This window comes from Cynocephalus volans, chromosome 10 (genome assembly GCF_027409185.1).
Source record: "Cynocephalus volans isolate mCynVol1 chromosome 10, mCynVol1.pri, whole genome shotgun sequence".
In the NCBI taxonomy this organism is placed as follows: domain Eukaryota; kingdom Metazoa; phylum Chordata; class Mammalia; order Dermoptera; family Cynocephalidae; genus Cynocephalus; species Cynocephalus volans.
Window position 1 is genome coordinate 89713514 of NC_084469.1, and position 277021 is coordinate 89990534.

General features: G+C 42.2%; 7 protein-coding genes and 4 pseudogenes across 16 annotated transcripts; 8 read left to right on the top strand and 3 right to left on the bottom strand.

Moving 5' to 3' along the window:
- The first annotated feature begins 227 nt into the window (after nucleotides 1-227).
- WTIP (WT1 interacting protein) lies at nucleotides 228-103978 on the top strand. Of its 5 annotated transcripts, XR_010024637.1 has the most exons (10): nucleotides 228-1031; nucleotides 5603-5704; nucleotides 12482-12549; nucleotides 12704-12766; nucleotides 12934-13064; nucleotides 13811-13862; nucleotides 14579-14647; nucleotides 57828-57961; nucleotides 103119-103217; nucleotides 103806-103978. XR_010024637.1 is itself a non-coding variant. In XM_063111751.1 (9 exons), the coding sequence occupies exons 1-8, from the start codon at nucleotides 365-367 to the stop codon at nucleotides 57912-57914; spliced, it is 1239 nt and encodes a 412-aa protein (XP_062967821.1). In that variant the 5' UTR covers nucleotides 228-364; the 3' UTR covers nucleotides 57915-57961; nucleotides 100604-100690. The 5 variants fall into 5 exon arrangements, 4 of the variants coding, with proteins under 4 accessions (XP_062967821.1, XP_062967822.1, XP_062967818.1 ...); XM_063111751.1 differs by lacking the exons at nucleotides 103119-103217; nucleotides 103806-103978 and adding an exon at nucleotides 100604-100690; XM_063111752.1 differs by lacking the exons at nucleotides 103119-103217; nucleotides 103806-103978 and adding an exon at nucleotides 65691-65728.
- Nucleotides 30642-30747, top strand: LOC134389732 (small nucleolar RNA U3; annotated as a pseudogene).
- On the top strand, nucleotides 39823-41064 carry LOC134389412 (cytochrome c oxidase assembly protein COX15 homolog; annotated as a pseudogene).
- Nucleotides 103979-105591: 1613 nt separating the features above from the next.
- LOC134389418 (major allergen I polypeptide chain 1-like) lies at nucleotides 105592-107175 on the bottom strand. The gene is made up of 3 exons (XM_063112985.1): nucleotides 107099-107175; nucleotides 106758-106945; nucleotides 105592-105720 (listed from the first exon to the last, which is right to left on the bottom strand). Exons 1-3 carry the CDS (start codon nucleotides 107157-107159, stop codon nucleotides 105691-105693), a joined length of 279 nt encoding a protein of 92 aa, XP_062969055.1. The 5' UTR covers nucleotides 107160-107175; the 3' UTR covers nucleotides 105592-105690.
- A 2215-nt stretch (nucleotides 107176-109390) lies between these two features.
- On the top strand, nucleotides 109391-112833 carry LOC134389487 (major allergen I polypeptide chain 2-like). 2 transcript variants are annotated; one of them, XM_063113055.1, is made up of 3 exons: nucleotides 109391-109693; nucleotides 111141-111322; nucleotides 112596-112833. In XM_063113055.1, the coding sequence occupies exons 1-3, from the start codon at nucleotides 109582-109584 to the stop codon at nucleotides 112677-112679; spliced, it is 378 nt and encodes a 125-aa protein (XP_062969125.1). In that variant the 5' UTR covers nucleotides 109391-109581; the 3' UTR covers nucleotides 112680-112833. The 2 variants fall into 2 exon arrangements, with proteins under 2 accessions (XP_062969125.1, XP_062969126.1); XM_063113056.1 differs by lacking the exon at nucleotides 109391-109693 and adding an exon at nucleotides 110542-110612.
- A 9183-nt stretch (nucleotides 112834-122016) lies between these two features.
- LOC134387474 (zinc finger protein 79-like) lies at nucleotides 122017-124840 on the top strand (annotated as a pseudogene).
- A 10218-nt stretch (nucleotides 124841-135058) lies between these two features.
- On the top strand, nucleotides 135059-143997 carry LOC134387934 (zinc finger protein 181). Of its 4 annotated transcripts, none has more exons than XM_063110565.1 (5): nucleotides 135059-135365; nucleotides 136349-136425; nucleotides 140091-140211; nucleotides 140471-140566; nucleotides 141594-143997. In XM_063110565.1, exons 1-5 carry the CDS (start codon nucleotides 135164-135166, stop codon nucleotides 143078-143080), a joined length of 1983 nt encoding a protein of 660 aa, XP_062966635.1. In that variant the 5' UTR covers nucleotides 135059-135163; the 3' UTR covers nucleotides 143081-143997. The 4 variants fall into 4 exon arrangements, with proteins under 4 accessions (XP_062966635.1, XP_062966637.1, XP_062966638.1 ...); XM_063110567.1 differs by having other exon boundaries at nucleotides 140471-140554; XM_063110568.1 differs by having other exon boundaries at nucleotides 135282-135632; nucleotides 136290-136425.
- An 11867-nt stretch (nucleotides 143998-155864) lies between these two features.
- ZNF599 (zinc finger protein 599) lies at nucleotides 155865-167609 on the bottom strand. Of its 2 annotated transcripts, none has more exons than XM_063111530.1 (4): nucleotides 167528-167609; nucleotides 164651-164777; nucleotides 162490-162585; nucleotides 155865-158251 (listed from the first exon to the last, which is right to left on the bottom strand). In XM_063111530.1, the coding sequence occupies exons 1-4, from the start codon at nucleotides 167543-167545 to the stop codon at nucleotides 156726-156728; spliced, it is 1767 nt and encodes a 588-aa protein (XP_062967600.1). In that variant the 5' UTR covers nucleotides 167546-167609; the 3' UTR covers nucleotides 155865-156725. The 2 variants fall into 2 exon arrangements, with proteins under 2 accessions (XP_062967600.1, XP_062967602.1); XM_063111532.1 differs by lacking the exon at nucleotides 155865-158251 and adding an exon at nucleotides 160986-161019.
- A 22750-nt stretch (nucleotides 167610-190359) lies between these two features.
- Nucleotides 190360-191159, top strand: LOC134387475 (histo-blood group ABO system transferase-like; annotated as a pseudogene).
- Nucleotides 191160-214033: 22874 nt separating this feature from the next.
- Nucleotides 214034-223200, bottom strand: LOC134389197 (galectin-12-like). The gene is made up of 9 exons (XM_063112699.1): nucleotides 223064-223200; nucleotides 221245-221333; nucleotides 220884-221097; nucleotides 219917-220036; nucleotides 219334-219372; nucleotides 218711-218737; nucleotides 218027-218115; nucleotides 214701-214851; nucleotides 214034-214180 (listed from the first exon to the last, which is right to left on the bottom strand). Exons 1-9 carry the CDS (start codon nucleotides 223130-223132, stop codon nucleotides 214034-214036), a joined length of 945 nt encoding a protein of 314 aa, XP_062968769.1. The 5' UTR covers nucleotides 223133-223200.
- An 82-nt stretch (nucleotides 223201-223282) lies between these two features.
- On the top strand, nucleotides 223283-259234 carry LOC134387476 (phospholipase A and acyltransferase 5-like). The gene is made up of 7 exons (XM_063109936.1): nucleotides 223283-223582; nucleotides 235371-235620; nucleotides 236258-236348; nucleotides 237787-237895; nucleotides 255263-255371; nucleotides 257338-257600; nucleotides 259142-259234. The coding sequence occupies exons 1-7, from the start codon at nucleotides 223283-223285 to the stop codon at nucleotides 259232-259234; spliced, it is 1215 nt and encodes a 404-aa protein (XP_062966006.1).
- Nucleotides 259235-277021: the final 17787 nt, after the last annotated feature.

The following is a 277021-nucleotide window of genomic DNA, read 5'->3' on the forward strand; positions in this document are numbered from 1 at the left end:
CGGACACCGCCGCCGCCGCCACTCCCCTCACATTCCAGAGGCCGCAGCGCCGTCTCCTTCCTCGCATTCCTGCCCCCGCAAAGGAGTCCCTCCGGCCCCCGCGCGGCCGCGGGGAGGAGGGGGCGCGGCCCGGCGCCTCCGAGCGCACATTCCTCCGCCGCGCGCGCCACGGAGCGCAGCGCCGCGTCCCCCGGCCCGCGCGCGGCCGGCGGAGCGACCCCGGCCCGGCGCCGGCTCCGCCCCGCCCCGCGCCCAGGGGTCCCGGGGCGGGCTCCGGGCTTCGGGCGGACGATGCGGCGGCACGGCCGGAGCGGCGGCGGGAAGCGGAGGCGGAGGTGACGCGCTAGGGCCGGCTGGCCGGGCCATGCAGCGCTCCCGGGCGGCCGCGGACGAAGCGGCCCTGCTCCTGGCCGGGCTGGCCCTGCGGGAGCTGGAGCCGGGCGGCGACTCTCCGGGCCGGGGTCGGCGGGGGCCGCGGCCTGGGCCCGGAGACGAGGCGGCGCAGGCGCTGGGCCGCAGAGGCAAGGGCGGCGGCGGACCCGAGGCCGGGGCGGACGGACTGAGCCGCGGGGAGAGAGGCCCGCGACGCGCGGCGGCCCCCGAGCTCGGCGCTCAGCCGGCGGGCAGCCCGCGGGCCAGCTTGGCGGGCTCCGACGGCGGCGGCGGCAGCAGCAGCGCCCGCTCCAGCGGCATCAGCCTGGGCTACGACCAGCGGCACGGCAGCCCGCGCTCCGGCCGCTCGGACCCGCGCCCCTGCCCCGGGCCGCCGTCGGTGGGCAGCGCCCGCTCCAGCGTGTCCAGCCTCGGCTCCCGCGGCTCGGCCGGCGCCTACGCCGACCTGCTCCTTCCCGGCGCCTGCCCCGCGCCGGCGCGCTCCCCGGAGCCTGCCGGGCCGAGCCCCTTCCCCCTGCCGTCGCTCCAGCTGCCCCCGGGTCGGGAGGGCGGCCCGAGCGCGGCCGAGCGGCGGCTGGAGGCGCTCACTCGAGAGCTGGAGCGGGCGCTGGAGGCGCGCACGGCGCGGGACTACTTCGGTGAGCGAGCCTGGCCGCGCCGGCCCGGGTCCGAGGGTCGGGGAAGGGGCCAGGCTGAGGTGGGAGGCTCCCGGGGGCTTGGGGAGCCGGCGACGATGCCGTGGCGGAGGATGTGTGGGTGAGCGAACCGCCGGGTCTGGGGTTTGTTTCCCTCAGCGGCAGCGCATCTAGGTCTCTCGCCGCGGAAGGGGTTCTGGCAAAGTGCGCTGATGCCGTTTCTGACTTAGAGAAAAAAGGTTAATAGGCAGAATAAGCCCTTGTCTGATACTTTTCTTTTGATTCTTGGCGCTTGCTTCTGCTCATCCTACCCGAGGCTTCGTGATCGGCACAAGGGATTCCCGCCGTCCGTGCTCCCTCCCCTCCAGCAGTAGGGGTGTGGACAGGAACGGGGTGGTGAAGTGGCCTAGGTGCCACTGGACCCCACCTGACCGAGGCTCTGATGGTGGTAGTGGCTGGAGGTAAAGAGTACGTGAGGGAGGAAAAAGCCCGCCCCGGGGAAGATGGGGACCAAGCCAGTCACCCTGGGCTGCCCTCCTCTGGGTTGTGCTGTGTATGTATATGGGCTGCTGCCCTCCTCTGGGTTGTGCTGTGTATGTATATGGGCTGTTTCCTGCAGCAGTCCTGCTTCTCTTGCATTTGCAAAGCCCACCAATCTCTGACAGCCTCCGTTTCCCAGCCCGGCCCTGACTCCCTGGTCCCTAGTCCTTTGGACAGCTCTTAGGGTGAGATTGTGGGAGGAGGAGGCAGAAATACTGTGGGGCTTGGGGAGAGAGCCTCTCTCTCTCCTTTCCTGATAAGCTTTGCAAGCGGGGTGGGTGGTTATCATGTCTGGGACTGAGGCTGTTCTGGGGTTTGCATCTTTTGTGCGTTCAGTCCGGCTAGCAGCTCAAGACTGCCCTAACTGGATCTTGAGAGATGAGGAGGCTGTGTGTGACAGGCCGATGGGGCCATTCCAGGCAGAGGGAAGAATGTGAGCACAAGGAGGCAAGTGAGTCTGTGAGATTGTTCCACTCTGCTCCCAGGAGTTGCAGCCAGGGAGAGTCAGGTGGTGGTCAAGGGTAAAGGGTTGGCTTGCCTTTGGGATGGGGAACCGCTCACAGCTGAGAGGTCAGGGTTAAAATTTGTGGTTTGGCAGGTCTTGTGGCTGCTGTCAGATGGCTGGGGAGAACGGAGGTGAGTTAGGAACAGCTGGGGCTGTCTTCTGAAGGGGACACTTTCCAGTGCTTACTACAGGGGAGACGGTCCATTTTCTGGCCCCTGTGCCCTACAGAGCCTGAAAGGTTAGGGTTGCATTCTGTTGGCCTCCTTAGCCACTCCTGAATCTTTATGTGAAGCTGGGTGGCCACAGTCCCAGGCAGGTAATATGGGAAGTGAGAGGCTGATAGTAAAAGACCTGGGGAGGGGGGTGGATGGGTGGGGGGAGTGCAGTCCTTCTTAAAGAACAGCTGCTGCTCAGCTCTGGCCTGTTGTAGCCACATGGCACTGTGAGGGGAATCATGATAGGTCTTTATTTTTTTCAAGAGAAGCTGAAATCAAGATTTAGGTAACATTTTCCCCATTTTTTAAAAATAAGGGGAACTTATTTGCTTGAACTATATGGTTCTGTTGATGTTTGACTTTTTTGAGCTATGAAAGTAGCAATTTCATATAATTCAACCTGAAAAATACAGAATTTTACAAAAGGGAGTCTGCAGGTAGCATGAGCCCAAGTGATCTCTCTCTGGTAAAACATCCTCAGTGTGTTTTTTCTCTTTGCACAATCCCTCATCCCTTCCTCTCTCTGGCTCTAGTACCAGCTGACCTCTTGATCTCTTTCTGCTATTCATTGATGTCTTTGGAACTTTCCCCTCTCTCCTCCCCAAGTTGTACTGCCATTAGCCAGCCAACAGCCTCGGGCTTCCGGAACCTCTAGCTTTGGTGACCTTCCTGCCTTCTCTTCAGCCACCCACTCCCAGGGCCACTCCCTGCTCTTCAGCAGTCTTCAGTTCTGACTCCAGCCTGCTTCTCCCCAGTCCCTCTGATTCTTCAGATCACTGTCTGCCCAGCAAAACCCTGCCTCTGAGTTGGGGCTGCAGCCCGCCTTTCCCATAGCAGGGCATGGTGAGCTCTGAGGAAGCCCCTGGGACCGTGGCAGATTTATGATCTTCACCTCAGTGGTCTTGGCACCATCCGTCACCCTAAGCCTTGGTCAGTTCCCTCTTTTATTCCCTCCACAACCTTCCTCTCTCCTCTGCCCATGCCTTTGCTTTCTACTTTGCTCGTCAGCAGTTGCAGTCTGTCTCCATCAGCTTCCTGTTCCTCACCTGCTGATCCACGTCCAGCCTCACTCTCCTGCTAAGAGGGTAAGGGTCCTTCATCTCCAACCTCCACCTCCTCCATCTTTGGCTTTCTTCTTTCCATTGCCCTTTTCCTTTGGTCATAAATATGTACAAGGGTCTTTAACTAAGGGAAAAAAGAGAAAGGGCAGGGCTGGCTGGTTAGCTCTGTTTGTTAGACATGGTGTTAAAACAACAGGTCAAAGGTTCAGATCCCCATACCAGCCAGACGCAAGCAAAACAAGACGAAAAAAGCAAAAACAAAACTACCAAACGTAGTGATCACAAAGTCCCCTCATCTCACCTTCTCATCCCAGTGCCTTGCTGAGGTTGTCTTTGCTTATTCAGAACTTCTCATTTCCCCTCAGCCATCTGCTTTGTCTCCTCTCACTTGACTGACCCAGCTCTGACGCAGGACACTGGTGACGCCCCAGCCCCAGTGGGCATTTTCCAGCCCTTGTGTGCCTGGATCTCACAGCTGTATCCCCCAGTGTGGAGCAGGCTGTCCTCAAAATGTCCTGCTCCCTTAATTTCTGAGACACCTCATACTCCTGGTTCTCCTTCAGTGTATTTTTATTGAACTGATGCAAGTACATATTTAGAGAAAAATCAAGCAAAACCAAAAACTACTAACAAGGTAATAGCCTTCCCTTTTGCCCGTTCTCCTATCCTGCTTCCCAGAGGCAGCCAAGAGTATATTCTTCTCACTGTTTATTCTAGTAACTTAATCAGGAAAATGACAAGGCCAGATATTCAAAGCTGATGGACGAGAGAGAAGATCCATTACTCTTGGAAGTGAGGGTACATCACTTTCACTTTAGAAAGATAAGTCTGGCTGTGGTTTGGGGCTTGGATTATTGGGGGCCAGGCTGGGACTCAGGGAGGAGCTGTTTGCATGAGAATGGACCTTCTGAATCAGGCCGGTGGGAGTGAGGGGAAAGGAATGAAGTCACGATTAGGGGGCAGAGGGTGGGTCACAGTGCGGTGACCAGTTACAGATTTCTTTGTTCCTTCTCCACTCCCATTGCTTCATTTGCCTTACCTTAAAAAAAAAAAAAAAAAGAATGGGGCAGAGAAACAGATTCAGAGTTGGCGATGAGGAGAGGGTAGATCTGGATGCTTTCTGATCCTGGGTACACAAAAGCACCATTTCCTCAGGGGAAAACCAGAGGCCAGATCTGTTTTGTGGGGAATCTGGAGCCCTGTTCTGGACATGGCATGTCTGGGGACCATCTGGGAGGTGGATCATTGACTCAGGATGGTGTCAGGGTTGGAGCAGAGCATGAGGAGCCCTTGGCAGGGGTGCTGGGAGAGGATGGAACTGCCCAGGGAGACTGGGTAAAGTCAGGGTCCCACGTGGAGACCTACAGATATGGTTGGTTTGGCCTCCATGTTTTCAAAGCACTTAGGTTAGTAAGTTCGGTTATGGAAGGATTGCACATACAGATCTAGATTTCTAGCTTTTCTTGAAAAATTAGAATCTCTGTTAATGCTGCTGGGGCTGCCTTTCCACAGAGTAGCTGTTGGTGAGCCAAGGCATGGTCACAACCTCTGTAGCTGCCTCTCTCTCCATTTATCTGGGTCTCCACTAGGCCGTCTTTGCACTCCTCTGAACATGCCCTTCTCCCCACTGGGGACAGTGTCTTCCTCCATTGGAATGCAGGCTCTTTGAAGGTGGGGACTTGGGTACAGAATCTCCAGCACCCAAACTGCAGGGCATGTGGCAAGGCCGTCAATGTCTGTGTGCTGACTGAAGGAGAGAATGAATGACCCTTGTGACTTGTGGCACAGATGAGGAAAGAGTGGCTGGGGAGGGTCGCTGCTGCCCTGGGGTGTGCTTGTGTGCTCTTCGGTTTTTGTGTCGGGGTCAGAAGATACGTATTTTTATTTTGAAGAATAGGATTTGGTTCATAGACAGCAGAAAGGATTTTCCCTCAGTCAAAGAGCAGATCATAGGTAAAGGGGCTTAGAACAACTTCTAAGTGTAAATATATGATAATAGTTATGATGGATGGCTTCAGTTAGCTGTGACTGTAGCAAGTGCTAAACTCTTTGAATCCTCCACCAACAAAGTCAGCAAACCCTAAGTCGTGGGTGCTAGTGTTAGTCATTAGTAACCGAGTGCTGTTGGCTTAGGGAAGTGAACTCACCCAAGGTCCGGCAGGTGGGCAACACCAGGATGGGGAGTCAGATGCATGTCCACCTGACTGCAATCCATGGCGCCAACCACTTCTCTCGCCTGCCTCTCTTCCCTAGGCATTTGCATCAAGTGTGGGCTTGGCATCTATGGAGCAAGGCAGGCATGCCAAGCGATGGGGAGCCTGTATCACACTGACTGCTTCACCTGTGACTCCTGCGGTAGGTAACCCCTTCCCCCTCGCCCTTGTCCACAAGTCCCAGGCAGATGGGCCACCCAGCTGTGGCCTAGGCTGGGGTGTGGAGGAGGCTGGTCAGTCTTCCTGGGCAGATGGGTTATGACTTATTTCTCTCTGGGCCTGGCCTCTTTGAGTGGCCCAGGTCCCTGGGAAGATCTGCTTGGGCCTGGGGAGGGAGGCATGGAGCCACTGAGGAGCCTTCTGCTGGCTGTGGGGAAGGGCTGTCCCTCTGTCCTTGGCTTTGGAACCTCCACTCTAGACAGGGTACCGGTGGCACCCAGTTGCCTGGCAGGGGGTATGAAGCCAGTGAGGGGCCTTCTGCCTGTGTGGAAGTAGGGGTCATGTTTCTTTTTCCTGCAGTTTATTTTTTGTCACAATTTTACACACAGTATAAACTATAAATGTTATAATTTAACCTAGACAAAGTTATAAAAAGAAAAAAGTAACTATAATCCAACCACCCTAATAAATCTGCACTCTTGATTTTCTCAGGGTTCTTCAGACATCTAAGCAGACATCTTTTATTTTTTTGCACTAATCATTTTAATATTTTATTTTACTAAAGTATAATACATGCACAGTGTTAAGTCAAATAGTCCTGAGAAGCTATTTTTGCACTAGCAAAAAACCACGTATCTTTCCTGGTTCCACTCGCCAGAGGCGGCCAGTTAGTATTATTTAGCAGTTTCTTTTAGCAGATACCTTCATATCTCTAATAAGCATATACTACTGTTTCATGATGTTTCAGTCTTAGACATGATCTACTTATTTTTGCTGTAATAATGAGGAATAGGTTCTTATACCATCCATTACTCCTTCTCTCCTTCCGTCTTCTCAATGTATTCATATCACAAGTTTTGGTTATCAGCAAACCCAGTTTAATATATTACTTTGACTATATAAGTATTATTTACCACAGAGCCAAGAATTGTACTGTGATTACAGCCCCTTTTTTCTATAGTCTTTTTTACTTTTACTGGAGATCTATTTTTTTGTTTTTTTCCCTTGTATGTCCTTGCTTTCTCATATCTTTGGGTTTTTTTTCACTCAAATGTTCCATTATATTGGGCATTCTACTGAGTTTCTACTGGGGGCTGCTGGCCCGTCAGTCTGTGTCACTTGCCCCCAGGGTCCTGTGTGGTTCTCACTCTGTGCCTTCCTGTATATACTCTCTGGATCAAATCCATGATTTCCTGGAAGCTTTCAGCTGCAGATAATAGGGAAGCTGCTGAGGAGGCTTCAACTCTAAGAATATTTCTTGGCTTAGTCAACTAGGAGCCCAGAGGTAGGACTGGCTTCAGGCTGGGATTGATCTAGTGGCTCAGGCTCTGTGGTTAGCTTGGCTGGGTTTCCCTTGGCTTTGGGTTTATCCTTAGGGTAACTTCTCTCATAGTGGTTAAATGTCTGAGGCAGCTAGAGACTTCAGTTGGCATTCCACTAGTCTGGAGGAAGAGGGAGCATCTCTTCTGCTCACTTTCTTGAAATGGGAAGACTTCTTTTCCGTAAAGGACCTAGCACATCTCCTTGTATCCCATTGGCCAGATCACCTCGCACATTCATTCCTGAACCAATCCCTGTGGCTGGGGGATGTGCTGTGATTTGATTGACTGACTTGCCTGAGTCTCTGAACAAATACTGTGGCAAGGAAAGAAGAACTCAGGCCCACCAGCAGATGTGGAGGTGAATTCAGGTTTCCCTGAAGCACATGAGGCTGTGTGAGGGAAGGTTGGATCCTGAACACAGTAAGGAGAAGAAGGGAGCTAGTGAGTGCCCAGAGTAGCCAGTGACAAAAAGCCTACACCAGACATAACAGAATATCCTAGGCTGGGCTGCTTGCACTGCACAACTTTAGGGGCACCATTCACTGTGTATGTAAATGGTGCCCCCTGGAAATGTGCAGTCCACAGCCACTCCCGGAGGCTGTAGTGGAACGGGTGTGAAGGATCTGTGCAACATGGCAGCCCTCTTCCTGAGAGCTCCCAAAAGGAAAAGACAGATCACACACACCAAAACGGGAATCAGAATGGCATCAGAATTTGGTAGCACCTTTGGCTGCCAGAAGACTTCAAAATGCTGAGTGAAAATTATTTCCAACTTGGAAATCTGTTCCCAGGTAAATATCAGTTAAGTATGAGGATAGAATAAAGATATTTTAGACATTTCAGAATTCAGAAAATTTACCTCCTACATGCCTTTTCTTAGATAACTACATCAGAATGAGGAAGTCGGTGCTGGAGACACTTTCGGTGGTTTCACAGCATTGCTTCTCTCCTCCTCCTCGCTATGTTCAGTATCCAGCCTTCCCTCACACAGCCTCGTGTGCTTCAGGGAAACCTGAATTCCCCTCCACATCCGCTGGTGGGCCTGAGTTCCTCTCGCCTTGCCACAGTATTTGTTCAGAGACTCAGGCAAGTCAGTCAATCAAATCACAGCACGCCCCCCAGCCACAGGGATTGGTTCAGGAATGAATGTGTGAGGTGATCTGGTCAATGGGGGACACAAGGAGATGTGCTAAGTGCTTTATGGAAAAGTCTCCCCATCTCTAGAAGAGGTGCCTCCTTTTCCTCCAGAAAATGATGAGTCCATTTTATCTTTTTTGTGCGTTCACTGTTATTGCATTTTCTGTCCTGTCCAAGAAATCTTTCTAGTCTTATGTTTTGGATGTCTGTTTTTATTTCTGTTTTTTAATTAATTAATTAATTTGGTGGTTGGCTGGAAAAGGGATCCGAACCCAAGACCTTGTTGTTGTAAGGCAACACTCTAAACCAACTGAGCTTACTGGCCAGCCTGTTTTGTAAGTGTGTTAAACATACCTACCTATTCTGTATGCTGCGTCTAATAATCTCAATATGTGATGTCTGAAATGCTGCTTCTATTGTGTATTGTTTCTCCTCACTTTTGATTATGATACCTTGTTTGATCATATGTTTTGAAGTTTTCGATTGTGGAAGTCTATCTGCTGGAATTTGCTGAGGTCTATGTTGAGGGTACGTTTTCTCAGGGAATGTTTTAAACATTTTTATTAAGGTAAGTTTTTCCTTAATATAAATTGAGTTGAAAAAATTCAAAAATGGAATAGAGGCAAAAATTTTTTCAATGCGTATTCTTATGTACTCATGCAGTGTATTGCCATACAGTCATTTTTCTTTTCTTTTTTTTTTTTTTGTCTTTTTTGTGACTGGTAAGGGGATCGCAACCCTTGGCTTGGTGTCGCCCACACTGCGCTCAGCCAGTGAGCGCACTGGCCATCCCTATATAGGATCCGAACCCACGGCCGGAGCGCTGCTGTGCTCCCAGTGCTGCACTCTCCCGAGTGAGCCATGGGGTCGGCCCCGTCATTTTTCTTTTTGATGCACAAATTTTACCAAATTTGAGCAGATAAAGTCCCTTCAAGTTGGCTTCTGTGCCCTTTGGATATGTCTTGGTCATTCTTTGAGTACTTCTTTATTCTGGCAGAATCTGTTCCCTGTCTGTCTTTGTTATCATTTTAAATTGATAACAATTTACATACAATACAACAAACAGATCTTAATTATATAGGTAAAAGATTTTGGACAGATGTATACATTTATGTAACTCACACCCCTAACAAAGATATGATAAATTTTAAACACCCTAGAAACTTTCATCTTTCCCTTTCTCAGACTACTCCAGTTTATCATACCTGCTCATCAGTAATCTGATTTCTGCCACTATAGATTAGTTTGTCTGTTCTGAAATTCATATAAATGCATTCATATCATACATACCATTTTGTGGCTGATTTATTTTGCGGAGCATGTCCTTTTTTAAAAATCCATGTTGTTGCATGGATTTTTATTGCTTTTTATTTTGAATAGCTGGATAGAAATGCATTTCTTTTTTTTATTGCTGAATAGGAATCTATTGCATGTATGACCACGATTTGTTTATCCGTTTAACTGTTGATAGATACTAGGTTCTTTGAACATTCTTGTAGAGTTCATTTTGTGGACATATGTTTTCATTTCTCTTGAGTAAATTCCAAGGAGTGGAATTTCTAGGTCATAGGGTAAGTGCATGTTTAACTTTATAAGAAACTGCCAAACTGTTTTCTAAAGGAGTCATACCAGTTTGCACTCCTACTAGAAATGTAAGAGAGTTGGGTTAGTCTCCGTGTTTGCCAACAGTTGGTATTTTAGTCTTTTTAATTTTAGCCATTCTGGTGAATATGAAGTGATATCTCCATGTGTTTTTTTTTTTTTTTTTTTTTTTTGTGACTGCTAAGGGAATCGTAACCCTTGGCTTGGTGTCACCTGCACCGCGCTCCAGCCAGTGAGCGCACCGGCCAGCCCTAAATAGGATCCGAACCTGTGGCCTCGGCAGTGCCACTGTGCTCCCCAGCGCTGCACTCTCCCGAGCGAGCCACAGGGTCAGCCCTCTCCATGTGGTTTTAATTTGCATTTTCCTGATAACAAATGAGGTTAAGCACCTTTTTTTTTTTTTTTTTTTTGCTTTTTGGCCATTAATGCATCTTCTTTTGTGAAGTTTGTTCAAGGCTTTTGCCTATTTGTTTTATTGTGACTTGTTTGTCTTAATTCTTGAGTTGTAGGAGTTTACATATATATGAGTATATTCTGAATACAAATTCTTTGTCAGATATATGTTTTGTGACTTTTCTCCTAGTGGAATTTTCAAAAATATTTTTAATGATGTCTTTTGATGAAAAATCTTAAATTTTGATGATGCCTAATTTTGCAATTTTTTGTATGTGATAATAGTTATTGCTTTCTGTGTTTTAAAAAATCTTTGTCCTCCTTTAGTCATGGAGATAGTGTTCTGTGTTTTCTTCTAGAAGTTTTAGGTTTCTAACTTTAATGTTTAGGTTGATACCTCATTTCATATTAATTTTTGTTCATGGTGTGAGGTAAGGAGTTGAGTTTTTTTGTTTTGTTCTGTTTTATGTAAGGATATCCAGTTGTTCCAGCACCATGTTCTGAAAAGACTTTGCTTTTCTTCCTTGCATGTGTGTTGAAATATTTATGGATGTATTTTTGGACTCTATTCTGTCCCATTGGTCTTTTTGTTTCTCCTTTACCTCAATATCACACTATCTTGATTACTATAAGTCTGTAAAATAGATAGTGTAAGTCTTTCAGGTTTGTTGACCTTTTTAAACATTATTTTGGCTATTCTAGGTCTAGGTTTTATATAAATTTTAGAATTGGCATGTTAGTTTCTACAAAAAAAGAAAAAAGAGTGCTTGGGTCTTGATTGGGTAGCATTTGGGGAGAATTAATATTTAATTAATAACATTTGAGGCTGTGAACATGGCTGTCATGAACTATGAAGGGTCTGACATTTTACCCTACTTTGCATGCTGACAAGTTAACCTACCATAGTTTCATGGATGCTGACAGAAGACCTGATGCTCCTGGGTCAGACACTCAAGAGGCAAGCAGAACATGAAGCCCATGCCACTTGTAGTAGCTTGTAGCTTCATGTTATGCTTCCCTCTTGAGTCCCACAAGGGAATGTAGTGTGACCCAAGGTAGATGTTGCATACACAATGGATGTGTGTCAGGGTTGAGGAACCCTGAACTTAGGCAACTCCAATATTTATAATGGGCTTCCAGCAAAGCTATCTGATCCTTGTCCTGGAGGCCTGGAAGAACATTTTATCTTTATTATACTAGACAGCAAGCAAACCTGCTCCAGAGAGAGATGCTATCTTTGTCTTCTAAGGAGTTTGCTCTACAAACATTCTTGAAAAGGTAGTCCAGAATGAGAGCTATCAGCCCTCTGTTTGCAAGATGTGCAGAAATGCAAGACACCCAACAGAGATTTGTCTCCCAGCAACGGTATATCTTTCTATTTATGTAGGTCTTTTAAAATTTCTCTCAGCTAAGTTTGGTTTTGCAGTATAAGGTTGTACATATCTTTCATAAAATTTATCCCTTAGTATTTCATTTATTGGATGCCATTATAAATGCAGTTTTAAACATTTTGAATTTATTTTCCAACCATTTGTAGCTAGAATATAAAAATACATTTGGTTTTCATATGCAGACCTTCTATCCTGCAACTTTGCTAAATTTACTTATTCTAGTAGTTTTTTTAATAGATTGCTTATGATTTTCTACCCAACACAGTTGTGTCATCTGTGGTAGAAGACAGTTTCACTTTTTCCTTTCCCATCTTTATGTCTTTCTTTTGTTCACTTGTCTTATTGCACCACCTAGAACCTCTAGTACAATGTTGAATCTTAAGGGGAAAAGCATTTAAAATTTCACCGTTATGTCTGGTGTTAGCAGTGGGTTTTTCATTCATCAGATTCCTCCTGACACTGGTGGCAACACCTCTGACAGCTCGCTGCTGAGTCTGTTATGGCTGTTGTTTCGACAAGGATGTCTCTTTCATATTGGGGTCCTTCACTTGGTGAAAGTTGTACTTCTAATGTTCATGGATTAAGAGGATTCATTCTGAAAAATCTACTGAGTTCAACTGATCTTAAAGCGACTGTGTTTATTAGTCAAAACATCAATTTTCATTTAAAAAATAGTTCTTCATATATTTGCTTTGACAATCTCTTGCAATAGTTCCGATGACAATGTGTTCTGTTTAATTTTTTTCTGAAATGTTTATTATTATAACAATAACATGACATTAAAAGGAGATTTAAAAATTTACCCATAATCCAACTTCACATCTGTTGGAGGAGGGTGCTGAGAGATGGAAGCGGGGGCTCCATCCCTAGTTTCCAGCATTCCAGGGACCCCCTTCTCAATTCTCGCCCTTGCAGGGAGACGACTCCGTGGGAAGGCGTTCTACAATGTGGGCGAGAAAGTATACTGCCAGGAGGACTTCCTGGTGAGTCTAGGCTGTGCCCTTGGCGGTGCCATGGTGGGAGCAGGGTGGGAACCCTCCTGCCTCACGTGGAGACCCGAGGCCAGGAGGCAGGTGCTGGCTGGGCGATGAGTGCCCCTTTGTCACACAATATCCTGGATCTTGTGTCCTCTCCCAGTACTCCGGGTTCCAGCAAACCGCTGACAAGTGTAGCGTGTGTGGACACCTCATCATGGAGATGGTGAGAACCTCCCCCAGCCTCCTGGAGCCCCTCTAACATGGGCGGAGTCTGAGGACCCCACCCTCTTACCTATTCCAGACCTGCCAGGGGCTCAGAGCCAGAGCCTCTCCTGGGGGCGGTGCTGAGCCCTCCACCTGTGCTGACCCTTCAGTGCCTCCCATCCCCAGATCCTGCAGGCCCTTGGCAAGTCCTACCACCCGGGCTGCTTCCGGTGCTCTGTGTGCAACGAGTGCCTGGACGGGGTGCCCTTCACTGTGGATGTGGAGAACAACATCTACTGTGTCAGAGACTATCACACGTGAGTTGCTGACACCATGGAGAGCAGGTGTGACTCATGCTGTCTCCTGTGCCTCCCTGGAAGCGTTTCTCTGGCTGCCTGTCTGTGCTCTTCGTTCTTGGCCTTTTCACTTCCAGCCTCCCCTTTTGCACTCAGTGGTTGGGTCAGGGCATGGATCTCTGCCTTTAGTCCTCATCTCGGGTGGTTCTGCCACCAGCCATCTCTTGCCTCCTCTCCCTGCCTTTGTCTGCATGCTCCCCTCCTTCTCATGTCAGGGACTCTCATGCCCAGGCCTCTTCTGCTTGGGGTCTCTGCAGATTCTTCCTCCTGCCTGTCTGGTACCCTTGCTGTGGCTACAGGCTCAGTCCTCGGAGCTTTGGTCCTGTGCTACTTGCACGGGATTAGTGCTGGGCACACATCCCGGCACTCAGGGTAGAACCAGGTCTCACAGAGGTCCCTGCTAGGGGTGGTCTAAACCTGGATATTAGGTGGCAGAAACTCCCACGGATGCATGAGGGAGATGGCAGGACAGAACCTGAAGCCATCCTGGAGTAGGGGCTGGGGTGGAAGTGAAGTGGGAGCTGGACAAAAGGCCAATAGCAAGATGGCATTGCAGAAGCTGCCCTTCTCCCACCAAAGGTCTCCACATAAGGAAAGAGGTCCTGATGCAGGGCCACATGATGGGGTTACTATGGGTGGATCTATCCTTGTGCCTTTGGCCTCTGGTCACTCAGCTGGTCACTTCTGGTTTCCTTTTATTCCTCCAGAGTTTTTGCACCAAAATGTGCCTCCTGTTCCCGTCCTATCCTCCCTGCACAGGTAGGAACCACTCACCTGGAGATGGTCAGGTGCCTGGCCCAGGGTCTGTCCCAGGTCTTGGGCCACAGTGGAAGGGGTGAGCAGCTGCTCCTGCTCCATGTCCTTCAGGGCTGAGGGATGTGTGTTGTGCCTGTGCACACAAGGTGCACGTGTCCCCAGGCATGAGTTAGAGAGAAGCAGTGGCCCCTGCTGCCACCCTCAACTCTGTTCTCCATTGATGTAAGAGCCGTTCCCTGGGTCTGTTTTGCTCAGCAGGTGGAGGTTGGGTGGGCTGGGGAAACAGAGGCAAGAAGGATGTGGTCTGTGCAAGAGCTGCCCTTGGGTGGTGTGGCTCTCTCAGGCCCTAGGTCTTCCCAACGTCAGCACTGGTTCTGTCCCAGATGTGCCTGGGGAAGCAGAACTGGCAGTGGTCTTTCCTGATTCCAGAGAAGTGAGAATAATGTGTGCACACACATTGACACCCATGTGACACTCTCATGGGCAGGTGTGCGGGCTGTCGGTGACAGCCGGGGAGGATCCTGAAGCACATGCACAGCCATTTGTGTGCACCTACAGGTGCCTATTCCAGTCCCTCGGAAGCACCCTGTCAGTGCTCACACAAGCGTGAATGCACATTCACTGTAACAAGAGCGTGTTGTGTATCTGTGTGCTCCCACGTGCAACTCGCCTCAAGTCCCAGTGTGTTTATGGTGCATGTACCCTGTCTCTTCCTCCAGGGCTGTGAGACAACCATCCGTGTGGTGTCCATGGACAGAGACTACCACGTGGAATGCTATCACTGTGAGGTGAGCCTGGGCCCTCCCAGAAGGTCGGCAGCCAGGGCAGTCCCCTTCCCACGCAGGTCTCCTCCTCTCCAGGTCTTCTGTGGCCCCACCTCCTCTTTTATGACTTCTACCCCAGTCTCCCTATCCTCCCCCAGGGAGCCCTCTTTCTTCTCCCTAAGACACATTCTCTTTCAGCCCTATTTCTTATTCGATCAGATATTTACTATTTACAGTATATGAGGTGCTGGGGATGTAACAGAGAACAGACACTCCCTGCTGTCATGGGAAAAACGTATTCTCTGCAACGTCCACACAAGGTGATGAATCCTGTCGGGAGACTTGTCAGAGTACCTAGGAGGCCTTGGAAAATCAGGGGGCGCTTTCTGGAGTGGGTGACACCCAAGGTAAGATTTGAAGGATGAATAAGAGTTAGCTAGGGAGGCAGCGAGAAGTGCATTTCTAAGTAGTAGAAGCAGAGTGTGCTTTGGTACAAATGTGGGGGTGTGGTTTTGTATAGCTGGAGAATTTGGCAGGAACTGAGGACAAAAGGCCACATGAGCTAAGGAGTATGCACTTACACTCTGGGCAGTGGAGAATGATCAGAAAGGGATGACAAGATTGGCTTTGGATTTTAGACAAGGCACTCACTGCCATGCAGAGAATGAAATGGAGGAAGAGGGAGTGGGGCAGGGGTCCCTGAGGAGGCTGGTGGAGTCAGGGTTGTGGTCCTGGTACAGGGAAGAGGATTGAGCAGAGCAGTAGTTAGGCAGCAGAAGGGACTGCAAGTGGTGAGTGACTGGATGCTGGAGTTTGGGGTTGGGAGATGACTCTCAGGTCCCAAGCAGAGACTGAGGGCAAGAGGACGACAGGATGAGATGTTCTCATAGCTAGAGGCATCCAAATGGCAATGTCCAGTAGACTGTTAGATGTGCTGGAGTTCAATGACTGTGCCGGCAGAGACAGGAATTTGGGAGTCATCTGCATAGGGCTTTCTCCTCTCTGAGGCTATGCTCCATGAATTCTAGTCACCTTGGCCTCCTCAGATTCTCAACTCAAGGAGACCACTGGGCTCTCTTGGGCAGCCTGGAAAATCCTCCAGGTGGCAAGTTGGGGCAATGGTAGGGCTCACCTCAGTGGCTTCTCTTCTCAGGGATTATTGACCTGCCTTGCCTGCTGTCCAGGGTGAGAGTGACTGTTTCATATATTTAGCCTTTCTGTTTGTTGGTTAAGGTAGGAGTGGAAAGGCAATTCCTGTTTCTATGTCATGGCCAGAAGCAGGAGTCCTATCCTGGGCATGCAGATGGCAGCTGGAGCCAGGGGAGCAAATGAAGTCTCCCTGGGAGAGTTGAAGAGGAAGGAGTGGAGGCTCAGGATAGCGCAAGGAACACTGACACTTAAGGGACACGTAGAGGCAAAGTGGGCAAAAAGGGAGGCTGAGGAGAGAGGCAGGAGGAAAACCAGGAAGAGTGTGCTGGGCTGCAGAGCCGCAGGAGGAGCAGGAGGGAGTGTCAGTGAGAAATCTGCTTTGGGAATCAAGGATCCTTTTGCCATGAGGTTGCCTTGGCGGGGGCAGTGGCCCAGTGGGAGCAGAAGTCTTGCTGGCGGACGTGGGAAGGAGGATGAGGAGCAGGTATGGTCTGCGGAGGGGACATGGCTCCCCCTCTGGCAGTAATAGGGCCTCAGCATCCCTCTGCATGCTTGGCTGCCCTGTGGACTGTGGCGTCCTCTGGGCTTGCTGAGCACAGTCCTTGCCAAGAGCTTGGTGCTGAGAGTCAAGGAGCAAGTTGAGCTGCTGGCGGGGCTGTGAGGTGAGGTGCAGTGCTGTTGTCCCCCTGGGAAGCAGTTGGATGGGAACTAGGATCTCTAGGTCCCCTTACTCCTCCCCTCTCTGATGTGTAGTGGTTAGCAGTAGGGCCTGTCAGTGTCTGGGGCAGGGCAGGGAGGAGACCTGGGTTGAGAGTGGTTTGGTACCTGAGACTGTGACTCCATCGCAGCAGCTCAGCTCAGTTTCCTGTGCATGGGGGTGGGGGGCAGGGGCAGGTGTCTTTTGGGTAGCAAATGTCCAAGCTGAGAGGCATTTTGGCCCCGGAAACTGCCATGGCAAAAATAGCCAGATAAGGGACATAAAGCCAGTCTCCTTGACTTGGTGTCCAATTCTCTTCCTGTTGTCTCCTAAGGCCACTTGGGTCGGGCGTTCTGACCGCCACCCCCTTCCAGTGACCCCGTGGGGGTGGAATCTGCTGGGCACTTCTCAGATGTCGCCTTCTTGGCCTCAGCAGCTTCCCGCACACTCATGGCTCCCTGCTGGACATGCTTTCTTCACTTAGCCTTAGGGCTGCCTGGCCTGGTCTTCCTCACTTTCATTTTCTTCTCAAGCCTCCTTGGCTCAGGCTCCTCTTCCTTCCTCCTCATGTTGGAGCCTCCAAGGCTCAGCTATTTGTCCTCTTCTTTCTAGTTATCCGCACTCCCTGGGAGGGGTCATCTGTTGTTTTCTTTTTAAAAACCATCACATTTTTATGCTGATGCCCACATTTCCAGCCCAGATGCCAGACTTGTAAACAGCTCCTCCTCCCTAGGTTTCTCTCTTGGATGTCTAAGGGGCACCTCCAGTTTGGTGTGGTCAACACTGGGCTCCTGATCCTCCCGCTCACACAGTAAAAGCCACCGTCCTCAGATCTGCCCCCCCCCATGACGTCTGATGTGTCCCTACTCGCGCCCCGTTGCTTACTCTGGGGCCGGGGGCTGTGTTCTTCCCTAGGACTGCGGGCTGCAGCTGAGCGGGGAGGATGGACGCCGCTGCTACCCCCTGGAGGGCCACTTGCTGTGTCGCCGCTGCCACCTGCGGCGCCTCCGGCCTGGCCCGCTCCCCTCACCAGCCGTGCACGTCACCGAGCTCTGAGCAGGAGCCGAGCCTGGGGTGGGCCGGGTGGGCGTGGATGTGGGAGGCGGGCCGGGGGGAGGGGTGGCCCAGGGCAGCGTCAGGGTGGGCTCGGCTGCCGCTTCCACCCCACCTCCACCCCCACCTCGCACTTCCCACTGAGCTGCTGTCCTGTCCGCAGGGGCCGGACCCCCGCGTTGAAGCTATTTCTATTTATTCACCGCCTGTGCCTCCTCAAGCTTCCCTCCAGCCGTGCTGCCCCCCCCCACCCCCCGCCGGCTTTCCGCTGGGGACCCCCTGCGCCCCGGCCGTAGGTAACCCGGCCGGGAGTGGGCTGCCGCCCGTCTGGGGGCGCGGGGTGACGCGGCCGCCTCCGCAGCCTGGCCTCGCGGCGGGAGCTGCTTTCCCTTGTTCGCGAGGGGCCTGGGAGCCCCTCGAAGCGCGGTCCCGGGGCAGGGTGTGGTCCGGAAGGTGGGGGTTGGCAGAGGGCACGCGCGTTTGTGTCATGCACCTTGCCCGCTGGTGGGTGGGAAGGGTGCCTTGTTTGAGTGGGGTCACAGGGACGGGTAAGGAATGACACCCTGGGGGAACGGGGCCTGCAAGGGCACTGCCTTTGGCCCTTGCGGTCACTGTTGGATTTGGCCATGGAGACTCTGATGAGTGTTTTGAGCCACAATTCCTGCCCTGTTCCCCGCTACCACCGCTCCCAATGTGGGGACTGCCCCTGCCCCACTGTTAGCGGGGTGGGTTGGGAGGAGCTTCTGCTCGTGCACAATTCCAGCCACGAGTCTCTGGCAAGAGGGACCACGAGGGGGCGCCCTGGGACAGCACCCGTATGCGCGCACTGTATCAGGCTCCACGACGAAAGGATACGATTTGACTTAAATTAAGTTTTTCCTTTGAGGATGTTTTCATTTTTCTTTAAAAGAATATAGTTTTCTTTTACGAACTTGGACCAAGGTTGTCATTTCTTAAGAAAATTTCAGCAAACTCACAAATGTTCATTTTGTACATCATGTAGTTAGGTTTCAGGTGGTAAGAACATTGTAGTTTAACTATTTTTGTATAAATTCCTCTAAAATCTCACAATGTGTGTCTGCCTTTCAGACTTCAGAATAGTGTGGAGTTTTGTGTGTCAGTGTCCTAAGAGCGGTGACCTCATGAAATACAGTTTGGGAGAACGTGGATGAGTTTTCTCTCTGAAAGACCCGTGAGCATTGGGGGTTTGAAAGCTTCTCACTGATGAGTTGTGTTGGATTTACACCTGTGGGTAGCCCCTTGTCATGAGAAACTGGCAGTGCTTTTCACGGGATATTTTGACTGAAGTCCATATATTCCTGTGAGATTCTGAACTGCCTCTTGGCTGCTGCTCTTGCCCACCTCCCCCCACAATGAGACTCGAGGTCTATTTGCTGGTAGAATCATTAGTCAGAAACAACGATGGGGTGTCTGGGCATGCCCAAGGGGGTGCACAGGAGGGATGTGGCAGCCACTGGGGTCCTGCTGGGCTGAGGTCTGGAGCTGAGAGGCCCCCTTGTGGGCTGAGGGAGCAAGTATGTGGGGACTTTGGTGATGGTTAAACAGATACTTAAAACACAGTAATAAGTGCCGAGACGGGGAAAGTGTCTGAAGAAGGGGACTTTGACATGATCAGGGTGGTTTCTTGGAGGATGACCAAGAGCCGGTGGGGTCAGGAGAATAAATTCCAGGAATGGGAGGCTCAGTTTCTGGGTCTGTCTTTTCAGCTGGGCTGCTTTGCTTTCTAGCTAATTGATTGCAAAGCTTTCTTATGATTACCCTCTTTTTTGCTTCCTATGTCAAACCTGCTTTGATCTTGGTTCTCCTTGTTGCAACCTCCACCCTATTTCTTTCTCTGTGTCAGTTGTGGAGGTAGTCCCTCCTCTTCCAGCCACGGCATCACCATTGCGCTCCCTGCCTGCTCTGTCTTGGTGACCATGCTTCCCCCACCCAGATGGTCTGAGTCATCACAGGTTGGAGCCACTGCCTCCGGCCCACATGACATACTTTGGGGAGTGCATGACCCTGTGGGACAGTGGGCACACTTAGTCTTTCTCTCCAGGCTCCTGGGCCCCCTGTATTGCCTTCCATCAGGACTGGAGACCATCACTATCCCTTATACCACAGCTTTTGCACAAGCAGTCCCCTCTGCCTGGAGCCACTCCCCCCAGTGCTTTCGCTCCTTGGCAGATCCCTCATATCTCAGCAACATGATGAAGTCAGGCTCCCAGTGATTACTCTTCTTTGAATACCCAGAATCTTTGGTCCCTGCTCTCCAAGCTCATTTGCTTAAAGCAGCCTCTGCAGTCCATTTTCAGGGGATACGTTGATCTGAAGGTTGTTGAGGCCGAGAAAGCAGTGTGAGAGCCAGACTCCGAGCCAGGGAGATGGCTCTCCAGCCCTGGGTGCAAAACCCACCTTCCCCCAGGGTGTCTCCCCTGATGTGGGCACCTGTGACACCCCCAATGTGCCTTTGGTCACTGTTGTTCTTTCATGTATCAGAGTAGTTATTCTCTTAATGTCTGACTCCCCATGAGATGTCCAGGACAGGGTCTGCCTGGGCCGTTCGTTCTTGTCGCCACAGTGCTCGGCGTGTAGTGGGTGCTACAGCCACAGCCAGACCCTGCCCTGGCCTTCAGCTTGACCTCCCCCTGACCTCCACCAATTGATTTACATGTTCAAGTCCAGCCTGAGTTGCCCAATGAAGGAGCCACAGGTGAAATATAATGGCCTGAAAACGGGGTTTAAACAAGTTCTATACCACATGTACAAGAAGCGTGTGCACCCGTGCGCATGCCGTGCACGTGCAAGCATGCCCTTGTGCTAGGACGGTCAGCACTCAGGCCCTGGGGCACAGGCCTCTTGTGCTGGGGTCTGCTGCAGAGTGTGTGTGTGTGTTGGGGAGGAGGAGAGAGAGAGATGAGAAAGATTGAGAAAGATATTGTGTGAGAGATTGAGTATTTGAGAAAATGAATAGGTAGTATCATGAGGGAGGGATCGGGAGATTGGGAGAGAGACGTTTTATAAGAGAGACTGAGGGGGAGGACTGTGTCTGAGAGACTGAGGAGGAGAAAGATACTGAGAGGGAGAATGAGCAAGAGGGAGAATAAGAGAGATTGAACTCTGAGTGAGGCCAACAGAGCCTGGAGTCCTTTTACCTTCTCTTCCTAAAAGGTGGGGTGCCCAGAGCCAGGTGATTTGGAAATTTGGATGGGGGCTCAGCCTCAGTGATCCCACAAATGGAAAAGGATGTTGGGTGTGTGTGAGATGGCTGGATTGAGGTGGTCAGCTCTTGGAGAGTCCTAGAGGTGGGTCTTGGGCATGGGGTCTGCCCTCATGGCCCCAGGCTGGGAGGGGGTGGTGCTGCCCCTGCCCCCCGTTCTTCCTTGGTCACTGCCTCCTGCGCCTCTGGTTAGGAAACAGATGGAGCTTGCTGAACTGCAGGCTCACTTGAGTGCCTCATGTGGCCTTGCTGTGGAGGGGTCCAGGAGGGGCTGGGCATGGGACTTGCAGCAGCAGAGGTCTGGGGAGCTGTGGGCCTGTCTGCCAGGAGGCCGGCAAGGATTTCAGGTATCACACTGGGGAGGGGAGAGGGTAAGAGGAGGCTCAGCCTTTGAGGAGCTTCAGGAGAGCCTTGGGTTGGGATCTGAGAACACATCTGGGAATGGGAGGAGCTGCCCAGTGCAGGTCTGGAGGACTTGCCCTGCAAGACCCCTGTGGTGTGTGTGCACCCTGAATGGGTGTAGTGGGGGCCTGGTTGGGAGAAGACTGTGTGTATGTACACATGCCCTGGGGGACTGTGGGGACTGCTGGGAGCAGGCCTGGGTCAGGGTGCTCAAGGATGGGAGGGGCCATATGGCCTAAGGTTGGGGTGGGGAGGCTCCCCAAATCCCTGGTTCCTGGAGACAGAGACACCAAAAAGTGTCTAGACCCTTGGAGAGCCCAAGGGGACTACAGCTGGCATAGGAGGGCCCCTGCTCTCCTTCCACCTTCTTCCCTGGCCCCGAGGGCACTGCTGGGATGCCCTCCCTACACCTGTGGTGTGTGTCCCACGGGGCCCTTTCCTGACCTGTGAGGAGGGTTCCCCTGGAGGGCAAAGGGCCTGGAGGCTCCCCAAGGACATCATGCCTCTCTGGGCCTCCCAGGCCAGGGCTGGGGCACTGTGGCCCTGGTATACCTGGCACTTCCGAGGGAAGTGGTCAGTAGTGAGTGGTGTTTGTATGCCTCTTATATATCCACCTGTCACTCCCATCACCTCACACCCAGCGCACATTCTCCTCCATGTCTACTGTGCAGGTGGACCTGCCCAGGTCACCCACACCTGCCTGCTGGTTACACAACTGTCCCACAAACTCTGCCTTACCTGCCTGGTTACCTGCCCCTCAGACCCGTCACAGGCACCTGCAGGACACAGCTGGCTCATGGCTCACTCCCTTCTCTGTGGCAGTGCCTGGCCATCAGTCCCCCTTCCACTGTCAGCCCTGTGGACGCTGAGGGTGGGGCTCGAGGATAAGGAGAGGCATTTTACTAGGCCTGACGTTTACTTACCCTCCTTCAATCCCAAATTGTTTTGGAGACTCCATCTTCCACCTGAGCCAATGGTGCTAAGGAGGATTTCCAGGCATCTTCAGCAGGGCCCTCTGCCTGGCCCATGGCCTGGTGTTGCCACATTCCTGAGCTGTGTGGATCTCAGCTAGGATTTGTTGTCCCTGAGGCCAGATTGGGGCTTTGAGTCTCTGCCTGTCGCTAAACCACCTCTTCCCATCGCCCTGCCTGGTTCAGGTCCCTCCTTCCTCTCCCGGCAGCTTCCTCTACTCTGACCCTGGGCACTGGGGGAATCCCTTCCCCATTATGGGGAGTGCAAGGTAGCCCCACTGCCAGAGACGGAGGTATAGGGAGCTCTGTCTGTCATGGAGGAGATCAAGAGGAGCAGGCCTGTACCACGTGGACTGGGAGTCGGGGATGTTGCTGACCCTGTGGCATGCAGGGCTCAGGGGGAGAGGTCACAGGGTCCTAAGGGAAGACCATGCTGGAGTGGGGCTGGGCGAGAATCTCCCTCCTAGGGGTCAGTGGGGAAAGATTGCACTGACCTGTGGTTTGGACAGCTCCCTCCCTCCCTCCTTTCTTCTTTTCCTTCCTTCCTTCCTTCTCTCCTTTTTTTAAAGATACATATTTAAAGACTTTACTATACTTGATCAGATTGGAAAAAATAACAACTCATGGCTTTTGGAATGAGCACCTGGGTGGATGCATTACAGTCCCCCAGAGGGGAAAGTCACAGGACAGGTTTGTGTGGGAGTGTCAGTCTAAAATCCCGTTTTGCCACATGGAGACACCCGTCACATGGAGTAGGCAGTTGGATGTATCAGTTTGGAGCTCAGGGGAGAAGTCAGGGCTGGAAATACACGTTTTGGAGCCATCAGTTTATACCAGTATTTGAAGTCATGGATGAGATCACATAGAAAGAGAGTGGGACAGAAAAGAGAAGGGGCCCAGGCCAGAGCCCTGAGGTGTTCCAACATTTATACCTTGGTAGAGGGGACAGAGCAGGGGCAGCCAGTGAGGCAGGGTGGTGGGGAGTGAAGGGATTACGGTAGTGTCAGAGAAGACTTGGTGGAAAAAAGGGCTTCAGGAAGGAAAGGGATGGCCAGCCTTGTGAAGCTGTTGAGGGAGGAGGATGGGGCTTGGGCAGTGGTTTTGGAAAGATGGAGATCACTGGCAACCATGAACAAAGCTGTCTCAGTGCAGTAGTGGGGAAAATAGATCTGAGCCCATTGAGATGAGGGGAGGGAAGGGAGAAGGGGCTTCGGGAATGGCCAACTCTTTGAGTGTGTTGGGAAGAGGTGCAGCAACTGACGGGGACTTTTGGATTGGGTAGAGTTCTTTTAGGATGCTGAGGCCCCCATCCCTGTCTGTCATTATACTGCACATGGGTAATCCCAGAGTCACCTTTCCACCAGACCTTCCTCTCCATGAGGGTGGGGTCTGATTGCAGTGGTCACAGCTGTGTCCAGTCCCTTGCCCAGCATCTGGCTCCTAAGATGTTGGTGAATGTTGGTTAAATGACTAGGTCTATACGTGTAAGCTACTTGGAACTCTGACAGGTTTGTAATAAATGCTCAGTAAAAGAGTTGCTGTTACCACGTAGGTGAATGAATGTGGGACAAAGCATGTCTGCAGTGGTGTGTACTGAGGGGATGTGGGGGGAACACATGACCTGGAGATGGGGTCACAGTGTTTGCTGCCTTCATGGTCTCAGCTGGGTGGTCAGTGTGGCTTTGAGGTCACAGCATTGTCCCCGACTCAGGTCAGCCTGCTCCCTAGAAGGGGCCACTGAGCCAGCTGCACACCCTCTGCCCAGAGCCCCCCAGGACGTGTCCATGTTGGAGGTGGATGTTCGGGGCCAGGGTCCTCCAACCAGCCCTCTCTGCAAGTCTCACCCTGGGTCTCGCCTCCATTCTGCTCCTCTGCCCCTCTCTGTGTGGTGTAGGGGCTCATTCCACCCCTCGGGGCTGCCCTTAACCTCCTTTGCTTGGTTCTGGATGTCTCCCTTCCCCACCTGAGGAAATGTGGGCTCAATCCCTCTTTCTCCTTTTCAATTATAAACTCACTGGCCTGCAGCCGTGCTGGCCTCCTCCTTGCCACTATCAGGGAGAGCAGCTCTTAAGCGCGTGCAGGCTCTCCCCACCTCCGAAACTCTCCCTAGATGCAGAGCCCTGTCCTCTTCCTACCCTGCCCTCACAGTTCAACGTGGAGTCATGCTTTTTCTGTCTTTTTTCAATTTTATTTTGCTTATTTTTTGGCCACTGGCTGGTATGGGAAGCCAAACCCTTGACCTTGGTGTTATAACACTGCTGTAACCAGCTGAGCTAACTGGCCAGCCCCCGCTTTTCAATTTTATATAGAAAAATATATCATGCATACTGAGGATAGAAAACATATATGTACACTTTAAAGAAAAGAACACATCCCAGTGGATCTACTTCCTAGCTTGAGAAGTAGAACATAACCAGTGTCCCAAATGTGCCCTGCTCCGATCCCATACCCCCACAGGTATCCTCTCTGAGGTAGCTGTTGTGCTGAATCCTGTCGGGCACTCCTTTCCTTCTCTATATAGTTTTGCCACCCATGTATGTATGAATCCTTAAACAATTTATTATTTAGCATTGAGTGTTTTAGGACTTTATATATATATTTTTTTGTCTTTTTTGTGACCGGCACTCAGCCAGTGAGTGCACCGGCCATTCCTATATAGGATCTGAACCCACGGTGGGAGCGTTGCTGCGCTCCCAGCGCCGCACCCTCCCGAGTGCGCCACGGGCTCGGCCCTAGGACTTTATATTAATTGCATCACCCCATATGTTTTCTTCTGAGTGTACTTCTGCTCAACCTTACGTTTTAGAGAGTCATCTGTGTTTATGTCATTCTTTTTTATTACTAGGGTTTATTCCATTGATGGATACAACAAAAGTGATTTCAACATATGCTGTTCATGGCTATTTGAGTTGTTTCTAGTTTATAGCTTTTAAAAACAGCATACCTATGCACCTTCTTATACATTCTTATCTTGGTTCACATATCTAAGAATTTTGCTAGGATATATGCCAATGAGTGGAATTGCTGGGTCATAGGGTATGTGTAATATTTTGCTTTGCTAGATGTTGCCAAATCATTTTCCAAAGTGCTTGTAACAACTTACACTCCAATTCAAATTCAAGACTACAGCATTTTTACTTACCTTCTATTTTACTTCTGCTATATTATATCTAATCTGTATTATACGTGCATTCATCTATATCACATATTTGAAAGAATAAAATACATTATGAGTTTATACTGATACTCCCAATTAAAATTCAGGGCCGTAGGATTTTTACTTAACTTCTTTCTCTCTCTCTTCTATGTTACACATTGAGTGTTCTAATTCACAAGGATAGAGAGGAAGATAGTATTAGAATTTTTGATAATTACTCATTTTCTTTATTTGGTCTTTGACCCCAGTTCGTGGCACAGAGCTTCAAAAAACCTTGAAATTTTCTGATGAGGAGTGTCTTGTCATGTTAATGAGGTGACTCATGGAAGGCCTCTAGATAGCTTCAGGATGGGGACAGGTCACTGGGAAGACCAGCCATGTGATTAGAAGGTTGGAACTTTGGGCCAGCCTGAACTCTGGAGAGAGAAGAGGGGCTGAGGATTGAGTTCAATCATGTGGCCAACCATTTAATTGATCATACCTACATAATAAAATCCCAATAAGATCTGTGGACATTGAGGCTCAGTGGAGCTTCCTGCTTGTTGGAACACATTGATATGCTGGGAGAGTGATGCACCCTGACTCCACAGGGAGGGGACATGGAGGCTCTGCTCTCTCCCCCAGACCTATGTGTATCCTTTATAATATAACTGTAGTTGTAAGAATAGCTTTCTCTGAGTCCTATGAATCATTCTAGTGAATTATCAAACATGGGGCAGTTATGGGAACCCCCAAATTTGTAGCCAGTTGGTCAGAAGTGTGGGTAACCTGGGACCCTACATGTGGCTGGCATCTGAAGTGAGGGAAATCTTGTGAAGGACTTTGTCCTTAAACCTGTGGAATCTGGCACTAACTCTGGGCAGTTAGCGTCAGAATTAAATTTCAGTACTCTAGTTGGGAATGGAATAGAACACATTACGCACATAGCAGTCCCAGAATAAAAGTACTAATACTATCATCACTATTATGAGTATGGAACCAATCAAAATTTCTTGGCATATATTCTCATTTTCTCTCCATTTAACAATTATTGTATTATATCTATATGGTCAGAACATATAGTTATTACATAGCAGGCTCTTTCCATCTTATCCCTCATTTAGTCCTAGTTCTAAAATAATTATATGTTTGATGCTCATCACCAGTCCTAGTTTTGATGTCTGTCTAGTTATTTTGGCTGTATAAAGCTTATTTTCTAGTAGATTCTTGGTTCAGGCAAGAACCAAGAGAACAATGTTGCCTGAATTTTTGCATGTTGATAGTAGTTTGTGCCTTTTACCTGAAAGTCAGTTTTGCTCGATATAAAAGATTCAGGTCACATTTTCTTTAATTGAGTTTCTTTTTTTTCTTTTTTTCTTTTTTGTCTTTTTCGTGACCGGCACTCAGCCAGTGAGTGCACCGGCCATTCCTATATAGGATCCGAACCCGCGGCGGGAGCGTCGCCGCGCTCCCAGCGCCGCACTCTCCTGAGTGCACCACGGGCTCGGCCCTAATTGAGTTTCTTTTGGCATAAAGCATTGTTGTCAAAGTTTGATGATAATTTATTTTTTCCCCCTTTAAACTCTTTTTGCTTAGATTTAAATTTTTAAGATTTTATCTAAAGTCCATTAATCTTACCAGAATATGTCTTAATGTCGGCAATTTGGAGTTATTCTCAGATACACAATGTGCTTTTTCAGCATGTGATTTCAAATCTTTTTATTTCAAGAAAGTTTTGTACAATTATAGGTTTAATGTTTATTTTGTTCCCTTGCATTGGTTTTCTTCTTCTGGGATTCCTATTATCTGTATGTTTGTTCTTTTTTATTTATCTTTGAATGTCTTAATTTCTCTTACGTTTTGAGGACAGATTTGCTTGATATAGTACTCTTGGTTGACAATTATCTTTTTCTTTTAGTACTTTGAATATTTATCCCTCTATTTTCTGACTTCCATGGTTTCTGATGAGAAGTCAGCTGTGGCTCTTATTGAAGATCTCTTGTGATGTCATTTTTCTTTTCTGCTTTCAAGATTCTCTCTTTGCCTTTACTTTTGACAGTTAGACTATGATGTACCTAAGTGTGGCTCTCCTTGAATTTACCTTAGTTGGAGTTTATTGAACTTCTTGGATGTGTTAATTAATGCTTTTCATAAAATTTGGGAAGTTTTCAGCCATTATTTCTTCAAATATTCTTTCTGTCCCCTTGTCTGTTTTTCTCTTCTCAGACTTACATTATGCATATGTTGGAATGGTTTGAATGGAGTCTCTGATGGTGATGCCAGGTGTTGGAGTCTCTCTTAACTTTTCTTCTTTTTTTTTTTTTCTGTACCTCAGACTAGATCATTTTAATTGACCTATCTTTAAATGTGCTAATTCTTCCTTTTGCTTGGTCAAATCTGCTGTTAAATTTTTCATTTCAGTTACTGTGCTTTGCAACTTTAGAATTATTATTTTGTTCTTTTTTTGTTATTTCTATTTATTGATATTTCTTATTTGGTCAGTCATTGTTGTCATACTTTAAAAAAATTTATTACATGTGGCTTCCCTTAGTTCTTTGAATATGGCTGATGTATATAGTTCTTAAAATAGCTGATTTAAAGTCTCTTTCTATAAGTCTGACATCTGGGCCCTCTCAGGAACAATTTCTATTGGTTGGTCCCCTCCCCACTCCCTGCCTCATGTATGGGCCCTGCATTCCTTTTTTTGCTTTGTATGTCTTATAATTTTTTGTTGAAAACTAGGCATTTTAGATAATATAATGTGGCAATTATAGGAATCAGATTTCTTTCCTCCCCCTGATTTGTTGTTGCTGTTTATTTCAATTTGTTCATTATTTATATTGTATATTATAGGGACTCTTGTTTTCTATTTTATTTAATATGTTATAATTCATTATTATCATTGTTTATTTTGATACTCAAATTGTCCCAGATTTGATGAGTACGAGTTCCTTCAGTCTGGCTTCTGTGTTTTTAAAAATGTCCCTATCATTCCTTGAAAACTTCCTTGCTTTCTGGCACAATAAGATATTCCAGAGTCATCTTGTGCCTTCCCTTTTTCAGCCCTGAAGTCAGCCATCTCCAAGAATCCTGGGTTCCTTTATTTACTTATTATTTGTTTTTATCTTTTATTTTTTGGTGGCTGACCAGTAAGGGGAACCAAACCCTTGTCCTTGGTGTTACAAGGCTGCACTCTACCCAACTGAGCTAACCAGCCAGCCCTGATCCTGGGTTCTTTTAGGTGGAGAATGATATTTAGATATCAAATCTTAACATTAGTTGTGCTCTTTGCTGTTGGGGAGTTGCTAGTCCAAGGCACTCTGGCACTATCAGTGAGTGGAGCTTGGAACTATGTTTACATGTATATCCAAACATACCCATATGAGGATACTTCAAAAAGTTCATGGAAAAATGGAATTAAAACATAATATGAATCTTTCCATGAATGTTTTGAAGATTTCTCAAATATATATATATATACACACATGTATATGTATCCTCAAAGATATATATTTATATACATGTACATTTATATCTATACTTATTTTCACATGTATTTATATGTATTAAGATCCATGATTAAACATGGATATTGCCAGTTCTCATTAAACACCACAGGGTTCATTCTAGTTTTCTCTTGATCCAACTCCCTTCTTCAACAGTGAGAAACCTGGCTTCCATTATTTTTAATATATTTGATCAATCTCTCTGTATGTACCTGATCTCTCATGACCGCTGTCCCTCACCCTTTGTGGACACCCTGCTCATGCTCTTACTCCCTGCACTGGACCTTCTTCCCTAATTATTAACTGTCTTGCTCTACTGCACCTAATAGCTTAGGACTGAATTTTTCAGAAAGGGGAATGGGAAAGCACAATTAATTAACTTCCTAATATGACACTAACCTATATCTGGTGTAGACTCAACTGATTCATGCTAAATTATTATTTTTAAATTAAACTAATGAATTTGGGGTTAGTAATATTTAAAATAATTTTTCTATTATATTTGTGAATGAATTTGGCTTGTAATTGTTCTTTTTTGTGTTATTATTATCTGCTTTTGATATCAAATCATCATAAGATTGATAAAATATAGTAAGGGAATTTCTTTTCTTTTTCTATTCCCTGGAGAAGTTTCTGTGTGATTGGAAGTATTTAAAAAAATATATGTTTGGTAGCATTTGACTGTAAAACTTACTGAGGCCCTGGAGGGAAATTTAAATTAGTGCTTCAATGGCTTAAATAGTTGTAGGATTTTTTAAATTTTTGGTGGCTGGCCAGTCCGGGAATCCAAACCCATCACCTTCGTGTTATAAGACCGTGTTCTAACCAACTGAGCTAACCAGCTAGCCCTGTTGTAGGATTTATAAGATTTCCTATTTCTTGTTGGTTCAATTTCAGTTAGTTTTATTACTTTAGAAATGTACTTTTGGGCCGAGCCCGTGGCGCACTTGGGAGAGTGCGGCGCTGGGAGCGCGGCTTCCCACCGCGGGTTCGGATCCTATATAGGAATGGCCGGTGCACTCACTGGCTGAGTGCTGGTCACAAAAAAGACAAAAAAAAAAAAAATGTACTTTTATTTCTGATATTGTTTTATATCAGATATATACATAAAACATTAATATTGTGATATTGTTTTTATTGTGCTTTATGTCTTTTTTTTAAACTAATATTGTCAGTTGTGCTGTTTTATTAGTCTATTCAAAGATCCTCTCTGTTGTATATCCCTTTTAATTTAATTAATTTTGATCTAATCTTTATTTTTTGGATTAGTTCTCTGTTCTTTTTCTAACATTTTAAATTGGATGTCTGAACTCTTAATTTACAGGCTTTCTAATTTTCATTAAGGTTTGTTCTTTGTTCCATGAGTTCTTTAGAAGCTTTTAAAAAAGTTTCCATACTTCATTCTAGTTATCTTTTTATTTTGACTTACAGATTAATTGCATTGTGATAGAGAATGTAAAAGATACATATCAGTCCTTTGAAATATGTGAAGACTTGGCTTATGGACTAAAGGAAGGCCAATTTTTGTAAATGTTCAATTACTGCTTAATTAGGATGTATATTCTCTACTGCTGGGTGCAATGTTCTACATCAGACTAGTAGATCAGGCTTATTAATTTTGCCATGCATATCTTCTATATCTGTTGCAGGCTGAATTGTTTTCCCCTCAAAATTCATATGTTGAAGTCTTAACCCCCAGTATCTCAGCATGTGGCTGTATTTGGAGATAGAGCCTGTAAAGAGGTAATTAAGATAGAATGAGGTCATATGGGTATATGAAGAGAAGATTAGGACACAAGCAAGTACAGAGGAAAGACCTCGTGAAGACACAGGAAGATGACCACCTACAAGCCCGGGAGAGAGGCCTTAAATCTGACTGACAAGACTATACTTTCAGGGATCATTTCTATAGTTCGTTAAATCTGACTGACACCTTGATCTTGGACTTCTAGTTCCCAGAACTGTGAGGATAATTAATTTCTGTAGTTTAAGCCACCCAGGTTGTGATATTTGTTATGGCAGCCCTAGCAAAGTAATAAAATTTCCTTTCTGATTTTTTAAATGATTGCAGAACATAGCAAATCTCCTTAAAATGTAGTGGCTTAAAATAACAGAAATCATTTGTTATTTCTCACAGTTTCTGAGCATTAGGAATTTAGGAGTGGCTCGGCTAAGTTTCTGACTTGAGGTTTCTCATATGCTTGCAGTCAGATGGTGGCTGGGCTGGGGACATTTTGAGGGCCTCTTCATTCATGATCAGAAAATTGGTCTAGAAAGATTCCAACAGATGGGAGCTGGAACAGCTGGGGCTACTCCAGCATTTCTCTATATTTCTGTATGGTTCCCTCACATGGCCTCTTTGGCATGAAGTCTTCAGCATGGCTGGGCTTTTTACATTGTAGTTCTAGGCTCCAAAGTCACATGTCCACACACACAGAGAAAGAGGGAGGTATGTGGGGCGGGGGGGAATGGAGAGAGAGGGAGAGAGAGAAATTGTATCACTTTTTGTGACCCTAGCCTTGGAAGTCATTTGGCATCACTTCTGCCACAGTTTATTGGTGGAGGCAGTTGCAAAAGTCCATCCAGGTTAACGAGTAGGTGACATAGCCCAACCACTTAAGAGAGGTGTGTCAGGGTCAGCCTCATATTGCAAATAGAGCATGTACAACGCTGTGATGATTACTTTTATGTGTTGATTTGACTGGGTCATGTGCCCAGGTATTTGGTCAAACGTTATTTCTAGGTATGTCTGTGAGGGCGTTTCTAGATGAGATTAGCATTTGAATTGGTAGACTAAGTAAAGCAGATGGCCCTCCCCAATGTGGGTGGTTACCATCCAATCAAAGTCAGAGGAAGGGAGAATTTACTCTCAGTCTGACTGCATGAGCTGGAGCATTGGTCTTCTTGTAAGCTTGGACTGGGACATACACCACTTGATTCTCAAGCCTTTGGACTTGAACTAGAACTCACACCATCAGTTCTCCTGGTTTTCAAGACTTCAAACTTAGTCTGGAAATAAACCACCAGCTTTTCTGAGTCTCCACGAAACGGCAGATCGCTGGATTTCTAAGCCTCCATCCATAACCACATGAACCAATTCCTCATTATCTCTGTCTGTCTCTGTCTATTCTGTTCCGTTCCATTCCATTCCAGTTTCTCTGGAGAACCCAGATAATAATAAACACAAGGTCGTATTTGGAAAATACAGTCTTCCTTCTGGGCACAGCTGTTCACATATCTCCCACATGTAAAATACATTCATCCCACCTCCCAAGACCCTCACCTTGAAGCATCAAGTCTAAGTCCAGGATCTCATCATTCAAATTGAGTGCAGGTGTAGATGAGGCTTGTAGGATGCAGTTCCTCCAGTACAGCTCCTTGAGCACAGAACACCTGTGAACTAAAGAGAGAAATTTTCCGCCCTTGACACACCCAAAAAGCAATTGTGGAACAAGAATGTGATAACTGTTACTGACCTTCCTCTTCAAAAAGGGAGGGAAAAGGAAGCATGCAGGAATAACTAGTTCAAAGCAATTCTGAAATCAAGTTAAACACGTTTCCAGTTCCTTGATTAGGGCTTTATTGTACTGCCTGGGAATAATTCACTGTGGCTCTTGGCTTTGCCCTCTGGATTCTAAGTTCCACTCTGAATAATTTTCCTTTATCATAAAAAGTAGCCTACGTTGCAGTTGAGTGGTTTTCTCATCCTGCTTCCTGCCCATGGAAATTTTGGGGTCCAAAGTTCCCTTTCCGCTTTGCAATGTCTCTGGCTCTTTCTTTATGAGCTGATACTATTTCTTTACATTCAATACGTCCTGGATCCCTTATATTTCTTCTAAATTTTACTTGATATATTTTGATTTTTTTCCATACCTTATAATGTGCTTTATATTTGACGTGCTTTTTCAGTTCTCTTGTATTTCTCCCTTTCTTTTAAATTAATTGAATTAATTTCTTTTGATTAATTGTTTTTTTCTCATTCCACTTTATGTTTTTAGAAGTTATATGCTCTATGTATTTTTTTTGGTGGTGATCCTGTTATAACATGCATATTTAACACAGTTTAACACCATAGACCGCTCTCCTTCCATCTTTTTTTCCCCCAGCAGTGAAGAGAATAATCCCCTTCCATCTTATGAGATATGTTTTCTCCCATGTTTTAGTTTTATTCTCTTGTTTCCTACTACAAATTAGATATTAGTGGGTTCTTTTTTAAGTTAGTTTTTTGTATGTGTGTGTGTGGCTGGCCAGTTGGCCAGTATGGGGATCTGAACCCTTGACCTTGGTGTTATAACACCATGTTCTAACCAACTGAGCTATAAATAAATGTTTATTGAGATTTATCCATATATCGCTGATATATTGAGTCACCGTTTATTCTTGCATCTCAGACTTTCCATAAGGAATCATTTTGTTCTGCCAGGGTTTCTAATTTTAGAACTTTCATTTGTTAGGGTCTGTCAGGATTTTAGTTTCTATCTTCATTTGTCTTAAAAATGCCTTTAATTAATAAGATTGTCTTTAATATTGACATACATTGTCACTGGGTAATGAATTCTAGGTTTACTGTCAGTACATTGAACATTTTTATCTTATTTCCTTATACTTTCTTTGTTGCTATTAAGAAGTTAATTGTCCTTTTAATGGCTATTCTTTTATAGGTGAGTTATTTCATTCTGGCTTCTTTTAAAGATCTTTTTGTCTTTGGTGTTATATACTTTCCTCTGTGATGTATCTATGTGTGGGCTTGACATTTTTTTTCTTGCCTGGGATGTATTGGCCTTCCTGGATCCAAGGATTAGAATCTTTCTACAATTGATGCAGTTTTCAGTTGTTATCCTTTTTGTATGTTAGTTTTTCTCCATTCTTTCTATTATTTCCTCCTGGAATTCCAATTAGACTGTGTTATCCCTGTTTGAACTGTCTTTCTTAACCTGTCTTATATATTGCCCATCTCTTTGTCCGGACTGAGTTCTTGAAAGTTCCTTTGGATCTATCATCTAGATCACAAATCCTTTCTACAACTATGTCTAATCTGTTGAATCCATCCAATGAGTTTGAATTTTAATTAACATATTTTTTAAATTTCTAGAGCTTCTGTTTATTGTTAGAACTTAAAAGATTTTATATAGTATTCTCTTTCTTATATGAATATTGAAGATTTAAAATTTCTTTAAATATATGTAGGAGGAGGGCAGGGAGGTAGAGGGGAAGAGGAACAGGTAAAGTGTCATGAAAATCGACTGCAATGTATGTTGAGAAGTTAAAATTAAAAAATAAAAATAAAATAAAATTTCATTTTTTTTTTTAAAGATGACTGGTAAGGGGATCTTAACCCTTACCATGTTCTCCCAAGTGAGCTAACCGGCCATCCCTATATAGGGATTTGAACCTGTGGCCTTGGGGTTATCAGCACCACACCCTCCCAAGTGAGCCATGGGCCGGCCCTAAGTTTCTTTAAATATATTCAAGCTTATTATTTATATCCTTGGTTTGAAGTTTTTGTGGGTCTGCATTTTGCTAGTTCCCTGGATAGTAACTCATAATGTCTGTTTTTTGTGTGTTTTGTGACTTTTGTTTGTGAGCTAATTATTTTCCTTCGAGCTTTGAGGCCTGGATTGAAATTGAATTCTTCTTTAAATAATTTGTATTTGCTTCTTCCAATCACCTGAAGGTACTCCCAACTCAGGGAGTTTAGATTTAAATTTAAACTTTAAATTAGAGTGGCTGGCCACTTAGCTCACTTGGGAGAGCATTGTGTTGGTAACACCAAGGTCACAGGTTCAGATCCCCATACTGGCCAGCCAACAACAACAACAGAAATTTGTTTTCAATTAGATTTAAAGTGTAAATTAAATTAAAATTAAATTTTCAGCTTCATTTTAATTTTTAAAAATTTTAATTTTTTTTTTTTTTTTTTTTTTGATAGCTGGCTAGTACAGGGATTGAATCTAAACCTTGGTGTTATCAGCACTGTGTTCTAACCAACTGAGCTAACCGTCCAGCCTGTCGGCTTAATTTTAAATTTAACTTTAAATTTAATTCTCAGCTTAATATTTTTTGGGAGGGGGGGGCATCTGGCTGGTATAGGGATTGAACCCTTGACCTTGGTGTTTTAACACCATGCTTTAACTACTAGCTTAATTTTTTAGTAAACACAGGTATCATGAATTTAGACAGCAAACCTGCATAAGGATAGACATTCTCATTGGAAACATTTTTTTGGTCTCCATTCAGAGTCAAGGTCAAGGTAGTGGTATTTCTTCGTAGTAGATTTACTTCTCATTACTTTTATAATATAAAACCCCTCCAAGGTTCCAGCTTTATGTGGACCTCTCTTTTACTCATACTGCATTGGGTGGGTATGAGATTTATATTCTGTTTCTTGTGTCTGGAGCAGTCATCACAGTGGAAACTTAAGATTTCCAGAATTTTCACGTACCTTCATGGTGACAGCTGACTTGTGTGCTTCCTTCTTTCCAGGATTACCTCTTTTCCTTCATTTTTGGTTTATGTGCAATTTTCCTCTCTCTCTTTTTTGCTGATTGGTTCAGCAAAGCATTTGAAAAAGCTTTTAAAAATTTAATCTGTTTAATGATTTCGTTGGGAGAATTGTATCGAGTTTGTATCTAGTTTGACAAATGCAAAAAATGGAATCCAGGTCACAGATTTTTTATATGTATATTCAACATTAAATATTTTATAGTAAATAAACTTTATCTGTTCTACCAAGAGGACATTGCCAACAAGATTAAATTATTTAGTGCATATAATCTACTAACACAAAGATTAGCATATAGTAAATGCTTGGTGTGAGTTAGTTCCTTTCTTGTTGTTACTCACTTTTACTACTGTTTTATGATTTTGATTTTCTCCTGTAAACTGATGACTCTTGAATCTATCTCCAGATCTTCCTGAAACGTCAGACACGTTCATCCATCCACCCATTTTAACTCTGTCTAGTATCTCTGAGGGACCATCTCACCTTTTCCCTAAGTCTGCACCTCCTGGTTTGCTGTCTCAGCTGGTGGCACCACTGTTGTTCTGCAGCTCCTCTTTGAAGTCCCATCTTTGGTTCCTACTCCTGCATCTCCCACTTCTACTTAGTCCCAGTAGTACTCTCAACCATCTCTCTGGTCTGTCATGTCCTCTGAGGTCACACCAGGCTTTTCCTCTCCTCCCTGCCTTTGTTTGCTCTGAGAACTCTGCCTGTAAGATTTGCTTTCCATTCTACTGAGTTATCAACACCCAGGTTAACTTTTTTGTGTGTGTTAATTTAATGAATTTATTTACAAGTAGGTAACACATGCACATGGTTCGAAATTCTAAAGAAATAAAAGTGTCTGCAGTGAAATGTAAGTTTCTCTTCTACTCTGACCTGCAGCCATCCAGTTCCTTTACCATGAGGCAACTACAGTTATGTACAATTAATTCTTACCCAGTCATTGTCACAGATATCAGTAATAGACAGTCTTCTGATACTGGATGTGTACTAGTCATACATTGTCTCTTGGTCACACATGGACAATGGTGGTACACAATTGCAGTCAGATAGATATTAGTAATGCACAGTCATACCTACAGACTCTGACATACACCATCACAAGGTCACATATAGACACTGGTAATTCACATTTACATACAGCTTTAAGTCATACATTGTTCATATTATATCAACAAACAGTCACGGATACTATTGATAGAGTCACACAATGAAATGCAGACTCTGTTGATATGGTCACATGATCACATATAGACACTAGATATACCTTGTGACTCATTCACGTGTTGACCCAAATCATTGGTCATACACCGTAATCTGGTCACATGTAGACACTGGTTGTGCCCTGGCTTTACTCTGATTGGTGATATGCAATCACATGATGAATATAGACACTGGTTATACGCACAACCCTGTAATCACTTCAGACACTGGTGTTGCACAGTCACACAATTATACCCAGATACTGAGCCTGCACTGGTTGTCTTCAGTCATAAGCTTACACAGACACTAGTGTAAATGGCACTCAAAGACCTCAAGCTTACACTGGTCACACATTGTCAACGTGGTCTCACAGAGATACTAGTTGTACATATCCCGCACCCCCAGACACTGGTCTTACACAGACACACTGATAATCTTCATGCACAGTCATTTAATCAGACACACGTGTGGGTCATACTGAGTGTATTAGTTCCTGCTGTGATAATGCTGCATAAGACACAAGCCCCAAATTTCATTGGCTTACAACTATCCACCAATTTCTTTCTCACAGTTCTGTGGTTAGGCTGGAGAGGTTCTGCTCCAGGCTGGGGTTGTGCTCAGGAATGCTGCATGTGTCCCTCACTTCTGGGCCCAGGCTGAAGGAGCATAGCTCTCTGGGGAGTGCTCATGTTATAGAAGACAGCACAAGTGCAAGAGGACAAACCATGCAAGCATGGGTAAAAGACTCTGTTATGGCCTGGTGTGTGTCACCCCTACTCACATTGCATTGGCCATAGCATGGCCAAGCTCAACCAGAGAGGCAAGGAAGTATGAGGGTTCTTCAAAAAATTTGCAGAAAAATGGAATTAAAAGATAATACTAATCTTTCCATGACATTTTTGAAGACCCCTTTTATGTTTCTTCCACAGAGGGCGGGAGGGGACAGTGACTATTTGCTGAATAATAATGTGATCAGTGATCTCAGTTGCACCCAGGCCTTGGTCACTCAGCCTTGTTCCCACGCAGTCACTGGCCGTATCAGTCACAACATACATTATGTTGCAGTAACAAGTGACCTTAAAATCTTAGTGTTTACAACAACTCAGATTTATTTTCTGTTCATGCTGCATGTTTATCCTGCTAAACTGTGGTTGTGCTTTTAATTTTTTTCCTCTTGGGACTCAACCTAAAGGAGCTTCCCTGTCTGGGACATCACTGGTCTCAGGGTAGAGAGCAAAGAACACAGCAGCACATGACAGCTCTGAAAGCCCTGGCCTGGGAGTCACACGTGTTATTTCCACTTAAAGTGCATTGGCTGAAACCTGTCAATAGACGAAGCCTGACACCAGTGAGGAGGGGAAGTTAATCCTCCTGCAGAAAAAGGCAGTGAATCATGACCAGTTATACAATCTAGAGGACTAATCACACAGTCACAAAGACCGACCAGTGTGGTTGATCTGGTCATACGTAGTCACACAGTCACAGATAGACACTGGTAATCTCAGTCAATGTGAATCCTGGTCAAACATTTTTATAGAATAAGTAGCCCTACACTGTTAGACAACCATCAAGAGACAGTGGTTGCGTATTGTCACAAGTAGCATAGTTACAATCAGACTCTGATCATACACAGCCCTACAGTCAAACACAGACACCAGCAACACAGTTATGAAGCAACGCAGACATTGGTCATACGGTTTCACTCAGCCACAACGTTGTTACACAACCACACACAACACTCCATCCCGTACACACGAACACTCTGTCCCATACAAACACTCATATCACACAGTCCCATTGCTCCACACAGACCCTGGTGTCAGATGGTCACACTGCTCTACCTCGGAGCCCTTTATCCTCGAGTGCTGCTAAGCTCCCCTTTCAATCTTCTCCTGCCACTATTTTCCTTTTTTACCATTTTGTTGAGATCTCAGAGCCTCTAATGAACTGCTTCCCATTCTCTTGGTTATCGACTGTAAATTTTAATATATCCTTATCCTTAGTTTGGTTTGGTCACGAGAGGGAGAGGACATGAATGAAGGTGCTCAGTCCACCCTCTGTAACCAGAAGTCTATATGGCTTTATTTGTAGTGGTGTGTTGACATGCTGCCATGTGTCTCCTTGCGTGGGCATGTTCCCATTTTGGGTCGCATGTTGTCTTTGCATGGCCAGGACCCTGCAGATGAGGCCAGGATGGATGATTCCGAAGAGCTGCTGCCTAGCATTGTGTGGAGAGCCAAGAAGCGCAGCCTGGAAAGCAACAGCTTTCAGCTGTGTGCCTCCCCCTCTCGCCAGCCCTCCCACCATGCGTTTCAGGACTTGCAGTTCCCAGGGATCCTGGGGGGCTGAACTGGATGGAGGATATTTACTGCCCCAAGACATTCCCCATCACCCACTTCCACCACCGTCTGTGTTGAGGTGTTGTCTAGAGAGATGCCTCTAGCAAATCCACCCTTTGACAGTGGTTTCCCAACTTTTTCTGTGTAAGGACCTTGCCATCTTCTTTAAAAAAGTAAATATGACTCTCACTTGAACTTTTCTTTCTGCAAAGCAACATGTGTTCATTGTGGTACATTGTGGAAAATTTAGATAATTTATTTCTTGTAAAACATCGTCTGTTTCCCTATTGGACATTTAAGACATTGCTTTTGTGAATCATGTAGTGATAAAAGGCTATGGTAGCTGTCTCTGTGCCTGGACATAATTACTTATTTATGATCAAGATCTAAGAGTGGAAATAGTAGGTCAGAGGGTTTTCTGTCTTTTGAGCCACACAACCAACTTGCCCATCAAAACATTTGTGCCAAGTGGCACAATAATATTAAAATACCAGTTTTTTTCACCTTTACCAACCCTGGGTATTGCCAGTTTTTTTGTTTTTTTTTTCAAACTCTGTTCCATTTTGGTGAAAATTGTTTTAATTTGCAGCTTTTGATTACTTGTGAGAATGAACATCTTTTCCATGCAATGGCCATAATGGCCACGTGCTTCCTTTTTTGTGATTTGCCTATTTATGCTCTTTTCCCAGTTTACTAGTTTGGGGCTTGAATATTCTTACACATTTATTCAGTGAAGAACTGTTACAACCACTTCACATTACAAAAGAAGAAAAATACTTGTTGGAATTTTTTTTTTTTTTTTTGTCTTTTTCGTGACCGGCCCTCAGCCAGTGAGTGCACCGGCCATTCCTATATAGGATCCGAACCCGCGGTGGGAGCGTCGCCGCGCTCCCAGCGCTCTCTCCCGAGTGCGCCACGGGCTCGGCCCTACTTGTTGGAATTTTGATTTGAAATGCTTTCAGAATGGAGACTGCTGAGCACTGGGCTGTACAGGTGGCGTCTGTGCCCTGTTGTCAGTATGCAGTGGTTGCTCTTCCTGCCCTTGAAGGCCTTCCTGGGGGGCCTGTGTCTCTGGCTCCTGATTCTTGGGGCGGCGCGTAGAGCACAGTGTAGTTGCAGCTGTGCCTTCAGGCGCCCTCTGAGGCCAGGGCAATCCAGCACCATCTCTGAAGCAGCTTTGCAGTCTGGAAGGGGTACAGTGTCCCTTCCCTCAAAGGCTGCTTAGTGGTTGGTAGGCCGGTGGCTCCTAGTCTGCAGTGGAAGAGTGGCTGGAGCAGTTATTCTTGGTGGAGTAACTAGATTGACAGAGTCTGGCCTCTCGATGGTAGATTGGCATTTAATAAAGGAGATGAAGCCACCTACAAGCCAAGAAGAATGGGAAGCAAAATTCCAAAGATACCAGCAATTTCCAGAATTTAAAAATCTTGAATCATGAGATGACGTTGGCAGAATTCAAGTTCGTCTGGTACATGGAGTATTCACACTGAAGGTGGGGTTGTCTTGTAGGCCTCGCATACATCCTGCCTGCTGCCTACTTGTGGAGAAAGGGCTGGCTCAGCCATAGCATGAAAGGATGTGTTTTTGCCTTTTGTGGTTTAGTCTGCTTCCAGGGTCTGTTAGGATGGTATATGGTGAAAAGTGGTTTAGAAGAAAAACCAGACCCCCGTGACATCCCCTGAGTCAGTCAGTCTTGCCTCGCTGCCCGTCTAGGGTCAGCCCTTGTTCTTTATTGTGCCAGCTTGTGGACCTCACTCTCACTGCTGCTCCCTCAGCACAAGTTGCCTAAAACCTATCAACTCCCGTGCTTGAGACAATTTGCCCATGGAACAGCGGGTCTAGTGTTCCTTACAGCTCTCTCAGTGCTTTTATGGCAGGGCTGGATGCTGGGCTTGTATACAACTCTTTCCCCCAAATGGGAGAGTCATGGATTCCAGAGGACCTCTTTGCCTTGTTCCCCATCCTGAGGAATGTTTTTGAGAATCCCACCATGGTGCAGTTTGATCACTGGATTCTGGGAATCACTTCAGTCACTGCCATTACAGCACTCTACTTCCTTTCCTGGAGAATTCCTCTTCTTTGAAGGACAAAGATGGCAGCAGTGACTCTGCTGGCTTTGGCATATACACAGGTGGGCTTGGGCATTAGCACTCTTCTGATGTATGTTCCAACTCCTTTGGCTGCCAGTCACCAGTCAGGCTCCTTGGCTCTGCTCAGTGGTGCCCTTTGGCTCATGAACAAACTCTGAAGAGTCCTAAAATAATTCTCAGAGGGTCAGCTTCCTAAGACTGAAACTGCACTTTTAAGAGCTCATCAGAGAGCACAAGAACTTGGGCTTTTCAATGAGGATAACCTTGGCATACTAAGTGGTTTCCAAATTGGTCAAGTTATTTAAAGTTCTTTGCCTGTTTTACCACCAGTACCTCAGGGCCTGTCTGGGGACCTGAGGCATGGATCTGAGGCCCGGACCCCCCCCCCCCCCACAACCAGGCACACTGCCAGTTCCTCGGGGCCCTGCCAGGGTCCTGAGGCATGGATCTGGGGGCTGGACTCCCTCCTCCCACAACCAGGCACACCACCAGCACAAAAGGGCATGCCAAAAACATCACTCCATATGGGTGGCCCACCACAGCCACCACAATAACCATGGCTGCCACAAAAGTGGCTAGATGCCACAACCACCATGCAGATGGTCCACCAGCCCCTGGAGTGCGCTGACACAAGGAAAGTCACCAGCAGAGACCAAAGAAAAGAAGAGGATGTCTCTCTCCACGAAGCCCATTCCAAAGTGACAGAAGAAGCATCTGCTTTATGATAATGTTGGGGGACCTGATCACACCTCTCAGCATTGGACAGATCATCTAGACAACAAATCAACAGAGTAACCACTACTCTTTCAGAAGGAGAGAAGAAATCTAGGGTAATTACCAGTGGGAGGGGAAAGGGAGAGGAGGATAGGGAGAGATTGGACAAGGGGCATAAAGAATAAGTGCGATTTGTAACAATATATATGCTAGTAATATTAATTTGATCAACATGTTAACGTTGAACCCCCAAAATATGTATAATCAGTTATGATTCAATGAAAATTTTTTAAAAAATGCTTTCAAATTCTAGATTAATTTGGGAATGATTGACACCCTTTTAGTATCGAGTTTTCCCTTCATGGGTGCAGTACCTTTCCGCAATTTATTAAAACTTTATTTTACATGCCTCATTAGAGATTTATGGATTAGGATCTTCAGAAGCCTCACTTCTTCTGGCCCTGTTTCATTGTGCAGAAACTCCACAACAACAATAAACAGGAGTGGAAATGGCGGGCCTGTTTGCCTTTTCCTGGTTTTACTGGCAAGGCCAGTAGGGGCAGGAAAGTTCAGTCTTCACTATCAGCGTAGCTTTGGCTTTTGATATCATGAGGACCCCAGGCATTGCACTTTGATAAATAAGGTAAAAAGAAATCTACTCTAAATTCAAGAATACTTTATGCACTCTGTTTAGATGAAAAACAACTTCATATATGTGAGAGATAGAGCCTTGGTCTGCATATGATTTCAGGAAAGCTTATTAACATTATGGAAAAACATTACATCTAATTTAAATATACTTTTTCTGAAATGTTAATTGTTGCAAAAATAATATAGCACTTTTTTTTTTTAAATTTTATTTTGTCGATATACATTGTGGCTGATTATTGCTCCCCATCACCAAAACCTCCCTCCCTTCTCCCTCCCCCCCTCCCCCCCAACAATGTCCTTTCTGTTTGCTTGTCGTATCAACTTCAATTTGTGTGTGTGTGTGTGTGTGTGTGTGTGTGTGTGTGTAGCACTTTTAAAGAGAGGCAGGGACATCCTTAGTCTTGGGCAGCTCAGACACCCAGGTCATGACCTCTGTCCTTGCAGGGACAGGACTCAAGGGTAAAGTGGCTGGTAAGTGGCTTGCAGTCTCTCCCTTGCTCCCTGTGGCTCCTTCAAAGTAGTTCCCTCTCTGGAATGCCTATGCGGAAAGTGCTTTTGGGCACTGCTCCCACTGGTAGGCGCAAACCCACCAGCTGTGGGTCTGCTCTGGGTGTGTGTGTGTGTGTGTGTGTGTGTTTGTGTGTGTAAGACTCAGGGACCTGTAACTATGTGGTTTGGAAATGGATGGGAGCAAGGAGGCCACAAGATGGCTCCTTAGGTTCCTGCATCCCACTGGGGGCTGGCCCACAAATGGATAAGGCCCATTCCTTGAAAGGTCCTTGGGTTGGGGCAGGCTGTGGATGGGAGAGGTGATAGGGATAGAGCTGGTTTGGGGAGCTAGATCAGGGATGCTTTGGAGGCTCTTGGTGATCCAGGTATGGGATTGAGAAAGGGGATGGTCAAAGTTGAATGGGTGTTACAGAGGACTTTGGCGATGGGGTAACAAGTGAGATCCTGGTGGGAGAAGAGTGGAGGTTCAGGCCGGAGTTTAGAGGGAACTAAAGTTGAAGTTGAGGATGAGGAGGGTGTGGTAGTGGAGTTCCGGAACCCAGAGGACTTGAGCAGTTGAAAATCCCAGGTGGGAGGGTGTGATGATTGCCATTGAAGTTGGGGTGGGGGGTGGAGGTAGGGCCAGTGGAGTTCCAAGATGGCAGGGGCAATGTTGAAGATGGGGAGTGATGGTTGAGGGAAGGAGGACAGGTGGTGGGGTACCAGATTAGACTGCCATGTGCCTGCCTGACAAATGGCTGGCTCTCTGGTACCCTCCTTTCTGGGGTCAGTGCCTCCCATGTCCTCTTTGGCTAAAAAACACAAACGGAAAGATTGATGAATGGTAGGTAAAGTTTACCAGGCAGTGGGGCAGTGGTTCCTGGCCCTAAAGCAGTGGACCTGGCCCTAAATCAGCACAGCACAAACAGGATGGAGAGAGCAGGAGCAGAGCAGTGGCTGGAGAAAGACTGGGGGGCCTGGACTCACTCCGCTACTTGCAGCCCGGATGGGTGGCCTGGGCAGTGACCAGTGGGCTAGTCAGCATTTTGTGCCACTTGAATGGGGGAGAGCACAGCTTTTGTGGTTGTCTTCCTGTGGGGAGGGGTGGGAGGCTGGAGGGAGGGGTCTTTTGGGGAAGGAGGAGACAGAGTGGGGGGGATCGGAGAGGTGAGACTGAGCAGCAGAGGGCAGAGGCCCAGCCCCCAAAGCCCACTCTGTGGGCAGCTCCCCATCTGCGGGGAGATTTCTTGGTGAGATGGGGCAGATTGGGTTAGAGGGAGGTTTTCAGTGAACATGGTTTCTGCTCTCAGAGGAGGTCAAGGACGGTCAAGAAGACAGCACGTGTGGGTCCCAAGCCCCTGCTGTGCTCACCGCTAGCGGCACTCAGGCCTCTCCCTCCCAGGTAGCGTGGTGCTGGTGGTGGTGGTCACTGTGCTGGGTTCCAGCTGCGTCGGTTTGTATGTGTGACAGACTCCAGGCTGGTGGCCTTGTCCCTGCTCAGAAACTCATTCGTGACATCCATCAATTGTGGGCAGAGTTGCTAGGGCTCTGCAGGGAGAGTAGGCACGTGGTAGCTGGGATGTACAGGCGTGGCCTAGCCTCCCCAAAGCGGGGCCAGCCAGCGGAACCCGGGAGCAGCAGCGCAGAAGGAAGCAGCTCCGCAGCCCCAGGGCTCGGGCGGCTGGGGAAGCCTCTCAGGGGCGCGACCCTTAAGCTCCAGATCCTTGGGACAGGGCTGGCAGTGAGGCTTGACGGACGGACGAAGCTTGAGCTGCCTGGTGGCCCTGCAGGGCAGAGTAGGCGGGCTGTGCCTGGTCCCCAGTCCCCTGTCCCCAGATCCTTTGGGCAGGAATTCAGGCCGCTGAGATCGAATGCAGGACGGGCTGGCTCTGGTGCGCATCTCTGCGTGTGTCACTATGTGACACGTGGTATGTTAGCGGGAGGACTTCTAGGGAGCAGTGTGCGCGTATCTCACTGTGTGTTGGGGCAAAAGGCTTGGTGTGTGAGAACTGAATTGTGTGTGCGTGTGAGTATGTGCACGGTTGGGAGTATGTGCGACTGTGTGTTTGTGGTTGCATATGAGACTTGGAGTGTGTGTAGACTGTATGTGTACAGTGGGGTGTCTGTGATTGTATGAATATGATTGTAGATTGTGTGGTTGTGATGGGGTGCCTGGCTGACTCTGCTCTATGTGTGTTTGAGAGAGAGGGAGAGAGAGGGAGGGAGAGAGATGGGGGGAAGGTCTGGTGTGGCGCTGAATGGCAGGAGAGACCCTATAAGGCATGGGTAGGGGACTCTGCCTGACATTACATGATCTGGTGACACTGTCCAAGTGGGAAATCCCCCTAAAACAGACTCCTCGGACAACAGATCAAGTTCTGAGGGCTGGTCTGAGGGAAGGAGCACTTGCTGAGTGGGTTTCATCCTGGAGACAGAGACAGGGGAAGACCGCAGCTAAGGTGCGGGGTGAGGGAGCGCTGCACGGCGGGCCCAGGCCAGGGGGCACAGACCCGGAGAGCTGGACATGTGTCCCTTCTGGCTGGGGGAACTCTGGCTCTGATCTGCTTTGGCACCTCGGAGGGACGTGCTCAGCGGTGGTGTTTGTGTACCTGTCATTCACTCACCTGTCTGTGCCCAGCCACTCACTTGTCACTCCCATCAGCCCACACCCAATACAGATGCTCATGTATGACTGCTGTGTAGGTGTGGTACCTGCCTTTGTCACACACATCCATCACACACCTGCCACACTGCTGGTTACATGACTGCCCAGAAATGCCTGAGAGTGCCTGTCACACAGGTAATTTCATTTGCATGTCACAATCAGATCATACAATTTTCTATGACAGTGCCGGGGCCAGGGGAAAGTTTGCACTCTCATCCTTGAGGATTCCGGAGGTGGCACTGGCTGGAGGCCAGGAAGGTCACCACCCTTGCCTTTTATTCCAAGCACTTTAAGGAGCTTAGTGATCTTCAAGTTGAGCCAAGAGAGTGGACGAGAATTTCCAGCTGCTCTCGTCCAGGCTCCCTGCCCTGCCCGGCCCAGCCTGGCTCTCAGTCAAAGGCTGGACATGGGCCTGAGGAGTGGCCGCAGTCCTGAGCTGCGTGGGTCTCAGCCAGGGACTGTTATCCCTGACGCTAGGCTGGGGCGCGGATACTGCCCACCAGAATCAATCTCCTCGCCCCTCTGCTCACAGCTCCCTCTCTGTGCCTCTGCTTAGCTCAGCTCCACCCCTCACGTCCTCTGATCCTGAGCTAGAGGGGTCACGTTGACCCTGGGGAGAGAGGCCCCCTCAGCTGGGGGCAGTTGAAATGACTGAGGGTGTTAGAGGCATCTTACCAAGGGGCTTGTCATGGGGACTGTGAGGCAGAGGGCTAAGTCTGACTCGGGACAGTCACAGTAAATGTGGGAGCAGAGTGTGACACTGACCCCACCTGGGGACAACTACACTGACCCTTGTTTCCCTTCACAGCAAAACTTCCTGTAAGACTTCTCTACTCTCCGTCTCCATTTGCCTCCAGTCAGCCCTCAACCATTTGACTTTCATTCCCGCATCAGCCATGAAATGGGTCTTGGGGAGGTCACTGCCGGCCTCTGGTTACCAGATGGGTGCTTTCTTGTCCTCATCTGGGCAGAGATGTTGGTGGCCTGGACCGTGGTTGTGGTAGAGGATACTGAGAGAAGAGAATAGAGTCAAGATATATTTTAGAGATAGATTTGATTGGAAATGCTGGTGAATTGGGCGTGGAATATTGAGGGAAAGGTCTTGGTCTTGGGGGTACCATTTGCTGAGATGGGGAACTCTTCGCCTTGGTCAGGAGGAAGCAAGCTGGGGATACAAGCTTCACAGTGAATACCATGAACATGGTGTTTCATTTTAAGAGTCTATATGACATGATGTAGGGAGAGAAAGAGGAAAGAGAAGAGCGTTGGTATCCAACATGTCTCATGCCTCACTCTGAGTCACCTCAGCCTCACCTGCTACTCTGGCTGCTGTTGGGACTAGCAGTTCCATGAAGGTTTAGACCATCTCTAGACTTAGGAATGCCTTACTTGCAGCATGGTATTCCAGGCAGCAGTCCTACTGACGAAGGACTTGTTTTACAGCAAATGAAATGTGCCAGTTGTCTCATGCTCACTGAGGTCACTGATCTTACCCTGTTACCCATCAGCCAGAAGCAGCTGGTTTGTTAGTGGATCGAATGGGCTTTTGAAGACTCAGATATGGTGCTAGCTGGGCAGCGATGCCTGGAGGGGCCGTGGTCATGTCCTCCAGGATGCATATATGCTCTAAGTCAGTAACCAATTTGTGAACGACCAAGCAGCTGGCTGGAAGAGGCATGTCAGCACTTCCTGGGGTCTTCCTGCAGCTGTCCTTCCATTGCCTGGATTCAAGAGTTTCAGAATTAAGAATTGGCTTCTCTCACATATTACCCCTAGCGATCAAGTAGTAGCGTGTTTCCTTTCTGGCCCTGCAACTTTGGGATCACTGAAGGGGGTGGGTGGGGGTGGGTGGGGAGGACCACCCAGCCGTGGTGGAGTGTGGGTGGGCAGAATGACACCGATGTAATTAATTTACAATCGCTTTTTCTGCCCATCCACTCTTCCCTCCCTGTCTTCCCCTCTCTCCCGTTCTCTTTCCCTCTTTCCCCCTTGTTCCTCTAACACTCCTGTCTTTCTTCTTCCTTCCGTTTCCCCTCCCCCTTTCACCTTCCATTTCCCCCTCTCCTCCTCACTTCTTTGTATTGTGACATATAACACATATACAAAAAAGTACATAAAATATAAAAGTATATCTTAAGAGATTATTATAATATAAACCCTTGTAATACCTCCATCTAAGAGAAAGGTCACTGTCAGCCCCTCATTGCAAGGTTTTCACCTTTCAGAAATAACTACTGTCCTGAATTTTGTGGTTTACTGTTGCTTCAGTTTGTGGTTTTACCACCTAAATATCATCACCATGTAATCACCATTTAATTTTGCTCTTTAAGATTTTTATATGAATGTGATCATAGTGTATATATTCTCCTATATCTAACTTCTTTTGCTCAACATTGTTATTGTTATTAATTCCTGTTGTTTTCTGATGCTGTCCTACATGGTTTTTTAAAAATTATACCATTGTATAAATATTCTATTGTAATAACAATACTACAGTGCGCTTTTACGTATGTAAGTCCTGGTGTACATATAAATTCACATTTGTTAAAGTTTATATCTATGTGTGGAGTTTTTAGGTCATAGAGCATTCATATTTTTGGCTTTACTAGATAGTATGTTAAGTAGTTGTACCAATGCATATTCCCAGCAACAGTATATTAATTCTTATTTCTCTGTATCACCAAAAAGTGGTATTGCCATTGTAATATTAACTATCTGGTAGGTAGGTGTGCAGTCGTATCTCATTGTGGTTTCAATTTGCATTTTGTGATGTAATAAAGCTGAATACCTCTTCATATATTTATTGGTCATTTAGCGAAAGGTTAGTTGAAGTATTTTTTCCAATTTATATATTGCGTTTTCTTTCCTTTTCTCCCCCACTGCTAAGTGATTTGTAGGAGTTCTTTCTATATTCTGGATAAGAGCCCTTGTTTGATTATTTGTTGAAAATATCTTCCCCAACACTGTGGATTACCTTTTAATGAATGATTTTAAATGAACAGAAGTTCAAATTTTAATATAATTAAATTGATCAATGCTATCCTTTATGCTCAGTGTTGTGTTTATGTGTGTGTGTTTTGTTTAAAAAACATTTCTCCTTCAAGGTCTTAAAGATATTCTTCTATGTTTCCTTCTGAAGCCTTTATTATTTTGCCCGTTCCACTGAGGCCTTTAATCTATATGGAATCAACTTTTGTGTAAGATGCGCGGTGAGAGTTCAATTACTTTTTTCACATAGATACTCTTTTGTCCCTGTACTATTTAGGAGAAGTTTATCCTTTTCCCACTGCTCTTCAGAGTCACTTTTGTCCAAGATCAAGTGTCCCATGTAGATTTGCTTCTGAGTTCTCTATTTTATTTCACTGGTCTATTTGTCTGTCTCTGCGCCGGTATCACACCGTGAGTGCACACTACGTCTTCAGCTCCTGACTTTGGCCGAGGGAGCCTTTCCACTTTGGCCTGGTTCCCATAGCATCTTTGTTGTTTTTGGCCCTTTGCATTTCTGTATAATTTTAGAACCAGCTTGTTGAGTTCAACATAACCACACAACTCTATAGATCAATTTGGAGAGAAAAGAAAATTTTATAATATTTAGTAGTCCTCTCCATGAAGAAGGTACATTTCTCCATTTATTTTGATCTTCCTTTTCTCTCAATAAAGTTATACATATATATAATTTATTTGTTTCAAGGTTCCTTTTATTTTTAATGCTGTGAATATTATCTACTTTTAACATTTAAATTTATAGATGTTCGTACTGCTGTATAGAAAATTTTAATTATTCTATATTGACTTGTACGTGGCATTTAAAAAAACTCCTTGATATTTTCTCTGTAGATTCTTTCGGATTATTTAAATAAATATATGTAATACCTATTTGTTTCTTCATCTCCAATCCACATATGTTTTATTTATGCTCTTGCTTTATTGCGTTTGTAGGCTCTCCAGTACAATGTTTGATAGCAATGGTGAAAGTAGGTATTTTTGTCTAGCATCTAAACTCAAGGGGAAAGTTTTTCCTTTTGTTTCGTTTTTTGCTCTTGATACCTTTTTATTTTATATTAATCTTTTATTTTGGCATAATTTCAGGCTATAAAAAAGTTGCAGAAAAAAATTTAAAGTACTTCCGGATACCCTTCATCCAAATTCTAGCTTTTGATATTTCACCATTACATAGAAATTTTATTGTAGGATTATTTTGTAGACACTCTTTATTAGATTAAGGATATATTATTTTATTTCTACTTTCTCAGATTTTCTTAAATCAAGAAAAGATAATGAATTTTAAAACATATCTTTTTAATGAAGCGAGCATACAGTTTTCCCCCTTAGTTCTGTTAATGTGATGTTACATTGAGTGATTTTCTAATATTAAGCCTACCTTGCATTCTTGATACGAATTCTCATTAATCAGCATATGGTATTCTTTTTATATGTAATTTCATTCATGTTACCAATGTCTTGTTTGGAATATTTTGTCTGTGTCCTTGAGTGGCTGGATTTTGGTGTTATGATTATATTGGCCTCACTGAGTTAATTGGGGCAGATAGTGATGATTTGTATTTGTTTTAATGGATCTAGTCTTTCCCTTTCTCCAAACTGCTCTGTACTCCAGAATACAGCCTTTTATGGATTGCATCATTGGGCTACCTTGCCCTTTGTTTTTTTGTGAGTTGGCAAACTGGAGATATGGCAGGACATTGGTAGGCAAGAGGAGAGTGCGATAGGGTTATTTATTCCTCAGCTGTAGTCCAACCTTCAGGACTACAGGTTGGCAGTGGCTGCGATCCTCTACTGGTGACCCAAAGGTCCTGTTGGCTTAACCTCTCCTACAGTTACAGATCTCACGGCATTGTAGTAACAGCCTCTTCTCCTTGCCTCCCTTCAAGCATTTTGCTATTGCTAGCCTTGGGTGTTTTCTTACTGGTTTCCCTTAACTCTGCACACACCACAGCAATAGGCCGCTCATTAAACTCTCTTTAGGTACTCTGAGTGTGCTGTTTGTTTCCTGCTGGGACACTGACGGATACAGGAAATGGACCCTATTTATTTATTCTTTGGAAAAATTAGTATAAGATTGGAGTTATTTCCTCATTAAGTATTTGCTAGAACTTGACAGGAAAACCATATGCATAGAATGTTCTTTGTAAGAATTTAAAAAATTTTAGTTCAATTTTATAAACAATTAGAAGGGTGCATGATCACCGGCAATGATTGCAGATTCCGATTGGCAATAAAACTCACAGACGCAATAGGCGTTCACCTGACACTAAATTAACTTAGATTTGTAAAAGGGTAAAGACAGGGTATACAACATGCCCAGCATTTTCAGTTTTACTCAGGGGGTGGGGAGGGGTGTCCAGCAGCAGTCTAGAATTTCACACCACTGTACAGGAACACACCCTTCCGGGCATTGAAGCCAAAGGGCACGCAGTTCACCAGAGCATATTGAAGAATCATCATTCTAATCCAGAACATCTTACAACATCCAAGGACAGCTCCCATGTGCCTCCATTGCACAGGGGTACACTCACAGGGAAGTGAACTAGTGTCCACTTTAGTTCATGGAAGCCATTGCCCTGATCTCCTCACCGTCTTTTATATCGTCCTGATCATGCAGTCAGTCATTCAGTGTCTGTATATCATCCACAGCCCTTCCAGTTCAGGTGCAGCCGCCACATCAAAGAATTCACGATGAACAATGCCTGTAATACAGCATGCCTTATTTATTTAAGTACATTTTAAGGAAGATAAAACCAACATCATCTTCCCAGGACTGGTTGTTTGGAAAGAGCCTACGTCTATTGTTAATAATTTCCCCATAAGAACTATTCAGGGTTTCTCTTTCTTCTAATGTTGGTTTTTGAGTGTTTTTCTTGGAATTTGTACGTTTCATCTAAATGTAAAAAATTCACATAAAGTATCCATAATAACCTCTTATCATTTTAATGACTGAAGGATCTTTAGTGAAGTCTCCTTTTTAATGAATGAGTTATTTGTGCCTTTTCCATTTTTCTTTTTAATGTCCGCATCCCCATAAGTTTGTCCATTTGTGGTAGATTAAAATATTGTTTAAAAATATTTACTTTGGCTCTGCCACCGCTCACTGCAACCAGGCCATCCACGGAGCCAGAAACCCCTAGAGTCCTGAGGCAAGAAGCCAGGGGCCTCAGCCCGGCCCCACTGTGGGCCAGCTCCACCCCCTCCCCACTCCCCGCAACAACATCTTAGAATGTACATATTATAAAACAAAACAAGACAAAAAAAATTTTACTTTGTCTCTACAGCTAATTGCAGGAGTACACTTTGTTACTCCATTGATGTGAGGTTCAGCCACGTAACTACACTTGGACAATAGGATGTTAGCAGACAATAGGCAATTAACTGCTTCAATATGATGGTACAGCTGGTGTTTCCTTCTCATACCTCTGCCATCACTGTGAGACTGTCTTTCCCCTAGTAAGTGCTGGTTCTCTAGCTTGAGCCCTGGAATGAATAGACGTGGACCAGAATTGAGCCCAAACTGCAGGAGGAGCCAAGTCCTACTACACCCAAAGCTTGAAAATTCACCATCTGTCCAAGGCCAGTTTATATCAGCTGGAACTCCAGCCAACCTACAGCACACGAGTGATCATCATAAATGATTGTCATTTTAATCCATTGAACTTTGGGATTGTTTGTTACACAGTAAAAGTGATCTGATCGAATCATTAATTTCCATAGATGTGAGGATTTTCTGATCATTATTTTTTTATCGTTTTCTGTCAAAATTGTATTGAAATCAAATTATATATTCTGGATGATTTCAAAATTCTTTAAAGTTTGTTTGGGACTTACTTTATGTCCCGATATATGGTTAATTTTTATAATGTTCCACATATGCTTAAAAAGAATGCATATTTCCCAGTTATTACATGCTTTATTCTATGTGTGTTCATTAAGCTGTTTATAATTGTATTTTTAAATCTTGAGTATTTCTATTGAATTTAAGAAATTTTAATAGCTTTATTGAAATATAGTTAACATATAAGAAGTACATATATCTAAAATGTACAGTTTGTAACTTTTGACACTTTTAAAAATAAGAAGAACCATCATCTTGATCAAAATAATGAATAGATCCATCACTTCCAAAAGTTTCCTTGTGCCTCTTTGAAGTGCCTGTCTCCTGCTTCTGCTTGTCCCCTTCTTTCTCTCTAGGCAACCACTGATCTCCTTTCTGTCAGTATAGATTAGCTTGTATTTTCTAGAACTTTATGTACATGGAATCATACAGTTATACACTGTATGTTTTTTGGTCTGATTTCCTTCCCTGAATGTAATTTTTCAGATTCATCTGCGTCATATATACTTCATGACTTTTTGAGTCGAATTTAAAAAGATTTACATACAGCAAAACTCACTCTTTTTGATGTACATTACTATGAAATTTGAAAAATATGCTTTTTGTAGTACTTGCATGGTTGTATGTAATTGTAACCACTACCATCACAGTCGAGATACCATTTCCTTACCCTCAAAAATTCCTTGTGCTGTTCCTTTGGAGTCAAATGTTCTCCTCACTTTTAATGCTTAGTGACCACGGGTTGCTTCTCCATTTCTATACCTTTGCCTTTTCCAGAATTGCTTATAAATGAAATCATGCAGTATGTAACCTTTTGAGTCTGGCTTCTTTCAATACTTTTTTGATTTTAAAATTCTAAATATGATCTTATGTTTTTAAAGGTATCAAGTATATTTATGAATACTCATTTTTTTTCAGATGTTTTACTTACAGGAAGTAAAATTACCCAATTTATACATTTTTTTGCCTGGTTCTTAGGTGGCAATATATTTAATATACTTTTTATGTAGTCTCTGGATAGTAAGATTTCTCCCCCTCCCTCAGCGTTATTGGCGTAATTGACAAATGCAAGTTGTATATGTTTAAGATGTACAACTTGATGATTTGATATATGTATACCTCATGAAATGATCTCCATCCTCAAGCTGATTAACATATCTATCACCTCACATAGTTACCTTTTTCTGGTGGTGAGAATGCTAAGATATACTCTTAGCAAATTTCAAATATACAATACAGTATTATTAATTGTAGCCACCGTTCTGTATATTAGAGCCCCAGGACTCATTCATCTTGCATAACCAAAACTTTGTCCTCTTTGACTGGCAGCTCTTCCCTCCTTCCCCCCACCACCTTGGCAATCACCATTCTACTTTCTGATTTTATGAGTTTGACTATTTTAGATTCTACACATAAGTGAGATCATGCAGTATTTGTCTTTCTGTGTCTAACTTATTCCTCTTAGCATAGTGTCCTCCAGGCTCATCTGTGTTGTCACAAATGGCAGAATTTCCTTCTTTTTAAAGGCTGAATAGTATTCCATTGTATATTTTATACAATGTAAAAAGGTATATATATTACATTTTCTTTATCCATTTATGGACAGGTTGTTTCCGTATCTTGGAGACTGTAAATAATGCTGCAATGAACATGGGAGTGGATGTATCTTTTCGAGATGCTGATTTTATCTCTTTTGGATATATATACCCAGAAGTGGGATCTGCTGGATCATATGGTAGTTTTATTTTTAATTTTTTGAAGAACCTCCATATTTTTTTCCATAAAGCCTGCATTATTTTCCACTCCCACCAACAGTGCACAGGATTCCAGTTTCTTCACATTCTTGCTAATACTTGTTATTCCTTGTCTTTTTGATAGTAGCTGTGCTAAAGGGTGTGAGTCTTGATTTAAACTTGTGGTCTTGATTTGCATTTCTCTGATGATTAGTGATGTTGAATACATTTTAACATGTTGGCAATGTGTATGTCTTCTTTGGAAAAATGTTTATTCAGGTCCTTTGTCCATTTAATTTGATTGTTTGTTTTTTTGCTATTGAGCTGTGTGAGTTCCTTATATATATGTTGGATATATATATACCTCCAATATATGTGTGTGTATATATATATATATTTCCTTCTCAGATGTATGGTTTGCAAAGATTTTCTGCAAAGATTTTCTCTCATTTGATAGGTTGTCTGTTCACTCTGTTGATTGTTTTCTTTGCTGTGTGGAAGCTTTTTAGTTTTTGTTGTTGTTGTTGTTTTTGTTTTTTAAAAGATAACCGGTAAGGGGATCTTAACCCTTGACTTGGTGTTGTCAACACCACGCTCTCCCAAGTGAGCCACGGGCCGGCCCAAAGCTTTTTAGTTTAATGCAATCCTACTTGTCTGTTTTTTTTTTTTTTTTTTTTTTTTTTGGTGGCTGGTGGGTATGGGGATTCAAACCCTTGAACCTGGTGTTCTAACACCATGCTCTTGCCAATTGAGCTTAATGGCCAGTCCCATACTGTTTGTCTCTTAGTGCTTGTGTTGCCTGCTCTTTTGGTGTCAGGACTGAAAAATTGTTGCCAAGACCAATGTCAAGAGGATTTTTCCCTATGTTTTTTTTTTTTTTTTTTTTTCTAGTAGCTTTACAGCTTCAGGTTTTACATTTAAGTCTTTCATCCATTTTGAGCTGATTTTTGTATATGGTGTGAGATAAGGGTCCAATTTCATTCTTCTGCATGTGGATATTCAGTTTTTTCCATACCATTTATTGAAGAGACTGTCCTTTTCCCATTGTGTTCTTGGCACCCTTGTCAAGCATCAGTTGACTGCATATGTGTGGACTTATTTCTGGGTCCTCTATTCAATTCTGTTGGTCTATATGTCTGTTTTAATGCCAGGACACACTGTTTGGATTATGACAGTTTTTCAGATTCATCTTTTCAAAGATTCACTTTATGTCTTTTTGAGCCTTAAATTTTTTGAAATTTAAGTTTTGTTTGAAATCAGGAAGTGTGCTACCTTCAGGTTTGTTCCTGCTCAACACTGCTTTGGCTATTGGGGGTCTTTTGTTGTTCCCTACAAATTTTAGAATTGTTTATTTCTATTTCTGTAAAAAATGCCACTGGGATAGAGATTGCATTGAATCTGTATATCACTTTGGGTAGTATGAATATTTTAACAATATTAATTCTTCCAATCCATAAACATGGGATTTTTTTTCATTTCTCTGTGTCTTCTTTAATTTTCCACATTAGTGTTTTATAGTTTTCAGTGTACAAATCCCTCACCTCTTTGGCTAAGTTTATTCATAAGTATTTTTTTGTTGTTGCTATTGTAAATGAGATTGTTTTCTTATTTTCCTTTTCAGATAGTTTGTTGTCAGTATATAGAAATGCCTGTTTTTTGTGTTTATTTTGTATCCTGCAAATTTACTGAATTTGTTTGTTAGTTCAAACAGATATTTTGTGGGATCATATAAAGTCATGTCATCTGCAAACAGATATAATTTTACTTCTTCTTTCCAATTTGGGTGTCTTTTATTTCTTTTTCTTTCCTAATTGCTCTGCTAGGACTTTCAGTACCATGTTGAATAGAAGTGGTGAGAGTGGGCATCCTTGTCTTTTTCCTTATCTTACAGAAAAAGCTTTCAATTTTCCCTGTTGATTATGATGTTAGCTATGGGCTTTTCATATATGGACATAATTGTGCTGAGGTAAGTTCCTTATATACCTATTTTGTTGAGAGTTTTTAATATGAGTAGGTGTTAAATTTCGTCAAATACTTTTTCTGCATCTATTGATATGATCACAAGGTTTTTATCCTTCAGTCTGTTCATGTGGTATACCACATCACTTGATTTGCCTATGTTGAACCATGCTATTACCCCAGGAATAAATCCCACTTGGTCATGTTGTATAATTCTTTTAATGTATTGCTGAATTTGGTTTGCTAGTATTTTACTGAAGAATTTTACTTTTGCTAACTTTATGTTTGCTAGGGATGTTGGCCTGTAGTTTTCTTTTCTTGTGGTTTATTTTTTTCTGGCTATGGTATCAATCAGGGGGAAGCTGGCCTCATAAAATGAGTTAGGAAGTACTACTTCTACTTATATTTTTTGGAAGAGTTTAAGAAGAATTGGTATTAATTCTTCTTCGAATGTTTGGAAGAATTCACCCAAGAATGAGTTGTTTAGTTTCCATGTGTTTGTCTCTTCTTTCATTTCTGATTTTATTTATTTGAATCTTCTCTCTTTTTTTCTTAGTCTAGCTAAGAGTTTGTAAATTTTGTTCATCTTTTTAAAAAGTCAACTCAATTTTCTTGATTTTTTTTCTATTTTGTTTTTCCAGTCTCTATCTGATTTGCTTCTACTCTAATCTTTATTATTTCCTTCCTTCTGGTAACTTTGGGCTTAGTTTGTTCTTTTTCTACTTTCTTGAATTGTAAAGTTAGGATGTTTATTTGAGGTCTTCTTTTTTTTTAACGTAGGTAGTTATGACTATAAGCCTCCCTCTTATTTCTGTTTTTGCTGTATCCCACATGCTTTGGTGTGTTCTGGTTTTGTTCATTTTATTTTTGGCAGCTGTCCGGTATGGGGATCTGAGGGGTTTTAACTTGTTTTAATTTGCCTTGAGATATTTTTAAATTCCTTTTTGATCTCCTCTGTGGCCCAGTGGTGGTTCAAGAGGGAGTTGTTTGTTTTCCATGTATTTGCAGATTTTCCTGTTTTCTTGCTTTTATTAATTTCTAGTTTCATTCCATTATGGTCAGAAAAGATACTTGATATTATTTTACTCTTCTTAAATGTGTTAAGGCTTGTTTTGTGACCTAACATATGATCTATCCTGGAAAATGCCCATGTGCACTTGAGAGGAATGTGTATTCTTCTGTTGTTGGGAGTAATGTTCTGCATATGTCTGTTAGGTCCATTTGGCCTATAGTTTTTGTTCAAGTCCATTAATTCATTATAGATTTTCTATCTAGATATTCAATTCATAATTGAAAGTGGCATACTGAAGTTTCCTATTATTATTATATTGCTGTCAATTTATACTTTTAGATACGTTAATATTCACTTTATGTACAAAGGTGATCTGATGTTGGATGCATATATAGTTACAATTGTTAGATTTCCCTGTCAAATTGCTACTTTTATCCTTATATAGTGACCTTTTTGCCTCTAGAAACAGTTTTTGACTTAAAATCTGTTTTATGTGATATAGTACAGCCACTCCTACTTACTTTTGGTTACCATTTACATGAAATATCTTTTTCCATCTCTTCACTTTCAGCTTATGTGTGTCCTTGATCTAAAGTGAGTTTGTTGTAGACAAAATATAGATGAATCTTGTTTTTTAATCCTTTCATTCATTCTATATCTTTTGATTGAGAGTTTAACCCATTTACATTTAATATAAATATTGATAAGGAAGGCTTTACTATTGCCATTTTCTTAACTTTTTTGTTTCTCTTATAGGTCTTTTGTCCTCCTTTTTCTCTCTTATGTCTTGTTATGCTTCATTATTTTGTTTTGTTTTTGTATTGATAGGCTTTGATTCCTTTTTCTTTTCTTTTGTGTAACTTCTATAGGTGAAGGTGGGACTCCACAGCATCTCATCCAGCTGGTGCCATGAATTCTGTGTGGAAGATCAGTTCCAACATGGAAGTTTGGGATAGCAATTATACAAGTTGAAGAAGGATGCCTTGATGTAGCTGTTGTCCTGGTACTTCTTTAATGTATGCTCTGGTAACAGTTTAGGCTTGGAAGCCAGTCTGGTCAGAAGTTTGTCAAAAAGCAGGCAAGCATCAGCTGGTGATGGGGGGCAGCTAGCAGACACTCAGATAAACATGGTAAGACAGGGAACAGTTATGAGGAGGAGAGACAGGAGATTGTGGGAGGACCACAGAGGGGCCAGGATACCAAGGCTGAGTAGTTGCTGGGAACAGTGGGTGTTTGTGTGGAGGATGAAATGTGATAGGGGGAGAGGAGGCAGCATGGTTATGTGGAGGGACCCTCCCCAACTTCCTGAGCCCTACCAGTCCTTTTCTGACAAAGCTGGATGCTCAGGACCAGCATAAGCATCATAGTGCATGTGGTAAGTGACAGCTTCATGGTTGAGGAGGTTGTGTCCCCATGTGTTGGTGTTTGAGCCAATTGGCCCATAGTGAGCTTATATGTATCCTTAGACACTACCTATAGCCCTTGCTTGGTATGGCTCAGGGTACAGGGGACAGACTGCCAGGAGCCAGATCAGGCTGAGAGTGTGGTTTTATGGTGAGGGTTTGGGGCCAGAGAGAGACTTTGGGTTCTGGACTTCTCATCCCCTTACTTATTGGAGGTAAGGGGCACACTCCTGTGTGTGCTTGTGTGAGACCCTCATATGGTGGTGCTGAGCTGGAACCAGGGAAGGCTATGTTTTCTCATGCACAGAATTGTTTGCTTTTGCCATGCTCTCGAAGATGTCCAGTTCTTCCTGCTGAGGCTTGTCACAGTCACATCCAACTGGATTTTTAGGAGTGCTTTCAGTTGCAAGGAAACACAAGCAATGGAGGCTTACGCACTAGGGCTGTTTTTTTTTTTTTTTTTTCCCCCACATATCAAGATGTCCAGACTACTCAGTTTTCTTCTCTTTGTATGAATTTGAGGGCCTGGAATTTCTGGCCTGGCTTGCATTATTTTTGGCAACATAATTCCTTCAGAATCCTGGTTGGGCTCTATTTTCTTCTCCCCTTGTGGATGGGGATTTATGATTCCATGTCTCTCCTCACTGGATTGGCAGAGAGTCAGTTTGCCACAGCTTTGGGTCTAGAAATAACTCCTGAATTGACCTGATTTCTGACACTTCCATGTCCCCATTTCCCATGATTGCCCCTTTGGTATTTCAGTGGCCTACTCTATCCATCACTAAAGTTTTTCATCCTGGCCTTGCACTTCATTCTCTGTGAATGTCTCTGGTTTCTGGTGGCAAACTGACCTACCTGTGGAACTGCAGTATGCTGAAAAGTGCACCCCTCCTCCTTCCAAGCAGGGCTTGGGGGCCCCAGTGGTCAGGGGAAGGACTTGTATTGGCTGTTGCCACTGGCCATTCTCCCTGTCTAGAAAGGACTGTCTCTTACTTCTCAAGCTTTGGCACATTCCTGGATGACAAGTGAAAAACAAGCGTACAGCCTGTAATTTCACTAAGGAAGTTTTATAGTTCCTCAATTTAATGAACTCATATATTACTGTGGAAGTGGTTCTCCATCTGGCCATCCACCCCCAGCTCTTCTTTCCTCCACCTGCTATGATTCTGACCTGGTGGTGTTTCGACACTGTCTGTCTGACTTTGAGACAATATTTCGGGGACTGTCATTGCTCACATCAGGTTCCATTAGCCCCCATCCTTTGCACCCCAAATATTTGTAAATGTGTGCTCTTGGTGCAATTCTGATTTAGGCGGAAATGTAGTGGATTCTGCATGGCTGGCCTTAAATCCTGGCTGGACTCCCAGATGTAACCTGTATACAGCTGGCCTTGTTTGTAGTCACTTTCAGCACCACACTGCGTTTGGAAGAAGTGTATACTCAGAAAGAATTGAAATCCACTTAAACCTTCACTGTTGTCTCTTGGAAAATGTCAAAGCTGAATTTCATTGCATGTGCACAGAAAAATGTCTGAAAATTTCCTCCCCAAAGTCTAACGTTTCAGAACATGACAGAGTCCCTCTTTTTTTCTTCTTCCTTCAGACTCCCTCTTACAAATTAACTCACACTGGCTTTTCTGTCTAGTCCCTCTTTTCATCTTTTAGGATTTATTTCTTTCTCCCAAGAGCAGTTTCTTGCCCTTCCTCACATGGAACATTTATCCTCTCTAATGTCTCCACTTGTTGATTCAAGAAAAGCTCAGGCCGAGAAGCTGTCAGAGTAGCAAAGGACTCTTCAGTTATAATGTGGGGGTGAGGGTGAATTCTGTAAATGCTCACATGTTAGTTTTTCCACATCTGTGTTCAAGGCTCTGTGTCTGAGTTTGCATGTCTGTATGTCTGTATGTGCATGGTTCTTCATGTGCAATTATCTGTAAGCCTCAGAAATGTTCGTATCTGTGCATGCTTGTCTCGTGTTTATGAACCATGGATCTGGAATGAGTGTGAATGTGTCCAGCACAAGTTGGCTGGTGGGTGAGGTCCAGTCTGGGCTTGTGGGCATGGGCTGAGGTAGGAGTGTTACCAGACTCAGTGAGTCTGTTTCTTGATAAGTGCAATCAATGAATGCAACCAAGACCAGAAGTCTGGATAGGAAGGTTTATTGCTTGTTACAAGTAACGAGAACAGGGGGATTGCTCCCAAAGCAGTGTCTCCCTGAAAGGAGGGTTACAGCTTCTTTTATTGAGGGTAAACATGAATATGCATAAGCTTTATTCAAATCTTCACATATGGAGGTGATGCCTGCCGGTGCAGACACAGTTCATCACCATGCTTGCTCATGCATCTCATGTTATGCTAATTAGTAGTTTTGCTGCCCCTGGATGGAGGATTTAGTACTGTAATGAGCAAAGTTCATTCTAAGTTCAGAGTTTTAGCCCCAAAACTTGGTAGGTCTGGTCTTAACTGGTTTCTGCTGGTTCTGTGGTCACAAGCTTCCTTTCTCAACTCCCTGGAACTGGTTGTCCTTATGATTAACCCTTCTCAGTCCCCTCCTTCCCTGATACTTTCAGCTAACAGGAGGAGGGTCTTGGAGCGGGAGAGGACTTTTCAGAACATCCTCCTGTACTTCATTCTTTCCAATCACTCAAGCTATAGCTATTGACCCAGGCCTGGGGGTGCCTGCCTTGGAGTCAGGGCAGGGGCTGGTGAGGAGCAGGCAGTTAAAGGAGGTCTCTGGTCTGTAGTGAGTGAGGGTATGTGGAGTGACCTGCAGGGCTGCACTCCTGGCTAGGGAGACCAGAGCAGGGGCTGGCCTGTCGAGCCATCTGCTGCCCAAGGCCCCACCTCTCCTGCTCTCAGCCTCCCTAGTCTCTGCAGTTGGCCCATCGACAGCATTCCCTCACCTCTTCCTCTGCCTAGATCTTGCTTGTTTTGGGGTAGACAAGGATGAGGCCTGGGAGGTGCCCACTGGTGGTCCCCCACCTCCGATGATGGTTGATGGAGAGGAGCACCACTCAGAACTGACAAGTAGCAGGAGCAGCTTGGAGGAAGTTCAGATGACTTCACCTTATCTTACAGGCTTCTCACCCTCCTTGATCCTGAAGATAGAAATGGGTTGATAACACAGGCCAAAGGATCCAAGGTCGGCCCAGGTCAATGAGCACAGTCCCCCAGGGAGCAGTGGCAGCCCATCCTCCTCTCTGTCACATATTCCCCTGCCACTCCCATAATCCCACACGCAGTGCACACTCTCCTGCACGTCTGCTTTGTAGGCGGACCTGCCTGGGTCACATGCATCTGCCCTCCTTGAGGTTTCCCGCCACAGAGACCTGTCATAGGCACCTGTGTGAGGCAGCTGGGTCACTCATTTTCTTTAATGGCTCCTGGGCTATCATCGCTACCTCCTCAGCCTGAGAACATTGGGGGTTGGGGGAATTGCTCAGGCACAAGAAAGACTTCTAGGCCTTGGGGACAATGGTCCCCAGCTAAGGCCCATAAAATTCAGCAGGGTGGCCACCACCCAGAGTCTGAGTGTGAGCCAGGCTGGGCTAGGTGGGGCAGGGTTGACTGAGGCCACCAGGAAATCCTCACCTTTGCTGTTGGCTCAACTGGAAGATCACCAACCTGCCTAAACTGCTTGGGATTAAAGCAGAGAGGTAAATGTCAGGCCTTGTGAGCTGCCAGGCCTCTAGCAATGCTCAGCTCCAGCAATGGGCCACCCCACGAGGGTCAGATGCTGCGCCTCGTGCTCCAATCCCTCTTCTCACTAGATTTTCTGCACTCAACTAATTTTACTCAGTGCCCAGCAAAGTCAGATCAGGGTCTGTGCTGGAGACACAAAGGGCATTTAAGACCTGGTCACTGATCTTAAGGGACAGTGGGATGGAGGAGAAGGAAATGGTGGAGAAGAGGATTCAGTATTGAGCTGCAGAAGGAGAAAGGATGGTCAGGTAGTAAGAAACACCTCGGCAAAGTTCAGAGACAAGAAGGATCATGGAGAGAGAAAGCCCAGCGGAGTGGAAGGGCTGGGGTGGACAGAGGGTGGGCATGAAGGGGATGTTTCCAAGGGCAGCAGCCTGGGTCTTGACTGTAAATCATGCTACTGAGTGTGGAATCTATGGTGAGGGGACATTGGGAGGTTTCTGGGGGTGGGTGGTGACGTATGAAATGTGGACTCTGAGAGATCACTTCTGGCCATCCTGGGGGGTGAGGTTGGAGGCCAGTGAAAAGGTCATCATTTGGGGATCCCACACATTTGAGACAGGAGTAATCCCTGTGAGGTGGGCGTGGGGGGCTTGGGAGGCTGAGCCACAACTAGGATGAGTAAAATGAGGCTGAACCTTGAGGGAGGTTTTGGGGGGCATGGGTTGGAGCAAGAGAAGATGGGTCAGGGAGCCTTCCTCCTGATACAGGGAGTCAGAGAGCAGGCAGGAGGCAAGCTCTGAGTTGGTGGGAGCCTGGCAGAGGTTTAGCTCAGAGATCCCGGGAGGCCTCTTGACCTGGGGACAGGTCTGAGGGGGGCCTCAGTTGCATCCAAATCATTAAAATATCCCTGGGCCTTTTCTGTCATTTTGGTAGGCCCAGGAATCCAGCAGCAAACCAGACTCAGGCCGTGCCCTCTAGGGGCTCCATTTATCATGGGCAAGGGGAGGTGTGAAGAGTCAGATGCCCCACAGTGTGCTGGAGGGAGATGGAGGGGTGCAGGAGCTGGCAGCAGGGGCCAGGGCTTCATCATGCACGTAAGGATGGTGGAAGAAAAGAGTGACCCAAGGCAGGTGAAGATGCAGGCCTTGAATGACCTGCGAAGGATCTGCATTTCGTCCTGAGGAAGGGCAATTCAGGAGTCCCCAAGGGGTTTGAATGCAGAACAAATGGGAGTTGAGTAAAGGTCACGCTGGCAGCTGTGGTGAGTGGCTCATAGGGAGTTGAGCCTGGAGGGAAGAAGCAGTTGCCATAATCCAGGTCAGAGTCAACAAGGACATAAAATATTTTGCTCATTGTTTACTCATTTCTTCATCAAAATTTCTCTGAGTATGTCCTTGGATACAAACCTTGTGGGAACGTGGGAATGTAGGCAAGATGCCATCCTAATCCTGAAAGTGGCTTTGAAGCAGATGGTCCTGGCCCGTTTCTCTCATATTACACAGGAAGGGACTGAAGTCAGAAAGGCAAAGAGTTTCTGCCTCTAAGGTCCTGCACAGACCAACAGCACAGAGCCTGGATGAGTTCCCGTGTCCTCTCTTCCTGCCCTGCCCTCTTTCAAATGTAACATGAATCTCAGCTATGATTCTGTTTCTCATCCATCTGTCCATCCATCCATCCATCATCCATCCCGCTGTCCACCTGTCAATCTGTCCTTCCATCATTTCAGCTATTCAGAGTTTATAGCGTACAATCCTAAACTGCTGCAGGTGGAATAAAATTCTGGTCCAGAGACTTTCCTACTCCAACTCCCTACATGAGTGGTTTTCCAACTTTTTTGTCTCAAGACCCCTTAATATTCTTAAAAATGATTGAGAACCCAGATAACTTTTGTTCTGTGGGTTATCTGCTTCTATATATACTATATAAGAAATTAAAACTAAGAATTCAAAATATTTATTTGTTAATTCATTTGAATATAACCAATCACATTTAGCATAGGTAACATTTTTATGAAAAAAGTTTTTAAATAAAAAATTAGCAAGAAGAGTGGCATTATTGTATATTTTGAAAATCTCTTTAATGTCTGGATTAATAGAAAACAGTTGGATTCTCAATCTGCTTCTTCATTCAATCTCTTGTCATATACTGTTTTGATTGAAGTATATGAAGAAGTATATGAAGAAACTTGGAAATGTAGTTGGAAAAAGGAAGAGTTTTTTAATAGTATTTTAAAGATAACATTGGATAGTCTTCTTTGATACTACACTAAAACTCAACAAGTAGCTGTTTTTAAGTTAGTTGCAATGTAGATTCTGAGATCACATCACTGAACTCTTTGTACTCCATTACATTAAAATACAGTGGCATACCTTTGCCCTTTGAATAGATCATGCATTGGCCATTTGGAAAATACCGATTCATTGAGTTGTACAGATTTTCATTATGCAACATCAAAAAAAAATCATATTTATTAATATAATCACTGATATCATCAGAAGAATCTTTAAGTACTGGGAAGCCATCAAGTTCATGGTTATGGATACAAGTTTTCCAAGATTCTCACTTTTGCTTTGTAGTTAAATTTTTTCACTCATCATAAATGCTGTCAGTTGTTTTTCTTGAAGTGTCAGACTCAGTTTATTTTTAAGAAAAAGTATGCTAAATACCCAAGTATGAATAATCATAGTTTGTCTGTCAGTTGTTCTTTCTAGCACAAATGGTGTCCAGAAGAAAAGCAGCTAGTCCTACTTGCAGTTCACACAACCGCAGAACTGCTTTTCCTCCAGACAACCATCACGGTGTGTGATGCAGGACAGCTGCTTAAAAATGCCCTTTCCCCATTCTATCACACAGAATGTTACGAAGATTTGTATGCAAAGGTCAAGATAAAGAAAACTAATAATTTTTGCTCTTTCATCAAGCATATTCTTAAGTTAACCTGTTTTTTTTTCCTTCATTGTAAGTAGGTGTTGGTAAAGAATGTAATGACTACTGGTACAGTTTAGTGTCACTGCCTTGATTTGTGCTAAAGTATCTGCGGTTTTAGCCTTCATTATTATTGGGCTATAAATACAGCTGAGAAAGTCAAATCACACCTTGGTATTATTATGCAAATAGTTTTGATCTCATGGACCCGCTGAAAAGGTCTTGGGGTCCTCCCAGGACTGTGCAATACACTTTGAGATCCATTGCTCTACGTGTATATGATATTCACAATCTAAGTAATCTCATACAATTTTTAAAAATTTCTGCTATCATTTCTAAGTGTACAGTCCATATAATGTGAAAAAGTTGTGTCCCTAACTCTAACAGAGTCTTCTCCCATCTTTTATATTGGTTGAGTTAATCACAAGATCAGTGAAACTGTTGCATGCTGGGTTCTCCGGGAAGCCAACTCCGAGAAGGTTAGTGTCAGTGCTGGTCAGAACTCACTCCATCCTTGTGGCCTTCAGAGTTTTGGCTTAAAACATCCACAATCTTTTGCACAAGTTACTTAGCAACTGAGGCAGGGAAAGGATTGGAATGTTGTGTTTGGGTAGGATAAGGGGGAGGACACAAGAAAGCCCTAGGATAAACAACAGGTGGTTCTGAGGCACCTGGGAATCTTCCACTTCAACAGATTTTCTCTCTGGCATATCTCCGTCTTTGTCTCTAGGCCCCTTATAAGTTTCAACTCACTCCCCAGGTGCTGCAGAGAAAACAGCTGCACAGCGCCTGGAGGGATACACGCCCAACCCTTCCTTTGTATGTAAGTTACCCATCAATAAACTTTTGATGATAATCATTTATGTTGCCTGCTTCATTTTTGGTCTCAAGATACCTACACAGTCTGGAGTCTATTTTATCTTAGCTCTGCACTCATACAGTCCAAATTGTTTAGGAAGAATACCCTTGGGATTGATACCTGTGCAAGATAGGGGAAAGAAAGCAGGATTTGGTAGAGGGAGAAGTCAAGCTCCAATGTAGGTCCAAAATCTTCCACTGGTTGCATGGTGAGGTCTGGAGCTGGTTGCTACCTGTGTCTGTTTATCACTGCAAATGGACAAGGGAACACAAAGAGTCACCCAAGTAAATAATCTGGGTGCCAAAAATATTCTTTTCTGCCTCCACTGTGTAACAGCAGCCCTACCTCTCCCTGATGATCAGAGTCAATTCCACCTGCTGTAGTAGTGGGAAAGTATAACTTTAACCTGCACAATTTGCTTCTGCAAACGCTTGCTAAAACGGGGAAACATATCTAAAGGCATTTTAAGTAAAGCAGCTTCTAAGAGGTCAGGCAGAGGTCAGGCAGACTCAGACACACATTCCAGGAACCAGCCGGTCCCAAGAACTGACCAGCCTCTTATCTAGAGGACATCTGGCAGACCCCAGGGAAGATAAACGATTGAAAAATGCTCCGTTCCTTATCGGGGTGCTAACCTGTTGAGCCTGGCCATAAATCTTAAGGCGCCTCAGCTAATTAACAGTTCGTCCTGTTATGAAAGTCTGTCTGAAAAAAACTGTATAAAAACTCTGGTGTTATACAGCTCGGGGCTGCTTTTGTCTGAAAGGTGAAGAGACCCCAGCATGCTGGAAAATAAAATTCCTCTTGCTTGATTGCAACGGTCTCAGTCCCGTGGTCTTTGTGAAGTGAGCCACTCCGGCGTGTAGGATTTGTGCTTGGTGCACGGGTCTTACACTGCAAAGATAGCGACTCCACTCTTCTTGCCTGGTTGTCCCTAGATATAGGAGCCCAAAGCATCCAGGCAGCAGCCATAGTTTGTACAAAAGGCTGAGAAGCCAAAGGCTGAGCCAAAAGGCTGAGAAGTGATTCAGCCATAGCTTTCAGTTTAGTGAGACTATTTCTGTGTCTTCTGGCAGAAGTATTTCTCCTTTGGAAACTGAGACCTCTATCTTTGCAGGGCCCAGAGCTATGGGGATAAGAGTGAGTCAACCAGGAGTAAAGGTAAATAGGGACAACTTTGCTTCCCTTCTTCTCTCCCAGACACATGTACTCTTCCTTTTGGAGACTGTGATAGGTAGAATAATGCCCTTCCCCCCCACATGTCCAGATCCTAATCCCCAGAACCAACGAATATGTTACCTTACATGACAAAAAGGACTTTGGAGTTATGATTAAGTTAAGGATCTGGAAATGGGGAGATTATCTTGTATTGTACAGGTGGGCCCAATGTATTCACAAAGGTCTTTATAAGTCAAAGAGGGAGGTAGGAGAATCAGAGAAGATATGATGAAAGAAGCACAGGTTGGAGTGAGGCATCTGCTGACTTTGAAGGTGGAAGGCAGCCACAAGCTAAGGAGTATGGGCAGCCTCCAGAAGCAAGAGAACAGATTCTACTCTGCAGCCCCCAGAAGGAATGCAGCCCAGCCAACACCTTAATTTGAGCTCAGTGAGATCCATTTTGAATTCTGACCTCCAGAACTGTAAGATAATAAATTTGTGTTATTTCAAGCCACTAAATTTGTGATAATTTGTTAACAGCAGTAGGCAACTAAAACAGAGACATAACAACTATAATGATTTCCGATGTAATGTATCTAGTGCATCCCGGAGGACGGAGTCCCTTTTCCATCACATATCACCTCTGAGCTGGTGCTTTCAGCTATGCTTTCAGCAGACTGTTCCAATGTTCTATCAGTCTTCACCTTGGCCTTCCCCACTATCATAGCTCTTACCTCACTGACCAAGGACCCGATGTGAGGGTTGTAGCAACTATCCAGTGTCTCTGTGTCAGTGATTTACTCTGGGACTGGTAAATACCCAGGTGTGTTTATAGATCCAGTAGACCAGTTGTGGGATGAATCAGTGCCAGGATTACATTTATTCCTCATTTCTCACATGCCCCCACTGACAAGGGATCCACCATGACACTCTAAGTCTGAAGTATCAATGTCACCTCAGGTCCTGTGTTTAACAGTTCTTAAAACATTTGGGTATCCCCCTTTCCAGGGTACACAGACCCCTCGAGTCTGTTGCACAGACTGGGTCACAAACCCTCCACACGCAGGTGCATGAGATAGGTAATAGGAAAAAGGTCCTGGAAGCCATGGGTAAAAAATTAATAGGCTTTATTCAGAGATAGGAGCAGCCATCCTAGGAGCTTCTCTGAGAGTTCTGAGAAGCACTGTGGATCAGACCTGTTAGTCCTTTATACTCAAGTCCATAACCCAGGACATCTGGGTGCCCATATGCAATTACATTAAATAGTACCAAGGAACACCTGAGGATATTTACAGCAAATGCTTAGCAAGATTCTAAACATCTGAGGGGCCCTGACCATTTTCCTTTATTTTCCCAACAGTACAGTTTCCAGGTTAAACACCAAAGTTCTCTCTGGGGAAGAAGTTGGAGAATTAACACCATACGTAATTGCTGTGGCATTGCAGGGTCCTTCCTATTGGGAATAAGGTATCTTCTTGGGAACCTGGGTCAGAAAACTGGCTCAAACTGGAAACAAGGCAAAGGATTGTGGGTTTTTTTTATTGGGGTGATTATCTGTAGCCTCCTGAACATCCATCTTGATCTCTTCTGCCAGTAGATGTTGAGTAATAACTTGTCGCCTGCCCATCTATTTTCTCTTAGGAGTGCCGTCTTCTGTTAACCATCTGTGCACCCTTTTGTGGATCAGGACCCATTGGCTGTCTTCCCAGCCTTGTATCTCATTAGGGTAATTGCATCCATTTGGCTTCTGATGACACACCTGGCCTCTGTCTAAGGATTCTATCAAACCATTGCTACCAGTGAGCCTAGTAATGTAAAGTCTAGTCACCTGCCATGACAATTCTGGCCCTTTTTAATCTCACTGAGCTTAGACTACCACTTTTTCCATACTTCTGTCATCGTAGTAGTGAGTTAGTTAGCATCATCTCCTTGTGTCCTGGCTAGGGCGTTAACTTGTGTATCTCAAGGGAGTGCTCTTAAGTCAATAAACTCTCCATTATCCAATCATCTGTTCTGGCGTCCTTGATCATCCTTACTCAGAATTCAGTCCACATGGACTCCCTGGCTCCTGCCTGTACATGTTGGCTATGTCTGGCAGGTCATTTGGTGTATAGCCCCTTTCCTACTTTATCAAGCACACCATATCCCTGGCTTGATTATGCTGCAACTTAAGCCTAATTATAAGTCTAGTGGCCAGGGGGTTGTGGGGCAGATCCTGGGGGAAACACAGTTTTTCTTGCAGAGAAGAGGCTATTGGATTTTCTTCAGCAAGGGGTCATCTCTTAATAGAGGAGGGTAGCTGCTGGGAAAATGAATAGTTTGGTCAGGGCCCTCACCTTGGGTCCAGTGTGGGGTGGTTTTAGCACATCCATTGTAAGCAAATTGTGTGTGTGTGTGTGTGTGTGTGTGTGTGTGTAGTTAGTGCACATGTGCGCCAATGTATCTTTTTAGTTTTGTTGCTGTTCTTATGTTCTTCAGAGAAAGAGTGCTACAGGAGAGAGAGGTAGAGACAGAGAGAGACAGACATAGAGAGAGAGAGGAGTTTTAGTGAAGCAGGGGGTGGGCATCTGCCTCAGGAGTCTGCCTGGCATAGCCATGTTTTCCAGCCTACAGCTTCCAAGGACCTTTTGGCCAGTTGTCTAACTCATATACCTGCGTGTGAGGGGTCTGGTGACCCAGCCTGGCATGTGAGGGGTCTGGGGACCCAGCCTGGCATGTGAAGGGTTTGTGACCCAGTCCGTGAATGGGCTTGAGGGGTCTGGGAGCTCCAGACCCAGCCCTAGCTCAACAATCGGCCTAGTCAGTGCAGGATTACCAGCAGGTAAAAGAACCTGACAACTGAGGTGGTCGTGTAGCTAGACAACTGGCGTAGTCTGGGCAGGATTAAGTGCGCCACATTGGCATAGTCTGTGACAGGATTCTGAGCAGGTACAGGAGCTGAAAGCTCTTGGAAGAAGGAGGAAATGTGGCTCCTTGTGAATATACTCTGCCCTATGGCCACCTTCTTGTTGACTGGGATTTGGTTGCTGTACAGTGTACTGCAAGGCAGCACGGACCAGGTACTACAACACAAAACACCTTGGGAAGGGGACAAAATGTGGCTGTCCTTGAGCATGTGGTGCCTGGTGGCCACTTTTCTGCTGACCAGAGCCTGGCTGCTGATCACTATGCTGCAAACTGATCGAGATTTGCGGCAGGAAGTAGAATTGTTGGAAGCACAGATAAATGTCCTGGAGGACGACGTGCAGTGACTGGCCACTCCTGCCTCTCCCCAAGGAAGACGACCAACCCAGTGGTGAGTTGGGGAAAACCATGCATCTCCATGCACAACCTGTTGTGCATAAGAAATGGAGACAGTAAAGCAGCAGAAACAGGAAGAGCCCCGGCTGCTTGGCTGCTACAGCTATGGGACCTAGGGGTGGATGGTGTAACATGCTCTAGAGACTAGGGAGTAAATGCATGTTGCATTTGTCTGAAGGCAAAAGGCTCGGAGGGTGCCACTTAAACCTGATGGCTAGCTGGGTGCCGTATAAACCCAAGAAAAGAATGCCACATGCAGATGGGCAGATGACCCAAGGATGGGTGCCACTCAGAATTTCAAGTATGTTTTCACCTGGTGAAAAGGTGGAAAAGTTAGTCTCCATTATATGTACCTGTCTCTGTGGCAGTGGTTACAGGATAGCCGCAGGTATGCACAGAGGCAGGGCAGCCACTCCTTGATGGACTGGGTGAATGCAACTGTTTGAACTGTGGGCAAACGCTACAAAACTGCCTGAGACTGAGTGAATAGCCAGTGTAAGCCAAGCTGATTGAAGTAATTCAAAACCAGAATGTAAAGGGAAGCAGAGCATAAAGATTTGGAAAATTTGGAGCCTGGCCACATGGTAGAGAAGTGGAGAGCAGGAGAAAAATGCAAGGGTGAAGCACATAAACTGTTTGCTAAAGACATTAGCCTGGAGGTGAGGCAGACAGATGCTAAAAACCAGGACAATGGGAAAAAATGTCCTAAAGTCATTTGAGAAGTCTGGATGGATGCCCCATCCATCACAGGCCCTGAGAGTGTTTGAGAAGTTTGGGAGAGCATCCCTCCTATCCTAGAAGGACTGAATTGTCCTGGAGGGCCGACCTGAGGTGTCATTGCCCTCGGCAAACTGCTCTCTGCATCCCAGCCACTCTGGCCAGAGCAATCCTGCCTCAGCACCTCTGAAGAAAAAAGCCAAAAACCTTGGTGGCGTTCATGTTGTGTTAAGTTTGCAGGCCAGCAGTATGTGAGAGCAGTGGCGTCATGGCAGCCTCCACCCAGATTTCAGAAGATGTATGAAAAAGCCAGGGGACTCAGGCAGAGACCTGCTGCAGGGGTGGAGATGCTGCAGAGGTCACCCATGGAGCAATGTGGGGCAGAAAAGTGGGGTTGGAGCCCCCACAGAGAACCCCCACTGAGGAATAGTCTAGTGGAGCCAGGATGGTGAGACTGCCACCAGGAGCCCAGAACCATGGGGCTGCTGGCAGGATGTAGTGCCAGCTTGGAAAAGCTGCAGGCTCCAGGCAGCTCAATGGTCTGCACCTGGCAGAGCTGTAGGAGCAAGGTTGCCCAACACTTTCGGGGTCCAGATGCCCCATTGTGCTTAACATTTGCTGTGTTTGGGTTTTGGATTTGTTTGGGGAATGTTTTTCCTTTCTGTTCCTCCCTTCTGGAATGAGAATGTGTACCCAATGTCTGTCCCACTGTATCTTGGAAGTAGATAAACTTGTTTTTGACTTTTTACAGGTTCACGGCTGAAAGGACTTTTGCCTTTGGTCTCAGAGGAGACTTTGGACTTTGGACTTTTGAGTTGGTGCTGGAGCAAGCTAAGACTTTTGGGACTGGAATGGAATGTGTAAAGTGTGAATGTAAGGGTTATTTATCCTCACTAAGGGAACATAGTGGAAGATTCTGAACGCATAGATTGTATGGCAAGGACCCTGAACGGGTGGATTGTTGGAAAAATAGAATAGTTTGGTCAGGGCCCTCGCCTCAGGTCTAGTGGGGTGTGGTTTTAGCACATCCATTGTAAGCAAATTGTGTGTGTGTCTGTGTGAGTGTGTGTGTGTGTGTGTGTGTGTGTGTGTATGTGTGTAGTGCACATGCGTGCCAATGTATCTTTTTAGTTTTGTTGCTATTCTTGTGTTCTTCAGAGAGAGAGTGCTATAGTAGAGAGAGGGAGAGAGGGGAAGAGAGAGGGAGAGAGAGAGAGAGAGAGGAGAGGGAGAGAGAGGAGAGAGAGAGAGAGAGAGAGAAGAATTTTAGTGAAGCAGGAGGGTGGGCATCTTTCTTGAGTGTCCGCCTGGCACAGCCATGCTTTCCAGCCTACTGCTTCCAAGGACCTTTTGGCCATTTGTCTAACTCATAGACCTGTGTGTTAGGGGTCTGGGAACCCAGCCTGGCATGTGAAGGGTTTGTGGCCCAGTCTGTGAATGGGCTTGAGGGGTCTGGGAGCTCCAGACCTAGACCTAGCTCAACCGTCGGCCCAGTTGGCAGGATTTGAGACATTAGCCACAGCAGACCGCCACAGTGGCCCACTCTGTAGGCTCTGAGGGCTCAGGAACACTGAGAATTAAACATTTTGGGATGTATTAACCTACATGGCTCCATCCTGTCTGCAGTCAAGGTCTCTTTCTTTCTTTCTCAACCAGCTTCTGACTTGGGCATAGAAGATCTGCTTTGTTTGGGAGTTTTTCCTTCTTTGGAGCTTGGCTACTCTGAAGGTTACATTGTGGACCTGGTTGTAAGTTTGTCAGTTCTCCTACTCTATACCATGAAAGAAGCATTCTGGCTTTCACATTTGGCATTCAGTTGACTGTTAATCACTCCCAGTCTTTCCTATCTCTTTCTTAAGTTTCAAAAGAACTTAGCAATAGCCATCCAATTCCACTGTTTTTAGAGTTATTATGTCCCCTAGACTTTTCAAAGTATTGGTACTTGACACCAGCTGGTGCATTCCCTTCTACTGGCTTACCATCCCAACTCATTATTGGTGAAAATATTTAAAAAATTTTAGTGGACACATAATAATTGCACATATTCATGGGATGGATACAGTGTATTTTGATTCATGTATACAGTGTGTGAAGATCAAAGCAGGCTAATTAGCAAATCTATCACATAACCATTTCTTTTTTGTGTTAGGAACATTCAATATCCTTTCTTATGGTTATTTGGAAATATACAATAATTGTTGTTAACTATATTCCTCTTATCTAGCTTAATTATTTACTTGTTAACCAACCTCTCCTCCCTTCCCCTATCCTTCCCAGTTTCTATTAATTATTATTCCACTTTCTACTTTTATGAAATCAACTTTTTTAGCTTCCACATATGAGTCAGAACATGTGATATTTCTCTTTCTGTGCCCAGCTTATTTCACCTAACATAATGTCCTCCAGGCTTATCCATGTTGCTGTGAATGACAGGATTTCATTATTTTTTTATGGCCGAGTAGTATTTCATTGTGTATATCTACCATATTTTCTTTATCCATTCATCTGCTGATGGACACTTGAGTCGATTTCATGTCTTCGTTATTGTGAATAATGCTGCTATAAACATGGTAGTGCAGATATCTCTTTGACATATTAATTTCCTTTCCTTTGGATACATACCTAGTCTTGAGATTGCTGGATCACATGGTAGTCCTATTTTTAGATTTTGGAGAAATCTCTATACTGTTTTCCATAATGGCTGTACTACTTTACATTCCCACCCATAATGAACAAGAGATTCCTTTTTCCTCATTGCTGTTAGCATTTGTTATTTTCTGTATTTTTAATAATAGCCATTCTAACTGGGGAGAGATGGTGTCTCACTGTGGTTTTAATTTGCATTAACCTGATGCTTAGTGATGTTGAGCATTTTTAAATATACCTCCTGGCCATTTGTATGTCTTCTTTTGAGAAATGTCTATTCAGATCATTTGCACATTTTTTAATTGGATTATTTGTAGTTTTTCACTGTTGAGTTGTTTGTGTTCCTTATATATTCTGGATTTGAATCCCTTGTTGAATGGATAGTTTGCATTTTCTCCCATTCTGCAAGATATCTCTTTGCTCTGATTGTTTCCTTTGCTGTGAAGAAGCTTTTTAGTTTTATAAATCCCATTTGTCTATTTTTGCTTTTGTTGCCTGTGCTTCTGAAGTCTTATCAATAAAATCTTTGCCCTGACGATTGTCCTGAAGCATTTCTCCTATGTTTTCTTCTAGTAGTCTCATAGTTTCAGGTCTTACATTTATTTAAGTCTTTAATCCACTTTGAGTTGATTTTTGTATATGGTGAGAGAGAAGGGTCTAGTCTCATTCTTCTGCCTGTGGATATTCAGTTTTCCCAGCATCATTTATTGATGAAGCTGTCCTTTCCCCAGTGTATGCTTTTGGCACCTTTGTGAAAAATCAGCTGGTTGTAAATATGTAGGTTTATTTCTGAGTTCTCTATTCTGTTCCTTTGGTCTATGTGTATGTTTTAATGCCAGTACCATGCTGTTATAGTAACTATAGATTTGTAGCCTATTTTGGAGTCAGGTAGTGTGATGCCTCCAGCTTTGTTCTTTTTGCTCAGAATTGCTTTGGCTATTTCAGATCTTTTGTGGTTCCACATGATTTTAGGATTGTTTTTCTATTTCTGTGAAGAATGTCATTAGTATTTTGGTAGGAATTGCACTGAATCTGTTGATTGCCTTGGGTAGTATGGCCATTTTAACAATATTAATTCTTCCAATCCATGAACATGAGATGGTGAAAGCTTTAACTCTTCTGCCAGGGATTATCTTTGCTCCACCTATCACCAGTGACAGGTCCTCATTGCTAGTTTGCTGATCCAGCATCAAAATTCAGTCTTATCACTTGGCACTAATTGTTGCACGTTGAGAACCCTGAGATGCAGAATCTGAGACAGAGTTTAGCATTCAGGATATTTATTAGGGAGTGCCCTTGGAGTCAACATGTGTAAAAGTGAGGGGTGAAAACAGAATCGAGGAGAGGGAGAAGTTGAAATATAGGCCTTGCAGCCTCACACCAGCCAGCTGGAAAGCCCTAGAGTTGAAATGACCCATCAGAGTTGTTCTGTTTTGGACCTCAAAAAGCAGGGCCTTTAAACCCTGCCATGACTAGTCATTGAGGTGGGGCATGCACTGGAAGAGTGTGAATTCGGGCAAGGAGGCGCTCTGCAGCTGGGGCAATCCATGAAGGTGATGACAAATAAAGGGTGTCTGTTGGCAGCACTTTCCACAGTTGGGCAGCAAGACCATTCTTGAGGGGGATATGAGTGAAGCATTTTTGTGTGCACCATAGGAGCTCTAGATAGTGGGGGGCTAAATATTACAAGGTTATTGCTTAAATTAAATTCTCTATAAAACATGCAAGGAGTAAATACAATTCCCTGTACTGACAAGTACAGTGAACATCACATATCATTAAGAGTGACAGAAAGAGTAGTAACCAATGTAGTTAAAGTAGGTTCTCATAGGACAGTGCTATACTCAATTTCATAGCAACTTAAAAGATCAAAGGCAGACTTACAGTAACTGACAAATATTTTCTGATGTCTTCCTTATCCTTTCGAACAAACGTGAATGCTTTTGCATTCCTAAAGTACTTATATCCACAACTTCTTTGCCTAAAATTTCTCAGGACATTTCTGATATTTTTTGTTCATTAACTTCTAGTTGAAACTCATGATCTTTGATTGGTAAAACTCAAATTATAATTGAGACTGAATTCAGTAATACATGGCTTATTATTTTCTCAAGTTCCAAGGCTTTAAATACAACCTTCGTGCTGAAATTCATCTAGTTTTGTCTCCAGGCCTGACTCTCCCCTGAGCTCCAAACTAGAACCCTGCATGACCACTTTGTCATCTTCTCTTGGATTCTAATTAACAATTTAAACTTAACAAGGACACCATGGAACTCCTGATCTTTGCCCTAAATCTGCTTCTCCTCTAGGTTTCCCTTTCTCAGCAGTAGCGTAGCTCCCTACCCTCTCGCTCAAGTCCAAATGTGACAGAGTCATCCTTCATACCCCTTTCCCTTTCTATATATATTAATTTGGCATTAGGTCCTGTCAGTGCTGCCTTCAGCATCTGTCTACCTCTTGTCATTTCCGCAGCTATGCTGCAGCAGTGCCATCATCTCTACCTGATGGCCACAGTGGCTTCCTGGTTGGTGTGGCTGCCTCCGTTCTAACCCCCTTTACTCTATTCCCCATGGAGAAAATGACGGCCTTGTTAAACCCCGCTGATCTTCTCCCTTGATTTTTCATCATACCTGGGAAAAGGTCCAAATTTCTCCGAGGCCCCTTGTGATGTGGTGCTCACCTCCTTCTCTGGCCTGACCTCTGACCACGCTGCTCCTTGCTCCAGGCACACCGGCTGTTCTTCCAACGTGCTAACCTCTTCCTACATCGTGCGGGGTTCCCGAGATGTCCACCTGGTGGGCTGCCTCGTGCTGTTCTGCTCTCAGAGGAAATGTCTTCTCCTTAGGTACCTTTCAGGACACTCCACCCCAGGCGACTCCCCAGCACAGTCGCACTCTGTCACGCTACCTTGTTTTGTGTTCTTTGTGGTCCTCATCACTCCTCAAAAATTCTCTGTGGCTTTAGACCAACTCTTCAACTTGAATGTAAAAGCAGAGCCCTTCGCTGCCTTGTTCTCCACTGTGTGCCAGCTCCGGAAAAGTGCCTGACACGTGGCGATGGACATTCCTTCACTTACTAAGGAGGCGGGTGATGAGCAGGACAGACAGGGTATTAAGGGAGGGGAATTCTGGGAAGAGAGGGGAGAAGTTGTGGCCTGAGCTGGGGGCCCCTGAAAGTGTGACGTAAGAGGAAATGATGGCTAAGAGTTAACAAGGAGCATAAGTGACAGGAAGAAATGGCCTTTCAGGCAGTAAGAGTCTGGGTTGAAGCACCTGTTGGGAAAGTGGAATCAGGGAGCGGAGGGACTGAGGCTGGCCGGCCGTGGGGTCAGATTCTGGCAAGCCTTGCGTGCCTTGCCAAGGGGTTGATCTGCACTTGTAGGGGAATGAGGAGCCCTTGAAAGTCCTCAGGGAGAAGGACACAGCCAGGTTGGTTTTCAGAGTGATGACTTACGAGGGGAACTAGGCTGGAGGCAGGGTGACCCAGAAGGAGCGAGAAAATGGTAGCCTGAACAGAAGGGAGGGCAAGGTCTGGAGGATGTCACCTACAGGATGTGGGGCTGAGCCACGTGTGGGGAAGAGGGAGAGGAAAGAGTCAAGGGCAATATGAGCTGATGGGTGGGGGTGGGACCACCACCTGAAAGGTCCAAGGTTCCTGCATGCAAGGGACTGAGTTTCTGGGGAGGGACCTCTCCCAGAGGAAGTTGATTGAGCCTCGTCAATATATTGAAGGCAATTGAAACCTCTGTGAGGATGAAATCAACTGAGGGGTGAGGTGAGAAGAGCCATGCCCGAGGGTGACAAACTCATTCCATATGATCTCAGTGACTCGGTGTTATCATAATATGGCCACACAGACACATGTCCTCACATAGACCCCTTGGTCCCAGCCAGATCTTGGGAGCCAGAGTTGAGCTGTTGCTATTTAAGTGGAACTCTGTGGTCTGTGACTGAGCCAGGCCAGGCTGGATTTCCCAGTCTCCAGTGTCAGGAGCACTGGGGCGCCCTGGGTGGTTGGGTGGAGGGGGTGCGGGGTCGTGGTGGGGGAAAGGGAGAAGGAAGAAGGGCTTGGCAAGATTGGAAGTATAAGACTGTGTTAGGATTGATTTCCTGAGCTCAGAAAATAGGCATTTCTATGCCAAACTCGGTCAATTCTTACTAAGTCACATATTTTCATACACAGACCCTGATCACATATTGTACATACAGGCACATCCTGCCCCTCCAAAATGCCAGAACACAGAGTTGAGCTGCAGACATTTATTGGGATCCACATAGTCACAGACAGAGCCAGGCCAGGAGCCTTGAGGAAGGGAGAAGGGCCAGGCGGGCTGCAGGGTCCTCGGATGGGAAGGAAGCCCATCAAGTCCATTAAGCTCATTAGGCAAGCATTCCTTACTGGCCATGATCTACCCCTGTTGGAAAAGGAAAAAAGAGAGGAGCTGGTGGCCTCAGTCAAAGGGCCCCCAGACCCATAGTTAACCACCCTGTCCCCAGATCTCAGAGAATTTCCTTGAAGTTTGTCCTTTTCTTCGGTATCACAGACTCTGGGACAAAGACAGTGAGTGCAGGTTATGATATCTAGTGTGACTGTGTGACTGTGTGACTCTGTATATGTTGGTGTAACATATCTTTAAGCACCATAGTATGCACAGTGTGTGCCTGCGGGGTCTGGGTGTGTTGCTCCATTCTTTGTGACCATGTATTAGGGTTTCTTCATCAATCAGTCGGTTGATGCACTGATTGTGATCCCCTGTATGCCTGGTCCTCTGCTGGGCACCAGGAGCAGGGCGCTCCCCTTGCAGGGTTGCAGCCTCTGGTCTAAGGGCTGGGAGAGGTGAGGCACAAAGCCTTGCTGGAGCATTTGGGGGTCTGATCTTGGGCATCCCAGGATGTGGCATCCTGCTCAGGATGTGGGAAGGGGGAAGGGAAGGCATCTGCAGGGCTATAAGGCCTGGAACTTGAGGATGTGCAGTGTGTACAGGTCCCACAGGGGCACACTCATTGTTGTCTTTGTATGAGCAAGCTTTTCTAACCTGAAATGTTGGCATAGCATTGCTGGAGCTTGAGGAAAGACTGAACGGTCAGGGAGATGGGGTGATATTTATCAAGCTCCAATTTCAGGGCATCTCAGAACAAAGCAGTAGAAACGTGCAGAAGCAATCTATTGAAATGCAGGCAGCCATCCCCTGTGGAGGATGAGGTGAGATGAGAAAGCAACACAGGTCAGAAGTGAAACCTCCCATTACAAATGTCTAGAGCTGTAACGTGGTTAGAAATGCCTTCCTCCCCCCCCCAATTGTGAACAGTTGCTTACAGTTTCCCTTTTAGAGAACAATTTAATTCACTGGGACAGAGCATTCTGCAATGCATCTATCAGAAATAATAAAAAGATTTATATATTTTTAACTTGTATGCAAAAATGCCTATTAACTTTAATTTGAAAACTAATGATTACAAATACCCATTAAAACTAGTTTGACCACTTTTTTACAGTGCTTCCCATTAGAAAACAGTTCAATTCACTGGAATAAATTACTCCAAAACTCTTCTTATTAATTAATTAATTAATTAATTTTGTGACGGATATTGATTGTACATATTTATGGGGTAGAGTTATACTTCAATGCATCTATACAATGTATGATGATCAAATCAGGGTAATTAGCATAATTGTCATCACAAAAATTTATTATTTATTTTCAATGAGAGCATTTGAGCTCCTCTCTTCTAGCCAATTGAGAACATACATTAAATTATTTTTAATTGTAATGCCTAGCACTACTGTAGACCACTAGAACTGTTTTATATCTAGCTGTGATTTTGCATTTATTAACCACCTTCATGAAGAAATTTATTTAAGAAAAACCAAAAAAAACCCAGATGTCTGGAGCTGTGGAAGGTGAGACCAGGTGAGGTGATGCGAGGAAAGGAGATGGCCACCTCCCTTTCTCCCCACATTGAGCCCAAGACCAGAGCCAGCAGAAGAGCACACACAGTGGGCGTCATCTTCATGGCAGCTGAGTCTGGTCCCAGCAGGCACAGACAGGGAATTGAACCGTGGCATAAGCATTATGTATATCTGGACATCTGACATACCCCTCCTATGTGGGTAAAGGGGGTCAGGACAGGTCTGAAGAGAGACCCAAGGTCCTGAGCTGTGCTGTTGGTGTGGCAGTGTGTCAAGAACTTGGGCTCAGCATCTAGCCGGAGGGAGGGGTTGGCATGACACTCTCCTCCCTTGAGAACCCTGGGACTGGGAACAGTCTGAGCCCTGTCTGTTATGTAAGCCCACAAGTATGCGTGTGTGCATGCACACCCAGGAGACCATGGTGCATGAATGTGTGTCTTGGCAAATGTCTGTGAGAATGCCCTAGTACAGAATCAGCCACGGAGTCAGGGCTCAACAAATATTTGCTAAATGAGTTTGTTTGTCTGAATGTCTGTGTGTGGGTGTATTGTCTCTTCACATGGGTATTTCTGGGTAGACATTTGGGTTCAAAGACCTTGAAGAGGGGACTTTTGGTCCCAAAAGTGATGGACTAGATTGTACCAGATCAACTCTACTACTGAAACTAACTAGAAAAATTAAGCAAAATGAAACAAAACAAAAAATGACTATTTGATGCAGCAGAGCACTACCAAGGCAGTGATTATTTGAGGAAGAAAGATCCTGGAAAAAAGGGAAGTCCAAAGAAGTGTGCATGACATTCTGCACTGCTTTTCCCTTTGAGGCATCTGTCAATTTAAAAGGGCAGCTGAAAGGCTGTAACATTAAACAGATCTTTTTGCAGTCTCATTGGGGTTGGGGGACAAATTTTGATTTCAGGGTCCACCAGTGAGGAAAGGCTGGGTTAGCACTTCAGGTTTTCAATGGTACTCCAAAGGCTACACTCTAGAGAAATAGTAAAGCAGAAATAGACCAGTTATGTAAACTCAAAACCAGGTTGGATTAAAGTGATCTTCACCTACCCTATTAGCATGACAAGGGTAAAAGTATTTTTTTCTCTGGAGGAATATATCATCTAAGGCTTGAAATTATCTTTGTGACTTGTTATTTACAATGTCTTACAAATTATTAAAAAACAAGCATGCAAAAACCAGTAGCTTTAAAAGTCAAAAGAAAAAACAATTAAAATAAACTCACATTAAAGTTATCGGACATGGAATTTAAAATAAATGTGCTTAAGAAGTTAAATAAATTAAATTACAAGATGGTTAATGTATTAGTCTGTTTCTGTTACTTATATCAGAAATACCTGGAACTGGGTGATTTATAGGAAAATGAAATTTGTTGCTTACAGTTTCAGAGGCTGAGAAGTCCACAGTGCAGGGAATACATCTGGTGAGGGTCTTGGTGGTGGTGACAGTGACCTAGTGGTCTTACATTGCAGAAAATGGCAGAGCAGAGAGTGACACTAACCTCCTCATTCAAAGCCCTCCAAAGCATGCCCATAACCACCATTTTTAATCCCTTCACTATGGCATGGTCCTATAATCTAATCACCTCTTCAAGGCCCCACCTTTCAATGACCATAACAGGATTTCCCACTCTCAACAGTTACAGTGGGGATGAAGTTTTGGGGGGACATTCAACCCAAGGCAGTTAATTTTAGCAGTTAGCTAGAAAGAATTAAAAAAGAACAAAATGTAAATTCTAGAACTGAAAAATACAATAACTAAAGTTAAGAATTCAAATAATAGATTTGATGGCAGATTAGGTGCAGTTGTTGAGAAAACTGGTACATTGGAATTCAGATTCAAGGAAAATAGCTAGAATAAAACACAGAGACAACAGGATGTAACATATAGAATAGTGTGTGAGACATATATGTGACACAGGGAATGTATCCTACGTATGCAGAAGTTTAAGTTGCTGGAGTGATTTCTGTTTCCTGACTGGACCCTGACTGATAAGAGTGACTTCAGGGGCAAAATCAGCATTGGGTAGCCACAGTGATGGGGGTTGGGTGGGGCAATGGGCAAGCTGGCATTTGTACACTGGGGTGCCAGTGCTGCTTCTCATGGTGCTTTTTGCCCTACTTGAATCAAGGATGGTTCTGGCTGGAGGGAATGAAGGAATGTGGGCCAGTGCAAAGGACATTCACTGAGCTGCCTGGAAGTTATCCAAAAATCCCCTGGCAATTCCTAGATTGGGCCATGTCACCCAAGCTGAGTGAGGTTGCCTGGATAGGGCAGTAGCTATCACTCTGGGTAGTCAGAGAATTTCTTAGCAGTGCCCAGGAGATGGGCCTCTTAAGGGTCATACCAGATGAAGCTGTGATAAATTAGAACCACAGTAAGCCAGTTGAAGGGTCCTTTAAAACATCCCAGTGACTCAGTTGTTAAAGTTTAATTGATGAGTTAACAGTTGATTTGCCATAGAACTAGGATACCTGAGATGGTGGCAGTGGTGAGAGTCTTGGAAGGCTTGGAACAGCAATTATGAGTCAAAATATAAAATATTTCAATATTTGAGAGCCAAGACTGTAATATATACTGGAATAAACTAGCTGAATGTCAGCTCTTCCAGGAACCTATCCCCGTGTTTACACATGCTTGTATCCTTCCTGACCTCACTTATCTCCCTAACCCACCTGTATGCTTTGGTAAGCCATGAATTTGTGCATGCCTGTTTTTTGTACACTCACTATAGTTGCTTGGACAATCCTCGTTTCATGATGAGTCCTATCTTTCCAGTTAAGCTGGAGCATTATTAGATAAAGCCAGAAAACTGGGATGAATGGCTTCTCTTTACCTTCATCATATTTCACCTCAGCTTACTGCACATTTCTCTTCAACCAGTGAAAAACAACTTTATACTGCTTCTCATATTACCCTATGGTTTGTCCCAAACATTTCACTTTCTTCTTTTAGCTTCCAATGCAGATGCATATTTAATCATAAAGCTAATGAAGTATGAGGTTTAGGTTCCCTAACTTCCATATAACACTTCCAATTGCTAGAAAGGGACATAGCAAAGTGTTTACATGTTATTTTTTTTAAATTTGAAAAAAAAGGATATTTTAAGCACAATCAGTTAAAATTGCTGTTCCTTCCCATTCTGACTTACTCTCCTTCACACTTTTCCTCTTTATGGATAGTGTTAGAATATTTGCAGGCAATTTTTTGGGGGGGGTAATGAAACTATTGAGTCTCCTTAAACCATTTATTCAGATATAATTCATTTACAGTAAAATGTACCCAATTTTAGTGTACACTTTGATGAGTTTTGAGAAATTTTTACACTGGTAACACAACACAATAGAGATATTAACATTTTCATTATGTCCCCGTATAAATGGAATCATACAGTAAATAATTTTTTATATCCAGTTCCTTTTGTTTAACTATGTTTTCACATGTAACAAAAGTTCAAAATTTTTTTTGGCTGGGTAGAATTTCATTGTATTTATATACCAAAACTGTTTATTTAATTATGTGTTGATGGATATTTCAGGGTTTTTTTTTGAGTCTTTTTTTTTATTATGGTGGAAAAACACATGAGATCTACCCTCTTGACAAATTTGTAGGTACACAGTACAGTATTGCTAACTATAAGCACTGTGGTATATGGCAGATATATAGAACTTTTTCATCTTGCATAACTGAAACTTTATATTCATTGAACAGCAACTCTCCATTTCCTCCTCCTCCAGGCCCCTGGCAAACACCATTCTACTCTCTGCCTCTATGGGTTTGACTACTTTAGATACCTCATATAAGAGAAAAATGCAGTATTTGTCTTTCTGTGACTTCCTTCATTTAGAATAATGTCCTCTAAATTCATCCATCTTTTCACATACTGCATGATTTCTTTCTTCTTCAAGACTGAATAATGCTACATTATATGTGTGTACATTTTCATTATACATTCATCTGTTGATGAATATTTAGGTTGCTTCCATATCTTGGCTATTTTGAGTAGTGCTGCAATAAAAAACGGTATGCAAATATCTCCTCAAGACCCTGCTTTCAATTTTTTTTGATATATATACCCAGAAGTGGGATCATATGGTAGTTTACAGTCATGCACCACATGATGACGTTTCAGTCAACAATGGACCATGTACTTGTGTATGACAGTGGTCAGAGCAATATGTTAAATCACACAGCCTAGGTGTGTAGCAGGCTATACCATCGAGGATTGTGTAAGTGCACTCTATGATGTTTGCACAATGACAAACTCACCTAAGGATGCATTTCTCAAAATGTATCCCTGCCAACATTTGTTATTTTTTGCTTTTTTTTTTTTTTTTAGGATAATAACAGTTGTGTGGTGATACCACATTACAGTTTTAATATGCATTTCCCTGATGATTAGTGATGTTGAGCACCTTTTCATGTACTTGTCAACCATTTGTATGTCTTCTTTTGGAAAGTCTATTCACGTCCTTTGCCATTATTTAATTGAGTAATTTGTTTTTGTTATTTTTTTGCTATTGAGTTGCAGGAATTCCTATATATTTTGGATGTTAATTCCTCATCAGATATGTGGATTGCAAATAGTTTTTATGTATTTTTTCCCATTCTGTAGGTTACCTTTTCTTTTCTCTTTTCTTTTTGACTGGTTGCAAATATGAAAGTAAAAATAAAAGATTAATTTGAAAGAAGTCATTCAAAAATCTCTGCAAGTTTTTTTTCAAGTGAAGCTTTGACACTAAAATTTAAATGCTAAGCAAATGCTATAGACCTGAAGTTGATCCTTTTGCTGTGCAGAAGCTTTTTAGTTTGATGTAATCCCACTTGTCAATTTTTGCTCTCTTAGCCTGTGCTTTTGGTGTCATATCCAAGAAATCATTGCTAAGACCAATGTCACAAAGGCTTTCACCTATATTTTATTCTAGGAGTTTCACAGTTTCAGGTTGTACATTTGCATCCCTAATCCATTTTGAGTTAATTTTTGTGTATGGTGTAAGATGAGTCCAATTTCATTCTTTTACGTGGATATCTGGTGTTCCCAACACAATTTGTTGAAGAGACTATCTTTTCTCTATTGCATATTCTTAGCACTCTTGTCAAAGATGGACTATACAGATAGGCTTACTTTTCTGGGCTCTCTGTTCTGCTCTATTGGTCTATATGTCTGTATTTATGCCAATACCCTATTGTTTTGATTACTATAGCTTTGTAATAAGTTTTAGAATCAGGAAGTGTGATGACTCTAGCTTTATTCTTCTCTCTCAAGATTGTCTTGGCTATTCAGGGTCCTTTGTGGTTCCATATGAATTTTAAGATTATTTTTTGCTATTTCTTTAAAAAGAGCTGTTGGGATTTTGATAGAGATTGCATGGAATCTGTAGGTCACTTTGAGTACTATGGACATTTAACAATATTAAGTCTTCAATTCATGACCATCTCTTTGGTTAAATTTATTCCTACGTATTGTATTTTTTGATGCTACTGCAAATGGAATCATTTTCTCAATTTCCTTTTGGATGTTTGTTAGTGTATAGAAAAGCAGATGATTCTTGCATGTTGATTTTGTATCCTGCAACTTAACTGAATTTGCTATTTTTAACAGTTTTTAAAAAATTTTTATTGAATCATAACAGATTATACATGTTTTTGGAGTTCAACATTGACATGTTGATCAAATCAATATTACTAGCATATGTATTGTTACAAATCATACTTATTCTTTATGCACCTTGTCGAATCTCTCCCCATCCCTCTCTCCCTCCCTCCTGCCCCCTCTAATTACCCTAGATTTCATCTCTCCTTCTGAAAGAGTAATGGTTACTCTGTTGATTTGTTGCCTAGATGATCTGTCCAATGCTGAGAGGTGTATTAAGTTCCCCCAATATTATTGTAGAGCAGATGCTTCTTCTGTCACTCTGGAATGGGCTTTGTGGAGAGAGACATCCTCTTCTTTTCTTTGGTCTCTGCTGGTGACTCTTTTTGTGTCAATGCACTCCAGTGGCCGGCAGACCATCTGAGTGGTGGTTGTGGCATCTAGCCACTTTCACGGCAGCTGTAGTTATTGTCATGGCTGTGGTGGGCTACCCACATGGAGGTGATGGTTTGGGCATGCTCCTTGGTGCTGGCAGTGTGCCTGGTTGTGGGAGGGGGGGTCTAGTCCCTGCTCCAAGCCTCATGTCTCAAGGTAGCCCTGAGGTGCTGGCAGTATCTATTTTTAACATTTTTTTTCTATAGTCTTTTGGGTTTTTTACACATATGATCATTTTGAGGTAGATGTCAGCAAAATGGTGGAGCAGGAGCTGCTGGCTTCACTCTCCCCCACAGAAAACCAATTAAGAACTATGCAGTAGCACTATTATCACCAGAATATCTCAGAACTCAAAACTGAGTCTGTGGCAATCCCTTGGTCTGCAGAGCAGACAAAAACTGAGAGCAGACCATAAGGGACATGGTTTTCTTTAGCCGTGATGTCCCTTCCCCGAGCAAGCAAGGTACCACACGCGGAAAGTCCTCTGGACTCATGGGTCCCTTCACGGGAAACTTGCTCCTGCCTTGACCCATAAGAAGCATCATGTGTGCCTATAGGGCTAAAACACTTGAGGCCAACTAGAGACAAAGAGTGGGGGTGGGGCGAGCAGTGGCCAGTGGGTGGATCTGGTGGCTACTCTATTCCAGCTCCAGAGACTGAATCAGAAAGTATGTTCAGCAGTGCCAAGCTGCAGGAAGCATGTTCCATGGGTCCTCTGGGCACAAGTCCTTAACTGGCATCCCCACACTGCCTGGGTACTCACTGTGGGTCTCCCCCAGACTAATGTGTAACACAAAAACAACTGAAGGTTTAAAACTAATGGGAAAAGTAAGTATGCAGACAAATTCAGAGTACTCTAATATTATGATCATAGCATGTAAACCACTTATATATACATACTATGAAGATTAAAATACAAAACTATTAAAAATAATAACTACCATTAAGAGAAAAGCAATAAAAAAGATGTAAATCGTGACATCAAAAATTCAAAATGTGTGTGTGTGGTGGAATGGAATGAAAATGTAGAGTGTTTTTTTTTTCTTTGTTCTGCAATCAAAGTTAGTTGTTATCAGTTAAAATGACCTGTTATAATTATAAGATCTTTGTGTGTGTGTAAGCTTCATGGTAACCACAAAACAAAAAACTGTAATAGATACACTAAAAATAAAAAGCAAGGAATTGAAGCATACTACTAAAGAAAACCATTTAACCACAAAGTAAGAAAGTAAGAGAGCAAGAAAGGACCTATATAAAACAACTAGCAAGCAAGTAATGAAATGGCAGTAGTCAGTTCTTATCTGTCAATAATTACCTTGCATGTAAGTGGACTAAATTCTCCAATTAAAAGACAGAGTTGCTGAATGGATTAAAAAAACAAGACCCCAGTGTGAATCTGGCCCTCACATCATGGGCACAATGCGTAACAATTAGCTTTGTATCTCATGAATATTCTTAATTAAGAAAACAAAAACAAAAACGCACACACACACACAAAAACCAAGACCCAACTATATGTAGCCTACAAGAGACTCACTGTAAGAACATGCATGAACTGAAAATGAAGGGATGGACAGATTCCAAGCCAATGGAAACCAAAGAGTTGTTCATAGTATTCCTTTATTATCTTTTTAACGTTTATAGGATCTGTAATAATGTCTTCTTTCTCATTCCTGTTTTTAGTGATTTGTTTCCTGTCTATTTTTGTCTTAGTTTGGCTAGAGGCTTATTGATTTTATTGATATTTTCAAAGAACCAGCTTATTGATTTTCTCTATTGATTTCCTGCTTTCAATTTCATTGATTTCTGCACTAATTTTTATTTTATCTTCTCTTCTGCTTACTTTGGATTTAATTTGCTCTTTTCCCGCTAGTTTCCTAAGGTGGAAACTTAGATGGTTGATTTTAGATAGTTGTGCTTTTCTAATATTTGCATTCAATGCTATAAATTTTCCGCTAAACATTGTTGCACTGCATCTGACAAATTTTGGTAAGTTGTGTGTTCATTTTTATTTAGTTCAAAATATTGTTTCTATCTCTTGAGATTTTTTTCCCTATTACTTTTGTGTTATTTAGAAGTGTGTTGTTTAAATCCACGTATTTGGGGATTTTCTAGCTGTCTTTCTGCTATTGACTTTTAATTTAATTTCATTGTGGCCTGAGAGCAGACACTGTATGATTTCTGCTCTTTTAAATGTGTTTAGGTGTGTTTTATGACCCAGAATATGATCTATCTTGGTAAAAGGACCATGTGAGCTTGAGAAGAATATGATTCTGCTGTTGTTGAATGAAATAGTCCATCATATCCAGTTGATTGATTGAAGCATTGTTGAATTCAACTATGTTCTCACTGATTTTCTGCTTGCTGGATCTTCCATTTCTGATAGAGTGATGTTAAAATCTCCATCTGTAATAGTAAACTATTCTGTTTCTCCTTGTAGTTCTATCAGTTTTTGCCTCACATATTTTGATGTGCTGCTGTTAGGCACATTCACATTAAGGACTGCTGTTTCTTCCTGGAGGATTGACCCCTTTATCATTATGTAATGCTCTTCTTTATCCATGATAACTTTCCTTGGTCTGAAATCTGCTCTGTCGGGAATTAATATAGCTGCTCCTCCTTTCTTTTGATTAATTTGATCATGGTTCATCTTTCTCCATCTACTTACTTTTAATCTACATGTGTCTTTATATTTAAAGTGGCTTTCTTGTGGTCATATAGTCTTTTCTCCTGATCCACTCTGATGATCTTCATCTTAATTGGAGCATTTACACCACTGACGTTCAAAGGGATTATTGATATAGTTGGATTAATATGTACCATATTTGCTGCCATTTTCTATTTGTTGCCCTTGTTATTTGTTCCTATTTTTGTCTTTCATTCTTTTTCTGCCTTTTGTGGTTTTAACTGACCATTTTATGATTCCATATTTCTCCTTTATTAGCATATTGGTTATGGTTTTTCCTAATCTTTTTTAATGGTTGCCCTAGAGTATGCAATATACATTTGCAATTACTCCACGTCCACTTTCAAATAACGTACATAATCAAATGCATTGTTACTATTATTATTTGGACAAACTGTTATCTGTTAGATCATTTAAGAATAAGAAAAATAAATGTTTTTATTTTACCTTCCCTTATTCCTTCTCTGATGCTCTTTCTTTAGGTAGATCCAAGTTTTTGACCTATATCATTTTTCTTCTCTCTAGAGGAGTGTTTTAGACATGTCTTACAATGCAGGTTCACTGGCAACAAATTACCTCAATATTTGTTTGCCTAATAAAGTCATCATTTCTTCATCACATGAAAGATAATTTCACAGGGTACTGAGTTCTGTCAGTGGTTTTTTCTGTCAGAGTGAATATTTCACTTCACTCTCTTCTTGCTTGCATAGTTTCTGGGGAGAATCTGGGTGTGAATCTTGTCTTTTGCTCTCTACAGGTAAGATGTTTTTCTTCTGGCTTCTTTCAAGATTTTTAAAAAATCTTTGATTTTCTGTAGTTTGAAAATGATTATGTCTAGGTGTAGTTATCCTGCCTGGAATTCTCTGTACTTTCTGAGTCTGTGGATTGATGTCTGACATTAACTTGGGGGAAATTCTCAGTCATTATTGTTTCAAGCATTTCTTCTCTCCCTTCCTTCCTTTCTTTTCCTTCTGGAATTTCCATGACATGGGTGATACATCTTTTATAGTTATCCCACAGTTCTCTGTTTTTTTTCCCTCCCTCTGGCTTTTCAGTTTTTTTTATTTCTATTGAGTTATCCCAAGTGCAGAAATTCTTTCCTCTCTTACAGTGTTTTTGATATCTAGAATTTCTTTTTCATTCCTTCACAGAATTTCCATCTCTTTGCTTACATTGCCCATCTGTTCTTGCATGCTGTCTACTTTATTCTGTTAAAAGAAAAACTTTAGACAAATTAAGTTTAATGGTTTAATTGATTTAAGAACAATTTGTGAATCAAGGGGCCCTCAGAACCAGAAAATGTTCAGAGAATGCCACTTTGCAACATGGGCAGGCAGAATTTATGGACATAAAATGAAAATAGCTAAACTGGATAGAGCACGACATTTGCCTTATTTGGACAAGGTCAGTTGCTGTGATTGGCTGAGACTCAGATATTTGTTACAAAAGTAGACTCCTAAGTTAGGATTCCAGTTTGTTTATGTACCAAGCTAGGTTGAAATTCATTACGTAGGAACTCAAGATACAGAGGCGACCTCAGGCCAAATTTAGTTTAACAATTCTCTCCTTTTGGCCAGCCTCTCAATTTTGAGAAATTGACCCAAACTTTGGGCATTGATGCCATGCTCTGTCATTACTGTAATAGACTTATTTGGTCTCAGTATGGAATTCACAAGTCACGATGTCAGGTCAGTTAAATAATTCTTTATGTTCTTGCTGGTCTAGTCAAAGTGAGACCATTCAATGTTTGATGGATGACCTCATACAAACATTTAGTACTTGAGAAGATATGGCATACCAGGGGGACTAGTGTGATGACTATCAGGATAATACCAGGAAACTGAAGTGTGCTCCTTAACAGCGGCCCCCACAAACAGAACCAATCAAAATAAAACAAGTCTAAGTCCAGGCAATACAGGCAGTTCATCAGTATTTGAGTCCACTTGGTCATAGTCTTTGTGGAGGCTGTGATGGTGATTAAGGATCAGAGTTTGCTGTAGAATGGTCTGATATAAAGAGGTATCCATTTTTGTCATTAGTCTGTTAAGACTAGTTGTAGTAACCTGGAGACCCACTATAAGAAACATAAAGAAGAAAATCTTGAAAAAGTTAATCTTGCCATCCACTACTTAGGATGCCAGAAACCAGTTGTTACCTGCTGCCATAAACACACCATGTGTTCCTTTCCCTTGAGGAATTTACTTAATGTACTTGCTGGTAGTGTCTAAAGAAACAACCACTTTTTAAATTAACCTTTCAGTAGGAACAAAATCAGGGGAAAGACAGGTAAAACAGTGTTTTGTTCAGCACCATGCACAAGTCCCCAGCATGAGTAAAAAGGAGATCTAAAGCTGCCTGATATTCCATTAAGTATTTTTGTTGCACACCTATGTGATCATCCACCTTTTGGAGAGTGGCTTTTAGCAGTCTGAAGCCCTGAGAGGTCTGGTTGGACACCATGGCCAAGATTTCCCCCAATATATGGATTAGTTTCCAAATTCCATATTACTGGTACCCCACGAATGTCAAGAGTGAATCCCAGGAAGCCCACTAGAATATTTTCTTAGTGGAAACTAGCTTATGTTTTTCTCTTTAAAGGTGGGTGCTAATTTTGGTTATGGAATTAAGGGAAGTATTGTGATTATGGGAGGTACTATGAAGACTTTCGGGGGAAACTGTTCAAAAGGCAGGAGTGAGCAAGGCCAAATAACAAGATGCAAACCAATGAGGAGGCAGAATAGGTAAGAAAATTCTCTGTATACCCATTATAGGCCCTCAGAAGTTGGAAAAGAGGGCCACCAAGTGGCATTTGAGCAGGGGTTGGTTAAATTTGTTTGCCTATAAGTCTGCATAGCTCCTGAACAAAGCTCAGTGGGAACCTTACTTTTTAATCGTCCATTTATAGTAGGCTGTAAGGGTATGCAACTACATTTAGTGAAAAAGAACCCAACTGGATTTAATTTGGTGACATTATACAAGCAATTACTTGTACTCACATAGTCCCCAGTTCTTGAGGGCTTGATTTCTGGAAGCACAATATAAGGTACTTCAAAAAGTTAATGGAAAGATTTGTATTTTCTTATCTCTTTTTTTTTTAAACAAATTTTATTTTATTTTATTTTTTTTTTGGTGGCTGGCTGGTACAGGGATCTGAACCCTTGACCTTGGTGTTATGACCCTGTGCTCTAACCAACTGAGCTAACTAGCCAGCTGTATTATCTTTTAATTCTATTTTTTCATGAACATTTTGAAGTACCTTTCTATATCTTTTGCAGACATCACTCAGATAGGCTTTCTATATTTGGTAGAAATTAGGTTAATAATTGGAAAGGTTGGGGTACTATTTCTTTTCTTTCCTTTTTTTTTTAAAGATGACTGGTAAGGGAATCTTAACCCTTGACTTTGTGTTGCCATCACCATGCTCTCCCAGGTGAGCTAACCGGCTGTTCCTTTATAGGGATCCGAACCTGTGGCCTTCGTGTTATCAGCACCACATTCTCCCAAGTGAGCCACGGCCCGGCCCTTGGGGTACTATTTCCAGTGAATGTAGGAAAGCAAGTAACAGTGATGACTAGAATATCAAGGATAGCTTTTCTGTCTTTTTTTGAAGTCTCAGGTGACTCTTATTGGAAACACAGAGAGGCACTGGCTTTAGTGGAACTGTTTCCCAATTTTATTACTTTTTTTGGTTACTGGATAGTACAGGGATTGAATCTTGGACCTTGGTGTTATCAGTACCACACTCTAACCAGTTGAGCTAACTGGCCAGGCTGTATTTCCTGATTTTTTGTCATTAGCCCACAAACCCAACAGTTGCTCTGGTTCTTTGCTAGAGCATAAACCTTAGCCAAACCATCCACTGATTACGGTCCCATGGATTTTCCTATTAGGAAAAGAAAAAGATTAGGGCAGCAGGAAATAACAAAGAAAGAAAAAGGATAAGACTTTCATGATGGCAGGTAAGTCTTGATTCACTATATTGGGAAAGCTGTCCATGTTTAGGATGCTGTACACTTCTGGGAAACCCTGGTTAGCTTTACCTTAAGGTCTTCAATAGGTGCACAGGTCCAAGAGTCTGGAGGGACTCTTTTGATTTGTGAGATGTGGGATCAAGGTTTGAGGCCCTGAAGTTTTACTGCAGTATGGGTGGTAAGAAGAACTTGGCATGATACCTTCCAACAGGGTTCAAGGGCAGTCTTCTTCTGATGTCATTTCTAGGAGACCCAATCTCCAGGTTCTGGATCATAAAGGTTTTGATAGTCTTCAATCAGTGGATCATGAAAAGCTTCCTTATCCTTGTGAAAATACACTTTGGCATAGTGCATTAAAGCCTTGCAGTGTTCAGTCATATCAGGTTTTAGGAGAGTGGGAGAGATATGAGGTTCTATCATTAGGAAAATAGGCCTTCCAGAGACTATTTTATAGGGGTCAAATTATGCTTTCCATTGAGAGTAGATTTGATTGCCATCAAGGTCAACGGCATTACCTTCGGCTAAGGCAATCCAATCAATTCGGTTAACTTTGCTAATTTCAGTTTTTGAAATGCCATTTGCTTTTTCAACCTTTCCAGAAGATTGAGGGTGATAGGGACAATGATAATGCCGTTGTGCCCATAACACATTATTTAACCACTTTATGTAAAATGGGTTCCTCTGTCACTGGAGATTTCTGCAGGGATGCCCCATAAAGGAAACACATTTTCTAATAGCGTCTAAGCTGCTGTCACAGCATTGGCTTTCCTACGTGGGGAAGCCTCTCCCTAACGAGAAAACACGCAAACTGTTACCAGAACGTACTGATATTCCACTGAAGGTCGAAATTGAAACCCATCTGTAAATGTTCAAATGGAAACACGTCATCTGAAGTTTTGATTGTCTTCCCACGGTTACGGATTTGACAAAACATCTTACCAATTTTAGAAGTCACCTCACCAATAATTTCTCAAAATTTGGATCATTTTGCCAGTTTCATGATGAGTTATGGAGTGCAGAGCTTTGAACAACAGAAGATTTAAACAGAGATTTAAGGACTCAGGAAGGACCAGGTAGCTGCCTGGACCCTTGGTGAGCACACACTTAAGACTGAGTTTACACCCCTTCAGATACCAATTTTGCTTTTTCAAATAAGGTGCATAGCACTGTTTATTAAATATGTCATCATAGGTGAATTGACTTGTATCAATATTATGAAGTTCACTCAAATTGCATATCCTAACAGTTTCAGCACTGGCTAATTTAGCATAAAAATCTACCAGAGCATTCCCTTGATATTCAGGTTCAGTTTTTTTTTTTTCGGGTTCAATTTTACAGATCTGAGTTTTGATCTTAATAGTGGCAACTTGTGATGGTAACAGGATAGAAGATAGGTGTTCATTTACTTGGGGTTTATTTATTTATTTATTTATTTATTTTTATTTTTTTAAATTTTATTTTGTCGATATACATTGTGGCTGATTATTGCTCCCCATCACCACAACCTCCCTCCCTTCTCCCTCCCCCCTCCCCCCCAACAATGTCCTTTCTGTTTGCTTGTCGTATCAATTTCAAATAATTGTGGTTGTTATATCTTCTTCCCCCCCCCGGTTTGTGTGTGTGTGTGTGTATGTGTGTGTGTGTATTTATATATTAATTTTTAGCTCCCACCAATAAGTGAGAACATGTGGTATTTCTCTTTCTGTGCCTGACTTGTTTCACTTAATATAATTCTCTCAAGGTCCATCCATGTTGTTGCAAATGGCAGTATTTCATTCGTTTTTATAGCTGAGTAGTATTCCATTGTGTAGATGTACCACATTTTCCGTATCCACTCATCCGATGATGGGCATTTGGGCTGGTTCCAACTCTTGGCTATTGTAAAGAGTGCTGCGATAAACATTGGGAAACAGGTATACCTTCGACTTGATGATTTCCATTCCTCTGGGTATATTCCCAACAGTGGGATAGCTGGGTCGTATGGTAGATCTATCTGCAATTGTTTGAGGAACCTCCATATACTTGGGGTTTATTTTTCATGAGGGGACCTGCTAGAGGTGAGAAACAATCTTTGTTTCCATGGCATGTTAAAAGCGTATCTACTATCTGTATAAATATTTACTGATTTATCGTTAGCTATATTACAAGCTTGAGTGAGAGCAAACAGCTCTGCAGGTTGAACAGAGTTAAGTTGGGGAAGAGTTCTCTTTTTTATTAACTCATCTTAGTTGTAACAGCATACTCTGCCTGATGTTTTCCTTCTGAATTTTTGGCATAGAACCCATCAACAAAAAGTATTAGCTCGGGATTATAAATCAACATAAGGGGCCACTATTTTCAATACTACACTTACACAATTGTGGTCTTCACCATTGTCAGGCAGGGGTAGTAGAGTAGCAGGGTTAAGTAGGTTGCAGCATTTTATATGGAGATTAGAATGAGACAGGAGAAGAATTTTATAAGATGTTAGTCCAGTTGCTGAAATTGTCAAATTTCTCTGGAAATTAATAGACTTTCCACAGCATGTGGAACTTGCAAACAAAATTTGTTTCCTAAAACCAGCTCAGATAAAACTTTTACCAACCTGTCTATAGCCGCTACTGCTTTTAAATGACTGGGGATACGCCTTAGTTACTGAGTCTAATTATAGGCTATAATACACTGTAGACCTGTTTTTACCCATGTTCTTGGGTAAGAACTCCTAATGCCTGATTATTACATTCATGAATAAACAAGGTAAAAGTTTTTTTTTTTTTTTTTTTTTTAACAAGGTAAAAGTTTTAGTGTAATTTGGAAATCCTAAAGCTGGGGGCTGTTCTAAGCCAATTTCATTTGGTTAAAAGTCTGCTCATGACTGTCTTCCCAAGGTAGAAGCTCTGGTACTGCGTTCTTAGTGAGCTCATACAATGGTGAGGCCATTAAGGAAAAATTTGGGATCTAGGATCTGCAGAGTCCTGCAAGTCCAAGAAAAGCTCTTTTGGTTGCAGGCCAGGGAAAATTCTGAATAGTTTTGATTCTCTCAGATGGGAGGGAAATACTACCTTCAACAATTAGATCATGTCCTAAATAGTGGAGTTTTTCTCTTGAAAAATGAAGTTTTCCCATCAAAGGCTTGTGACCTTTATGTGTGAGTTACTGTAAAAGGTAAATTGAGTCAATTTCAGAGCACTCTTTAGTGTGGGAGCCTAGCAGCAGATCATGCACAGGCTGAATAAGAGTAGAGCTTTGAGGAAACTATGGAGTTGTTAAAGTCCTGATGCAGCACGTGGGAAGAACACAAAGAAGCTTCAGTAAACCCTTGTGGCATTACAGTTCTGGTGAACTGCTGATTTTTTCAAGTAAAAGCAAACAAATACTGACTCTCATTTTCAACTGGAATGCTAAAGAAGGCTGAGCAAAGCTCTATAGCTGTGAACCATTTTGAATCAGTGGGTACTTTAGATAATAAGGTATTAGAATTTGGGACCACAAAAAACCTTGGTATACGGTTCTATTAATTGCCCATAAATCTTGAATAAATCTTCAGCCTCGTAACACCAAAGTCAAGGGTTTGGATTCCCATACTGGCCAACTGAAAATAAAATAAAATAATCTAAATCTTCAACCTGATCCATTTGGTTTTTTAACTGGTAGGATTGGAGTGTTACAAGACTGGTACATGGAATTATAAGTTCTTGTTTAATTAAATCTCCTACAGTTGGAGAGAGCCCTTGAATTGCTTTGGCTTTAGTGGGTATAGGGAGTAATTTAGGTGAAGATTTGGAATAATCTATTTGGACCTTTACAGTTTCCACACTTTTAACCCTTCTTATATCAGTTGAGGAAGGGGCCTGTAAACATTCATGTACTTTAGAAAGGTTGGGGTTATTACAGGCGTAGGTTTTGATCTTATCAATTATTGCCTGTAGAGGGCATAACAGTTCTGGTTCAGGTTAGTCAGAAGACGTTAGTATTATTTCTCCCTCTGGAGAGAATTGTATATGCCCTATTAGCTCGGAAAATAAGTCTCATCATAGCAAATTTACTGGAGCAGTGTCAGATAGAGAAAAGGTACGTTTTTCTGAAAATTGCCCTAACGCCAAGCGAATGGGTTCAGATATGGGAATCTTTTGAACTTAATTTTAAATCCCCACCACAGAAATTACTTTTTTTACTCTGAGGAATCTTTTGCCTATTGAACTAGGGTTTATGGAAATAAGGTGGCTCCAACATCCACCAGAATTGTACAAGATTCCCCATTTATTTTAACTTTTGTTTCTTTATGTTTACTTAAAGGTATTATGGGGAGTAATTAATCAAAAAATCCCTCAGTGCCTCGACAATGTTGATTATTTTCATGAGAGTTAGAATCTGGTGGGCTCCCTCTAGTGGGGAAACAGTCCAGTCTGAAAGGAGGAGGCTTACTGGTGGACTGATGTTAAGAGTGAGTAATTACTTTTCCCGTGTCCTGGTTTTTGCAATAAAGGCACACACCTTGGGGTAAGGAATTTCACTATAGGACCTCTTGGTCATGGTTTAAAATAAAGCCCTTTGGTCTGGGCCCCTGTAATCATTGTAATTGGAGAGACACAAGCTTGTTAGCTTTTAGGGTTTTTCTTGCTCTAGAGTCCTCTCAAAATGTTTGGCTAGGGCCACCAGTTCAATCATATCTGTAACTTCCCATCCCTGTTTATGTTTTTTAATTAGGCTACTAAGTTTGGGATCAAGTCCATTTATAAATAGAGCAGTTAATGCCATTTCAGTCCCTGCAGGAAATATTCTTTGTTGTCTTTCGAGTTCAGAATGTTTCACAAATAGTATTTCTAAACAGGTTCTGTAGTCTGAAACTGGATTATCTTTTTTTGTCTAGAAGATTGTATGATGACTAATTAATTTTGGGAGGGAAAATCTTAGGAATTAAATTTAAAGGGTTTTCAGCAATTCTTCTAGCTTTCTTTGACCTGCTCTTGAGGAGGTTATGGAAGAGTCTTTAATATTATCATGAGTTTGTTTGTTTTTTTAATTCTGCTGCTGCCATCCATCTTTGAGCTTCACCAGGTCCAAATATTATATGAACAAATTGGAAAGGTCAAGGAATCCTGGATCATAAGCTCCTATTAGAGTTCTAAATTCCTCAGTAAACTTTTGAGGATTTTTTCCTTACATTAGGGAAGTCTTTTATGATGGCTCTGAGCTCAGTTTTAGACCATAGGTGGTTACAGCAGGCAGGCCTGGCTTATCAGAGTATCTCACTTTGTAAGACATTTGTCTAACTTCCCTGTTTTTCATTATCTTTTTTTATTATAAAGGGTAATTGAACAAAATGTTAGTGGACTCAGAGTATTTAGGTAAAGACAGAGAGAACAAACAGTTGGGGTTAATTCAGTCAAGGTAAAGTTCTTTTGAGTAACAGCCTCAGTTTGTTGCTTAAGTCTTTTATTTGCCTTTTGTAAGAAATCTTTTAGAAGGCAATTTTTGATTTATTCAATCTTTTAGATTCCTCTGCATACTGATTAGGAAAACACATCCCATTGCTTTTGTGGCATTTTGGATCCTTTCTTTTCTCATGCTCCTCACAAGTGAACAATTTTTATCTAAGTTAAAACTTCCCCATTGTGGCCATTTTAATTGAGTTATCTTTAGTAGGGTTAATCCATTTTTCTAAAAGTGCACAAGTTCTGTGTCCATAGTTCTTATACATAAAATTACCTGGAGTCCCAGTGGTGAAGCCCAATACACTTTGGATTCAGACAAGCCCATTATCAAAAGGTACCTACCTGTGGCCTCTAACTGAATCCAATCCAGCTAATTATCAAATCCAATCTGATTCTGGATACAGTCCAGCCTAAGAATTGCTCAAATAAATTCAAAGAGTTAAAGCACAAGTTTGTGGATCTTGAATTTGAGAGAGAACTCACTCACAACCCCAGTTGCTGTGAGAGATCAATGGGCACCATGGGCTCTGGCAGTTACCTTCACTTGGTCAGTTGGTACTCCTGGAGTTGATGAAGGTCTTCCTCAGATCCCACTTCTGACACCAAACTGTGAAAAACAAAACAGAGCAAAACAACTTCAGACAAATTAAATCTTACAGAGTTTAATTGAGCAAAGAATAATTTGTGAATCAGGCAGACTTTAGAACCAGAAAAGGTTCAGAGAACTCTGCTTTGCAATATGGGTGGGCAGTATGTATGGATATAAAATGAAAGTGAGGTACTGAAACAACTTGATTGGTTATAGCTCTGCATTTGCCTTACTTGGACATTGTTTGATCAGTTGGCAGCCTGTGATTGGATGAAGCTTAGCTGCTGTGATTGGCTGAGACTCAGATATTTGTTACAAAAGTATACTCCTAAGTTACACTTTCATTGTATTTTTGTACCAACATAGGTTGCAGTTCATTACACAGGGAGTAAAGATACAGAGGCAGCCTCAAGCCAAATTTAGTTCAATTAAACCATTTATTAGAGCCCTTACTATCTTAATTATAATTGTTTTAAATTCCTGGTCTGATAATTCCAACATCTCTACCACATCCGAATCTAATTCTGATGCTTGCTTGGTCTCTTCAGACTTTTTGTCTCTTAATATGTCTTGCAATTTTTTCTTGATAACTGAACATCATGTACTGGGTAAAAGGAACTGCTGTAAATAGGTCTTTGGTAATGCGGTGGTAAGGCATAGGGGGAGGTGAAGCACTCTATAGTCCTATGATTAAGTCTCAGTCTATTCATGAACCTGCACCTCTGGACTGTGAACTTCGTGTGTGCTTTCCAGTGCCTCCTCCCCTCTATTGGAACAGGATGGATAGAGTGGCTGGAGTTGGGTATTTTTCTTTCCCAAGGTCAGTTAGGGTCTGAAGAAACCCCACCAGGTTAAGCTCTGGTTGGTTTCTCCTGAGGGCAGACCTTGTTAAGAAAAACAGAATGATCTGATGTATTTCAAAATGATTCCTATTCCCCTTGTAAGGGGATTTTTCTTCAGTATTCACTGTGAGAACCAGGTCAAGCTCTTGGAGGTAATATTCATAAAAGTGTGCGGGCCCTTGATGACTGAGTCCCCCTGGAGTTTTTATCTCTCAGTCTTATCCACATTGAGCCTCCAGCTCAATGTTAATTACATGTCAGGTTTTCCTGCTCTAACACTGGTTCCCATGGAGGTTTGTGTTGATAAGTTTCTGTTCTGGTAAGGTGTGTTTCTCTGTATTTGCCTGAGTCTCTCCAGTTTTGTGGGCAGCAGTTTGTGCCATGACCTCACTTCTCTGATGGATCTAAGAATTGATTTTTCAGTTGGTTCAACTTCTTACTTGTTAGAATGGAGTGACAACTTCCATTTTATTAAATGCTGGACCTGGAACTTGAAATGTCTCCTATATTTTCTTTGAACTTTTTATAATTTTAGCTTTAATATTAATGTCTAGAACCATTTCAAGATAACTTCTGTGTATGAATATCCAATTTTTCTAACTCCACTTGTTGAAAATACAATTTTTTCTCAATATCTTAGTACCTTTGTTGAAAATGACTTGATCTTATGTGTGGGTATGCTTCTGGATTCTCTATTCTATCCCGTTGATAAATATGTATATCTCCTTGTTGGAATATATATTCTTATTGGAATATATATATATATATATATCTCCTTATTCCAATACCACACTGTCTTGGTTATCATTTATTTATAGTAAATAATAATATCGATTCTTTTAATATATGAACATGATGTATCTCTCCATTTATTTGCATCTTTTACTTCTTTTAGTAATTAACATTTTGTAATTTCTATTATATAGGTATTGTACACCTTTCATCAGTTCTATACCAAAGTATTTCATGTTTTTCATATTCTTATTTGTTTATACATTTTCTACTTCATTAATGTTATACTTTTTTTTCTTACTGAGTCAGTAAATCTAGCATTTAGTAGAAGCAGTGATATAAGCATCATTACCTTGTTTCTGATTTTAAATGAATTTTTGTAATATTTTACCATTAAGCATGATGTTTGATGTAGTTTTTTGTAACTGCACTTTATCATGCTTAGGAAGACCTTTTTATTGCTATTTTGATAAAAAGTTTTTCAAAATCATGAATGGCTGTCTAGTATTATGAAACTCTTTCTGCATCAGTTAAGATGATCATTTGATTTTTCTTTTTAATATGTTAATGCAGTGAATTGTAGATTTTTGTAATGCTAAGCCATGCTGTGTTCTTGGAATAAAATACAAAATATATTTTTGGAAAAAAAATATTTTTATACACTGTTGTATTAGGCTTGCTAATGATTTTTTTTAAAAAAATAGTCTGCTTAATACTAAGTTATTCCTAAATATTTGAAGAGAAAGTAAAAACTGTTCTTCCTATGGTTAAAAATATAGAGTAATCTGTTGATCTGTTTTTTCTTTCTAGAGACATAGCTCCTGGAGTCTCCCATCATGCTCCCAAATGGACTGATGGCTCTCTAAAGCCAATGCAGTAGTTTCCCTGGGATTTTCCTTCACTGTCATCTTGGAAATTTGGGTGTCTTTCTCTTTCTTGATCTATCTATTGTTTTGGTGAAGCACATCTTGTAGTTTCCTGAGAAAGGGTGCAAGGAAGGTAATTTTTTTGGAATATTACATAGTTGAATTGATAATTTGTTAGGGATGGAATTCTAAGTTGGAAATAATTTTCCTTCAACATTTTGAAGGTATGAGTCTACTGTGTTCTGGCTTACAGTGGTGTCATTTCAATAACTGATCTTTTGAATGTGAGAAATTTGAACCCATGAAGTGTGCTCCAGGGCCCCTGCCCTTAGCAACCATGCTGTTTTTCCAGCTTCCTTCTTCAATGGTGAATGCCTCGGTGCAGGTATTCTGTGCACTTCTGGGGAAGTGAGGTTAGAGATTTCAATGGTTCCACATGAAAGTTTCCTTTTAACTGCCTCTTTTGGGATCTGCAGCTTTACTCTTGCCCACTCCACTACCTAGTGCCTCTGAAGCCTGAAACGCTTAGGGGCTATCTAGGGAAAATTGGCTCTCCTACTTACTACATGTGGCTCTCTCTGCCTGGAGTCATCACAGGTTTCTCTACTTTCTATTCTCCAGAAATGTGTTGTATTCAATCAGCTGGTGATGCTCCCTATCTTATTCTCTTTGTTCTTGTGGGGTTATACCTTTTACTTCCTTTATTGTCTTTTTTTGAGGGACTTTGAGAAGGAAAGGGGAAACAAATTTATTTTTTGCATTTTTTCCCACTTTAAAACATTCACTTAGTTTAGAGGTGGAACATTGGTACACCTGTATGCATACTGTAACCATTGTGCAAAGTCTCCCTGGACTTGGATGACCAGCCTACAGCCTGCCTTGCCTTATTCCTCCTGGCCTCTTCACTGGGTCTTTGATTTGGGGCTTCCCCAGAAGTCTTGGGCCTTGCTCTGTGTTCTCCCTGGGCAACCAGACCAAAATGGTTTAGATATCTCCCTGACTTATCGAATGATTCCTCCTACACCTCTTTTGAAAGAACATAGAATGGACTCCCCTCCTGGCCTGAATATGGAAGATGCCCCTCAGGCTATGCCAGCCCCATGTGTTTGGTCAGAGCTGGTGTTGTGGTGGAAACAGTGGTGACGTGACTGTCACTGGCATTGCTCTGCTATCAGCAGCAGGGCTTCTTCTCTGTGTTGTGTTGGGTCATGCCAGTGACTGTGCCCCTGCTGCCCACCCATGGGGCTGCAGGTGTCTCTGTGGGCTGTAAAAGCAGGGTCTCTTTGTCTAGCCAAGTGTTGAGTTTGCAATCACCTCAGAAGTCTTGGGATGGAGATGATGAATGTGCATGTTTTTTCCATGATGTCCCTATCAGAGGAAGATGTATTTCTGTTTCATTCAGCTATTTTCTCTGCTGAGCCCCCCTGAGGATCCCCTAAGTCCTGCACCTTCCTGGGGAGACCATCCTAGGGCATCATAGAGAATACCTGCTCCTTCCATGTGGACATCTTTGGAAGCCTGAGTTTGAAGCCTGGGCTGGGTTCCCCGAGTCCTGTGCCCACCAGCAAGGCCAGCCTGAGGATGAGTGTAAATATGTTATACCTTTGAAAAAGAAGTCAATGTTGTTATTAAAAAGAAAAAAATAGAAGAGAAACTTCCAGCTAAGATGGTAACAACCAAGCAGCACATTTACTGGTGCTGATTCCCATGGTAATCGGGGGGTTGAGCCCTGTGCACTGCTGTGTGCTGGATCTAGGGCTTTTCTTTCTTCAGAGCATGTCTCAGTTGTTGCCTCTGTGCTGGCACCTGGAGCTTGCTTCCATCTTTCTCTTCCTGGATGCCAGGACTTGATCGATGGAGAAGTGTATATTTCTGTCTGGAATCCCTGGGATTCCCACGGGCTGGGGTTGGTGGTGGGGGTTTGGGTGGGGTCCACAAAAGCACCTTGTCACGGCAGTTTGAGAATTCCACAGTGCAAGGTCTGTAGAGAAGTAAATGCAAGAGAACATCTCCCCTACCCTACTGGGGTTCCCTGTTGTGTGTATGGGGGGTGACGCCTCTGAAGGACCAACTGGTGTACCCACCTCCCTGCCTCCTGCTGTCTTCATTGAACCTCTATCAGGTCATTACTTTTGTTTCTATCAGGCAGATGGACATGGGTCACTATGTTAGTTTGTGTTCCCACCAAAGGAGACTGAGACACAAGGACTTGGGGGCAGGCAGTTTATTTGGGAAGTGGTCTCAGGGTGCTCATGTGAGGAACTACTGAGTGTGAAAGAGGAAAATGAGAAAAGCCATGGGGGTGGGCAACCAGGATTGAAGCCCACTGGGCAGGCACCTTCTCAGAGACAGTGTGGAACTCACCTCAGCACTGACCCACGAGAAGTCAGGGAGGCTGGGGTCTGTATTGTTTGAGCTTTGCCCTGTGGGTATTAACTTGCCCCCCTCCCCCCTTTCAGAGTGAGCCTAACCAAGGTTCAGCAAGTGTCCAGGTGCTGGAGGGAGTCACCAAGCAGTGGCGAGAGACACAAGCGTTGGATCACAGAAGACATCTGCAGGTAGGGGACTGTCCACCACAGGTCCAGGTGAACTCAGGTGGGCCTGGGTAGAAATGGAGTGGGGCTTCTATGATCCAGGAGGCAATGCCATATGAAAATAAGAGATCAAAAGACACAAACTTTTGGCATTTAATGTCCAAACCCTCGGTTTGGATGTCAGACAGAAAGAGTTTTGCAAGGGCATCTGATCCTGATTTTTTTTCCCAACCCCAGATTATTTAACGATTCGATAGGTTGGAGGATGGAAAGAGAGGGGGAGGGAGCACATGGACAGTAAGATTGAGATGTCTCTTTGGTGCCCAGCAGTCCCTAGGGAGTTCTGCGGGAATTGAGCAGCACAGAGGGACTAACTATGTTCCAGTAGGGAGAGACCGCCTGTCATTCACCTCCTCCTTGTCTCTGGCACCTGCACACTTGCAGCAGGCCAGCTCAAGTCTTTACCCAAACATCGTAAAACCCATCCAACTCATCCGGGTGGTGACTCTCCTTTAAGAGTCCCTGGATATTTTTAAATTTTTAAAATGGGGAAGGGGCTTGTGGTGAGTGCTTATAATTTTTCTAAACATAAGTTTGATTTTCTTATACTAGAAGCAGGGCTCAGTCACCCTTGACACGGTTTCTGGTGCTATATCCCACCCAAATGGCTCCAGCCAGTGGCCCGAGATGAAGACTTGGAGGCATCTGTCCCACCTAGCTGGACACTTTCCCAACACTTCCTTTAAACAGACCATTCAGACCTTTGCCCTCCAACTTAAAGTTACCACCTCTCATGACCTCCTGGAACTAGCGCCTGCTTGCTTTAAACCCACCAGTTAAAGCTTCCTGTGGGAAAATCTGTTTGGATAACACCCTGGCCCCAATAAAATCTTGGCCCATGGGTCCCTTCTCTCTCTTCTTTCTCTCCTGCCTGTGCTCCTTGACCTGTGTGATGTGTGTGTGTGCATGAGTGTGTGTGTGTGTGTGTGGCCTCCAGACGTGCCATGTACACTCCGGGGTCTGTAAATACTAAAAGCTTTTAAACTTTCACGTTGTGGTTGTGTCATTGAAGCTGTGCCTGCAATCTGACCCCTGATGGCAAGGCTGAGGCCACCCAGAGGAGACTCTTGCAGCTGGGATCCCCCGCTGGTGCTCTTCTGTCTGGACCTCTGGTGGTTGCTCGAAACAGTAGCTACCAGCTGAGTTGATAATGAAACTCTTTGATACAGAAACTTTGAGATAAAAAATGGTGGAATGCACCTCCTGGGTGCCATGTGTGGGGTGATGACAGGGTCGCTGCCCCATGACCTCCCCCTTCTCCTGATTCTCCCCTTAGTTCCTACAGAGGCAGAGGTCCCTCCTTTCAGAAGCATCCTCCAGGCAGACCCTGGGGAGTTGGAGCAGTGGGACACAAACAAAAAGTCTCACTCTGGGCAAGGTGGCCCTCCCAGTGCATGCCCCACAAAGAGAGAAGCGGCTGCTCCTGGGTCACCTGTGGGGGCCTCCCGTAAGCCTCTTCAGCATGGGATCTTGGAGATGCCCCTCCTGGCTGGAGCCCTGTGGTGTATGCCGAGCAGACTCTTTTCTAGGGCAACTCCTGGTGGGTTGTGACGGAGCTGTAAGAGAGGTGGTGGGGGCCAGGCCAGAGGAGACTGACAGTGGACAGAGCCGCAGGAGGGGTTCTGAAGCTCCAGGGCCCTAGGTCCCCCACTCTGTTTATGGGGACACAGCTGAGTCCACAATCGGGTGGTTGGCATTAGGATAAATGGAGGTGACTTCTTGGTCCTGGCTAGGTTCAACACTTGTCCCTTGTCCCTTTGTTTCTTCTCTCCTGTTAGGTACTTGAGACAGGAACCCTCTCTCACCCATTATTTTACTTTGGCCTCAGCACAGCACTGGCAATGGGAGGTGTTATTTCTGTTTTATAGGCAGGAGTCAGAGGCCCAGAAAAGGACCATAATTTATGCATAACCACACAGTGAGTTAGCCGAGCCTCTCTCTCCAGCAGCAGGTAGCGGATTCTGCTGCCCAGAAACTATGTGGTCTTCAGCAGACACTTTACCTATCTGAGCCTCAGTTTCCTCACCTGTAAGTCTATAATGATTACTTCCATCTCTTAAGGTTGCCAGGAGGCTAAAATTTGGTAGTTTATGCATGTGACTTGTGTGTCCTGGTCTATGGAAGTGCCCAGACACTGTTGTGATTGTTATCCCCTCCCATCCCCCCCAGACTACTGAATTCAGTGGAGGAACAACATCTGACAGCACTCAAATCCAGCCACGGTTGAAAATCACACCAGTGGTTCCCACCACACTGCTCTCCCCCTCTCCCCACCCCAAAGCCCAGTCTCCAGTCAAAGGAGTGAGCACTCGTCCATGAATTGCAAGGCTTTTATTGCTGGAATCTTCTAGTCAGACACCTGGGTATAGCAGGTTACTAGAACTACTTAGTAATCAGGCAAGTGGCTTTCTTGGGTCTCCTGGCAAGCATGGCTTCCTTAACACAAAGGGCTTGAGTACACTTTTTTCTGCAAAGAGAAGATCAGGAAACCTGGTGAGGCCTCCGGGGTAAAAGAGACATCGAGCTGCACTCGTCGGATACTTCCTGAGAAGGAGCCTGCAGCCTTGTTTGGAGTGTGGCTCCTGGATCTGAGCAGATAAAGGTGGATTCCTCCCAATCTCCTGTACCACAGGGGTATCCCAAGGTGTGCCTGAGAGGCTCTTGTAAAGATACCTCTGATAGAACGAAAAGAAGGGTGGGGGGTGGTGGTTGGCCTGGTGGGGTGGGGGTGGGGGCACAGTCTGGAGAGAATGCGAAGAGGCTGCTGAGGAGGACATGGCAGTGCTCCAGGTGGGTCTGGGGCACCTGGGAGCCTCCAGGAATAAACTGATCCCAGCTTGCTTCCTACGTCTGTGTCTTCGACACTTGTCACTGAAGCAGCAACTTGTCTCCACCAGCTCTTGGAGAAGCAGAGAGAGGATTCACTTTGATTCTCTACTTGGGGTGTCTCAGGCCTGGAGAGGGCAGGAGTGAGGCTTACGGAGGCTGCCTCCTTTCCTCACATGTGAGCCACAGGATGGCTCCCTTTGGGATGCAGGGAACAAGGAAAAAAGAGGGTTTTTAAGGCAATGGAGTAGGGCGCTTGAGGGGTTAGGATAAATGAACCGATGTTCGGAGAAAGGAAGGACCCAATGTGAATGGTTTAAAGATCCAGGCTCATGTGCTGGAGAGGCTGGAGTCAGGGAGGCCGGAGTCAAAGGTCTGACATGGAGACTGGGTGGGGCCATGAAGACAGGAGATCCTGGAGGTTCCCAGAAGTGAACAGACAGGGCCAGCCCCAGAGCTTGGGGGCCAGACCGAGTCTTCCTTCCTGGTCTTTCCCCACACCATTGGTGTCTGCTCCATTCTCTCTGCCTCTTCATTCTAAGAAGTTGTTTTTGCTCCCAGGTTCCCAGGGAAGAGTCATGGTGGGGAGGAGAATGAGCACCCCCCACCCCATCACTGCCCTGAGATGAGCAAACCCCCAGACAGGCTCAAGGCGCAGACACACACAGCTGAACTCACCAGCGCACTGAGCACGTGCTCCTTATCCTCTTTTGTCAATTTCGTATCAACACAGTTCTTTAGCTTTCTGGCATTGTCCAATATTAACTGATTTTTTTGGAATTTTGCCACATAACCAACGTAGTCGTCAGTGGTTCCCGTCAGGAATAGGTTAACATCGTCCCTCACAGCTGGGCAAATGTCACAATCTGGAACACAAAGACAAGCTGACACTCTCTTGAAACATGCTCATCTGAACCCACCCATCCCTGCCCCCGCCTAACATGCTCAGAACTGCCCTGGGAGGGTGTCAGACCCCTGGAGAATCCACATCCCCAGATATTCATGTCGCAGGTACCCACTTCTGCCCGGGATCAGGAGTAAAGCAGCACAGAGCAGCACGAGAGAACCAGCCAGCTTCATGGTGCAGGTAGCGATGCTCACTACACCCCGGGGCCCTTTTGTACCTGCTCTGGGTTCCACAGCGGGTCAGGAAGGGGCCTGTGTCCGAGGTTTTCTTGTCCAGGAGGCCCCTCCCAGCCCACATGGAACTGCCTGGGGCTGTGGAGGATGGATGGCTACGTGTTGGCAAGAAGGTAAGGCCCTGAGTCAACAAAGGGAGCTGGCTCATTCTCTTCTCCATCTTGAGGGCTCTGTCGGAGGGTCAGGTGACATAGGAAGCCAGAGGGATAGAACCAAAGGAACACCTGACTGGAAAAGGGGGCAAATGGCTCCCAAATCAGGCCTCTTGAGAGATGGTACGTGTCAGCCTGTGACACCTGGATGTGACCTTAAGGCTAGTCCAGCTGTGACTTTATGTATTTTTCAGGAAACTCAGGGCTTAGCTAAAGTTCTCACAGCTAGTAAGTGTCAAAGCTAGGCCAGAACATTATGCGCTCTGACCACCTGGTGGCACCTTCCCACCCTGCCCTGCTTTCATACAACCTCTGTCCTTGGCCTGCTCAGTGGCCTTCTTGAGCCAGTCTCTGAGCCTGTTTCCAGAGCCCTTGCTTCTCTCCTACGTTCACTAGTCTTGAAATTCTAGTTGTCTTCTGACTGAGTCCTGCCACCTGATTACTTGAGAGCATCCCACACTGAAATGGAATTTATCATTTCCCCCCACCTGCCTCTCCTTTTGAGTTTCTCTGTGCTGTTCACACCACCATCTCTCCAGAGCTATAGCCCGAGTAAAAGCCAAGTACCTTTCCATGTCCCTCCACCCCGTGTGATCTGCATGCCCAGTCCCCCCACCCCATAGCCCTGCCATTCTCCCGTCCTTCTCTGGCCTCCTTTCCCTTTCATGACTACTCCAAGCTTGCTCCTGCAGCAGAGCCTTTGCACACGCTACCCTCACTGCTTGCAATTCTCTTCCCCCAATTAGCTGCATGATTCACTGCCTAATTCCTCAGTGAATTCCTCTCCTTCTCTTTAAATCATCTCATCAAAGAGACTGCCCAGACTCTCTACCTCTTATAGGGAAGAGCACTCCCCTCCTCCACCACAGCACTTCCTGTTCCCAACAGCTACTTCCTCTTCCTCCACAGCACTTCCTGTTCCCCACCGTTACTTCCTCTTCTGTCAGAGCATTCCTTGCCATTCATTGATCCTTTCGCTGACCATTAGATGTATAATGAGCTCCAGGAAAACACAGGCCTTGCCCTGTGCTGCCTTTCCCCAGGACGAGGACAGGGACAAACACACAGTAGGTGCTTCATAAATGTTTGTTAGATGAATTAAAGGGATATCCCAATTCTCTGGAGTCTGTAAACGAGAACGTTTTTATGTATACTTGCTATGTATGTGTTTATGAAATTGCCAAGTATCAACTGAATAAAGTGAAGGTTTTAAATCTCTTGATAAGTCAGAATTAGGCAGATTTTTGCTGGAGGCTCTTGACTGACCTTTTCTGGGAGTTGGCAGTGACAGAATAAGGTTTGCTGAAGCCTCAAAGATGAAGGTAGGACACAAGTTTTTCGACCCTGATTAGAACTCTATGCCAAACAGGATTCACATCCGGTAACTGCTCTTGGCAAAGAGGTGCCAAGTACTGAGTTCCAGCTGTCAGCTGTCTCCCATGCCCTCTGGTCTATGACAGTTTCTCAGTCTTTCTTTGTTTTCTATGGCCTTAGAAAGCTTAAGAAAGATTGGCCAGGTATTGTACAATGTCACCCAAGGTGAGTTTATCTGATGTTTTTTTCATAATTTAGGCTGGGGTTAGGGTTTTTAGGAAGATCCCACAGAGGTGACGTGCCTTCTTTGTCACATTGTATCAGGGTGTCTTACCACTGGTTAGCATTTATCACTTGATTTTCTGTACTATTTTCCCCTTTCCCTACTCTTTTCTTTGGAAACATTTAGCCCACCCTCAAGGCTGGAGAGGCAGTAAGCTCCACCTCCTGTGGGGGGAGTATCTACATACACTATCTGGAATTCTTCTGTAACGAATATTTGTCTTTTCTGTATTTTAATAAATACAAATTTATTTATTCAATCATTTATTTGTATCAGTATGAACTTACATACATACGTTATTCTACACTTTGGTTTATAATCCAATACTGTTATTTATTTTATTGATTAAATTGTTCCAGATTTGATCATTGGGTTTTTTTTTCAGGTTTCCTTCTGCTGAAGTTTTCCTGGACTATCTTGAAACTGCTTTTCTGGAGCAGGAGACTGGGTTGAGCTCTTGAGAGTGTCTAAGCAGATGGAGTGGCACCTCTGGTTGACCCAGCACTCTGGTCTACAGAACTCCAGCCCAGAGTGGTCTACAGGGCTGTGGACACCTTAGGGTCTCTGATGCAGGAGATGAATCCCTCCCTCCACTGCTTGCTGATGTTACTGGATGGGATATGCCCTTCAAGCCCCCCTTGGGGGCCATGTTTACAGCCAGGAGAAGGGAGTAGGCTGGAGCCACGGAGAATCAAGAAGGGGCCCAGGAATTAGCTCCCTTAAGGGTGAGAGGAAAGCTGGTGGCATGATCTAACTGGTGGGCAGAATTACTAGCCCCTGAGAAAGCCCGTATGGCCATATTCCTGGCACTTTTCTGACGGGGAGTGATTCAGAGCCCACAGATGGTGCCCACCGGCTCTCCAGGCCTGGTCCAGACACAGCAGTAGTTAAGATGCTCAAGGGCTGAGCCGTGGCGCACTCGGGAGAGTGTGGCGCTGGAAGCGCGGCGACGCTCCCGCCGCGGGTTCGGATCCTATATAGGAATGGCCGGTGCACTCCCTGGCTGAGTGCCGGTCACGGAAAAAGAAAAAAAAAAAAAAAAAAGATGCTCAAGGGGCTCCATTCAGGCCCAGAGCCCCATACTTATCCCCAGGTCTTAAACTCAGGCAAAAGCCAGTTTTTTGTGTGATCTTTCATCTACCTATGTATAAGTGGCGTAGGCTGTCTTTGACCTCTCCTGTGGTTTTCATCTCCACATTTTGGGAGAGTACTGTGTTTGGAGCCTGGATAGGTAGGGAAAGGATGTGACCAGGAAGCAGAGGTGATGGCTGGGGCTGGGACAACAGAGTATTTGGCTCAGAATGGAACCACTTAGAAAGGTCAGCTCTAGTTGCTCTTTGGCAAAGGTACAACCACTTCTCTCCAAAAACCATCAGGATAAACATCTTCTCTAGCAGTTTTGCTCCTCAGAGTGGGACGGGCTTCCCATACCACTCCACGGGCTTGGGAGAACCATGTGTACCAGGTTCCTGCCCACAGACATTTGGAGCTCCTGGGAGGGGTGTGGGCTGGACTGAGGGTGCCAGTGGTTTATAAAGCAGCAGAAACCCTACCCCAAGCAGAGCATTCTAGCAGCTGACACTATGAAGGGGACACTGCTTGTGCTGGCCTTGCTGGTGACCAGAGAGCTGGGCTTTCAAATGGGTGAGAATGGGAAAGAGGGGACAGATGGCCTTCCTGATACTTCTCCACTCTCACTCTGCCCTCCCATGGTGATCTCCAAATAGCTTCTAGGGGCAGAATTAGGGGACATCTGAGAGGTCATTGCACAGGAGTCCTGCAGATAGTTCCTGAAGCTTTCAGTCTTTGAATGGAGGGACAGGTTTGGGGATGGAAGGATCATTAGTTGTGTGTATGGTAGGAGATAGTGAGTTGGGGTAGTGGTGCTTATCTGAAGGCCAGAAGCATGTGGCTGGCATGCTGGGGGCAGTGGGCAGGGACAGAGGGGTCTCTGGTCCTGGCCCTTCACATGGCTTCCTTCTGGGAGTGCCTCACAGAGAGAGTTCTGTCTCTGGGATTTCAGCAGTCCTGGGGGAGGGCAGATCTCTGTGGAATGTCAGGCAGGAGACAGTGGACACATGAGTTACCTTCAAGGGGTGGGGAAACATGAACCTCAACCCATCCTACCTTGCTGGCTCCTTTAATGAGGTGTTTTCCTGTCTGTGTTTTCAGTGGAAGCTTGCCCTATTTTTTATGGAGCCTTTGGTGCACTGGCTATTGGAAGCAGCCTACTGTTGAACACCACCCTTGATTTGGTCAATGCTACTGAACCAGAAGAGGCAAGCTTTGGAAAAATCCAAGATTGCTACAATGAGGCGGGGCTTGTGTCCAAAGGCTTGGATCTAATTGTCCTGGTAATTTCCCTTCCATGTCCCTCACCATTCCACATGCAGCATATATAGTATACCACATACAAATAGACCATGCAGTCAGGTAATACACGACAGACAAGATCCACAAACGATCAAGCACATCCACCTTTGCTCCACCCTACAGCATACATAATATGCAACTACATACCACATGCACATCCAGCCTGTTCTGCTACCACACATGTTCCTATAACACCAACTAGCTCACACACGATTGGTAAATAGGGGAATCACATCAGTGCAACACAGACAGTGTGTCAACTCCTGTTTTTCCCCCTAGTTTAAGGGAAGTAGCATAGCAGGAGTAGAATTTTAACCTTTGGCGCCAAAGAAAGAGTCCTTAGTTCAGCTCCTGCACAGGTAGGAGCCTTGTCAGCTCTATTTCAGGAATTTAAAAAATGAGTAGCTGTTCTTGGACGCCTTTCCCAGGAAGGAAGACCTGAGTCTTGTAAGGCTTCTGCCTGTTGGCCAATTTCACTTCCTCTGGTGCCCACCTTGGCAGCTACTCCCCTGGCTCAGAGCCCACTTCTCTCTGTGTTGCTTCAGTGCCCACAGCCAGAATTTCCGCTTTAGGGCTTTGACACCTGATGCCCTGTGGAAGACTCTAGTAACATGCAGCTGCTCACCAGGACAATTCAATGGGTCTCCTGATGAACTATCTTATTTTGTTGTTATTGTTTGTGTTACACAGTTATGTAGATTTTGAATAGTCTGTTTCTCACCCTATTTTCCCCAAAGTGTTGTTATATTGAGTATCTGATTCTGCAAAATGAGAGTTTTTTCAAGAAGCAGAATTTCTTGTACTAATATATGCACACAGGGCGCATGGGATTGTTTACAACGTGTTTGCATACATTGCATACATGTAATACATCTGACAGACCGGTCTCAGGTTTGGGAGACTTTACATAAATCCAGACTCAGCTACCTTGCTTCTCCCTTAGGCCCAGTCCCCACCATGCTCTCCAGAACCTTCTCATCTGCTTCCTTCCCTCCTGGGCTGGGGTGGTTGTTTGGACTCCCTCCTGATACTTGTGCATGGATGACTCGGGAGCCACCCTCATCCTAGCCTGACTGACCCAGCCCCCTCTGAGGGCCAGAGGTTCTTGCTGGGGATGGAGCTGAATCACTGAGGAGAGCTCTTCACCCCTGTAGATGAGGAGTGGGGTGATCCTGGGGGTATTGGATAGCCCTGCCATGGGTCTAGGACCTGCAAGAGGCCACCTCTGTCCCTCCTCATCTTATTCTCTCCCAGCTCTCCATCACCGGCAGCAAAGAGTGTATCACCCAATCCCTGGACTCGCTGAAGGAGGATATTAAATCAAGCATTTCCAACTGAATGCTTTGGGGAGATGAATCTTTGCCACTGGTGCCTGATCTCAGCTGCATCTTCCTGCCTTGTTCTACTTCTCCCTCGAATCTGGAATCCAGACACCTGTCCCCACCTGATTCAGTCTTTATTAGGCTAACTCTAATAAAGCACCTGCAACTCAGCTCTGTGTTCCTGATGCCTTTGTGCTGTGCAGGCCTGGCAGTAGGTCTTGGGAGATGGCGAGGAGAAGTGACGTGTATGGTCACTGACAGCATGGGGACTGGAGTCAGGCAGAACTGGGATAAATCTAGGCCCTGCCACTGACTAGCTGCATGATCATGGGCAAGCTGTTTTATCTTTCTGAGGCTGTTTCCTCATAAATAAAATGAAGATTGTGTGAGGATTAAATTAAAGAACATATATGTCATCCCAGGCTTCACCAGGCCAAGAGATTGAAAATGGTGTCAGCAGCCACGGACAGCATATCTCTGGCTCTGGCCCTTATTACAGTTGCAGGGCCTCTAGCCCTTTAAATGCCACTCCAGTAATTGTTGAGTGACTTGGGAGATGACCTGTGGGTTCATCACAAATCCTCTTGTTCTCCCGGTGGCATTCACCATTTCTACTTCTGAGTAGATGTCTCCTGAGGAGGCTGAGCTTCTGCAGGAACACTAAGTACCACTGCTGCTCTTAAGTTCTGGAGAAACTGAACGAAGACTTAATTCAGTCTTGGCCTGGGAGGAAGGGAGAAAGGGAGTGGATGGCAGAACCTCACCTTGAGGGAATGCTGGTGCCATAGAAAGACTGCAGGGCCTGACATCTTACTTGTAGGATGTGCCACCTGGGACAAGTGTCATGGCACCTCTGAGCCTAGTTCCAAAACCATCAAATGGATAATTTCATTCATCAGAAGGCTTCTTGTGAGGCTACAAAGCAGGGACTAGATTTTACTTCAATGCTGGGTTCCAGTGACTATGGACCACAAAAAAGTGGCATAACTGGTGTCTTAGCATATTTTCTGTTGCTATAACTGAATACCTGGGGCTGGGTGATTTATAAAGGAAAGAAATTTATTTCTTACAATTCTGGAGGCTGGGAAGTCCAAGAGCATGGTGCTAGCATCTTGCGAGGGCCTTCTTGTTGCATTATAACATGGCAGAAGTCATCATATGGCTAGAGGGCAAGAATGTGCATGTCAGCTCAGATTGTTCTTCCTTTTCTTATAAAACCACAGTCCCATCATAGGGGTCCCACCCTGATGACCTTATCTCATCTTAATTACTTCTCAAAGGTCTGACCTCCAATGAATGTATGAATCTGGGGATTAAGTTTCCAATACATGAAATTTGGGAGACACATTCAAACCATAACATTCTACTCCTGGCCCCCCAAATTCATGTCTTTCTCACATGCAAAATACATTCATCTCATCTCAATAGCCCTAAGGTCTTAACTAGTTCCAGCAACAACTCAAAAGTCCAAAGTCCAAAGTCTCATTTGAAGTAGATATGAATGAGACTCAAGGCATGATTTCTCCTGAGGCAAATTCCCTCTAACTTTGAGCCTGTGAAATCAAAACAATTTATTTATTTCCAAAATACAGTAGTGGGACAGGCATAGGATAGACCTGCCCACTGTAAAAGGGAGAGACAGGCAAGAAAAGAGGGGTAACTGATCCCAACTAAGTCTAAAACCCAACAGAGCAAACAATGTTAAATCTTAAGGCTACAGAATAGTCTTCCTTGACTCTATATTCCTCTTCCTGATTCACTGGTTATGGGGTTGGGCCCCTAAGGCCTTGGGCAGCCTGTTCTCATGGCTTTCCTGAGCTCAGCCCATGCTTCAGTTCTTGTGGGTTGGCGTCGGGTGCCTGTGGCTTTCCTAGGCTAGAGCTGCACACTGGCAGTTCTACAGTTCTGAAGTCTTGGAGGTGATCTCGCTCTCATGGCTCCACTAGGCATTGCCCTAGTGGAGATTCTCTGTAGTGGTCTTGCTTCCATGGCTCTATTAGGCATTGTCGTACTGGTTAATTTCTGTGGCAGCTACAGTTCTGACCCCACGTTTCTGCTTGGCAGTGCCGTAGTAGGGGCTCTCTGAGGTGGCTCTTCCACTGTGACAAGTCTCTGCCTGGGCCCCGAGGCTGTTTGCAGTATCTTTTGAAATCTAGGTGGATGAAGCCATGCCCCCACAACCCTTGGGTTCTGTATGCCTGCAGAATTAACACCACATGGATGCTGCCAAAGTTTATGACCTATACTTCCCAAGGCTGTGGCCCAAGCCACACCTGGGCCCCTCTTGATCCATAGCTGGAGTGGTCGGGTGCTGCACCAGAGATGGACAGTGGCCAGTAAAGCTGAGCTGAGATGAAAGTGACAAAGAGTGGCAGCAGATGATGAAGACTGTCTTGGAGTGAATAGAGTGTCAAAAATTAAAAGAAATGGTAATAAAAACAAACAAAAAGAAGATCTCTAAAAGAATAAGTTTAATTGGGTATAGAACATTGCAATGGGAATACGTGTGCAATAGTAAATTACATGCGTATTTGGGGAGGTAAAGGACGACAAAGGGTTTACAGGAAAAATGATGGAGGATTACATAACTGTTTGGGAATTATTATCCTTGGCTACAAAGATCAATAACAAGGGTGACACTGGGCCGAGGTTGGACAGACAGTTGCTGGGCAGATGTCTTTGCCGAAGTATTGCTCATGTACAGTTGTGATGAACTTTGCGCAAGGTTGTGGCTTTGCAGAGAGTCCTTTGTGATAGTTCTTGCCATCAGGCATACATGCATGAGAACTCCCCACTGGAGGGCCTCTCCACAGCTCTATGTGTCAGGGTGTTTTTTTTTTTTTTAAAATACAAGGGACTCCATTTTGATTCTGAAAACATTTACAGCAAGGAGAGGCAGGAAGTTATGGGAAAGAGTGGGAAAGGAGAAAGAATAGAGGGGAGTGGTGAAGATTCTGGCAAGTGACAAAATCATGTATTCTAGAACTTTCTTCCCCCAGGTATTCTTAAGACTCAATCCCTCACTTTCTCAGTACATCACTCAGAAGCCACATTATTAGCTTTTCTGGCTATTCTAAATCATAACTCTCCTGCCCCTCCCACTCCCCAGTTGCCTCTCTCCTCCTGCTTTCTCTTTTAACATGCTATGTATTTACTGAACTATTTGTTATTTTGCTGCCACTGCCAAAGTTAAGCTAGATAATGGAAAATAATTTTAACCATTAAATCAACATCCTCTATTTAGAAATCATAAATATACTCATATGTATATATTGATCCCCCAACACCCACAGATACTCTTCAAATTTCTATTTTGTTATGTTCTTTCCTTACTCCAGTATGACATTTATTATAAGAAATGATACTTTTCCAAAGATTACAGTCAATGGAGTTTAATAACACATTCAAGCAAAACAAAAGAAAAAGATTATTTGTTTTGGCCAAGATGGAGTAACAGGAGCTGGATTTACCCTCTCACCTGGAACAACTAAAACTGGGCAAAATATGTGAAATAATAATTTTCAGAAACTGAACATCAGGTAGCACCGGAGAGTGATCTCTGGGCGAGGGGAAACAAAGGGGGTGAACTATATAATTACTGCCTTAAGAGAATTTCCAGGTTGCAGTACAGGAAGAGGGAATCCAAGGGGAGATGAGTCGTCTCTGAGTTCATGAGACACAGCTGGGAGTGTAAGGTGGCCACGGCGGTTAAATTTGTAGGGCAGAATACTGGAGAGGAGAAGGCTGCACACACAGAGAGAAAACTCCAGGGTTCTGCAGAAAGTCCCCGCCAAGTCTTCACTGAACACTGCTCAGTGTACGCATGTGAGAAACAGTCCCAAATCAGGGAATAACCACCTGAAAGGAGCAGGGGAACAATCTCTGGAATTCACACACGGCTGGAAATAGTTTGTGTTCCCAACAGCCAGAGAGAAATATCCTAGTTATTCATGGGGCGTCACGTAGTGTACTCAGAAAAGCGTTATCTCAGTAGTAGTACAAAATTTGCCTTAGCAAGCGGCTGCTTTTGTGTGCCACCTAACAGAGCTTTAAAAAGCTTCAAAAGGATCAAACTATTTGCAGATACCATAACTGAGTAACAGAACAGATATAAATATTTATAGAAATACAGAACTATCCAGCACCTAAAAAACTAAATTTCACAATATTTTGCATCCAAAAAATAATTATCAGGCATTCAAAGAAGCAGAAAAATATGACCTATCATCAGAAGAGTCAATCAATAGAAACAGACCCAGAAGTAGCACTTATGGTAGAATTAGTAGACAAAAACTTTTAAAACAGTTATTAGAATTGTATTAAATGTTGAAGAAGGGACAGGAACACTTGAACATGTAAGCCAAAACACAGGTATATGAAAAGACCCAAATCAAACTTGTATAGATAAAAAATATAGTCTACTGGATGGAATTAACTGCAGATTATATACTACAGAAAGATATTAATGAATTTGAAAGAGATAGCGATAGAAAGTATACAAAATGAAGAACAGAAAAAAATTGAAAAATGAGAAAAAGACCACTGAGCTGTGGGATGACCTGTGGGAAGCTTTGTACATATTATTTGGAATCTCTTAGGGAATAAGGGCCAAAATTTTTCCAAATTTGATGAAAACTATAAACTTATTGATCCACAAAACTCAATTAACTTTAAGCTCAAGGAACATGAAGAAAACTATACAGTAGTCCCCCCTCATCTGTGGTTTTGCTTTCCATGGTTTCAGTTAGCTGCAGTCAACTGTGATTTGAAAATATTAAATGAAAAATTCCCCAAATTAAACAATTCATGAGTTTTATATTGTGTGCTGTTCTGACTAGCGTGATGAAATCTCATGCTGCTCCATCCCGCACCCTCATGCTCGGGACCTGAATCATCCCTGGTCCAGTGTATCCACGCTGTAGACGCTCCCCTCCAGTTAGTCACTTAGTAGCTGTCATGGTAACCAGGTTAACGGTTGTGGTATTGCAGTGCTTGCATTCAAGAAACCCTTATTTTGCTTAATAATGGCCCCAAAGTGCAAGAGTAGTGATGCTGGCGATTTGGATACGCCAAGAGAAGCTGTAAAATGCTTTCTTTAAGTGAAAAGATGAGAATTACTGACTTACTTAAAAAAAAAAAAAGGTATGCTGAGGTTGCTGAGATCTACCCTAATAACAAATCTTCAGTCAATGAAATTGTGAAGGAGAAAGGGATTCCTGTTGGTTTTGCTGTCACATCTCACACTGCAAAAGTTATATGCAAAAGTTTAGATGGAAAAGGCATTAACTTTGTGGGTGGAAGACATGGAGGGAAAACATGTTCTGATTGATGGCAACGTGTTGCACCAGAAAACATTGAGCCTATATGAAGACTTCAGCAAGGGATCCCCTGAAATGGGTGACAGCAAGCCATTTACTGTAAGCAAGAGATGATTACACAGATTCAGGAATACAGAAGGTCAATAGTAGCCTAATGCTACGTTGCAAAGCCCGCATCATTCACTTCTCTTCATGTCATCGTGTAGTCTTTGTATCATCTCACACCATCACAAGAAGAATACAGTACAATAAGACATTTTGAGAGAGACTACATCCACATAACTTTTATTACAGTTTATTGTTATAATTGTTCTATTTTATTATTAGTTATTGTTATTAATCTGTTACTGTGCCTAATTTATAAATTAAATTTTATAATAGGCATGTATGTAGGCAAAAACAGTATATATAGGGCTCAGTACTATCCACAGTTCCATGCATTCACTGGGGGTCTTGAAACATATCGCCATGGATAAGAGGGGTCTGCTGTATCTGTTTGCTTGATAGTATCCCCTTAGTGCCTTGGGATCACTTCACTTTTCTTCATTGACTTTTCTTTTTGCTTTTCTGACTCAATGATTTTAAATGGCCTATCTTCGAGTTAGCTGGTTCTTTTTTACGCCTAAGTGGTGTTGAACCACTTTAGTCGATTTTTCAGCTCAGTTATTGTCTTTTTCAACGCCAGAATTTCTGTTTGGTTCTTTTTTATAGCTTCTGACTCTTTGTTGATATTCTCATTTTGTTCATGCATTGTTTTCCTCATTTTTGTTTGGTTGTCTATTTTGTATTCTCTTTTAGCTCACTGAGTATTTTTTAAGAAAGTTGTTTTATATATCAGACCAAAGAGGCCTTTACAAAATGTATTTCATCATCAGAGAAAACTATCTGATTATCTCATGAAAATATATTATTTTACACTTTGTCTTGGTGGCAATATGCAGATGGTAGTATTCAGAGGGCCAATAAAAAAACCAGGTACATATTTTAGGCATTCTATTATATTTCACTTAACACTTTTGCAATAAAACAAAAGTCTCTCCTTTTTCTTAAGTTGTTTTAAATTCTTTGTTAAGTAGTTCAGAGATTTGCACTTCTTTAGGATGAGTTTCTAGAGATTTATTTTTGTACCTTTGAATGGGCCATTTTCACTGTTTCTTTGTTTGCCTTATGATCTCGTGTTGAGATTTGGGCATTTGAAAAAAACCAGCCATTTCTCTCAGTCTTTATGGACTGTCTTTGTGCGGAGTAAGACCTTCACCAATCAGCCTGGCTAGAGGTTCTCAAGTCTTTTCCAGGATGCATCTTCTCTGGTCTTGTGTATGTGCTTTAGTTCCAATAGATATGGCTGCTTTTAACCATCTTAATTTCCCTAACAGCGTCACCTCTGCTTCTTCTCAGGAGCTTTTGGCTTCAGATTCAGTTGTATTCTTCTGGCCATCATCTCTTGCTTCCGCAGTGCCTATCTACAGAATTGCAGACTCTTTCATGCTCTAATCTGCCATAGCATTCACTCTATTTTCAGCAGCCTCCAACCTGGTATTCAAGCTATGCTGCTGCTCCCAACAGTAGTCTAATTCAAGAGTGACTAAAACCAGTCCCTCAGGAAGCCCCCAGACAAGCCAGAATGTAGGACACAAGTTCCACTCTTTTCCTTTTGCCCCAAGAGAGGAGATAGGAAGCAGGAGGTTCCCTCCTGATTGCACTGTGCTTTGCCAGGGAGGAGGAGGCGCAAGAGCTAGCAAAACGCTGTGAACTTTCCTACCCTTTTACGTGCTACTTTTTCTTGCTTGTGTGTTTGTTTGGGAATTCTAAGTTCTTAGCTAGTTTCTAAAGTTCCCAGAGAGGTAACTTGGTCTTTATATTATTGGCAACATGGTGTCACCTTAAAAGAATGAGAGCCTGGAACTTCACAGTCTGCCATCTTTCTGACATTACTCGCCTCACTTTTTGCAATATGGATAGGCTGATAACTTTCCAAGCCTTCAAGTTCTGTTTCCTGTTTCCTTAACATTTTCTTCTTCAATTTATTTCTCTCCTCTTGCATTTTATTATGAGCAACAAGGAGAAACAGAAATCACCTTGACTAAATATTCATCACTTACAGTGTCTACTGTCCACAAAACACTAGAACACAATCTCACCACGTTCTTTGCTGCTTTATAACAAGCATCACCTTTCTTCCAGTTTCCAATAACGTGTTCCTCATTTCCATATGAGACCTTACAGAGACACATTTAACATCCGTATTTCTACCATTTGGTTGTAAGTGCCACCTCCTGACTGACCTTGAGCACAATATTTAACCTCCCTGTGTCTCAATTTACCCTTCTGAAAATTGACTGCCTTGTAGCAAGGACTGAATAAGCTGTTGTTGTGAGGCCCCCTCCCACAAGAAATGCACTTACACGCCACTCGTGCGCAGAAAAGGGCAGTTTATGCACTCAGCTGGCCAGCGACCGTCTCCCAAGGGGCAACCAAGGAAGAGCGGCCTCGGGCTTTGGTCTTGTGGGGTTTTTATCAGCACCATACTCTCCCGAGTGAGCCACGGGCCGGCCCATTGTGGGGTTTTTAAAGACAAAAACTACATCCCGTTGGCACACGGGTTTGTCCAGGTGCACAAAGCAAGCTAGGGGGCTAGGTCACAGAGGCCTAGAATGAGCCGTTCGAGCAGTCAAGCATATAAGTTGTCATTGTATATGGTTCCCATTCCCATGTAATAATTCACTGTGTATGGCTCCTGTTTCTGTGCAATTGTTTTTTGTTTCTATGAGAAAGTCAGTGGTTTCTCATGCAGAAGGGGGGTAGTCTTCAGGTCAGGCAGGGGAAAAAATGGAGTTACTTACGTTAAACAAGCAATTTTACAGAAGCAGATAGCGTATGTTATGAGGGTGTAGGGAGCTCTATTTCACTGTAACCCTTAACATTACTATTACTATGTGCCAGGCACTGTTTGAAGTGTAGAGAATTAAAGGTGAAAAGATGAGCTGAAATCCTGCTCTTAGAGAGCTCACCTTCTAGTAAGAAGAGTTGGATTATAAACAAGTAAATAAATCAGATTCATAATAAGTCACATGGTGGTAAGTGCTGAAGAGAAAAGTAGAAAGGGACAGGAAAACAGGGATGGGTGGAAACCTGGTACTTTGAATGAGAAGGTTGGGGAGAAGTCACTGATTAGGAAACAATAAGTAAAGAGCCAAAGGAGTGAGGGAAATGGTCAAGAGACATTTGGAAGTGAATGTTTTAGGCAGAGTGAGCAGCAGGCACCAAGGCCCTGAAGCAGGACCATACCTGGGGTGCTGTATTAGTTTCCTGTGGCTGCTGTAACAAATGGGCACACATTTAGTGGCTTAAAGCACACATTTAGTCTATTAAAATTCTGGAGGCCAGAAGTCCAAAATCATGTTCGCTGGGTCAGCAGGGTCATGCTCCCTCTGGAAGAAGATCTGTTCTTTGCTCCTTCCAGCTTCTGTTAGGTAGACATTCCTTGGCCACATCATTTCAACCTCTACCCTTGTGGTCACGTTGCCTTCTCCTCTTCTGTCTCTGACCTCACTCTGCCTCTTTTTTTTTTTTTTTTTTTATGAGGACACTTCTAATTGCATTTAAGGCCCACTCAGAAAATCGAGGATATTCTGCCAATCTCAACATCCTTAATTTCATCACATCTGCAAAATCTATTTTTCCATATAAGGTAAATCCCACGGGTTCCAGAGGTTCATTCCTGGGTATCCTTGGGAGTCATTTTCAGCCTTCCAAAGGTGCTTAAAAATAAAAATCAAGGAGGTGAGTGTGGCTGGAGAGGAGTAAATTTTGCAGAGGAATAGGGAATGTAGTAGAGACAAGTGACAGGTAGGGGAGGAAAGTGTCAGGATTTGGCTTTGACTTGGAGGGAGGGGAGAGCCATTGAATGTTCTCAGCAGAGGAATGAGATGGTCTAAGAGGATCCCTTAGTTTCTGTGGGAAAATCAGACTTTAGGGGGTGAGAGTGGAAGCTAAGAGAGCAGTGAGAAGACGTTAAAATAATCCAGGTGAGAGATGGAGGTGGCTTGCTACAACATGGTGATGGTGGAGACGGTGAGATGTAGTGGGTTTCTGGGTATATTTGAAGGTAAAATGGGCAGAATTTGTCAACTGATTGCATGTAGGCCTTGTATCTCCTGTGAGGTGAGCTGGGGGAGGCGTGGGTGCAGGGAACGGATGTTTTAGCAGGCAAGGGGTAGACTTAGAGTGCTAGGGAGAGAGGCTGCTCAGGGACATTGCTCTCTCATCATAGTAGGGCAGTGTGACTTTTGAGGATGTGGCTGTGGACTTTTCCCAGCAAGAGTGGAAGTCCTTGATGAGACTCAGAGACTCCTGTACCACCATGTGATGCTAGAGAACTTTGCCCTTGTGACCTTCCATGCTGGGCTGGCCTCTTTCCTTCCCCTACCCAGGCCATAGACACGGCTCCCTTCCTAGGTTTCCTCGCCTAGGTGCTGGAGGTGCCATCGCTGGACTGAGTGTTCACCCGTCCTCTCCCCAGGCAGTCCCACCACCTGGTGCCCTGGAGCCTTGCAGGGAAGGAGTGGGGCCCAGAAAGTCTCGCGGTGAACCCAAATGCCCTCACCCTGGCAGAGTGACTGTCCAGAATCATTGTGCCTTTGCCCCCAATTCTGCCCTCTTCTCTGCACTTGACATTGCCTCATGCCTGGCGGTGCCAGGAATTGCAGGCACCAATCTGGTCACTACTTTCAGCAACCACTCAGCTGTTCCTGTAAGATGTTCCCCCAAGGATCCTCTTGTGATACTAGTTTTCTTTCCTGTGGTCTGTTGTGGGGTGGATTACTCTGCACTGCTGCTGTCCACTCACCTGCCTCATCTTCCCCTTAGAACTTGCATCTTCTCGGATTCATGTAGGTGTCCAGCTGGAGCTGGGAGGAGATGCCTGGGTGCCTGACAGGGCAGACACGACTCCAGCCATGGCAAAAGGGCCCTGGAGGGGGACTGGCTCTGGTAAGTGGGAAGTGAGGGGTGGCTCAATGTCAGGGCTGGGTTCAGGTCATATCAGGAAACTTTCCAGTGCCCATCATTGTTTTCATACCACGGAGAGGGGCCATGATCATTTCTGTCTTTTGGTCCCATTCTTGACATTCTGCTCACTTGCCATTCCTACCCTGACTTCTGGCCAGGGCTGACCTTCACCTGTCTGGCTTTCAGCTCTCATGCATCCCTCTCCGCTGCCCCCTCTGCAGTGTTCTGCAGCACTGACGTAATGTCTTGTGAGATGTGCACCTATCCCACATGGTCCTTGGACAACTCCTCAGTTGCAGTTGGCTTTTTCCTGGGTCTGGACACACCCTCTGTTCAGTGCTCATTTGTCATCATCAGACAATCCCCTGCTGAAAGCTGTGTACAGAGAAGTGAGTCAGAGACTCACCTTCTCCTTCCTGTGCTGCATCCCATAGCTTTGTCCCTGCCCTGCAGTGGATGTCCCCATTGTATGATGTTCCCAGGCTCAGTACAGCAGACCCTTCCTCACCCTCACTTCAGTCCCCTTATCCTATCCTCTCAAGAGTCCCATGTACTCATCCCTGGATTTGTAAGGCACACATTTCTGATGGGGTCCCCCCACCACCAAAGTCTACATTTCTCTGCTTTCAGGTTGTTGGTTTCGAATGGAGGATGAAGAGGCACCTTCTCAAGCAGTGTCACAGGTCAGGGCTCCAAAGGCAGGTCCAGCCACCCACAAAGCGTTCCCTTGTGAGATGTGTGGCTCAGTTGTGAAAGACATTTTGCTCCTGGCTGAGCATCCGGGAATACAGCCCAGGCACAAACTGCACACATGTGGTGCATGTGGGAGACAACTCTAGTTCAGTATAAGCATCCCCCTGCACCAGAAGCAGCACAGTGGAGGAAAACACCTCAGAAGGGATGAGGACAGGGCTTTGTTTGTTAAGAGCTCTAGAGTCCTCATGTCAGAGAATCCCTTCACATGCGGGGCTGGAGGGGAGGACATCCTGCCCAGCTCAGGCCCTCTCCAACACCAGACCATTCATAGCAAGAGGAATTCTCTCAGAAGCACTCAGTACAGGGAGGCCTTTCATACTGGAGAAAGGCATTACAGGTGCAGGGAATGTGGGAAAGCCTTTGGCCACAAAAATAGGCTTCTTGAGCACCAGAGAGTCCACACTGGAGAAAGACCTTTTGAGTGCAGTGAATGTGGAAAATTCTTTAGCCATAACTCTAGCCTTATTGGATACCAGAGTTCACAGTGGATTAAGGCCTTATGACTGTGGTGAATGTGGGAAATTCTTTAACCATTACTCTAACCTCTCTATACACCATAGAGTTCACATCACAGCCAAGGCCTTATGTATGCAGCAAATGTGAGAAAGCCTTCAGCTACAAACACAGACCCATTCAATACCAGGGAATTCACACTGGGGCAAAACCTCATAAGTGTAGTGAATGTGGGAAATTCTTTAGCTGCAAAATCACACTTGTTTGGCATCTTAGAATTCACACTGAAGAAAGGCCTTATAAGAGCACTGAATGTGGAAAGTTCTTTACCCAAAGCTCCAGCCTTATTGCACATCAGAGAGTTCACACTGGTGAAAGGCCTTATGAGTGCAATGAATGTGGGAAAGCCTTCAGCCCTAAGTCCATACTTGTTCAACACCAGAGAATCCATATTGGAGACAGGCCTTATGAGTGCAGTAAATGTGGGAAATTCTTTAGCCACAAGTCTGGCCTCATTAAACATCAAAGAAATCACACTGGAAAAAAGCCTCAATCCTGTGGCCTTCCCTCATTTTGTACCAGAAAATTCACCCTGGAGAAAGGCCTTGTAGAGCAGGGAGCATGCTATCTGCTTGGTTAACATAGCAAGAAGCTCTGAGAGTAGCCTCTGTGAGGCAGCCATCATCCAAAAGTTGAATCTCGCAGCTGGACATCCACATTGGAGAGATTCCCTGTGAGTGCCAATACCTCACTGGGAAGCTTTCAGGAGCTACAATGGACATTCTGACATGCCACAGTCCTTGCCTTAGGTATATTGCTGCCAGTACCTGTGGCAGAAGCCACTCACCTCTACCAGCTGGCAAGTGCACATCAGGTTACCCAGTGTATCCAGGGAAGCAGACCTCTGTACTATCCCCCTTCCCTGGAGGAGACCTCCAGTGGTCTGAGGCCATTGGAGTCCACCATAATTACATTCACACACTGGATGTGATTAATAGAGTTGGGGGCATCAAACTAGAGGGTATGTGCCCCATCTAAAAGTGCTTCCAGAAATATTCTGGTCACTAGCTGTGAGGGATGAGGATGTACAGATATTCTCAGGATTTCCGGATGTAGTCTGTCCTACGGACAAGGTCACTGAGGCTATTTGGACTCTTCCCCTCAAGGCTGTTGCTATACAGGCAAGAAAATGGAGAAAGGAGAGAGATTGTAGTCCAGGCAGGGTGAGTTTTGTGACTCACAAACAACCTTTATTGCTCACTGGTCTTTGCTTCCACTGAAGCAGGGCTGTCCTTTACAAATTAGGAGGACAGTTATGGTGGAGTCAATATGCGTTTGCCAAGTCTTCTGGTTTTTCAAGAGAAGCAGAACCAGGTTTTTATGTGGAGCCGTTTTTTTCCCCCTAATTATTTTATTGTTTTAAAAAAGATACAAAATACACACAAAAGGATATATTATATGGAAAAAAGTAAATTCCAGAACCACCACTGTTTCCCAGCTGCCTAATTCCCTCATTAATGCTGGCTTCCATGGTATCCTTAAAGAAATGTTCTAGACATATGAAAGTATACACGTATTCTCTTTTGCCTTAACACAGAGGCTAACATGTTATACACACTCTTTTATCCTTTGCTTTCTTTTTTAAATTAACATATCAGTGTATTTGGAGATTACCAGTCCCACACTGATAAAGTCTTTGCTATCACAAGAAAGATGTTACATGTGGGTTTTGGCTACTGTTACTGTGCTTCCCCCTCAGGGAAGCACAGAACTCTAACTTGGAAGGGACCACAGATCTAGTCCCAGCCCTGTGCTGTACCCTTGCAAAAAGCTCGCCTCTGAGAAGTCAAGTGACTCTTCTCTCATAGGTAGTTAAGGCAAGCCTGGGACTAGAAGTTGTGGAACAATTTTTCTTTTAAATCTCCATTGAAATATAGTTGACATGAAGTAAACTGTGCATATTTAAAGTGTAAAATGTGCTAAGTTTTATTTAATATATACACCCATGAAACTATATCACCATAATCATGATAATGAACATATTCCTCACCCCCAGAGTTACCTCATCCCCCTTCAGGATCCCTCTTTCCTTCCCTCCCCGCCTCCCTTTTCTCATGACCAGTGATTTACTGTCTTTCACTCGACTTGTTTTCCTTTTCCAGAATTTTATATAAATGGAATAACAAAATGTTTACTCTTTTTTGCCTTTTTTTAATGCAACATAATTATTTTAAGATTCTCCATGTTGCATGTATGAGTACTTCATTGTTTTATTATAGACTAGTAGTATTCTCTCATATGGTTATTCCATAATTTGTTTTTCTACTCATTTGTTAAAGGAAATTTGGATTACTTCCAGTTTGGGGCTATTGCAAATAAAGCCGCTGTGAACATTCACATACCAGTCTCTCTCTTAGGTTAATACCTAGAAGTAGAAGGCCTGAGTTTTTCATTTCTACCCATGAGATTTTAATGTATGGAGATGAATAAGTGATGACAAAGAGGGGCCAATGCCATTGAAAGAATTTATTTCTTACATTTCCCAAGAGAAGGGGGCACACCATGCTGCACAGGGCCACATGGAAAGCACCAGTGTTGGTCAGGAGGCAGAAAGGAACAAGGGGAAGGTGTGGGCCACAGCCTTTATTGGGGTTTCCATGGGCAAGTCAAGGCAGGGCAGAGTAAACATTCTAGGATTAATTAGTTTGAATAATTCTGGCGAGCTTCGGACTGTAGGGCTGGTCTCCAGTTACCTGGTACTGTTCCTGGGTTGCTTCTGGGCAGAAGCAATATTGGCTTGTTGTGTATAAGGATGAGGCCCTAATCACATAGGACAGGAATCCTTATAAGAGGAGGAGACAGTAGGAAAATGTGGTCATGGAGGAAAGGTCATGTAAGGACACAGTGAGAAGGCATCACCAAAACCCTACCCTGCTGGCACCTTAATATAGGTCTTCCAGTCTCCAGGATTGTGAGAAAATAAATTTCTATTGTTTATGTCATCCAGTCTGTGGTATTCTGTTATGGCAACCCAAGCAGACTAATGCAGAAAGAAAAAGCACATTATGAAGAGACAAAGCAACCATCACAACTAGACTCAGATATGGCAGAAATGTTGGAATTATCATATCAGGAATTTAAAATAACTATGCTATGATCTTAAATGGAAAAACCGAACAACATGCAAGAACACATGGGTAACTGATGTAATCAGAGAGATGAAAATACAAAGAAAGAATCAAAAAGAAATGTTGGAATTATCATACCAGGAATTTAAAATAACTATTCTATGATCTCTAATGGAAAAACCGAACAACATGCAAGAACACACGGGTACCTGATGTAAGCAGAGAGATGAAAATACTAAGAAAGAATCAATAAGAAATGCTAAAAATAAAAAAACCAGTGTAAGAGAAATGAGGAACACCTCTGATGGTCTCTTCAGTAGATGGGACACAGCTAAAGAAAGAATCAGTGAGTGTGAAGATTATATCAATAGAAACTTCCCAAACTGAAGAGCAAAGAGAGAGAGAGAGAGAGAGAGAGAGAAATGGAAAATGGAATATCCAAGAACTATGAACAATAACAAAAGATGTAACAAGCATAATGGGAATTATAGGAGAAGAAAGAGGGAAAGTAGTAGTGAAACTATTTATGTGATAATGACTGTGAATTTTCCAAAATTAATAACAGCAAAGCACAGAACCAGGAAGCTCACAGAACATCAAGCAGGATTATGGTATAATATGAAATGTATTTGGTCTTTGTCCCCAGTTCCTGTCAAAGAGCTAAAACCCTTGGAATTTCCTGAGTGATAGGGGTGTCTTTTGTTATTCATTGTGAGCCCCTTTGATAACACCTGCATTTATGCTAATGAGTGACTTAGTATAGGGCCCCTAGAAAGCTTCAGGATGGGGCCGGTCACCAGAAAGACCAAGCAATTAGAGGGTTGAAACTTTCAGCCCCTCCTAACAACCCCCAGGAAAGGGGGAAGGAAAAGGTGGTGCTGGAGACTAAGCTCTATAAAAACTGTTGAACAACAAGATGCTGGGAGGGTGGTGTGCTCAGATGGGATTTAGAAGCTCTGCACACACCACCACCACCCCATATCTTACCCTATCCATCTCTTCATCTGGCTGTTCATCTGCATCCTTTACAGTATCCTTTATGATAAACTGGCAAACATAGTGTTTCCCTGAGTTCTGTGAACCATCCTAGCAAATTAATCAAGTGCAAGGAGGGGGTTATAGGAACCCCAGTTTGTAGCCAGTCAGTCAGAAATACAGGTACCCTGGACTTGTGATTGGCATCTGAAATGGAGACTGAATGCTCAACCTGTGGGATCTGACACTATCTCTGGGTAGATAGCATCAGAATTCAACTGAGTTATAGGATACCCAGTTGGAAGAATAAAAGACAGTAAAATAAAATATTTTATTTTGCTTATTATTAAATGATGTAATAAAGAAGTGTTCAAAATAATAATAATAACTGTTGAAATGTTATGAGGACTGGGAGTGAAGAAGTGGGAATACTCTGTTGAAGCTACTTGAACTACCCCTGAAGTGGTATAAATGTTATTTGAAGGTGAACTTAAATTAGTTTAAAATGTACATTGTAAACTTTAGGCCAACTACTAAAACTATTTAAAAAGTATAACTTATTATGACACCAAGGTCAAGTGTTTGAATCCCCATACTGGCCAGCCACCAATCAATCAATCAATCAAGCAATCAATCAATCAATAAATTTTAAAAAAGTATAACTGATGTGCTAAGAGAGGAAAGAAAATGGAATAATATAAAATGCTCAATTACTAATATATTAGCTGACAGAATACAGCAACACATACATAAAATTACACACCACGATCATGTGGGATTAATCCCAGGGATGCAAGGTTGGTTCAATATACACAAATAGATAAATGTGATACACCACATCAGCAAAATGAAAGACCAAAACCGTATGATCATCTATGTAATGCTGAAAAAACATTTGACAAAATTCAACATTCATGCATGACAGACTCTCTATAAATTACGTATAGAAGGGAAGTATATCAACACAATTAAAGCCATATATGATAAACCCACTGCCAATATCACCGTGAATGGGAAAAAGTTGAAAGCTTTTCCCTTAAAAACAAGAACAAGGATGCCCACTCTCACCACTCCTATTCAACATAGTATTGAAAGTACTAGCCAGAGTGATCAGGGACGAGAAGGAAATAAAGGGCATCCAGATTAGAGAAGATGAAGTCAAACTGTCCTGGTTTGCAGATATGATCCTATATATAGAACAGCCTAAAGACCTACAAAAAAACTCTTAGAGTTGATAAATGATTTCAGCAAGGTTGCAGGATACAAAATCAACATGCAAAAATCAGTAGCATTTTTATACTCCAACAATGAATTAGCAGAAAAAGAAATCAAGAAAGCCAGCCCATTTACAATAGCTACCAAAAAAACAAAATACCTAAGAATAAAGTTAACCAAGGATGTGAAAAATCTCTATGATGAAAACTACAAGTCACTGTTGAGAGAAATTAAAGAGGACACAAGAAGATGGAAAGATATCACATGCTCTTGGATTGGAAGAATTAAATTATGAAAATGTCCATACTACCTAAAGTGATCTACAGATTCATTGCAATCCCCATCAAAATTCCAATGACATTCTTCTCAGAAATGGAAAAAACAATTCTCACATTCATACGGAATAACAAAAGACCACGAATAACCAAAACAATCCTGTGCAAAAACTAACTAACTAAGTAATAATAATAACACTACCAGACTTTATACTACAAAGCTATAGTAATCAAAACAGCATGGTACTGGCATAAAACAGACACATGGACCAGTGGAACAGAATAGAAAACCCAGAAATCAACCCACACACTTATAGCCATCTGATCTTTGACAAAGGCACCAAGAACACACACTGGGGAAGAGACCGCCTGTTCAGTAAATGGTGCTGGGAAAATTGGACATCCGTATGTAGAAAAATGAAACTAGACCCACACCTCTCACCATATACCAAAATCAACTCAAAATGGATTAAAGAATTAAATATATGTACTGAAACAATAAAACTCCTAAAAGAAAACAGGGAAAACACTTCAGGAAGTAGAATTGGGCATAGACTTTATGAATATGACCCCAAAAGCTCAAGTAACCAAAGGAAAAGTAAACAAATGGGATCATACCAAACTAAAAGCTTCTTCATAGCAAAAGGAACAACAGTGAAAAGACAACCAACAGAGTGGGAGAAAATATTTGCACAATATACATCTGACAAAGGATTACTATCCAGAATATACAAGGAACTCAAACAGCTTAACAGCAAAAAAAACAAGTAACCCAATTTAAAAAATGGGCAAAGGAGCTGAGTAGGCATTTCTCAAAGGAAGATGCATGAATGGCCAACAGACATATAAAAAAATGCTCAACATCACTCAGCATTTGGGAAATGCAAATTAAAACCACTTTGAGATATCATCTCACTTCAGTTAAACTGGCTAATATCCAAAAGACTGAGAATAATAAATGCTGATGAGGATGCAGAGAAAGAGGAACTCTCCTACACTGTTGGTGGGACTGCAAAATGGTGCAGCCTCTATGGAAAATGGTATGGAGGTTCCTCAGATAACTACACATAGATCTACCATATGAACCAGCTATCCCACTGCTGGGTATATACCCAAAGGAATGGAAATCATCATGTTGAAGGGATACCTGCACTCCCATGTTTATTGCAGCACTATTTACAATAGCCAAGAATTGGAACCAGCCTAAATACCCATCATCAGATGAGTGGATAAGGAAAATGTGATATATCTAAACAATGGAATGCTACTCTGCTGTAAAAAAGAATACCATTCACAACAACATGGATGGACTTAGAGAAAATTATATTAAGTGAAATAAGCCGGGCACAGAAAAATACTGTGTGTTCTCACTTATTTGTGGGAGCTAATAAAAATAAATAAGTAAATAAACAAATGAATGGGGGGTGGGGTCAGGGAAGAAGACACAATAATTTCTTGATTTTCTTAAGACATGTGAACAGATATGATGTTGATGGGGAGGCAGAGAGGGAGGGAGGAAAAGGAGGAATTGATAAAGGGATGCAAAAATCAACTATATTGTATACTGATAAATTAAAATAAAAAAATAAAATGGATTTGAAAAAAATAAAATTTTCTAAGTGTTTATTGAACTTTAAGAAAAAATTGTGACATTTTCCCTCTATCCACTTATTTTCCCAGACTAACATACATATTGGAGTTCACTTCCCTGGAGCCATTTTTAGAGAAATAAGCAAAATCAATCAGTAGAAAAAACTTGAACTCCCTACCTAGTAAGCCCCATGAGGGTATCCTCAGGCTTAAGATCTAAATGAAGTCTCTTCTAATGGAAGTAAAGCAAGGCTTATTCCAATTCCTTCATGATCCGAGAGGGAGGAAAAGAAGTGAGACAGGAATCCTCCTCTGGATCATAGCCATAAACAGGGCCTTAGTTTCCAGCCCTCAGTTTCCCTTAGGGAATCCAACCAACGGACCAAGCAATGGCTGGGCACTATTGGTCAAACATATGTACACTTGGCACTTCCTACTGAGTTCACCCTTCAGCCTGGTGTTACCTGTTATGGGTCACATAAATAATTAGAGATGTAGGATGTCAGAGGTCCTCGGGGAGGGAAGGAGAGCACAAAGTTCCTGTTGGAGGCTCAGCTCTGCACAGGTTGTACATTAGACATTCATGGGGTAAGGTTTGGCCAGATTGGGAATGGAGAGGTCTATAAACTAGTGACAGAACTAGGATTAGGCTCTTGGATATAAAACTTTGGCCCGTAGTGGGATGTGTGAGCTTTTCCCAAAATGATAGAGGGAAGATGAGCCAGGAATAAGGACAAAGAGGTCTCAGCAGGAGTTTCTCTGTATGGCAAGTATATGATTTTAAATATCTTGAGAGCTAGGGTTCCAAAGCTTCCTTTTTGCTCTTAGTCTGTTTGGGCTGCTCTAACAAAATACCTTAGGCTGGGTAACCTGTAAACAACAGAAATGTATTTCTCACAGTTCTGGAGGCTGGGAAGTCCAAGATCAAGGTGCTGGCAGTGTGTGGTGAGGGCCCACTTCTTCATAGATGACACTTTCTCGCTGTATTCTCACATGGTGAAAGAAGCAAACAAGCTCCCTTGGGCCTCATTTTTTTTTTTGGTGACTGGCCAGTATGTAGATCTGAACCCTTGACCTTGGTGTTACTAACACTACATTCTAGCCTAGTGAGCTAACTGGCCAGTCTGTTGGGCCTCTATTATGATGGCACTAATCCCATTCATGAGGGCTCCACTCTCATGTCATAATCATCTCCCCAAAGGCTCCATCTATTAATACTATCACATTGGGGATTCAGTTTCAACATATGAATTTTGGGGTACACATTCAGACCATAGCATACCCTGAAAATTGAACAGTTTTGGCATCAACATGTACTTGCTTTTCTTCTCCCAAGTTCATATTCTAAAATGTGCCCTTGACCAGATAAGTTCCAATAGCAAAATCATTGACTGTAAATATTGCCTAATAGTAAAGGAAAAAATGCAGCTCAGAGACCATGGAAGGGATTGTTTTCAATATGGCATACAAAGTATTCTCTCTCCTTTGCTTTCTCTCTCTGTCTCTGTCTCTCGGCCTTATTTTCTTTCTCAAATGTCTGGCATGATATTTGTTTAAAATGGGCTTATTTACACCTGAATCTCTACTCTACCTGCACCCTAGATTTCTCTTTTCCAGTCTTTCTTCATCAGAGTGGATCTGTTCTGTTAATAATGCTAGTCATGGAGCACTCACACATTAGGAGTTTAGCTGCAAAGTAATATTAAGAGCTGGCTAGACATAAACAGCTCTCTTACAAACAAAAGAACTAACCCTCCATTTAAAGTTCTCACCTCTGCCCCTAGTCACATCTAGTCCTTTAATGTTAGCCCTCTCTCTGCTCGTGAACTTAATTCATGTTCCAAATATCTGAGAACTCATAATGGGAAGCCTCCATAATTCTTCCAGGAAGCTCATAAGGAAAAGCAGCAACAATGACGAATAATCCCTATGAAAGATTTTCTGGATGGATTGAACAGGGACTTTATGTCTTAAATTTAGTTTAAAGTGGTTTCAGAGTGGTAGTAATCCAGATCTTGTCTGAACATTTTATAATCCCTAGAAAAGAAAGGCATTTTAATCCAAGGATATGGAAAAGCTCCATAAAATCTCTCTTGAAGGACAGAGTGACACATAAACTTAACAAAAAAAGGAAGCAAAGGAAACTGAGTGAAGAATTAAAAAAAAAACTTATAAAGATATCCATAAAATCTTCAGTTGTTGGTATTATCAGATACATATTGTGAAACGATACCTACCATGTTAAAAAAAACTTTGAAAAACTGAAATAAAAAAAATCCCCTTGAGAGGGAATTACTTACGGAAGATAGATCAGAATAAATTATCCAGACTGCAACACAGAGATTGAAAAACAGAAATTACAGAGGATTTAGGACACATGGAGTACAGAGAATGGCAAGACCTGCCTTCCATTTAGATTTTACAAGGGATAGAAAGAATACGGAAGAGGCAATATATGAGAGATGAAAAGTTTGCTGAGCACAGGAAGATGGCACTTCACAGATTCAAGTTGTTCAACAAATCTCAAGCAGAAAAGAAAAAAAAAACAATTAAAGAATTTTATGCCTAGAAAGATTATGCAAAACTGTAGAAACACATTCAGTTCAAAGTCCAGGATTCTAAGGGGAGAAAATCCTATTATCCTAGTCCCTGAACTCCCACCTTAAAATCTCAATTTTTTCTTTGTAATTTGTATTTTGATATTAAAAACAGCTCATCGTTCTAAAAGAACGTTCACAAAGTGACATGCAGTTCTCAGAGAAGGAAATACTAAGGCCAACAGACAATGAAAAGATTCTCAACCTTATTAACAATTAAGAAAAGCAAAAGTAAGCCACAGTGAGTTACAATTTCATGCCTAATAGGTTGGCGAAATTTAAAATTCTCACAAAATCGAGTGCTGGCACTAATAATTGGCAACCAAAATAACTATAAACTCTGGTAGGAGTGTAAATTCGTACAACTTTGGAAAACAATTTGTCATTGTATAATAAAGTCGTAGATGGGAACATACTTTGCGAAGGCAAACCTTTCCTTATTACATACTCTAAGCCTTGAAAGGAAACCAGCTGATGCCATAATGTTTTTTTAAAACTATGGCTGCCGTATGAATTAAATACCACACCCACACAACATACCAATGTAGAAGCATATCTAATGAATATCATGTACATAAAGTACTTGAAATGGATAAGAAAATTCATAGCCATAGTATTTGATTCTTAAAAATAAGAAAAATAAATTTAATTTAAAATAGAAAGTAAACAACCCAGTACACACTAACAATAGATTGCTCTGGCCTATGTACATAGATGTCCATCGCCCCTTTGGGTGGGCTGGGCAAGGTCAAAGCCTAGTAAGCGCTTCTGGGGACCGAGGCGGCTCAGGCTGAGGATTACGAGAGGAGTGATTCTTCCTAGGATGCGATTCATTGTCCTCAAAGTGCTCACCTGAGCTCAATATTTCCAAGTCCTCCGAGGGCGCCTAACGCACATCAGAACGGCGTCAGTAGTGTCACAGAAGTGACATGTCCGTATGAACTTCCGGGACATGTCCTTGGTTGGCGGACAACTATTGTTGTGACTGTCCGGCCCCGGGGCATTCTGGGAACTATAGTCCTGGGCAAGCGGGTGCCAAATACTCAAATACCATAGGAGCTGGACGGCGTGGCAGAAGGGTGCTGGATGAGAGGAGACCTTTCACCAGCAAACGACAGTTCTCATATGGTACCAGCAAAGCCTGCCCACGTCGCGGGAGGAGGACGTATTTGTGAGCGCAAGAATGACCCGGAAGACCTTGTCGCGGCCACATAATTTTCTGGGAAGTGTAGTTTTGCGGTACGGGCGCCATTGTCCTTACAACGCAAGCAGAGGGTTGCCCTTGGTTCTGGAAGTACAGAAGGCGACAGTGTGCTCTCGACACTTGGCGTGGGACAGCTCCAGGCGGTATAATTTCTTAGAAAGCCGAGATCGTTTTTCTCACGGTGCGACAAGTTGCGCGGCCGCAGAGACTCGTGGGAAGTGTGGTTTTCGGGGGGCGGGGGGAGGCGACCGTTTGTGGCGCTGGTAACTTTTGTCCCGGACGCGGAGGAGTCTGGGAGATGTCGCTCCGGTGTGGACGCCGCTCTGGGCTCGTTCCGCGGTAGTCTCGGGCCTGACAGCCGACTCTTGGAATCTGGAAGGACCTTGGGCAGTGTGGTTCCCCTGAGGGCGAAGGCCGTGGTCAGCTCGCCAGTGACCCGGCGCGTCAGGTACGTGGAGGTGCCCGCTCCGGACGTCTCGGGGCTTCGGTGGCGGTGAGGTCCCGCCGAGGATTCCGGCAAGACTGGGTCCCAGGAGCGGGGCTGGCGGGCCTCAGGCTAGCGGAATCCGGGCGCTAGACAGGGTCGCCGGAACTTGCTGGGCCCCGGGCTGCCCCGCAGCGTGATCTCGGCCAGGGCCTAAACTTCTCCGGGCCTCCACGTCCAGCTCTGTAAGAGGGGAGCTGTTGCGACAGCGAAATGGGCGGTGACCGATTGTACGGAGTACACACTCAAAGCGAATGGCATCTGCAATTAATTGTCTTTATGTTATCCAGTCATGAAACTGACGCTTTCCGGTTGTGTAACCTTGAACAAATGGGTTAATATCGCCAAGTTTTATCGTCTTGTCATCGTTTAAATAAAAATCTCTAACAGCGTGAATGCCCACCGTGCATAGTGGTGAATATTGAACAAAATGATATTTAAGATTATTGTTATTGTTGTTTTATAAGTCTGTCTCTTATGTACAGAACAGCTGGTTTTCCTTTGACGTGGCACCTGGTAAATGGTTACCCCGTGCCAAGAAACACCCTGTTAGTTCACAGGGTGACATTGGATTCCCAGAGATTGATTACCAGTTTGATGTTCTGTTATGGTGTGTTACAGAGCTGTAAGATAAGCCTACTTCATGACTGCTTTTTCCTGCCCTTGCGCTGCTTTCTCAGAACACTGCCTATTTATAAAACAAGACCGTGGAAAGAGGACTGTGGTGACTATTGGAAATTGCAAAGTAATGTCTCAGGTAAGTTGGTATGTCCCCAGATCTTCCTGAAATACTTTCTTATCAGGATTCTTGAGTGTTTGCTTTGCTTCTCCTGCCAGTTCCTACCTAACAACTCCATTTAGGGACTGGATCTTTGGTTCTTTTCATTATAGGAAAGGATGGAGTCCATAGGAGAGCTCCAAAATACTGTCGCCCTCTTAGTGCTTCTCTTTTCTACCAGTTTTCTGTTAGAAGACTCTCTAAAGTCTTGAGCCAACATTTTTTTTTAATTACAACTAAAAATGAAAGTTTGGAGTTTTAAGTTATTTGCTTTATGGTTGTCAAAGCTGATCATGTGGTTTCAATTAATGGTATATCAATCCTTCCAGTTGCTCAAGTCTAAAGATATTTGGTGTTGGTTGTACTTGATTCTTCGCTTTCACTTATAACTCACATTCAGACACTCTAGTTGGATCTAAAATATATACAGAATCTGACTGTTGGTACCCCATCACTGTCACCACCACTGACTGACTGTTCTAAGTCACAAGGATTATTGCAGTAGTCTCCTAGCTGTATTAAGATAAGTGCTAGACAAGATATCCTAAATTCTTCTGGGGACCAACATGACAGAACTGCCCAGGCTGCGCAGGAAATTAAAGGGGAAGAGAGGGTTGAAGCATCCCTGGAGAAGTAAGGCTGGAACTGGGTTTTGGTGACCTATAGCACCAGGGAGGAAGAGGTAGAAGTGAAGTTACACTGAACTGATAACATACCTTGAGCATAGGTAGAGAGCCCTAAGAGGGTCTTTTAAGGAATTGCACAAATTTTCTAAAGCAGTGGCTGTCAAACTAGGGGTGCTTTTGCCCCCTTTGTCCCCACCCATAGGGGACATTTGGTAATGTCTAGAGACATTTTTGGGTGTTTTGGTTACCACAGTCAGGGTGGGGGTGGGATGGTATTGCTACTGGCATCTAGTGGGTAAGAGGCCAGGATGCTGCTGAACCTCCTATAGTGTGCAGGACAGCGCCTCACAACAAAGAATTACAGTGTCAAGGTTGAGAAACCCTGATCTAAATAAAGAGCATCTATTGATGAGATTAGGTGGATTTTCTTTTTTAACCTATTCAGTGACATTCATTAAATATGCGTTCAAAATGAAATATGAAATATCTTTGCATTCACAGTATAAAACATAGTGTTTTATGCATTTAGTATACTGTTGAATTTTTTATTTGGTTTATCAGGTGAGATTTATAAAATCTAATAATTTAAAACGATGTGGAAAGTAGGAAAAAAACAAAGATTTTCAGTTCAAATGATAACCCTAATTCCTGGGTAAGTGCAAATACAAGTTAAAAAAAAAAAAAGAATTTACACTGGTGCCAGAGGGAAAGAGATCTTGTTCCCCCCGGTGCACCCCCCCCCACATTTTCTTGTAGTGTTTCCTTGAGAAAAACCTATAATTGTAAGACCTTTTTCTGTCCCTTTGAGGTAGATGTAAATCTTTTAAAAAGCTAAATAAACCAGTTTTAAACTGGTAAGACCAGTTTTACTAATCAGTGAAGTCTTTCTTAAGGGCCTTGGAGCCATCTTTTTGAAATGCAAATGTAAAGGAAGATAGTGCCCCTATCTCCCTATATGTTTCAGAATTTAGTCTAGGCTGCTAGCTCTAATTTGTTTGCCAGAAAGACAGGAGAAATTTTATTTTTCTGTGGGATAAAGGCAATTAACTAACACAGTGGCCACTCCAGTTAACAGGTGAATTTAGGATGAACCATGTGTAACAAATTGTGCCGTTAAGCCCTCTTTCTTGAGGACAAGTTATCACGAATTTGGAAAACATGTATGTAACAGATTGTGTCTGCCTGGCTTTATAAAAGGGTGAGATTTTCTGTCCTTGCAGTCTCATTAGTGGGTTGCCCGTGAAGTGCATCATAGTCTGGTTTAATGCTTATTTAATAATAAAACTGTTTTCCTTCTTTTCTAAATTTGTGAAGAGGATTTTCTGCATTGGCAGGAGACTTAATTTTTATTTATTTCCCTAACACCTGACAAAGGTACATTCCCCCTTTGAAACCAGAGACCAGTGTCACTGATGAACATACATGCAAAATATCCAAGTAAAGTAATAGAATATTTGAATTAACCAGTCTTGGAATGAAAAATTTGACACAGCCAAGCAATGTCTATTTCAAAAACAAAAGATAGTAACAATGCCATTTTAAGTGCATATATTATAGTTTAATTCACCAATAAGCTATTATTGAATATTTAAGCTTTTTCTAAAGTTCTCCTATTTTAAATACTGCGAATGAATACTACTGAGAAGAAATTTCTAATTATGTCTATAAGCATTTCCTTAGAATATTTTCCTTGAAAAGTGCTCTTTCTTTTATTCCTTACTTTTAAGGTCATTTTCAAGGACTACCTGTGACATGAAACCGTCCTTCAGTTTTCTCAGCCAGGAGTCTTAAGTTATTTTTATTATTGAATGACTATCAATACAAGGTTCAAGTATACAGCATCCCTCAGTATCCTAAGGGGATTGGTTCCAGGATCCCCCACCGATATCAAAATCTGTGGATACTCAAGGTCCTTATATAAAAATGGCATAGTATTTATGTATAAGCTTTGCAATCCTCCAATCTACTTTAAATCATCTCTAGATTACTGATAATACCTATATAATGTGAGTGCAAATAATTGTTATATTGTATTTTAAAAAAAAAATATTTTCAGTTTGAATACTTGAATCCATGATTGGTTGAATCCACAGATTTGGAATCTGTGGATACAGAGAGCTGACTGTACACAGTAAATATATTTTCCTTTTTTCTCATGAATTAGTTATGTGTATGTCTTAGTCCATTTGTGCTGCTGTAACAGAATACCACAGACTGAGTAATTTATAAACAATAGAAATTTATTTCTCATGGTTCTGGAGGCTGGAAAGTCCAAGATCAAGGGGCTAGCATCTGGCAAGGGCCTACATCGCATGGCAGAAAGGCGAAGAGAGGGAGGGAGAGACAGGGACAAATGAAAAGACAAAAGAGGGCCAAATTCGTCCTTTTATAAGGAACCCATTCCAGTGACAATGGCCTTAATCCATTCATGGGGGCAGGAGCTTTGAGGCCTAATCACCTCTTAACGGTCCCACCTCTTAATATTGTTGTAATGGTGATTAAGTTTCCAACACAAGTTTTTGGGGGGACACAAACTATAGCAGTGCATGTCTATCAGTCTTTAACATAAAGCTGTCTTTTTCTGAAACCATTAGATCATTCTTTTTTTTCTTGAACTTTAGTGTATCCTGCTTGAGCATCCCATTTAAGGGACAACTGCTTTAGCCTCATTTTAAAATTACTTACCTAGCACTTAAGCTATAAAAGACATAACAAAGTTTTTGACTATGTGCTGTGAAATGTTGAAGGCTGATTTTTAAAAATTTGTATAATTCTATTCTCTTTGACAGAATTAACTCTTCTGAAGCAAAGCTCTTATATTTGTTTCTTGCCCTTATTGTACGACAGTGCCAAGCACATAATTATCCAGTCATTACTTAACTGAGATTAGATTCCTGATCATTGTCACAACTCTTAAATCTTATTCCTTTTCTTCCACAGCCAGGGTAATTTTATCCCTTAGACAGTGACAGAAGAGATCTGAGCTATGGTTGAGCCTAAATATCTTTGTTCTTTCAGGTGACATTTAGTGATGTGGCTATAGACTTCTCTCATGAAGAGTGGGGAAGGTTAGATTCAGCTCAGAGGGATTTATACAAGGATGTGATGGTCCAGAATTATGAAAACCTGGTCTCTCTAGGTAAGCACATTTTTCCTTCCACTCCAGTAGGGGAGATCTTTTTTTGCTATTTGGAATTGCTAGAGATCCTCCTAGGTAAATGGATGAATTTCTGTATCATGTTCCTAAGGAAATGTGCAGCATTTTTGTGCCTTGCCTGAAGCTTATCTTCCCATTTCAGTGAGAACATCCTTCAACCCTTCCTTTGGTTCCTCTTGTGATGGCCTTTCATCCTTGAGGACCACAGCTTAAACAAGTTCTATATTCTTCCTCTAAGCAGGTCTTTCCATAACTAAGCCATATGTGATCACTTTATTGGAGGATGGAAAAGAGCCCTGGATGGTGGAGAAAAAACTGTCAAAAGGTATGTTTCCAGGTGAGTCATGGTGAATCAGGCTAAGGAAGTCTTCGTTACAGATGGTTTTAGTGAGTTTGGAGGCATTTTAGGGATACTGTTTTCAGTATCCCTAAAATACTGAAGATGTAAATGAAATTGAGGGATCTTTAGGTTCAACTTCAAAGTGATCATTCCTCCATCCCAAATTATTATCTGTCTGTATTACTTATGTCATCTAATCAAAGATGGAGACTTTTTGCCATCATAATAATTCAAATTGTTATTCTACTTGGAACAAAATAAGGCAAATTATTCTTAAGTCCACTTAAGGAAAAACATACTGATGGTTCTAGGCTAAAAAAAAAGCTGTCAATTAGATGGAAAAACACTTCCTCTAAAGCTGAGCTTCATAGATAAAATATGAACATAAGTGTTAGAGGAAGTAGGAATACATAAGAATACATTTCTAATAATCATATTTTCTGATGTCCAGTAAATGATCATATGATTTCACACAGATACTATATAAGTATCTTGGAGAAAGGCTGTGAGACAAAATGTGATCTTTGACATGAATGTGGGCACAAAATCATTTTTTTTCTTTTCTTTCTTTTTTTTTTTTTTAAGAAAAGATGACCGGTAAGGGGATCTTAACCCTTGGCTTGGTGTTGTCAGCAACACGCTCTCCCAAGTGAGCTAACTGGCCATCCCTATATGGGATCCGAACCCGTGGCCTTGTTGTTATCAGTACCACACTCTCCCGAGTGAGCCACGGGCCGACCCAAAATCATTTCTTTCTAATAGTTAATAGTTTCATTTCTTTTCTCACATACTGATTGCATATATTTTACTCATTTCCCTTATTACACTCTGCTCCTGCCTCTGTGAGCTATATGCTCTGTGTTCTACTTGAGCACTATTCAAAACTCACTGAAATACATGGGAGTTGTCAGAGCCATGTATCTTCTGGGGGCTTTATTTCTTATCTAATTATTCTGTTTCCACTGTAGAATTTCTTTCAAGAAGTGTGGAAAAAGCAGTGTTTTGCTTTCTTGATATATTTCAGATTGGGAATCAAGACGGGAAAACAAGGAATTATCAACAAAGGAGGATATTTATGATGAAGATTCACCCCAAACAGTAATAATAGAAAAAACTGTTAAACAAAGTTGTGAATTCTCAAGTTTTAATGAAGACTGGAAATATAGACAGAAATTGGAAGGGAAGTGTGTAAATCAGGTAGAACATTTCAGACCAGTGACACTCAGCTTTAGAGAAAGCCCCACTGGGGACAGTGTTTACAAATACAGTACATTTAGAAGCATCTTCCATTTAAAGTCTACTCTTTCCGAACCAGAGAGAATTTCAGTTGAAGGGAAATCAGATAAGTGTGATATATTGAAGAAGAATTTACCAAGAAAGTCAGTTATAAAAAACGAGAAAATCAATGGCAGAAAGAAACTTTTGAATTCTAATGAAAGTGTGGCAGCCTTCAACCAGAGCAAATCTCTGACCCTTCACCAGACTTATAATAGACAGAAATTCTATACATGCAGTGAATGTGGGAAAGCCTTTGGCAAACAATCAATCCTTAATCGCCATTGGAGAGTTCATACAGGAGAGAAACCCTATAAATGTCGTGAATGTGGGAAGACTTTTAGCCATGGCTCATCCCTTACTCGACATCAGATAAGCCATAGTGGAGAGAAACCTTACAAGTGTATTGAATGTGGGAAGGCCTTTAGCCATGTCTCATCACTTACTAATCATCAGAGCACTCACACTGGAGAGAAACCATATGAATGTATGAACTGTGGAAAGTCTTTTAGTCGTGTTTCACATCTCATTGAACATCTGAGAATTCATACTCAAGAAAAACTCTATGAGTGTCATATGTGTGAGAAGGCCTTCATTCATAGGTCATCTCTCATTCACCATCAGAAAATTCATACTGGAGAGAAACCTTATGAATGTAGTGAATGTGGGAAAGCTTTTTGCTGTAGCTCACACCTTACTCGACATCAAAGAATTCACACCATAGAGAAACAATATGAATGCAACAAATGTCTGAAAGTCTTCAGTAGCCTCTCGTTTCTTACTCAGCATCAGAGTATTCATACTGAAGAAAAACCCTTTGAATGTCAGAAATGCAGGAAATCCTTCAACCAGCCTGAATCACTGAATATGCATTTGAGAAATCACATTAGATTGAAACCTTATGAATGCAGTATATGTGGGAAAGCCTTCAGTCATAGGTCAACTCTGCTTCAACATCACAGAATTCATACTGGAGAGAAACCTTATGAATGTATTAAATGTGGGAAGACCTTCAGCTGTAGTTCAAACCTTACTGTACATCAGAGAATTCACACTGGAGAAAAGCCATATAAATGTAATGAATGTGGGAAAGCTTTTAGCAAAGGCTCAAATCTTACTGCCCATCAAAGAATACACAATGGAGAGAAGCCTAATAGTGCATTAAGTGTGGAAAAGCCTTTAGACCATATAAATTACTACACATCTGAGAAATCATATAAGAGAGAAACTATATAAAGCAGTATTTGTCATAATAAACTTCAGCAATAGATCCTCCTTGATTCAACATCAGAAAATTTATAATGGAGAAAAGTCTTGTGAATGTAGTGAATATGAGAAGACCTTTAGCAATGATAAAAACTTTAGTGTTTATAGACAGCATACTGTAGAGAAACCATTTGCAGACAATAAACGAGGGAAAGCCTTTGTCAGTATTAACCCCTTAACTGACATAAGCAAATCCACACCAGAAAAACTACTCTCTGTAGCTTGCATGGGAAAGGCTGTAGGCAGTATGAATCTTTTGCAAACTCATACAGGAGAGAAGCTGTATAAATAGAGAAAATTTAGAAATTGTGGGAAATCCTTCAGTTTAAGTGCATCTCTCATTCTACATCAAAGAACTCAAAGAGAAATCTGATGTAAGAAATGTAACAAAGTACTCACTAAGAGTTCTTGTAAGACATCAGAAGATTAGTGGTAGAATAACCTGAAGGATGTAGGAATTATATGTAAATCTTTGCAGTAATGCTATTTATAAACTGAATTCTACAGGAGCGCAAACAAACATATAATAAATATGCATTTCTTTTTTTTTTTTTGTCCTTTTTTGTGACCGCGCTCAGCCAGTGAGCCAACCGGCCATCCCTATATAGGATCTGAACCCGCAGCGGGAGTGCTGCTGCGCTCCCAGCGCCGCACTCTCCCCAGTGAGCCACGGGGTCGGCCCATAAATATGCATTTCTTATAGCAGTAGCTTACAATTTTACTCAAGTCCTATGTAGAAATTATTTTTAGCTCATTGGTATGGGAAGATATTTAGTCACCCGGTGGATCCAGTAAACATAATGTTGAAAATTAAAGCTGCAAAAGAAGTACACATGGTGTTAATTAAAATTTTTGGTCTCTAATAAAATCATTTTGGATATAATGAACTCTTCACTGTGACTATATTTCTTGCAAAATTTTTCACTACTTGAAGAATTAAGATTAGCCTTAGTATACATCCTTTAGTGGGATTCTAGCAAACCTAGAGAAAAATGGGCTGTTTTCTGTGCTAAGAATATCATTATTTTGGTGAGGTTAATTCACAGTCCATTTATAGTGGGCTTAATTCACACATTTCATGAAAATTTGTTGAGTATCACATGTATTATACAATGCTGTGGTCAGGGATATAATGATCCAGTAGTTCTCAGCTTTGGTAGTGTGTCAAAATCACCAGGAGGGCTTATTAAAGCACTGATTTCTAAGCCTTGACCCCACAGCTTCTGTTTCAGTTGGTTTGAGGTGAAGCCAAGAATGTGTGTGTATGTGTGTTTAGGGGTAAAGCAAACAAGTTTTTGTTGAACTTGATGCAGCTGGACTCCATGTTCCAATATCTAGTTTCAGTTCTGTGGCTTTGAGGGCATTACGTTGGCAGCATCCGTGGTAACAGCAGCAGTCATTTCTCCATCCCTGGATATGGTTATGGGGGTTTACCTTGAAATCAGTAGCAGTCTAGAAATGTCTCCATTACTTCTCCAGCTTGCCTACTATTTCTGAAAGTATTACTTTCCTGATGTATATGTCTTCTTGCAATACTTGAGAGATTTTGTTTCTGCACTGACATAATTATGGTTTGTGAGGAGGATGGCTTCAAATATCCTAAGTTCTAGGTAAGAAATGGAATAGACTCACTGGCTCTGAGGTTTCCTATCTTGTGACTAGAAGGATAGTACAGATCAATGTGATTAGGAGTGTATGTTGCAAATACAGTTATAAAGTTTATGTTTCGGATTTTGTTCTTTATGACATTTGAGAGTTGTAAGTAAAATATGTTATTTTTAAAAAAGGAACATTATATCATTGATGTAATAACTCTGGTATAGAATGAATAAGATTTCTGACTTTAGACAAAATATTCTCCTCGATACATGTGATACTTAACTGAAAGCCAAAGCATGGAGGCATATTCCAATAGCAATTCTCAGTAGAGATAGTGGGTTTGGAATGGGATGGTGTGAATTTGTAATATTCAGCAGGGATTTATCTTTGATTTGTTTTTAGTCAGGAGATTTATTTTGAATTGTATGGAATGTTGAAGGATCTTTGAGGGATTTATAATTAAGGAAGTATGGCATGGTATCAAACGAAGATTAAGAACAGTTGTAATTATGGATAGATTGGCCACTACATACATATAGTTATGGGATAATGGCTGAAGCTTTCTTTCCTCCCATTCTGTCCTTCCTGTGCTCTCCCAAGCAACTGGAACCGCAGATATGGAGGAGTCCTATAATCCCCAGATTTTATTTGCTTTCACTACACATAGTTTTATGCTACCTTGTTACTTTGTTATGAGAAGATTCATCCAAATACCCATGCTTTGCCACTTAAAAAGCATGAGCATACATGTGATAATGTTTTACAATTCTTTTAACTCAATGTGTCTTCACAATAACAACTAGGGGAGAAAAGGCCAGATTTTTAAATAAAGACAGTGAAGATTTTAAGAAAGCTATAAGGGAATATTACCATGTTATGATGAAAGATTGGGCTGAGATCATAATGATGTTATGATGTCATTGACAGAGAATCATATTGTTTCCTTTGTCATATCTGTTAATCATTTCTTAAGCATCTACTTTGGGCCAGATAAATAAGAAATAATCCATACCTTTAAGAGCTCAAAGGTGTGTGTGTTTGAAGAGCATAAGCTCTGGAGTCATGTTACCTGGGTTTAAATCCAAGTTGCGTGTATAATGGCTTTATGTGACCTTGGGCAAATCGTTTCACTGTCATGCCTCAGTTTCTTCATCTGTAAAATGGTAATAACACCTATCTCATAGCATTATTATGAAGATTAAATGAGTTAATTGGTGTAAAATCCTTACAACAATGCCTGGCACCTCAAAAGCATTCAATAAGTATTTGCTGTTGATTGAATCATCATCTTCACATCATCATTCTGGTCTCAAATGTCACATCTTCTAGTAGGTCTTCCTACTCATTTGTCACTCATCTACTATTGGTTCACTTTTTTGCGGGGAGGGATCTTACAAAACACCCTCATTTCCTTCCAGCCAATCTTCCTTTGGTATCTGATGCATTTTGAGGGGGAGTATATTTTTTGCCCAAAATAATCAGAGGACACACAGACCAGGTAGGAGAAGGTGAGACAAGAACACAGCAGGGCTATGGGAAGGAACAAGGGTGCCCTACAGAGTTGGAAAAAGGGCAGAATGAAGGAGGCTTCAGATCCCTGAATGGAGGAGAGGTAAGGCTTGCCCAGTGAGACCAGAAGCCTATAGGTCGTCAGCATCACCTCTCAGGACAGGGTCCCCTGGGCTGGGTACAACTGCCTTCACTCTTCTTGAATAAGGTTGCAGCCACATCTTTGAAGATCACTGATGCCTAGAAAATCAAACAGGGTTGTTTCATTGACTTTGGGCGAGTTAGATGTGATAGAGCCTATTGCTCAGGTGTTGGTAAAGATCTAGAAAGAACCAAGATATGTATCACTGAGCACTTCCTGTGGGCCTAGCTCTGTGCTAGGCTCTAAGGGGGAGTCAGACACTGCCTTTAAGCAGATTGCAGTTGTTTTAGAGAAAAAAAGCCTCCCATGCAGAAAACTTTGATGGAAGACACAAGACAGTGACAAGGCTGTGTAGCCTAACAGGTGCAGAGAATAAGCTCCTTGGCATTAAAGATGAATAGAGAAAAATTGTAATAATAATAATACAATATTATTAGCAACAGCGGCTGAGCCTCCTGGGTCCTCACTGTGTACCTGCACTGTGTGCTGAGGGTTTCATATGCAGAATTCAAGTAACTAAATTTTCCCAGCTCTGGACCTGAATTTCTGGGTTTGAAGCCAGCTTATTGAGACTGACACTAAGTCATTTCATTTCTTGATTTCTGCAGCAAAACAAAAGTAATTCCCATTTTACCAGGTGGTTGTGAGAATTAAAGAAAATATTCATAAAGGAAACAATGCAGTGCCTGGCACATATAAGTTGCTTGCTGTGTTTTTCCTGATTCTAGTAGTCTTCCCACAGACTGTGAGGTAATAATCATTTCCATATTACGGTCAATGAACTGAGACTCAGCCAGCTCTAGCAAGTCTCCTAAAGTCACATATCTTGGAACATAGACTGGATTTGAACAACCAGTGAAAGACCACATAATATTGCCCTCCTGGGACATGTCTCAGAAGACCAGGGTTTCCTTTGGCAACCACACAAGCCCTTATGCATTCTTGAACAAAAGATGTTTCCTTTGGCCATGCAGTTCCTTCTGCCTAGAATGTCTTCCATACCCTACTTATTACCAAACTCCCCTGCCAATGGGAGGCCTGCACACCTTGCAAAGCTCAAAGATAAACACAGCTAGACATTATTGTGGTAACAATGTACTTTAATTAGTAATAACTACTGCAATAGGGAAAATAATCCAGTGTAAACTAAACAACTTGGATTTGTACAGAGTGCATGGGCATCTTTAAAGGGAGGAAATATGGAGGGATGGTGAACAGGGGCTCTGTAGAGTCAGAAAAGTGAAAGATTACAAAAAACAGGAAGGGAGGGGGTCGGTCCGTGTAAAAACCTTATCGTGGTTTGCTAAATTGGCACTTAGAGTTAGGGTCCTACCCTTCCACAGAGGCTGGGAGACAGGGGTCTTATCTTCAGGTGTTGGCTGGAACAAACAATAAATTCTTTGGGCAAGCTTGAGTTTTTCAGGCAGACACTTTAAGGGGGCTAGTGTTACTTTAAGGATGTGGTCTTGAACCTTTAAAAACTATGTTAGTGTTGTTCAAGTCTATGTAGGCCAAAATTGACAGGCCTATACAAGAAGGCTCAAAGGAGTCTGGCTAGAGTTTGGTCAAAGATAAAATTTTTGTCAGGTGTCACCCCAGGGTTCCCCAACCCACTGAGGAATGGTAGTAAAGAACCGACTCTAGGGGTCAACATACAGGTTGTGAGTTTTTGCTAAGAGCTGTATGACGTTGAGAGAGTAATTTAGGCTTTCTGAGACTCAGGTTCCTTTTTGGTAAAGCAGGAATGATAATAGATCCTAAATCTGAGGAGATTGGGATTAAATGAAGTGTGATACATAACATTCTCAGAGCATTTCAAGGGCTCGAGGAAGGCAGCTATTATGGTAGTTTCATTATTGTCATTTTTCTTCTTTGTTTCTACAGCACCCTGGAAAATTCAACCAAGTCCTGATCTCTATTTTTGTAAGTGTGCCTACACCCCCCGCACAAAGATCCCAGAAAATGGGCAGTAGGGGATGAGGAGTGCTTTATCTAAAACCAGCAAGGCTAAAAAAAAAAAAAAAAAAAAAAAAAGACTTAATAGTTGGCATTGATGCAGAGCAGAGAAGGATGCATTGAAGGGCAGCTACTGCAGATATCTGGGCTTAGTGTTCCAGGCAGAGGGAATTGCAAGTGAAAGACTGAGGGAGTGGGAAAGAGCTTGGAATGTTCAGGACAGCTTGGCTGGAGATCAGGGAACAAAGGATGATGAAGGAGAGGACAGATCATTGCAGGCCCCAGAATGCATCTCCTTGGAAACAAAATCCAGAGTGATGCTCCCTGGGTGATGCTGGGCACTGGGAACACACATCACACAGAGCCATCTCTGATATTCTCACCCACAATGAATGATTATTATTTCTCCTTTAAGCCTTCCCCTAGGAAAAATGGAAGGGAAAAGTAGCAAGGGCACTTGCATAAGGTCATAGCCCTGATATGGGGCTCAGCAAGATCGAAACTGAGGTTTCTGGATTTTGCAGGCCCTGCTCTCCCCTGAGGGTCTGCACATGTCACTGCACAGGAATAGAGGGATACTAAGAGATACATTTCATACTTCCACACCATATACTATTGATTGCCAAAAATAGGAACTTCCTCTTGTAACCCCTGATCTTGATTTAGGACCCTGGGCTGAGAGTGACAATATCAGCAGGAGGACATGGCCTGAAGAATCCCAGGATGTCACCATCCTTCGTATCACTGTGCCAGAGCCATGTGGCTGGGGATCCAATAGAGTGAAAGACTGGGGGACATTTTACACACCTGTGGTGAGAGGAAGGCGACAGGGTAAGTACTGTGGACTCAGCTGAACTCTCTCCCAGGCCCTACAAAGGTGTGGAGGTGGGTTCTATCCTGCTTACTGTCCTTTCCAGCTCAGTCCCAAAGAGCCATCTGGTCTCCATGGGTGGTGTGGGCACAAATGAAAGTCCACATGGCATGTGACAAATGAAAGTCCACCCTACCAGTGCCAGAAGTCCTGTCTATGTCAACGAGAACCACAGAAAACGCTCCTATCCCAGGCTGTCTATTGGGCACATGAGGCACATCCTCTTGGGTAATGTAGTTTCTGTCCTCTGCATGGCCAGGCAGGAGTGCTCTCCATATTCTCTGAGGGAATGGCTAAGCAGCACTTAGAGGGGCACTAGAAAAGAATGTCTAGAGACCTTTATGAAGAGGGTAGGACTTCATATCTTAAGGATTTCTGCATTTTATTTTCTGCAACAGATCACATAAGTATTTAGAGACATATTATTTCAGATGCTATGAAGGGCTACAAAACCAAGTAGGCGGAGGGTTATGTGAGGGAAGATGGCCGAGTAGGAAGTGTCATAAATCTGCCTCCATCTGGACAGTTGCACTGGCAGAAGCTCTCTGAAGTGACTATTTTGCAACTGAGCTTATTTGAATGTTTGCAATTTCCAGCTTGCCTGATAAATTGCAATTACTTTCTGCCATTTTAGCCATCAGAGGTGGTGGTGACTACCCATTCCCCACCCCGCAACCCCATGGCAAGCAGCTGTGAGGATGGGAATCCATTTCTGGTGTAGCTTGCTGGAGCCAGGGTGAGCAATAAGTACCTTGTCCTCCAGATATTGGGGTTCTATGTTCTGACTGTGGGTTACTACTTCTAATCTTGTGGGCTTGTAGGCTAGCCACCATTGTTTCAACCCTACTGGTTGAAGTGGCTTCCAGGAGACCGAAAGGAACTACATCTGGTTTTCTTTCTTTTATATTTTAAAACAACCAAATATATGGGGAAAATTTGACAGCCATCTCACATGTCCATGGAAAGATACAAATGCAGAAAAGACCTGGAAAGATCTTAAGCTTCATTTCAGGCTAATCCCTGGCACACAGACGTCCTCCAATAGTGAAAACAAAAACAAAAACAAAAGCAGCCAAACCTAAAAAAGGGAGAGAATATGATTTCCAGAGTTATCACATTACAAGATTCAAATGCCCAGTCTTCAACAACAACAAAATCACAAGGCATACAAAGAAACAGAAAAGTATGGCTCAATTAAGGGAACAAAATGGACAGGAAAACATACTTGAGGAAGCCCGATAAAGAGCTAAAGGAAGACAGGACAAAGACTGGAAAATGATGTATGAAATGTATGAACAAATTGATAATAGCAATAAAGACAGAGAATAATTAAAAAAAGATACCAGAAAGAAATTCTGGAACAGAATATTACAACTAAGATAAAAAATACACTAAAGGGTTTCAAAAGAAGACTTGAGCAACCAGAAGAAAGATTTGGCAAACTTAAAGATAGGCTAATCTAAATGATCAAGTCTGATGAACAGAAAGAAAAAAGGAATGATGAAAAGTAAATAGCGCCTAAGGGAACTGTGGGACATCATCAATGTGGAAATCCCAGAAGGGGAAGAGAGAGAAAGGAGCAGAGAAAATATTGGAAGCAATAATAGGTGAAAATTCTCCAGATTTGATGAAAGACATGAATTTACAATTCCAAAAAGCTCAATGAACTACAAGTAGGATACTCTCAAAGAGACCCACACTGAGACACATTATAATCATATGTTCAAAAGCTAAAGCCAAAGAGAGAATCTTGAAAACAGCAAGAGGGAACCAACTTATCACATACAAGGGATCCTCAATAAGAGTATTATCCAATTTCTCATCAGACACCATAGAGGGCAGGAGACAGTGGGTTGATAAATTTGAAGTGTAAGAAAAAAAATGTCAACAGATATATCTGTCATATGTGTGTGTGTGTGTGTGTGTGTGTGTGTGTGTATTTAGCAAAACTATCCTTGAAGAATGAGGGAGAAATTAAGATATTCTGAGATAAGCAAAAGCTGAGGGAGTTTATCACTAGACCTGCCCTGCCAAAAAAAAAAATAATAATAAATAAGTAAAATAAAATGCTAAAGGAAGTCCATCAGGTCAAAATGAATGAAAGCTAGACAGTAATTCAAAGCCATGTGAAGAAATAATAAAAAGGACTATAAGACCATACTATGAATAACTGTATGCCAACAAGTTAGATAACCAGCAGAAATGGACAAATGCCTTGAACAGAAATTACCTAAACTGACTCAGGAAGAAACAGAATATTCCGACAGCCAGATCATAATACTGGTGAATTCTAACAAACATTTAATGAAGAATTAACATCAATCTTTCTCAAACTCTTCCAAAAATTGAAGAGGAGGGAACACTTCCTAACTCATTCTATAAAGCCATCATGGCTATGATACCAAAGGCAGATAAAGTCATCACAGGAAAAGAAAATTACAGACCAATATCCCTTATAAATATAGATGCAAAAATTTTCAACATAATATTAGCAAATAGAATCCAACAGCATTTTAAGAAGTTTATTCACCATGACCAAGTGGGATTCATCCCAGCACTGCAAGGATGGTTCAACAAAAGAAAATCAATCAATGTAATTCATCTAATTAATAGAATGAAGTAAAAAAACCCACATGATCATCTCAATTGATGCAGAAAAGGCATATGAAAACTCTAATTACACTTTCATGATAAAAACTCTCAGGAAACTAGGAACAGAGAAATTACTCAACATGATAAAGGGTACTTGAGAAAAACACACAATTAACATATTTAATGGTGAAAGACAAAGTATTTCAGGAAAAGACAGGATACTTGCTTACACAGCTGCTATTCAACACTGTACTGGAAGTTCTACCCAGGGCTATCAGACAATAAAAAGAAATAAAAGGCATCAAAAATGCACCAGAAGTTGTAAACTGTGGAGGATATTGACATTAATGAGATAGAAATAAAACACATGTATTTCACAGGGCCAAAGTCTATAGCATAGAAGGTCCTAAGTCCTGTAGTGTAGAGGACCAGAGTCTTTAGCCTGTAGGGTAGAAGGACCAAAGTCCTTAGTTTAAGCCAAAGCCTGTAACTTAGAAGGACCAAAGTCCTGTAGTTTAGGAGGCCAGAGCCTCTAGCTTAGGGGCCCAAAGTCCAATCCTTTAGGAAAACAAATAGAAATGCTAAGATTAGAAAATACCAGAAAGGGGGCCGATCCCGTGGCGCACTCGGTAGAGTGCGGCGCTGGGAGCGCAGCGACGCTCCCGCCGCGGGTTCGGATCCTATACAAGAATGACCGGTGCACTCACTGGCTGAGTGCCGGTCACGAAAAACCAACAACAACAACAAAAAATAAAAAATAAATTAAAAAAAAAAAAAAAAAAAAAAAGAAAATACCAGAAAGGGCTGGCCCGTGGCTCACTCAGGAGAGTGTGGTGCTGACAACACCAAGTCAAGGGTTAAGATCCCCTTACCAGTCATCTTAAAAAAAAAAAAAAAGACCAGAAAACTTTCACAGGACTAAAGCCTTTGATGTAGATAAGAGAATTGAAGTACAGCAAAAAGTGATTGTTCTGGGGGCAGTTGCCCTTGGTACAGCTAAGCCTAAATGATGGGAAAGTACGTGAGCTAAAATCTTCAAGGATATTCTACTAGTTAGTGCTTGGGGGACATTACACATCTTTCCCTAAGCTGTTTCTTTGAGTTTCTTGGGGAGCTAAGTGCTCCTATGATGATTATCTTATTGTTTCTTTTTGTCTGTCACATAGCTTAGTTTTACAACTCCTTTTGATGGTAAATTGCTTTAAATATTTTAAGTTACACCTACTTTAATGAGGATTGTCATATAGCCAGTTTGCTTACGTTTTCATTATGATTGATTAACCACCTGTGTTTCTTCTGTGACTTTCTTGTCTTTACAATAAAAACTGAAGCAAAACCTGATTCGGGGCTGTGCCTGGGCTCTCCTCTCTTAAGGGAGTTTTCCCTGGGTGCAGTCCCTTCGGGCTTCTCATTGCTCTAAATATATGGACTCTGAGTAATCTTTTGCATCTCTGTCACTCTGTGAGGGGTGACAGTAAACCGTCTCTACTTGCAGATGATGTGATCCTATATATGGAAAATCCTAAAGTATCCACAAAAGCTAATGAACCTAATAAATGACCCAGCAAAGTTTCAGGGAGAATCAATACCCCCAAATCATTTGTGTATCTATAGAACAGAAATTAGCAATCCAAAAAGGAAATTAGGAAACTAATTAAATTTACAATAGCACCTACAAGAACTAAATACTTAGGAATAAATTTAACTAAGAAGGTGAAAATCTTGTAACAACATTGCTGCATGAAATTAAAGAAGACCTAAAAAAGTGGAAAGTCATCCCATGTTCATGGATAGAAGACTTAATGTCATTAAGATGCCAATACTACTCAGAGATAGATTCAACATAATCCCTATCAAAATTTTAACAGCCATTAACATTTTCTTTTCAGAAATGGAAAAGCCAAATTTTAAACTCATATGTAATTTCAAGGAACTGCAAATAGCCAAAACAATCTTGATAAATAAGAATAGAATTGGAGGACTTACTTGACTTCAAAACTTACTACAAAACTACAGTAATTAAAACATCATGATACTTGCATACAGACATACATATAGGCCAATAGAATAGAATAGAGGGCCAGAAATAAACCCTCACAGATATAGTTAGTTGATTTTCAATAAATGCCAAGATCATTCAAAGGGAAAGGACGTTTTCAAGAAATGGTGCCGAGTAAACTGGATATCCACATGCAAAAGAAAGGAGTTGTACTCTCACCGTATAGCATATGCAAAAATGAACTCAAGTACCTAAATGTAAGAGCTAAAACCATAAAACTGTTAGAACATTGGGCAAAATCTTCATGACACTGGATTTGGCAACAATTTCATGGATGTGACACCAAAAGCATGGGTAACATTAGATAAATTGGACTCCATAAAAGTTAAGAATTATTTGCATCAAAGTATACTTTCATTAGAGTGAAAAGACAATCTCCTGAATGGGAGAAACTATTTTCAAATCACATAGCTGATAAGGGATTAATGCCCAGAACATATTAACAACTCCTAAAACATGGAAGTGATGTCAGCAAAACGATGCACTTGGAAGCTCCAAGCCCTTGTTGCCCCATGAAGACATCAAAAAAGTACAAAAAAAAGAAAAAAAAAATATATATTAGCTGAAATAACCTGGAGCTGTTAAGGAAATAAATTATTTTTCACACTGTTAAAGAATGGAGAAGTAGACTTTATTCAAAGGGGGCTACTTCTGTGAGGTTTTGTTGCAGGGGAGAGATGGGGCTCAACTCAACACAGCTACTTACAGCATGGTTTACTGAATATTTTAAGCCCATTGTTGAGACCTACTGCTCAGAAAAAAAGATTCCTTTGAAAAAAATTACTACTCATTGACAATGCATGTAGTCCGCCAAGAGCTCTGATGGAGATGTATACAATTAATATTTATTTAATGCCTATTAACACAACATCCATTCTATAGCCCATGGAACAAGGAGTCATTTTGACTTTCAAGTCTTATTATTTAAGAAATACATTTCATAGGGCTATAGCCTGTGATGGACCTGGGCAAGTAAATTGAAAACCTTCTGGAAAGGATTCACCATTCCAGATGCCATTAGAACATTCGTGATTTACGGGAGGTCAAAGTATCAACATTAACAGGAGTTTGAAAGTTGATTCCAACCCTTATAGATGACTTTGAGGGATTTAAGACTTCATTGGAGGAAGTAACTGCAGGTGTGGTGGAAACAGCAAGAGAACTAGAATTAGAAGTGGAGCCTGAAGATGTGATTGAATTGCTGCAATCTCATGATAAAACTTTAACAGATGAGGAGTTGCTTCTTATGGATGAGCAAAGAAAGTGTTTTTTGGAAATGGCATCTACTCCTGAAGATGCTATGAACATTGCTGAAATGACAACAAAGGATTTACAGTATTACATAAACATAGTTGATAAAGCAGTGACAGGGTTTGAGAGGACTGATTGCAATTTTAAAAGTTCTAATGTGGGCAAAATGCTATCAAACAGCATCGCATGCTACAGAGAAATCTTTTGTGAAAGGAAGAGTCAATCAACATTGCAAACCTCATTATTGTCTTATTTGAAGACATTGTTACCGCCATCCCAGCCTTAAAAAACCACCACCCTGATCAGTCAGCAGCCATCAACAGAGGTAAGACCCTCCACCAGCAAAAAGATTATGATTTGCTGAGGGCTCAGATATTCTTAGCATTTTTCAGCAATAAAGTATTTTCAATTAAGGTATATACATTGTGTTCCTAAGACAATGCTATTGCATACTCAATAGACTACAGTATAGTATAAACATAAATCTTATATGCACTGGGAAACCAAAAAATTCATGTACCTCACTTTATTGTGAGAAGAGGGTACTTTGAAAAGTTCATGAAAAAAACAGAATTAAAAGATAATATGAATCTTTCCATTAACTTTATGAAGTAACAATATTTGCTTTACTGTGGTGGTCTGGAACCAAACCTGCAATATCTCTTAGGTATGCCTGTAGTCAAAGTATTTTTATTATAAAGAATAGTTACTATTTATGAAATTATACTATTTATTAAATTTATGAAACATATATATTACATAAGGTGTCTTTAAAAAGAAATAAAAAAACCCTTCCCTTTAATGGAGGTTATTTATTAATTGGTTGATAAAAATGTTTGGATCAGAGTCTCACAGGAACCTGTGTATCTCTCTTAGCAACAATGGTTCAGCATTCACTAATTTAGTGTGCGCAGTAAATTCATAGAACATAATTACCACGAATAACAAGGATTCTCTGCATATATAAAAATGTACATGTTTGCGTATGTGTGTAAGTATTTCTGAGCCAAGCCTTTATATTTCTCACACAGACTTATGCTCCTGAAGGGTAGAGACAACAAAGTTCTGGAACAAAGAATACTTTTAATAAATGTTTGTAGAGCTGCCCTCAATGGTCCTACTCTCCTGACTCTGAATGTATAAAAAACACATAAAGGATATGAGGCCTTTTTAATCTTTCACATTCCACCCAACCCCACCTCCCCCCCAAATGACAAATTGTCATAGGTTTGACAGGGAAATTGGAAAGAAGCCATGAATGCATTTCTTTTACCGTTCACTTCTAAGTCTTTTCCTCCATCTCTCCTTGTTCTTTTAAAATACTCTTGAGGTGGATTTGAAGTGTGAATAAAAGTTGTTGGTAATATTTTCCTAAATGCATGATAACCACTGGGTCTCTCTCCTGGATGATTCTCAGGTGTAGTGTAAAGCTCTAGGATGGGTCAATTTTTAATATAATTCTTTAGATGACAAGTGATGATGACCTACAAAAAACTTTCACAGGGATGACAACTGTGATGTTTCTCTTCAGTATGAATTGTCAGATACTGACTAAGATATTTACCTGGCCAAAAGACTATGAATTCACAAAAGTAGACTGAGGTGAACAGGCTTGCAGAAGGCCGTCCTACATCTTTTAAACTCTGGTATGAATCTTTCGATGGTGAGTGAAGGAAGAACTGTGGCTGAAGGTTTTTCCACATTCACTGCATTCAAAGGGTTTCTCTCCAGTGTGAGTTCTCATGTGCTGAGTTAGGGCAAAGTTGTCACAAAAGGCTTTCTCACATTCTTTGCACTCAAAGGGTTTTTCTCCAGTGTGGATTCTATTATGCCGAACAAAATTTGCAGGTTGAGTAAAGGCCTTTCCACATTCTCTGCAAATATAAGGCTTCTCTCCAGTGTGAATCCTCATGTGTCGAGTAAAGGAAGAGCTATAGTAAAAGGCCTTTGCACATTCTTTACATTCCAAGGGTTTTTCTCCACTGTGGGTCTTATTATGTCGGATGAAAACAGAGTGGTGTGTAAAGGCCTTTCCACATTCACTGCACTCATAGGGCTTCTCACCAGTGTGAATCCTTGTGTGCTGAATTAAGGAAGAGCTGTCACAAAAGGCCTTCCCACATTCTTTGCATTCAAAGGGTTTCTCTCCAGTATGAGTCCTCTTATGTCTGATAAAAGTGGAGCGATGAGTAAAAGCCTTTCCACATTCACTGCATTCATAGGGTTTCTCTCCAGTGTGAATCCTCATGTGTTGAGTGAAGGATGAGCTGAGGCAAAAAGATTTTCCACATTCTTTGCACAAAAAGGGTTTTTCTCCTGTGTGGTTCATATTATGCTGGATAAAAGTGGAGCGGTGAGTAAAGGCCTTTCCACACTCACTGCACTCATAGAGTTTCTTTCCAGTGTGAATCCTCATGTGTTGAGCAAACGAAGAGCTGTAGTAAAAAGCTTTCCCACATTCTTTGCATAAAAAGGGCTTTTCTCTAGTGTGGGTCATGTTATGCTGCATGAAAGAAGAGCGGTGGGTGAAAGCTTTACCACATTCTTTGCACTCATATGGCTTATCTCCAGTGTGAATACGCTGGTGCTCTGTGAGGTGAGACCTGCGTTTGAAGGCTTTTCCACACTCAATACACTTGTATGGTTTTTCCCCTGTATGAAACCTCTTATGTCGAATGAAGTCAGCCATGTAACGACAGGCTTTCCCACATTCATTGCATTCATAGGGCTTAACTCCAGCATGAATCTGTTGATGTCGAACAAGGGCCCAATTCTTGCTAAACCCTTTCCCACATTCCTTGCATTTGTAGGGGTTATCCCTTGCATCGGCCACAGGGCCTTTTCTTGGTTCTTGGGAGTCGTGTGCATATACAGCATCTCGTGGAATGAGTCGCTCCTGTAAAACCGTTAAACACATACTATCATCTGTCTCCAAATCAACATGTTTATGGCTCAACTTCCCAGGGCATGTTGCTTTGTGAAGGACAGTTCCTGGCCTCAAATTCCCTTCCTGCCTTTCTGATAGCCTTTCATCATTCCTGTCTTGCCCTAACCTAGAATCCCTTGAAGATCTGTGTGCCAGTTGTTCTTGGAAAGAAGGTTCCTCAGAGAAGACCAGTTGAAAAGTAGTAGGCTCTGTGATCTTGGGTTTTGTTTTTTCACCTGAAAGAAATCCAATATAAAAAAGGCATCTATTAGTGATTTCCGCAGAGAGAAAAAAAAAAAAATCACCGCTTTAGTAGAAGAATGAAGATGAAAATAGTGCATCTGATGCCTACTGCATTTTTGTATCTCTTAAAACATTAGGTTTGTAATATTTTTCTTAATACTTGGACTGCTGACATCTTTTAAAGGAAACTCAGGAGGAAGGGCTGGGGCAGGGGAGAGAGAATCCATTGTGGAGATTCCTCATTCTGCAGAATGGGGAAGGGTAGGCAGAGTAATGATTACACTGTGTAATGAATGTGCCCTAAGAGAGGAAGTCTCATAGTACTATGACAACACAGAGAAGATGCACCTAACTTCCCCTCAGATGGGAGACAGACAAAAAGAAATAAGTGGAGACTAGTCAGAAAAGGTGCTATGTGAGCTTATTCTTCAAAGAGTGCATGAGTTCCCAGAACAGGAATTAAGGGAGATCACAGCAGATGAAAACAAAACGTACAAAGGTTCAGAGCTTCAGAGAATGCTGAACGCCAAGCAAAGTGAAGGGGATGAGAGGGTGGTGGAGATGCAAATGAAGAGGCAGGTAGGAACAGAGGAGAAACAGATTCTCAAAATTCTGTGCAAAAGTGGGGGAGGGTGAGAAAGAACTGGATGGACACATTGAATCTGCTATGTCTGAATAAAGACTAGGTGAACAGACATAAAATAGATAACATCTAGGTGAAGAAAATTATAAAACTTACATTAAAGAAGATCTATTTGAAAAGAGATTTTTAAAGTTGTCAGTACTCCCCAATCCATCTATGAATTCGGTACAACATCAGGTAAAATCCCAATAGGGTTTTTCGTGTATATTGATAAGCTGATTGTGGAATTTATATAGAGATCAGAGTATCCCTGAAGAAGAAGAATAAAGCAGGGGGACTTTCCCTATGAGGAATTAGTATTATGATAAAACCATATACATCAAGGAAGTGTGAGGTAAGAATAGATATGTGCAAACTTTCAGGAGAAAAAATGGAAAAGAAAGTTCAGAAATGTACACATGGTATTCAATATATAACAGAGGTAGCAGAGAAGGCCAGTGGGAAAAGGAGAAACTATTCAATATATGGATCTAGAAAAATTATTTGCCACATGGAGGAAAATGAAATTGTATTCCTATCTCACACCATACAGAGAATTACCTCCAGACTGATTACCTGTCAGAAGCTAAACATTAAGAACTTTTAATATATAAAAATCAGTATCTTTTGAGAAAGATTTCCTAAACAAGATACAAAAGTGTTAATAATAAAAGTCTAGTTGATTTGACTAAATTAAATTTAATAAAAAATTAAAAGGCAAATAAAGGTAGCTATATTAATATTGGAAAGACTACAGACCAAAAATGAGACAAAGAGGGGTGTTACATAATGATAAAACTACCAATCCACCAGGAAGATATACTAATCCTAAATCTCTATGTACCAAACACCAGAGCCTCAAAATACATGAACCAAAACCTGAGTTGAAAGGAGAAATAAATAAACTCACAATTATAGGTGGGAAATTCAACAGTGCACCTCTAAAATGAAAAATAAGCATAATATAATGAACTGACATTTCACAGAAGATATACATTGGCTAATCAACATATGAAGAGGTCATCAACCTTGCTGGTAATGAGGGAAAAACAAATTAAGATCACAATGAGATACCATTTTATACTCACTTGATCATAAAAACTTAGGAATCTGACAATATCAAGTACTGGAAAGGGTGTGGATCCATGGAATCATTCGGACAATACAAGTGAAGTGTTAACGGGTATAACCATTTTAGATAACAACAGGGCATTACCTAATAAAGTTCTCCTTTCACTCACCTTATAATCCAAAAAATCTAGTCTGAGGAACATTACTAAGAAACTCCTACACATGTACATGAAGATACATGCATATGAATTTTCCTGGCGGCACTGTTTTTTTTTTTTTTTTAAAAGATGACCAGTAAGGCGACCTTAACCCTTGACTTGGTGTTGTTAGCACCACGCTCTCCCAAGTGAGCCATGGGCTGGCCCTATGGCAGCACCGTTTGTGAGAACAAAAAACTATAAACAAGTAATTAATTGCTCCAGAAAATGGATGAATACGCTGGCTTATATTTATGCATTTGACTACAGCAGAAAAAAATGAGTGACCTACAGCTACATGCATCATAAATCTTAGTAACACACTGTTGAATAAAGAGTAAAAATTCCAGAAGACAATATAAATTAGGATATATTTTTTATAATGTTCAAAACAAAAACAAAACAACAAATACACACAAGAGAGTACAATGAAACAGTCTATTTTATTTTTTTGAGAATGGTGGTCAGTTTTTAATGGCATTATAAAAATGATAAATATGTTTCTTAAATTTATTTTTTTGATTTTTTTATTGTTGTAAAATATATATAACAGAATTTACCACTTTGTGATGAAACAATCTTTAAAAAGTAATGGGTAGACAAATCAGATGCAGTGGACAAATCCTTTAAATGACTCAAATTACCAAAACTGACACAAGAAAAAATAGAATATCTGAATAGCTGATATTTATTCATAAAACTGAATCTTCCTACAGAATAAGCAATGGAATAACAAATCCAAAATAAAGTGGCTATCTATGTAAGGGAGGAAACACAGGAACAGGAGAGGAAAGAAACACATCTTGACAGCTGTAGAAAGTAGGTAACTTTCTTGTACTCAGGTGAAAGTTTCATAGGTGTTCATTATAATCTTCATAAATGGGAATAAATAAATAAATACATTAACAAAATAAAATTAAAGAATATGAAACAAAAATCCAGGACATGGCTTGACCCATGAAAAAGCACAATTTATAATTTTTCTAAATCTCTACACCTTGGAAAAATTATAAAAGTCAGAGGGCCTACAGAGTACTGTAGTAAACTTCATGGTCTCTGAAGACAAACACCTCAGTCTGAAATTCCATCAGTACCCCACACTACCTTTGTGGCCTTTAATGGGGAAATGGGAGGAGTGGGCAAGATTCCGAGGTCCTCTTTAAGCTTGATGAGTGTGAGATGTCTTTGAGACATTCAAGTGAAGATGTGGAACTGGGGAGAGGGGTGAAGGCTGTCTGAGGGAGCCTGAATGAACACTAGAGGAAAGAGATCATGAGTCTGCAGTGGCACCGATCTACACACTTGATGGCTCCAGCTGCCCCCTTAGCAGCCGCCCAGATGTGGGACTGACAAAAGCAAATATCAGCTTGAGGTTTTATAAGACAGAAGGGCAAGAAGACAACAGAGCTAGGGGCTGCTTGTGAGTGTCTGATTCACAAATGGAAGAACAGATGTATGCATGGATGGGTAAATAAATGATTGGATAGAGAAGATGGAAAAGGGTGGGATCAAAGTACAGCTGGAGGTAGTAATCTGCAGGGAAAAAAAAAAAAAGAGTGTCTTCTTCTGAATCTGGAAGGACGTTTGAGATATCACTAACTTTTGTTGAGACACTCTGGGTCAGGCAGTGCTAAGTAGTTTCCTGTTATCTAATTACATTCCCAAACAACCCAATTGTGCAGATATTATCACTATCTTTTTCAAATGCAGGCTAAGTTAAGCAGACTGAATATATGTTCCCTATACCCATGGGCTCTTCTCCTTGGGCACGTAGCTAAACCACGTTTCCCAGCCTGATACAACATGTAGCCTAATATCTATTTCTTGTCAATGGAATGTGAATGGGAGTGATGTGTGTGTGTGCAAGTGGATATGACCACTACCTTTCTCTCCTATTCCTCTTGGCTAAGGCAACCTTAAGCCACGTATTGACGACAGAATGCGCCTAGATCCGTAAGTGAATATGTGGTACAGAACTTGCCTGCTGACCCACATTAGACTACGGAACGAATGAGAAAAAAACTCAATCTGTTGTACCACCAAGATTTTGGAGTTTATCTTTTAGAGCAGGTAGCATTAACTCAGCCTAACTTGTATACCGAAGTCACAGTGAGCCCAGAGTCTGTCTGCTACCTCATATACCATATTCCAACCCAAGTAAAGGCAAAGTGTGTGTGATTGGGGTGGGTGGACAGGGGGACCACAGTTCAAAGTGCCCCATGCCCAACCAAGAACCCAGGAAGGCCACAAAAAGAAGTTGCCTATGGAACTCCAGACACTGTGATTCCCCAGTGGTCCGCAGGTTCCCATAACACCCACTGTCAGACTCTCACCCACTTACCTGCATAGGTACTTTGGAAGAGGCCTCTCTTCACTGTCCATAGTTCTTGCTCATGTTCCAGTAGGTAGATCAGCTCTGGTTTGGGAACAGAATGTCCTGTGTGTGGAGAAATAAATGGAGCATGAGTATAGAGATAAAGATGAAAGGAAAAGTCTCAAGTTTACAGGAGTATATACCTTTAACACACTGCCATGAAACTACAGAAAGGGAACCCCCCCCGCCCCACAAAAGGTATTCCCTAATTAAGTCATTAGAATTTAATTGCTCTGTATATCAGAACTACCTAGCAATTCCTGGTTCTAAAAACAGAGCAAATTAAACCAAGTCTCTGGGCATAAGGACTAAGCATTGGTGGTGTTTAAAGCTCCTTAGGTGATTTTTGGTTCCCAGGGGCAGTTGAAAAACACTGGACTAAATCAATTGATGAATGGCATCTACTGAAAGTCAGTTGAGGTAGGCAGGTGACCTAAGCCAGCTACTCATTCTGAAGAAAAAGCCTTTAGTCCAGGTTGGGAAGATAGAGCTGAATGTAAGGACCTGCTGCCCTAGTCACTGCTGCATCATCCCATGGCCCCTGCAAGGATGCTGACCTGATGACCTGGACCAAGGAGAGAAAGTAGACAAACAAAGAGAACTGGGTTGGCATCTACCAACCCAGGAGCCAGCAACACCTCAGGGCTTCTCATTTAGGTGAAGCAATTAATTTTTTTCATGGTGAAACCACTATGAGGTGGTCTTCTGTTACATGCAGCCAAACACATTTTGCCAACTGTGAAGGCTAAAAGAAGAATGGAGAGAAGTCAATGACGAAGGCACCAGGACCCACAGAAACATGAACAGGAAAATCTTATACTGCAGGCCAGAATTCATTTAGTTGTCACTTAGTAAATGTTCACTAACATCTGTCATATGCCTGGCACTGAGCTCAGTGATGGGGCAGTGGAATCAGACGTTCCTTCATCTCAGTTAAGGAACTGAGCCCCTGCTCCCTCAGGGCCTCTGCATGTGTTGCTCCCCCACCCGGAATGCTGTTTCCCACACATCTCCTTTCAACAACTAAGCACGACTGTCATAAAATAACACTGTATTCACTACATTGATGACTGACCTCCTCGGAGAGACTGTGGGGATGATGCAAGCTGGGAGAGCCCTGTCAGAGGTAACTATTTGGACATCTGGGAAAAGGGAGATCTTGGGCCTGCCTCCAGTCAATTCCTACTCAAACCAATTTCTGGATAAACTGGCCATTAAAGGTTTAGACGGGAGAATGTTTGAAATTTATTCACTTGGTATATATAATAAATACATGTGTAGTAATTGTTGTGTTCCCAGTTCTATTTTAAGTGCCTTAAAGATATTAGTTCACTTACTCTAAGTGGAAGGTTACCATAAAAATGATAAAATCAAACTAATGGTGTTAAGTCCGAGTGAACTCATGTTGCCTGCTTGAGGTTGGGAGTTTGAGGCTATTCTTTCTGCTGAGGGGGAAATTAGTTAACAGCTTTGGGAGTGTTAAAGATTCAGCACTAATTCAAAACTCAACAATCAAGAGGGAGGAAAGAGAAAGGAAAAAAGAATGGCTTTCTCAGATGCCTGCCAATGCCATTTGATAATTTCTATGCACTCTCTAAAATCATTTCCCATACCAGCAGAGAAGCAAGGCACAGGCCTTAGGAAATAAGGGTCAACTGTGTGGGGACCAGGGCCAAAGAAGCCTTTCAGCAGAGACTGTGTTGCTTAGAAAGATACCAGTTGACACTGATGACAAACACCTTCTCATAGCCTGTCTGAATCTCTCTCTTCTTAGAGAAAGTCCCATTATGCACAGGTCCTGCTAACTGGGCTGTGAGGATATTTGACTTGTCAAGCTGGGACAATCACCTTCCTTCTTGTGGAAATCTGGAATAAGGATGTCAGATTGAGGCCAGCTTGTGCTAGACACTAGGATGAAAGTGTTGAGAAGGACTATGTTTCTTATGCTACAATCCCTGATGGAGACACAGGGAAATCAAGCAAGAGCAGGTCATATTACAACATGCTGAAGCTGCAGGGAGAAGAGAAGACAAGACCCTAAAGCCTTCTCAACCAGCTATGCCTAGAGAGAGAAGATGGAATGAAAGAGGTTGTGGGTCCTCCATATGGGAGAGAAATGAGGCCTTACCCAGTGAGACCAGGAGCCTGCAGGTCTCCAGCATCACCTCCTGGTACAGAGTCCTCTGGGCCAGGTCCAGATACCCCCATTCCTCCCCTGTGAAGGTCACGGCCACATCTTCAAAAGATACCAATGCCTGGAAAGTCAAACACAGGTGGCTGTGCAGCTATTAGATGAGATGAGAGCCTATTGCTCTGTTACTGGCAAAAATCCAGAGAGACTAAGCATCTCCTGAGAACCTAGCTCTGTGCCAGGCTCAGGATGGAGGGAGATAGTGCCTTTGACAGAAGACTAACATGTGGGACAGAAAAGCCTCCTAGGGCAATGATACAAGACAATGATAATCCTGTGAGGAGAGACAGTAAGTGTTCTAGGTTAGAAGAGTGGGGAAAAAATAGTAATTCAAACAATGATAACAGCAGCAGCAGCTAAGCTTCACTCATCTGCACTGTTTGTCTGCACTTCAGGGCTTTACATACTGTGTTAAAGCAACTAAAAGTCTCCAGGTCTGGAGCCAGACTCCTGAGGTTTAAATCTAGCTCTTGAACCAACACATGCCAGATGTGTGACGATGGGGAAGTATCTTAATTTCTTTGAGCCTCAACTTCCACATCAATACAATAACAGTTCCCACTTCACCAGACTGTTGTGGGAAGAGAAAATGTCCATAAAGCAAACACTGCAGTGCCCAGCACATCACAATGTGTATTTGCAAATTTTATTAATCATCCCTTAATCAGTGAGGTAAATTGCCATCATCATCTCTAATTCACAATCAGCAAATTGAGGCTCACAGTCAAGTCACCCAGAGTCGTATGTCTACCTAGAAGTGGCAGGATTTGAACCCAGGTCGCTCTAGTCCAAGGTCTATGGATGTAATCCCCATACTCCTCTATTGCCACAGTGACTCCACAGTGACAAGGGCAAGAAACATTTCCAATGATTTTTGTAGTTACAACCATTTTAGTCACTCCTGAAAATATTTCCATAGAATATGGCAGGAAGAGCAGAGCAGTCATTGTCTGCCTCATAGAAGAGTCACCTAAGGAAGTGCCAATTGCCTGGGCTTGGCAGGGCTCAAACAAACTCTCCCTGCCCTCAAGCTGCAGCTGGGACTTCCAAAATCCCTGGAAGATTCCACAGTGAGCCACCAACCTATTCTTTTTTCTTTCTGAGCCACTCTCAGCACATTTCCCTAAGATATTGTTACTTAAGTACCAGGTAAGACATGTAGCTAGGGACAATGCAGGCTGTGGCTCTAAGTACATGGGCAACAGCCTTCAGCATGATGTCTGTCCTAGGTGAGGATAGGATGGTGGGATGTGGATCCATCAGACAACCACACAATCTCATTTTCCTGAGACACATCTCAGCAGGTGACAGGTACCCTTGGTAACCTCCTGGACCCTCTCCTGCCTCCTTGACAAAAAACTCTCCCTTTGTCCATGCAGTTCCCTTTGCCTGGAAGGTTCACCAAAGTCCCTCTCATTCCCATGCCCACCTGCCAGAGAAAGGCCTGCACCCTCCAAATGCAAAGTGTTTAGGTGTCACACCAGGGTTCCCCAACCCACTGTTGATGGAGTGTTGGTTAAGAAGGTAGGCTCTCAGAGATCTGGGGGCCATGTGACAGAGAAAAATGGGTAATGACCTTGACTCTTTTAGGCGCCTGTGGCCTGAGGGCAGTAAGCTAGAGAAAAACAAAAGAGGGAGGGAGAGTGGGTGGCCTGGTGGACTGGGTAGAGGCTTTGCAGCCATGGTGGTGGTGGTGGTGGTGGGGTTTAGATTAAATCTAAGTATGATGGGAGCTCCAGAGGGTGGAGTCTTTCATTCATCAACCACTTACTGAGTAAGTGGTACAGGCCAACCATAACAATAAATGAGCAAGATGAAATCAGATGACGGTAAGTGGCTCTGAAAGCAACAAAAAGAGTGGGACCACCACAAACATCAGCGGAGACTTTAGATGAGACAACCAGGGAAGACCTCCCTGAAGGGACCCTGGAACAAGGATTCAATGAGTTTAGAGAGCAGGTCAAGTGAGGAAAAATGAATAAATAACACAAGTCCTGAAGGTGATCAGGGCCGTGATGAGATTAAACAGGGTGACATCCTGGAGAGTAACTTTGGGCCTGTCGTGTATTTACATCCTGAGACACAACACTCCGGTACATTGTCATTAATGAATACTGTAATGTATTCACTTTTCAAATACAAGTAAATGCTGTTAAGTGGCAAGCCAGATTCTCTTGCAATTAAACAGACGGCTTCTGCAAGATGAGTCCAATGACCTTCTTGTCTTCTAGCCTACCAGGGGACCTCTACTATCAGAGAAGCAGCAATTCCAAAATGCTGCTCCCACCTCACCTCTGCCCTCGAGCCTCTCACTCTCCCTTCTAGCTATCAGTTAGGTAGAAGCCCGAGGCAGGGAGACCCGAGGGCCAGACTCCAGCCCGAGTCAACCCTTAAAATAACAGCAGGACCTGGGGAGTCCCTCCCCAGAAATGCCGTTCAGAGTGATGCTCTCCGGGTCGTGCTGAGCACTGAAGGACACACCTCACAAGCGTACCCTCTTCAGTTCCCTCGGCAGAGAATTATTCCTATTCTCATTTTAGGGCCGAGGGAATGGAGGCCAAGGACAGCGAGGCGACAAGCTCCAAGGTTAGAGCCAGAAACGGGGACCTCTCCTTATAACCCCTGGCCTGGATTCAGTACCCTGGGTTGTAAGTGATTAGCCCAGCCCCCTCATCCCACCCCCTCCCACGATCTCCAGATCCAAAGGCATCACAAGAGAAAGGCGAAGAGTCCCAGGATCCCCTATATCATAGCGGATGGGACCGTGCGGGCGGCGATCCAAGAGCGCGGGGACCTGTGGAATCCTCCACTCACCAGCGCCGGCGCCGCCATGGGACCCAGTGGGCGGAGCGAGGCCGTGAGTGGCGGCGAACAGAGCCGGTCCAGCGGGCTCAGCCGACCCCTCACTCCAGCCGGGGGCGGTGTCGGCCTCAGGCTCCGCCGTGTAAAATGCGCACACAGCTCCAGGCACCGCCTCCGGGCGCCGCGGGGACGAAGGGCTGGCGCCAAAGGCCCTGCAAGGCGCTCGGCAGACAACCCTACTGGGGGGCTGGGGGTATCACGGCTCGAACAAAAGCGTGTAAGCGGGTCGTATTCTCACTGTCCTCTGCTCAGTCTCGAAAAGCCTGGGAAGGGGCCTCTGTCAAGAGTCCCAGTCAGTGCACAGAACATAAGCACGGAGCAGTCACCACCGTTTGATGTCCTGAGACTCGACGCCCCAAGTCCCATCCTTCCGGCACAGGAAACGCCCCTCTCCATTTTCCGTCATTGGTCCAGCCCTGGCCTCCGACGCTCGACGCACTTCCTTCTGGGTAACGTAGTTTCTGGCCTGAATCCGGGTGGAACTTGGCGTGCACGTTCCGGTCTCTGTGAAACAGCTTCCTAAGGTTCCAAGAGAGGGCGTGGCTTTGCTTCCTCTTAAAGGAGACGCACAGAGATTTCCGTGGCCATTTGAGGCGATGACCCACCCTGAAAGGTCTCGAACAGATGACCCACGCCTTGACTTTCCTCTGTACTCCTGCGCCAGCATTTCATCTCTCTGATCCTTGAGATCGAGATTTAAGAAAAATGAAGACAATTCTTTAAGTTAATGATATTAAATGTTCCCCTCATCAGTAGTTTTCAGACCACATTAGCATTACCTGAGAATTTGTTACAAATATAAGTTCTCAGGCCCCAGACCCACTGAATCAGGTGGGGGCGGGGGGGCGGAGCACTCTGTGCTTAAGTCCGCCAGGGGATTCTGATGCTCCAACGTATTTGAGAACTGGGCTCTTTAAATTCCAGTGAATAAATGAGACAAAACTACCCACTCGGTTGGAATTAACTAAACAGTGCTTAGCACTGGGCCTGAAACATAATGATAAGTACATAAGAGGTTTTGCTGTCATTATGATTATTATTCTATATTATTATTGGCAATGCCATCAGAAGGATCTCTCATATGCTGCTATGGGAGAGTAAGTTCGAGATACTTCTTTGCAGACTCATTGGTGATATTTATCAAAACATAAAATACATTGACTCTCTGACTCAACAAAGAGCCTCATGAGTAGTGTTTAAAAATATTTACATAATAATACACCGTTGTACCATTTGGCTCACGTAAGCTTTTTTTATCAGTATATGCAGGAGGGTTTCATAATCTACAGTTAGACCTCTTACCCAAGGCACACTTTCTTATAGGCCACATGATTCAAAGCTTAGGATCACTAGGACGAACTACCTGCGGGCCTAGGTTGGCATGGAGTTGGCATTGTTTATAGTTTGAGATATAAGATGACATGTCATTATTCATCTCTAATTCACAGCAACCAGAACCTCACCCCCTCTAGCCCACAGGGAAGACAGAACCATACACAAATGAGTGATGGTGAGACAGCCCAGCTGACATCTGCAGCTCAGGAACACCAGGTCTTGTTCTCATCAGGACATTGTCAGTCCATTGCCCAAACCTGTAGCCCACAAGAAGAGAGCAGTAAATCCTGGACACTGTGAAAAGTGAAAGCATTAAGTCCAAAGAAGCATCCTTAGGAAGGAGCAGAAATGAGGAAACGTAGTGCAGACAATTTCACAAACACTTCTTACCTATATTCCATTGCCCACAACTCATTCACATAGTCCCCAAACGTAAGAGAAGCTGGACATGCTGTCCTCCAGAGCATCCTAAGAGAGATAATGAGACTGATAAGCACCCAGCCATTTTCTAGCATAATCCATTAATTTGTTCTTAAGATATCCATTTTATTATTTATCCTATATATTCTACAATCTCACTTCCTCCTTAATGTGACAAGCCAAAATCCCAATCTAGTCTCTAACCTCATCTAAGTGTTAGGATCTGAGGGTGATGTGTTATGTTATGCATCCAGTCCAGATTTTGTTCTTCTTAAGACCAGGAAGCTCTAAACAAAGCTAAAAATGGTCTCCCCCATACCCAGTATACAGTTACAAGTTAGGGATATAATGAAAGGACTACTTAAATTGCTGGGGAAAAAAACCCTGCCAACCTAGATTGCTATGCACAGAAAATGTGTCTTCCTAGAACAGTGTGAAGTAAGACTATTTAAGGAAAAAATATAAAATTTAATGAAAAAATAACCTGTATAAAATGACAACCTAAAAATTATGTTTATGGTTAAAGTAATGTGATCCCAGTCGAAAGGTCTGCTGTGATAGAAGGAATGAGAATCCAAGTAAGAGGTGTAACGGTGGATTTATACAACCACTAATTAACTATATAAAATAATTATATTTCCTGTTGGAGTTAGAATGATGAAATTACCATATATATCCTCAATAATCTATAAATTAATATGGGGAAAACAGTTCTAAATTCCCTATATTGTCCAAGTGAAAGGAGAAAGAATTTATAAATCTATGCTTTAATGTGTTAAAGATCTAAATAGATGGGAAAATATTTTGTGTTAATGACTTGGAAGACGTCAAGTCTCCCCAAATTGACATTTAGGTTTAATGCAATAACAGCAACATTTTTTTCCCATAAATATAGAAAAGATTATTCTAAAATTTGTATGGAAAGGTAAAGAAACTAAAATAACTAAAGCAGTTCTAAAAGAGAAGAATGACGTGGGAAGAATCACTCTACCTGATTTTGAGATTTATTAAATAGCGACAGTAGTCAAGACTGTGAGATTGAGCCTCTACTGGCAGAGGAATTGACACATTGACCTATGGAACAGAATAGAGAAACTGGAAATAGCCTCCCAGGAGTACAGCCAACTAATATTTGACAAAGGTGCTCAAAAGAAATTCAATGGAGGAAGGACAGCTCTTTCAATAGATATGTGGGAGCAACTGGATAGTCATAGCCTAAAGAAATGAACCTCGAACTGCACCTCACACCTTAACAAAATTTAATGTAAAATGAATCACAAACTGAAATGTAAAATGAAAAACTATAAAATTTTAGGATGTAGGAAAAAAATCTTTGAGGCTTGGTGAAGAGTTCTTAGAGATGACACCAAAAGTACAGTATGTATTTTAAAAGATCGATAAGTTGGTCTTCAATAAAATTAAAAACCTGTGCTCTAAAAAGACCCTATTAAAAAGACGGACATTCAAACTACAGAGTAAGAGAAAATATTTTCAAATATCATATCTAACAAAGGCCTCATAGCTAAAATATATAAATAATGCTTGACATTAAAATTCAACATTAAAAAAATCCAATTAGAAAATTGGCAAAACACAAGAGACATTTCATCAAAGAGGACATACAAATGGCAAATAAGGCTACAAAAAGATGTTCAACATCAATATAATTAGTCATTACCATTAGGCAAATACAATTTAAGACCATAATGAAATATTACTACACACATTAGAATGGCCAAAAAAAAAAAAAAAAAAGAAAAGAAAAAAACAATTTCAAATACTGGTGAGATTGAGGAGAAACTGGCTGTCTCACCTATTATTGGTAGGAATGTAAAATGGTACAACCACTCTTAAAATACACTAAGCAGTTTCTTACAGAAAGAACTAAAAGTGCATTTTCATACAACCTAGTAATTGCACTCCTGGGCATTTTTCCCAGAAAAAAGAAAACTTATGCTCATACAGATATTTGTACACAAATGTTCATAGCAGCTTTATTCATAATAGCTCAAAATTGGAAATGACCAAAATATTCCTCATAAGGTGAATGGCTAAATAAACTATGGTACATCCATACCATTGTCTACTACTCAGAAATTAAAAAGAACAAATTATTGAAGCACACAATTTAGATGGATCTCAATGGCATTATGCTGAGTGAAAAAAGCCAATTTCAAAAGGTCACAAACTTATGATTCCATTTACACAACATTCTGAAATAACAAAACTAGAGATACGGGAGAAAAGATTACTGGTTGCCAGGGGTCAAGGATCTTATTCAGTAACTACGGACAGTAGGGAAAAGAGCTGAGTTCCATTCTGATTTGTGCAAAAGTAATTTGGGCCTTTTAAAAGGAGAATGAAGTGGGGAGGAGTTCAGGGGTTAGGAGAGTCAGAGAACTGAAATACTACACAGGGCTGGTCAGTGTAAGTGCAATTAGGCCCGCTGTGTCTGCTAGTTGGCAGTGATCTATGTTAGGATTCTATTCTCCCATAGAGACTGAGAGAGAGAGAGAGGCCTTAAACTTATGATGATTAAATTTCAAAGGAATGTCTCTCAGATCCTTGACAGAGATGTTTCTGAGTTGCAAGTGATACGTATTGACAATTTTAGTAAATGCTCTAAAAAAAAGGAGGTCAGGGCCTATTATCAGGGGTGTGTTGGCTAGGACAAATCTTTCCTGGCAGTGTAGAGCTTTCTCAGGTAGGCACTTTAAGTGGGGTGGGGTCATCCTAGGGACATGGCCTTATGTTGCTAAAAGCCATGGTAGAGTTTGGTCAAGTTTCTTTGTGCAGGGATTTGGACTGAGTTGTCATGTGCCAAGTATCCTGCAATTTTTATACGTCAATTATACTTCGATAAAGCTGTTTTGAAAACAAAACCAAGGTAATGAATACCCGAAACTCATTAGTCCCTAATTATTTTACTACATTTAACTATTACATACGATCTAGGGGTTATTTATACCTAATATATCTGTATGGTGGAAATGGAATACAGTGGTGTACTACTGCACATCTCTTCTTAACTCTATGTTTGGAAACATGTTGTTGCATGAAATTAGAATATTTATCCCAAGAAAATTGGCAAATGCTACAAATCAGAGTTTTGTTGACTGTGTAGCCTGAAGAAAGTAATGAAGAATAGATTAATAATGCAGGTTATACTTAATGGTGTATCATATCTATAGCCTTAATTATGAACAGCACAAAATTAAAAAATTATTCTTCCAGTATTCAATATTACTCAACTCAGCAAAGAAGTCAGTAGCATTATTGATGAATTAATGAAGTTCCAACACATTTCTTTGTTCTTTCACTGTATTCTTGTTAACGAAAACAGAAATATTGTGTGAGGAAGGGGTTAGAGTATAAAAGCCTCTGAACTGGGAAGGAACTTTCAGACCAGGGAACAAATCAGACAAATTCATATGGTTTACAAAAAGATTTATTAAAAGGGTAACTTATGTATGGGGAAAAGTCATACACAGTGAAGAATCAGACATCTATAGCAGATGGGAGCTCTCTCTCTCTGGCTTGTAGGTAAGGCTTATATAGCATAACTTCAAAGAAAAAGTTTAAGAAAAATAAGTTTCCTGTGATCTATGAAGCAGGGAGCTTGTGAGGCTTATGCACAGAATAGCTCATGCCAGGGGTTGGGATAAGTCACCAATTTTCTAAGCCCTTTGCTCCTGTTATGTTTGTCCCAACGTTAATCTATAAATGGTCAGTGAAATGGAGGGATGAGGTTAAACAGGAGTCAACATGGTGGGCGGGACACAAGATGGTGTTAATATTATTCATCCTCTAACATATATCAACCAACACGCATTTTAAAAAGGCAAAAGATATGAATGGATATTTCACCAAAGTAGATATATGGGTGACAAATAAACACATGAAAAAAATACTCAAAATTGTAAGTCATTAGAGAAATGTAAAATACTTCTATATACCTATTAGAATGGTAAAAATTAAAAACACTGACCATACCCATTGTTGGTGAGAATGTGGAGAAACTGAAACTCTTCTACACTGCTGATGGGAACAGAAAATGGCACAACCACTTTAAAACAGTTTGGCAGTTTTAAAAATGTTGAACATTTACCAAGCCTATGACAAGGGCATTGTACTCCTAAAAATCAATGCAAGATAAATGAAAGCATACGTCTACATAAAGACCTGCACATTCATCATTATAGCAGCATTATTTGTATTAACCATAAATGCATATATCAAGTAGCACAGGAATAAGGAAACTGTGGTACCTTCATTCGATACTAGTTAACTATACAGAATGGATTATTTATATGCTCAACATATATAAATCTCAAAATAATTATCCTGTATGAAAGAAACCAGATCAAAAAAAAGAGTAAACACTTTATGATTCCAATAATAGCAAGTTTTAGAAAAGGCAAATCTATAGGAAAATGAAGCATATTAAAGTTTTCCTGGGTAGGTGGGACTGGGGAAGGCAGGGAGAGAGGAATTGCAAAGGGCAAAAGGTAGCTTTGAAGTTGATGGATATGTTGATTTTCATGATAATGGTGATGGTTTCACCAGTATACACATATTTTAAAACTTATCAAATTGTGCACATCAAATATGTATATTTTTAGATTTATACATTTTCTAAAGTATTTTTTTAGATTTATACATTTTCTAAAGTATTTTTTTAGATTTATACATTTTCTCCTCCAGCTTTATTAAGATGTAGTTGACAAATAAAAATTGTATATACTTATAGTGTACAATGCAATATTTTGATATACGTGTACATTGTGAAATAATTAAATCAAGCTAATTAACATGGCCATCACCTCACATATTCAATAAAGTATTAAAATAAATTGTTACACATAAAAATCTCCATCTCCCTCTCACTTTAGGATACCAGAAGATTTGGCAACTCTAAACTGACCCCAGCATCTCTGTCCACATGCCTTGGCAGCGGACAAAAGATTGGTAAGCGATGAAGGCTATTTCCACCCTGCGTCATCAGGAATGACGGCTGGCTCACACATGCTACATCCCTGGCTTACGGGATACTCTGAATTACTGTCTATAAGTACCTGTTTTCCTGCCTGTGCGGCAATGGCTTTAGGATGAATAGTCCAAAGTGGCAGGAATCCACAAAATTTTAGATTATTTTTTATGCCAGTTAGCTTGGCATTGGAGACACAGGTCCTATGGACCTGAGAATTTCTGCAAAATCCTTATTCTGCACAGCAACGTACAAGAGAACATTTGTGGATGTAACTTTAGAATAGGCACATTGCCTATAGCTTGTTGTAATCTCACCCACTCCCTGTCAATCACACTCAGTGCTTTTGTGCAAATTCTGGTTCACACATGACCCCTGTAGGTCTTACAGCCAGTGACATTTGTCTAATGAATTCTAAACCTCACTACACATGGCTCTTTGGTAGATGCTGGTTAAACAGCTTACCCTTAAGAGTGCTGAGGAATCTGGGGCATCTCCCTGGGAACAAAGGACCTGAATCATCCTTCTCTTAGGTGCATCAGAGGTTGTCACATCTGTCCTGTCCTGTGGACTCACAAAATTCCTTGCATCCACCACTGCATGAGGCCCAGAAATCCCTATAATCTTTCCTAGGAGGCCTTAGGGAACAATGCAAATCAGACTACATTTAGACTGACAGTTGTTCTCTGCCATCCTGTTGTCCCTTCTGAGGCAATAAATTTGATGGCACATGGAATAGTTGTCCATCACTTTAGTTGGTAGGCCTTAATTCTGCTCTCAACCCAACCCACACAGTGAGCAGAACACAGAAGATTAAAGGTGGCTTAAACAATAAGGCCTTTATTATAACACAAACCAGAGCAATGGAAACAGGTAGTTCCTGGGTGTGGTAATTTGGAGGCTGGATAAATCCATCATAAGAAGCATGTGTGACCAATAAACTTCCTGAAAAAGGGAGACCTCTGCAAGCTACCAACAGTACCCTGCTCAGATCTTTGTGGCCAAAGATGGGTCAGATCCATAGCTGAACCAGTTGCAGGGAGAGGGAATGAGACACTCTAGTGGCCTCAGGCTACTCATGATTCCCTCCAGGCATTGGAAAGAGGGAACCGAGGTCTGCCTTCCTGAGCACGTTATGGTGATTGCTGCCCATTCTGGAGACCTGCCAGCTGATAGAACTGAGATGGCTTCTGCCACAAATACTGGGCAATGGCAAAAGTTGTAAAATCCATGGACAGGTCAGAAAATGTAACATTGCTCCAGAAAGTTTCTTACATACCTAACATTGATAGAGAAACTCCCCATTGTGGGTATTTTATGAATGAAGTTTGACTTCTTCCTGATGGGCCCCTCATAAAGGCTAATGTCACAGCTTAACTCTGGTGTGAGTTGTTATACTAAACAAGGAGGGAGCACATTCTCTGCACTTCTAAGGCATCTCTCTGATAGCAAATTTCCAATAATGAATGAAGTTAGTGAGGCCTTTGGCAGATGCTTTCCCACATTTGCTGTACTAAGAAAGTCTATATGGGCTGTGGATCTTCTGGTGCTGAATCAGAGTAAATTTTGGCTGAAAGTTATCTCATAATGTCATTCTCGTGTATGAACTTTATGGTGGTGAATGAGGTGGGAGCTTGTGCTTTCCTACATGCATTGCAATCAGAAGGCTTTGTTCCAGTTGGACTTCTCTGATGTTTCTTGAGACTAGACTTTGGCTAAAGATTTTCCCATATTCATTACACTCCTTGGGCCTTTCTCTAGTGTGCACTCGCCAATGCCCAGTGAGATTGGGGCTGTGGCTGGAAGGCTTTCCATGTGCTGCACTCATGAGGCCTTTCTAGGTTTGGAAGTTTCTGATGTGGAATCAGAACAGACCTGCTGAAGTCTTTACCACTTGCTACACTCATGAGGACTTTTGTGAGAGTGAACTCTCTGATGTTTAATGAGGCTGGAGGTTTGGCTAGAAAATTTCCTACCTTTGCTGTACTCATAAAGCTTTTTTCTGGTGTGAACTCTCTGGTGTTGAAAGATGCCAAAGTAGGGGTTAAAGAATTTAGCCACTGCTCCAGATGGAGAGGCAGGGTCTCCAGCTCACATCTCTTATGAGCGGCACTCATAAGGCCTTTCTTCAGTGGAGATTTGCTGATGCTGAATAAATCTCATTTGCATCTGAAGGATTTTCTTTTTTTGTTTGTTTTTATATATATTCTTCTTTTTTTGCATTTGAAGGTTTTTCATTCTCTGCACTCATAAGGCCTTTGTTCAGTATGAATTCTCTGCTATTAAGCAAGTGTGAAACTGTGGCTGAAGACTTTTCTGAATTCATTGCATTGGTAATGCCTTGGCACAGTAAGAAAGGTCACTGCACATTTGAGACTCCTCCACCCCCTTCCCATGCTGGGAGTGACCTGATGCTGGAGAAAGCCTGACGTGATCATGAAGTCCTTCTCACCCTCCCTGCATGTGAAAGGCTTCTCTGATGTGTGGTCTCTGCAGGTCTTTACAGGAAAGGCCCTTCCCTCCTCCACTGATGGACTTCCCTACATTCTGCTGCATCTGTTGCTGGGGAAGGTTGACACTAAACCAGAACATTCCCCACATACCATACACATGTAGGATTTCTGCCCTGGGAGTGTTGCCTGGTATCCAGCCAGGTGCAAAATGTCTTTCAAGAGTAGACCACACATATCACAGGGGTAAGTCTTCTGGGTGGAAGGATGTGACTGGAGATTCTTGACATGTGACACTCCTTCTACAACACTATGCTCAGGAGGACACCACTCACTTACCCTCCATTCCATGCTAAAAAACTGAATGCAGAGAAATGATGGTGAAATTCTTGTTAATTTTGGTGGGAAGAAATAGCCCCATCACAAATGTGTGTCTGACCCAGGAATGAGTCTGTGGAATTGTTGGTGACATAAAGGAGCTGAGGAAGGAGCAAGTGATTCCTGTGCAGTAGTGAGCCTCTAACGGTCACCGAATAGGGGAGGCCATAACAGTGCCACATCCCTCCCAAAGCCAAGGATACCTGGATGGATACCAAGAAGTGAATGCAGAGGCAGGGTCTCAGTTCAGTTCTCTGTAAATATCTTTCAGCAAGGCCCTGGCTGCTGGTGACACAGGAGTCCTGTGCAGAAGAGTGTGTCCAGGCCCAGAAAAATCTGACTGCAACTGAGTTGCTGATGTTTGAGGACTATTAATGTAAATGAGCACATCTCACAACACATTAATTGCAGGCCAGTGTTGGAGACCATTCTAGAGTGAGCAGTGGGGAGGGTGAGGCATGGAGATCAGGAGGTAGGGGACAGCCTGGGGCCTAGTGTCAGAGCAGAAATGATAAGTGGATAGTTTCAAGAATGGAAACAGAATGATATGGATGAGGTGTAGCCATTAGCTTTGGAACCCAAACAGTGGTGAAGAGGAGAGAGATTATTGGTATGATGTGAACCTAGTCCTGATGTCATACTCTCCTCTGGGTCCCACTTTCCAAGGCCAGGACACCTCTGACCACCTCTTATCATGGCTGTAGTAATGTCTGCTCTGTTCAGGTACCCAGGACTGTTCTTCCATCTCCTATTTGGGCAACTGAACAGGACCAAGAAAATATAACTCTGTACCTACTTGCCTGTTCATTACCTCCACTCAGGTGTCTCTGGAGCATCAGACTCAACATGGTCAAAACCTAACTTCTGATATTTCCACTGAAAACCCCTCCTACAACCATCTTTCCGATCTCAATTGGTTATAGCTGCTAAGCCAAAAACCTGGGGTGGGGTCATTTAGCCTGATTCTCCGCCTTTTCACCCTCCATATTAGAAAATACTATCAACTTGACTTAAAAAATGATCCAGAATCCAGTCTCTGCTTCTACATCCATTGTGGCCCAGTGACTGGCACCACTCACCTGGACTAATGCAGTTGCCCATTCCTTGGTCTCCCTGTTTCCACCATCACTCCCATAGTCTGTTTTCCTCTCTGCAGCCAGAGGGAACCTGTTAAGATCTGAGTAAGATCACCTCCCTGCTTTGTTCCAAACCTCTAAGGCTCCCAGCACACTCAGAATAAAGGCCTAACTCTTCACTCAGCCATTCCAGGGCTGGCTTCTGCCCACCTGCGCTCTGGTGACATCAGTGAGTCCCCAGTAAAGAAGGGAAGGGGGAAAGTCCCAAGACAACACCATCCTTTATCTCTCGGCAGCAAGAACTTCAGAGTGGGGGTCTGAGCAGCTGAGGGTCTGAAGCCCTTCCACTCACCTGCACTGGGTCCATCAGCACTGCCATAGCCAGTGAACAATGTGGGTGGAGCAGGGCCATGAGAGGTGGGAGACATGCACTCAGCCAGCTCCCCACCTCAGCCTATCCTGGGCAGGGTGTGATCTTGGGCACTCCAAGCCTCAGCCTCCACCAGTGTAAAATACACACAGGCCCAGGGCACCACGGGATGAAGAGGCGTGCAGAGGCTCTGAGGATCCTGGAAGAACCCCCATTTTAGGGGCATCATGGCTAATACAAAGGTATACGATGGGTCCTATCCTCTGCACTGTCCTTCCCTGCTCAGTGCTGACAAAGAATCTCTTCTAGACCAAACTTTAGTCAGGCTCCTTTGAACTCTTTTCTCAACTAGGCCCTGACTTTTGGACTTCCATGTTGTCTCTGCATTGTACCATTTTAGCAAGAATCCTGCCAAGTCAGTTAACCAGAATCCTCCCTTACCTCTGATTCCTCTTAGCAATCTTCCATTCATTGACCCCCCACCCATTTGTAGTACCAAGGACAAGGGTTTGGATCCCCATACCGGCCAGCCACCAAAACCAAAACGAAACATCTTAACATTGATCCCCACCCTGCTCCTTGGGTATAAATCCCCACTTGCCCTTTTTGTATTTTTATTTGAGCCCAATCTCTCTCCTCCACTGCAAAATCCCATTGCAGTGATCCCTGTATCTCTCACAATAGTCCTCCTAAATAAAGTCTGCCTTGCTGTTCTGTAACAAGTGTCATGAATAATTTTTTCTTCAACTGTCCTGAGGAGCCACCAGGGAATCGACTGGGCCTCTGTGGAGTGACCTACCACCACCAAATGAACATCCACAGGGTGTCTCCCAAAGCCCTGCCGCCACCTATGTGGCATTCAAGAAATGCTCCTCTCCCAGGTGGAGGCACAAAGACCCTTCTAGGTAATATAATTTCTGTCCTGTATCTGTTCTCCATGATGGTGGGCAAGCAGCATCCCAAAGAATCCTGAGCAATATTGTTCCAAGGTTTTACTGATGGGCTGGGGCTTTTTTTTTTTTTTTTTTTTTTTTTTTAAGGGGCCACGTCCAGATCTCTGTGGCCACCTAGGCCAATGCCCCATCCTCAGAGGCTGTTAATAGAAGACCCATTCCTTGACCTTCCTGCCTCTGAGGACCTAGGTGAAACTCTTCACCTCTCAGACACTCAGAGACCTAGATTCAAAGTGAATAATGAAGAAAATACAATGCTTTTGGGGTCTGTGTGTATGAATATTGCTTTAATTCAGTGGTTCCCAAACCTTTAACATTAGGATCATCTGGGAGTTTGTTAAAAATGCAAGTTCTCTGGCCCCACCCAAACCTAGTGAATCAAAAGCTCTGGGGGTGGGGCCCAGTGATCTGAGCTCTCACAAGCCCTCCAGGGAATTCTGATGCTGGCTTCAGTTTGAGAAGGGGTACGCTCATTAAAACCCGGTGAATAAAATAGGTAAAATAACACTACTCACTTCATGGGAAGTTATATAACTGGCACACAGTTACTACTCACTACATACATAATAGCTATTTTTATCATTATCATCATCACCATCATCATAAGACTGACAAATATACTACTGAGAGAGGGCAAGTGAGAGATGTCCCCTTTGTAGAGTCATTCGGGATATTTGTTAAATATAAAATACAATCACTCTAAATCAGCAAGTAACCTTAGAGGTAATCATTAAAATTTTTACCTGAAAGCACACCTTTGTACCATTTGGCTCCCTTTTTAAATTTTATTTTATTTTATTTTATTTATTTATTTATTTTTTGTCTTTTTTTTCGTGACTGGCACTCAGCTAGTGAGTGCACCGGCCAGTCCTATATAGGATCCAAACCCACGGCGGGAGCGTCGCTGTGCTCCCAGCGCCGCACTCTCCCGAGTGCGCCACGGGCTCGGCCCTTAAATTTTATTTTTAAAAGTAGATCTTGCAGGAAAGTTTCATAAGCTATAGGTAGGCATCCTATTGCTTAAAGGATGAACTCTTATAGGCCACATGATTCAACACTTGAGAATGTCATGGCTAATTGCCCTCAGGCCAAAGTAGAGAACGAGTTGACAGGATTTCAAGTATGTGATAGCAGTGAACAAGTCATTTTAGATCTTTAATTCTCAGGAACTTCACCTCCCTCCTGTCTCCCCACTGGCCTTCAGGGCAGCCACACCCAGATACAAAAGTCTGGACCATGAAATAGCACAGCTTGTTCAGTGACTCAGGCTCACCAGGCACCATCCTCATCCAGACTTAATCAGCTCATTACCTGAAGCTGCAGCCTTCAAGTGAGCACTAAATTAAGTGTAAAGTAAGCTAGGTGTCCAGAAAGACAGAAAGAGATTGATGTGCACCTTCCCAGTTTCTAGCACAACCCATCAATTAGGTCGCCAGACACCCATTATAGTATTTCTCCTACACACTTAATACTCTCACCACTTTTTTCATGTGACAATCTCAAATGTCATCCAGTCATTGACTCCATCTCAGTGTCAGAATTTCTTTTTCTATCCTAACCTAAGAAATGAAGGCTGTGAATAAAATTTAAGTTATTTGTCACCACTCACTCCCAATATGTAATTGGGATTCGGGGTAACGGGGAAAGAGATCAATTCAAACTTCTGAAGAAATAACTGCTAACTGAAATATCTAGATATAGCAAAAGTGTCTTTGAAGAAAGAGTATGAAATAAAAAAACTTCAGGTCAAAAATGAGAAATTTAATGAAAAATTAACCTGCATAAAATGGAATTCTTGTTAAAGGAAATTCTATTTAAGGATTATGAAAAGAGATCCCAGGTAAAATATCTGTGATGACAGAAGAAATGAGGACCCGAGAGAGAAGTGAATCTGTGCATTAAAAAAAAAAAAAGCTCATTGTCTGTATAAAACATGACTAATATTCCATGTGAAGTTAGAAAGATGGAATTACCACGTGTAACCTCAATAACATACGTATTGAGATGGGACAAACTGATTAATGTTCTAAGATTCTTCTAAATAGACAGATAAAATTGTACGTATTTACCATGTACGACATGATGTTTTGAAGCATATACACATTGTAGAATGACTAAATCTACTTAATTAACATATGCATTTCCTCAAACAGTTATCATTTTTTGCAGTGAGAACACTTCATGTCCACTCTCTTAGCATTTTCCAAGAATGGTGACTATAGTTAATAATGTATTCTTGAAAAATGCTAAGAGTGGATGCACTATTTGTCTTTCTGTGACCAGCTTATTTCACTTAACACAATGTCCTCCAGGTTCATCTGTATTGTTGCAAATGACAGTTTTTCCTTCTTTTAAAAGACTGAATAGTATTCCATTGTGTATAAGACCACATTTTCTTTATCCAATCATTCCTCAGTGAACACTTACGTTGTTTCCATATCTTGACTTCGTGAATAATGTTGCAATGAACATGGGAGTACAGATATCTCTGTGAGGTGCTAATTCCATTTCCTTTGGGTATATGCCCAGAAAACTGATAGCTGGGTCACATGGTAGTTCTATTTTTAATTTTTTAAGGAACCTCCATACTGTTTTCCATAATGGCTGTACTAATTTACATTCCCACCAACAGTGTGCAAGGGTTCCTTTTTCTCTACATCCTCACCAACACTTACCTTTTGTCTTTTTGTTAGCCATTCTAACAGGTGTGAGATAATATGTCATTGTGGTTTTAATGTGAATTTCCCTGATGATTGGTAAGGTTGAGCATTTTTTTATATACCTGTAAGCTGTGTGTATGTCTTCTTTTGAGATATATCTATTCAGGTCCTTTGCCCATTTTTTAATTGGGTTATTTGTTTTCTTGCTATTGAGTTGTCTGAGTTTATATATTTTAGATATAACCCCCTTATCACATGTTCAGTTTGCAAACACTTTCTTCCATTTTGTAGATTCTCTTCACTCTGTTGATTGTTTCCTTTGCTGTGCAGTAGCATTTTAGTTTGATATAGTCCCATTTGTCTATTTTTTATTTTGTTGCCTGGGCTTTTAGGGTCATATCTAAAGCTCCCAGAACAATATCATAGAGCTTCCCCACTATGTTTTCTTCAAGTAGTTTCATAGTTTCTGGTCTTACACTTAAGTCTTTATTCTATTTTGGTTGATTTTTGTATATGATGTGAGATAAGGGTCTAATTTCATTCTTCTGCATGTGATTATCCAGTTTCCCAGCATCATTTATTGAAAAGACTGTCTTTTCCCCATTAATGTTCTTGGCACCTTTGTTGAAAATCAGTTGGCTATAAATGGGTGGATTTATTTCTGAGTTTTCTATTCTGTTTCATTGTTCTGTGTGTCTGTTTTCATGACAGTACCATGCTGTTTTGATTACTATAGTTTTGTAGTAGTTTTTAAAGTCAGGTAGTGTAATACCTCCTGCTTTGTTCTTTTTGCTCAAGATTGCTTTGGCCATTTGGGGTCTTTTGTGCTTCGACATGAATTCTAGGATTCTTTTTTCTATTTCTGTGAAGAATGTCATTGGTATTTTGATAGGGATTGCACTGAATCTGTGGATCACTTTGGGTAGCATGGATGTTTTAAGAATATTAATTCTTCCAATTCATAAACCCAGGATATCTCTCCATTTATTTGTACCTCCAATTTCTTTCATCAGTGTTTTATAGTTTTCCGTGTAAAAATATTTTACGTAATTGGTTAAATTTATTACTAATTTGTTTATTTTTTTGGTAGCTGTTGTAAATGAAATTGTTTCTTCTCCTTTTTTTCTTTTTCATTTTTTTTGAAATTAAAAAAACTTTTTTTCATAATTTTTTTTACTTTGGCAGCTGGCCAGTATGGGGATCTGAATCCTTGACCTTGATGTTATAACACTGGGCTCTAACCAATTGAGCTAACTGCCAGCCTGGATTGTTTTCTTGATTTCTCTTTCAGATAGTTAACATAGTTTATAGAAACATTACTGATTTTTATAGGTAATATATATTATTACATATAAAACACATGTAATAGTAAAATATATATATATTTATCTTAAATAAATAAAATATTATATTTAATATTAATAAAATATGTATTATAATAAATATATAAAATATTTATATATAATAGTAAAAGATATTTTTGTATTACTGATTTTTATCAACATATAAAAATTGTATGTATCCTGCAACTTTACTGAATTCATTTATTAGTTCTAACAATTATTTTTTGTGTGTGTGGAGTCCTTAGAGTTTTCTATATATAAGATCATGTCATCTGCAACAGGGACAATTTAACTTCTTTCCAAGTTGGATGCCTTTTATTTCTTTCTCTTGCCTGCCTAATTGCTCTGGCTAGGTACTACAGTGCTATATTGAATAAAAGTGGTGAGAGTAAGCATCCTTGTTTTGTTCCAGATCTTAGATAAAAAGCTTTCAAATTTTCCCTGTTGAGTATGATGTTAGCTGTGAGTTTCACATACATGGCCTTTACTGTGCTGAGGTATATTCATTCCTTACCTAATTTGTTGAGAGTTTTTGTTTGGAAAGAATGCTGAATTTTGTCAAATGCTTTTTCTGTATCTACTGATATAATCATATGGGTTTTGTCCTTCATTCTGCTAATGTGATGTACCACATTTATTGATCTGCATGTGTTGAACCATCCTTGCATCTATGGAATGAATCTCACCTGATCACAGTGAATGGTCTTTATGTGCTATTGAATTCAGTTTTCTAGTATTCCTTTGAGGATTTCTGCACCTATGTTCATCAGGGATATTGGCCTGTAATTTTTTTTTTTTTGTAGTGTCTGTGTTGGCTTTGGCATCAAGGTGATACTGGCCTTGAAAAGAATTTGAGAAGAATTGGTATTAGTTCTTTTTTAAATGTATGATAGAATTCAGCAGTGAGGCCATCAGGTCCTAGGCTTTCTTTTCTTTTTTTTTTTATTGAATCATAATTGATTATACATATTTTTGGGGTTCAACATTGACGTATATTGATCAAATCAATATTATTAGCATATGTATTATTACAAATCCTACTTATTCTTTATGCTCCTTATCCAATCTCTCCCCATCCCCCTCCCCACTCCCACCTCTGATAACCCTAGATTTCTTCTTTCCTTCTGAAAGAACAATGGTTACTCTGTTGATTTGTTGCCTAGATGATCTGTGCAGGTGCTGAGAGAGGTGTGTTCTGGTCCCCCACTATTACCGTAGAGAAGATGCTTCTTCTGTCACTCTGGAAAGGACTTTGTGGAGAGAGACATCCTCATCTTTTCTTTGGTCTCTGCTGCTGACTCCTCTTGTGTCAATGCAATTGAGTGGCTGGTGGACTATCTGCATGGTGGTTGTGGTATCTAGGTACTTTTGCAGCAGTTGTGGCTATTGTTGTGGCTGTGGTGGGCCATCTACATGGAAGTGGAGTTTTTAGCATGCTCCTTGCCTAGTTGCGGGAGGAGGAGCTAGTCTCCAGATCCATGCCTCTGGACCCTGGGTGAGCCCTGTGGCAGCAGAAATGTGCCTGATTATGGGAGGAGGGGTCAGTTCCTGGCTCCATCTGTTTTTACACTCTAAGTTGTTGTTGCGGAGCAGTTGGGTGGGAGGGGGAAAGGGGAAGGGGGAAAGAAAAAGGGTGGGAGAAGGAGGGGGGCATGGTTGAGGCCTATGGCACCCCCCTCATTATTGCAGGGGAGACCAGCGTTCTCCAGTGGTGGTTTGGTCATTGCTGGGCTGAATGCAGATGTCATCAGGGTGTGGCTGAAACCCTTGGCTCCCCACTGCCCTTGCTTGGGAGACTAGGGGCTTCCAGCAGTGGTTCAGTGGTGGTTGCTGAGCTGGTTGCAAATGTTGGGGTGTGTGTGGCTGAGGCCCTTGGCCCCCAACATCCTGGCTCAGGAGCCTGGGGCACTTCCAGTGGCAACTCGGTGGTCATCACTGGGCCATGTGTGGGTGTTGGGGGGCATGGCTGAGGCCCCTGGCACTTCCTGCTCCCTGGCTTGGGGGTCCTGGGAGCTTCCAGTCTTGCTAGATTTTATAATTGTTCTTTGGTGATGTGAGACTTTTACTAGTTAATATGAAACTTTGTCTCTGGTCTGTGGGTATTTTGTTTTTTCTTTCAGTTCTGTGTTGGATTATTTGCTGTTCCCACTACTTAAACTCTACACTGGAACTCATTTGTTGTCCTTTGCTGACTTCTAAAATGGGGGAACTTCTTGTGGGGACCAGCACTGGAGCCCTGTGATTGAGCTAAATTGCTGCTTTGCTGTTGCTTCCCTAGGGAAGGCTTTTTGTGCAGCTCAGGTTTTAATGGTTGACTTTATAGGTACTTCCAGGTCTTGTGAGATCTGGTGCACCTGGGTTGTGTAGAAACTCTGGTCTGGGCCTCATAAAAAGAGTTTGGCACAGCACCCTGCCCCTTGTGGCTGAGGTGCTGCAGCATCCTGCCTGAGTTTGGAAGTATTCTATTTTAATTTTTTCGGAGAGTTTAAAAAGGATTGGTGTTAATTTTTTGAATGTTTGGTAGAGTTCAGCTGTCCAAGGTGGTGATGAGGGTGCTGAGGTCCTCCTGCTTACCTTTCCCCACAGGGGATGGGGTGGCACAGACAAGGTGTTTCCTACCATTTTCTATGTGGCCATCCTCTGTCTCTGTGCTCCACAGGGTTTCTGCTACTTCTCTGTTGTATTTGGGAGCTCTCCCTTAACTATTTTCATTGGTACATAGTTGTTTATTTGCTGTTTTTGGTGGGGAGACTAGAATTGGGACTTTCTAGTCTGCCATCTCGCTGATATTACCTTCTCTCTCTCTCTTTTTTTTTTTTTTTTTGTGACCGGTAAGAGGATCACAACCCTTGGCTTGGTGTCTCCTGCACCGCACTCAGCCAGTGAGCACTCCGGCCATCCCTATATAGGATCTGAACTCACGGCGGGAGCGCCCTCCCAGCACTGCACTCTCCCGAGTGAGCCACGGGGTCGGCCCCTTCTCTTCTTTTTTAATGTAGGCATTTATCACTACAAACTTCCCACTTAGAACTAACTGCTTTTGCTCTAGCCCACAAGTTTTTGAATGTTATATTTTCATTTTCATTTGTCTCAACATATTTTTTACTTTCTTTTTTGATTTCTTCTTTGACCTATTGGTTTTGAAGGAGCATATTGTTTAATTTCCACTTATTTGTCAATTTTCCAGTTTTCCTACAGTTATTGGTTTCTAGTTTCATACCACTGTAGTCAGAAAAGATACTTGACATGACTTCAATTTTCTTAAATTTGTTAAGACTAGTTTTGTGGCCTAACATAGGATTTATCCTGGAAAATGTTCCATGTACATTTTAGAAGAATGTGTATTCTGCTGTTGGATAGAATGTTCTGCATATATCTTTTAGGTCCATTTGGCTTTAAGTGTAGTTCAAATTCAATGTATTCTTATTGATTTTCTGTCTGGATGATCTGTCCATTGCTGAAAGTGGGGTATTAAAGTCCCCAACTATTATTGTATTGCTGTTTGTTTATCTATTCAGTTCTATTAATATTTGATTTATATATTTAGGTGCTCTGATGTTGGTTGCATATATATTTTTAATTGTTATATCCTCCTCTTGGAGAACTGACCCTATTATCATTATGTAATGACTTTCTTTGTCTCTTGTTACAGTTTTATACTTTAAGTCTATTTTGTCTGATTTAAGTATAGCTAACCCTGCTTTCTTTTGGTTTCCATTCACATGGAATGCCTTTTTCAATCCCTTCACTTTCAGACTATGTGTGTCCTTAAAGCTGAAGTGAGTCTCTTCCAGGCAGCATATAGTTGGGTCTTTTTTTTTTTTAATCTATTTATCCTCATGCCAAAGCCTGATAAGGACAGTATAAGAAAAGAAAATTATAGGCCGATATTCCTGAATAACATAGATGCAAAAATCCTCAACAAAATATTAGCAAACAGAATTCAACAGCACACTAAAAGTATCATACACCATGTTCAAGTGGGTTTTATCCCTGGGATGCAGGGATGGTTCATCATATATAAATCAATGAATGTGATACACCATATTAGCATAATAAAGGATAAAAATCACATGATCACTTCGATAGATGCCAAACATGCATATGACAAAGTTCAACAACTTTTCTTGACAAAAACTCCCAACAATTTAGGCATAGAAGGAGCTTACCTCAACATGATAAAGGCCACATATAAAACACCCACAAGTAACATCATATTCAATGGTGAAAAACTGAAAGCTTTTCCTCTAACATCTATAACAAGCAAGATTGCTAACTCTCACCACTTCTATTCAACTTAGTGCTGGAAGTCCCAGCCAGAGAAATTAAATAAGGAAAATAAATTTTTAAAGGCACCCAAATCAGAAAGGAAGAAGTAAAATTGTCTCTGTTTGCAAAAGGCATGATTTTATATGTCAGAAGCCCTAAAGACCCCACAAAAAGAACCGCTAGAACAAACAAATTCATTAAAGTTGTAGAATACAAAAAAAAATGTACAAAAATCAATTGTATTTCTATACCTTAACAATTATCTGAAAAGGAAACTAGGAATACAATCCCACTTACAAAGCATCCAAAAGGAGTTGAAAGACATGTACATTGAGAACTATAAAACACTGATGAACAATATTAAACAAGACACAAATAAAAGGAAACACATCCCATATTCATGGATTGAATTTTTTTTTTTTTTACTTTTTAAAAAGTTGTACATATTTGTGGGGTACAGTGTGTTGTTTAAATACATGCATATGTTGCAAAATGATTCACTTAGGGTAGCTAGCACATCCATAACCTAAAAATTTATCTTTTCTTTGTGGTGACTACGTCCAAGGTCCTTTCTAGCTATTTAGAAATACACAATATTACTACCTACAGTCAGCATAGAACACCAGAACTTAGTCTTCCTAACTCTCTATAACACTGTATCCATTAATCCACCTCTTACCTTTCCCCTCCCCAACCGCCTTCTCTTCCCAGCTTCTGGCAACCACTACAATAAATATTGCTGAAATGGCCATATTACTCAAAGCAATCTATGGAATCAGTGCAATCATTATCAAAATCAATGGTGTGCTCCTTATTCTCTGATGTCATTTTCTCATCAAAGCAGTTCTTCAGCTTTCTGGGATTTGCAACATCACAGGCTTGTCTTGGCATCCTGCCACAACACTAGCATATTGATCAGGGGTGATTATGCTAACATTCTTATGGACACGTGGGAAAATGTCACAATCTCAACCACAAAGGCAAAATGACTGTCCCTTAAAAGACACTCATCAACACTACTCATCTCTCCTCTCCTAACATGCTCAGAACTGCCCTGAGAAGGTTTCAGAATGCCTGGAAAAACCACCTTTCCTGTCACCCACTTCTATGGGTGGGCAGAAACCAGATGGCACAGAGCAGCTTCATGGTGCAGGAGGCAGATATTCCCTACACACCTTGGAACTCTTTTTCACCTGCTGTTGGTCTCACAATGGGGCAGGAGGGGTCTGTTTCAGAGGCTTCATTTTCCAGGAGGCACATGCTTAGAAATGCTTAGAACTGCAGAAGGAGGAGGTGTATGTGTGGCAATATGATAGGACCTGAGTCCATAAAGGACACTGGCTCAGCTTCCCATCCCCATTTTGAGGATTCTGTCTGAGAGCCAGCTGACATGAAAACCTAAGGTAGAGCACTAAAGGAACCTGACTTGTAAAAGAGCCCCCCCAAAAGGAACCCTAAAAGAATACACACATGAGGCAGTGGATCAGAACACAGGGTGGCCAAGAAACCACTCTTGGAGTCTGGCTGACCAGTTGGCTTCAGCACTTATGAGTTGGCCATGTGATTTATAGCCAGTCATGCGTCTCTCTGAGCTTGTTTCCCCATCTGTACACTGAGAATTATGTAGCATCTATTCTCTGGATTGTTCTGAGGAATCAACAAGATAAAGCACATTAAGCTTAGCAGCCTAATAGTAACCACAGTGTAAGGCCTGGTACCTACTAAGAAAATTCTCAGTGGAAATTTCAGTGATTATAGTGGACTAAAGGGAAACAACCCTTGATCTGAAGACCTTTACCATGGTTCCCAGATCAGACTTCTTGAATAGTGGCCCATGTCAGCCTGTCACAACTGAGTGTAACCTTGAGGACAGTCTGGGCTCGACTTATGGATTTTACAGGAAACTCCATGACCTACCAAAGATTTCACAACTAGTAAATTTTAAGAGAAGTCCAGAGCACACGCCTTCTGACCACCTGGTCAGGCTCTCTGGAGGCTCCTGCCCTGCTCTGCTTTCATCACAATCTCTACCCTTGACCTGCTCAGTGGCCTCCCTTGAACCAGTCTCCTGAGTTGGTTTCAGGAAATGACTTCTCTCCTACATTTTGGTCCAGAAGCTCTAGTTGCATGTCGACTAAGTCCTGCCACCTAGTTCTTTGACATGACTTCAAACCAAACCTGAATTAATCAGGTTTCTGCCAGCTCCAAAGTCTTTCTTCCCTTGGAAGCCCTCAGGTGCCCCTTGCTCTGGGATAGGGTCTTGGAAGGAGCCTGTGGGGTGTGGAGCAGGAGAGGCTGCTGTGGGAAGAAGGTCAAGGAGGAGCAGGTGCCCTAGCAGCATTAAAAGATTAAAAGATTAAAAAATTGCATCAGTCAAAAGCGGAGTCATGGCCAAACTGCTGTGGATGTTGTCCAGGCAATGCTACTACATGCTTTGTTGTGTGACCTTTCTTTTCCTACGAGCTCCTGTCTTGGCCCACTTCGACTACTGTTACTTGAACCCATATAGCTAGAAGCTGAAAAGCATACTAGCTGGGGCAAGCATGTCTGTTAGAGAACTCCATGACCCACTAATTGTAAAAATATCAAGAATGGTGTATCCTCGGCCAGACCCACTAACACTATCTAGGAAAGATGTCCTTGTTGTGACCCCTTGCTGGCTCCCATTGTGTGAGGGGACTGTCAACATTGACATACTAACTGAGCAGTTCCAGCATCAGAATGCCACCATTGAATTAGCCTTAAAAAAATACACATTCTTCTTGGAGAGTGCAGAGACATACTTCGTGGTGGGACACAGGATGAACTACTGTATCTTCACTGACCAGCTAGATCCCATTCTGCCCATCCAGCTCTGACAGAGATAGCAGATGGTCACCCTCAAGGTCCAGAGCTATGACTTTGGGCAGGACATCTCCATGCACTGCATGGACATGATCAGCTATTTTTCCCAGCAGTGATTCCTCAGGAAGGTGGGTTACCTTGTGTGCACAGATGTGGACATGAAGTTCGGTGACCACCTGGATGTGGATATCCTCTCTTCCTTGTTTGGCATCATCCATCCTAACTTCTATGGGAACAGTCTGAACAACTTTCCCTGTGAACACCAGAATGTCACAAGCCAGTATTCCTGGGGATGAGGAGGACTTTTATTACATGGTGGCCTTATTTTGGGGGGTTGGTGCAAGAGGTTTACAGGCTCACCAAGGACCATCACCTGGCAATATTGGTTGACTAAGCCAGTCACATTGAGGCCATGTAGCATGATGAAAGCCACTTGAACAAGTTCCTGCTTCACCATAAACCCACTAAAGTGTGCGATCAGAACCTGGTGGAGTATTAGTGGTATCAGCAGCTAATGGGCTTGCCCATCATCATAAAATGGAAGAGACTTGTGGTTTTGCCAAAGAATCACTGGAAAATGCTAACTAACAAGGGGAGTTTGCAGAAAAGGTTTAGAAAGGGGTGATGATGAGTCAGCCCTAGTCTTCCTCCTGGCGTGCCTCCTGGCAGCCTCTATGGAAAGTGGTTTGGAGGTTCCTCAAACAATTGCAGATAGATCTGCCATACGACCCAGCTATCCCACTGTTGGGAATATACCCAGAGGAATGGAAATCATCAAGTCGAAGGTATACCTGTTCCCCAATGTTCATCGCAGCACTCTTTACAATAGCCAAGAGTTGGAACCAGCCCAAATGTCCATCATCAGATGAGTGGATATGGAAAATGTGGTACATCTACACAATGGAATACTACGCTGCTATAAAAAAGGATGAAATACTGCCATTTGCAACAACATGGATGGGCCTAGAGAGAATTATATTAAGTGAAACAAGTCAGGCACAGAAAGAGAAATACCACATGTTCTCACTTGTGGGAGCTAAAAATAAATAAATAAATACACAAATAAACTGGAGGGGGAAGGGAAGAAGACAACAATTACAATTCCTTGAAGTTGATATGACAAGTGAACAGATATGAGGTTGTTGGGAGGGAAAGGTAGAGGAAGGGGCGAAGGAGGTTTTGGTAATGGGCCACAATAATCAACAACGTTGTATACTGATAAAATTAAATTAAAAAAAAAAAGAAAGGAGTAAATAAACTAAACTTAAAATTTTAAAGAAAAAAAAAAAAAAGAAAGAAAAATGTTTTCTCCCTCATGTAAAATGAAAATATTGTTGTAGGGCTCACAGAGGCCTGAGTGCTACTTGTGGCAGTAGAACAGGTCCTGCAGTCCAGGTGCTCCCCATCCCAGTCCATGCTCTATCCTGAAGCCATGGCTTCAGGGTTAAAGGGTGTCCCAAAGACAGCTTCTCAGTCTTTCAGTTCTGTCCTGCCAGAGGCCTCATGGCCATTTCCTGGCCCTTCATCTCAGCTGAAAAGGAAAGAGTGCTGTCTGTGTAACACTACCCCCCTCACCTCCCCACCACACACACAGTTTCTCCTGTCATCAGCTTCCTACATTAGTGTGTTGCATTTGTTACAACTGATGAACCAATATTGATACATTATTAACTAAAATCCGTAGTTTACATTAGACTTCATTCTTTGTGCTGTACATTCTGTGAGTTTTGACAAATGTATAATGACATGTATTCACCATAACAGTATCATACACAATAGTTTCACTCCCCTGAAGATCCTCTGCTTTACCTCTTCATCCCTCCCTCTCTCCGCCTAAAGCCATGACAAGCACTGATCTTCTTACTATCTCCACAGTTTTGCCTTTCTAGTATGTCATATCGTTGGAATCATACAGTACGGAGCCTTTTCAGATTGGTTTCTGTCACTTAGTAATGTGCATTTAAGGTTCCTCATGTGTTTTAGTGACTTGATCGCTTATTTATTTTTATTGCTGAATAATATTGCATCATATGGGTGTACCACGGTTTGTTTATCCATCTGCCTATTGAAGGGCATCTTCGTTGCTTCCAGGTTTTGGCAATTATTAAGAAAGCTGCTATAAACATTTGTGTGCAGGACTGTGCGTGGACATAAGTTCTCAACTCATTTAGGTAAATACCAAGGATCATGACTGGTGAATCATACGGTAAGAGTATGTTCAGGTTTGTAAAAAACTGCCAGTCTCCCAAAGTAACTGTAGCATTTTTCATTCCCATCATCAGTGAATGTGAGTCTGGTTGCTCCACATCCTTCCATCATTCAGTGTTGTTAGTATTTTTGAATAAAGGCCATTCTCATTGGCGTGTAGATGAATCTAATTGTTGTTTTAACTTGCAATTCCCTGATGACACATTATGTTGAGTCTCTTTTAATATGCTTATTTGCCATCTGTATATCTTCTTTGGTAAGATGTCTGTTCTAATCTTTTGCCCACTTTTCAATTGGATTGTTTATTTTCTTGTTGTTGAGTTTTAAGATTCTTTGTGTATTCTGGATACTAGTCCTTTATCATATGTGTTTTTTGCAAAGATTTTCTCCCAGTCTGTGGATTGTCTATTCATTCTCTTAACACCACCTTTTGCAGAGCAGTTTTAAATTTAAAAAAAGTCCAAATTACCAATTTTTTTTCATGCACTGTGCATTCAATATTGTATCTAAAAAGTCATCCCCAAATCTGTTTACCTCAATTCCTGCCTGTGTTCTCTTCTAGGAGTTTTTGTGGTTTTTGTTTTACATGTAGGTCTATGACCCATTTTTAGTTAATTTTTGTGAAAACTACAAGGTCTGTGTCTATATATATATATGAAGAAAAAATATCTGCATTTGGATGTCCAATTGTTCAAAAGACTATTTCCATTGAATTACCTTTGCTCCTTTGTCAAAGGTCAGTTAACTATACAAGCATACTTCAAAAAGTTCATGGAAAGACTCATATTATATTTTAATTTTATTTTTCCATAAACTTTTTGAAATACCCTTGTATTTGTGTGAATCTATTTCTGGGCTCTCTGTTCTGTTATATTGATCTATTTGTCTGTTCTTCCACCAATACCACACTGTCTTGATTAATGTAGCTTTATAGTACATCTTGCAATTGGGTAGTAGCAGTCCTCTGACTTCTTCTCATTTAATACTGTGTTGGTTATTCTGGGTTTTCTTCCTCTCCATATAAACTTTAAAATCAGTTTTTCAACATCCGCCAAATAACTTACTCGGAGTTTGATTGTGATTGCATTAATCTACAGATCAAATTGAGAAGATGTGACATCTTGACAATACTGAGTCTCCCTATCCATGAACATGGAATATCTCTCCACTTATTTAGTTCTTTGATTTCTTTCACCGGTGTTTTGTTCCTCATAAAGATCTTGCACATATTTTGTTAGACATATACCTAAGTATGTTATTTTGGGGGAAGCTAATGTAAAATGGTATTGTGTTTGTAATTTTAAATTCCAATTATTCATTGCTGATATATCAGAATGCAGTTAACTTTTGCATATAACATATATATCCCACAACCTTACTATAACATCTTATTAATTCCAGGAGGCTATTTCTTGATTCTTGGGGATTTTCTACAGAGACAATCATATCATCTGCTAATGAAGACAGTTTTATTTCTTCCTTCCCAATCTATATACTTTTTATTTCCTTCTCTTGTGTTACTGCATTAGCTAGGACTTGCAAAACAATGTTGAAAAGGAGTGGTGAGAGGGGATATCCTTACCTTGTTCTTGATTTTAGGAGGAAAGCATCTAGCTTCTCACCATTTAAGTATTATGTTAGTTCTAGGTTTTTTGTAGATGTCCTTTATCAAGTTGAGGAAGTTCCCTTTGATTTCTACTTTGTTGAGGTTTTCTTTCCTTTTTCTTCTTTTTTTAAAAAATCATGAATGGGTGCTGAATTTTGACAAATACTTTTTTGCATCTATTGATAATGACCATGTGATTTTCTTCTTTAGCCTGTTTATGTGATGGGTATTAACTGATTTTCCAAAAGCAAACCAGCCTTGTATACCTGGAAAAAATCCCACTTGGCTGTGGTGTATAATTCTTTTTATACGTTGTTGGATTAGATTTGGTAATATTTCGTTGAGGACTTTTGCACTAATGTTCATAGAAGACACTGATCTGTAGTTTTCTCATAACGTCTTTGTTTGGTTTTGGTATTAGGGTAATACTGGACTCAGAATGAGTTAGGAAGTATTCCCTTTTTTTTCTTTTTTTTTATAAAAGGTGACTGGTAAGGGGGTCTTAACCCTTGACTTGTTGTTGTCAGAACCACAATCTCCCAAGTGAGCTAACTGGCCATCCCTACATAGGGATCCAAACCCGTGGCCTTGGTGTTATCAGCACCACACTCTCTCAAGTGAGCCATGGGCCGGCCCTAGGAAGTATTCTCTTTGTGTCTATCTCCTGGAAGATATTGTAAAGAACTGGTATAATTTCTTCCTTAAATGTTTGGTAGAATTCACCAGTAAACCCATTTGGGGCTGGTGCTTTCTGTTTTGGAAGGTTTATTAATTACTGATCCTATTTCTTTAAAGGCCTATTTAGATTGTCTATTAATTCTTGTGTGAGTTTTGGAAGATTGTGACTTTCAAGGAATTAGTCTATTTCACTTAGGTTATCAAACTTGTGGGCATAAAGTTGTTCACAGTATTCCTATGTAATCCTTTTAATGTCCATGGGATCTGTAGTGATGTTCCCTTTCTCATTTCTGATTTTAGCAAATTATGCCTTCTCTCTCTCTCTCTCTCTCTCTCTTTAAGTTAGTCTGGCTAGAGGCTTATCAATTTTATTTATCTTTTAAGGAGTTAACTTTTGTTTTTGTTGATTTTCTCTATCAATTTCTTGTTTTGATTTCACTGACTTCAGCTTTATGTTAAAAAATTTCTTTTCTTCTGCTTACTTTGGACTTTATTTGCTCTTTTTCCCCTAATTTTCTAATTCAGATGCTTAGATTACTGATTTTAGACTTTTATTCTTTTCTAATACATGAATTTGATGCTATAAATTTACCTCTAAGAACTGCTTTCCCTGCATCCTACAGATTTTAATAGGTTGTTATTTTCATTAAGTTCAAAATATTTTTTAACTTCTCTCAAAACCTCTTTGATCTATATGTTATTTAGAAGTGTGTTGCTTAATCTCCACATATTTCATAATTTTCTACTCATCTGTTATTGATTTCTATTCTATTACATGTCATCTGAGAGCATACATTGTATGATTTCTATTCCTTTAAATTTGTTAAGGTGCTTTTGATGACCCAGAATGTGGTCTATCTTAATAAATGTTCCATGTGAAGATGACAAGAATGTATATTCTTCTGTTTTTGGATGACATATTCTATAGATGTCAATTATATGCAGTTGACAGATGGTCCTGATAAGTTCAACTATATCCTTACTGATTTTCTGCCTGCTAGATCTGACCATTACTGACTGAGGGGTGTTGAAGTCTCCAACCATAATAATGGATTCATCTACTTCTTCTTGCAATTCCATCAGTTTTACATTAGGTTTTTACTTTTATTCAGTTCAAAATATTTCCTAATTTTCTTTGTGATTTTGTCTTTGCACCTTGATTAATGTGTTGTCTAATTTCCAAATATTTGGGAATTTTTCCAGATAGTGTACTTTTGTGATTTCTAGTATAATTTCCTTGTGATCATAGAAATATATTCATGATTTTAATCATTTAAAATTTATTGATTGTATTGCCTAGAACATGATCAATCTTGTTGAATATCTTTTGGGTACTTGAAAAGAAAGTATATTCTGCTGTTATTGGATAGAGCATTCTACAAGGCCAATTAGTTCAAATTGATTGATTTGTTTTGTTCAAGGTCCTATATCATAATCAACTTTCTGTTCAATTATTGGGATGAATGTTGGAATCTTTACTTATAATTGTAAATTTGTCTATTTTCCTTTTGATTCTCATGCTATGATTTAAGGAATTAAACTTTGTTATTAGGTGCATACATCAAGAGTTTTTCAAAAAGTTTGTGGAAAAATAGAATTAAAAATATAAATCTTTCCATGAAAATTTTGAAGACCTCTCATATTTAGGATTGTCATAATCTCTTGTAAAAAGGCTTCTTTATCATTACTATATATTCCTGTTTATTTTCAGTAATATTCCTTGTTGATAAGTCTAATTTGTATAATTTTACTATAGGTAAACCACCTTTGTTTGGATTAGTGTTAGTATAGCAGATCTTTTCCTATCCTTTTATTTAACTTTTGATTTTGAGATAATTGTAGATTCCCATTCAGTTGTAGGAAACAATAGAGAATCCATATACTCTTAACCTCATTTACCCCTTGGCAACATCTTCCATAACTATGCTACCATACAAAACCCAGGAAATTGACATAATATAGTTCACTGAGCTCAGATTTCACCAGTTTTATTTGCACTCACTTGTGTATGTGTATTTATATGCAATTTTGTCAAATGTGTAGATTCATACCACAAGATACAGAACTATGTCACCACAAGGATCTTTCATGCTACTCTTTTATAGCAACAGCCACCTCCTTCCCTCTTAACTTCTCTAACCCCTGGCAAACACTAATCTGCTCATTTGTTTAATTTTGTGATTTAAAGAATATTATATAAATGGGACCATACATATATAACCTGTTGAAGTTGGCTCTTTCCACTCAGCCCAGTTCTCTTGAGAACCATTCAAATTGCAGAGTGTTTCGATAGTTTGGTACTTTTTATTACCAAGTAGCATGGGTAGACCACAGTTTGCTTACCCATTCACCCACTGAAGGACATTAGGGTTATTTCCAGTTTTGGGCTATTATGAATAAAGTTGCTATGAACATGTTTACAAGTTTTTGCATAAACGTAAGTATTCATTTTCTGGGTTAAATAGCAAAGAGTCCAATTGCTGGATCATAGTAAACACTGGATATGGTAAACACATTTAGTTTGACAAGAAAAACTGCGTACCTTTTTCTAGAGTGGCTGTGCAATTTTACTTTCTAACCAGCAATGGATCAGTAATACATTTCCTCCACATCCTTACCAGTTAGTTAGGCTATCTTCCAATTTTGGCAGTCCAAGAAATGAGGTCCAAGGGGTCCAGAATGAGGTCAGATGGCTGGAAGGGTAATGGTGGTCCTTCTGCCTTGGGATTGTAATCCATCCCAGTCTTATTAGAAGTGGTTGTTGTTCACTGTTAGGTCCCTGGAACTGAGAACTGACTTTTAGAAAGTCCGCCCCACCCCCCTTCTGTTTCGTTTCTCTGTTCTGTTCCTCCAGGTCTCTGCTTCCCTAAATCTCTGCTCGCAGAAGCAGGCTGAGCAGGCTATACCCAGAGTGTAACACTGTAGCTGTTTCCCTCCTCTAGCCCAAGGTTTCTGTCTCCCCAACCCTCTGTTCCCATGAGCAGGCTGTACCTGGAGTGGAACATTGTAACTGTCTTCCTAGAAGAGACCAGATGCCAATCTTTATCCTAAAAAAAAAGACACCCAACTGCCTCTTGGTGCTGACACCATAAAACTCTTTTTTCTACCTTTGTCTGGCTAGCATCTCCTTCCTCGGTGACCTTACAGGCACCATGTGGTATTGCATATATATTTAGTGTTTTAATGTTCTATTGTATCAAATCCATCAGCTTCTTACATATGTAATGTTCTTTTTTTACAGTGGTTAATATAGTAAAATAATTCTCAACTGGGGTGATATTTGGCAATGTGTGGAGACATTTTTGGTGCCAAAACTGGACAGGAGATAGTGATGAACACTACAGGCATCTAGTGGGTAGAGGCCAGGGATATTGCTAAACATTCTAGGATGCAGAGGACAGCAATCTACAACAAAGAATTATCTGGTCCAAAAGGTCAACAGTGCCGAGGTTGAGAAACCATGGCCTACAGTTTAAAATATACACCTCTAACATATAATGGTCCACTATGAAATGATATTATAAAACTTCACTTATACCATAAGAAACCAGAAACAGTATACTTTCATTTCTCCAGTCAATACTTTCATTTCTCCAATTCTTTTGCTATTGTTGCCTTACAGTTTACTTCCTCAAACCCACAATTCATTAAGATTTTTGCTTTGCTCAATTAATATTATAGAGATTCAAAATGAAGAAAGTCTTTTACTTACATTTTTCCCATTTCCTCCTCACTTCAGTCCTTTGTGTAATCAAAGCTTCCATCTGATATAATTTTCTTTCTGCCTGAGAACATTCTTCAATACTTCTTAGATCTGCTGGCAATGAGTTGTCTCAAATTGTGTTTTCTGAAATAGAATTTATTTTGAAACACAGTTTTCCTGGATACAGAATTCTATGATTTATTTTTTCTTAGTACTTCAAAAAAAAATCTCTTATTTTGTTCAGGCCTTATATGTTCTTAGGGGATGCCTGCATCTAATGTGATTATAAGTAGAGAAATCTCCCTTCACACAATGCATCCTTTTCCTCTGACTGCTTTTAAGATTTTCTCTACACCGTGTGTTTTCAGCAATTTAATTATGAAGTGCTATTCTTCCTTTTATCATGTTGGGGTTCTTTGAGCTTTTTGGATTTGACTTACTTTTCAATGAACTGGGAAATGTTTCAGTTACTATGTATTCAATCTTTTTTGTACACTCCACCTTCTGGTATCCAGGTACAGGGGTATCTTCCTTCAAATGACTCAAGTGCTGTTATTTTTTTCTTTTCTTCTCTTCTGGCTTATTTTGCATAATTTCTACAGCTACATCTTCAAGTTCAATGACAATTTCTCTCAGATTGCTTAACCTACTGTTTATGCCGTGCAATATTTTTTGTTTCTCTTTTATTCTTTTGGTGGTCGGTCGGTATGGGGATCCAAATCCTTGAGCTTGGTGTTACCAGCACCACCCTCTCCCAAGGCAATATTTTATGTATTAAGTGTATTTTTCAACTCTGTAATTTCCATGAGTCTATTTTTATAATTATCCATTGAATTCTTCCCCCCCATCTCTGTAAATAAAGGTAGGATAGTTATTAAAGCTTTTTAGCATACTTGTCTGCTAATTTGATCATGTTTGCCAGTTTTTTACTTGTTTCTATTTTTTTCTGCTAATGATTTTTACATTCTTGCTTTTTTGCGTGCACAGCAATTATTTATTGAATACCAGAGATGGCATTGAGTAAAGTTATTTGGCAGCAGTTCTTCCTTTCAAGGCTTGCTTTTAAACTTTTTTGGTGTAAGACCAGAGAAGCCTCTTTAGTCTACAGATTAGACTCACTATGTAGACTATAACATTCTGAAAACTCTACTTGTTTTATGTACTTACAGATGTTTCTACTCTGAAGGGTGAAAACAAACCATTCCCAGCTTTGGGTGAGCTCAAGGAATTGTTTGATATACTGCTTTGTAGTATCTCCTCACAAAACCTCAAGTAGTTTCTGTTTATACTTGTACCCATCAGGACTCAGCCAAAGAATTACAAGGATGTTTCTGCAAATCTTCGCCTCTCTCCTCTCCCTTACTCTGCCACCTAGATTCATGTCACGTCAGATTCAATGTATCCTTATTTTGTCCCTGTAAGTGGATACAATCACAGGGCTTTTAGTGGATACAATCATATCTCCTTTGTATCTCTTTTTTTTTCTGAGATCTTAGCTAGTCCTTACTGCCTATTAGCCAATGCCTGAAAACTGAGTTGTTCTTGCTGCCATATATTTTGTCTGGTTTTCTAGTTGCTGAAGGAAAGAGAAAAGTTGGTCTCTTCATTGTATCAGGGCCTGAGGCAGAAATCAGGCTCATTCTTAATTAAATGGGTTATGTCAGTTTAGACTGCTATATCGGAATACCATAGAGTGGGTGGCTTAAACAACAAACATTTATTTCTCACAGTTCTGGGGGCTGGCAGTCTGGGCTCAGGGTGTCAGCATGGCCGGGTTCTTGATGAAGGCCGTCTTCCTGGTTTAGATGGATGCCTTCTTGCTGTATCCTCACATGGCAGAGAGAGGAAAGGTTCTGATCTCTTTATCCTCTTATAAGGACATGAATTCCATCATGGGGACTCCACCCTCATGGCCTCATCTAAACCTAAATACAAGGGTATTTCAAAAAAATGCATGAAAGAATAGAATTAAAAGATAACACAAATCTTTCCATGAACTTTATGAAGACCCCTCAAACCTCCCCAAGGCTCCGCCACCAAATACCTTCATATTTGGGATGAAAGTTTCAACATATGAACTGAGAGACAAACATTCTACCCATAGCAGGTTATAATCAATTACTACCAATATTTATTTTGGTGCTCAAATTATCCAGGCAGGAGATATCCTTATTCACACATGGCCTTGCTTCTTTTCTGGATTGAACCACCAAGACCTCTGTGATGAATCCTGGCTTTGGGAAATCTCAAGGCCAAGCAGGGCTTTTTATGCCCCTCTGGCTATATAATCAGAACCAGCTTGCCCAATCCTTTATGCCACGTGAAGCCATCAGTAAAATACACTGGCCCTGGGAGTCACCAGGGATATGTCAGACATTAAACAGCTCATCATAAATTCTACTGCTAAGAGTTGAAGTCAAACATCTAGACATCTCCACAGATAAGACTAGAGCTATTCCAACCCACTGTAAAATAACTCTATCCTACACAAAATGGCAGCACAACATATTGAAAATATTGTGTGATGTTGCTAAAGCATTAGAGGGAAATTTATAGACTAAATGCTTATGTTGGAAAAGAAAGGTCTCAGCTCTACAACAGTTTCCAGCATAAGAGACTAGAAAAAGGACAAATTAAACCCAAAATAAGAATAAGGAAAGAATAAAGTTCAGAGAGAAATTAATGAAATTTAAAAATACAATAATAGAAAAGAAAAATCAATGAAACCAAAAGTTCATTGAGATCAATAAAGTATCTATCTCTAGTCAGACTAACACGGACAAATGAGGGAAAATGCAAATTATTAATGTTAGATATAACTGAGCTGACAACACTACAGATTCTACACATATTAAGTGATTATAATGAACAATTTGATGCCAATAAATTTTGCAATTCCCAGTTTGGAAAGGAAAAACTAAAACTGTCTTTATTCATAGACAACATGAAGGTCTGTGGAGAAAATCCCATGAATCTACCAACAAAACAAAACAAAAAACACTAGTGTCCAGCATAGAAAGTCTATATACAAAACACAGTCATACTTCTATGTACTAACAAGAAACAATTGGAAATTGACGTTTTAAAAGAATATTCTTTTAAGAGCATCAGACATATAAAATATTTAAAGATAAGTAAGATACAAAAAGATATATAAACTGAAAACTGTAAAACATTGTTGAAAAAAATATAGATCTAAATAAAGGGAGAGATATACCTTGTTTATGGATTGGAACACTCAATGTTGTTAATATGCTCTCTTCAAACTGAACTATATCTATATAGCTAATAGAATCCCAGTCAAAATCCCAGTATGCTTCTATTAGAAATTGAAAAGGGGATTCTAAAACTCACATGGAAATGGAAAGGAGTTAGAACAGCCAAAACAACTTTAACTTTGAAAAAGGAGGAACAGAGTTGGAAGACTACATTACCTGATTTCAAGACATGCTCTAAAATTACATTAAGACTTTAGGATATTGGCAAAAGTATAGATGAAGAGATAAAAGTGAAACAGAATAGAAAGTCTGGAAATAAGCACATAGAAGATCAACTGATTTTCAAGAAAGGTGTAGAGGCAATTCAGTAAGAAGGATAGTCTTTGCAATTAATGTAGCTGGAGCAATTGGAGGTCCAGGTTCTTTAGAAGGAACTTTGACCACCACACCTCATACAATATATAAGAATTAACTAAAAATAGATTATAAACCTAACTGTAAGACAGAACTATAAATCTATAAAACTATAAAGAGAAAACATTTTGATCCTGAGTTAGGCAAAGATTTCTTATACACGACATCAAAAACAGAGTCAATAAAAGAAAATAGACAAATTCGACTTCATTAACATTAAAATTTTTTGCCATTGGAAAGACACTATTAAGTAATGAAAAGGCAAGCTACAGGCTAGAAGAATGTATCAGCAAATCACATATCTAGTGCGTGACATATATTCAAAATTTATAAAAAATTCTTAAAACAATAATACAACAAAAAAACTTTTGATGAGCAAAAAAGTGAGAACAATTTATCAAAGATATGGCAATAATCATATGTAAAAATTCTAAAAACATCAGTCACTGAGGGAATACAAATTAAAAGCACAATACCACTACACACCTATGAGAATGGCTAAAATTAGAAAGACTGATGAGGATAGAGAGCAACTGGAATTATCCTACACCACTGATGGGAATGTAAAATAATACAAGCACTTTGGAAGTTGGTCAGTTTGTACGATGATAAACATTTACCTGTCCTTAGACCCAGGTGTATGACAAATTACAACTTATAACAACTAATTTGGTTGAGACGTCTCTTTGGGATGTATGTGTGTGCATATGCATGAGTGTTTTGTCTGTATATATGGCAACTATTTCTGCCTGCTTTTCAAGCTACTACTTAGGGGTCACAAGATCCAAATTGTGCCTTTGGCCTTAAGATCACTGGGAAAAGGCAATGCCAAGGTGAAACAAATCAAGTGCCCAGCTAAATTACAGCAAAATATTTGGGAAGATTTGCTCCATTTGATCTGGCTAGAGAAGAAAATGTTCTCTGCATTTCTTTGAAAAGGCTTTCATACTTGCCTTGCAATGTAAATTTGTCTCCTTGAAAAGTCTCACGTACTTTGCTTTGCAATGTAAATTTGTTACCTTGCTTTCTCTAAAAAAGATAAGCTTTGGCATTTTTCAGAAATGCAATTTAAAATCAACTGTCCTTTTTGAACTAGTAAGTTTTCTATTTTATCTGTCTCATTGTAAACAAAACATATTAATTAATAAAGGTGTAGCTTGATGTAAAAATTAGACAAATATAAATGGGTTAAATGCTTATAAATGAAATAATAATTTCAAATTGCTTCTCAGGAATTTGAAATCTTAAAATGTTATATTAGTAAAATACTAAAACATTAATTATTATATAAATTTATGTTTATATTTTAATGTTTTGTTTTTATATGATACAAAAAAACCAAATATTTGAATCTGTTAAAATTAAAAACATGTCTCTTCAGAAGTTACAAATAGTTTTTTATCTACAAATATTAATATAAAAGAATTCAAAATTGCTTGCTTCACAGGTTTGTTACTGGAAAATTGGAGCTAATGAGTCAATTATAGTCAATATGCATAATTCAAACTGCTAGGTATAAAGACTTTTTAACAGAATATTTTTTATAAAGATACATTTGGTAAAGGTTATTAAAAACAAAGGTAATATGGTTTTTGTTAAAAAAATTTTTGTCCAAATTAAAAATAAAGGGTTTATAAGAACTAATAAAAAGTTTATGATAATCTTATGTGATCAAAATTCACTGAGATTAGATTTGTTTATGTTTTTATTAAAATTAGTTGTAATATTAACAGTGCACTGGTACAAAAAGTAAAATGTGGTTTCCTTCTTAGAATTTTCCTATAATATTAATAACAGATAATAGAAGGTATTTTCTATAACTCATGGAAACTCAAGATTGCTGCCTCATAACTTTAACCTTTGTTAGAGACCTTTGGAACTACTTAATAAACCAAGTTTTTGGGCTGGAAAAACCATAAATACTTATTTGGTAGAAATAGCTGAGACTCAAACTGGGCTTTGTATAATCTGCTCTGACAAATGGACCCGCATTTACTAGCCTGAATATATAAAAATGTTTTTATCAGTGTACATCTTTGCCTGGGTTTGTAGAGAAAAATATAACTTTAACATACGCAATTTGCTTCTGTACTAATGCTTGCTAAAAACGAGAAAATATAACTAATGCCATTTTAAGTAAGGCAGCTTCTAAAGGGTTATGTAGAGGCCAAGCATAGTCAAGGCGGGCCCAGGCACTCTAGATTCCAGGAAGGGAGGAACCACCACCCGGTTTCAGGGACCAGCTCCTTATCTAGAGGCTGCCTGGCCTGACCACAAGAAAGATAAACGATGGGGAAATATACTGTTCCTTATCGGTGTGCCAGCCCACTAAAGACCACCAATAAATATAAAGGTCACCTCAGATAACCCATAAGCAGTATAAAACTCATCCTGTTGCAAAAGTTTGTCTAAAAAACTGTATAAAAAGCACCTGTGTTAAGGGCTCGGGGCCACTCCTGTCCAGGAGACTGAGCGACCCCAGCATGCTGGAATAAACTCCTCTTGCTTGATTGCAACGGTCTCTGTCTCATGGTTTTTGTGAGGTGAGCCATCCCGACGTGTGGGATTTGTGCACAGTGCACAGGTCTTACAGGTTTACTAATCAAACAAGATTATATTTGTCTTTGCTAGAGGCTTTTAATTAAAAACCCAGAGAAAAACCAGAAAAACCTTTCTCTATGTATAATTTTTAGGCAAATTAGGCCATTTTAACATTGATAATAAAGAAACAAATAGGTAAAAAGGAGGTAATTTTAAAAAGGCTATAGATGTGTGGATATGGTTATGGGTGGAGGGGCTAGAGAAAAAACATAATTTTTATTTAAGAAAGCATCTGGTACAGTGTATTTTTGTCCTGGAGTAAAATGACTGGGCTATTTAGAAAGTAGGAAGTATAGGACAAAAACAGAATGTCTGAGTAAGTCTTGATAATGGTTTAGGTAGATAAGTTTGTTAAAAGGGTTTTACAGTAAAAAATTAACTGGATTTAAAAACAAATTATGTGTGAGTTTTTCTAAAAATTAATGTCAAAAGTATTCTAATACAGGGTTAGAACTTGCTCTCCTGTGAAGGAACAACCAGATTTTCTAAAAAACACTTGATTGCTCTTAATACAAAATTGTAAAAAGTTTTTCTTTGTCTTTTAGATAACTGGCCTAGAGAGCTCATTTCATGTTTTATCATGATAAGTTCTTGTGCTCTCTGCCTTCAAAACCCTTTGTCACTTTGGTTTTACTTTTTAAAATAATTTGTGATTTTATTCAACTAAGTGTTTTAAGCTTTTTTGTTATTTAACACAGCTTTCCAACACTAAATTCTGAAAGTTTAAAATAAGTTTAAGGAATTCCAAGGGCCCTGGAGCTTCTCAAAGGATATATAAAAGATATATCAGAGCTAATTGGCTTATTTAATAAATTAGACTATATGGGAAAGCATTGTCAGTACTAAAGGTGTTATGGATATGTGTTCCAAAATCTTGTAAGGTTCTTAAATATCTGTGTCTTGATATAAATGCTACCGGTCATAATCTTGGTTTAATTATAATCTTAAAATGTTATGTCTTCAAATATTTCATGAAAAAAACTCTATAGTTACAGTTTCCGACAAATTTTGAGTTCATAGCATTAAACTGAAGTTCCAAAGTTCTAATGAAGAAACTGATGGGTTTGTGAAATTGTTCACAAAAGTCAAAACAACAAAGTTAATTGGTAGACTAATTAAAAGGAATTATAGTTTTTTACAATTTCTTTATTTTGAAACACTGATGATTCTCTTAATGTTTTGTTTTCTAGATCTAAGAAAATCTTTTAAGGTATAACAGCTTGCTAAAGTATATGTTTAGGAACAAAAATTAAAACACTTACCTTTCTCTTTACTTGATACCTCCAAGATTAAAAAAAACAAAAACTATTCACAAGTTGTTTTACGGCAATACAGTTATTTGCATAAGTTCAATAAGAATCTGTTCTTTTTGTAACAGGACACAATTGGAAACACTGGTTATTTTACCAAGGCTTTGACTGGAATATCATACCTTCAGACATGACCAGACTGCCTTAAGGAATTAAGGTTGACCCTTTTATGGATCCAATAAAAACCCCCTTGGAGAGACTGGCCTGATACCTTGTCTACATAATTACAAGGTTCCTGGTCTTCGAGTAAGTAAAGATTGTAACTTTCTGACATTGTCACATGAAAATGACCCACTTGGGGCTGTGGTGGCCATAGAGTGCCACGCAGGGCAGTGCTGCAGACACAGGACCAATGTAGTGGGAAGAGCCCAGGTCGTTGGTGGCCTTGCTCACCTGCTGAACCAAACCTGAGTCACCTGGCTCTGTCTAGCTATTAGGTTATGGACGTCCAGGTTGCTGAAACTATTCTTGGTTTACTTCTGCTTTTTGCACCCAAATTATCCGTATGGTGCCAGTGAATGCCTGGACCCCACATTGTGTGAGGCACCCCACACCTGCAGGGCCTTTTCTGTGGTTGAAGGGCCCCCTCTGATTTGCCCCCCTGCCTCAGCCCAATATTTTCTAGTCATTTTAGGAAGACAATGTCCTATGTGGGTGGGAGGGGGTAGACAGCATATCTCTGCCTCTACAAGTCACCCTGGGACAGAATTGGCTGCCCAGCACTCTCTCTGGAAGTATCTTAGGTTTCTCAAAGAGGAGGAGGAATGTGGGTCTTCTCTTCCTACTGATCAGGCTCCTACTGCTCCCACGTTGACTTTAAAACACCAATGATTTCATGTTTTGATATAGGTGATCTTCAGCTTTTTTTTTTTTTTTTTTGACCAGTAAGGGGATCGCAACCCTTGGTACAGTGTTGTCCGTACCATGCTCAGCCAGTGAGTGCACCGGCCATCCCTATATAGGATCCGAACCCACGGCCTCAGCGCTACCAGTGCCGCACTCTCCCAAGTGAGCCATGGGACTGGCCCTTCAGCTTTTTATTTAGGGTCAATATTTGACTTTTAAGTAGTTTTCTTCCTTAAAAGTGTTAGAATGAAGCTGAAGAGACTAGTAAGTCCTGATGAACTTCCCAGATTGAAACGGTCTCTGTGCCCGGCTGTCCAATGATCTGCCCTTGTCATAACAGAGGAGAAGCTGGGCAGGCAGGTCCTCAAGTCCCTGCTCCTACTATCCCTGCGTACATCTCAAACCCAGTGGGATGGAGCACGGGACAGACAGGTACAGAACATTGCATCACAAAGTGAAGTGTGTGTGCTTAGAGACGTGGGGGTCCCCGAGCACCTGGGAGTCTGGAGGAGGGCAGCTGGGCCAGACTGGGGCAACAGGAGGTTGGGGGCAGAGACGTTTGCTGGGGAGGAGAGTGTGTGTGATAGAAAGTGGTCCTGGGAAGGTGTTTGGAGGCCAAGAGAAGATGATGTCAAAGGAGCAGAGGCCAGAGAGAGCACGAGGTAAGGGAAACACAGCAGGTCATCAAGAGCAGATCACAGCGAGGCGTGCAGAGGGGTGAGGGTGGACTGGGACGAGGTGCCTAAAGGGTGTGGATGTCATTCCAGGTGGGTCATTGTCATGTGTTTCTTCTGGATGGTCCCACTGATGACAAGGAGGCTGGATGAGGAGGGGTTGGGACGGCAGTCCAGGGCTCTGGAGTCACAGAGGTGAGAGACAAGCTTCTCTGACTGCAACCAGTAGAAGGGCAGATGGGACAATGTAATGAATCCAGGAGAAAGCTCTTGAGCCGGCACTGAGGGGACTTGGTGGGGGGATGGCGGGGTGAAGGAGAGGCAAAGTGAAGGATGACCCCAGGCATCCCGTTGGGTGACCTGGACTGAGTGCTGGGTGAGGGGGTGTCGTGCACTGAGAACAGGACCCTGGGAGGAGGGGAAGCAGTAGGAGGAGAGGGGGTAGAACACATGCTTTGTTGCACTGGGAATGAGTGGAATCTGGATGGATCACCCTCAGTTTCCGGTCAAGGAAGCAATGTGGAGAAAAGCAGTGACCCGTAGCTGGGCCTGTATGGGAAGCGGGCAGAGTGGCAGTGCTTTCTGGCTGGTGAATCTCAGCTAAGTCCCTTAGGCTCCCAAGTCCTGATGCCAGCACCGGTGAATGGGGCATTCACTCTGCCTTGTAGGACTGATGTACTATTGGACACGTGATCAACGTTTCCCACTGCAGTGAGCGCTCCACGATGGCCAGCTGCTGTCTCTCCAGGTGGTAGCTGTGTGGTTGCCACAGTGCCTAGGGCCTGGCCCTGCTGCCACCGCATATCCTGAAGAAGACGGTAGTTTGTGTCTCCCACAACAAGCGAGTGTCCAGTGCTCGAGACAACAAGCGAGTGTCCAGTGCTCGAGTATATAAGGAGATTACTCGGTGAAGCTATGAACAGCTGTTTTAAGACACAGTGTTTCAATACAAAATTTGAGGTTCAGTTAGGCCGACAGATCAGGAGGTGACTGCAATTGCAAAGGTAGTTTGTGCTCACAGTTCCCAGGAAGATGGGGCTGGGGTCACATGGGAAGCACCGGGGTTGGTCAGGAGACAGAAGGTGTTGGGGGAATGTAGGCAAGAGCCTTTGTTGTGGTTCTGTTGGAAGGAATGAGTGAGGCAGGGTAATAAGTAGGCTTTGGATTAGCTAGTTTGAATAATTTCAGCAGCTCTGGGGTTCAGGGGTGTCCTTAGTTGTCTTGTACCTGCTCCTGGTTTTACTAGGGACAAGGGTCCTGTCTGCCTCGGTCTTTTCCCCAAGTCAGTGAAGAATCAGACCCAAGTTAAGAGCAACAGCAAAACTTTAATGAGCACAAAGAAAGACACACTTCTGTTGCTTTACCCCCCACGGATTTGTTACTCCACTTCCCCTGGGTGATGGAGATGCAAAGTATTACTCAAAGCCCATCTCTTCTGAGCAGTGAGAGACCCCAAAGTGGTTAATCTCCCACCAGAACCCTCAAGCAAGAGGCATTCCTTCCTTGGAAAATTAACCCCGAATTGGGGTTTTCTTTCTGCATTTATTTTCCAGACCAGGAAGAGAACATAGGTGGAGTTATAGTTTAACAATATGGGCTGGTAACTTTCAGTGAAACAAGTAAGATGACGTTCCAGTAGACAATTAAATGATCCATTAACAAAAGCTTGATTTTAGCAAACATTCCTTCTCCCTCTAGCAATTTTCCAGTATCTTTACACATTAATCAGTAAATAGTCTGTCCTTGAGCCAGCAACCTTGCTGTGCCACAAATCTTTATCTTACACCAGAGACTTTATAGCCTGAGGAAAATTTCCAATCCTCTGCAAGGTCAATATTTAAAACTGCAAGGCTTCGGAAAACCAGGCCCTATGAAGTACATTTGCTTTATGAATATTCCACAACTTCAAGGGAGAAGTGGGCCAATTCCCTGAGCAGAGAATGGCACTTACATGTAAGCTTAGGGGTTTTTATGTTACTAATTTTGTATATGCATTAGCTAACTTGATTGACATTTTGATTGACAGGTCAGGGTTACATAACCTTTCCCCACCACGCATGTCCTCACCCATAATTCAGTTTATTATAATGATATGTATTTATGGATTGTATATTTATAAACACCTAATGAGCATTAGAGTGGTTAAAGGTCACCTAAAGTCTCAAGTTGTCCCTTTTGCGCATGTTCTTACACCTGGAAAGTCCCTAGCAGGCTCTTGTTCTCAAATTGTGGCTTTTTTTTAATGAAGTTGCCCACAAAAGGGGTGGATTCTGGGTGGAGTTTCTGCTAGTTTACCCAAAGGGGGTGGGCCTGGGTGTAATCATGGAGAAGTTTAATCTTCCATTTCCCTCAGCCTGCTCATAACTAACTAACTAACTGCCTAACACTGGGGTGATTAAGGCATATAGATAGAGGCCTGGAGTGTGAGAATTCAATAAAGGAGGTGGTTGAGGGTGTGTGCTGTGGATTGGTTAGTGTGCATTTGAAAAGTGTGCTTATGGGTGAGTTGCTTGCCATTTGCTAGGAATTGGCTAGCCCAGGAAGAGGCAAACTGTCCAGGGTCAGCAATGCCCAGATGTCAAAGCATCAGAACAGAAAATAAAAGACATGGTTAATATACAACCATGGGGCAGCACAAACGTGCCAGAGCCCTGAGAGCCAGTCCAGGTACAGGGTTCAACAGCCAGCATTAAAATTTTGCCTGGGTTGGACCTGGTTCTCTAACATAGGTGATGCCACTTGCTTTAGGTGTGCTGATATCGCACGCAGGGATATATGCCCATTATATACATGTGCATAAATGTAATCACATGGGCACACCTGAATGCACACACACACAAAGGCCATGGAATAGACCCAGTCCTTTGTCCAGACTTCCTATCCCTGGTGCCTCTTAAAAGGGGTCCCCTAAGAGTGAGAGCAAAGCTGGTGATCCCACTAGTCACCAGGTTCTCTCCTCTCTGGGCTACCCACAGACATCACATGGCAGTGAGCAGTTCTGCAGCTGAGCTACAGCTCTGCAAGCCAGTATTCTGGCATTTTCTAGAAGTGTGCCTACCCCTGCTCTGTTTTTTTTCTGTTGCAGTCCTGCCAAGACCCAGAACCTGGAGCCCTGACTGAGATATTTTGTATTAGCTGTACGCACTGGGCCATCTATATGGGCGATGGTTATGTGGTTCCTCTGACCATTTCAGGTAAAAATGAATTCTTTGTTTAAACACCAGCTGTGAGTTGAGAAGAGTGATCAAAAGCATAGTTCATTACTGTGCTTACTGGCTTCTGTTTCCTTTTGAATTATAGTGTCCTGGACATATTATTCACTAGGGAATGGAATGTGGGCTCCACTGTTGACAGCTCTGTTGTGATCCTTTCTTATGTGTCCAGAACTATGACAGGTGATAGGAAGTAAGAAAATGATAAGAAAGTTCTGTTTTGTCATTGAGTCACGAAGTTTCTACACAATGGGGTAGAAATTACCAGGCTTTTAGAGTTGTTTCAAAACCTTGCTCCACAACTTTTGGCTCTTGGGTACATTATTTAAATTTTCTAACTCAAGATTGGGTCTCTAAAATGGAGGTAGAATTTTTTTTTACCTGGAATGGATTGTAAGAGGACTGAACGACCTTACTTCTTCCTGGTAGGTACTCAAAGACTTCTCTCAGTCAGACCGATGCCCAAAGATCATAAGAGGTGAGTATTTTTATAATGTCTGTCTATAGAAGAGAACAAGTAAACAACCAAAATGCGTAACAATTGGAGATTTGTCAATAAATTCAGGTGCCTGCATATGGTGGAATACTCCTGTGGTAGCCATTCCACATTACGAAATAGTTTCACATTTGTTGCTATGGGAACATATGTACTCCCAACATACTTTTAAGTGTTTAGGTTACAAATGTTGTGTGTCAAACAATTGCATCTATGTTAAATTTAACATGTAACAAGAGCAAGAGAAGAGTGGGAAGAGATAATCACACCCAATTGTCAATAGTGGAAGATTCTGTTCTTCCTTTTCCCTTTCCTTTTCCAACTTTTCACCACTGAGCACCTTAAGGAGTGTCTGTCTGTGATCCCAGGTGAGCCCTCAGGGCCGTGGTGAAATGTCAGCCTATGAAGAAGTGGTGGGAAAAGACACGAAGTGTGTCAGCAACTGCTTAGATAACAAGTTCTGATCTGATTTTGGATGCCATATAGTTTGCCTTTTCCAGAATGTCCTGTAAATAGAATCCACTGTGGGTAGCCTTTTGGATCTGGATTCTTTCGTTTAACATAATTTTTGTTTTGTTTTGTTTTAGTATTCATCTGTTTTATTGCACACATCGGTCATTTGCTACTTTCTTCATTGGGTAGTATTCCATTATATGGACATGCTATAGTTTGTCTATCCGTTTACTAGTTGATAGACACTTGGGTTAGTTCCAGTTTTTGATTATAATAATAAAGTCATTATGAACATTCATATACAGGTCTTTGTGTAGACATTTATTTTTATTTTGCTTGGGTAAATTAGGAGTAGGATTGTTGGATTATATGGTAAGTGTATGATAAAGTTTATAAGAAACTGCCAAACCACCAACCAATGTTTTGGAATAAATTTTCCTTTGCTTTGAAGAACATCTATATCTCATAGACTATTCTTATGCATCCTAGTCCAGAACTCAATTCTGTGTGTCTGTTTTATACCAGTATCATGCCATTTTAGTTACTATAGCTTTGTAGTGTATTTTGAAGTCATGTAGTGTGATGCCTCCAGCAGGATTGCTTTGGCTATTTGGGATCTTTTGTGGTACGATACTGATTTTGGGATTGTTTTTTCTATATCTGTGAAGAATGTCATTGGTATTTTGATAGGGATTGCATTGAGCTTGTAGATTGCTTTGGGTAGTATGGTTATTTTAATAATATTAGTTCTTCCAATTCATGAACATGGGATGTCTTTTCATTTTTTTGTGTCCTCTTCAATTTCCTGAATCAGTGTTTTTAAAAATAATTTACTAATTATGGTATTATTAATTTGTAATATTCACTAATTTAATAAAATTATTATTTTATATTTAACCTTCCTGTTTCCTTGGTGGTATTCCCTCTTTTTTCTTGTTCATACTTCTAAATTTGCAAGTTTCTTTGATTTCTCCCAAGCCCCCTGCTCTCATGCCCACCTTTATCTGGAAGTTCTACTATGCGTGTGTGAACTATAGTGTAATGGTTAAGAGCCACACACTCTGCAGACAGAATTTCTGGGTTCTAATCCTGGCACCATCATTTTAGATTTTGGCAAATTACTTAGCCCCTCTGTACCTCAGTTTCTTGCTTTATAAAATGTGGATATTAACAGCAACTACTTGTCTCAGATTATGGCTGCCCACCAAAATCCATTCTCCCTCTCTTTCACAGTATTAGTACTAGTAATAGCAACAGAATTTGTGGCTGGGCACAAGGCCATCCCGCTGGAGAACATTTCCAGCCTCCCTTGCAGTGTGACTCTGTGCCTGAGTGCTTGCTGACGGAAGGTGAATGCAACTGGTGTGTATCAATCCCAGGCCTGGGGCTCATGAAATCAGGTGGGTCTTGCCCACATACTCCATTTGCCTTCTCAGTGGCTGATACCTAGATAAAGTGGCAACTGAGCTTCAGCCACGCAGACAGTGACGATGCCCTGGGAAGGATGGAACAATGATTAGCATGGGCCCTGCCTGTCCATGGGGAGCAGGGCTGCCCTGCTGCCCTGGACCATTTCTTCCAGAACTGATAAATGAGAATGAACTAAATGTCTAAACCCTTAAAGCCACTGTATTTTTGAGTATCTTTGTTAGGCTATAGAACCTGCCTCTGTGAGTGCAATCTGGACCCTGGAGGAGGACGGAGCCGAATCCCTGCTCCTGGCAGAGGGAGGCGCAGAGCTGGAAGCACTGTCACACCCTCGTGCTTTCCTCCTGCTATGGGGCCCAAAGCCCCTGCAGACTCAGGCTTCTCACCTACCCCAGAAGTGAACCAGGCCTGGCACAGTGGTGACACGTGGACAGTTTACTGAGGGGAGGAGAGCAGGGCCATACCGTGGGGCCTGGGTACAGGCTGCCCTTCCTCTTCTCTGGCTGGGGTCCCTTGGAGTGAGCCCTCAGCAGTGGACACAGTACAGCTGGATCCTCCCACCGATCTGGAGCTCCCGCAGTCGCTCCAGTGTCTCCTGGCCCAGGCTGGTGGCCCCCAGCCCCTGTCCATTGAGTGCCAGCTTGAGCCCTCCCTCCTGGCACAGGAGCAGCACCTGGGAAAGGAGGGCATGAGCAGGTGGTGGGCTTCCAGACAGACTCTCCCTTGCCTGCCTGATGCTGTGCTTAGTGAGACCCTCCTCCCCTTAGAGGACACAAAGACTGGACCCAGTGGGCAACCAGTGCTGGAAAAGAACTGGATGAGGACTTAGCTTGTCACCAGCCCACTGTGGCCTTCCACAGGGATCTTCTTAGCCCTGGGCCTCAGTTTTACCATCTGTAACTGGGGTTGCTTCCTGTTAACTATGACTGCACATTGGAATCTTTAGGGGAGCTTTTTAATGTAGCTGATACTTGGGCCCCCACCCGCATTAATAAAATCTGAGCTTCTGGGCATGAGACCCCTGACATCAGCATGGAGGATTCCACGTGGACATTCTCTCTGCTGTCTGGCTCTGCCTCATGATGTCCACTCTGCCTTCTACCCTGGCACTCATCCCATACTCTCCTAGATCGTTATGGGAATTCAGCTCCGCACCCCCTCCTGAGGGATGTGGCCACTTGGCTCTGACCCACTTCAAAGAATCGCTGGGGGTGAAAGAGGAAGGGGGCCGAGATTAGCTTCTTCCGTCCCCACGGGGAGATCCAGGCCAGAGTTCTGTCTGCGAAGGAAGCCCTGAGCCTCACAGGAACACGGGCGGCCTCATCCTTCAGGCTCAGAGTGAAACTGCAGGAAGCAGGTGGGAGCAGAGGATCAGCTTCCAAAGCCCTCAGGCCTTCGTTCACTCGAAGGGATGGAGGTGGAAGATTTGGCAGATTCTGCCTCCAGAAACAAGCATTAAGGGCCTGTGACAGGCTCAGGGCTGGACACTTGGCCGCATATCAGCTCAGAGAGGTGGAAAGAACACGAGTCCCGGGCAGGCCTGAGATGGAATCCCTGAGTTGCTATCTACTGACTGGAGGGTCAAGGGGGTGGGGGTGAAGGAGGGGGAAATTACCTGTCTGAGCCTCAGTTTCTCTTCTTCAAAATTGGATAACTGTGATGATAGTAGTAGTAAACATTTACTAAGCACTAACTCTGTGCCAGGCATTGTCTTAAATATTTTGCAAATGCTTAGTCGTTAGAGCAAGGCTGCCCAGGTTCAATCCTGGCTGTGCTACTTTCTAGTCCTGTGAACTTGGGCAAGATATGTAAAATCTCTGTGCCTCAGTTTCCTCATCTGCAATGTGAGGTCAATAATAGTACTGTACCTGCCTTGTGGGGTCGTCAGAGGAATTAAATGAGTTAAACATGTAAGGTGCTTAGTTAGAACAGCACCTGGCACATAATAAGCACTCAAATAATATCTATTGTTTTAAAAATATACTACATAATACAATGTCTACCTCATAGGGCCACAAAATGATAGCAATGAAGGAAACAGGTGGGGAGGAGGGAAAGTGGTCGGCTAATAGGCACAAAACTGTGCTATGTACTCTAAGCGAATCACTGTGCAGTATATGCATGTATTGAAACAACACACTGTACCCCACAGATATGTACAAATAAATGTTTTTTTAAAAAAAGGAAATAATATATGTGAACAATAGCACATGCTGGCACACAGTAGGTGTTTTACAGACTCAAAGGTTTGCCTTTCCTTAATCCTCTCACAAATCCTGTGCTCTGAGTTTTTCAGCTCATTTAAGTGACAAGGACAAGAAATTAAATAACTTGCTCTGTTACTAGTAATAGCTGTGGGGCCTTGAGCTGGGATGTGAATCAGGATTCATGACTCCAGATATGAGGGGTCTTTCTACTGCCTGGCACCTGCCTCTCAGATAGGACATGCAGTTCTGTTCATGTCTTGGGAGCTTCCTGTCACCCTCTTTGAAACACCACGCCCAAGGCTGTTGTTGACTGACTCCTCAGCAGGAAGCAGTTGAGAGTAAGAGGAGACACAGGATGCAGATGTCGGGGCAAAGTAAGGGACAAGCCTGCCTTGGTGGGTTCATTACAGGAGGAGGCTCCATAAATTTCCATGTTCGGGAAGGAGATGGCAAGGGCTCAATGCTGGGTGGAAGCCTGGAAGCAGGGGACCCTGCGGTGGACTGCATGCAGCCTCCCCAGCCTATCATGGTCAGCAGCTGGTCAGGCCCAGCTCCAATCCCCTTACCCCATCCCCCCACCTCAGACAAGGCTTTGTCTTCCCAGTATCCCCCCACCTCATCCCCATCCAGCACAGCCCTAGGCTGGACAATGGACTTCCTCTAGATGCCTAGTGGAGCTCTGCTGAAGCCCTTTGAGGTTGGAGCCATAGTCTCTACTCAGTGCAGAGCGGAAGAGAGTTGAGGTGGAGAAGGCGGGATAGATTTTCACAGCAGATGAATCCCGTGCCCTCCAACTTTCACTCCTTCTGTCCTATTCAAGTCATCAGTTGCTTTCAGAAAACAGCAGCAGCAGCAGCAGCAGCGTTCACTGCAGGTTTGTTAAGTGTCAGGCACTGCACCAAGTCTTGTTGGTGGAGCACAGCTGAACTGGCCTATAGGAATGTTCTGCCCAGTCCACAGTATTCTCCCACTATGCAATATTCAAAAATTGAGAGTTTATTTAAAAGATGGCTTCCAGGTTCTCTTTAAAAATAACCAGAAGATCTGACAGGCAGGGTCTATGGAAATATTCTTTTGACTCTACTACTTTCCCAGCCTGGTGCTTCACTATTTATGGGAACTGTCTGGCCTCTGAGAACACATACATTCATGGCCCTTGAAAAAGACAAGTTACTTGCCGTGTCACTAACTATGTTGCTAATAACCTTGTGACTTTGAGCTAGGACATAAACCTGGTCTCATGCCTCCCAATTTTAGGGAAAGGAGGTATTCTCTCTATCACTAAGCATCTTTCCATTTTCCCTATCCAGTTGGGATTAACTTTCTTCTTTTTCTGATAGGGAAACTCAGATTCAGAGGGGTGTAGTGACTTGCCCAAGATCTCACAGTTAACAAGAGGAAAAACCAGGAATCCAACGCAGTTGTACCTGGCCTTGGAGGTCCCTGCTACCCTGTGTTGTGCTTTATGCCAGCCCTGATTCACAGGCATGATCAGGAGCTTGCAGGGCAAGGGGTTAGTGAGGTCAGGACTTAAAAAATAAAAACAAAAATAAAGCAGGGAGAACATAGGGTGCTGCCCTTACTCCCCCGTCCCCTGCCTCCACCAAGATCATTCTAACACCACCCACATTCGTGGAGCACTTACTATGTGCCAGGTACTATTCTAAGCACCACCCTTGAAGCTGGCTTTCTTTTTAAAGATAAGGAACCTGAGACACAGGAAGAGTAACTGCCCTGTTTGCACAGGTAGTTAGTGTCCTAAGCAGATGCAAACTAGCCCAGAAAAGTCATAAAATCCAATGCATTTCCTCAAGGCAGGGAGGCAGGCAGGCTGGCCAGCCCTTGTCTAACTGGATTTGAGCCACAGGTCTGGATGTGAGCGTCTCCTATAGGAGAAGGTAGACAGTGTCCACTTAGTAATTAAGTCCCTCTGTGTGCTGGCTTCCAAGTACCAGCCCTCCTCTCTGGGGCAGTCTGGCTGTTTCCTAAACCAAGCATTGTGTCACTGTGGTGGCCACATCCTCTCTCTGGGCCTCAGCCTGCACCTGCAAAGGGCCCTTCCTGAGACCTGTGATGAGAGGCTAGTTGGTCTGACTAGATGTATCTGGAAGGTTGAGGCTCCCAGAAGTGGGGCTGCTGGTCCCAGTCCCAGCCTGACTTTCATAAACTCTGCTCTTCTGTTTCCTCTTCTGTAAGATGGGGATTAAACAGTGGTGCTGGGAGATTCAAAGAGATGATGTTTATAAAGCAGTATCCTGGCCCCAAGATGCTGCATCCTCCCCTCAACCCCAAACTGGAAGCTAGATACTTACTCCTTTGGCTCTTGCAAGATCAGCCCCCGTACTATGATGACTTGCCCGGGCCAGAGACCCCGGGGAAGAGCACATGAACAGGGCACCTCCTGAAGGAACAGGGGAGATGACTGAAAGGTGACTCATGGGGTGGTGGTGGGGGTCAGGAAGGGCCACCTGCCTCCAGGAGCAAGTGGTGAACTGGAGGCCATCAGCCAGGAGACTCAGCTCCCCTCATTTATTAAACACCGACTGCACCTGCATCCCGCTCCTGCTGCAAGTTTTCTCTGGCCCCCACTGGCTGAGCTTGGTGTCCCTCTGTGCCCCGTGCACCATGTGCTTCTCCCATTGTTGCCCCCTGAACTGTGGTGGCTATTGAATGGTCTGTCTCCCCACCTGTGAGCAACTGGGGGGCTGGGACTGGCTTGTCCTTCTATCTGAGAGCCAGGCACTGAGCCTGGCACAGGCAAGTATGAACTAACTGTTTGCAGAATACATGAAGAAAAAGTCAAATGAAGCTGGAGCTTCAGACTGAAGCTGCCCAGCCCACCCACGGCTGGCAGCTTTCTGCAAAGAAAGGGGAAACCTGAGGCTGAGGGCCTTTCCCACCGCGTGGAGCTCCTTAGCCTCCCGCCCCGGGTGCCCTCCCAGTCCTGAAGGAGCAAACAAGGGTCTCCACCTTCAGGAGAGACAGAGTTCACTCACCAGCTGGGGGCTCTTTAGCAGGAAAGGCTGTCAGGAAAGAAAAAGGGAACATGAGGCCATATGGTGTTTGCTCAGTGAAAGGGAACCTCTTGTTCCAGTTCTTACAAATTGGAGACATTTGGGGTTTGTCTGTCTCACAGCAGCATGTGAGGGCCAGAGCCCAGTGGGGTCCTCTTGAATTCAGCGGTTCACCAGCTCTGGAATAATGTGGAAGAACTGGGCGGTGGATCTGTCATGCACCTACCATGTGGCCTTGGACAAGTACAGGGGCCTCGTCTCCCCTGCTGCCCTGCGAGGCCAACCCCAGCTAGCTCCTGGGGCTGCTCTGAGAACTGAAGGCTCCAACTGATAGGAATCTCCCAATAGGAATGTGGGGCCCCTGCCCCCTCCCGCAGCCAGCCCACCCCATCCATCTCCCCATTCTGGCCCTGGAGGTGGGCTCGGGGGGCCAATCCAGACTGTCCAGGGACTGAAGCCACATCCATGACAGCCACAGCAGTGAAGGAGGGGGCAGCTGGGCCTTGTGCAATGGGCAGCCCAGTGAGGTCAGGTCGTGCTGGGGGAGGAGGGGAACAGAGGCTCAGCTAGTGTGGCTGCTCCAACCTTGTCCTCAAGAGACTCACGTGTCCAACTGGATACTCTCGGTGGCCCTCCACAAATGGCTGTTCAGAAAGATAAAAAAGAACCAGAAGCACTCAGGACCACTGCAAGCCCCAGAAGCCATTTACTGGGCTTTCACCTCTCCTGCCTGTGGCTGGGGGGAAGGCAGAGGCTGTCTTTGGCCTTTATTATAGCCCCTCATGCTTCCTATATGGCTTACCAGTGGTTCCTAAACCTGGCATTTTGAAGTATGTTCAAAATTCCCAGGCCCCACCTCAGACTTACTCAACCAGAATCTCTGTGGCGGGTCCCAGAAATCCGTATTTTTAATAAGCTCATCAGGTGGGAATGCTACAGCCAGCTGCAGCCTGTGTGGCTCCAATGTGCCAAGTCATCCACCTCCTGGCCACTGCTCCTCAGTTAACCAGACCCCACACCCAGTGTAGACTCCTGCCCATGGCTCCTGGGCCCCCTTTCTGCTGTCACCTTCTCTTCCCCTCACCCCATGCACATCTGCTGGCTCTGTGGATTCCCTCCCCCTTGGCTGTAACTCATGGGCAGGGCCTTCTCTGTATCTTGATCTGGGCTGGGGAAGGGGTCACATACGTTGATGTTCAAGAATACAATAGCTTTCACCACGATGTCACCAAATATGCCGAGGGTGTCCACACGAGCCAGTGGGAGCCGGTAGCGGTAGTGGAGAAAGTGTTGTCCATTCACACTCACCTGGAGACAGACAGAGGCTGGCTTTACAGCAGCCAGGGTTCACTGAGCTCATAACAATGTCCCTGGCATTGTAAGCACTTCCAACTGGATTTTTCCTCATTTACCTTTACACCAACTCTACGGGGCAGGTACATTTTACAGATGAGGTGCCCAGGACATGAGGAGCTCGAGTAACCTTCTCAACGTTGCAGAGCTGATCTTGGGACAAAGGCACCTTCAATGTCCCTCTCTGCCCTTGACAAAGCACTTCCCCATGACCCCTCACTTTGCCCTCTCAGCAGACCTGGAGCACCATCATCGTCCCTGTCTACAGTTGAGGAAACTGAGGCTGTGTGATAACCCATACCCTGCAAGTCCCTCCCTCCCACCAGCTGCCTTGTCCCCTGCAGAAGTCAGAAGATCCCACCATCTTTCTGGCGGGAGTTCCCATCAGAGATCAAAGACTTGAGGTCCAGTTCTCTCTCCCTGTCCCCTGCCCCCTCAGCTGTAAGATGGGGATGCCAGAAGTACCCGCCTCATGGCATTGTTGTGAGATTCAATGAGCTGATTCAAAGGGCTTAGATATTTAAGGGGCTTAGAACAGTGCCCGGCATACAGCAGGTGCTCTCTAAGTGCCAACTGTGACTATGGCAGTGGCAGCATCTCCGGAGCCAGGGGCCACAGAGCTTTCTTGCCACCATGTGGGCCCAGGGCAGCATGGAACTGGGCGTAGCAGCTCCTTGGTCCTCTCAGGACCCTCCCCCTCCCTCAATGCCACTCAACACACTGTCATGGGAAATTAGGCCGAGAGAAGGAAGGATGAAAGGACACAAGTTGTAGACCGCTGATGCCCATCTCTTCCACTCACCTTCACCTCCTCACCCCCAAAGAGAAAGAGGATGAGGAAGCTGGCCCCTCTCTGCAGGGCCAGGCCGGGCCACCGGGCCTCCTTTTGCCAGTGTTCATCGTGCAGGGTGTTGCAGATGACGTGGGGCTCGGTGGTGTGGAAGCGAGGGTTGAAGTGGATGGCGATATCTGGCCGGGGACGCAGGCTGCAGCCGCACTGGAAGTCCACCTGAAACCTGGTGGGAGGTGAGCCTCTCGGAGTGTGATTCTGGTCAGGGACCCACAGAGACCCTAAAGACAGAGGAGACCCCAAAGGCAGAGAGGACCCCCCAGCTCGATGCCTATGGGGCTGAGCTCAGCACCCCCACGGGCCACCCCCTTACCTGCGTGCAGCTAGAGGGACCATGCCCTGCAGCATGACCATCTTGCCTGCGTGCAGGCTGCCAAAAATTGTCGTGACATAAGGAACCACCTGAACAAGGAGAGAAACCCATCCATGCAGGGCTGGAGAAAGAGCCCAGGGACCCTTAAATCAGGGCAGTGGGGAGAGAAGAACAACAAGAAAACTCAACTCTCAAACAGAAGATGTCCTTAGCGGGAAAAATCAGCTTTCTCTGAAATATTCTCTTCCAACTGCTCCCCTTTCCTGGACCTTCAAAGCCACATTGCACCGGGGAAGCCACATTCAGCTCCACTGTCCCCTTGGAGTGCCAGCCAGCCCCTCTCCCCAGCTGCTAGGGCACAATAGGCTGCTGTGTCCCCAGAGGGGACATCTTGCCATTCACTGGATGCCACCTGGCCCCCAGAAGCATGGTATTGAGATTTCCTGAGGGCTGTTTAATGGCCAAACCCTGCTGGCCAGAGTCTGGGAACTGGGAGGCAAGAAGAATGGACAAGTTGGGAACTGAGAGCTGACCCTGATATGGTTTCCTGGAGAGATACCTAACAGTGGCCTGGCTCCCTTCCCAGGCTCATCTTTTCCCATAGGGAGGCTGCCCGGCCTTCCTAAAACACACCACGCACTTTTACAACTCTGCACCTTTTCTGGGGCTGTTGCTCTGCTCTCCCTCCACTCTGATGGCTTCCCCAGGCATCGTCCACTTGGTGCCTGAATTATTCCTTCCCTCCCCTGAGCTCCCAGAGCACTCCGCTCACATGGCTAGCGTGGCTCCCGGCCACTGGCTCAGAGGCGCTGACTGTTTTCCCTGGGAGGCTACAAGTCCCTCCAAGCTGAAGCCTTGTCTTTCCCTTCTGTTGGCTCATGGCCCAGCCTGGCACAGTGGGGGCTCTGCATAGATGTTTGTGTAACAAGTCTGCACAGTACAGCAGGTATACATTGGGCAGCATCACAAGACTGACCTTCCTATGATTGGCTCTCCAGCTCCCAGCAGCCTTCAGAAGCCCAAACTACCTAGAAAGTGCCAAGTCCCACCCGGTGGAGTTCCCAGACTGCAAAGCAAGGAGCCGTTGTAACCTGGGCAGCTTCTTCACCCCATTGCTCGGGAAACTGAGCAGGTACGGGAGGCCCCGGATCCCACGTGTCAGAGCCCAGAGTGCCCCAGCTTAGCTGCTTAGCTGCTTAGCCAGGTCAGCAGTTCAGTTGCTTCCACTTCCCAGGCTCCTACTGGTCCTGTAATTAACTGAGTTGACGCAGCTCTCATGGGAGGGGAGGCCAATTAAGAGAAACTGATAATTAGTGCTCATTAGTTGGCGGGATCTGCTGGGAGTTCAGCGTTCTGCAAACATTGCCAGGCTTCAGAAAATCTCCTGGGCATTGAGCAGGAGGAGGAAGAGAGAAACTCCCGACCCCATGCCTGAGTTGGAGGTTCGAACCTGACCCTGCCTTCTAGGCTGCAAATGAGACTGCCCTGGCCAGGTGATCAGCGTCTCCCTCAATGATCCTATCTACTCCCCCCATCCTCCCAGCCTCTCATCACAGTATGGGCACTGCTCTGCCTCTCCAGGCTTTACTTTTAGAATGCAAGGACCCTGGGAGCCCAGCAGTCATTCACACCCACGTGGGGATTAGCAGGTCAGCCACTTTGCTAAACTCAAGAGGGCCTTCCAGAACCCAGAACAGGTGCTAGGGGAGGCAGGACCCAAGACTGAGGTCTTTTCCAACCCACCACATGGGAGTCTGGGTCCAGGTGGAAGTGAGGAGTCCTGAGGCCCAAAAGTTTCCAGATTAGAGCGGCTGCTCACCGGGTGGAAGACCGGGGGCTGCAGGATGAAGCTGTCAGGAATCGGGTCCAGTTTTTCTTCAGGTGACATGGGGGGCTGAGACAACTCCAACTCGGGCTGCAGATCCTGATTTCAGGAGCCCTGCCCCCACTGGACAGACTCACCTTCCGCAGCCAGGGTCCTCAATGTCTAGGGCAGCTTTCCCAGCTGTTAGTCTCGCCTGCGCACGTCAGGGTCCTAATGCCGCTTGCAGCAGGCCTAGGAAGGCAGGTCTGGGAGGGAGAGGTCCACCTCTCAGGCCCCAGCCCAGCCCCAGTGGCCCAGCAGAGCTGGCAGCCCTGGCTGGACTGGGCTGTCAGCAGAAACTCTGTGTCCAGGGGTGAGAAGCTGGCACTAACCCACCAACTAACTAGCGCCTCTGGGTCTGAAGTACAGGGCCACTGTAGAGGGAAGCCAGAGGCTGGCTCCTTGGGGCTAGCAAGAGTTCGTGGTTTCTGGAGCTCCTGGGAGCCCTCCCTGGGTCAGAGGAAGGGGCGGCAGGTACGCGTGTGCTGGTTCCAGCTTCCTGGAAGCCTTGGGTGGCTTCCCATTCCCCCTCCCTCCTGCCCTCATTTCCCTACCCCTTTCCCTACTCTTCTTCCTTTTCCAAGTTTACAGTCCCTTGAGGCTTCATTTCAGCATCAGCTGGAAATGCCAGGGCCCAGCTGGGGTCACAAGAGAGTGGAGTGAGACAAGGGGCAGGGAAAAGAGGCCCCCTTAGGCTCAGAAAGGGTGGCGTGGTGCAGTGGGGGTGGGGGACACACAGCTGCACGGAAGGAGATTCTCTGCTCTAGCGTGCTGTGTGCCCTTGGACAAGTCACCTCTCCTCTCTGGGCCTCTCTTTGCTCATCAGTATGTTGAGAGGGCGACCACTGCAGCATGTCTTGCAGCATGTCCTTCAGTATCTGAGGGTGGTCCTCGACATCCGTGTTTTACTAGAGTCCTTCCAGTTCTGGTTCAAATTCCAATAGGCTTTCCCTTTAAAAAGTAGCACAGCCTCTCAACTTTATTCTGAGTTGGGAGGTCCCAGGATCTGACCTTAGAGTCAGACTTGGCAGCAGGGATTCCTGGCAGGACCAGGCCCGGCAAAGGGTCAAGTGCATTGGGTGCTGAGGGAAGGGTTAGCAGCTCCTTGAATGGAGGGGAGAGTGCATGCAGGGTCCTGGGATGAGGTCTCTCAGTGCTACTCAAGCTGTGGTTCAAAGGTCAGCATTACCTGGAAACTTGTTAGAACTGCAAATTTGGGGGCTCCACCCCAGACCTACTGAGGAAGACACTGTGGCGGTGGGGCCCAGGGATGTACATGACAACATGCCTGCCAGGTGGTTGTGATGCATGTTTGTGTTTGAGAAGTGCTGACTTAGGTCATAACTGAAAGGGCTTTGGGTCCCTAGCCAAGGAGTTTGTTCAGATCTTGCTGGGTAGGTGGAGCTGGGTTGTTGAAGGTGCTGTGTGGGGAAATTTGATCAGAGGTGTAGTTAGGAAGACAATCTATACATACCTTGGAGGAGAAACCAAAGGTGAAGAGACCAGCTATAGGGGACATGAAGCCTTGCACTGGAATCACATTTGAGTCCTGGTCCCAGCCCATCAGCAGATCCTGTGGCCTGAGGCCAGTGGTGCCCTTCCCCCATCCAGCCACAGTTTCTTCCACTGTGAAACGAGGAGGGAGGATGTATTAGTTTGCTTAGGCTGCCATAACATAATACCACAGAACTGGGTGACTTAAACAAAAGAAATCTATTTCTTCTCTGTCCTACAGGCCAGAAGTCCAAAATCAAGGTGCTGGCAGGTTTGGTTTCTTCTGAGGCCTCTCTCCTTGGCTTGCAGATGGCACCCTCTTGCTATGTCCTCACATGGCCCCCCTCCCCCTCTGTGCCTGTGTCCTATTCTCTTCTTATAAGGACACCAGTCATATTGGCTTAGGGCCCATCCATATAGCCTTATTTTACCTTGATTACCTCTTTAAAGTCCCTGTCTCCAAATAAAGTCACATTCTAAAGTACTGGGGGCTAGGACTTCAACAGGCTTTTTGGAGAGACTCAGCTGAGCCCATAACACAGGAGCAGCTCTAACTGCTCCCTTCCTGAAACCCCAAAGCTATTGCCACTGTCAGGGGTGGGGCTGCTGAGGCCAACAGTGGAAGAGGTGGCGGAGGAGGGAGGTTGGCACTTTTCCTTTCTCTTTTCAGTTGACCCTGATTTTGACAGCTGGGAGGGACCTGATCGGGATTAAAACACAGAACTTAGCCCTGCTCCAGAATAAGAGAGGGCCTTAGAGTCTGTGTGTGGGGGGAGGGCAAATTCCTCTTCCTGAGCTAGAGTGAGGGAGAACTTGCATGAGGGGTCCAGGAAAGGGCTGACGACCCCCATGGCCCAGGGTAACCCTGACACTGGCAGGGGACATCTGCCCCCTCTCCCGAAACTGGCACCCCTCCCCCCACCATCACCCCGGTTCCCTACACTATGTGCTTTCCTGTTAGAGCCCTTGCTGTCACTCGTCATTGTTTATTTGAAAAACTGTTTAATGCTGTCTCTCCCTGTTCTCCCTATTCCCCAACTACAAGTTTCACGAGGGCAGATTTATTCTTGTACCCTCTGTACCAAGCAAAGTGCCTGACACAGCTCAAACCGTATTTACAGAAGGAATGTATGCAACCAGTGAAGGTTTACAGCTCTTGCCTTCCCTCTTCTCCTGTGGCCCAATCAGACTAGTTCCATGCTCTTCTACTGAGCCACAGATTATAACCGGGGCACTTTTACCAGTTAATGGCCAGGGAAACATAATCCGTGGTCAGGGTTCTTGCAGTGCCCCACTCCCCTCCGTTCTTCAGTCCAGCAGCCCCTTTCACAATCCCTTCTCCTGCATGGGTGGAACTCTCTGGGCCTTGGAGGGACTAATGCATATAGTAACCCACTTTGGTCTACGTCTCTACCTCTCTCTTCTATCTGATTGCCTTCTAGGTCACTGGAAACTCCCCATGGATTCTCCCTCTCCTCAGGCTGGTTTTACATCATCCCTGAACAGAAGGTGGGATAATTAGGGAAAATACTAGGCAAGAAGAATTGACAGAACTTGATGGATAAGGGAGCCAAGAGAAAAAACAGAAGTGACTCTAACACCTCGAACCTGAAGGCTGGGAAGGTTCTGGTGGCATTAACAAAAAATAGGGGAGCTGTGGGTATGATCCAGGGGGTTGGCAAGCTGCTAATTCCAGTCAAGACCACTTTGGGGGCAGATGGGGTGAGTACAGGAATCAGTCCGGCTGGAGCTTGGACACAGGGAATGTTCAATCAGCATTTGTTGAAGGAATGAAGGCGCTGTTGCCTGAAATCATGTCAACACATTCTTGAGAAGACGGTTGTAATTTATCTTGGTGCTTCCGTGCCCCCACAAGGGGGTTTTAGTAGCCACAGCCATTTTTCATAAGCGGTGGTTCAAAGGAGCAAAAACCAATACTGCTCCTGAGCAGCTTCCAGTCAAACTGGAGAGAGAAGGCGTACACTTAGGAGAACCAGAAGACAAAGCCCTCGCTTTTTACTTACCTCTTTTCCAAAGAGATAGAATGTCACGATCCTCTCAGTGACGGAGACGCAAGGATTACTCAAAGCCCAAGTACTTGAAAGCAATGAGAGCCCCAGAGGGACTACCCCAAGCCAACTCCCACGGGAAAGGAGAGAGTCAGTGCAGCCCCGAGCTCAGGCTTGTCTCACCTTTCATTGTGGTATCAAGACCTTGGCCATTAACAAGCTGAGTACAGTATCAAAAGAAGTACAGAACGCAGTGTGTGAACAGGACAGAAGATGATTCCAGTGTTCCCTACTAATGAATCAGAATGTCTTCACTGTTTCCAGCGTGTGCTGTTTTCAGCACGTAATGTTTCGATTCTGTGCAGGGAAGGCTTTTGCCCTTTGTGCACTCCCTGTACTAAACAGGCCCTTGCGTTCCCACAGTAGAACTGTTTTGACACATACTGTAAAACAGGGAGAAGAACAAGCCTCCCCCATGACCCCACTAGGCTAATGTAATACTTCTCATTACTTTGATATAGTCCTATTAATGCCCCCCGCACCCCAATATGGATTGTAGGGTTATTGGGGAATCTCAACTCAGAGCCTGCAGCAGCTTGATTTTCTTTCTAACCACTACTCTTGATCATATCTGTTGAATGTCTCTTCCCTGCTAGGTTGCAGACCCCATCATATCTCAGTTGGATCCTATAACCTTCCAGTCACTGCTGGTTCCTGCAACTCAATCCAGGTTAGCACTGGTCATCAGAGGTTGCTGACATCATGAAAAGAAAGAGAAGCAGACATATGTGCCTCCTGACCGAAGAGCACATTGTCATTAGTAAAATCCTAAAAGAAAAAACAAAACAAAAAAACTAACCTGAATTTGAGTCTCTAGATTTAACTACCAGTTTATAGAGAATAAAGGGGGGAAATGACAATGTTGAAAAACAGCAGCAAAATACAGACCATGGGAGACTTTACAGGACAAATGATCCAGTCTCTTCAATTAAAAAATTACAAGGAAAAACAAGGTGGAGGAGAAACCTAGAGGTTAGAGGTTGGTAAACGTTTTTGTGTGAAGAGCCAGATAATAAATATTTCAGGCTTTGAAGCCCATCTCATCTCTGTGGCAAATACTCAACGTGGCCCTTGTAGAAGTTGTCATAGATGATATGTAAATTAAACGTGTGGCTATATTCAAATAAGACTTTATTTATGGGCACTGAAAGTTGAATTTCATAGGCTTTTCACATGACAAAGAATTATTCTTTTATTTATTTTTTATCCTTTTAACCGTATAAAACCAATCTTAGCTTGAGGGTCATACAAAAACAGGCATTAGTCAGGATTTAATTCTTTGTGGGCTGCAGTTTCCAGACTGTATTTTAACTGAAAGAAATTTGAGACATGTCAACCAATTACAATTTATGAACTTTACTTGGATTTTGGTTCAAACAAACAAACAAAAAATGTGTAAAAATCAGAGAAATGTGAACTTCAGTTGATCTGATAACATGGAACTGCTAAAATGTTTTTAAAGGTGCTAATGGTATTGTCATCTTTCTTTTTAAAAGATTCTTTATCTTTTACAGATATGTACTGAAATATTTGCAGATGAAATCTGGCATGTGCTTCAAAATAATCTGGGTGTAGAGAAAGTGGTTGGGGTGTTAAACAAAAATTATGGGAGGCCATTGTTTTGGACTGAGTTCCTGCGCTAGTCCCCAAAAGATCAGACCAAACCAAATGGAGTCACTCATATTAAGTGCCACATAATCAAACTGTAACTTTAAGAAAGCAGATATAGCTCAAAACAGACCAGTTTTTTTTTTTTTTTTTTTTTTACTGAAAACAGATTCCAGCATAAGAAGGAAGTCCCCTCTGCTCTAACTTTTATGCAAAAGTAACCTGATGCGAATTAGTTTTTTGGTTTTTCTTTTTGTTGTTCTTTCCTTGATCCTACCTTTTAAAACCTACTGTTCTTCTATTTCCCAGTGAGACTTGAGAACAAATAAATCCATTTTCAATGGTAACAGAGAGTGATGTCAGTGCCTAAAGTTTTGGTCAATCTCTCAAAATTGAGATGTTGACCAAAAGGCGGGGGGCGGGGAGGGGTTGCTAAATTAAATTTGGTTAAAGTTTTTTAGACATAGCGAACTGTAAACTAACCTGATGTGCAAACAGACTATAACCTTATTCTTGTAACAAGCAGCGGAGTCTCAGACAATTACCAGGAGCCAACTATTCAAACCATGTTCAAATAAGACAAACACCCAGCTGTAACCAATCCAGCTGTTTCTGTAACTCACTTCAATTTCCTGTACATCCCTTTCCCTTTATGTTTGTAAATCTTAGCTGACCATGTGGCAGCCTGGGAGTTGCTCTGAACATATTCTGATTCTGGCAAGCTGCCTAATTTGCAAATCATTCCTTTCTCAATTAAACTCTGTTAAATTTAATTTGTCTAAAGTTTTTCTTTTAACAGAGGATGTAGATAAAACAAGACTGGCCATATACTGATAATTGCAGAAGCTGGGTGAAGGTAAATGGGATCCATTATTCTGTTTTCTCTACTTTTATATGGTGGTGAACATTTCTGTAATAAAAAGTGAAAAATCAAAACAAAACTCACAACTCAACTAATGAAAACCTTTTGATCTCAAGTCCTGTTCACGTCAGGTGAGATGCATGGCTTGAGTCTGAAAGTGGGGAGAGCACAGTTTGCTCCCTTGGGCACCCTCCCTCCCACTGCAGTACCCTGGGCGGGGAGGCAGGAAGGACTGTTCACCTAAAGCACGCCTTGTCTTCCTCTCTCCTCTTTAATGACGACCTCCTCTGCAGTTGGGGCCAGGGGGCAGGAACAGAGTTGACAGATCCTGGCAAGCCACAGGGCAGTCTGGGGACTCCCTCTAACTCTGTGCAGTTTTCATCCTAGAGCTGGGGCCTTTGCTTATGTGGTCTCTGTAGAGATAGTGTGCAGACAAGGTTGTTTTATTTCAGCATTCTCAGAGAGGCACCTGGGTCTCCCTTCGGACCTTTCTAGAAGTAGGAGTCCTTTCTCCTCCCACCCTCCAGCCCCATCTCACTGCCTGGCCAGCCCTGTGGCTTGTGCTGCTCCACCTCAGCTCTTCCTCGTCACGCCACAGGAAGCTCTCATCTGGGTCCTCATCTGGGTGCTGTGAGAGCCAGGAGCTAATCACCAACAGACCTGCACTACAGGATCTTCAAGGGCTATCTGTATCTTAGGAAGAAAAAAGGTGACTTCAGAGGGAAGGTCTGTGATGCAGGAAGGAATAATGAGGAATGGTGGTGGCAAACACGTAGGTAAATCTAAGTGTATGTCTGCATAATATAATCATGGTAATAATTATAATAATGATGTGAATTCAGGATTAGAAAAAGAGCAGAACTAAAATAACACAGGAGGAGAAAATGGGAGTAAAAGCGTTCTGGTTTTCTTGCATTGTTTCAGACCAGTGTTTAGAATATTAATTTTAGCCTTTAAGCATACATGTTAAAATTTCAAAGGCAATAAGTAAAAGAATAGAGTGTAAACTTCCAAAGGAGTAGATGGAAAAATGTAACATACCTATGATTAGATCTTTATGAAGAATATTATAAAACTTCATTGAAAGATGTTAAAGAAGACTTAACAAAAACAGAGATAAAATACATAGTGGGTTAGAAGACTCAGTTTTGTAAAGATGTTGCTATGGTTTGAATGCCCCCTCTAAAACTTATGTTAAAACTTAATCTTCAGTGTGGCAGTATTGAGAGGTGGTGCCTTTAAGAGGTGATTGGATCATGATGACTCTGGCCTGAGGAATGAATTAATCCATTCATGAACTAATGGATTAATGGATTATCATAGGAGTGGAACTGTGGTTTTATAAGAAGAGGAAGAGAGACCTGAGCTAGCACATTAGCACACTCAGCCCCCTCCCCATGTGATACCCTGCACTACCTTGGGAATTTGCAGAGTTCCCCACCAGCAAGAAGACCCTCCCCATATGTGGTTCCCCAACCTTGGACCTCCCAGACTCAGAACTGTAAGAAATAATTTTTTAAAAATTTATAAATTACTCAGTTTCAGGTATTCTGTTATGAGCAACAGAAAATGAACTGAAACAGAGAACTGGTAGAGAAGTGGGAATGTTGCTTATGATGAATATCTGAAAATATGGAAGCGGCTTTGAAACTGGGCAATGGATACAGGCTGGAAAAATTTGGAGGAGCAGGCTAGAAAAAGCCCAGATTCTGGTGAGGGCCTAGAAGACAAGAAGGCCAGGGAAGGTTTGGATAAGTGGTCATGACCAGAATGCTGATAGAAATACGGACAGAAAAAGGCCATTTTGATGAGGTTTTAGATAGAACTGAGGAACAAGATATTGAAAACTGAAATAAAGGTCATCCTTGTTACACACTGGCAAACAACTGGTCTGTACTGTGTCCATGCCTGAATGCTTTACGGAATGTAGAACTTAAGAGCAATAAATTAGAATATTTGGTGGAAGAAATATCTAAGCAGCAAAGCATTCAAACTGCTGCACAGCTACTTTTAACCACCTATGCTAAGCTGTGAAAGGATAAAAATAACTTAAAGACACAATTTACAATCAAAAGGGAAACAAAGCAGAAAGGTTTGTAAAACTCTCAGTCTGGCCATGTAAAGACTAAAAAACTATGTTTGGAAGAAGAAGCCAAGGGTATGGCCCAGTGATCTTTTGCTAAAGACGTAAATACACAGAAAAGGGATCATCAAGAGAATGGAGAAAGACTCTGAAGGTATTTCAAAGATCTTTGAGGCTGCTTCTCCCATCACAGGCCCAGAGCACAGAAGGGCAGAATGATTTTTGATGATAGGCTCAGGGTGTCCTCCATGGGGTCAATGCCCAGGGCCACCTCAGGTCTCTGCTCCCTGCATTCCAGCGGAGTATTTCTTGGCAGCCCCAGCTGTGGCTCAAGCAGCCCCACGTGCAAGACATAAACCTTGAAGGTGTCCATGTGGTATTAATTCTGCAGGCCCACAGAATACAACAGATACAAAAGCATGGCAGATTCCACCTATATTTCAAAGTATATATTGAACAGCTTGGCAGTCCAAGCAGAACTTGTCACAGGGGTGGAACCACTGCAGAGAGCCCCTACTAGGGCAATGCCTATAGAGCTGCAGGAGTGGGACCACCACCAAGACCCCAGGACTGTAGAGCTTCCAGCATGAAATGCCAGCCTGGGAAAGCTGAGGTGTGGGCTGAGCCAAGGAAAGCAATGAAGGAGGGGCTGCCTGAGGGGGTCCAGCACTCACACCAGTGTACAGAGGATTTCAGACATGGAATCAAGGGAGATTATTCTCCAGCTTTAAGATTTAATGTCTGCCCTGCTGGGCTGTACACCTGCTTAGGGCCTATTACCCCCTCCTTTTGGCCTATTTCTCCCTTTTGGAAAGGGAATGTGTACCTTGTACCTGTCCCACCATCGTATCTTGGAAGTAGATATCTTGTCTTGATTTCACAGATGAGACTTTGGGCTATTGAGGTGGTGCTAGAATGAGTTAAGACTTTGGGGCTATGGAGATAGAATGAGTATTTGTATGTGAAAAGGACATGAGTTTTGGGGGGCCAAGGACAGAATGCTATTGTTTGAATGTCCCCCCCAAAATTCATGTTGAAACTTAATCTCCTGTGTGCCAGTATTGAAAGGTGGTGCCTTTACGAGGTGGTGCTGTCATGATTGGATCATGATGGCTCTGCCCTCGTAAATGAATTATTCCATTTGTAGATTAATGGATTGATGGATTAATGGGTTATCATGGGAGCAGAATTGGTGGCTTTATAAGAAGAGGAAAAGAGACCTGAGCTAGCACCTTAGCACCTTCAGCCCCCTTCACCATGTGATACCCTGTGCCACCTCAGGACTCTGCAGAAGAGTCTCCACTAGCAAGAAGGCCCTCACCAGATGTGGCCTCTTGGCCTTGGGCTTCCCAGACTCCAGAACTGTAAGAAATAAATTTCATTTCTTTATCAATTACCCAGTTTCAGGTATGGCAGAAAATGGACTAAGACAGATGTCAAAATTGCAAGCTAATTTATTGATTCAATGTAATTCCAATCAAAATGCCAACAGAGTATTTTAAGCAACTTGATGAGCAAATTCTGAAATTTATATTGAAGGGCAAAAGCCCAAGATAGTTAGGAAGCTCCTGAGGAATAATGAGGGAGGAATCTCCAGATATCCATACATCAAGATTTATCATAAAGATGTAGTAATTAGATCACATGATAATAGTACAAAGACAGACACATTTACCAGTGGAACAGAATAGAGTTGACGATATTACTGCTCATTCATGAAAGCCTGATACTGGACAGAGGTGACCTTGTTTATCACTGGAAAAGGAGAAACTATCAATAAGTGATGCTGAGATAAATAACTATGCATATGAAAAGATGAAATTGGATTCCTGCCTCCCACATACACAAAAATCAGTTCCAAATAGATTAAATGAAAAAGGCAAATTTTAAAAACATTTAAAAAGATAAAATATATATTTTTAAATTTCAGGGCAAGGGAGGAAATCATGAAAAGACAGAGAGCTGGCCATTAAGAAATGATTTATTAATTCTGCTTCAATAAAGTTAATACCTTCTTTTCATCAGAAGACATCATGAAGAAAATGACTTGAAAAGACAAGTTATGATCTGGAAGAAAATTTTGTAAACAAGTATAATTGACTAAAGATGAGTATCAAGGATATACAAAGAACTGCTACAAATCAATAAAAAAAGAATTCCAGAGAAAAATGGGCAAAAGACATGAACAGGCACTTTTTAAAAGAGAAAATCTAAATGGCTGATAAATATATGCAAAGGTCTCAACTTTATTAGTGATCAGGGAAATGCAATTCAAACTTCAGTGAAATACTATTTCATATTCACCTACCTGAAGCAATTAAGAAATGTGACAGTACTAAGTGTTGGTGAAAATGCAAATCAGTAAGAATTCTTATGCATTGCTGGTAGAAGTGAAATTTGTATCACCAATTGGGAAAATGTTCTAGAGTTTCATTGTAAAGTTGAACATTTGCATACCCCCCTAGGTATTAAATCCCATGGAATCTCTTGCATACATACACCAGGTCACAATTTGGGTTCTTTTTGGTTGTGTCCTACCCCAAACGGGAAAACAAAACACAACAAAACAAAAAACAACCAAGTGGTTTTATCACCGGATCAGTAAATTGTGGTATATTCACATATGAAATATTTCACAGCAGTGAAAATGAATTACAGTTCTGCATGGCAATGTGTATGTATTATAGAAACAACTTTGAAAAGAAAAAAGTTGCAGAAGAGAACATACAGCATGATACCAGTTGTCTTAGATTGTTCAGGCTGCTATAATAAAATATCATAAACTAGGTAGCTTATAAATAACAGAAATTTATTTCTCATGGTTCTGGAGTCTGGGAAGTCCAAGATCAAGGCACCTGCAATTGCGTCTGGTGAGGGCCCACTTTCTGGTTTGTAGATGGCAATGGTTGTATCCTCACGTGGGGGAAGGTGCTGGCTGATTCTCCCTGGCCTCCTGTATATGGACAATAATGCCACTCATGAGGCCTTCACCCCATGACGTAATCACCTCCCAAAGGCTCTGCCTCCTAATACCATCACTTTTTTTTTTTTTTTTACGGTAGAATATATTGAGCTCTTTTTTAAAAAAAATTTTTTTATTTTTTTTATTTTGTCGATATACAATGTGATTGATTATTGTTGCCCCTTACCGAAATCTCCCTCCCTCCTCCCTCTCCCCCCTCCACCCCAACAATGTCCTTTCTGTTTGCTTGTCTATGAACTTCAAGGAATTGTAGTTGTTATGTCTTCTTCCCCCTCCCCCGTTTCTGTGTGTGTGTGTGTGTGTGTGTGTGTGTGTGTGTGTGTGTGTGTGTGAATTTATTTTTAGCTCCCACCAATAAGTGAGAACATGTGGTATTTCTCTTTCTGTGGGGTTAGGATTTCAGCATATGAATTTTGGCAACCAAACATTTTGGATGCAAACATCCAGACTATAGCACCATTTTTATAAAGTTTTAAATAACCAAAACAAAACAATGTATCAGAGGTGAAAAGAAGCGATTGAAAAAACTTTTTAAAAGCAAGGGCAAGATCGAAGACTCAGGAAAGAGGTTACGTGGGTGGGGGAGGGGGCAGAAAGGTGGGATAAGGCACGAACACACAGGCCAGAGCATCTGTACTAGGCACGTTCCAGCCCTTAAGTGCGACGGGGTATTCCTGGGTAGCCATTTCATCACGTTCCATAGCTTCATGTATTCCACGTATTCTTTTGTATCGATTCTAGATGTACATATTACACTTACATATATAACATATATGTATTTTAAAATGAAAAGCTGAATCCCTCAGGGTTTTGTCTCCTGAGTGTGCCTCGCAAGGCTTCCTAATCTGGTCTCAACCTCCCCCTCCACATGTCGCTCCCCTGCGCCAAAACATTCAGTCTCCCCAGTCACACAGATGCCACCTCTGAGCCTTTGCTCATATTGTTTTGCGTTACCTTCCACCCCCGAATAAGCTCCTACGCCCCTTTGTCCTGCCTTTCCTCTCAAAACCCCCCAGATTCCAGGGCCTGCAAGCGCGCGCTTTCGCGCCACCCTCTGTTCCTGGGCGCCCCGCGCGCCCCCGCCGTTTGCCCCGCGCGCCCTCGCCCCGCGCGCCCCCGCCGTTTGCCCCGCGCGCCCCCGCCCCGCCCCCCGCAGTTCGTAGCTTCGCCGCCCGCGGCTCCGCGGACCAGGGGCCGCGCCCTCGTGGGACTCGCCGGGCGCGTTGTCCGTTGCGAGGAGCCGGCGGGGCCGCGGCGGCGGTTTGGGCCTGAGCCGGATCCCGGCAGCCGGCGGGAAGCTCCGCCTCCCTAGGTCGCCCCGGTCCCGCCCCAAACCCGCCTTGAGAGCCGCCAGCTCGGGGTCAAAGGACGACCGACACCCTGCTCCCGGACGTTCAGCTGCACAGCAGGGGGGCCCCTCCCCGCGAGGCCGCCGCGCCCCGGCCCCGAAGCTCCCCTGGGTGGTTGTCCAGGTCCCAGCGGGTCGCTGGGCCTCCAGAAAAGGCAGTTACCTTCAAGTCTTCTTCTCTAGACGTTAACCGTGATGCGTGAATTTCAGAGCGACCGTTTATTGTCAGTTTAGCGAAAGCGAGATGGGCATCCAGGGACTCCCCGCTGCTGGACTTTAGGTGGAAGTGGGCGGCGGGGGCAGCCCCGCGGCGGGAGGACTTGGCTCCAGCTCCGGCCTAGCCCCGAGATCGCTTAGGATCTGGGACACGGGCAACCCTCACTTCTCCACAAGATCGATTAGGATCGGGGACAGGGCACTTCTTCATCCTCTTCCCGTTGCTGTCTCCGGAAATCCCGGTTTCTTTTTCGCAGAGGAACTGAGCCCTCTCCAGCACCTAATCCCCAAATCCCTGTCATTCACCCCAAAATGCACGGAGAGAGAACCAGGAGTCGGGCACGGTTCTAGACTAGAGCTCCACGTCCACCTTTGCGTAGCCATCAAGACGCTCGCTCCAACTCCTCTTTAACAGGATTCACCCCACCCCCCTTCCCCAACAGAAAGCAGCTGTGGTTTGAACAGCATTTTTTCCCCTTGAATTAGAAGAATCGGTGGGATCCCAAGCGTTGGTCCAGCTCCTGCCCAAGGAGCCCCGGCAGAGCACTGTAGAAAAGGGCCGAAGTGTCCAGCAGGGGTAAGATTCTTCGAAAAGACTGGTCTTTGGGTGGGAGAAGCCTTTTTTTTTTTTTTTTTCAATATAAAGATGACCAGTAAGGGGATCCTAACCCCTGACTTGGTGTTGTCAGCACCACGCTCACCCAGTGAGCTAACCAGCCATCCCTATACAGGGATCCGAACCCGTGGCCTTGGTGTTATCAGCACCACACTCTCCCGAGTGAGCCACGGACCGGCCCAAGAAGCCTTTTGAAACATTGACTTGAATGGGAGTTCTGTAAAAGAAATCTGGAGGTGGTTTCTGTGTGAACCAGCTTACCACTAACCAGTAAGTGGGAGGCTGTTGTGCTCCTGGTAATAACAGATTGAACTGGGCCTGGGACCTCCGCTGGCGGTTGGCAGGCCTTGCAGCAGTTCCTAGCTACAGGATCATTCTCCAGACCCCTGGGAACTGAATCACTTTAGTAGAAGGCTTACAATATTGCTGCTTGGTCTCTAACCGATGAATGATGCAACATTTTGCAGATTCCCTCAATTCACTTTCATTAATAACATGATGGTTACATCTTTTTAAAATTCTGAGGGGCTGAAATTTTGGAGAAGAGCTGTACTTAAAATGAGGGGTTCCCCTTCCCCATACACTATTGCAAAAGAATTAAAACATGGGAAAAGGTAAAGAAAAAGCCATTATTGGTGTAACAGATGTGTACATATGCTCTCTCTCATTTAACCTTCTTGACAACTCTATGAGACAAATATGATCATCTCTATTTTACAGATAATCAAACAGGTTCAGACAGATTAACTAGCTCAAGGCTGGACAGCAAGTGTCAAAGGTGCGTTTCAAACTCAGGTCTTTTTGGCTCCAAAATATTTCCCTTTACTATACCGCCTCAAAAGCACACTGTTGCCTTTCATTTCAGTCCTCTGCTGCAACATTTTGTTTCAAAGGACACAGTACACTGATTTCTTTCACATTACTTGCAATTACAGTGTTGTGGCTTAACAAGATTTCTCAGAAATATGGAATTATTGGAATAAATAGCTCAAGAGTTCAAGGGGCTTGCTTCTGAGCAGTGGGACCAGGATGAGAAGGGGAGGGTGAGGTCCCCTTGCATTTCACTGTAAGCTCTTATGTACTTGTTTTGAAAAAAAATCTATGTGCAAATATCTCTGATAAATATTTTTAAAAGATTATTAGCAAACTTTAAAAACTGGGAAAGTTATTCAGTGCTATCATTAGCATTTTAAACAATTGTCAGAAACCAGTAAACTGCAATTTTGTGGTATGAAAGCGAATGACTTCACAGAAACTGGTTTAGGGAGAAGTGGCACCTACAACCTCAAAACTGAAAAGTATCTGAAAAGTCACAGATCTGAAGTGATCTGCAATACAGATTTTCCAATAATTGTGAAATAGTTTTATTTGTTAACCATGTGACTGTACAATGATTTAGGGAGAAGCCTGTAGTTAACTTGGAGACCACACCCAGGCAGAAGAGAGCGGAGATGGACTCAACACCCAAGCCTGAGTGTGAAGGCAAGTTAACAACGCGAGCCGCTGAGGTAGGTGGAACAAGCATTCTTAGAGTGAATATGTTTAACCTCCTGGCAACTTCTCTACATATCGTATTTTACTTTATTTAGACCATGTCTAATAAACATCCACATTGGTTTGGGATGTTAGTTATGCTTTTTTTTTTTTTTTAAAAAAAACCCCAGCTTTATGGAGGTATAATTGACATATAGTAAGTTCTACAAATTTAAAATATACAATTTGATATGTTTTAGCATTTGTATACACTCGTGTAACCATTACCACAATCAAGATAGTGAACATCATCATGCACAAGTTTCTTTGTGTCTCCTAGTCATCCCTCCCTGTTCCCATCCTGTCCCCATCCCAAGGCAACAACTGACCTGCTCTCTGTCACTACAGATTAGTTTGACTTTTCTAGAGATTTATATAAATGAAATCATGTCATATGTGCTCTTTTCTGTGTCGTTTCATGTAATTATTTTGAGATACGTCCATGTTGTTGTTTGTAATCAATAGTTGAATCCTTGTTATTACCGAGCAGTATTACATTGTATGGATATACCACTATTTGTTTACCCATTCACGTGTTGATAGTCATTTGTGTTGTTTCCAGGTTTTGACTATTACAAATAAAGCTACTATGAACATTTGTGTAAGAGCCTTTGTACAGACATATGTTTTCTGTTGAGTAAATGCCTAGGAATGAAATGGCTAGGTGATATGGTAGGTTGTCTGTTTCACTTGCTGTTTTTTAAAATGGTGATATCATTTTACGTTCCCACCAGCAGTGTATGAGAGTTCCAGTTCCTCCACATCCTCATCAGCAATGATATGGTTAGTCTTTTAAATTTCAGCTATTCTAATAGGTGTGTAGGTATCTCATCGTGGTTTTAATTTGCATTTCCCTAATGACCAATGATGGTGAACATCTTTTCATGTGTTTATTTGGCATCCATACATATCTTTGGTGAAGTGTTTGAATGTTTTGCCCATTTTTTCCTACTGTTTTGTACAAGTATATTTTGAGAGTTCTTCAGAAATTCTCTGTACAAACACTTTATCAGATATATGCTTAGCAATATTTTCTTTCAGTATGTGGCTTGTCAAAACAGGTTCTAACGTTTTGATGAAGTCCAATTTATCAGCTTTTTCTTTTATGAATTTTACCTTTGTGTCTAAGAGATCTTTGCCTAATCCAAGGTTACAAAAATTTTCTCCTGTTTCTTCTATATATTTTATGGTTTTAGTTTTTACATTTACATCTTTGATACATCTTGAATTAATTTTTGTGTATGGATCAAAGTATTTTTTCCCATATGGATACAACAGTTGTTCTAGCATCATTTACTGAAAAGACTATCCTTTCTCCACTGAGTTGCCTTCCCACCTTTATAAAGAAAACCAGTTGTCAATGTACTTGTGGGTCTCCTTCTGAACTCTGTTTTGTTCTGTTGATCATATTTAACTATTGTGAGGCCAATACCACACTGTAGCTTTATAACAACTCAGAGTCAAGCAATTTTAGCCCTTCAACTTTGTTCCTCTTTTTCAAAGTTGTTTTGGCTATTCTAGGTTCTACAAAAAATTTGCTGGGATTTTGGTTGGAATGGCATTGTATCTTTAGATAACTGGCAATAACTACTGTTTTCTGACCCACGAACAAGGTGTTGTATTTATTTAGATCTTTAATTTTTCTCAGCAATGTTTTGTAATTTTTATTGTAAAGATATTGCACATCTTTTGGCCAGTATTTCATATTTTTGGATACTGTTGAAATGGCATTTAAAAATATTTAAAATATTAAAAATGTAAAACACTTCAATTTCTGATTATTTGTTGCTAGTAAATGGAAATCCAATTGATTTTTGTATATTTATCTTGAAACCTTCAATCTTGCTGGACTAACTTATTTGCTTAAGTAACCTTTTTTGGTAGATTCTATCAGACTTTTTACATAGATGATAATGTCGTCTGCAAAAAAAGACAGTTGTACTTCTTTTCCAATCTGGATGCCTTTTATTTATTTTTCTTAAATTAAACTAGCTAGAACTTTTACTAGAATGCTTAATAGAAGTAGAGGGAGTAGACATCTTTGTCTAAGTCCTTAAAAAGGAAAACTTTCCACCGTTACCATTTAGTATGATATAAGCTGTGGCTTTTTTTTTTTTTTTTTATAGATGCCATTTATCAGATTAAGGAAATTCCTTTCCTTTGCTAGTTTGAGAGATTTTTCTTTTTCAATCAGGAATGAATGTTCGATTTTAACAAATACTTTTTCTGCATCTATTGAGATGATTATTGGGTTTTTCTTTTTTAGTTTTAATTGCATTGATTGGTGTTTGGCTGCTATGATAACCTTGAAATTCTGGGGAAAAAATCCAAGTAGCCATGATATATTCTCCTTTCAAAATATTGTTTAATTTGATTTACAAAATTTTGTTTAGAATTTTTGCATTTATGTTTATAGAGGATATTGGTCTTTTAATTTTCTTAAATTTAAAAATTTAATTTAATTTTCTCCTAATTGGTTTTGGTATTAGGGTAATTCTAGCCTCATAGAATGTGTTTGGAAGTATTCCTACTCTATCATTTTCTTGTGTAGAATTGTTTTATTTCTTCCTTTAATGTTTGATAGAATTTAGCAGTGAAGCCATCTAGGCCTGATGTTTTCTTTGTGGGAAGGATATGAACTACAAAATCAATTTCCTTGATACATATAGAAATACTCAGGTTATCTATTTCTTTTTGAGTGAGTTTGATAGTTTGGTCTTTCAAGGTATTTTCCCCATTTAATATAACTTGTCAACTATATTGGCATAAAGTTGTTTATAATATTTCCTTACTATGCATTTAATATCTGTAGAATCTGTAGTGAAGTCACCTCTCTTATTCCTGATATTGGTAATTTATGATTTCTCTTTTTTTTCCCTTATCATTTGGTTAGAGTTTTATCAATTTTATTGATTTTCTTAGATAACCAGCTTTTTATTTCATTGATTTTCTCTGTTGTTTTTCTGTTTTCTATGTCTCTGACTTCTGCTGTGATCTTTATTATGTCCATTCTTCTGCTTAGTTTGGGTTTAATTTTTACTTTTTTTCCTAATGTCTTAAAGTGGAAGGTGAAGGTCATTGATCTCAGACCTTTCTCCTTTTTCTAGTGCAGGCATCTATTGCTATAAACTTCCCCCTGAGCACTGCTTTAGTGGCGTCCCGCAAATTTTAATACATTTGTTTTCATTTTCATCCAATTCAAAGTACTTTCTTTTTTCCCTTTTGATTTCTTCTTTGACCCGTGGGTTATGAATAAAGAATTATTTAATTTCCAAATGCTTAAATATTTTTGAGATATCTTTTTGGTATTAATTTATGTCCATTCTGTTTTGGTCAGAGAATATACTTTGTGTGACTTGAATCCATTTATATTTATTGAGATTTATTTTATGGTCCCAAATATGGTCCATCTTGGTAAATGTTCTGTTAGCTCTTGAGAATATGTGTTCTGTTGTTATTGGGTAGAATGTTCTATAAACATCAATTAGGTCAAGTTAGTTCATAGCATTATTCAGGTCTTCTGTTTATATTTTTCTATCAATTATAGAGAGGAGTATTGAAATTTCTGACTATAATCGTGGATTTGTTTATTTTTCCTGACAATTTTATCAGTTTATTCTTATTGAATTGCGAAGCCCTATTATTAAGTATGTAAACTTTTAAGATTGTTATTTATTTTTGGTAAATTGAGTCCTTTATCATTAAAATTACCTTCTTTATCCCTAGTAATATTCATTGTTTTTAAATCTACTTTGATGTGGACGTAGCCACTCCATCTTTCTTCCAATTAGTTAGTATGGTATATTATTTTTCTTTCTTTTACTTTTAACCTACTTGTGCATTTGCATTTAAATCGTGTTGCTCGTAGGTAGCGTAGAGTTGGCTTTTGCTTCCCCGCCCCGGTCTAACAATCTCTTTTAATTGTGGTGACTATTGATATGATTAGATTTATCTGTCATTTGACTATTTTTTCCTATTACCCCATCTGTTCTTCATTCACTGTCTCCTCTTTTTTTTCTGACTTCTTTTAGAATAATTGAGTATTTCTTATGATTCAGTTTTATTTGTGGCTTACTGGCTATAACTCTATTTTATAATTTTAATTCTTGTTTTAGTTTTTACATTGTACATTTTAAACTTATCACAGTCCACCTTCAAGTGATATTATACCACTTTATATATAGTATAATAGTTTATTTTCATTTCTTTATACTCATTGTGTTGTTATATATTTTGCTTATACATGTTATAAATCTCACTATTAATTGTTATTTTTGCTTAAACACTTATCTTTTAAAAAATACTTATTGACATATAATTCACATACATAAAATTCACCCTCTTAAAATATATAATGCAGCATTTTTAGTATATTCACAGAGATGTACAACCATCATCACTAACTAATTTTGGAACATTTTCACCACGCTAAAAAGAAACTTTGTATCAATTAGCTGTCACTCCCCACTTTTTCCTATCACCAGTTGCTGGCAACCACTAGTCTACTTATTCTGGACATTTCATGCACATGGAATCATACTGTATGTGGTCTTTTGTGACTGGCTTCTTTTACTTAGCATAATATTTGTAGGTTCATCCATGTTGTGCAAGTATATATGATGTATTAGTACTTCATTTATTTTTTATTGGTGAATAATATTCCATTATATGTATATACCACATTTCATTTATCCATTCATCAGCTGATGGACATTTGGGTTGTTTCCACATTTTGACTATTATGAATAATGCTGCTGTGAACATTCACGTACAAGTTTTTGTGTGGTGTTATGTTTTGAGTTCCCTTGGGTGTGTACATATAGTCAGTTATCTTTTAAAAGATTTTAAATTATAAGAAAACATGAAGTGATTGCACCAGTATTTTCTAAGTTGTCTTCTAGCACTAGTAGAAGATTCTGCTGAGCACCTATGATTCTAGGTGCTCAGAGTCTGCTGGAGAACTTGACTATCACAGTTATGGCTGGGTTCATGATGACTTTTTGCATTGTGTTCATGTAAATGAGGCCAGACTCTTGATCTAACGGTCAAAGATTTTTATTTCTCATTATATGATAGAAGAGGAAAATGCCAATTGATTCTACAGATCAACTGTATTGTTTAGGAATATAGAGATGTGAATTATTACAGCATTATTATCAGACCAATGAATTATCAAGCCCAACCACCAATAAGAATTTCAGGTTCTTCCTGAAGCGTATTTTCTATATACTATAACAATTTCTAGAATGTTTCAAGACCATTTGTTCAAATTATACTTCCAAGGACTGATTTATATTAACAGAGAACAGAATAAGTTGGTAACGGTTATGAATATTCATAAGGCCTTCATATTGTACCATATAACTAGGTCAATATTCTTGTGAATGTTTGCAATTTAACACCTTATCAAGTCAGATTCTTTAGCAAATTTTATGATGCAGAAAGTTACTGCTGCCTCTGTAACTGCAGGGTGGCTATTGTCTTCAACACTTTATTGTATGACTACTTTAAAAAAATTTATGAAGACTTGCATTTGTAAGGTTAGGCTCTGGAACTTCATTTGGTACCATTATAAACAAAAAGCAGGCCTGTAGAAGTCAGTGTTACTGGCAAAAATGGAATAAGAGACGAATAGGATTTTACTTAATAACAGTGAAATAAGGATGTTTATAGCATCACTTTGCAGGTTTTTTTTTTTTTTTTTTTTTTTTTTTTTTGTCCAGCAGAGATCTGGGAGGATATTCTTGTCTTTGCCCTCAATGTCCTCACCGACTATTTGGGGAAAAAAGAAGATGAGAATTTATATTCCAGTGTGATAAGCACCATCAGCATCTCCCCATATGAAACTTTGTGTAATGCTATATGCGGTTTCATTCACCTTTCCTTGTTTGAGAGAGTTATGACAAAAATCTGCCAAGACATATCTCTTCAAGTGGTTCTGCCTTCATCCTAACCTGATTGAGGTCTGTGCATACATCTTTGATAGGCATGTTTTGTTTTCACCCTTCTCTTGTGTCCCCAGTTCTCCCCGGCCATTGTAAGGCTCTTGATGCATCCCTCCAATCACATTTCTGCTGCTTTCACCCTTTAGGACACCAAGAATTACTTACTGCTTTATATAATGGGGATGAATTAAGACAGAGCAGACGAAATAAATGTGTCTTGAGGTCCTAGCACCTGAGCAATGCCAGCTCTTTTCCTAAACTGAGGCCTTGTAGACTGCTGGCCACAACATAGGCGCCCCCCCCAACCCGGCCCACATTCTCTCCTTCTTCCTTTCTATTCCCTGTATCCATATACCATCTACAAATTCATCCCCATGTTCACTTGCACCGGCCATCCTAGCCTTTCTGTTTGTCTACCTGAAATGATGAATGAAAGTCTTTTCTTCCTCAGTGCCTTTGCACTTTCTGGATTGCCAGGACTGCTCTTCCCTGGTTTTTCCAGCCCCTCAGTGTGGCTGTGTTTGTAAGGAACTAGTTCAGGTTAGATGAGGTCATGAGGGTGAGGCCCTGAGCTGATAGGATTAGTGTCCTTATGAGAAGAGACACCAAACAGCTTGCTCTCTCTCTTTCTTCCCCCCACCCCATCCCTCCTACAAGTGCACACAAAGAAGAGGTCACATGAGCACACAGCAAGATGGCAGATACCTACAAGCCAAGAGAAAAAGCTTCAGGATGAAACCTACCTTGCTGGTGGCATCTTGATCTTGGACTTCCTAGCCTCCAGAACTGTGAGAAAATAAATGTGTGTTGTTTAAGCTGCACAGTCTGTGGTATTTTGCTATGGCAGCCCGGGCTGAGGAACACACATGTGTTCTCTTGAGAGAGGCCCTCCCTGACCTGTCTGTCTGAAGATCAACTCCTCCTCATCATGCCTGTATTAGTCTATTTTCTGTTGCTTATAACAGAATATCTGAAACTGGGTAATTGATAAAGAAGTGAAATTTATTTCTTACAGTTTTGGAGACTGGGAAGTCCATGGTCCAGAGGGCACATCTGGAGAGGGTCTTTCTCTGGGTGGGGACTTTCTAGAGTCCTGTGGTGACACAGGGTATCACATGATGAGAGTGGGAAGAGTTCTCTCATGTGCTCCTTGTAAAGCCATCAGTCCACACCCATGATAACCTGTTATTCCATGAAATTGATAAATCCATTCACAAGGGCACTGTCTTCAAGATCCAATCACCTTTAAAAAGCCCCACCTTTCAAATTTAGTGATCCGATTTCTCACCCTCTTAACACTGTTACAGTGGGGATCAAGTTTCCAACACATGAACTTTTGGGGGGCACATTTGATCCATAGCAGTGCCCTTGACCTCTGCCCCTTCCCATTCACTTTCCCAGAATGCTTTGCTGCTGACTAATCTCCTTTCTCTGCTGTCTTTAGCATCTCCCTCTCTGCTGGAGTCTCACCACCAGAATTTATACGTCTTGTTGTCTTTCCTGTCTTGAAAATGCCCACCCCAGACCCCATGGTTCCCTTCATTTGCCACTTTATACCTCTTCTCCATTTTTTCCAAGGGTCAGAGTTGAAAACAAAGTTCCTAATACCTGTGTCTTGTCAATTTTCTTCTGCTTCTAGCTTTCCACATCTGCTCTAATGCCCGGTCAGGGACTGGTGCAAGAGTCAGTGGCTTCACAGTATAGGGGCTTCACATTTTTTCTTCCAGGAGTTCAAAGTAATGCCTTTTCTTTGGAATCTGGCTCCTGCTTCTCTGCCACATGCTACAGGCAGGAACAAACCCTCAACCTAGTTTCCTGCACTGCACCTATCAGATTTATAATACTTTCAGAAATTGTTATTAACCAGGGGGCCTTACAAAAGACCAGTTTTTCTAAGTGGATGCGTATTTGTGTGAGAAGGGCCAGAGCTGGGTTGCCAGCTGGTGCAAAGGGAATAAATAGCAGAGGGATGGAGGGTTTTGAAATAACAGCTTATTCCAAAGGGAGAAAAGGGGCAGAAAAATCTTAACTTGCAACTGAATATTGGAGCATCAGTTGGGATTGGAGGCTACTCCAGACGATATAGATAGGTTCCTTGTGGTTCATGGAATGCTGGGAAGACAGTAAAGGAAAGAAAAAAGGACCTTGGAAAAGCCTCCAGTATAGCTGCAACCTTGGCTGCACATTAGAATCACCTGGGGAGCTATTAAAACTTTGGCTCCCGAGACATACTCAACACCAATCCGAACTTTCTAAAGCTCTGCAGATGATTTCAGTGTGTAACCAAGGATGAGAACCGATGCTCAATGTAATCAATTTACAGTGGGAGAAAATTTAGCAAGAGAGTGGGTAACTCTAGATGACTGTCAAGTCTGCGAATCTCATTCAATTATTTGCCCTAGTACCCAATCCAGGGGCAATATTGCAGGTGAGAGAGTATTAAAGAACAAAAGAAAACCCCTTAAAATTCTAGAATTCTCTCCTCACTCCTTCCCCAATCCCTCTACCTTCTGTTTTCTGTACCACAAATCTTGTTAAACATACTTGATGACCAGAACTTGAATTTCATTAGATTTTCTGTTGCTTATAAACAGCATCACAATGAATTGTGCTATCTTCCTGTTATTCCTGGAAATAACACCAAGGATAATTGATTGATTGCTTGATTGTTGTGTTGTCGGTGAGAATGACCCAGCCAGTTAGGTGAGAAGTAATTGGTTATTTGGTTGGTGGGGACGTGGGCCTATGGGGGTCCTGCATATTCCTGGGAAGAACAGATGTGACTGTCCAGCTGGCTTGGCAGACTTTGAGAGCCCTGCCCTCCACTAGATACTCTGCATGGAGAGTGAATGTCATTGGTTAGGACTGTCATGTATTGGGGTTTGTGCTCAGATAGAGTGAGATGGAGACAAGAGTGGGTTCAAAGGTAACATAACATCTCATCTGGGTGTCTCTCTGAACTGACTCAGCAATACCTGCCCTATATCGTCACCATCGCCACCACCCCCTCCACCCTGATCAATGCCACAAGTAGCTGAGTTTGATTGATTTAACTCCTGCACCTGCATCTGCAGTTATTGCTCATCCTCGGTCTGCGGGTCTTTTTTTCCTGTCTTAGTGTCAGGACTTAGATATTAATGGTCCTTAGGTTACCATATCAGTGAGGGTGGGCCTATGGGCTTTGCTGTGTCCTGTGTATGTGATAGCAGAAATGGTCCCAGCTCAGTGCATATGTCTATTTTAAGACATTAGATTTAATAAATTATATTCCTCTCTTATTTACCTATGTCCAAAAGGGAAAAATAATTAGAAAAAAATCTATGAGTCAAAGATCTGTACATACCTAAATTGTAAGTTAAACATAATTTAACCTGCATCAGTACATGCAAATATTGAACCTTGAATTTTTAAGATGAGTTTCAAAATATTTGAAATTTGGACTTCCTTATGGACTTTTAATTTTTAAACAGTTTTATTTAAAACATCACCTTCTTCAGTGTGCTACCACGTTCCAGGATTTAGGGAGGGGTATATCCATATCTCTTTCCCTGGGCTTATGGAAAAAGGAAATGAAGTCCAGTTTTATGTCTCACAATATAATTCTGCTTTCTGGGTGAAAAGCCTGGTTTGGGGGGCCCTCTAGTGTGTGCTCAGCTGCCATTGCATTACCCCCCCTTTAAAAATTTTTTCATTTATTTTAATTTTATTTACTTTTTTCTATTGACACATAAGAAAGGAAGAAATAGAGAGAAATAAATACATACATACATACATACATACATACATACATACATACATACATACATAAGAAAGAAAGAAAAGACCACAATAATGCATTGAACTTTCAGGAGAGGACAAAGCATTTCCACTTTAAGGCAGAAGAAGAAAGAGTTGGTCTGGTCAGGCAGGGCGGAGCCCTGATCCTGGTCCTAGCTCTACCACAGATTTGGTGTGAGACCTTGGAAAAAACACATTTCCTTTGGCCTCAATTCCTTCCATAAAATATTGTAGTGTAGTTTGTCTGTTTTGCGCCCATAAAAACTCATTTCTGCAAGTGGGTGGGACTTCTGCAATGGCTAAGTGTGGATCTCAGCAAATCCTTTCCCCAAAAAGTGAAGATAAAGCTGGACAAAATTGCCAAAGACAGCCATTTAGAGACAAAATTTGACCAATGGCATACAGCAAATTGAGAAGTATTAATGCAAGAAGATCTATTGCAGAATCTCAGAGAGAACAATGGAAGTCTATAATATTTTAGCACCCCTTCCCCCCAGCTCTGTGGCTCTGTGGTAGACAAGGTCTTCCTGGATGGGTGGGGCATGTGGGTGGACTGACAGGCAATGGAGGGAACTGACTTTATTTGGAGAAGAGTGTGGAAAATCCTATGCCCAGAAGTGCTGTTGAAAATAATAGTTATCGCAGCTGCAAACAATCATGGAAAGCCAAAACTGCATCTAGCTTGAGGCTACAATACTGATCAGGACAAGCAACAGACCAACAGACCAACCAGAAATTTAACATGGAAATCCAGGTAACAAGACAGCCAAAGAGGGTCTTGAAAAGCTGCCGCATATTATTTGGTGGTCTGGAAGTTGTATTCAAGGCTGGCACACACATTCAGGAGAGACTGAAGGGGCCCTAGTGAGTCTCTCACTCTTGAATGAACACGAGGCCTTGTGAACGCAGAAAGTTAAAGCTGGGGCAGACTTGTAAACATCTGGAACTTTGAATGAGTACTCCAGCCCACACAGAGATCCACTGGCAAAAGGTTGGCTCAGGGTGTGGCTCAACCTCTGGCCAATCTCTGGCTGACCAGTAAGCTATGCTGATCCAGGAAGCCAGGCTTGAAAATGAAAACAAGAAAAAAAAAAAAAAAAAGCCAAAAAAAGACTAGGTAGATACATCGGTGGTTGCATGCTGACATTACAGAATTAGTTCAGGCAGGTCACTAAACGAACAAACAGCAACAACCATCAGCCCTGATTGGGAGTGTGGTGTGATTGGAATCCAGAGTTGCTACAATATATTATGTAAAATGTCCAGTTTTCAACAACAAATTTTGAGAGATGCAAAGAAACAGGAAAGAGTGACTCATACACAAGAAAAAAAGCAGTAAATAGAGACTGTTTCCTTGTGGACCCAGATGTTAGGTTTAGCAAACAAATACTTTTAACCAGCTATCATGAATATGTTTAAAGAAATAAGGGAAATCAAGTTGAAAGAATTAAAGCAAAGTGGAATGATGATGATTGATCAAACAGAATATTGATAAGAAGGTAGAAATTATAAAAAAGCATCAAATGGAAATCCTGGGGCTGAAAAGTACAATGGCTGAAATAAAGAGTTCACTAGAGGGGCTCAACAGCAAAATTGAGCTGCCAAACAGAAAACTGAAGGTGAAATATAGATAGTCCCAGCTAAATGAAGACTGATAGAATTTGTTGCTAGCAAAGAAAGTTTTTTAGGCTGAAAGGAAGTCACACAAGATAATAATTCTAATCCACAATAAGCAATGCAAAGTCCCAGTAAAGGTAATTGCATAGGTTATTATATATTTTATCTTTTATTCTAACTAATTTAAAAGACAATTGAATGAAACAATAATTATAAAATTTATTCTTGGTCTTCTAACATGCAAAGATGTAATAAATATGGTAATAATAGCACATAGGAGGGTGGCTGAAACGAAGATATATTGGATGAAGACTATAACACCAGTTGGTACCTTGAATCAAGGAGAAATGGAGAGAACCAGAAATGGCAAATACATAGTTAATATACAGGATTTTATAAATATATATTTTTCTTTCTCTCTTGACTAATTTAGAAGACAAGTTTGATAAAGCAATATTTGTGATACTGTATTGAATTAATAACATACATATATGTAACATATCTGACAATAATAGCATAAATGAGGGGAGAGGGAATGGAGCTAAATTGGAGGGAAGTTTCTAGATTTTACTGGAATTAAGTTAGTATTAACTTTTACTGGAATTAAGTTAGTATTAATCTGAAGTAGATAGTGATACATTAAGATGCATATTATAATCCCTAGAGCAATCTGTAAGAAGATAATTTAAATATATGATAAAGTCAACAAAGGAATGGAAATGATACATTAGAAAATATGTATTTTATACAAAAAAAGGTGGTGAAAGAGAAATAGAGGGACAAAAAAGATATACAATATATAGAAGGAAGTGACAGTCATAAGCAGCAAAGTGACAGACATAAATCCAACCTTATTAATAGTAACATTAAATGTGAATGAATTAAACACTCCAGAAAAGGCAGAGATTATCTGACTTGATAATACAAGATCCAGTTATATGCTATCCACAAGAGACACACTTTAGATCCAAAGTCACAAATAGGTTGAAAGTAAAAAGATTTAAAAAGATGTCAACACTAACCATAGCTGGAGTAATCAGCTCAAATCAGGCAAAATAGACTTTAAGAGAATAAATATTATTAGAAAAAAAAAAGGAACATTTAAGATGATAAAAACATTTAAAATGAAAATTTAAAAAGGAAGGAATAACAGGAAGATACAACAACTATAAACATACACACACCCAACAACATAACCCTAAAATTCATAAAGGAAAAACGGATAGAATTGAAGGGAGAAATAGGCAATTCAGAAATAATAGTTGGGGGACTTCAATACTCCATTCTCAATAATGGATAGAACAAGTAGACAAAAAATCAGTGAGCATATGAAATTTGAATGACAGTATTAACCAACTTGACCTAATTGATGTTTATAGAAGATACCACATAACAGCAGCAGAATACAGATAGTTCCTGACTTAATGGTTTAACTATGTTTTTTTCAACTTTTGATGGTGCAAAAGTGATATACATCAGTAGAAATCATACTTTGAATTTTGAATTTTGATCTTTCCTGGGCTAGCCATATATGGTACAGTACTCTCTCATGATGCTGGGCAGTGGCAATGAGCTATGGCTCCCAGTAAGTCACATGATCATGAGGATAAACAACCTATACTTTACAGTGTACTGTGTTGCTAGATGATTTTGCTGAAGTGTAGGCTAATGAAAATGTGCTGAGCATGTTTAAGGTAGGTAGGCTAAGCTATGATGTTTGCTAAGTTAGGTGTATGCAATTAAGTAAATGCAATTTCAACCCATGATATCTTCAACTTAATGATGAGCTTATCAGGACATAACCTTATTATAATTTGAGGAGCATCTATGTGTATCCAACATAGACCATATTCTAGGCCATGAAGTAAGTCTCAGTAAATTTAAAGGGACTGAAATCATACAAAATATTTCCTTTGATCACATGAAGTTAATTAAACACCTATAACACGATGATAGTTTTGAAACTCTACAAGAATTTGGAAATAAAGCAACACACTTCTAAATAACCAATGAATCAAAAAAGAAGCAGTAAAATTAGAAAATATTTTGAGCTGAATGAAAATGAAAACAGAACATATCAGATTTTTTGAGATGTAGCTACCTACAGCAGTGCTTAGAAGAAAATTTATAGCTATAAGTGCCTATATTAGAAAAGAAGAAAGCTCTCAAAACAGTGATCTAAGATCCCACCTTAAAAAACTAGGAAAAAAGCCAACTAAACCCAAAGCAAGCAGAAAGAAGAAAATATTAATTAATTATTGGAATAGAAATCAATAGAGAAAATCAATGAAGTACAAAATTGGTTCTTTGAAAAGACAAACAAAATTGACAAACTGTTAGCCACAATGACCAAGAAAAAAAGAGAGAGAACTCAGATAGCCAAAATCAGGAATGAAAGAGGGGACTCACTATCAATCTTATAGACATTAAAAGGAAAAACTTTATGCTAACAAATTAGACAACTTAGATGAAATAGCAAGTTCCTAGAAAGACACAGATTACAAAACTGGCTCAAGAAAAATTAGACAACCTAAATTTAATTAGGAAATAGAAATCTTTCTACAAAAAAAAAAAAAAAAAGCTTAGACCCAAGTGGTTTCAGTTGGGAACTCTATCGTGCATTTAGAAAAGTTAACAATCCTTCACAAGCTCTTTCTGAAAACAGAGAAACAGAGGAAGGACTGCTTCCCAACTCATTCTATGATGCCAGTATTATGCTGATACCAAATCCAGACAAAGGTATCTCAAGAAAAGTACAGACTAATATCTCTTATGGATATAGATGTAAAAAATCCTCAGAAAAATACAAGCAGACTGAATCTAGCAACATAACAAAAAATATTACACACAATGAATAAGTGAGATTTATCCCAGGAATACACGTTTGGTGTAACATCTCCCAAATCTATTAATGTAATATACTATGTTAATGAGTAAAGGACAAAAATCATATAATCATCTCAATAGCCTCAGAAAAAGAATTTGATAAAATCTAACTGCCATTCATGATCAACATTCTGCTAAAAGAACTGTCAATTGTAGGGAACTTTCTCAACCTGAAAAAGGGCACCTACGAAAGCCCTGCGACTAATGTATTTAATGGTGAAAGACAAGGAGCAAGGCAAGGATGTTGCTGTCATCGCATCTATTCAATACATCTAGAAAATCCTAAGGAATCTACAAACACACACTTACAAAACTATTAGAATTAGCAAATATTTTCAGCAAGGTTGCAGGACACAGATTAACATACAAAAATCAATGTATTTTTTATGTATTAGCTATGAACCATGTGAAAATGAAATCAAGAAAATAATTCCATTCATAACAGCATAAAAATTCTTAGGAATAGATTTAACAAAATAAGGAAGACTACAAAATACTCCTAAGGGGGATAAAGATTTAAATAAATAAAAAGACAGTGCACCTTTGTGGGTTGGAAAACTCTATAATGGTGGCAATCTTCACCAAATTGATCTATAAATTTAATGCAATCCCTCTTGAAATACCAGTAGGTTTTTATTTTTATTTTTTTGATATAAATTGAGGAGGTAGTCCTAAAACTTATATGGAAAGACAAAGGACCAAGAATGGTCAAAATAATATTGAAAAAAGAGAACAAAATTGGTTAAGTATAACGTGATGTATCCATCTGAGGGAGTACTGACATATGCTACAACACAGATTAATCTCAAAAACATTATGCCCAGTGAAAGAAGCCAGACTCAAAAGAACACATGTTGTGTGATCCCATTTATTTATTCACTTATTTTAATCTTAATTTTCAATTTTTTAGTTTTAATTTTTACTTATTTTTTTGATCCCATTTATGTGAGATGTCCAGAAAAGGCAACTCTACAGAGACAAAAATTAGATTAGTGGTTGCCTGAAAGTAGATTAGTGGTTGCCTGGGGCTGGAGGGGAAGGTAGAAGAAAAAAGGGGAGTGACTACTCATGGGTACAGGGTTGCTTAGGACTGGGGGTGGGAAATGGGAATTACTGCAAATGGGCATGAGGAATTTTGGGGAGATAATGGATACATTCTAAAATGGGATTGTGGTGATGGTTGCACAAACTGTACATTTACTAAAAGTCATTGAATTGTGTACTTAAAAAGCATGAATTTTATGCGATGTAAGTTATATTTCAGAAAAGCCTTAAAAGAAACAAGTAAAAAACACCTCTTTACTTCTATGAATTCTTGCTCTGTCAAATGACTGTCCTCAGTCAGGGAAATAGGGCTGGGAACTGGGAAGAGAGATACAGCTCTGAAGAAATTCAACTCACTGGGAAAATCGTGGCATGCTTGGGATAAGGAGCAATGCTATTGGAAAGCTGGTGGGTGGGCGGGCTGGTTCATATCTCGCCATGTGGCTCTGACTTCCTAGCGTGCCTTTGCAGGGAGGCATCCATGAGCAGAGTCTCTTCCTGGTACCGCTCTTGGACAAACTTAGGGATAGTGTGAGAAGGTGAGGAATCTGGAAATCAAAAGTTAGATTGAAATTTTATGTTATCGAGCACATTACTAGAGTGGGAAAGTTCTGGTTCTTGCAAGTAACAAATTATCAGGAGAGCTTAAGGGCTTTGCTACATGTGTGTGCAATATGAGCACATTCAGTCATTCTCACGCTCATGGACCCACAGATATTCGTGTAAGTTCACCTCATTCTCATATTCACCAACACATCCACTTAACTGCACACATATCGGCATGTGTACGTTCCCATGTACACGCCAGTTGAAATATCTTAATATCTCTCTACTTCCACTAGAATGAAGGCTCCACAGCATCAATGAAAAGAATACGTCATTCTTTTCTGGTGTATTCCTAGTGCCCAGGACAATAATATCTGGTACAGCATACGTGCTCAGTAAATGTTTTTAAAAATTGGATGCTCATCATATTCACAACTCCATGCCTACCCCTTCAAATATATTCTCATTCTCTTTTTACCTCTCTCTCTGAAGTGCGTACACACACACACACACACACACACACACACACACACACACACACACACACACACACACACACACACACACACACACACACACGCAGTCTCTTAGATGAATCTCCTTCGAGAGAGAGAGTGTATCAGCGTCTCAGTCCAGTCAGGAGTTAGAAACGACACAGTAGGTTAAACACCATAGGGGAGTTTAAAGAATTAGTAAGCTATGAGAAAACAGGAACTATGAGATATGAGAGAACTCTGTAGGGTCTCCCAGAGCTGGGAGAGAGTACTCAAGGAAGGACAAGCTTGGAAGGGGTTTAGATCTCATTGGAGAGGTGTGTTTCAACCCTTTGGATAATGGACAAGTTCACTGGTTTGGCCAGGCTGGAGCCAGTCTACAATGGCTGGCAAGCAGGACGGAGTGGCCATCAGTAACAGGGGTGTGGGTGTGCAGAGGATGGGGGATGCTCCTGCTGTAAGTGGACCAGATGGAGGACCCGCAGAGAGAATCAGGGTGCCAGCAGGGGCAGGAGGCCTTTGGGCACTGGTTTCCGTCTCGTGGGACAGGCCAATGCCACGAGTTTGATGGGGCTGAGGGCAGACCTTCACCAGGTGTCCTCACACCCACACTACTGACCATCATCCTGCCCGCTCCGAGCCAGAACCGTAGGAGAGCCCCTTCCTCTTGCAGTGCCCCTCTAGCGCCCCCTACTGAAAAAACTTAACGTCATGCTCACTTTTAAGGAGAAATGCTTAAAGGAGATGTCACTTATCACAGGGCATATGTTGGAGGGTGCATTTGGAGCTGAGAGGTAACGCACTGAAAACTGGCAGACATCCCCGATAGCTTTAATAATGTGAGTGGTAGAAGGAGAAGGGGAGTCCTTTGGTCCTCTGTGTGGAGAGAGCTTTCCCCAGCTTGGGTTTCTGTAAAGTGGTGAACTGCAGTGTGGGAATCTTTATTTAGGCTTGAGATGAGCTGTAGCTGATCTCCAAACAAACAGGGCCTCGGGCATGTGCAGTTTATCTTTTTTTTTTTTTTCTATTATAGGGCAAATCAAGACCCAGACCTGGAGACCTGATTGAGATTTTTCGCCTTGGCTATGAGCACTGGGCCATCTACGTGGAAGATGACTGTGTGGTCCACCTGGCTCCTCCGAGTAAGAGTGGACACTCTATTGAAATGTTGATACCGAAGTTAGCAAAGCAAACAGAAATGCAGTTAGTTACTGTGCTCCTCAGCGGCTGCCCTTCTTTAGTAATAAAACACCTGAAGCTTTTCTGTACATTTATTTACTTTGTGATGGAGATTTATCTCTGTTTACCAGTAACTAACTAGTGTCCTGCCCTAAGAGTGATACAAGTGTAAAGAGTGTCCCCCACCCCAGCTGAGATCCTAGAGCACTCTTTCTTTCAAAATACAATCTAACCTGAGCCTCCATTTTGCATTGACAACTGTTCAGCATCCTTCTTCATATTTCCAAAGATTCCCAGGGAAGGGTGCAGATGCTTATCTGTTCTGATCGCCACTTGTTTCTTATTGTCCCCAAACACTGCTTCTGGCTTCCTGATCACCTTGGCACCTTCACTCCCTTTGTCTCCTTGCTGTTCCCACATGCTCCAGGCTGCTTCACCCTAAATGTAGACACAATCCTCTTTTCAATTCTCAAGACAGCATTAATGCAAGGCTGAGATTAAATTTGTGGTTAAAGTTTAGTGGAGATTTGATGGGAAAGCAGTGGTGATGACACAGGAAGATGACAACAGAATGAGAAATGACTTAAAATTGAATATTTAGAACCACTGGTCACAGGGGTTGCCTCAGCATTTGGGACCTGGTGGGATGGATGGCTGGGAGATGGGGAGGGAGGGGGACCCGTTGCATATTCTTTGATGCCTTTTGAATTTTGCACAAGTGTTGCCATTCACAATTAAATTACAGAAGGACACTGTACCAAAGACCTTTGGCCACAACATGTTCACAGCTCTCAACCCTGTGTCCTGTCCTCTTCCTTTTGTCCTGTCTTCCTCCTTTGGCCCAGTCTTCACCCCACTGGGACCTCCCCACAGAGCAGAGTCCCTTTCTCATCTCTTCCCTTCTTTGTCCCAACCACGCACACCCTTCTCCACTTCTTGGTCTGGAGCCCACTCGTAGTATATAGAAATTCACCTCCCCCTCCCCTTTCCAGAATAAGCACAAGAGCTTCCTTCTCATGTGGCCAGAGAGATTGTTAACAATTATGCCTCCTCCTCCATCACGTTTTTCTCTACAAATGAATTCTGCCATCTACTCCTGAATTGCCTACCACCAGCTTTTGTGAAATAAGCAGATTGTCTTCAAATACATAAAAATAAAAAAAAGAACATTTCTCACATTTGGACGACGTACAAAGTGAGAGGGCACACACATTTACATATCCATATGATTGTAGCCGAAAAACAGTCCTGGCTTTAAATGACCACCCACCTGGCCTTGGACAGGTTCCTGGCCTCTCTGGGTCTCTGTCTCCTTTAAGGACTGAATATGATAAGGTAGTTTTCAAATGTTTCCTTTTTCAAAGCCGTGGAATCCTATTTTCAAAGAAACCCTTAACGAGAATCCCCATATTTGAGTAGAGATAAGGGCCATGTGGCTCTTGGTGGAAGCTGGTGGGAGCAGGCACCATTCAGAGCCCTGTCTGCTTAGCCTCATGGTCCCTACAGTGGAACCGCCATGACCGTGTGCATAATAGTCCCTTACTCAAGAACTGGCACTTACATAAAGGGTGCTCATCAAACATCAGTGAGGATTACTGAAGTCTAATTAGGAAACAAAACCCAAATCCTGGAACTTGGTCAGGCCAGTACAACACAGTCTGGGGATGCAACACAAGGCCCTTGTAGAGTTTAATAGGAAGGAGATAGCTGTGGTGTTGAGAGAGGGGAGTACACTGCTGGGCAATAGGCTTCTTGGGGAAGTTGGTCCTTCGCGGTTCATTTATTCCAACTCCCCCCCCCGTGCCTTTTATTGATGGTGCAAATGACGGTCCAAGTGAAGTAGCTCACCACCCAAAGTCTTAGATGGGGCCAGTGCCCTGTCCCTGCTGCCCCTTGCATCTCTCTAACTTTCGTCTCCGGTCTCTCTAGGTGAGGAACTTGAGGTTGGCAGCATCAATTCCATCTTTAGCAACCGGGCTGTTGTAAAATACAGTCGCCTGGAGGATGTGTTGCATGGCTGCTCCTGGAAGGTCAACAACAATCTCGATGGGACGTACCTGCCCCTGCCCGTGGACAAGATCATCCAGCGTACGAAAAATATGGTCAACAAGATAGTGCAATACAGCCTGATCAAAGGGAACTGTGAGCACTTTGTCAACAACCTCAGATACGGTGTGGCCAGGAGCCAGCAGGTGTGGCCCCATTTGCTCTCATGAGGGCTTCTGGCTGAGCTTTCTTGAGGTTTCTCTTCTCATTAGTGATCAGGGTGGTGATCAGGGTTTTCTCATATTATTTGTTGTTCTAGTAGGGCCTTCTGTTTCTACAGGACTTTATGGTTCAGAAGGTATTTCCACCTCTGTAAACCCACGGAGGAGTGAAAAAGGCTCTGGGATGATAATAAGGCCACGTGATTGGAATCCCAGCATGGCTATTAACTTGGGTGATCTCCTTGGTCAAGTCACTTTTTTTCTGAGACCATTTCTTTCTATACAAAATGGAGATAGACAAAGGTAGATAATTTATCACCAAAGTTGCAAGCTAGCAGCCTGCAGGCCACATCTTGGATGTATAGTATTTTTTAAAATTTGAATTACTGGCCAACATTTAAAAATATAGACAATTTATATAAAAGGAATCTGGACTTCCAGCCTCTCTTGAACAACCAATTGACAAGGCCATCTGGGCAGTGTTCCTGATTGCTGAAACTATGTGGCCTGGTTGTGGCTCTGTGGGGTGTGTGGGTGTTGGTGTGTCACCTAAGCTTCACTCACATTACCAGCCTGGCCTGTATTGCATTTGACTCTGTGACCCCCCCCCGCCCCCTGCCCCCCAGCCATGTAGGGTGTTGATAAATTAAATGTGGTACAAGATGTGTGAAAGAGCTTTGACAGCCTAAATATCTGTAACAGTTTCAGCTGCTCTTGCACTTGTTAATAGTTAATGCTGTGCTTGTTAAAACCACATGAGATGAAGAGTTAAAGACGGAACATAATTTTTCTATTTTTTTTTTCTGTTTCTTGTGTTTTCTGAACAGACAGGGCTCAGATCCCAATGTTGATCTCTACCATTGCTATCCCATCTCTCAGTGAGCTCTGATAGGCCCCCCACCCACTCCCTCTCCCTTTACTTTCTGCCTCCTCTGCTAGCCCGTACTCCATTCTCGTGAGGCCTTGCTCCAGGGCTGGGGGCTTGGTGGTGTCTGGTATGAGGAATCTCCCATCCCATGAGCATTTGTGCATGAAGAGAAGACCCCAAGGACTGAGAACAGTGTAGGAGGCCTCTGAAGAAGGCAGGCCCAGAAGTCATGAGATACAAGCCCAGAGCTTAGCTTGGACACTAATTCACTGTGTGGATCTGTCCAAGTGAGTTCCCCTCCCTGGGCCTCAGATTCTCCATTTGCAGAATGAGGGCCTCAGTGGCTGTGGCATTTTGAGATCCTTTGCCTCTGAGCCCCACACTGGAGGCAGACCCTGGGCTGAATGGCTCTGATGGAGGAAAGGGACCAGGAGCCCTGGATGTCACCCAGGTGAAAGGGAGTCCGTCTGCCTTGGAGGGCTGTCTCCAGCAATGCCGGCTGCTCTAGGTCTCTTGCGGCTCTAGGATTTTCGGCACTATGGGATAGCACAGGCTGCTTCCTCCTCCGGGCAGACTAGTTCCTGAAGTGGGTAAATATAGAGGAGGGTGTAAGCCTCGGATTGTTACTAACTGCCCTGTGAACTGATGTGCCTTGCAGGTAGAGCACGCCCTGAGGGAAGGAGCAAAGGCTGCAGGAGCCGTTATTTCAGCTGTAGTTGATAGCATAAAACCCAAACCAGTGACTGCCTGAAGGTGTTGAAAACTCCAAGTAGAGGAAGAGCCACTGACACCAGCAAAGAGAACATGCTTTCTTTCCCCCCAACTTTCTCTTTTGATGGCCCCATTTAAGAAAATTGTGAACTTTGGGAAGAATCTAGAATGTATTCATTTACCTCCCCAGAAATACATCCAATATATGTGATCACAGACCCATGGAATCTCAGGTCAGAAAGAACTAATATGTATTGTGTATTATGCGCCAGGCACTGTGCTAGGCATTTCACATGCTTGTCTAATTTTACTGTCTTTGTAGGAATTTCTTAGGCTGACCCTAGGCTATCATGCTCCGATACCATCAGAAATATCCCACAAGCCTCTGCTTGATAGTTTCCAGTAACAAAGAACTTTTCCAGAAGTTCTTTTTATTGAACGACAATGTCTCTGACTTCTTTCCATTCATATTAGTCCTGCCCTTTCCTACCCACAGTGTAGCTCAGGGAGAACTGTAAGGAAAACTGTGACTTGCTATTCAGGACCAACTGTGCTTTAATCTAGGAACACAATTCCCAAGAAATGTGTTTTCTTTTAAAAATTACACATCAACTTTACTCTTTATTGTTTAAAAATCCTTGATTTAAACTTTAATTGATAAGAACATTTATCTTCCCTTTCTACCTTTAATTATGAGAAAATATGGAGTTTCTATTCTCATTGATTTCAGAAAAATATTTAAAATAGTGTAATCAATTGATCTCTACTGTGTGAATGAGGGAGAGGAAGGAGTGGTTTTTGTGTTTTGAAGAATGTTGACATGTTGGAAGATCTGAAGTTATGACTGGAGATTGTCGTGTTAGTTGATAGTTGAAATCACCCAAGTAGGCTAGAGAAGGATTCTCTTGTGTCTTGTGGCTCTGGAAATGCCTAGAACATCTCTCCCACCCCACCAAAAACATCAGTTGAGTTCCTAACAGCTCTTGCTTCACTCTCTTTATTCATTATATGGTCTAGATTGAGATTTCTTTTGCAGCAAAACCTGAGTGCCAGGAATTTATATTTTATAAAGTATATTCTTCTTAGCTTTCAACTACTCAGTCATGTTTTAGTGAATCTGTTCATCTTAACATGACTTCGAAATCATGGGCCATATTAATCTTTAATCCAACAAGCTGGATGATTCGTAACAAATAACTTCCTGACACCGAGAAATGTTTAGTAACTTCTAGACAAAGGACTCCTCCATTTCTTGCTTATGTCTGGAAAAGACACTTCTCTGGCTTCTTTCTGGTTTGAATCCAGTAGGGTAGAGACTCTCCAGAGCAATTAGAGCTTATGTTCTCTCTCAACCAACATTTTTGAGTGTCTGCAAGTGCCAAGCCCCCACCTTTGCCTGAGCCTAGTGGTCAGGGCTGACCGTGAGAAGTTCTGAGTCTGTTGATAGGACACAAGGCACAATTGTGCATGGGGCAAAGACCACCTGCTGGACAGCAGTTCTTCCCACTTCCAGACTGTCCATAAAGCCGTGAGCTCTAAATGCACAGCCCACACTTTGGAGACGAAGAGGGGAAGGTTTCTTAAAGTGTTTTTTTTTTTTTTTTTTTTTAAAAAACAAGTCTGTAGCAGCTCCTGCATTCTAGGATAGAAACTGAAGTCTCTGCTTTGAGTGGGACCACTTGGGTTAACATTTTTAGTCTTGCAGATGTAAAGCACATGCCCACTGTTGATGGGGAGGAGGAGAAAATCCTAAAGGAAAGTAATCCGAATGCAAATGTTTCTGAGATTAGTTAAATGCTGGTCTTTTGTTTGTGTGCTTATTTTTCACTTTTGGGGAGGCTGGTGAGTGGGGCAGTGGCATGTTACATGGAGAGTCAGATCACTTGAACATGCCATGTTCCTTAATGGTAGGGAGGCCCAGTATGAGTGGCACAGGAGCCAGCAGTGTCACATGCAATCCAGATATTTGCTTAATGATAGAAAGACTGACTTCAGGAAACACTTCTGCAGAGATTATTACGGCCATAAAGCAGTCTGATTTTGCCTGCCAGGAGTGGGAGATAGGGAGTGGAGAACACGTCAGTCAGGGATGTCAACCAAAAAAAGGAGAAGAGTCCCCACCACTGGGGCAACAGGCCAGACGCTGCAGGAGAATGGGCCAGAGGGGAGCCTTTTGAGACACCAGGTGTAGAGGTAAGCTGCTCTCCAGTTACCAATTTTAAGTTTTTGTCTTATAATCACCTATTTTTTTTTTAATCTTTAAGGTTTGTTGTTAGCTTTGCTTGGGGAACAAAGGGAGGAACCAGTGCCCATGGTTTGTACTATCCAAGAAGGTTGCAGCTGTGGAGAAAGGAGGCTCAGGGGCCACCAGAGGTGTCCATAGGGAACAAGCAGACCTGGGAGGTTTCGTGTTGATTTAACACACAAGCATCCTTTGGTGTCCTCTGGAACATGTTGAGAGAGAACTGGACTTTCTGCAGTCATGAAAGAAGCTTCATGGGAGCTTGGCCAAAAAAGTAAGATTTTAAAGAGGAGAGTAAATCTGTAGGACTTGATGTTTATATCACACCTAGACAAGCACAGCACAAGGGGAGTCAGGGTTGGACACACAGCCTTCTGGTGATCATAGACCATTTTGATCCCCACAGAGTTCCTGTTGAAACTTCTTTTGTCACTTTAGCAGAATAATGAATAGTTGTACAAACTCTAAGAAGGCTGTTTGAGCAAAGTTTATATTCTCAGTGCTTTTGAGGCCAACTTTCAGCTGGGCAGGATTGTTAATGAGAAGCCAACTGTTTATGAACCCCACACTGCTGCTTGGTACAGAGCAAGTGTTTTTGTTTTTTCCTTGCTTGACTATAGTAGTTGTTCATTTAGTTTAAAAAATTTTTTTGTGACTCAGATTATTCATTTCTCTAGGTGAAATATGAAAAGATGAATTTTTACATTTGTTTTAAAAAAGATTGCTTAAAGTTCAACTTCAGAGTTAAAACATCACTGAGTTTACAGCAAGATGAGGGATGCGTTATAAATGATTAATTTTGGGTACTTCCAGTTCTGTTTCGGTAGAAGGGCTTTTGAAAAAAACAGTGGAGGCCACAGGTTTCCTGTCTTTTTGTCTTGATGAAAAGTGGCTACCCCCACCTTTACTTGAACCCACGAGAAATGGCCAGGGTTGGCTGTGGGTTCTAAGTCAGAAATAAAAGGAACCTGTGTTCTCCATTGATTTTCCCGAGCAGTGGCTTCCAAACTTTTCGTTAGCTACAGAGCCCTCTCTTCAGGCATAATATCATTGAGCTGCCCAATGTAAAAGAGGGATAAAAATGGAGCAGCTCTGGGTGAAATGGGGCCCATAGCTTCCTGCAGGCAGCCAGAGGGGCATCTGCTAGACTGGATGCCCTTGCAGATATGCTCTGCTGGCAGTTGTTGGGAAAAAATAATGACAATAGTTGCATTTGTCGAGTGTTTGTGCTGTTCCAGGTGCCATTTTACATGCTTTAGAAACATCTCTGTGAGGACCTTCAATCACCCTATGGCTATGAGTTCATCTCCATTGTTTCTACTCCAGGCTTCGTGGCTGTCTTAAACAGACTTCCCCACTCACCCAGCTCTGTCCAGTGCTTTAACTGGGTAAATGTTTATAGCAGTAATGTCTCCACTTGGTGGAATAGGGAAATTGAAATAAAGAGCTTATTTCTAATGAACTCAGAGATGAATAGGGGAAGAGGGTAGCTAAAGCCCAAAGATGTACCACTATAGGGACAATTTGGGCAGGGGCAAAGGGCTGTGCCATCCATGGGGTTCACTAGCAGGGGAGAATCAATTGTATGTAATCTTAATATAAGGCCTTTGCTAGTAGGCGAGTAGTAATATATTATTAATGAGTAGGATAAACTTTTTAAACCCATCTATGGCACCTCTGGGATGGAAGGTCTCTGCAGAGTATAGACAATGAGCTGTGATTACCCACATGCAGTATCTGCTCACAAGAGTGGAAGCAACAAGGTGTGCCCTCTTTATGGGGGGTGGGGTGTGAACTCAGTCCAGGGAGGGACTAGGGAGCTATGGAACATCAAACCTCTTCAATACTGATCAGCTTTTTGGGATTAATGCAGCACAGAGACCACCAACCTTGTGGCTATAGCAGAGCTTGCCTGGATGGTGAAACCCATCAAGAGGGCAGCTTTGGTGTCTCAGGGAGACCAGTCTGACACAACCATAGCAGGAGTAGGCTTTGCCACCACCTCAGGGGGCATATAGCAAGTTTCTGTAAGTCTCGCTCAAATGCGGATACTGAGGGTTCTGTTCTTCCATCCTGCTATGTTCTGTGGGTCGGTGTCCAGGGCAGCCCTGCAGCACCTCCTCCAAAGTCCTAGGGCTTCAGAGGGCAATAGGAAAACAGTGTTCCAATAACTGTCTATAGGTCACTGATAAAACAACCTTTTGGGGCTTCACACTCAAGACTATTACTCTGCAAGGCTGAGCTCAGGGTGGGGTGGGAGAAGCTCGTCAAGGTTTGTTCATCAAGAATATACACCCAGACTCCAAACATGAGAAGCCTGGCAGATATATGGTAATAAGACAAGTGTGGGAAAAAAAAGGCATATATGGCACTATTGATCTGTCAGTCTCTGAAAATGGGAGAAAAACCTGTTAGAGACTTCATTAGTTTCATCTCTTTAGGCATTCCGAGAGCCACAAGTAGACCTGTCTAGAATTCCCTTAGTTGCAAAGCAGAGAAAACTCAACAAAATAGCTTGTGCAAAATGAGGAATTTACAGATTTAAGTGACTATCAAATCCTGTAGTAGAAAACAGTACACCATGAAGAGGGCTTCATGACATCAGCTTCACAATAACATGATGGGTTGGTTCTCTGGACTCCTGTGATTATTGTGGAGAAAGAAGTGAAAGAATCAGGTAGATGGAAACAGCACATGATTACACTACACCTTACGATTTTACGCTTTGCTCTTTTTCCTTTGGTGGGACCTAGACTTTTCTCTGATGCAAAAAAGCTGATCCTTCTGGCTAGACTCGTGGCTGGGATTCCTTGGAGAAGCTTCATAGGTAGTGAGACACATGGGTAATGCTTGTTAACAGATTTTTTGCCCTTAGGTTATTTCATAGGAAATATGCATTTTGTGGTTTACAGTTTTTGTGGTTTCAGTTCAATCCAGCATTACAGAGGATCTACTGTTGCAGGTCAGGCTCCCTGTGCAACAGACTCTGAGGCTGAGGTTTGTGTGCATAAAGTTTACTGGGGGAAGTGAAGGAAGCAGGATTGGGCAGAGGGAGAAGTTGAACTGTGATGCAGTCACAGAAAAGGTTTTAGCCAAACTGTGGGGAACTCTGGAGCTGAGATGGCCCTGCAGAGTTGTCCTGAATTGAAGTGAGAGGGCCAATCTTTCACACCCCTTCATTTATTAGTCTGTGGATGCAGGCTGCCAAGGAAGAGGAGGTGACCCTCTCAGAGAGAGACTCAGCTGAGAGTTTCCAGCCATCAACCCTCCTGGCAGTTGGAAGAATTTGTCCTTCAGTCCTGAAGGCTGTAGGCAGTGGACAGCACACCATATATGTAGGCAGCACACAACAGTATCCACTACACCTACCACTTTTGGGCACTGTGTATGTTTCTGGTGATTACACGATAAGAAAAGCACTCCTTGAGAAATTCAGGCTCTGGAGGAGACACCCACATGAGAGAAAAACCACACTATTGCTGTCCTCTGCTTATATTCTCAATGCAATTTTGTAGGCAAATATAAAAACAATTTTAATTTGGGGTGTTTGGATTTTACTCACCAATGTAAATGTAGCTGACAGGACTTTCTTTAAAGCCAAGTAACTAGGCTGTGCAAAAAAGTAACTTAAAAAATACAACTTTGCCTCTCTTTAGAGTCCCAATTCTGCCTAATGGCAGACAGCATTGGCAAACTTAGTTGTTTCAGGTTAAAATTTAGCCGTTTTGGAATATTTTCTTCTCTTTCTTTTTCCCAAGAATAGTACCTAAGTGACACATGAGGAAGGTGGAATCTGGCCTACCACTACCTTCTGTCATATGCTTGCGTCTGATGCAATGTAATTCATCCTTTCATGGTCTGTGGCTATTCAGCTATCTTCTGGTGTTTTCCCAAAGATGCAGTTCAGACTATGTATGGTTCACTAGGGTGCACCCTCCCAGAGACTTTGAAACCCCTTCAAGCCATCTGTTTTCTTTTCTTTTTTTTTTACAAGTCCTAATTTTTTAATTAGGTTCAGCCAACATAAAATTACTTGTCAAAGTGTTATACAATTTTCTAAATGTTTACTCTCAGTTTCTGCACTTAGCTTATTACATACGGACTGATAAGAGTTTTCAGACCATCACCAGTGTACAGAACATACTTTTTTTTTTAAAAAAATTTTATTTTGTCGATATACATTGTGGCTGATTATTGTTCCCCATCACCAAAACCTCCCTCCCTCCCCCCTCCCCCCTTCCCCTCCAACAATGTCCTTTCTGTTTGCTTGTCGTATCAACTTCAAGTAATTGTGGTTGTTATATCTTCTTCTCCCCACCAGTGGTTTTTTTTTTTTTTTTTTTTTGTGTGTGTGTGTGTGTGTGAATTATATATTAATCTTTAGCTCCCACCAATAAGTGAGAACATGAGGTATTTCTCTTTCTGTGCCTGACTTGTTTCACTTAATATAATTCTCTCAAGGTCCATCCATGTTGTTGCAAATGGCAGTATTTCATTCGTTTTTATAGCTGAGTAGTATTCCATTGTGTAGATATACCACATTTTCCGTATCCACTCATCTGATGATGGACATTTGGGCTGGTTCCAACTCTTGGCTATTGTAAAGAGTGCTGCGATGAACATTGGGGAACAGGTATACCTTCGACTTGATGATTTCCATTCCTCTGGGTATATTCCCAGCAGTGGGATAGCTGGGTCGTATGGTAGATCTATCTGCAATTATTTGAGGAACCTCCATACCATTTTCCATAGAGGCTGCACCATTTTGCAGTCCCACCAACAATGTATGAGGGTTCCTTTTTCTCCGCAACCTCACCAGCATTTATCGTTCATAGTCTTTTGGATTTTAGCCATCCTAACTGGGGTTAGATGGTATCTCAGTGTGGTTTTGATTTGCATTTCCCGGATGCTGAGTGATGTTGAGCATTTTTTAATATGTCTGTTGGCCATTTGTATATCTTCCTTAGAGAAATGCCTGCTTAGCTCTTTTGCCCATTTTTTAATTGGGTTGCTTGTTTTCTTCTTGTAAAGTTGTTTGAGTTCCTTATACATTCTGGATATTAATCCTTTGTCAGATGTATATTTTGCAAATATTTTCTCCCACTCTGTTGGTTGTCTTTTAACTCTTTTAATTGTTTCTTTTGCTGTGCAGAAGCTTTTTAGTTTGATATAATCCCATTTGTTTATTTTTCCTTTGGTTGCCCGTGCTTTTGGGGTCGTATTCATGAAGTCTGTGTCCAGTCCTATTTCCTGAAGTGTTTCTCCTATGTTTTCTTTAAGAAGTTTTATTGTTTCAGGGTATATATTTAAATCCTTAATCCATTTTGAGTTGATTTTAGTATACGGTGAGAGGTATGGATCTAGTTTCATTCTCCTGCATATGGATATCCAGTTATCCCAGCACCATTTGCTGAAGAGGCAGTCCCTTCCCCAGTGAATAGGCTTGGTGCCTTTGTCAAAGATCAGATGGCAGTAAGTGTGTGGGTTGATTTCTGGATTCTCTATTCTATTCCATTGGTCAGTGTGTTTGTTTTTATGCCAGTACCATACTGTTTTGGTTATTATAGCTTTGTAGTATAGCTTAAAGTCAGGTACTGTTATGCCTCCAGCTTTATTTTTTTTGCTCAGCATTGCTTTGGCTATGCACGGTCTTTTATTATTCCATATAAATGTCTGGAGAGTTCTTTCCATTTCTGAGAAAAATGTCTTTGGAATTTTGATGGGGATTGCATTGAATTTGTATATCACTTTGGGTAGTATGGACATTTTCACTATGTTGATTCTTCCAATCCAAGAGCATGGGATATCTTTCCATCTTCTTGTATCCTCTCTAATTTCTCTCAGCAGTGGTTTGTAGTTCTCATTATAGAGATTTTTCACCTCCTTGGTTAACTCAATTCCTGAGTATTTTATTTTTTTGGTGGCTATTGTAAATGGACAGGCTTTCTTGACTTCTCGTTCTGCATGTTCACTATTGGAGAAAAGAAATGCTACTGATTTTTGCGTGTTGATTTTGTTTCCTGCTACTCTGCTGAAATCATTTATCAATTCCAACAGTTTCTTTGTAGAGGTTTTAGGCTGTTCGATATATAGGATCATGTCAACTGCAAACAGGGACAGTTTGACTTCATCTTTTCCAATCTGGATGCCCTTTATTTCTTTCTCTTCTCTGATTGCTCTGGCTAATACTTCCAACACTATGTTGAATAGGAGTGGTGAGAGTGGGCATCCTTGTCTAGTTCCTGTTCTTAAAGGAAAAGCTTTTAGCTTTTCCCCATTCAGGATGATATTGGCTGTGGGTTTGTCATATATGGCTTTAAATATGTTGAGATACTTTCCCTCTATACCTAACTAATAGAGGGTCTTTGTCATGAATGAGTGCTGAACTTTATCAAATGCTTTTTCAGCATCTATAGAGATGATCATATGGTCCTTGTGTTTGAGTTTATTAATATGGTGTATCACATTTATTGATTTGCGTATGTTTTTTTATTTTTTATTTTTTTTATTTTTTTTATTTATTTATTTATTTTTTTTTAATTTTATTTTGTCGATATACATTGTGGCTGATTATTGCTCCCCGTCACCAAAACCTCCCTCCCTTCTCCCTCCCCCCGTCCCCCCCAACAATGTCCTTTCTGTTTGCTTGTTGTATCAACTTCAAATAATTGTGGTTGTTATATCTTCTTCCCCCCCCCCCCCCGGTTTGTGTGTGTATGTGTGTATGTGTGTGTGAATTTATATATTAATTTTTAGCTCCCTCCAATAAGTGAGAACATGTGGTATTTCTCTTTCTGTGCCTGACTTGTTTCACTTAATATAATTCTCTCGAGGTCCATCCATGTTGTTGCAAATGGCAGTATTTCATTCGTTTTTATAGCTGAGTAGTATTCCATTGTGTAGATGTACCACATTTTCCGTATCCACTCATCCGATGATGGGCATTTGGGCTGGTTCCAACTCTTGGCTATTGTAAAGAGGGCTGCGATGAACATTGGGGAACAGGTATACCTTCGACTTGATGATTTCCATTCCTCTGGGTATATTCCCAGCAGTGGGATAGCTGGGTCGTATGGTAGATCTATCTGCAATTGTTTGAGGAACCTCCATACCATTTTCCATAGAGGCTGCACCATTTTGCAGTCCCACCAACAATGTATGAGAGTTCCTTTTTCTCCGCAGCCTCGCCAGCATTTATCGTTCATAGTCTTTTGGATTTTAGCCATCCTAACTGGGGTTAGATGGTATCTCAATGTGGTTTTGATTTGCATTTCCCGGATGCTGAGTGATGTTGAGCATTTTTTAATATGTCTGTTGGCCATTTGTATATCTTCCTTAGAGAAATGCCTGCTTAGCTCTTTTGCCCATTTTTTAATTGGGTTGCTTGTTTTCTTCTTGTAAAGTTGTTTGAGTTCCTTATACATTCTGGATATTAATCCTTTGTCAGATGTATATTTTGCAAATATTTTCTCCCACTCTGTTGGTTGTCTTTTAACTCTTTTAATTGTTTCTTTTGCTGTGCAGAAGCTTTTTAGTTTGATATAATCCCATTTGTTTATTTTTCCTTTGGTTGCCCGTGCTTTTGGGGTCGTATTCATGAAGTCTGTGTCCAGTCCTATTTCCTGAAGTGTTTCTCCTATGTTTTCTTTAAGAAGTTTTATTGTTTCAGGGTATATATTTAAATCCTTAATCCATTTTGAGTTGATTTTAGTATACGGTGAGAGGTATGGATCTAGTTTCATTCTCCTGCATATGGATATCCAGTTATCCCAGCACCATTTGCTGAAGAGGCAGTCCCTTCCCCAGTGAATAGGCTTGGTGCCTTTGTCAAAGATCAGATGGCAGTAAGTGTGTGGGTTGATTTCTGGATTCTCTATTCTATTCCATTGGTCAGTGTGTTTGTTTTTATGCCAGTACCATACTGTTTTGGTTATTATAGCTTTGTAGTATAGCTTAAAGTCAGGTACTGTTATGCCTCCAGCTTTATTTTTTTTGCTCAGCATTGCTTTGGCTATGCACGGTCTTTTATTATTCCATATAAATGTCTGGAGAGTTCTTTCCATTTCTGAGAAAAATGTCTTTGCAATTTTGATGGGGATTGCATTGAATTTGTATATCACTTTGGGTAGTATGGACATTTTCACTATGTTGATTCTTCCAATCCAAGAGCATGGGATATCTTTCCATCTTCTTGTATCCTCTCTAATTTCTCTCAGCAGTGGTTTGTAGTTCTCATTATAGAGATTTTTCACCTCCTTGGTTAACTCAATTCCTGAGTATTTTATTTTTTTGGTGGCTATTGTAAATGGACAGGCTTTCTTGACTTCTCGTTCTGCATGTTCACTATTGGAGAAAAGAAATGCTACTGATTTTTGCGTGTTGATTTTGTTTCCTGCTACTCTGCTGAAATCATTTATCAATTCCAACAGTTTTTTTGTAGAGGTTTTAGGCTGTTCGATATATAGGATCATGTCAACTGCAAACAGGGACAGTTTGACTTCATCTTTTCCAATCTGGATGCCCTTTATTTCTTTCTCTTCTCTGATTGCTCTGGCTAATACTTCCAACACTATGTTGAATAGGAGTGGTGAGAGTGGGCATCCTTGTCTAGTTCCTGTTCTTAAAGGAAAAGCTTTTAGCTTTTCCCCATTCAGGATGATATTGGCTGTGGGTTTGTCATATATGGCTTTAAATATGTTGAGATACTTTCCCTCTATACCTAACTAATAGAGGGTCTTTGTCATGAATGAGTGCTGAACTTTATCAAATGCTTTTTCAGCATCTATAGAGATGATCATATGGTCCTTGTGTTTGAGTTTATTAATATGGTGTATCACATTTATTGATTTGCGTATGTTTTTTTATTTTTTATTTTTTTTATTTTTTTAATTTATTTATTTATTTTTTTTTAATTTTATTTTGTCGATATACATTGTGGCTGATTATTGCTCCCCGTCACCAAAACCTCCCTCCCTTCTCCCTCCCCCCGTCCCCCCCAACAATGTCCTTTCTGTTTGCTTGTCATATCAACTTCAAGTAATTGTGGTTGTTATATCTTCTTCCCCCACCCCCCCCCGGTTTGTGTGCGTGTGTGTGTGTGTGTGTGTGTGTGTGTGTGAATTTATATATTAATTTTTAGCTCCCACCAATAAGTGAGAACATGTGGTATTTCTCTTTCTGTGCCTGACTTGTTTCACTTAATATAATTCTCTCAAGGTCCATCCATGTTGTTGCAAATGGCAGTATTTCATTCGTTTTTATAGCTGAGTAGTATTCCATTGTGTAGATGTACCACATTTTCCGTATCCACTCATCCGATGATGGGCATTTGGGCTGGTTCCAACTCTTGGCTATTGTAAAGAGGGCTGCGATGAACATTGGGAAACAGGTATACCTTCGACTTGATGATTTCCATTCTTCTGGGTATATTCCCAAAGGTGGGATAGCTGGGTCGTATGGTAGATCTATCTGCAATTGTTTGAGGAACCTCCATACCATTTTCCATAGAGGCTGCACCATTTTGCAGTCCCACCAACAATGTATGAGAGTTCCTTTTTCTCCGCAGCCTCGCCAGCATTTATCGTTCATAGTCTTTTGGATTTTAGCCATCCTAACTGGGGTTAGATGGTATCTCAATGTGGTTTTGATTTGCATTTCCCGGATGCTGAGTGATGTTGAGCATTTTTTCATATGTCTGTTGGCCATTTGTATATCTTCCTTAGAGAAATGCCTACTTAGCTCTTTTGCCCATTTTTTAATTGGGTTGCTTGTTTTCTTCTTGTACAGTTGTTTGAGTTCCTTATATATTCTGGATATTAATCCTTTGTCAGATGTATATTTTGCAAATATTTTCTCCCACTCTGTTGGTTGTCTTTTAACTCTTTTAATTGTTTCTTTTGCTGTGCAGAAGCTTTTTAGTTTGATATAATCCCATTTGTTTATTTTTCCTTTGGTTGCCCGTGCTTTTGGGGTCGTATTCATGAAGTCTGTACCCAGTCCTATTTCCTGAAGTGTTTCTCCTATGTTTTCTTTAAGAAGTTTTATTGTTTCAGGGTATATATTTAAATCCTTAATCCATTTTGAGTTGATTTTAGTATACGGCGAGAGGTATGGATCTAGTTTCATTCTCCTGCATATGGATATCCAGTTGTCCCAGCACCATTTGCTGAAGAGGCAGTCCCTTCGCCACTGAATAGGCTTGATGCCTTTGTCAAAGATCAGCTGACAGTAAGTGTGTGGGTTGATTTCTGGATTCTCTATTCTATTCCATTGGTCAGTGTGTCTGTTTTTATGCCAGTACCATACTGTTTTGGTTATTATAGCTTTGTAGTATAGCTTAAAGTCAGGTAGTGTTATGCCTCCAGCTTTATTTTTTTTGCTGAGCATTGCTTTGGCTATGCGTGGTCTTTTATTGTTCCATATAAATGTCTGGATAGTTTTTTCCATTTCTGAGAAAAATGTCTTTGGAATTTTGATGGGGATTGCATTGAATTTGTATATAACTTTGGGTAGTATGGACATTTTCACTATGTTGATTCTTCCAATCCAAGAGCATGGGATATCTTTCCATCTTCTTGTATCCTCTCTAATTTCTCTCAGCAGTGTTTTGTAGTTCTCATTATAGAGATTTTTCACCTCCTTGGTTAACTCAATTCCTAAGTATTTTATTTTTTTGGTGGCTAGTGTAAATGGGCAGGCTTTCTTGATTTTTCTTTCTGCATGTTCACTATTGGAGAAAAGAAATGCTATTGATTTTTGTGTGTTGATTTTGTATCCTGCTACTGTGCTGAAATCATTTATCAATTCCAACAGTTTTTTTGTAGAGGTTTTAGGCTGTTCGATATATAGGATCATGTCATCTGCAAACAGGGACAGTTTGACTTCATCTTTTCCAATCTGGATGCCCTTTATTTCCTTCTCTTCTCTGATTGCTCTGGCTAGTACTTCCAACACTATGTTGAATAGGAGTGGTGAGAGTGGGCATCCTTGTCTAGTGCCTGTTCTTAAAGGAAAAGCTTTCAGCTTTTCCCCATTCAGGATGATATTGGCTGTGGGTTTGTCATATATGGCTTTAATTATGTTGAGATACTTTCCCTCTATACCTAACTTATAGAGGGTCTTTGTCATGAATGAGTGCTGAACTTTATCAAATGCTTTTTCAGCATCTAAAGAGATGATCATATGGTCCTTGTGTTTGAGTTTATTAATATGGTGTATCACATTTATTGATTTGCGTATGTTGAACCAACCTTGCATCCCTGGGATGATTCCCACTTGATCGTGGTGAATAATTTTACGTATGTGTTGCGGTATTCTGTTTGCTAGTATTTTAGTGAGGATTTTGGCATCTATATTCATCAAGGATATCGGCCTGTAGTCTTCTTTTTTGGTTATATCTTTACCTGGTTTTGGTATCAGGATGATGTTTGCTTCATAGAATGAGTTTGGGAGATTTGCGTCCGTTTCAATCTTTTGGAATAGTTTGTAAAGAATCGGTGTCAATTCCTCTTTGAATGTTTGGTAAAATTCTGCTGTGAATCCATCTGGTCCTGGGCTTTTCTTTGTTGGGAGCCTTCTGATAACAGCTTCAATCTCCTTTATTGTTATTGGTCTGTTCAAATTTCCTACGTCTTCATGGTTCAGTTTTGGGAGCTTGTGTGTGTCCAGAAATTTATCCATTTCTTCCAGATTTTCAACTTTGTTGGCGTATAGTTGTTTATAGTAGTCTCGAATGATTCCTTGTATTTCAGATGAATCAGTTGTAATATTACCTTTTTCATTTCTAATTTTTGTTATTTGAGTCTTCTCTCTTCTTTTTTTAGTTAGCCATGCTAATGGTTTGTCAATTTTATTTATCTTTTCAAAAAACCAACTTTGTAATTCGTTGATCTTTTGAATTGTTTTTTGGTTTTCAATTTCATTCAGTTCTGCTCTGATCTTAATGATTTCTTTCCGTCTGCTCACTTTAGGATTGGATTGTTCTTGTTTTTCTAGTTCTTTAAGGTGAAGTGTTAGGTTGTTCACTTGCCATCTTTCCATTCTTCTGAAGTGAGCATTTAATGCAATAAATTTTCCCCTCAATACTGCTTTTGCAGTATCCCACAGGTTTTGGTATGATGTATCATTGTTTTCATTAGTTTCAATAAACTCTTTGATTTCCTGCTTGATTTCTTCTTGGACCCATATGTCATTAAGTAGAATGCTGTTTAATTTCCATGTGTTTGTATAGTTTCCAGAGTTTTGTTTGTTATTAATTTCTAGTTTTAATCCATTGTGGTCTGAGAAGATGCATGGGATAATTCCAATTTTTTTGAATTTATTGAGACTTGATTTGTGACCTAATATGTGATCTATCCTGGAGAATGATCCATGTGCTGATGAGAAGAATGAATATTCTGAGGTTGTTGGGTGGAATGTTCTGTAGATATCTGCCAATTCCAATTGGTCTAGAGTCTTGTTTAGATCTTGTGTTTCTCTACTGATTCTTTGCCTAGATGATCTGTCTAATATTGACAGTGGGGTGTTCAGGTCCCCTGCTATTATGGTATTAGTGTCTATTTCCTTCTTTAGGTCTAATAGAGTTTGTTTTATAAATCTGGCTGCTCCAACATTGGGTGCGTACATATTTATGATTGTTATGTCTTCTTGATGGATCAGTCCTTTTATCATTAAGTAGTGTCCCTCATTGTCTCTTTTTGTGGTTTTTAGTTTTTTTTTTTTTAATTTTATTTTGTCGATATACATTGTAGCTGATTATTGCTCCCCATCACCAAAACCTCCCTCCCTTCTCCCTCCCCCCCCCAACAATGTCCTTTCTGTTTGCTTGTTGTATCAACTTCAAATAATTGTGGTTGATATATCTTCTCCCCCCCCCCCCGGTTTGATTGTGTGTGTGTGTATGTGTGTGTGTGAATTTATATATTAATTTTTAGCTCCCTCCAATAAGTGAGAACATGTGGTATTTCTCTTTCTGTGCCTGACTTGTTTCACTTAATATAATTCTCTCAAGGTCCATCCATGTTGTTGCAAATGGCAGTATTTCATCCGTTTTTATAGCTGAGTAGTATTCCATTGTGTAGATGTACCACATTTTCCGTATCCACTCATCTGATGATGGGCATTTGGGCTGGTTCCAACTCTTGGCTATTGTAAAGAGTGCTGCGATGAACATTGGGGAACAGGTATACCTTCGACTTGATGATTTCCATTCCTCTGGGTATATTCCCAATAGTGGGATGGCTGGGTCGTATGGTAGATCTATTTGCAATTGTTTAAGGAACCTCCATACCATTTTCCATAGAGGCTGCACCATTTTGCAGTCCCACCAACAATGTATGAGAGTTCCTTTTTCTCCGCAGCCTCGCCAGCATTTATCGTTCATAGTCTTTTGGATTTTAGCCATCCTAACTGGGGTTAGATGGTATCTCAATGTGGTTTTGATTTGCATTTCCCGGATGCTGAGTGATGTTGAGCATTTTTTCATATGTCTGTTGGCCATTTGGATATCTTCCTTAGAGGAATGCCTACTTAGCTCTTTTGCCCATTTTTTAATTGGGTTGCTTGTTTTCTTCTTGTAAAGTTGTTTGAGTTCCTTATATATTCTGGATATTAATCCTTTGTCAGATGTATATTTTGCAAATATTTTCTCCCACTCTGTTGGTTGTCTTTTAACTCTGTTAATTGTTTCTTTTGCTGTGCAGAAGCTTTTTAGTTTGATATAATCCCATTTGTTTATTTTTCCTTTGGTTTTCCGTGCTTTTGGGGTCGTATTCATGAAGTCTGTGCCCAGTCCTATTTCCTGAAGTGTTTCTCCTATGTTTTCTTTAAGAAGTTTTATTGTCTCAGGGTGTATATTTAAATCCTTAATCCATTTTGAGTTGATTTTAGTATATGGTGAGAGGTATGGATCTAGTTTCATTCTCCTGCATATCGATATCCAGTTATCCCAGCACCACTTGCTGAAGAGGCAGTCCCTTTCCCAGTGAATAGGCTTGGTGCCTTTGTCAAAGATCATATGGCAGTAAGTGTGTGGGTTGATTTCTGGATTCTCTATTCAATTCCATTGGTCAGTGTGTCTGTTTTTATGCCAGTACCATACTGTTTTGGTTATTATAGCTTTGTAGTATAGCTTAAAATCAGGTAGTGTTATGCCTCCGGCTTTATTTTTTTTGCTGAGCATTGCTTTGGCTATTCGTGGTCTTTTATTGTTCCATATAAATGTCTGAATAGTTTTTTCCATTTCTGAGAAAAATGTCTTTGGAATTTTGATGGGGATTGCATTGAATTTGTATATCACTTTGGGTAGTATGGACATTTTCACTATGTTGATTCTTCCAATCCAAGAGCATGGAATATCTTTCCATCTTCTTGTATCCTCTCTAATTTCTCTCAGCAGTGGTTTGTAGTTCTCATTATAGAGATCTTTCACCTCCTTGGTTAACTCAATTCCTAAGCATTTTATTTTTTTGGTGGCTATTGTAAATGGGCAGGCTTTCTTGATTTCTCCTTCTGCATGTTCACTATTGGAGAAAAGAAATGCTACTGATTTTTGTGTGTTGATTTTGTATCCTGCTACTGTGCTGAAATCATTTATCAATTCCAACAGTTTTTTTGTAGAGGTTTTAGGCTGTTCGATATATAGGATCATGTCATCTGCAAACAGGGACAGTTTGACTTCATCTTTTCCAATCTGGATGCCCTTTATTTCCTTCTCTTCTCTGATTGCTCTGGCTAGTACTTCCAACACTATGTTGAATAGGAGTGGTGAGAGTGGGCATCCTTGTCTAGTGCCTGTTCTTAAAGGAAAAGCTTTCAGCTTTTCCCCAGTCAGGATGATATTGGCAGTGGGTTTGTCATATATGGCTTTAATTATGTTGAGATACTTTCCATCTATACCTAACTTATAGAGGGTCTTTGTCATGAATGAGTGCTGAACTTTATCAAATGCTTTTTCAGCATCTATAGAGATGATCATATGGCCCTTGTGTTTGAGTTTATTAATATGGTGTATCACATTTATTGATTTGCGTATGTTGAACCAACCTTGCATCCCTGGGATGAATCCCACTTGATCGTGATGAATAATTTTACGTATGTGTTGCTGTATTCTGTTTGCTAGTATTTTAGTGAGGATTTTTGCATCTATATTCATCAAGGATATCGGGCTGTAGTTTTCTTTTTTGGTTATATCTTTACCTGGTTTTGGTATCAGGATGATGTTTGCTTCATAGAATGAGTTTGGGAGATTTGCGTCCGTTTCAATCTTTTGGAATAGTTTGTAAAGAATTGGTGTCAATTCCTCTTTGAATGTTTGGTAAAATTCTGCTGTGAATCCATCTGGTCCTGGGCTTTTCTTTGTTGGGAGCCTTCTGATAACAGCTTCAATCTCCTTTATTGTTATTGGTCTGTTCAAATTTTCTACGTCTTCACGGTTCAGTTTTGGGAGCTTGTGTGTGTCCAGAAATTTATCCATTTCCTCCAAATTTTCAAATTTGTTGGCGTATAGTTGTTTATAGTAGTCTCGAATGATTCCTTGTATTTCAGATGAATCAGTTGTAATATCGCCTTTTTCATTTCTAATTTTTG

What these genes read in the sequence shown, in the direction of transcription:
- LOC134387934 (XM_063110565.1), top strand. Translation starts at nt 135,164, where the DNA reads ATGACCCGGAAGACCTTGTCGCGGCCACATAATTTTCTGGGAAGTGTA. An exon ending in CCGAGATCGTTTTTCTCACG is followed by an intron (nt 135,366 to 136,348) that starts GTGCGACAAGTT and finishes CTGCTTTCTCAG; the next exon opens with AACACTGCCTATTTATAAAA. An exon ending in ATTGCAAAGTAATGTCTCAG is followed by an intron (nt 136,426 to 140,090) that starts GTAAGTTGGTAT and finishes TTGTTCTTTCAG; the next exon opens with GTGACATTTAGTGATGTGGC.
- LOC134389418 (XM_063112985.1), bottom strand. Translation starts at nt 107,159, where the DNA reads ATGAAGCTGGCTGGTTCTCTCGTGCTGCTCTGTGCTGCTTTACTCCTG. An exon ending in ACTCCTGATCCCGGGCAGAA is followed by an intron (nt 106,946 to 107,098) that starts GTGGGTACCTGC and finishes TTTGTGTTCCAG; the next exon opens with ATTGTGACATTTGCCCAGCT. An exon ending in AGCACGTGCTCAGTGCGCTG is followed by an intron (nt 105,721 to 106,757) that starts GTGAGTTCAGCT and finishes TTCTCTTTGCAG; the next exon opens with AAAAAAGTGTACTCAAGCCC.
- LOC134387476 (XM_063109936.1), top strand. Translation starts at nt 223,283, where the DNA reads ATGCCGCTTGCAGCAGGCCTAGGAAGGCAGGTCTGGGAGGGAGAGGTC. An exon ending in GTCAGAGGAAGGGGCGGCAG is followed by an intron (nt 223,583 to 235,370) that starts GTACGCGTGTGC and finishes CGCAGTTCGTAG; the next exon opens with CTTCGCCGCCCGCGGCTCCG. An exon ending in GGCCGAAGTGTCCAGCAGGG is followed by an intron (nt 236,349 to 237,786) that starts GTAAGATTCTTC and finishes ACAATGATTTAG; the next exon opens with GGAGAAGCCTGTAGTTAACT.
- LOC134389197 (XM_063112699.1), bottom strand. Translation starts at nt 223,132, where the DNA reads ATGTCACCTGAAGAAAAACTGGACCCGATTCCTGACAGCTTCATCCTG. An exon ending in GTCCCTCTAGCTGCACGCAG is followed by an intron (nt 221,098 to 221,244) that starts GTAAGGGGGTGG and finishes ACCTCCCACCAG; the next exon opens with GTTTCAGGTGGACTTCCAGT. An exon ending in TGCTAAAGAGCCCCCAGCTG is followed by an intron (nt 218,116 to 218,710) that starts GTGAGTGAACTC and finishes CTGTTCCTTCAG; the next exon opens with GAGGTGCCCTGTTCATGTGC.
- WTIP (XM_063111748.1), top strand. Translation starts at nt 365, where the DNA reads ATGCAGCGCTCCCGGGCGGCCGCGGACGAAGCGGCCCTGCTCCTGGCC. An exon ending in GACACCTCATCATGGAGATG is followed by an intron (nt 12,767 to 12,933) that starts GTGAGAACCTCC and finishes TCCCATCCCCAG; the next exon opens with ATCCTGCAGGCCCTTGGCAA. An exon ending in TGGAATGCTATCACTGTGAG is followed by an intron (nt 14,648 to 14,943) that starts GTGAGCCTGGGC and finishes CGTCCACACAAG; the next exon opens with GTGATGAATCCTGTCGGGAG.
- ZNF599 (XM_063111530.1), bottom strand. An exon ending in CAGGCTCCTGGTCTCACTGG is followed by an intron (nt 162,586 to 164,650) that starts GTAAGGCCTCAT and finishes CTCCACACACAG; the next exon opens with GACATTCTGTTCCCAAACCA. An exon ending in CTTCCAAAGTACCTATGCAG is followed by an intron (nt 158,252 to 162,489) that starts GTAAGTGGGTGA and finishes GATTTCTTTCAG; the next exon opens with GTGAAAAAACAAAACCCAAG.
- LOC134389487 (XM_063113055.1), top strand. Translation starts at nt 109,582, where the DNA reads ATGGGATATGCCCTTCAAGCCCCCCTTGGGGGCCATGTTTACAGCCAG. An exon ending in AGGAATTAGCTCCCTTAAGG is followed by an intron (nt 109,694 to 111,140) that starts GTGAGAGGAAAG and finishes CTGTGTTTTCAG; the next exon opens with TGGAAGCTTGCCCTATTTTT. An exon ending in GCTTGGATCTAATTGTCCTG is followed by an intron (nt 111,323 to 112,595) that starts GTAATTTCCCTT and finishes ATTCTCTCCCAG; the next exon opens with CTCTCCATCACCGGCAGCAA.